The sequence below is a fragment of the Chanodichthys erythropterus genome, chromosome 23 (assembly GCF_024489055.1).
Source record: "Chanodichthys erythropterus isolate Z2021 chromosome 23, ASM2448905v1, whole genome shotgun sequence".
NCBI lineage: Eukaryota > Metazoa > Chordata > Actinopteri > Cypriniformes > Xenocyprididae > Chanodichthys > Chanodichthys erythropterus.
Window position 1 is genome coordinate 29,254,401 of NC_090243.1, and position 271,779 is coordinate 29,526,179.

The window sequence follows — 271,779 nt, forward strand, 5'->3', positions numbered from 1 at the left end:
AGCAGTGAATCTATTATTAAAGAGAAAATACAGAAACTTAAAGCACAAATCAATGTGTTTGATGGATCATTGGACTGAGATCTAAAATGTCACAGATCTCAAAACATGATCATAAAACATCTAAAGTAATGTGATGAACTGCAAGAATAAATCCAGCATGTTCTTCATTTCTCAGTTCTGAATGTGTTGAGATCGAGTCTGTTTAAAGTCAAGAGACTGAAATGTTGGATAACACTTTATAATAACTGCACGCTATGAAGCATAAGTTAAGCATTAGTAAATAGTTAATTCATCATTCATAAGCAGTTTATAAATACAGTTATGAAATTATTTAACTGAATATATATTTAATGTGTATTTGGACTGAAGTAAGTATCACTTGTAATTTATTGTTTAACTGAGTGTCTGTGAATCACACATAAAACTACTGGTTTTGGTTTTCTTGGTCAAACTATATTTTTACAGAAAATGAGCTGTTAATAAAATATATTCAATTTTCTCTCATTTGTGTGGATGTAGTGTGATGGTTTGTTTGAACTCCTTCTACAGACACGAAAAAAGGTGATCATTGAATTAAAAAGTTAAAAACTATTATATTATTAATAAATAATATGTTTACCAAGGACAAATATATATGTGATGATCAGAGAGATGATCTTACCCCAGTGTCTCCAGTTTACAGTGAGGATCCTCCAGTACAGCAGAGAGCAGATGAACTGAATCTCCTAGTTTATTCTCAGAAAGACTCAGTACTCTCAGGTGTGAGGGGTTTGATCTCAGAGCTGAAGCCAGAGCAGCACAACCTTCATCTGTGACTCCACAATCCCTCAACCTGTAGAGAACAATGACACACTCTTCACTCTCTCAGTTCAGATCAGTTTAGCAGTGAATCTATTATTAAAGAGAAAATACAGAAACTTAAAGCACAAATCAATGTGTTTGATGGATCATTGGACTGAGATCTAAAATGTCACAGATCTCAAAACATGATCATAAAACATCTAAAGTATTTTTTAGATCTGTACTAATACATTAAGTATGGAGAATTGTTTTTAAATTATTTAAAGGGACCCCAAAACACTTTTTTTTTAGATGTAAACAGATATGTATAGGCTGCACATCATTGAAAACACTAAAGGTACTCATTAATGTTATTCATAAGTGAAAAATAGTTATTTTTGCATTTTTCAGAGCGATTTCTGTCTTCCTGTTTGAAAAGCTGGAGCAACGTCACAAAATCTGATGTCATCGTGTACTTTCGAACATGCTGACGTAGATTCTCGACATATATATTCATGACATAAAGCTCATTCAATCCAATCACTGTACTGCAGTATGCATACGATTATAATTTAAGTATTATGCATGAGGAAGTATCACTTCTCTCGCCTCGGTCTGTTGTCATTCAGAGACATATCGTTGGTGTTCGTTTCCTCAGTGCCACAACACAACGTGTTTTCCTGCGACGCTACCAGAGCAGAGGTTTGTCTGCATGTGGATTGTTTTGCTGTAATCTACCAGCACAAATGGAAAATATGTTTGCGTGAGATCGTATTACAGCGGAGAATTCAAATGTCCCAAAAGTGCTGCTCATTCTCCTCTGACTGCTCTAGCTGTGTTCAAATACGCAAGCCGTGTGTATGTTTCCCTCAGCACAGCACGTGTGTTGTTTGTATTTTGCTCGCGATGCGGTCAGAACTGGAGTTTGAATACGAACACATGAAAAATACGATTGTTTTTATGATATACAGGTGGAGCGCGCATATGATCGGTTTCAGCGCGGAGCTCCGCGATGAGTTTAATAACACTAGCCACGTGGCGCATAGCTTATACAGAATTAAAATATAAACTGCTTAATCTGCCATTTTCAGTAAGATTTACTAAATATGTTGTGTTTGTGTGTTTAACTTTAATCATGTCCAACAGATATCTGTTTTAAAGCAGTAGGTATATAGTGCATTATTTTCAATGTGTTGAACAGGTGTAGTGAAAGTGATATGCGTGCAGTTTCTCTGGTTGCCATGACAACCTTACTACTGCTGCTGCTGCTGCTCTATGACCACGTACACACTAAGTTTCAGGAGTGACAACCGCATTTAAATGCAGGAGTGAATCCCCTAACTAACACAGTTGAGGGAGGCGTCGTGTTTGTTTATGCTTGTAGGTAGGGCTGTCGCGGTTAAGGAATTTCCCTTGCGGTATTTTTGAGCGGCTCAATAGCGCGATATGCGGTTTTACCGCCATCATATATATATATATAACTGACGGGCTGTCAGTCAGTGCAGTTACATTGTTGCACCACAAGGTGGCGGCAAGGGACTGTCTTTGAGTCTTTAAACTGTTCATTCAAATGCACGTTCAAAACCGCTGATTAATTTAAAGAGCGATGTAATGAAACAAGCTGTTGAAATCATTTTAACTTTGAGCGGCACTTTATAAGGCACAGCTGTAATGCGTCGATGCTAAGGTAGTTTCAATATCCTTGCAGACGACAAATACATCTCGGCCTGAAGGACAGATGCAGGTAATCGCACGCGCTCAGTCGATCTCTCTCACATTCACAGTCTGTTTAGGCTTGTTTAGTACAAATCTACGGAGCCTCTGAAAGTTACCATGGTACACATTATGCTACCATTATTAACTTATTTATTATTTAGTATACATGAAACGAGAAGGACATAACCTTTCAAAAAATAGAAAAAATGCAAATATCGCGGTTGCTGCGGTTTTTGCTGTCCTCTGCGGTTGGTTCATCAAAAGCGCGGTATTATGATGTTGCGGTTATCGCGACAGCCCTACTTGTAGGCCTATAGCCAGTTTCACACAGCGTGCAGCACTCATTCTGTGTTGCCATGGTCACTCATTATAAGCTTTTTGGGCTTATTGTTTAAATTTGTCTCATAAAGCAAACGGGTTTATGGAGTTATTAAAGTGAGCAGATATGAATCGCGATATTCAGCATAAAGCATTTGGATAGGCTTGTGCTTTCCCTGTGATTAGCCGTGCATACACGAGAGACACATGTTACACCGGTGCACGTAAACATCATTAACAACTTGTTCAGTTCGGTTCTGTACACACTGCATAGAATTTCTGTAAATGCGGTTGTCACTACCTGTATTTTACGGGACTTAATACGTTTGTAGAATGCGGTTGTCACTCCCGTATTTTACTGAACTATGTGTGTACAGAACGTGATTAAGCACTAAAAGCTGAACTGACAACTGAATTTAGCTGCAGTGTGTGCGTGGCCTGTAATCAGTAAAACCACTTGAATGGTACACAGAGTGTGAATTTGTTTACTATAGAAAAGCTAAAATGTATTTAGGCTTTATATAATCCAATCCTTTATAGGCTATATATAATCAATTCAGAATTTGAATGAAAGTCGACATATAACGGCAATTAATATGATTAAACTTTGGCTTGACTACGTTATCAAACAGCAAATAATGTGTTGCTAATGTTACACAAACCATGTTCCAGTTATTAATCTCAGAGTCAGACAGCTTTCTTCTAAAAAAACAGCATCCTTAGAAATAATGATAGGAATAGCCCTGCACATTGATGGGATTGGTTTCATATTTGATAGGAATTTGGGGAGATTTCAAAATATTCTATAATATTTCTGAGCGTTTACCCTTGTTATTGTTTTCTTGTGTATGACCCTGGATTGTTTATTCTGTTACGATGTCTCGCTGCCTGCCCATCTGACTCCTTGCCTGTTTATCTGGATACCGCTAGTTCTGTCTGCTGCCAGCCCCGACCCTGTGCCTGTCCCCTCGTTACGTTTCTGCCTAGTCTGTGATACTGTTGTTGCCGGTGATTTACCCTTGCCTGTTATACCACGTTTGTCTGCAATAAAGCTGCAAATGGATCCCATGGCTTCTGACCCTTTGTTACAGCAGTGTAGTCCAAAAATTCACATCAAAGGATCCAGGGTTCCTCAAATCAAGCTCTGAAGGGCTGCTGTCCTGCAGAGTTTAGCTCCAACTCTAATCAAAGACACCTGAACAAACTAATCTAGGTCTTCAGAGTTACAGGAAGGAGAATTTGATCAGGGTTCGAGCTAAACTCTACAGGGCAGCGACCCTTCAGTGCCAGATTTCAGAAACCCTGATTTAGTCTTACAGAAGACAATAACATGTCTGACTATGAGAGAGATGATCTTACCAGAGTTTCTCCAGTTTACAGTCAGGATCTTCCAGTACAACAGAGAGAAGCTTCACACCCGAATCTCGTAGTTTTTTCTCATTCATATTCAGTTGTTTCAGCTGTGAGGGGTTTGATGTCAGAACTGAAGTCAGAGCAGCACAATCTTTCTCTGTGACTCCACAATCACTCAGACTGTAGAGAGATGAAAATCATACTTGTAAAACACTGAAAACAAGCAATAGAAAATAGAGGAAAAAATAGACAATTTGTAGATGGAGTAAAGAAAACACTGCACTTGGTCACCAATAGATGGCAATGTCTCAAAATGACTCAGCAAGTCATTTGACGCAACTTCCAAGTCTGGAAGCAAGTCTGCTTCCAATGAGCATAAATATAAAAACTAACTTTAACATTAGTTTATGTAAGTTTATGTAATGATACCTTCCTTTTTGCTTTTCGTCAGCTCTTTTCAAAGTGACTTTATGCTAATTTATTGTGTTTTTGACCTAATTTACACAAAAACATGGTATGCTCTCATTGTGTCATGGCGACATCATGTGGTCAACATATGAACGTGACATGGAATGACTGCAACTGGGAAGTGGGACATTTAAATTGGGATATTCCCAGGTCCAATCTCATCTGGAATGCAGCATACGTCAAAATCCCTTTACAAAAAAAGATAAAACAATGATGTCAGATAATTTTGCAGTTGGAGGAGAAAATGAGATGGAGTTTTTCGGCCTACCGTGGTACTTCTGGCTACGTCATGCATGACCTTTCCAACATGATTACGTAAAGCGTGGCACATTGCAGAGCAGTGCAAGACGAGCATTTGTGGTTAAAAAGTAGGGATGCACAACACAGTGAGCCTAATGAATGTAGGACAGCTTCTTTATTATTACTCTAAGGAAAAAAATGACTAATTTTTATATGCTTGCAACAAACTTAAAGAACAATAATTTCACAGTGTCCAATAATCTTCAAAGGGCATAATTACCAATATATATAATTGTTGTTAAAAAAAAAGACATTTACAAACAAATTACAAACAATACAGCAAATAATATAGAGATACAAATTAAATAAACTTGTTTTTCAAATACAGTAGGTTTATTTACCATGTTTACATTTATTTAACATCTTTTGTTGTTTTATTAACATTAATGACAAATATTTAATTTTAAAGACCTAATCCATACTGGCACATATTACGGTGGCCCAGTAGTGCACAACACAACGAAATTAAAAAGGCAAACATAAGTTCACAACACAACGAAATCGAGCCACAACACAACGGAAGCCACAACACAGCGGAAATGCTCCTGACCACTAGGGGGCTCTCAGAGCTCGGTAAAGTTAAATGCTTTCATACTTAAAACTAATCATGGTATTGTTATCTTTTGCTGTGTTCCAATTCGCCTACTTCTACTACGCCCTAATAGTATGTACTCTTTCTGTGAACAAAAAGTACTTACTTTTGAGTGTGTAGCAAAAGAGTAGACAAGCTTTGGGACATACTATCACGCCATACAATCGCGTCTTTTCTCTCTGTCGCATCCTGTCACCGTAAACTGGCCTGTCAATCATCTCACATCCTCCACATTTCATTTAGCTAATTTCCTACCGTGTCGGAGAGAAATGCAGCACGTTGATCTGCAGTCGCGGGTCTTTCATGTGGAGAACTCTCCATGTAAAATGATACATTTAAAAGTTAAATGGCCAATCAGATCTTTATAAAAGTCCACATTTGTATTTGCAGATGAAAAATAACAGGGGTAACATTAAATATATATTTTCTATCAGATTAAACTGATTATTAGTCACTCAAATCTGTCAGCGTCGATCGCGTATATCCGCCATGTTTTGTAGTTTTTTAACACTTTTTACTCGAGTTTGTAGTTCTGAACTGAATCCTCGTCCAATGCGCAATGGGTTGTGGGCTATATTATCCTTTATAGTGTGCACGGATCCACACTTCGAAAATCTACCGGAAATAGTAGACCATCCGGGGACTTTTGGCATTCTCTTTTCAACATACTATGCTTTGGGACACACTTATTTTAATCTCACATACTATTTAGGATGGATAGTATGGACATTGGAACGCATGGTTTGTAAAAGCAGGGATGGACTGGGACCAAAAATCGGCCCTGGCATTTTGGCCCAGACCGGCCCACCACCACATAAGATCACAAATACCACCTGCCTTCCGCTTTATATTATATATATATAATTTCATGACTATACAATTATATATTACTAATTATATAATTCCTATATATATATATATATATATATATATATTTATTTTATTTATTTATTTTTAAGTTGCTTACAACCAAGTCACCAAAATACGATGAATATACACTGAGCATAACCCAACACACAACAGTAAATCTATTAGCCTTATTACAGTTTACTATTCTTATCACAATGTTAATTGTTGTTGGTGTGGGTGACATATCCACTTGGGTAAAGTTGGTTTTATATTCGCACATTCGGACTTCTGATAAATTCAGACTTTCCAATAAATGTGCAATAAATTAATGTTTGCGAATTTTAAGCAGCGACATGATATTGACAACCAACGATTGTCAACTTACATTTTTCACAGTCGATCAAAATAGGCAAGTATTGTTTTAATGGCATATTTATTTGTGAATGTCCACTGAATGTCCAATGTAGTGTGATTAGCAAGGCTATTGAATACGGATGTCCGAATGTGCGAATATAAAACTGACTTTACCCAAGTCTTATGCCCAACAAGCTATGGTAAACAAGCTAGGTAACATTATAATCGCTAAAACAGCGGACTCACGGGAAAAATCATCAGTTATCATCTTTTGTTGTTGTTGTTATGACTAATTACTCAGCACCGTCAGCATTAAAGAGAAAATAATCACTTCATCCGATGTTTTTGAATAAAATGGCCTTGACAGCTGACTTAAGCCGGGGACACACCTAACGATTGTAAGCCCGATTATGAATTTAATTTGATACTTACGACTGATCATGTCCAATCGGCCCGAGTCAGAGCCAGTTGCGTTCAGTCTGTGTTTACAGTTGGTGCTTAAAATCGTGCAGTGTGCTGTGTCTAAAGATTCTAGTCTTAGAATTTTAGAAACAAGTCATTGCCAGTCCTCCTCACAAAGATTCTTCTCAAATTTGATAATTCCCACTTCTGAAGTATGGGGGGGCAACAAATGATAAAGATAATACTTTTTGTTTTTTTTATCATGTTTTGTATATATATTATTTATCTGATACGGATACAAAATTAACAGTTGATACAATACAGAGAGAATATAAAGAGCCCTGCCCCTTTGATCGCAAAAGTGAAAGTGCCCTTTGAGGTCGCATTGTGGTAGTATAACGTTACTTCTGTGGTAATTTAATGGTATGTACAGTACCGTTTCAAGTCGAACAAGCTTCATTGAGGATCGCAGCTTATCGTTGCTTAACAACGGCCGACACCACCGGAGTGCAAGCCCTAAAAATAGATTTAACAAAGTTTACTCACCTCAAATTCTCTCTGTAGAGAACAAATTCATGTTGCCTCTCCAGCCAGGACCTCACACATATCCTGCGCGTTTTTCCACTTTTTTAGTTATTTTCCGCACAAATATAGCTGCAGATGAAGAGCGCCAGCTGTTTGTTTACATCCATTTTCAAGATCCAGCGCACAGTGTGTTGAAATCGGCTCCAGTCGAAGGAAACAATCAGTATGTGTGTTCAGTTCAGTCTTAGAATGTTTCAGCTAATCGTTAGGTGTGTCCCCGGCTTTACTGGAACTCATCTGTCTGTAGAACTGTTCTCTCCCGCCGGCGCCGCCGGACTTCGATAGAATCTAATCACAAGCGAGTGTGACGTGCGCGGTGGACCAAACCACTGTGAGGCAAGGGAGGGGTGACTCAAAATGTTTCTAAACTTAAAACGCCCGTTTGCATTGCTTTACTACTTAAATAATTATTTTAAGTTTATATAATTTATGCACAATACTTAGCGTGGTTATATAATTAATAACCAGTGGTCATTAATTATATTTTTTTTTGGGGGGGGGGGGGGGGCAGCACTCAGATACGGGGGGCCCTGTCCCCCCGCGATTTACGCCCCTGCTGCTACTGCCGAAAACATTTGTGTCTGTTCAAAGATATGATTGGGCCAGTCCAGTGTCAGTCAAGAAAACAATGGGCCGCTGAGCTACATGTTTCATGAACTGCGTCTGTCAGAAGGGAAAAAAACTAGCCTATGTGATATTTTTGGGCCAGCAGCCCCAGTGTCAATTGAAAAAGCATTGGGCCGCCAATCTAGGCCTACCACTTTCATGGGCCGAGAGAATTTTTTTTTTTTTTTTTTTTGCGGTCGGCGACCATCGGCTCCAAAATGCACGTCGGCCCACCGGGAAAGTGCCCGGTATGCCAAATGGCCAGTCCGCCCGTGTGTAAAAGTGTTGACTTTATAGAACAGTGGCAAGGGAAACTAACTTTACCGAGCTCTGAGAACCCCCTAGTGGTCGGGAGCATTTCCGTTGTGTTGTGGCTTCCTTGTGTTGTGAACTTATGTTTGCCATCAGATACAAAGCGATTTTCCAAACTTGTATCGGGAGCTCTATACGTAGTCATTTGATAGCCCTGCTTGTAAGAAGAAGAAAGAGAGCAGCTTGACAGTGTCAGTCATGTCTCCAAGACACAGCTTTTCTCCCGATGTCTCTATACGACCAGCAAACTTGTATTGTATAGCTCTGGAAATTCCAACACAGTAAATAGGCTAGCTGTTCATCCATTTTGCTTTCCGATTGTTTGGATGCCCCTTTGCTATTGGTTGCACGGGTAATCGTCACAAAGCGCAACTGCAAAAGTTTAACTATTTTAAACTTGAGAGGCCCCAAGATGGCGCTCTGATAAGACGTGCATTAGAGAGCTCCGCAAATTCAAACTAATATTTTAATTGTAGTGCAATAACAAAGACCATTCAGTTACATTTTGGTGCATATGTGATTGTAGTAACATTTGGAATAACTGAGAATGGGAAAATCTGAGAAGAGGAAAAACAAGAACGTGTATCAAGTTAAGGCTAACCCGACTAATAAAGCTACTTCAGTGACGCAACAAGGCCCGAACAAACTTTTGAGTGAAAATTTGCATGATTACCTCGAGTCAGAAATGGATTCTGCAGATATCATGCCTGCTGAGGTAATATTTCCTTCTCTTCCCCAAACTCCAAGCGAGTCTCCTTTAATTAAACAACGGAGGATGGAAAGCCTTGATACTGCCAGTATTCTCTCACAGTTCAAAGAACTCTCGCGTCTGATTAACTATCGATCTGATGCACTGGAAAGAATGGTGGGTGAGAATGCACGAGCGATCGCGAACATGAAAGAAACCATCACTGAAAACACCAAACAGATAACCGACGTGAAGACAGCTGTTGAGTTTGTGAGTGCCGAAGTTAATGATGTTAAAATTCAACTCGGCACAATGAAATCACAAGTGAAAAATGTTGAGACGAAATCGTCTGAGCAAGAAAAACGTCTCTCTCACCTCGAAGGATACACGCGTCGATGGAATCTGAGAGTTTACGGGATCCCCGAAAAGGAGAGGGAGGATGTTCGAGAGAGTGTCATCCAGGTATGCCAACAGCTTTTACCAGAAGCAAGGGATAAACTTCCATACATTGTTGACACTGTACATCGACTCGGTCGTAAACAGATGAGCAACGACAAACCTAGAGGGATCATCGTTCAGTTTACATCGCGTTTCTATCGTGACGCAATTTGGCGAGCAGCGAAGGACTCTCAGTTTCTCAGAAACAACAACTTAAAAATCTCAGAGGATCTGTCTCAGACGGATAGAGAAAACAGAAAGAAACTGTGGCCTCTCGTAGAACAAGCACGGCGAGATAACAAGCGGGCCTATTTTGTAGGAGGTGTAGGGCCTTTGTGAATGGCATGGAAATATTCCCACCAACTTGAATTCTCCTTTCTTCTCTTCGTTTACCTGCTCCACTCTAGAATAGAACTGCACACTTTTGTACTTAAGGAGTTTTGTATAAACAAACTCGTGTGCTTGTACGCTGAACAGCAATGCCTTTATTCTGTTAATCTACCCCTTTGGATTTCAACCCTGTTCTAATGGGTTTAGTTTAGAATTGGTTGAACAAAACGAGAAACTTTGGTGCGATTGCTGTTTAGCAATGTGTGGATTACCTGTTCTCCTATTATATTATGTTCTGGTGTTAATAATTTATGAATATTCATTTTATACTGCACTACATAATTACTTTGGTATCTTTTGTTATAGAATTTGCTGAGCTCCGTTATGCGCATACTTCCTAGTAGATAAGTGCGTTTTCTTGCTACGTTATTCGTATAATATTTCTTGAAGGTTTTATTTATTTCATTTTTCCTTTTTTTTTATGTCATGGTTCTGTCTATTATTTCTTTTAATGTTAGAGGGCTAAGAAACCTTACCAAACGCAAGGCTGTCTTTTTATACCTTAAACAGTTTAACTCTGACTTCTATTTTTTACAAGAATGTCATTCAGTCAAAGAAGATTTAAATTTTTGGAGATCACAATGGGGCATGGACCTGTGGATGTCCCATGGAACATCAAACTCAGCTGGGGTTTGCATCTTACGTCATCGCTTTAATGGGAAAATTATTTTTTCAGACTGTGATCCAAATGGACGATATGTTTGTCTTTTACTTGAAATTTCAGATACTACGTTTATTGTTACCAATCTCTACGGATTTAAATCAACAAAAGGAAAATGAAAATGTATTTTATCGAATGGAAGAACGTATGCTTTCACTGTTAAATAATTACCCCAACTGTTATTTGGTTTTCGGAGGCGATTTCAATGTGGTTATGGACAATAATATTGATAGATGGCCCCCCAGATCTAATACGCCTAACTCCAACTACTTAAAGATGTTCATGCAAAGATTTTCTCTGGCTGATAGCTGGAGAGAAACCCACCCATCTTTAAAAGTATTTACATGGAGTAATAACTCTCTCTCATGCCAATCTCGTATTGACCTATGGCTAACTTCAAAGGACCTGCATAATATTTCATCTGACATTATACCTTCGCCTTTATCTGATCATAAATGTATTACTATTCGAATCCCTCTTTCAAATAATATTAACTCATATAGATCTCCCTCTTATTGGAAGCTTAATAATTCAATCCTCTCTTATGATGAAGTAAAAAACTAAATTGATAATATCATTACTACCTTTTGGAATAAAGCAAAAGAAGAAAATAATTATTGCAGCAATTGGGAGCTAACCAAATATGAAGTCTGTAAGTTTTTTCGTAAATTCAGTGGTGACTTAGCTAAAAAGAGGAAATCCTATGAGAATGAAGTAATTTTTAAAATTGCCAATCTTTTAGCCAAAAATATAGAAGATATTACTGATTTGGAAAAAGCTGAACTTGCTGAACAGCAACAGCATTTAGATAAAATATATAAAGATGAAGGAGCCTACATACGGTCGCGCAGAAAATGGCTCGAGGAAGGTGAACAAAGCTCTGCGTATTTCTTTAGATTAGAAAGGGAAAATAAAATAATAATATAACAAAACTTATAATTGATGGAACAATAAGTGAAGATCAGAAAATGATTGGAAAATTTTGCGCTAAATTTTACAGTGAATTATATACATCCAAATTTTGCTACCAAGATGCCAATGATTTTTTTGAGTCTCTCCAGAACAGCAGTTGAATATGGTAGATAAAGCCTTTTGTGACAGCCCTATTACCTTGAAAGAAATTGTTGATGCAATTAGTATGTTAAAAAATGGAAAATCTCCGGGAAATGATGGACTCACCTCAGAGTTTTATAAATTGTTTAGCAAAAAAATAGCACATTTTTTTTATTAGAAGTTTTTAAAGAAAGTACAGAAAAAACATTTCTCCCCCCCACCTTATGTCAGGGAATAATTACCCTAATCCCAAAGCCAAACAAAGATCCCCTTCTCATAGACAATTGGCGTCCAATCTCCTTACTAAATAATGACTACAAAATAATAGCATTAGTTCTGGCTAAAAGACTAAAATGTGTGTTAAACTCAATTATTGATGAAACGCAGTCTGGATTTTTGCCTAACAGACATATTTCAAACAACATACGTTTAATATTAGATATGTTAGACTATTCACATTTACTTCAAAAAGAAAGTTTTATTTTATTTTTAGACTATTATAAAGCGTTTGATACGCTAGAACATGAATTTTTGTTTCAAGCACTGCATAGAATTGGCTTTGGGGACCCCTTTTGTAATATGATCAAAATGTTGTATGTGAACAGTAATAGTTCAATTAAATTAAGTAATTGTATCTCTCCCAGATTTTTCTTAAATCGAGGTGTTTGACAGGGATGTCCAGTCTCTCCCTATATTTTCCTGATTGCGACACAATTTCTAAGCTCATACATCAAAACAAGCCGTCTAAAAGGCATCAGTATTGGAAATACAGAGATAATTATTACTCAGTTAGCAGATGATACTGCTCTGTTCTTAGAAGACTCTCTCCAAATACCAACAGCCCTACATATTCTTCAGCGTTTCTCTAAAGCTTCAGGCTTACATCTTAATCTTAATAAATGTGAATTACTTCCAGTTAAAAATAGTATGGCTTCTTCAATTAATGGTATTGCAGTTAAAAAATGTGTTACATATTTGGGTATACAGATAACTAAAGATAACCTTAGATGCTCTGCAAATTTTAACCCTATTATTACAAAAACAAAAAAAAAAAGGTTCAATTGCTGGCTACAGAGAGACCTTTCTTTGAAAGGCAGAAGTTTGCTTGTTAAAGCAGAAGGTCTATCTCATCTCACTTATGCCGCTCAATCATTGTACATTAATAACCCCACATGTAAAGTAATCGATGGAATCTTATCTAAATTTTTATGGAAAAACAAGCCCTATTATTTACAAAAATCAGTCATATTAAATTCTCAGAATAAGGGTGGTTTAAACTTTCTTGACTTTAACTCCTTAAATAATACAATTAAAATAAATTGGCTTAATCGTTTCCTCAAAAATCCCACCTCCATTTGGAATATTTTTCCTCATTCTGTCTTCTCACAGCTTGGTGGTGCAAAATATGTCTTAATGTGTAATTATGATCCCCAAAAATTCCCTGTCAAGCTATCTAATTTTCACCAACAGGTTCTTCTGGCATGGACTCTTATTTACAAACATAATTTTTCTCCTCACAGGTGTTACATATGGAACAATAGGAATATTTTATTTAAGAATAAATCTTTGTTTTATAATCAGTGGGTCAGTAATGGAATATTTCATGTTGGTCAGCTCTTTAACAAGGATGGTCTACTTTTTAGATATACGGAATTTCTTTTACAATATAATATACCTGTAACTCCTAAAGAGTTTGCAACTGTTATGGATGCTATTCCATCTGGCTTATGCATGCTTTTCAAAAATTATACTGTATCTATAGAAACAATTCCCTTTCCTGAACCTGTTAACACACCTATTGGTGAAATATGTTTTACTGGAAAAAAAGGAAGAAATTATAAAATAAGAACTTTATTCCTTGAGAACATTGTCTCTGCCCCCCCTGCAGTCTCATATTGGAACAACCTTTTTGATAATTTAAATTGGAAAAATATATGGTCCATGCAACAAAGATTTTTCCTTACTAACAAAATAAAAGAAATAACTTTTAAATTGCTCCATAATATTTACCCTGTCAAACATTTTCTTAAGAAAAAATTTGGATCAGATTTTGACACTAAATGCTCCTTTTGTCAGAATAATACTGAAACACTTATTCATTTGTTTTGGTCATGTAACTATACTTTTCAACTTTGGAAAGATGTAAGTTATTTTATTTCAAGTACTATCTTACAGGGTTTTTCAATGAGTCCTAAATCTGTTATTTTTGGTTTCTTTACAGCAGATTCAAATGCCTGCTTTATAATTAGAATTTAGAATTTTTCTAGTATTCTTTCAAGAGATAAAACATTACTTACTCACAATTTCACTCTCACTTAACAAAAAAGCTCTTAAAACATGTACAGTTTGCACGGCCTACAAACTCTTTACTGTATTTAATGTATAATTTTTATTCATTTGTATGATGCCCTCATTTCTCAATTTTTTTTTCTTTTTTTTTTTTTTGTTATGGTCTTTTACAGCTTTGAATTATGGTATTGTTACTTTTATATGGTTATTTTTTGTATTATTATTATTATTATTTTGTTGTTGTTTCTTCTGTATTTTCTATTGGTATTATGTTTAATTGTTGTTGTTACATTTTGAGTTGTTTGTTCCATAGTGTAAACTAAGTGTTCAAATAAAGCATAAAAAAAAAAAAAACTATTTTAAACTTTGAACGCGGCGTGCGCGCAAGCTGCACTCCGCTGCGCGTGCGCTTTGGTCGACGCAGTCCTCGCGCAGCGCAAGCCATTGAAACAAATGGGTTTCAGAGCGCAGCGCATACCGCGTCCTGTGTGAAAGGGCCTATAACTGGGATCGCGCGCGCGCGAGAGCGCTTCTGGTCTGTTATTCAGCGCGATTCCGCCTTTGATTTTTGTTTTTACAGTGAAGTGATTGTTCTCACTTATACTTACTGAACTTTAATCACAGGCAGCAGCTTCTGAAGAACCTTCAGTTTTTCAGCTTTATTATTTTCTCCAAGAAATGTATTAATATCAAACTCATCCAGCTTCTTCTCTGATGTCAGCAACACAAAGACTACAGCTGACCACTGAGATGAAGAGAGTCTGGCTTCACTTATTGTTCCAGATTTCAGATACTGTTGTATTTCCTCCACTAGTGAATGATCACCCAGTTCATTCAGACAGTGGAACAGATTGATGGATTTCTCTGGAGAGTCAATGGTCCTGATCTTCTCCTTGATGTACTCAACTGTTTTCTCATTTCTGTCAGATCTGCTTCTTGTCTGTTCATTCAGTAGTCCCTGTAGGAGAATCTGATGAGAATCCACTGACAGACCCAGAAGGAACCGCAGGAAAAGGTCCAGATGTCCATTTTTACTCTGTAGAGCTTCATTCACAGCTCTCTGATGGAGCTCAGAAAATGAAACATATTTTGATGAATTGTATTGAAACCAGTCCTTAAATATAGACAACAAACCTGGTTTGGTGACTGGGTCAAACAGATTTCTGTTGTTGTTTGTGAAGCAGAGGTGCACATATAAAGCTGCTAGATGTTCCTGAACGCTCAGATGAACAAAGCAGAAGACTTTCCCCTGATACAAGCCTGACTCCTCTCTGAAGATCTGAGTGCACAATCCAGAGTACACTGATGCTTCTGACACATCAATGCCACACTCTCTCAGGTCTTTCTCAGAAGATCACATTGCCTTTCACAAGCTGCTGAAAAGCCACTTTCCCCAGTTTGAGAATCATGTCTTCATCTGTCAGGTTCTTCTTATAGTCCTTCTCATGTTTGATGTTGATCTGAAGGATCAGGAAGTGTGTGTACATTTGAGTGAGAGTCTTGGGAATCTCTCCACTCTCTGCTTCACTCAACATCTTCTCTAGAACAGTGGCTGAGATCCAGCAGAACACTGGGATGTGGCACATGATGTAGAGGCTCCTTGATAACTTCAGGTGTGCGATGATTTTATTGGCCAGACTATGATCACTGATTCTCTTCCTGAAGTATTCCTCCTTCTGTGGCTCATTGAAGCCTCGCACCTCTGTCACTCGATGGACACACTCAGATGGGATGAGTTCAGCTGCTGCTGGTCTGGAGGTGATCCAGATGAGAGCAGAGGGAAGCAGATTCCCTGCAATGAGGTTCATCAGCAGCACTTACATCACACAACCTCACATCGCTCTGAAAATCCAGAGACAGACGACACTCATCTAAACCATCAAAGATGAACAACACTTTATATTTGTCACTGGATATTTTCATTTCTTTTGTTTCATGGAAAAAGACATGAAGAAGATCTGAAAGACTGAGTGTTTTGTCCTTCAGATTGAGCTCTCTGAAAGGAAGTGGAAATATGAGCTGGACGTCCTGATTCACTTTCCCTTCAGCCCAGTCCAGGATGAACTTCTGCACAGAGACTGTTTTTCCAATGCCAGCGACTCCCTTTGTCAGCACAGTTCTGATGGGTTTGTCTTGTCCAGGTAAAGGTCTAAAGATGTCATTGCAATTGATCGGTGTGTCCTCTGTTGCTGCTCTCCTGGATTGTGTCTCAATCTGTCTCACCTCATGCTCATTACTGATCTCTCCACTGTCACCCTCTGTGATGTAGAGCTCTGTGTAGATCTCATTCAGGAGTGTTGGGTTTCCCTGCTTTGCTGTTCCCTCATAGAGATGCTCAAACTTCTTCATCAGATTTGATCTAAATGTGTTGAGGACTTCATGGCTGTAAAATTAAAATACCATGGTATTGTGAGTTAAATATAGAGATAGATATATAGAGTAAAATGTCTTATTTGTTCTGTATCATGACCAAGAATATATATTAAGGTTTCTGAAATGTGTATTATCTCAACAAAATAATCTCACAATTTACTTGACACATATACCTGCTTTCATTACAGTCCTGTAGTTGATTCATAGACGGGTCGTTCTTCTCACAGACGGGTTTTGTTACGGCTGATATTTGTGGCAGGATTGACCTTAAACATCATGAAGAGAATCAAGAATCAGACACTGATATTTGTAGATTTATTTATTTATTTATCTACATTACCTTAATATTTCTACAAACAGTTTTACAGAGTTAATAAGTAAATGCACTTATTATTAATCATCTGCACAAGGGCATAAAGGAGGATCTTCACCTGTTAACAAAACCTTGTGCCTATTCAGCATTATGTGAAGATGATACTGTCCTAGTGATTATCTGAGTAAAACAATATTTTCTACCAACAACAGGATTGATTTTAATTGTGTTACACTGATGTCATTTGTTTGTCCATTTTCTGAGTCATTTTGCCTCCTCAGTATCAGCACCTGCTGCTCATTACCTGGAATTCCACAATGTCCTGATACCCAACAAAAAGACTTAGGCACACTCATGTGTCTCTCTTGAATCAAGTGAAGACAACAATGTCTATGAATGTCATAAATACAAAATACAAAACACCATGATATTAAAATGTCAATCATGTCTTTTAGAAATGTTATACCTGAGATCAGTCTGTGTATCGTCATTCTTAAAATGTATTGGAATACCCATAGACCAGTCACTCCTCAAAGACACACAGCTGGGCTCTGGCTCTGATCTCTCCTGCTGAACTGTACTATAACAGAACAGATTCAATCATTTTCATGATCATCATTATAATGTAAGATCTTCAAAACGTTTTTAATGAAAGGCAAGAAATATGAAACAGACATCTCTTTTATTGTATAAAAGGTTATTGAATGTGTTTATTCAAAGTAGGCCTACCTGAATCCTGGAGAAAAATCTTCATCTCTGGATGTTTGTGTGTCATCCATAATGAAGCTGAACAGTCAAAACAGTCCACTGATTCTGGATGGAAATCATGAAAAGAAAAAAAGAAGAAGAAAAAAAGACAATTAAACATTGTTAAACATCTTTATTAATGATCCGACGACCGGATCGTGAGAGTTTGAGAAATATCTATATCTGAGACAGCTGTGATCTCTCAAATAGCCTAATGTTAGTCTTTTGAAAAATCATCACATAAACTACAAGAGCACGATACATAAAATAAACCTCGTTCATTTGCCTTAGCATTTAAAATGTCAACAAAGGGAGACGCGAATCACCTTCACCATCAAAATCTACACAGCCAGCCGATACACAAACTCCTCCGTCTCTTCATCACGATACACATACATTCCTGTCTAAGGTTTATAAAAGTTTCGATGAAAAATGTAATAGTATTTTAAATAGGAAGGAATCGACAGTCTGTTTAAAACGGCTTTGTTTCTTTTACTTTCAGTTTTATCTGTGATGACGCGAGAGCGGCAAACATTATTCATTATCTCTAAGTCTAAAACTATTGCCTGTCCATGTATTTGACAAGTCTATTATTTAATTGGTTAAAAAATGAATAAATGTAAATTATTATAAATAGGTAAATATGGTAATAAGATAAATAGTAAATATTAACAACAACAATTTAAACAAATTAATAGTAGCCTATATATATCGTTCCATGTTATTAATAATAATAATAATAGAAGCAATTATTATTATTATTATATTTTAATTAATGTAAACAGTTACATATAATTATAAAAGTGAATTAAATTGTTTTGCTTTGGGGTTGCTGAAGTTAAAAGTGTCCAGACGCCAGTGGGGTTTGGGGGCTTAAAACTTATTTGCATATTTACATCTTTTTAAAAAAAAAATCACATATCCATTAGGCTACATTCATTTCAATCTTCATTTCTGAATATTTTTAATGGTCACATGGTACCTGTTATTTTTTTACAGCGCAGGTTGAGGTGGGCCAATCACAGTCGTCTGTGATCATAGATGCTTATTTAATCATTACAGTGAGAAACTTCCGAGAGTTTCTATTTGTACGACAGCTTCTGAATCCACATAATTAATAGATTTAATCGGTTATAGCGCGCATACATTTCCAAAAAGATAAAAAGTCCCGAATATGGCATAAAGGAGCATTGGGGTTTTTGAGCCGATGAGCGCCCTCTGGTGGAATACAGGATTGTTTGTGTAACATGAAACGGTTCCGATGTATTTTTCTACTTCCGTGATGTAATAAAGTACAGGATACAAACAGTAAAAAATAATGTTTGTGAGCTTGATGTAATGACAAAACATGATTTCACATTATTTTTATTTTTCTCGGCCGTCGCCAGCGCTACATTTAGCGACGAACAAGAATTCTGTGAGAGTGAAAGTTGTAATGAAAGAGAGTTTGATAAGAGTCACTTTTATAGCAATGTAAAATACTGTGGAGAAATACCACTGACATTATCACATAAACTTATAGGTAAGATACAGATATGAGTGTCAATATGCTATTTTACACGTTGACTGTGATTTAATCTTGTTCTGTGTGTTTTACAGACGCTCTCCCTCTCGATGAGGCTGAAGGTAATTTCATTCGTGTTGTGAAGGGATGTGTGTTTTCAGAGTCTCAGCCCACCCCTCTGAAAGAGCCCCTGACACTGACTGCTGTGTCACAGGTGAAGAAACCATCCAGTCATCATCATTCACAGAAAACCTGCTTCACTGCAGTAAAACCTGGAGATATTGTTGCAGTAACTGTGTTTGTCATTTAACAATGCAATGGAGCAGGAGTAAAATCTCAGTCAAAAGTACAATGTAAATGTACTTTAAAGTGAAGCCTTTAGTTTTACTTAAATGTTTTAAGAAAAGTGTACTCTTTATGTATACTTAAGTGGCCTTTTATTTCATTAATATTATATTATAACATATTGTATCTACATGTACAGTTTTTTTTTAAAATAAACAATGTTTTCCATTTTTAACACTTCTTTTTCACAAGAGGGTATCAGATCACTTCAACAAAACAAAATTATGAAACACCTCAAATCAATTACTGCTATAGTGTACAAATTAATTTTAAAAAATTATTATTAAAATTGGACCAAACACTTACGTACTTAAAGAGAGACAATAGAAACACTTTATCACATGAATTTGTTATGAGTTAATTGATTAATTCAGTGTTGGTCCATTTTGTCAGTTTTACTTTTATTCATTTATTCATTCATTATGTTTTTAATCAGCTGTCAACTCATGGTGACTTGGACTCCTTCACAGCACAGTTTGAGAAAACTGCTTTAGAATAAAATGTTTTTAAGCTCGTGAGAAACAGGAATTCAGTGTAGTTTGTCCAAACATGTCATAGTATTTATCAGAGTACCATGGTACCACCATAGTACTTTTTTGTAAATGTTGTTTCTGCATATATTTAGGCTCTTTTTTGTGTATCTCAGGATGTGTTGAGGAATATTTTGGATCTGAATGAGTCTGTGGTTCAGAATGAAGAGTTTGTTGGTTGTGTCAGTGGTGGAAAACTGTTTCCTGGCTCTATTCCTCTAGCACACAGATACGGCGGTCATCAGGTAAAACTGACAGTCATTTCAAACCTGACAGCGATGGCATAAGACAACCAGAACAAACATTTCATCCATGTTTTATTATTATCATAGTTTGGTTATTGGGCCGGACAGCTGGGGGACGGAAGAGCACATTTGCTGGGTGAATACACAAACAGGTAAAATCATCCTGATCCATCAGAGTTCAACAGAATTCATCAGCTGTTACTGTCATGATATTTGACTTTTCTGTTGTAAATGTTGATCACTTTTCCCATAATGTTGTTTAAGATTAAAGAATGGAAAGTGTGATCTATACCTCTTGGTTTTTCAGCAAATAGACAAATGATGATCATTTTTAAACTATAAAATCTCACTTAATGTTTAAAGGGTTAGTTCACCCAAAAAAATATGTCATTACGTACTCACCCTCATGTTGTCCCAAACCCATACAACAGATTTAACAGATATTATACGACAGATATTTTTGATGAAATCTGAGGGTTTCTGAACCACACATGGGCAGCAATGTCATTGCATCTTTTGAGGTCCAGAAGGGTATTTAAGACATCGTTTAAATAGTCCATGTGACTACAGTGGTTAAATCTTAATGTTATGAAGTGATGAGAATACTTTTTGTGTGTAAAAACAAAATAGAAATAACGACTTTATTTAATAGTTTGAGCTGTTATCATACGCAATTGACTCAGTGAACGCAGTGCAGCGCTTCCGTGTTCGATGTCCGAATGTTCAAAATGTTCAAAATGTTAAATAAAGTCTTTTTTTTGTACGCACAAAAAGTATTGCTGTCTATGTGTGGTTCAGAAACCCTCGGATTTCATCAAAAATATCTTAATTTGTGTTCCGAAGATGAACAAAGGTCTTACAGGTTTGGAACGACATGAGGGTGAGAAATTAATCAGAAATTTCATTTTGGGTGAACTAACCCTTTAAACTTGCATCTGAACAGAAATGAAATGTGACAACCATCAGAATAGACAGTACAGTAGAGCAGTGTACAATTATACTCTTTTATACTCAAGTATACTTATAGTTTTCAAGTATATACTTACTTTTTTATCCAGAAAAGGTGAAAGATGGGAACTCCAGTTGAAAGGCTCAGGAAAGACACCATACTCGAGGTGAATATCAGTTCCTGCTGCTCAGTATTTTATATGATTTTTAAGTAATTCTGAGCAGTGTTGGGGGTAACGCATTACAAGTAACTTGAGTTACGTAATCAGATTACTTTTTCAAGTAACTAGTAAAGTAACGCATTACTTTTTCAATTTACAACAAAATATTTAAGTTACTTTTTCAAATAAGTAACGCAAGTTACTTTTTCAAATGTATTGACTGACAGCTCTCCTGTCCCCATGTTGAAAGAAATAAAGTGCAGAGGATGTTGTGTGCGCTGTGTGAACATGATGGTTGTTGTAGTTTTACACTAAATGTGAACATGCATTTACTTATCTCACTTGCACGAAAACATTCAGTATTCCTCAAAATGAATGAAAACAGTGAAATGCAATCTCAGAATTTTTGCAAATAATTATAATAATTAACTATATTAAATTACACAAATATACTTTATGTATTTAATCTCAATTATTAACCAATGTCTTTGCTGCTGATCTTCATTATACCTAATTCAACCATACTAATAAGCAAAAAATACTTTAGATTAGAAAGGTTTGTTTGAGCTGCGCCCTCTACTGTACAGGTGTAAATATGCTTTTCCAATAGCCTGAGGCTTATTCATTTCAGTTTTGGTGTGAAAGGGCCTTTTTGCCAAAAATAGAACTTTTTTGTTGTTATTAAAAACAAACAAGCCCAGCCCCAGTGAGAAAAAGTAACGCAAAAGTAATGTAACACATTACTTTTCATAAAAAGTAACGAAGTAACGCAATTAGTTACTTTTTTAGGGAGTAATGCAATATTGTAATGCATTACTTTTAAAAGTAACTTTCCCCAACACTGATTCTGAGATATATTTAGTTGTAAATTATCTTACGTTATGATTCATAGTATGTCAATGTCTTGTCCTTTGTAAGACGGATGTATTTTAACTTTTATGCTGTTTATTGTACATGATGTTTTGTGTGCAGGTCAGGTGATGGACGGGCTGTGATTCGCTCCTCTGTGAGGGAGTTCCTGTGCAGTGAAGCCATGCACTTTCTGGGACTTCCCACCAGCAGAGCCCTCAGGTGCATATATATGTGTGTATGTACTGTATAACATTTTGATGACTATATATTTAGACATAATGCAGATATGCTTTATTACTAAATGGTAATAGGAGAATGAATGGACATGCTCAAGAAGAGTAATATATGCATTTACAACATTCAAATGTTTATTTATTTATACTTTTTCCATTTTTTGCCTTCATTGTTTGTCAGTCTGGTTGTAAGTGAGGAACCTGTAAGGAGGGATCCGTTTTATAATGGCAATGTCATAAAAGAAAGAGGTAAAATATGATCAGAATTGGAAAAATAACGAAGTTCTTCATCTGTCTTCAGCTTTATCAATCATGTGATTGTTCTCTGTATCTGTCAGGAGCGGTTGTTCTGCGTCTGGCCAAGTCCTGGTTTCGCATCGGTTCACTGGAGATATTAACTCGAACCGGAGAGTTAGATGTCCTTCGGTAAATTAACTTTAACTCAGGAGGGGAATTGTTTTTTTTCCTCACTCTAATTTGCATTTTTAATTTTTATTTCCAGGACATTATTGGACTTTGTAATTAAAAAGCATTTTAAATCTATTGCAACAAATGACCCTGACAAGTATGTGGTGAGTATCTGCGTCTCTCTGGTGTTTAGTTGAAATACAAGGTTATTTTATATTGTCAGATCAGTCTCGCTGTATTTGAATGTGTTCATGTTGTGTGAAGGTGTTTTTCTCTAGAGTGGTGAATGAAACGGCACATTTAATCGCTCACTGGATGTCGGTTGGGTTTGCTCATGGTTAGTTCACTCTGTTTTACTAGTTTATTTATCACATAGATTATAATTATAAATTGAGTTTAATATGCAAACTGTTCAATCACATGATCTGCATCTTCACACAGGAGTCTGCAACACAGATAACTTCAGTCTGCTTTCTATCACTATTGATTATGGCCCATTTGGATTTATGGAATCATATGACCCAAGTAAGTTTCTTTCTGTAACCTAAACTGCGCATTTTCTCCATACGTCATAATATTAGCAATCATCTTTCTATAAGTTTATTTTTTAGGATAAGTTATATAAGTTAGGATTTTTCAGGATAAGTTATAATCATCTTCCTATAAGTTTATTTATTTATTTATTTTTTTCAGATTAACATATTAATATCATTACACACACACACACACACTATATTACACTAATATTGCAAAAGTGGAGGAAAATTATATGAATAGTAAGCTACTATAAATTATATATAATCTTATGGGTCGATGGTCATGATTAATTGCATAATTTTTTGAATGCGTTATTTGTTTTAATTTAGTTTATTATAATCTAATAAGTTAAAGTGAAACTGACAGCCATAATAATGTTATTATTAAAAAGGCTTTATTGCTTCAGCATTGTTTCCTCTCTATAGATTTTGTCCCAAACACGTCTGATGATGAGGGTCGGTACAGTATAGGAGCTCAAGCTAATGTCGGCCTGTTCAATCTACAGAAACTTCTAGAAGCTCTGAAACCACTACTGACCTCAGATCAGCTGTCCCAGTAAGAGAGAATTGTATTTTCTGTTGGTATTGGTCTGGAATAAAGCAGGTGATTCATGATGTTGTTTTATTCATTTCAGATCTCAGCAAATATTGAGAGAATATCCACAAATCTACCATCAAAGGTGAGCGTCATTAGACAGTGTAGAACACTGTATTCATCTCTGATTCACTTCTAAACTCATTTTAACATTTCTGTTATAGATTTCATGAGCTGTTCAAAGCAAAGTTGGGCTTTTTGGGAAATGAAGAAAAGGATTCATATGTGATTGCATTTCTTCTAAAGGTAAATATTAGCTGGATTGGTCTTTTCTTTCTTTTTCATTAATTAATATAATAAAAGTTTTATTAGCCATTCTCAGAAAATGGTGCCATTTGTGACAGAAAATGTATTTATATATATATATATATATATATATATATATATATATATATATATATATATATATATATATATATATATATATAATTTTTTTTTAATGAAAAAGTAAGGAATCAGTAAACTGTTAAAGAAAAGTTATTTTTTCATATATACTTTATATATAACAGCCAAACTGTCAAATAAAGTCATTAAGTTCAGTATCCTGTTATTTCAGTATTCGATCACACAAATGGCAGCATTTCCTGTGAATGACCCATATAATGTTTTATGACGTGTGATGTGTTGATTTGAGCTAATGGAGGACACTGGAGCAGACTTCACTATGACTTTCAGACAGCTGAGTGAAGTGACCCTGTCCCAGCTTCAGAAGGGATCCATTGCTCCGGTACATTTCCTCTCCATTCACACCCACAGCAGCTGCAATATCCATAATCATGATTTCAGTCCATTAACTGTGACTGTGTCTCTCTTGACAGTCAGTGTGGGCTCTTTCAGACCTCTCATCACATGAGTATTTCAGAGACTGGGTTCAGCTGTATGTACAGCGTCTGCTGAGGTAATGTTGCAGTAATGTCCACTCGCACACATTAGAGCTTTGAAACGAACATCACTTGATGGTTTAATCGTCTTCTACAGTGTAGAAAGTGACTCAGATGCAGCACGGCAGCACAGAATGCAAGGTATGTTTTGGTGTGTGCTATATGACGCAATGTTATATTTTGTTTTTATATATTGTTACAGTATGTCATGGTACACTACCAATGTAATGTTTGGGCTTGGTAAGATTTTGTAATGTTTTTGAAAGAAGTCTATGTTCGACTTAATTGAACAAAAATACATTAACAATTGTAATTTAGTGAAATATTATTACAATATAAAACAACTATATTCTATATTAATATATACATACGGTAGTGTATATTGTTTTACGATGTGTTATGTTGTATTTATAGTTATTTATGTTTGTTGAACTTGTTTTTATTGTTCAGGAATAAACCCACGGTACGTGTTGAGGAACTGGATGGCTGAATCTGCTATCAGAAAAGCAGAGAAAAATGACTTTTCAGAGGTATTACTACATGTGATGTCAAACTAAAATGTTAAAATATTTGCTATAATATATTACTTTAAAATAAAGACTTCATACATACAAACTAACATCTTCAGACAGACTATTAGGGCTTGTGTTTTTCTTAGGTGACAGTATTTATGATGTGTTTCTAGGTGGCGCTGTTGCAGAAGACTCTAATGGAGCCATTTATGAATCAGGATGAGGCTGAGAGAGCTGGATATGCCAGTAAACCTCCATCCTGGGCTCAGCAGCTGAGGGTCAGCTGTTCTTCCTAATCTACTCAGGGACGAATGGGAAATAAAATCACAAATTTCAGCATCATTTGAACCAAAAATATTGTTTATAACATTGTTAAAACATCTAAAGATCTGAACTTCCTAATGGCTGATCTGATTGGATGATAAGCCATGTTCGACATTATATATATATACACCCCTGTAGCCGCACAGTCTTCAGCTGTAACAAACTAACATGGATGTCTTTTGTCGTATTGCTGTTTTTGCATTTCTACAGAAAGAGCGAAAAACTTTGCATCATGCATCATCTGTTTATGCCTGCATCATACATCTCCTGTTTTCTGTAAAAAGGAGAACTCAACAATTAGGCATGCCGGAATCTGTTTAACAGTTAACTTTGAAAGACCTGATTTATTTTGACATTTCATTAGTAATGAAGATAAAGCACATTTGCAATACATACAGTATATAATCTGATTAGGTGCAACATATTTACATATTTAAGTTTGGTGGTGTAATGCAAGCATATTAACAACAGAATTAAAGATGTGTGTCCTAATGTCACGCCAAGAGCTGGTTTGGCGGTCAGTTCCTCAGTCCAACTGTCAATTAGCTCTTTCTGTCTTCAAGATCATTATTGACCACGCTTTTTCTGCATGGCTGTCATCAGTTCTGACATGAGGTCACCACCTGAGGGCGCTGTTAGTTGAGGTGTAGTTCTCTTTGGTGGAGGTGGAGCCACTTTTCTGACGTAGCCGGCGGATGGGTTGGCAGCCGGTGCAGGAGGTGGAGGCGGGGGTGGAGGTGGTGGCGGCGCTCCACCTGCAGATGCAAAGTTTTGGGGACCAGGAGGAGGTGGTGGAAAAGAGGTGATGGGGTCTGGAGGTGGTGGGGGGAGCATGTCTGCCCCGTAAGATCCAAAACTAGGTGGCGGTGGAGGAAGAAAGTCAGGGGGCAGCTCGGCATCTTCTGGAGGAGGTGGAGGAGGAGGCAGGTCATCCATGGGTGGAGGTGGGAAGGAGGATTGTGGGAATTTAGGTTGAGGAGGAAACTTGTTGACTTTGGTTGCACTGGCAGGAAGAGCAGGAGGAGCAGGGGGAGGAGGAGGCAACATGGGGTCAGGTGGTGGAGGAGGCAGGCTGTCCAATGAAGGTGGAGGTGGTGGAAAAGATGTTTGGTTGGCAGGACCCTTCAAAAACAAACCAAATTGGCATTCAGGTGTAATTCAAACAACTCTCAAAGGACCATCAACCTTTCACTCTTGTGAAAAAGCAGTATGCTTGATTGTACTAAATGTGCTCTTGAAGTAAACTTTAAATCTTTAAAGTATATTTTAAAAAATAATACTTGCAGATAATATAATATTAATTAAATTAAAGGCCACTTGCAGTAAGTGCACTTAAAAATACAAAATGAAATTTCTGTCATTAATTACTCACCCTCATGTTGCTCCAAACTTGCAAGACCTTCTTTCATCTTCGGAACACAAATTAAGATATTTTTGAAGAAATCCGAGAGGGTTTTTTTTTTTCTCCCATAGAAAGCAACGAAATTACCACATTCAAGGTCAGGAGAAATAGTAAAGACATTGTTAAAATATTCAATGTGACTACAGTTGTTCAACCTTAATGTTATAAAGCGACGAGAATACTTTTTGTGCACAAAAACAAAACAAAATTTCCTCTTCCCCGTCAGTCTCATATGCAGTTAGCGCAGTGAACGCAGTGCAGAGCTTTTCGTGTTTACGTTCATACACCAACTCAGGATTGGCCGACGCTGTCCACGTGAGCAGCACGACACATGCTGACGCAGGAGCCGGCCACGTAGAACTGACTTAAAACACAGAAGCTCTGCACTGCGTTCACTGCGGCAAATGCATATGACACAGGAAAAATTATTATTTTGTTTTGTTTTTGCGCACAAAAAGTACTCTTGTCGCTTCATAACATTACAGTTAAACCACTGTAGTCACGTTGACTATTTTAACTACTTCTTAACTACTTCTCTGGACCTTGAATGTGGTCATTTCGTTGCTTTCTATAAGAGATAAAAAAATTTTTTAAAGGATTTCATCAAAAATATCTTAATTTTTGTTCCAAAGATGGTTTTGCAGGTTTGGAATGACATGAAGGTGAGTACATTATGACAGAAATTTCATTTTTGGTTGAAATGACCCTTTTTTTCTTCATTACTAAGGAAACTGATAGATTAAGATGTACCATTGTGTCCTTTGTAGGCTGAGGAGCGTGTCCATTTGCAGCTTTGACTGAAAGATAAACAAAAATGTCATCAAAATCCTTTTACATGTTAATATATCAAGATGTATGATGCATTATATAATGATCTATTTAGTTCATTATCTCTACCTTTAGGTTGAGGGGAGGGTGTCGATGCGCTGGAGGAGGCCTGGATAGTGCGGTTAGCCCAGGTTGCAGAGCCTGAGGCTTTCCTCACAGCGGTCTTGTAGTTTTCATATAACTGCTTACCATACTATGAAAAAATCATGACAAAACAAGACCGTTGATAAGGTAGAATAGCTTAATGCTTTTGACAAAGTAGACAGCTCACAATAGGACTCAACTCAATAGAGCTACAATTTAAAGTGTACATCTTTGAATCGTAAATTACAATTTATAATGCTAATTTTTACTTCAAAAAGTTCATTTTGCTTCATTTTGTGTTTATCATACAATCATTTTCTACTTTATAAATGTTTTAGCAAAAAATGTATGGTGTGTGGCTTGGTTTCTGCTCACCTTTGCAATCCGTATCCCAGTCACCCACAGAGTCATGCTCAACTCATCATCACAGCACAGATACTTGATGTATTGTGATTCTTTCTGAATCTGAGGATGCTGAAAGCAGATCGCAAACCATATGAACATGACACAAACCTGATATATACATCTGAGAAGGCTGAGATCATTTATTTTGTCGTTCCCTGCAGATTTTTGGAACCAATTTTTTTAATCTAATGTGTTTATAAAGGGTTGATTAACAACTTAACAACAAATTAGTTCATGGTTTTCTAATATTAGTTTTTCTCCAAATAGACAGTTGATGTTGTTAACATTGATTTGCTTACAGATGTTGATGATTGAGCTGCAGTTGCACAGCAAAGCCAGTAGATGGCACACTATAATCACAATTTGATTGCCAATGCCCCTCTACTGCCACACTTTAGTATTAAATATTGCTAAAATGGACAAAAACAATGTTGTTCTTTATTATGTTGAATTATTGCATACATGCAAAGAGTGCATGTCCTTTTTCTGTTGGAGTCTAGTTTTCATTTTGCATCTACTACATTTATTGCATTTTATCATGTGTTTGCATTAATTACTTGACAAACACAAAAACAGCCCATCCTAACCTAAACAAGCTGAAACACCCTTACTGGTTTGATGATTTGTCACGTTTTTTAACAAGAGATCAGCACATCAGGTTTTGCTATTATCCTATAAGGTATATTTGTTGCCTATGTGTTGATATTGGTAAAATAGCTTTTTAGTCTTTAGCTAGTGATATTCTTTCCATGTCTCATTTTTAATTTGGTAGAACAATAACCCAGAGAGTGTAAACTGTTGAGGTATTCTGAATTGTGTGCAACGGTTTTAATTACAGGACGGCTCTGCCAACTGGATAGTCTGAACACAGAAATATCCAGAAAAAATGTTTTGACCTTTCACTACTTGTGGCAGGCTACTAAACCATAGTATCTTGTTCAAATTATAGACATAATATTCATTTGTAAAGGCGTGATAGCAGCATGTGAGCTAGTTTTAAATTGGTTGCATTTCTTGAGTGCATAAACATATACTCTATACAGGTGGCTGTGGGTGCCACAGGGCTTGCTCTCAGGCCCACTGTAGTTCTTCACACAAGATGTAGCAACTTCTTTACCAGATGTAGAAAGTTTAAACATCAGTTATTTTAGTAACACTTTTTCCTTGTTGCTGTGTAATGAAGTACTGAGTAATATTAAAACTACAGTCCATAAGCTTTGCGTCTTTGTCGCCATCTCTGTTTGAAATGTGCAATTGCAGTGAATTGCGTAATTATCTTATTTATGTGGGTTGTGCATCGGCACGGCTGCTCAGCATTGATGAATCTAATGTTTTGAGGTGTAGCTATGTGTGGGCTGTCAGTCAACGCATCAGTGTGGATCTTCACCGTACATCATAATTACAGATACTAAATCTTGTATGTCCAAAATAAGAGTTTCACTGGAAAATGTCATCTGAAGAAGTAAGTAACATGTCATCCACTTTTGATCTGACCAAAAAAAAAAAGTTTTACAATAAATCGCATAACCAATGGTGCAAATTATTATTGTTATACTTTGTTCTCGAATTGTTAATGTTAAAAACATCAACATTGCGTGACTATGTGTCTGCAGTGTGTATTAACGTTCTCCATAACTGTCTGGATTAAGTGTTACCTTATTACCCAATAAACCACTGAAATGTCTTACCTGTCCATCAGAAAAATAGCCATCTCTGCATCAGTTTGAAACCCTTTTAAATCACAGAGTTCACGCCACCTTTCAAAAAACCAACTTTTCGCATGGGCCTGATCGCTTTCCCTTTTTTACTGTAGGCTCTCCGCAGTCTGAAGTCTTTTACGTTTTTCCACAGTTTTCGATGATGATTGTCGTTTTGAACTGTCTGGATTACAAGCCACAATCTCAAGTTTAAATACATTCCAGGTGCTGTAAGAAGAAGCTACAAATGATCCACCACCTGCAGCATCCTCACATGCGATATAGCCTACTAGCCGGGACTCCTTCTTTCTGTTTACAGACGCGATGTAAAGACGCTAAGACAAACATCAGCAAACTTCTATTTCTCGCGGAAACCTACCAGTACCACTCGAATTAGAAAACATTATTACAAACTTATGTGAATCGGGCTAAGGTAAGGAGATAGATTTGAACACTGACTGGATATGTACTTGCTCAATAATTGATTTTGGATCATTTTAACCAAAAAAAAGTTACGGACTGCAGCTTTAATAAACATCAGGTCCTTACTACATGGTTACTATTAGGGTTTGGTTTATTGTTCGTTGCTTGTAGTTATGCTGTTATTACTACTGCAAGTAGATGTATCATGTAACAAGGACACTGTAAAATAAAGTTTACATGATATTTTATAAGATGCTGTTTTGTATAAATTATAAAATACTGTACTATTTCGTGAATTTTGCCCCTTGTTATCTAAGAAAGATTCACCTTCCGTGAATCTTCAAACCCCCATCCCTTATGTTTCATGTTCCCACAGCTAATGCTAGCTCTCATCCACGCACGCTAAACAGGAAAAGTTTTTCCTCAACCACTTCCTGTATTCTGGAAGTTCAATGCAACACATTGGCTTTTATCTTTGGGGGTAGTCATTTGGCTAATTATTATATATTAAAGCACCAGGCATACAAGAAGCACACACCTTGAAATAATTATTGTACAATTTGTGTTTAGCAGCCAAGGGTTTGGGATTACACCTACCAGCTTGAGTAGTGGTTTTTGAGTGGACACTTATGAAAGAGAAGTAAGCAGATTTATGGTGCGTAAATGTCAGATAGTGCCTGGAGTACCTAAAGATACCTTGTTATTATGGCAAATTACTTAAAAAGCTGAGGTCGCCCCTTAAAACTGGCCCGAGACTAGATTTACCATTTAGTCATTAAATAGGAATATCATTTGGGGATGTAGTTTTGAATCAGTGGAGCATTTTGAAGGGTTGCAGAAAGGTCATCTTCGAGGTTCTAACCCTGTCACACTATTGCACCACTCCAGGACGCTGAGGGGAAATAGATGCTATTTAAAGAGACGTAATTTACAGCTTCTGTTGCTTTGAGCCTCATGTCTTTTATGTCTGCTTTCATGTCCATGACTAGCCTACTGCTGATAGAGCAGCATTTTGTTACGGAAATGATGAGGATTCACTTTATGTCCCAAAGTTCAGAAGAACCATGAAAACCTCTGTTTGGGTTTTTAAAAATATCCAACATCAAAATTCAGCATATTTCATGGAAAGAGAAGTGTTAATATGTATTCTCATCATCACAATAGTTTTACGTACCAAAGTTGCTCTAAAATAGACACTGAAATAATAAATTAGATGGTATTTGGCTTGGAACACTTTTTTTGCTTCTTTTTACACAAAGTGTGTAATATTTCCCCCCCAAATTTTAATTAAATCAGTGTTGCAGAATGTGTTAAAGGAGAAAATTAGCTTAAAACCTAAAACTAGACTTGTGACTACAAAACCATCATAATGACCTCATGAAAAAGAAGTACACTTTAGCATAATTTTCAAAAAGGAGTTCTTATTACAGAAATATGTACTTTAAAATAATTGATGAGTGTAAAACTGAATGTAATATTCCAGACATTTAATTGCAATTCAATTAAATGTATTATGGTTAAAATTTATATTAAATGCAATTAGCTGACCTTTAGTGTTAATGTCAACTAAAATATATTTTAATTAATTTATTTATTTTGAATCTTGCATGTTTTATTTCCTGTATTAAATGTATCAGTAATTACACATTTGGAATGAAGTTGTAATTTAGTACATTTAAAATATTAACTTTAAATGTACTACAGAATAACCGGATAACACAACCATTAAAAATAAGTACTTTACATGTGCTTTAGTATGTTAGTCAACACATCAAAATAAGTGTACTTCTTTAAAGCATGACAATTGATTATTAAAATATGATCTTAAATGTCTTTATACTAAATATTTTAATTTTAAATTATTGCAAAGTGCACTTTTTTAAAAGTGAACTTAACACACTTAAAAGTACACTTAAATGGCCTTTTATTTAATTAATATTACATTACCTGCAAGTAGTTTTTTTTTTAAATATATGTTTAAGATTTAAAGTACACTACAAGTGCACGTTCAATAGAATTAAGTGCGCTTCATTTCAAGGGTGTGCTGTTTGTTTTATTTTATTCATCCTTGTCACACTGTAAGTTTCTGCTCCAAACTCTGTGTTGATGTTAAAGTGAGAGCGTTCACCATAACAGGACACTGTACCTTGAGAATGAAGCAGTGGTCTGTTGGAGCTTTGTATTTGTTCCTATATTCTTTGCAGTAGTAGACGTTCACATTGTCAAACTGCACCAAACACACAAGATCCCGTGATGCCTGATGGAGAGAGAATCCCATAATGCACTGAAATTTAGTTTCTTGACATTTTCACCAAGCCAGTTATTATTTAGGTTTAGTGATTAAGTGTTCATTTAAATAGCAACCTGATGTACAATAAGGGAGGATTTGTCTGAACTCAAAATACTCCGTATGTTTTACTGTCTGGGTTGCCTGATCTGACCTTTGTCTTGCCTTTGGGTGAGTAATACAATCCAGAGGCTCGCAGCAGGAAGTAGCGCTGTTTCCAGGATTTCTTGCCATCCTCCTTCAGATACAGAACGCCCTCAAGGTCAGGCACAATGACGGAGGCTCCACAAAAATTCTCCTGTACTCAGAAATACAGAACCAGACATAAAGACTTTCATCATTCACTTACACTTGTGTCATTCATGTCGACTCTCTGTTCACTGCACTGGAACGACATGAGGGTGAATAAATGACAATGACATTTTCATGTTTGGGTGAGACTTGTTTAGACCTGCATTTCTCGTTTAAATGGCTTCAATTATGACATTAAATCTGACTCCATTAAATACTTTTGATGAATGTCTACATCTGTAAATTGACATAAAATCTCTCAATTATGACAAAAGTTAAAGCCCAACGCACCTCCAGAAGTTGTTCTTTGTCTTTTTCTTTCATGTCCATTAGAGATTTCTTATCCTTTTTCCACATATAAAATATCTGTAAAACAAATAGACATAATTTTAATCAGCATTCAGCAAAATTTCAATAATTATTTTTAAGTAAACATTTTGGTCTACACTTAAGATGTCTTCTAGACTTCTACCATTACAGAAGTCTGTCAATGTGCTGAGTTTAGCTGTTTTTCTAATTTCTCTTCCATTTTTTTTTTTAAATTGAACTAGAAATAGGGAAGTCAGAGAACATTTTTTGCATGGGAAATATCACAGTTCTGTAGGCAGAGGAAACAATATACTGTAAGTGAAAGGCATTACTTTTAGCGCTTTTGTATTTTACTTTAATATTATCAGAAGCTGTAATTCAAAGTGAATTGGCAAGAAGCACAAATAGCTGTCCAAACACTTGCCTGAGGGTTTCTGAACACTTCATATTTGTCTTTTTTCTCCTGAAAAATCACTTTGTTTTCACTGTCCCTGGTCCATGTAGAAAGAGGATCCACTAGGTTCTCATGGTCCTCAAACCCCCGCTCTGTGGAAAGTTCAAACTCAATTCAAATGTCACTGTTTTTGTCCATACTGCATTCTCTTATTTTATAATGATAATCAATATTGTCCCTTTGAACTTATGCACAGCTTTTGTCAAGATTGATTTAACAGACAATGTTATCCAAAGCTACATGAATAAAGTCATACATTTGTGTGTTCTCAGGGAACTGAACCATGAACTTGGGTTTATCTTGCAGCTACAAGCACTGATGGAAAACAGTGTTTATTTCATTTAGTTGCACACACATGCATACATAGTTCAATCATAAAACTCTTCAGAGCAGCTGATTGGTTCTTCTAAGTGCAACACACCATGGGAAATTTTTTAGAGCCCCTCCTTCCCCAGCACCACCTGCCTAGATCTAGAGGGGGTTCTCCCTACTTTCTTTGCTGAAACTTGTATTCTATTCCCTGTATTTATGCATGTTTCAGCAGTAGCCTCCACTCATGCCAGCAGCAGCAGATCTAGTCCATAATACATTTCAATCTTATCAATAAAATGGTGTTTAAGTTTTGGGAGTTGTCATTATTGAAATACATACATACTGTACATAACTATATACATACTGTTTTAAATGTGCTTACTAATAATGTTTGACTTTAATTGCATACAAAAATAAGTAAATGAATAAATATATAATGTTTTTGAATAGTACTTGTTTTCATTTATAATGTACTTTGCATTGAAAAAAAGACATGGTGCACTAAAAATATGGACTGAAGCTGAAAGGTCCTCTGAAAGTATTAATTAAAAATACAGTAAAAATACAGTTTTTAATAGTAAAAGTAACTTCAGTACCAAATGGGAGGCCTTTAATATCTGAACTTCCCATTGCTAATCTGTATTCTAATAAGCATAAAAGTACACAACAAACACAAATATAGAATAGAACTTCCTCTGAAATTTCATCTGAACTTCCTTTTAAAGCTGTAAGGTAGATTGACAACTGGATTGAAGCTGAAAATATTAACAGAAATATAATAGCAAATAAAAAATATAAAAATGCAAACAAAAATAAATAAATGCAGTTTTTAAAAATAATTTTAAAAAACAACTTGATAAATGATTATCATAAACTTAATGAGCGAATGAAAGTTTTTACTCTGTGCAGCTCTCATTGCATTGATGCCAAACTAGACACTGTGTTCTTATCTGTACTGCTGTCTTTAACCTCTCCGGTTCTCAGTTAAAGACTGAATACACTGATTAAAAACTGGAATGAAGAGAGATTATGGGTCTGACGTTTACTGTGGTTATATACTGGCATTCACAGGCAATAAATGGAAGCCATTTTCCCTGAGCATATGTATGATTTCATGTGTCCTTCAACTTGATGAGAGCTCACTAATGGATGGGAGTAGATAGTGTGAAAATATGTTTGTGAACAGAAATAAACAACAAGACAGTATGTAAGTATCTGCCTTTGGATGTGTGAGACTTATGATTCATTAGCCACTATAGACAAATAACTAAGAATAGAAAAGCATGGTAAACCATAAAACCATTTGCAATATCATATTGCAATGTTTTATACAGCTAAAAATGACTGAAAGTGGATGACTGTCAGCAAAAGGTTGAATCAAAGATGGAAATTAAAGGCTGAATCTATTTGCATGTAGTTTTTTTAATCAAATCAAACTCTAAATTATACTTTTTCAGGATATCAGTGTTACCCCTCTACCCAGGTCCTACTCGCCCCGCTCGGGCCTCGAATTTGGGTCTCCGCCATGGAAGTCGGACAATCTAACAAGGAGGCTAAAGGCTACAACCTCTAGCATCAGTCCCTAGAGCATCTCTTGAGATCAGAGGAGTGAGGTTTACTTGCACAGCAACTACTATCTGGCCTCCGTTACATCAGGAAACAAAAAAGCAAAGAACAGAACAGCTACTTATAATAGATGAGATCTGACTAAGACTGAAACAAACACAGGGCTATAAATACACAGAGAAACACTAGGGACTAAACAAGATAATTAACTAGACACAGGTGAACACATGAGGACAAAACAAAAACCATGATAATTGAAGAACTGCTGAAGAGGGAACAGTGCAAATCAAACAAGATCATGAGTAGAACCAAACTTAAACCAAGAACAGATGAAACAATGACACCAGAAACCAGACATATCCCATTTACAAATAGCAGTGAGTGACCACCCCTTCATCTGTGTGTGTCAGAGCTGTTTAGATGTTCCTCATCAGTACTTTTTTCATGATCATAAGTCACTCACTGTAGGAAACATCATCATCATGCGAGGATGATGCTTCTCTAAAATGAACTTGGGTGTAACAAATTTCCAAAGACCTTTAACATAGCTAAACACTGACAGTGTTTCTGATTAAATGTTTCTGGTGAGTTTCCTCACACTCTTTTACCTACATAGGCAACTCACTTCAAAGGGGAGGCACACCGCCCTCAATATGATTATAAGATAAGTGGTCAGCTGATTTAAGTTTGTTCAGTTTCCAATTGTTAAGCTTTAATATTTGGTCCCTTATAAAAAAGAAGTGTGCTTAAATGTGCACTTGTAGTGTACGTCAAATCTTAAAAGTATACTAAAAAACTGTTCTTGCAAATAATATAATATTAATAAAACAAACAAGGTTGTCTATTGGATTGAAGTGAAAAATCGCACTGAAAGTGTGATGTGTATGCCAGAATCTAACTATGCTCACGTTGACTGAACTGTTTTGATAAATACTTTTCAATATAGCAAGGATTATAGGTATATTTGAAATCAAGATTTTTCTGTGATGAATAATGAATTTTGGGAGAATTTTTGACTTAGCTCATACACTAATAAGTAGTTAAATACTGTTGTAAAGCACACTGGAAATTAGTTGTAGAAGGTTGCAGACTTTGTTCTTACGATCCCATCCCTTGTAAAAAAGAGTACATACTGAATGCAATTCATATGTGTTTTGTGCCATTGCATGTTATTTACACTTAAATGAAAATGTAGTTTGTGTTATTTAATAATTAATAATTTAATAATTTAGTAATTTTAAATGTGTAATAATTTTCCATTGGCTAAACTTCAAAGCGTTAAGGACTTAAGTAAGTGCTAAAGACTAAAGTTTACTGTTGGATGTGGATGAAAATTAGCCTTTGGCTAAATCCGGTACAATGCATGAAATGGCAGCATTTATGTTAAAAATAAATGTAAATGTAAAAACATGATCCATTTTCAAATAAATAAATACAATTAAACTATTGACACTTGTGTGCCTTGTAATTAAATATATTTGTCAGTACTCATTTTGTAATGATGAAGTTGCAACTTTTAAAATATATTAATTTCAATGTAAAATCAAATAAGACACTAGTTACAATTATAATCAAGTGCTTTACATGTGCTTTAATGCGTGTTAGTCAACATAAAAATAAGTGTACTGATTTAAAGTATTACTAAATCAAAGATTATTGAAACATTATGTACTTTAAAATAAAACTTTTAATTTGACATTATTTCAAAGTGCACTTGTTAAGTGTGTTAAAAAAAAAACACAGTCTTGAAAGTGGGCTCTGTTTAAGTATACTGAAGTGGCCTTTTACTTAATTATTAGTAGTATATTATCTCCAAGTACACACTCTAAAAAATGCTGGGTTAAAAACAACCCAAGTTGGGTTGAAAATGGACAAACCCAGCGATTGGGTTGTTTTAACCTAGCGGTTGGGTTAAATGTTTGCCCAACCTGCTGGGTAGTTTTATTTAAACCAACTATTATTTAAAAATTGCTATATGGCTAGCTTAAAATGAACCCAAAAATAGTTACGAAATTAAAAACCAGATGCAATTAGAGACAACAATAATAGACAAAAGGTGAATGTTTATTAATAAGCTTTAATATTTTATGAATATAAATTTAATAGTTTAATAGTTTATTAATATACATTTATTAATAAGCAATTTAATAAATGTTTATTGTTTAATAATTATTCATTGAACATTAATAAATGTTCATTTCCAACATACTTTGGGTTAATTTTAATTAAGCAATACAGTAATTTTTAAACAATAGTTGAGTTAAATAAAACTACCCCAGCAGGTTGGGCAAACATTTAACCCTACCGCTGGGTTAAAACAACCCAATTGCTGGGTTTTTCCATTTTCAACCCAACTTGGGTTGTTTTTAACCCAGCATTTTTTAGAGTGCAGTTTTTCCAAAAAAAAAAAAAAAACCTTATGTGATTTGAAGTACACTATTCAATACAATTAATTTCTCTTCCTTTTCAAAATGGAAAAGAACAAGAGGAATAACAAGATCAATCCAGTCTGTTTAAGTCTATTCATCTAAAATTGGGCAGCCAGACAGCAAACGTAATGGCTGTAGATGAATCCTCAGAGCAGATGGAGAAAGAGAAATGGGGGATTCCGATCATAAGCACTGTATTTCCTCATGATAGGGAGGTTGAATGACAGTGTCTGGGGCAGTAAATTAAACCCACCTGTCGTTTGGTGCATGAGACTGAATGTGTATGGTGGTACGTCAGCCCTGTACTGTGAGCTCACTGGAGCCTGGCTGTCAGCACGCCAATAAAAACCCACTTCATCATCCTCGCAAAATCCAATACTATAAAGCTGATGACGACTGAATGGACATGTAAGTGCATATGTGTGTGTGTGTATGTGTGTGTACATGGATGATACTCACCAGTCTGTAAGTCAGGGTTTGTCTCACACACACACCAGTCTACATTGCAGTCACAGTGTGTCTTCTCAAATAAGTTGTCCATGACATCTCTGACCGTTTGTCTCTCATCCACCATCAGAGTCTTTGAGCTGCCATCTGTAATGACCACTTTCACGACCAGCTATCACAACAAATGATAAATAACAAGCTTAAAGTCAGCTAACAGGATAACCGCATGTTTGTTTTTTGGTGATTTTCATCTGCTTTTCATGGAATTATGGCATTATTCATTGACATCTTTGCATGCCCAAAAAGAAAAAACCCCAAAACAAACTGTGGTTTTGATGCTTTGTATGTTGGTCAGATAGTTTCATCCAGTTTAAGTGAGCAGTTCTTGTCCAGAATATTCTGCAAAGTGGACTAAAGTTGAACTTCTGGCTAAGCAAATTAGTTGAAGCCTGGTGGGAGCACTAGTACATGCTGGTGACAAGCCATTCTGGTCTTTTCAACAGGGTCTATGCACAGATGTTTGGAAAGCAGAGATATGAATGGTCTTATAGACAGATACACTCTAATAATGGAATGTGAACTGCAGAGGGACATCTTGTTTTGTACAGACCACATTGTTGCAATTATAGTTGCAACTTTAAATCTGTTGTTGTTGTAACAACTATTAAAACACATAGCTAAACCACTTTGAGCACCTTAAGTAACCAACTTCATCACTTAGGTGTGATCTCCACTTTCACAACATTAAGTCAGTGTGGGTCAGTGTAGACTTTTTAGACTGGTCATCCCTCCTGGAGTCTTACCGATGACACACTTGATTTTTTACACTATTGAGAAGAAAGCAATTGGCAGCTTAATGTAAAAAGTAAAGTACATCTAAGTGAAAACAATAATTGTGCAAATCTTGCTCCTTTATTGCTGAAAAAGCCATTTAGGATTCAGGAGATTCAGATGTTTCTCCTAAAATTCCTAATGAGACATAAAACTAGACACATATTTTGCAGTTGTTGACATATAGTATGATTATGGATCTATACATTTCTAACAACAATTTGGTAGAAGAGACCAGCTCATTTGAGTCAAGGTCGAGAGTAGGTTGAGTCTGAGAATGCCAGTCAACACCAAGGACTTAAGCCAATACTTACACTTAAAGGTGCCCTAGAACTTTTTTTACAAGATGTAATATAAGTCTAGGGTGTCCCCTGAATGTGTCTGTGAATTTTCAGCTCAAAATACCCCATAGATGTTTTTTAATTCATTTTTTTAACTGCCTATTTTGGGGAATCATTATAAATGAGCCGATTCAGGGCTACTGGCCCTTTAATTCTCGTGCTCCACGCCCACGGAGCTCGTGCTTGCCTTGAACAGTGCATAAACAGAGTTTACACAGCTAATATAACCCTCAAATGGATCTTTACAAAGTGTTCATCATGCATGCGGCGGATTATGTGAGTATTGTATATTGTTATATCGTTTACATTTGATTCTGAATGAGTTTGAGGCTGTGCTCTGTGGCTAACGGCTAATGCTACACTTCAAAGAATGAAGTTGTGTTTATGAATTATACAGTCTGCAAGTGTTTAACAATGAAAATAGTGACGGCTCTTGTCTCCGTGAATACAGTAAGAAACAATGGTAACTTTAACCACATTTAACAGTACATTAGCAACATGCTAACGAAACATTTAGAAAGACAATTCACACATATCACTAAAAATATCATGTTATCATGTCAGTTATTATTGCTCCATCTGCCATTTTTCGCTGTTGTTCTTGCTTGCTTACCTAGTTTGTTGATTCACCTGTGCAGATCCAGATGTTCTGCCCTTGTCTAATGCCTTTCATAATGTTGGGAACATGGGCTGGCATATGCAAATATTGGGGGCGTACACCCTGACGATTACGTAACAGTCGGTATTATGTTGAGATTCGCCTGTTCTTCGGAGGTCTTTTAAACAAATTAGATTTATACAAGAAGGAGGAAACAATGGAGTTTGAGACTCAGTGTATGTCAATTCCATGTACTGAACTCTTGTTATTTGACTATGCCAAGATAAATTCAATTTTTCATTCGAGGGCACCTTTAAGGAGGGTTGAAGAACAAGACCAGAAGAGGGTCAATTCCAAGTCAAGACAGAGATCAGAAGAGGGTTGAGTTTGAGTCAAAAAGCAAGACCAGAAGAGGGTCGAGTCCAAGTCAATACAGAGACCAAAAGATGGTCAAGTCTGAGTCAAAACAGAGACCTGAAGTTGGTCGAGTCTAAATCAAGACTGAAACCTGAAGATGGTCTAGTCCAAGTCAAGACCGAGATCTGAAGTGGGTCGAATCCGAGTCAAGACTTAAAACAGTGAGACGTGCTCTAGAGACATGTCTCTATTTATTCTTACTGAGGTCTAGGAGAAACAAATTAGATATTGAACAAATTTTATTTTTTTAAGGGATGTCCTATATAAGGCCTCTTTTGGCAAATGTCTGAGCATGCAGCAGATTGGCAGTATGTTTTAATGCCATGATCTCATTGAGGTGAAGTGACGTTGAAATGGCTATGCGCCCATGGAAAAACATGAGGTATAAAAAAAAATAAAAAATTTAAAAAAAAAAGATTGGGAATGTGTGTTTTAGTTTGGTTGGTAATCACAGGCAGAGAGTGAACCAACTCCAGGGTAAGCAGGGGCGGATCTAAAAAATGATTTGGACTGTGAGGGACTGTGAGGGGTGGCAACACCAAGGCAAATAAGCATTTCGTCATCTATACTTAATCTATACTGTATCATCTATACCTCATCTACTGTATGCCTTAATTAAAAACAAAATATAGCCACAAGGTGCAAGCAGTAAAATGACATAGGCAATCCATAAAAGTCCAACTTGAATATTCACTGAAAGATAGTGTTTGATGAAACAAGATATAGCAACACACAAGTGTCAAAAATGACAACTGACTTTCATAAGAAATATTTTAGTGTTAGATTAAACAAAAAGCAAAAAAAATACCCCTCTTAAATGTTCACTGTTGTAATGCATATGATCATAATTATTGTGGTCTAAGTGTGGAATTATATTCAACATTTAAATTTAGATGAAATGCATGTCATAGGATGTCATAAGTAAATTTTAAATGAATGTGAACTCATCATTTGCAGCTCAAAACCTTATCTTAAGGCTCATTTTTATCATTTATTTCTATAATATATGTAGCTTGCAGTTTAAGAGATTTTTTTTATTATTCATACCACAATAGCTAATAAGTGTCTACATAGAAATGTTATTATATGTATGATCTTGAAAAAGACAAGTTAAATGGTCTGTTCACTTTAAATGGGCAGCAATATATTTAATCATATCTGGCACAACATCATGTGTAGACACCCACCGGCAGAAACATAAATTGGTGCCTATGCGTCATTACTGTTTTAGAAATGAATCATTGTGGTGGATGTCCATTCACCCAGACCACTGCACAGAACTGAACAATCCCATGAAAAACACCTATATTTTTGCAGTTAAATAACTCACATTTTTGCTAAAGGGATTTAAAGGTCTTCAGCTGTTTTAGATTTGCCAAAGCAAGCATGAAATAATTTGAATAATATTCAAGTACATTCAAGATTAAAAAATCATTAAAACGACTTTGTCGCTCACCTTTTTCACTTTGGCTTCCTTTAGCTTCTCCAGTGCAAGCTTGATTTTATCTGCTTTGAGCTGTTCCTCTTGTTCTTCCTGGGGGGATACAAAATGATCATTACCTAACAGACATGACATAATATATATAATATCAGTGATTTTTGGAGTTCTGATCTTATTAAGGTTTCATGGAGTCAATGTGATGTCAAAAGGCTGTACATATGGGTAATGCAAGGCTTACTCTGATTATACAGATTAAAATGACAAAAGTAAGAGAGTATTGTGCATCTTAACTGAAATGGAACTTCATAAGTGACTGATTTGTAATGTCCCGCATGGGCAGCAGCTCTAAACAACATACAAATAGTTTGTTGACTCCAGTAAAGTTTGACTAACAATATAATTAATTAGCATAAATGCATACAATATTGGTAAAATAATCGATTGTAATAAGACTAAACTACACTATTACTTTTAAGTTTTTATTCAAATATATCTGCCCTACTGAAGTTAAATATAGTTTTTAAGATTTGAAGTACATTACAAGTGCACATTCAACACAATTAAGCACATTTCTTTTTTCCACATAGCCTGTATCTTACAGCATGGCATCCCTCCTGAATACATTTTTTAAAGTGAGCATGCCAGAAGGATGAACACAATACTAGCTATCTGAGAAAGCAATATAATTATTCTGCCCAACTTGTTAAACAGCCGGAAGTACTGTATGTCTGTAATGCTTTAAAGTGCTTGTTAGGTTGGCATCTCACTTAAGATTGTGAAACAGAGCTGATCTACATTAGAACGCCGTCTGGATATCTCCTGTTGTACATTCTGTCAAGCACTGGGCTAGACATAAAATAACATTCAGTGAATATCCAGCTGAGCTAACATTGCAATCATGAGGGTAATTACATTTTTTTTTACATGCAGAGTAGAAATGGATCATAGGGTTCATACTTCATAAAGTTAATGCAGTTTTACAGTGTTGGCTGCACTTAAATTCCATTATATTCCTTCACATCTGTTGTTTGGCCTGGTTTGTGTTAAAATAAGCCCTGCAACCTTCAACTAAGGATGTGTTAACCACATGAGGGCTGTGGGTGTGCGGACCATTCAGAATGATATTTACTTTTGATAGTTTAGTGGCGGGTGGTGGGGGTGGAGCTGAAATGGAGTTGGAGGAAGTTGCAGGTTTTGAGGTGTCAGTTGACGCTGGAAGGCCAAAGTTACTCTGAGGCTGTAAGGGTTTTGGAGCAATTGGAGCTGAATCCTTTGATGTATCTCTTTCTGTGGCAAACTTTTCCTCCGTGGCACTGATATCTGCCACCAGGTCAGCCATCAAGGCATCCAAGTCATTGTCTTCCAGATCATGCAGGGATGCTTTAGAGAAACAATGTAAAACAAAAAACACCACATTATTGACATCTTACGGGGCGGAACAAAAAATTACAGTCCAATCTCATGAGAAAATGTACAGTAATTACAAGGTGGCAATTTCATATGAATTTGTACAATGTGATTTGTACAAGAACATATGGTTTTTGGGAAAAAAAGTAAGCATGAAGGTCCACCCCTAAACAATCAGTGGGGATATAAGCAGATTGTGCAAAACATATAAATGAGGTTGTTCAAATTTATACGAATTAGCCACCAATTCAGCAAAATATAAAATTGTTATGAATTGCAATGAGATTGTGTTAGATACTGTGGCTACAAATTAAGAATTTGGTTCAGATGACTTTGAATTAAAATAAGGAAACTTATAAGTATACATTTGCCACAACTGAACTAAAATGAGGAAAGAACTTCATAAAACGTAACCACAAATTCACTTTGTGAAAAAGTTGTGGGAAAAAATTCTTATTTGGTAGCCAAGATATCTATTTTTTATTTATTTATTTATTTATTTATTTATTTATTTTTGATTATGTCATAACAACCAGAAATAAGGAAAGAAAAGAGTTCCTTCAAATACCTCAAGGCATCATATCAGTGGTGTAGAAACATGGAATTTTGAATGACAGAATCCTAAACTAGTACATCCAATCCCGCATTAATGCATCACAGTAACACTGTGAACTAACGCTCAAAATACTTAATTGGTTTGTGTAGGACAAACTTAAACTTAGAGTAGGGGGATAGAAAGTACGGTTTGTACAGTATAAAATGCATTGCGGCCTATGGAAACTCCCCACAATTCACAAAAACAAACATGTGTGTGTGTGCAAGGTTAATGGTGAGGGAGATTTAGTATTGATTAATAATTTGTTATGCTAATTTAGAAGATTTTGTATTAATGTGGGTTTTTAGAGAGTTAGCGTCAAGGTGAGCATGTGGCTTGGTTTATGAACAGGTATGTTTCATGTTGCTGTACTAATTCAGTAAGTGCTATACAATACTATTGTTAATATGTTAGCAAATTAGCATGTTGACATTTTCTTCATTAGTTTGTTATAGCTAGCAAAATATTTATGTTGAAATAACCTGATAATTTTAAAACTGCTGTAACTTTTTTTTGTGTGTTCAAAATTTACATAAATTATATAAAAGTTATATAATGAGAATGTACAACATGAATTACAACATGTTTATATTCGGACTATTTCAGACCGGACTGGTAGGACCTGCCACAGAGTATCACAGTAACTGCGTGACTCGCCATAGAAATACACGGAGAAAAGTAGCTCTGGCTACAATGTTCTTCCACAAGACACATGCATTTCTGTTTATTAACCTCTAGAGGGCCAAAAATCATGGACAGCAGCTTTAAGTTAAATGTATGAATTAGTGTACTCAACTATTTCAAGTTAAGAACAATAAGTTGAGTTCTTGAGTTCTGTTAACTTAAAATTGGGATCATAACTCAAATTTTTCAAAAATTATGTAACTGATTACCTCAATTTTTTGACTTATTCAGGTTTACAGTGAAGAAATGACATATTGACTTCCTAATTTAATAGACAACTGAATATATTCTGGTAGTATCACCCACTTTCGGTGCTGTCAATGAAAAATAAACCATGATATTTCTCTTTTAAAGCACATATTGTGGCAAACCTGTTACTTAAAATGTTTTGGGGGTAAATTTTAATGTTTTAATGTTTTAATGTTTTATGCCATGGCAAATACAATTGCATACCACATTACACTGAAAAAATTTTTTAATCTAATCTAAATTAACTAGATTTATTCAAGTCAAAAAATATTATTTAACATCACTGAACCTACCTATACATTAATGTGTACCAACACAATTATATGGGTTACATCAGGTAGAAATAGCTCTTTAAGTTAACAAAACAGTGTAATAGTTACAGTTAATCTTCTTGTGCTAAGAAGAATGTTCTATAAAGATTTATTGTTTTATTGTTTTTCCTATAATAGAGTTGACCTTTTGAGCTTGATGAGGCCCATGTATTAAGTGTGTTATTCAGGCTTTGATCGGAGACATAACATAGAGAAACATTGTCTACTTCAAACAGCTCCATCTGTGCATCTTTGGGCTGCCCTCAGACATACAGTAACTAAGCAATTTTATGGTTAATTAATCACTAATTTTCTCCAAAAAGAAACACACTTGGTGAATTGATCCTTTCAGGTGAAATAACTTGGTAAGAAAGCAGACACTGGTGAAAAATATTAGGTTGAAATATTGTTTACCATTAAAATCTGTAAAACCAACGGAAAAGTTCATTTGCTGAGGTTCAGGAATGGAGGAAGGTTTAGGCAAAGGCGCAGACTCTGCTTCTTCTCCCAAACTCTGTGAAAAAACAAATGAGGAACAAGCCAAATGATAGATATCAAATATGGAAGCTATTTTTAAAATAACAGAAATAACAGCAAAGGAACTATCATCTTATTAACATGCAGATGTGACATACATGAGTTGGACAATGAAACAGAAACACTGGCAATATAGTGTTGGAGGTTTCATGGCGGTTGGAGGTTTCACGCTTATACGCGGCCTGGTGGTCAGTCTTCACCGATTTTACATTCCATCAATAAGAGCAGAGTGTGAAGGTGAAGGTGAATTGGGGTTGGGGGGGATAGGCTTACATAAAATTCTTCTCGCAGTAAGACTTTGTAACCACAGGTAAAACCATACATGGCTACTCACTACTACTGTCAAATGATATTATATTCTGATATGTTATAGGCCTATAAAAATGCCTAAACACAGGTAAAATACACCTTCACAAAGACATGAATTATATATTCAACCTACCCACCTAATAAATATATTGCAATATAAATGGCTATAACATAGTTTTCAATATAAATATTCCAAATGTCCACAAACCATGGTAAATTACTACAGTTCACTCATGTTTGTAAGGGTGGTGATTTGGGGATTTAAAAGTCCTCTAACTTCAATCATGGCACAATGTTTCTCCTGTTTTCCTCATCAGTCTTGTTGGGAATGTTGAGGCCGTTTTATCCGATTTGAAACTAGTTTAATCATCGAGTGATTTGTAGTTTGTAACCGAGAGGTGTGTGTCGAATTGAAAAGCTTCTCACTAGATGTCGCAACGCAGTTGAATACTGGTGTCCGGGAACAAACGCAGCACCTTTAAGCTTTCATTCCGTTATCCACTGGGCCGTGCTGTGTAGTTCAAAGTAAACTAGTGAAACACATGAAAACAGTATTTGTTCTGTATCTGCTGTTGCTGACTGAGAAACAGCTTCAGATGATTCAGAGACAGAGCAGTCCAAACAAATCCAAATAGTTTCAGATCATTATGGGAGCGTGTTTGGCCTATTCACGTAAAAGAAAGTCGAAAGAAATATGGGACATGCATAATAACTGCAGAAATATTTGCATGGAATTGGAGGAGCGTGCATGATACGAACAGTGTGTATATAGCCGTACAGCTTCAGGTGCAACTGTGGCCATGTATCTAACCAAATTTGGCTGCACCACCAGGCAAAGAGGATGAGGGAGGTAGGGGTGCCCACGGGCCGGATGAAGGTGATTGGTGGGCCGGATTTGCCAGTTGACGCGGCCTATGGATGAAACATATCCAACAGGAGTAACTGTTGTTACAAATGGAAGCTGTCTGAATGGGATGTCCAGGTACTAAACCGGATTAAATCCAAAAAACATAAAACCACAGCAGCCTAACTCATTACAGAATTAAATGCACACCTCGACCCTCCTGTTTCCACTAAAACTGTTTGTCAGGAGCTCCACAGAGTAAATATTCATGGTTGGCTGCTATAGCCAAAACTTTGGTCACTCGTACCAATGCCAAATGTAGGTTTCTTTTTTGCGAACAGTTCAAATCTTGGGCTATAGGCAATGTGAAATGTATTGTTCTCTGATGAGTCCACCTTCATTGTCTTTCCCACATGGGAGTTATGGTGTGGCGAAGCCCCAAAGAGGTTTAATGCCTGGACTGTGGTGTGCCAAGAGTGAAGCACGGAGGTGGATCAGTGATGGATTGCAATCTTGGCATTCCCTACTGTTCTTGATGGGCGTGCCACTGCCAAGTACTACCGAACCATTCTGTAGGGCCATGTGCACCTAATGGTTCAAATATTGTACCCTGAAGGGGTGCTGTGTATCAGCATGATAATGCACCAAATACACACTGCAAGACTTGTGACAGAATGATATGATGAACATGAAAGTGAAGTTAGACATCTCCCATGGCCTGCACAGTCACCTAATCTATATATTTTTGAGCCACTTTGGGGTATTTTGGAGGACCAAGTCAGAAAACATTCTGTTCTGAAAGTGGAATGGCTCAAAATCGCTCTGGCCAATGTGAAGGACTTGTACCTGTCATTCCCAAGATGAATCGATGCTGTATTGGCCTCAAATGAAGTCCCTACACCAGGGCTGTCCAGTCCTGCTCCTGGAGAGCTATTGTCCTGCAGAGTTTAGCTCCAACACTAATTAAACACACCTGAACTAATCTAGCTAATCAAGGTCTTACTATAGGTTAGAAACTTCTAGGAAGGTGTGTTGAGGCAAGTTGGAGCTAAACTCTGCAGGACAGTGGCCCTGTAGGACCGAATTTGGACACCCCTGTCCTACACCATACTAATAACTTCTTATAGTCTAAAACCAGGTGTTTACGTTTCATTTGTCCAACCCCTGTATATGTCATTGTTATGTGTGCTTCCTGCTTTTATTCCATATTCTGTGTTCAAAATTCATCACATCTCATTACTGGAACTGAATAAAAATGACCATTGCCATTGTTTGAATGACAGATAACTGTTGTCTTCTGTTGAAGTGACCATAAACATAAAATGAGAATGTTATTATTTATGAAGAAATTTCCATTTTTTTTTTTTTTTTTTACTTTAAGAAACACATAAAGGCACACATGGCACTGATTAGGTTGTCTGTCTGGAAGATATGAGACGTTTCCACAGAAAACATACCTGCGTTAGGAGATCCATCTCCTGCAGCATGTCGCTGAACATGGCATCAATGTCTTCCATCTACAACAAGAACAGTTGTGCGATCAGAATTTAACATTTGACATTTAACAAATCGTACAATAGGATTGGGAATTTAACATTAATCAAATGTAAATACAAATCACTTTTCACAATTATTATTTATTACCATGTCCATATGTAATACTTTCTGGAATAATGAATTCTGTTTGGTGTCTCATGTGGAAGTCTTCATAGTTGAAGTAAACTTTTGAAGTGGTGAATGGAAAATACAACAAATATATATGCATAATTACAAGCAACTAACTCTAAACCCATAACCCCATATGTATATGCAGTTAATTAATATTACTTGGTAGTTAATTGTGTAATTACACTTTAATAACATTACCACAAAATGAAGTGTAAGAAAATATTTTGAATATAAAGACTACTAAACTGTATTTTTTCATCGTCATCCTTGGCAACATACTGGTACTACTTTCATGTCACTACATGCTCTCTCTCTTTTTATGTCAATAATCTTGTGACTCTAAATGCTACTACGAATATGATTTATGGAGGACCAAGAGTCTAAAGTGCATGATCATTGGACACTTTACTATCCCATGAGGGCACAGGAGAGGATTCATGAATGCCGGTGACAGTGACAACATGGCAGATGTAGTACGTCCGAATTTCATTCATACTACCCATATTCATGCTATACAGAATATACTTTTTTAACATTTGTGAAGTATGTTTTAAACCAAATGTAGTACCTACAGTACAGTGTGTGATTTCAGATGTAGCAAGCCACTGTTTGGATTTAAATAGGGAAATACATAAGAGTGTCATAAATAAATTTGATCATTATTGTAGTTATTATTATGTTTTGAGTTATATGTTTGGCAGCATTTGTTCTAAACCAAACTGATGGAGTGTGTAGCTTTTAATTTCTTAAACAACCATGTCAGAAGACACATCAAGGCCATATTCCAGGATGACAATGTCAAGATTCATTAGGCTCAAACTGTGAAAGAATGTTTGTGAGGGAGCATGAAGAATCATTTTCACACATGAATTGGCACCTCTGAGTCCAGACCTTAAATTCATTGAAAGTCTGTGGGATGTGCTGGAGGAGACTTTACAGAGTGCTTGATTCTTGCATTGTCAATACAAGATCTTGACCAAAAATTGATGCACCTCTTGATTTGAAATAAATGTGATTTCCATAAAGAGGTACATCAATTTTTGGTCCAGAATATGGCCATAAATCCTACATGGTTGTTTAAGAAATGAAAAGCTATCCGTCAATTAGGGTAAGAAGAACTGTTCCCAAACATATAACATGATAGGAACATAATAATCACTGCAATAATGATTCAATCATAGACTCTTAAGTATTTGCTTAAAACTTTTTTTATTTATTTGGAGTGTATTTAATTTTCATTCATTTACTATAGTAAAGGCTATCAAACACTGAGGTTGTGAAGTTCACAGCAATCCTTTTTGAAGGAGTTTATGGCCAGACCTTAAAAACTTTATATGAACACTCCAGACTTTTTTTATTGTAAACACACACACATTTTAGTATTTAAATTCATTTTTCATGTTAACATACTACTGAAGATCTACTAAGAAAATTTGTCCCAATAACAGATAACATTCTCAGAACTCCCCCAACATTCTGGAGGTTCTCTAAAAGTTATAAACAAACATTCTTCCTTAAAAGAACATTTGTTCAGAAGTTATCTGGTCGTTATTAATGTTCTCATTATCTTCTTTATACATCTATACATCGTTCATGGAACATTTTTTTTTCCCTGAAACGTTTTAGTTAGACGTTCATCAAACATTTTTAAATGTTACTACTTGTTTCAGGCCCGTTTACACTAGTGCGTTTTTGTTTTAAAACGCATACGTTTTGCTACAGTTATGCCTGTCGTTTACACTATGCTGGTGTTTTCGAACCTCAAAAACTGGGACTTTCGAAAACGCTGCAGGCCTTGTTTTAGTTTGGAAACGCCGGGGTTGCGTTTCAGTATAAACGGACCAAAGCGGAGACTTGAATACGATGGCATGGCTGCCCACATTCTGCGTATCCTTGATGACCATGAAAACAATAACAAGACTGAACTGCAATATTTGCTGGCTTTGCTGTCATTTTTAGCAGCCATTGTGCAGTTAAACTCAGCATTTATTTAATACTGCAGCTGCCCACATGCGCAAGAGGCAACTGACTACACTTGTACGTGCATGCCAAGAGTGCATGAATGGTCATGTGACATGCGTTTTTGACTGTGTAGTGTAGACAGAAATCGTTTCTGAAATACTCTGCCAGTGTAGACAAGGATCGTTTTCACTTTAAAACGCCATTTTAAAACTAAAAAAACACTAGTGTAAATGGGGCCTCAGAATGAGGACATTCAAAAGTACATTCACAATTAATAATCCCATAATATTTGCAAAACTGAATAATCCCTTAACATTCACATAATAACCAGAAAATAACGTTTTTAAAACATTTAAAAAACTGGATGTGTTGAATGCTCAGAGAACATTCAGAAATAGCTTAAAGGGAATGGCAGCAAAACTATCTTACAATATATATATATATATATATATATATATATATATATATATATATATATATATATATATATATATATATATATATTTTTTTTTTTTTTTTTTTTTTTTTTTTTTGGTCCCACTTTATATTAAGTGGCCTTAACTACTATGTACTTGCATCAAAAAAATAAGTACAATGTACTTATTGGGTTCATATTGAATTGCAAAACACTTTTGCTGCTATTGAGGTGGGTACGGGTAAGGTTAGGGAAAGCTCTGGTGGTATGGGTAGGTTTAAGGGTAGGGGGAAGATGTAAAGGATGGGCAACAGTGTAATTATAAATGTAATTGCAGAAATTAATTACAGATGTAATTACATGCAGGTGTTTTAAAATATAATTACAATGTAAAAACATGTATGTACACAATAAGTGCATTGTATCAAATGATTAATTTAAATGTAAGTACATAGTAGTTAAGGCCACTTAATATAAAGTGGGACCTTTTTTTTTTTGTTAGTTGGAGATGTTGTCATCTGGGTAATCTGGCCTTGAACTAGTTTTGTAACTACTGTGCAGAATTGGTCAACTTACTGGTAACAGCAGTGTACAAGTTTGTGATTGGTAATATAGAGCAGAGTACCTGTGCACATGTTAAAAAAAAAACATAACCCAAAGCTAAACATTGCACAATTTCCATCCAGAGGCTAGAGATAAAAGCATGGCTTGCATAACTCTTTTACACATTCATTCTTTGTCAAGACATGCAGAATCCTGCCCATGAATGCTTAGTTACAGCCTGAGTGTACAATATTACAGAAAGTATGACTTACATGCAAATAGATCATTTTCTGTCTCATTCTATTGTAATGTTGCTACAGTAACTGCATAAATCAGTTCTTGTTCTGCAATAAACGTTCCTTTTCTCACAGTTACTGTACATGAGCCAGTAGGATTAAAGAAAGATCTGTTAACTTTTCTGCTGATTATTGATGATGATAATGCATTTTATTTATAATGCACTTTTCTCATACCCAAAGTGCTTATTCCAGCTGCCTGCAGTTCAGCTAAAATAAGACAAACAGAATCCGGTACTCTTGGTCCAAAATACCCAACTCTGGCTTACTTCCTTCTTATTCTCACACATTCAGCAAATCGTTTGTCCAACAGCTTTGAATTAATGCACATGTTATCATTTTTAAACACAGACGTCTAGTACGGTCTGTATAGGACGGTTTGTGCTACAGAAATGAAAGATTCCTCAATTTATGTGATATGATGTATTTATAAGAAGCATACTTTTCTAAGTGAGATGTAAGTTTGTCTTCTGGTGGATAATAAAATGGACAAAATCCTATAGAATTACACTGAAAGAGGGATTGATGCCATATTAAAAGCAGAATATCATGCCAAACCCACTTAAAACACCTTACCAACAACTTAGCAACACCCTGGCGACCACGAGCACCATTCACATTTATTTCAGATAATGTAAAAGTCTAGTTATGTTAAGTCTTATTAACACCCTAGCAACCACTCTGAGTACCTTAGCAACCACATAGCAATATCCTAGTAACCACACAGAATACCCATAGGAAACAATTTGTTGGAGGGACTTAAAACTTTCAAACTTTTAAAACTGATTCAAACTTAAGGGGGGACACTACAGGCAAAGTTACAGTAAATATTTTTAAAGGCCGTTTTCTCAAAATGATTTTTTTGTCCTGCTCTGAGTCAGAAATCTCCACTTCAGCAGAACTTATATACACCAAACTTTACAGTTTTATTCCTACTATATTCTGAAGTTTTTTACAGAGGGATTTGTTGATATATAATTTGCCTGATTTTATACAACATTTTATTCCTAAAAAAATGATTAATAATAATTTTTTTTCTGACTGTTGTATTTTGTGTGATAAAAAGAAATATACAAAATTCACACTGTAAAACCCTTTGAATTTAATATGTACAAAAAAATTAAACGAGAATTTTGATCCTGACGTCATCCAATATTCCGATTTTTGTTCTAGAAATGTATGAGAATTATTGCATATTTAATTAGATAACGCCTCATTTGCATATTTAAACATAACATTTTAGAAAACTTGTATTACAAAAATTGTTTGCAATTTTAAATGTAATCAATCAGCTTGGGTAGTATGGTGATATCTATTAGTTTTTTTTTTTTTTTTTTGCCCTATTCACCTGGGGTGTCTCACCCAAAAATGAAAATTCAGTCATAATTTACTCACCCTCAAGTTGTTCCAAACCTGTATGAATTTCTCTGTTCTCCTGAACACAAAGGAAAATATTTGGAAGAATGTCAGTATCTCGCCCCCCATTCCTACTCCCATAGGAAAAATAAATACTATGATAGTCAATGGGGGATGAGATCTGCTTGGTTACAAACATTCTTCCAAATATCTTCCCTTGTGTACAGCAGAACAAAGAAATTCATAAAGGTTTGGAACTACTTGAGGGGGAGTAAATGATGACAGAATTTACAATTTTGGGTGAACTATCCCTTTAAAACTACATCAAATTTAAATAATTTAAACTTCAAGCTTTAAAAATGGATTCAAATTTAAAACCTTAAAACTTCAACATTTTTAAACACTCTCTTTCTAAACTATTTCACACTTCAAGCTTTTACAACTTCAAACTTTCAGGCTTTCTCAAGCCAACATCAAAGTTTGTTCACAAACTTCACTCATATAGTTTTAATTTTTCTTTTATTCAATCTAAGATTGATTTAATTCTGAAATAAAACATACTTTTTATTCAATATTAAAAATAAAAATATATACTATGAGTTTGCATTTGGATTTAAATGAACACAACAATTCAACACAAGTGAATATTCATTCAAAGACGAGCAGTGTTGCAATACTCCTCAAAAACAAGTAACTGATACTATGTCAAACCAAACTGGCAGAGTCTGTACCACCAGCACCTGTGAGTACAACAATGCTGCGTCTTCTTGTTTAAATGAAGCACTGCCGTGCAGCCAATCAGAGAGCTGTTTTTTGTGCTGCTCTATGGGGAAGTGGTTACAGCAACTTCCCCCTCACACGATGTTGAAAGCATCGAAGTTTCCAACAGGAAACAGATGACACTCACTATATCTTTGCAGCCATCACAGCATGGTGCTTCTCAAATGTCTATTGTTTCTTTTTTCCCCCCAAAAAAATACTACATGCATCAATATTAAAATATAAGCATATGTGTTTTGTTACATTTATGCTGCATAGATTTGATGTTTCAGTACAGGAAGAAATGAAAGAAAGCAAATGGCAAAAAGTAGTCACGTTGACACCTTGTGTCAGAGTAAATCTTTATTTAACTGACATGTTTGAGCTGATGATGTCAGGCATTCTATATGCGGCGCAATATCCTCCTCTTTTCTACTTCAAGGATGATTTTCTTTTGTTAAGTGTCATGGTAACTATAATATTCCATATCAAGGGCATCTCTGTAGGATTTCAGGTCTGGAAAAGAAATTAGCTCAGTGTTTCCATTTGTTTCACGAGTGCATGTGTTTTAAATTAAATATCGAGGAAGTTATTTAATCATACTGCAATCAAGCCAGTCTTACTTTGTAGGATAACTGTAGCATTCTGTCTTCTGAAACTGTCGAACGTATAAACATTCGTGACAAACTAAAATACACTTTAACAACACTTCTATTGAAACTTGTTGTCACAGGTGGTTATATGCAAGTAGCTCACAGAGATGAAGGAATAAGGAAACAGACTTTAATTCAATAACTTTCTGAAGAGGCAGGAAAAACTCAAAGAAACAGATAACACACCTCAACATCAACATAGAAAAAGTTAATTGATAGAACAGCAGGTGAATGGAATACATAATCAGACACACTGGGAAATTGGGTCAAATGACAGGGACAGGGAAAACAGAATCAAAGCAGAACATACATATTACACTTGTATGTCATGCATTTAAATATGTTTGTAATTGTATATTACATTTGTAATGATGAAGTTGCGATGATAAACTTAAATCATTAAAAATGTATGATTTCTAAAGTAAAACTTTCAATTTGATATTATTACAAAGTGCACCTTTAAAAGTCAATAAACAGTCATGAAAGTGTACTCTCTTTAAATACATTTGAGTGGCCTTTCATTTCATTAATATTATATTATCTGCAAGTACACATTCAATACAATTAAGTGCAATTATGTTTTCACAAGAGGTGGTTTCCTGGGTGTTAGGGTGTTTTGAGTCATTGCTACATGGTTGTTAGATGGTTGCATGAGTCCACTCCCATGTCTCTATAATATTCCGGTCTCTAAATATAATGTATGGGATTTTTTTTTAAATAGTATCAAGATAAATGGGAAATCCTGTTCACTTAGAAAAGTAATAGCACATCTTTCTTGTTGAGGTGTTATTCATATCTGTAACTTGAAAAGTGTGTGCTTTGGAGGTTGTTCAAATCCCCCTCAAAACTCTTATACAATAGCAATCACCCTTACGAAAATTAACCATGGTTTTACTACGAATAAAACCAAAAAAACATAGTTCTTATAGTTATTCCCTGGCAACCACAAAATAACTACAAACTTCCACTGTTGTGGTTATGGTAGTCACTACATCAAAAAAAAAAAAAAAATTTTTTTTTACTATGATAAAACTATTAATTTTCGTAAGGGCAAAAAAAGTTGGTTACTGTACAAACAGACTAAATATTTGCCATATATAGGACTTTTGACATTTAAATGTCACTTGTGAAGTTGTGAACAATCTTGTCAGCATTTACCACAGGACTGAATGCTATAGTTTTAACAATGTATTTTGCAGCATTCCATGATTCAATAAAAAGTAACTTAACAGTTCATTTCCACAGTTAGCCTAGCAGCTATATTGTTGTCACAGTAATGTTTTTTATATCACTGAGATGCTATCATTCTTTAATAGTTATTTTAGTCAGAGGAAAACAAGAACCAGATGGACTGTTGACTTTGGGTAACCTGATAGAAAAGCAGTCTACTTCATCAAACACTTGGGTACAGTGTTTTAGTTCAGCTGGTCTGTTGTATGATTCCTGTCACTGGTACACTTTAAACTGTGAGCTGTTGTACTTGAAACACTAAAACTCTTTATCATAAAAAAGTACAGCCTGAAACTTTTGCAAATGCAGGGATTCACTTTCAAGAAAAAATTGTCTGGATGACTTTCTGTAGATGAGATAGAACAGCCCAGAGACCAACTTACTTCAGTGATCTTTGTACAAATTACTGTTATTTGCTATAGTAGTTATAGTACTGCTATAGTACTGACAGCATGTGTTATTATAAATGATACAGACATACAGTAATTATTAACAAAAACACCGGACAACTGAGGACAAGAGTTAAAGCTAGGTCTAATCTTGATCCATTTGCATCCATTCTTCAAGTCAACAAGAAATGGCATTTCCAACTCACTTTACTTCCATACACGGACACATTTCCAAGTAAAACCGTGTATTCAATGAAAACATGTCTGCGAGACTTGATATTATCCATCAGGAATTGTTTGGATTCTGTAAATTGGATATTTAAGATGATTGTGGATGACTATTGGTTAACATTTTCCAAAAATGTTTGATTAAAGATTATGAAGGCAATGAAACTATAAAACTGGGAACATGAAAGTATGTAGAATCCATTTTGATTTTTTGATCTGTCAGCTTGTTGTTCACCTGGTAAAACTATTGGGCTCATGTTGTAGTCTTTTAGTAACTGATAATATCAGACTAGGAGTGTGGTGTTTTTTGTGCTGTACTAATGAGAGTGTAAATATACTATTATATCTGGCCAGTCACAACAATATAATGAATTGATTTGCTATTAATACATTTATCAGTCTGAAATATTCTCCACAATGCATTACACATCAGCCATGACAGAGGCTTCCCTAACTATATAGACAACAAATCAGTCAGAAGCAAATCTGCCCATGTCATCATTTCTGAACTCTAATCAATAATCAAATATACTGAATCACACCATCACTACTGACAAATACAGTTACAACATCCTGGTGTAGCATGTTAACTTCTTCTTCTCATAAAATTCAGTCAGCAAAGTCATTAGAATGACTACTTCATGAAAACATTATAACAGTTGAATTAGACAAGACACCAGAGACACCACACTATTCCCACAAAACCATCCTGTTACTTGATTATTGTCAAATGTAACAGGTAAATTTGAACAAAATCAAAAATACACTGAACCTAGTCGTAGTTGTCAACCACATTGTTTGTTTGAGGAAAAAAATAACTTACCTTGGTTTATATTTCAGCTTTTATAACAAGGTGGTTGGGTCATAAATAAGTTTACGGTAAAATGCCTCTCTCTTTCCTGTTTAACGGTGGACACCACCCAACCCACATGCAGCAGGCTGCTGAGCTGTAGCGCTTGTATGTTTGTCACTGACAGTTTACTTACTTCCTGCCTCACGCGGAAGTTCAGGTCTAAACCTGTCTTTGCATTCCATCTGACGCTGAAAACCAGCAAGTGCAAAGCTGAGATTGTGTACGAGACAGACAGGCCAACCAGTGCTAGTTTATCATTTCTCCTTAGATTACATATTGGTCAATGATTGATAAGCGTTTCTCTCTGTTAATGATTAATATGTAATTGTTATACATGTTTGTATAAGTGCCCATTACCTTCCATACAGTGTGTAATGTAGCTGTTTGTAAATGTAAAAGGTCTGCAAAGTTCACAATAAATGGAGTTATTGTCTTCCAAAAGAAAGAATCAATTGTGAACTTCTGAAATATTACTTACTGTACAAACCTACAAGACTTGTAACAATTTTGCATAATGCCCATCATTGGATGCCCATGAACAATATCTTCTTTGACCCTCCCTCAAACACTGCACTTGTAGCTGAGGCCTGGAAGAGTTTAGTTTGTGTTGTCGACAAGATGCTGTTTTCTGCAAAAACAAATCGGCTTTATATGCATTTCCAAAGGATGAGGACTCGGGCTTGAATGAATACGGTAAAACCAACACCATTGTTTCTACTGGGTGCTGAGGAAGATCTAAAAGAGTTAAAATTTTGATATAGCAATGTGCATTTTTCTTTTCTTTTTTCAACACGTGCTATAAGCGGTGCACTAGTCACCACAGACTGGGTCATCTGACCAATCAGAGCAGACTAGGCTCTCAGAAAGGAAGGGGTATAGAGCCATTTCAGACACTGTGAGAAAATATGCTACAATGTATATTATGAGAAAATTGCCTTGCGTGTAAACATATGGTAGGAGACCTGCAAATCAAAATTAGGATCCTTTAAAATAGTGTAATTGGGGCACTTTAATTAGATTTTAATAATAATGAATGTTCTTTTGAAAAAATAAAATAAAATGATGTTTTATGTTAGAGTACTCTGAAGCAGGTCATGTTGTGGGGGCTGACATCTTTGCGATCACGTGACTGGCTGAACATTACACATTTTATCTCTGTAAATCCTCTGTTTTTGGACACTTTTACTTGTGGAAAGAGTTAATCATGGGTGACAGTAAATAGCACATTTCTACAATGGCATCAGTATCTAAAAATGAATGCTTTAGTGTGATGCTGCATCATTGCTGCTAGGTTTCAGTGTAATTCCAAGATGACAGGCTAATCATTCATCACAACATAAGTTCATTAACTAAGATTTGCTCAATAACTAAAGGTGCGGTCATATTTGCTCATTTCAAAAGGAAGCCACAAGATCTGGAAATTCACGTAATGGTGAAAAAGTTCTCCATACAGATTTCGCTCATGTTCAAACTGTTCAAGCAGATTCGTGAAGGCTGATTGGTTTGTAAGTGGCTTTTGTGTAATTTGTACTCTATTTACTGTTATTGACAATAAACAATTGTCCTTTTTGGCCATTACATTTTATGACCGCACCTTTAGAGTTGCATTAGAGACTGGAATGTGTATCGGCATATATATTGGGCCAGACTTTAGCAACACATTCAGTATATTCATCATTCAGAAATTGAAATTATTTCTTGCAGTGTGGAGGACAAGGCATGTGATTGGACTTTAGTTTTGGTTTTCATTCCTTGCCCAAATCAAGAGGGAAATAACTTGGGATAAAACTAAGTAATGAAGAGTGAAGTTTGTTGACACATTTTCTTATTGAAGTTTTATATTAAAGCATGTTACTTTCATAAATATAATATATTAATAAGATCTTTTTGTTAACTTTTAGTAATGAACTAGCCTATACTCTTTCCTAAACTTTCCAAAAAAATTATGCCATAAATGAACCATTTTCAGTTCCCCAAAGTCCTTTCAGTAAACAGTTCTTCTGTTTCTTTCTTTTTTCTTAAGTGTGAGGAACATTTCAATAATCTAAAGAACCATATTCCACTATGAAGTACCTTCATTTTTATTAGAGTGTAGATGGGAATAACAGACCCAAAAGTCTGATTTTGACTTATTGGGGTCTGTACTAAAATTCCTTATTTTTCCCAGCTAAACTTGGAACAGTACAGGCTGTCCAATGTAATCATGTCCACACAGGGAATGGCTGATGATTATTTCTATCCATGTGGCTATGTAAACAAGCTCAGGTCCAGGTTATTGTGGTGAGTGGGGACTGAATGTAGATAGATGTTGCCAATTAAGATACTCTGAGATTTTCTTCCAAGGCAGTACAATTTGTCTTAGAAGGACACAGTTTTGTAAAGGCCATTCAAGATAATGACCTGTTTATTAATCTTATTTTCACATGTCTGTTACTAATTAGACACACTCATTTTGGCTAACAAACACAACTATCCAGACTTTACTCTTCCTAAAATAAGGAGGACGGAAATCTCACCATTTGCTACCAATTAACCGCTCTTATTAGGACTTTTTTATGTGGTCTTATTCTTCCTTTTCATTTTCTTTAGAAACCCCAACCAGCTCTTGTAAAAACAGACCACCCTCCATGACACGAGTCAACACTGTATGGAAAAAAAAAAAAAAAAAATGTACTGACAATACTGTATGTCCACAAAATGAACACAAATGTGTATCAAGGAAGTAAATAGGGTTCAACAGATTTTTTTTTTTTATGTTGACTTTAAAAGTGGACACTGTGTTGAATTTGGTGATTCAGTCCAATTCAACATGTGCTTTATTTATATCAAATTCTGTTAATTAGTTAAAGATGCTGAATCTGTCAGCTGTCGGAATTCTGTCAGTCCCTTAGGATAAACTGTTTAATATCAGTATGCTATTATGGATTGTGTGACTCCAATTACAAAGGCACATACATTCTCATCTAACTGATAATATCCCCTCTGTTACATTTATAAGCGGTGAATGAAAGCAGACCACTATAAACAGCTGGAGAGGTGGCCACATTTGGCATAAAGTGAAGGCTTAGCTCATAAAAGGGTCACGACCTGGTCTGACAATGAACAGACATACTTCAGCACTTTTCAAAGAAAGTACACTAGGTCTCAAGTGACTCCAAAAGCCCATATGGTGAGGTGTGAGGGGATATGCTCTTTAAAAACCATTAGGCCACAGTTAACTCATTATTCTGGTCTAATGTATGGGTCTGTGGACGAACACTGGCTGTTTGTATAGCAGCCGTTAGAATAGAATTTAACCTTCATTGTGGCTTAATTAAGGTGTCTTAGCAACTTAAACTTCACATTTCACATAAATCCTGATACTGTGTGCAAATGTGTCCAAGCATTCAAATAGCACCCCCTGCTGAAATCAGCTGAGATAAAATCATCAAAGGAATGGTGCTAAAATGGTTCAGAATATCAAAAAAGCTAACCGGGTATGTCTAAACATTCGAAAAATGGGTAAAATAATGATAATACACAATTCTGCCATGCATTTTCAGATATTGTCTTTTAAACAACCCTCTTAAAGTAAAAATGTGAAGATGATTTTACATTATTAACCTTGTGTGTTGATTAATTGCAAGCTGGTTATATAAAGCACAACATATAGCCAACAATAACTGAATTTGCTTAATTTGTTTTTAAATGTTTATTTTAATTAACCAACACCCTAGAAGATCCATGAAAAAGCCATGACCATGCAAATGAAAGCTCTTTAATTATCAGGCACCAAGAGCTCTAGATTCCTATCTCTCCTCTCCAAATGTGTGTCTAGCATGGCCAGCTGAACTCTAGCAAATAAACTTTGACCCTTTAAGACTTTTTCTTCTGCGTGACAGATTCTGAATGACACACAACAGCTGTTTAAACAATCAAAAGCCTGTCTATCTTTAAAATAACTGACATGGCCACAAACAAAGGTGACACTGGTCGTAACACAACTTTCCATTACTCATGAAGACGCCTCTATTAAAAACTTGCACTGCAGCCACTGAATTCCTGTCTGCATTCAAATCCCTATATCGGAGGATATATTTAGCATAAACATAGGAAGAGCTTGGCAAACCCTTGTGAAAAAGCAGTGTGCTTAATTAAATGTGCAGGTAATATAATATTAATGACATACTGTAAAAACAATTTAAGTGTACTTAGAGTACACTTTCAAAAAAGTGCACTTTGTAATAATACATACATGATCAATAGAAATATTTTAGTTTACCATACATGCTTTTTTAGTACAACTGAAGTAATTATGAAACTACATATAAAGATGTACTTAGTCTTAGGTGGGCCAAAAAGGACTCATAAGTTCAATTATTTGCATTTACTATAAATTTAAATTATTATGTAATTGTACATAACATGCAATTGAGTGTCCGAAAACATTGGTATTAACAAGTATTTCTTGAACTTATATTCTTTTCGTAATAAGGAACCTTTTTAAAAGTATGCTAAAGTGTACTTCTTTTTCACAATAGGAAAAAATACTAGACCTTTTTTGTTGTCTAGACTGTCTTTTTCAGTAATAGCTCCTAATTTGTAACCCAGTATTTTGGTGTTAAAAGTGTCAAGTCGAACATTGCTCAACATAGCACACTAAAAGAAAAAGGGAAATAACATCAAAGGAGGAAAAACAGATGAAAGACAGGGAGAGTGAGGGGTTAAACTCAGGCTGGGGAAACCTGATGCTAATTAAGTCTTTGGAATGCTTCACACAGGCTGCGTGCCGAAACCTAGCAAGCCGCCTAACTAGACAGCATTTTGTTTTGGCCATGATTTATGATTTGCAAATACATTTTTGGGACATTACTGGTGTGTGTAGCATTGGGCATTATATGGAGCATGTATAATTATTTTGGCCATCATGCATGCAGCAATTTTGGGCCTAATTGGCACCAAAAGCATATTTTGATGCACATGCATTTCTTTTAGGCATTATATGTGTGTGCAGGATTTTTCTAAACACTTCTGGAAGAGAATGACAGACTGTACTGTCTCAAAACTAAACTAAGCTTCCTACATAAACAGCATTTTTGGGTATCATACCATTCCGAAAAATGCAGCATAGGAAGATGATGTCCAAAACTGATGCTTACATTGCCCCAAAATTATGTAAATGCACATATGATGCTCAAAATGTTGCATGTGCGCATAGATGATCAAAACTGTTCTGCATCTGCCTGTGATTGCCAAAAATGCAGCATGTACACCAATGATACAGTGCTATATAAAATGTTGGTTCCTAGAAATGCTGCACACATCTACAGTATGATGTCCCCCAAAAAAATGTTGCCTAGATAGGGAGCCCACAAGGTTTTGAGACACAGTCTATGACATTCTCCTTCAGAAGTGTTTAGAAAGGCGCACACACACACTGCAGTGAAGTTGAGATGCTCACCTCCTGCTGTTATATTTTCACTGACATTCTAACAGAAGACAGCTGCAGGTAATATCATTTCACTGTTTAAAGAGTTTATCTGCAGATTTAAGCAAAACCAAAACATATTTATGTTTCAAAACAGGCTGGACTATATTGACAGACTTCTATTTCTGACTTCAGTCAGGTCTTTTATAGGCATTTTTCCCGAGTCATAATTCAATTTTCTTTTCTTTCTTTTCTTTTTTTATTTAGGTAGATAAATGATTTAACAATGTCATCATCCAAAAAGACGCTATTGCTTCTAGTTTATGTATTATGCACGTTCCGTTCTGCGCGCTCGGGGGACTCTGGAGACACCAGACCCTGCTCGGGATCACACTGTCCGGGAGGCAGATCGCCCAGACCACCGCGACAACACAATCCGACAACACAGAGCAGATCAATAAATCAACATCATGCTCCCTTCAGCTTTCCATCTGAACATTACGCACCGTTTCTGTCCCAGCGCGGGCGGTCTGGAGACCAGACAAGGGAAACCGTCCAGACGCGCGTCGCTGGAGTGTTTGATCCTGTGTGCGCAGATTGCGTTACGCCTCAAGGACCAGATCATGTTATCAACGACACGAGAGAATGTAAAGGAATTGAGTGCCGTCTGCCACTAAGGATACGACAAAAGCCCCGATCGAGACCCTGTGCTGGAGACGGGTGTGTGCCCGAGCCAAGCCAACCTCCCCTCATCCATGTGGCAGACAGAGCCGCTCAGTTTCTGGGGGAATTTCCGGACATTGGATATCCCGCATCCGAGGTCGGGGCTCCTCTGGGAGTTCAACTCACTTGTGACATCAAACCAGGTGATTTGAAACAGTGGTTCCAGCTGTTCTGCACTTGAATGGAAATAGCTTGTTTTTAAACCAGAGTAACACTTAATCAAATGGCGTAGGCTATTGTATTACTGTACTTTATTAAAAAAGGAAATCGAGCACAAATTATTTTGTTACTCATTCCATATATATAATACAAAACGTTCCGTGGTATTATATGCTTTGTTGAACATATACAGTAACATGGTAATACCATGGTCTTATTTGAAGTACCTTAAACTATGTAATAAGTCATTTGCATTACTTTTTCCACTAACAAAAAATTACCACTAGGTTTTTCGCAAATTATTAAAGCTGCAGTCCGTAACTTTTTTTTGGGTTAAAAATTATCCAAAATAAATATGAGCGAAGTATATATCCAGCCAGTGTTCAAAACTATCTGGTAGCACAATTTATTCTAATGCTTTTTTTCTCAGTTGGTCAGGAAAAAAGTGGCAGATTTGTTACTTGTTCAGATGACATTTTCTGATGAAAATTCTTATTTTGGTCATACTTCCAAGACATATAATCTGTGATTCTGAGGTACAGTATCCACACCGATGTGGTGACTGACAGCAAACACTGGATTCATCTGCGCTGAGGAGCCGTGCCAATGCACAACCCACATAAAGATGATAATTCCACAAATAACTGCAATTGCAGGTTTCAAACAGAGATGGCGACAAAGAGGCAAAACTTACAGACTGCAGCTTTAAATAAAATTAGACTTAAAAATATTCATTTTATAATTATATCACAATCTCACAAAACCTGTGAAGACACTAGGGGTTACCTTGCATTGAATTCCATATCATACCCTTTTTTCAGAATAATTATCTAGATGTAATAAAAACAATGTTGTCTGGTAGTCTAATCCAAACTGCACAGAGGAAATCTCTTTAATGCATGTGAAAGATGTTTGAGTACATTTACAGACATCACAAAGGAATTCTCTCTGTTGTCCTTGAACAATATAAGATGCATGCCGCGGGGTGGGGAGTGTACACAAACTATCAGGCTTCATAAAACTCATAGTTTATTGGATTTTAACATCAGTACTGGTATTTCCATACATCAATGAATTGGGCAATTTGACAGCTGGCCCGAGAACTATTATTGCACACATATATCTGCTTGACTACACAGAGGATTGTAGAGCTGAAGAACCGCTGGCAGTCAACTGTCACAAAATTGCAGAATACTTTGATCTATTTCCATATGACTGAAATAGTTCTAGCACAGAAGTTGAAAAAAAAAAGTAGCACTTGGTTTTTATATTATGCACAGAAATCGCTTTGACCTTCACATATCAAAAAGTTGTTAACTATTTATTAATTGCAGTACTTGTTTAGATAATAATTTTCTCAGTTTATATAATATGCATCACAACAAGAGCATGCTAATCTATAAGTCTTTACTCCCATATATATATATATATGTTGTAAACACAACATTCAAACTTGGCCCCTATTCTCGGAACACCGGCAGAAGCCACACCCTCTTCCTGATATGATATCAGACACACAGCCCAATCGACACAAAAGAATACCAGTGGGGAATATTTTGCAAATATTCTTTCAAATATTGGGTTGATTATGCATAAATAGCATTTTTTTGTGTAACATTTAAACTAATAGTTAGATTACTGGCTGTAAATTGAGTTTAGCCATCCTCAGTCTAGGTCGCTAATAAACAGTCATAAAAACGTAATTACAATGCCTAGTAATCTGTCGGGTTACAGATAGCAGTCAATAAGGTTATAGCAACATCAGCAAAGTGTTTTGTGTCGAGATGTTTTGCTTCCCGAGCTTCAGACACACACACACAATAAGTCCTTGCCTCACCCGCGCCGCATGTTGTTATTGGCTGGGGCTGTACACCCACTGGCCAAAGGTTGCAGCCCAGAAACATCCAAAGCAAAGGACTATTTTTGAGTCTATACTTTATTTATTTATGTATTAATTTTTTTAAATCCTGCCTGATGTACCTTTAAAGCTTATTATGCACTTCTTCAGTTATAGCCACTTAGTAATGTCTGTTTCGTTCTTTCACAAGGAGAGAATGAGGTCCCTGCCGAGGACGCACTTATCCTACACCTACAGCTGGCAAAGGGACAAGAGAAGCTGGTGGAGGCTTTGAGAGCTCAGCAAGTGGTGATCCGTGATCTGCAGCAGAGACTGGTTGAACAGCAGGGGGCCCTCCTCTCCCAGCAGCGCGAGATACTCAGCCAGCAGCGGCGCATGTTCGAGCAGATGGATGTGGTGAAGGCCCAGTACGGTCTGCTTTCTGAGACGGTCAAGCAAGTCTCTTTTCAAGGTCTGCAGGGAGAACTGCAAAGCCATTTTGAAAGCCACCTGGCTGATCTTCAGAACCAAGCACGTAGCCATCTGCAAAAGTCCTATGGTGTGCATAAGGTAGATATGGACACCAAAGTGATGAATGTAGTTGGGGATGCAGGGCACCCATTGTTGGGCTGTCAAATTGCTTGTGGACCTGAAGAATACTGTGACTTCCAAAAGGATCCACCGCAGTGTGAAAGGTGCACTATATGCCCCCCTGGATTCTTCCTGGTGTCACAGTGCTCGCCCACTGCTGATAGGATGTGCCAGGTGACACTGTGGCAGAAATTGCATTATGCATGCAATACATAAGATTTCAGTAAAGAGCAAGCAAAGGTGTATGTCTTAATCTTTAACATGTCTTTGAGTAACAACTATCTATCAACAGGACAGGGATGAATGCCTCGAATTACCAAGCTTGTGTGGGGAGCGAGTAAAATGTCTCAATACCCCAGGTAAGCAAAGTAAAAACATGATGCCACTCCAATGTCTGCATCGAGTGGTCTCTTGAGATTCATCAAGCTCTTTTTTTTTGTTGTTGTTCTGTTTATTAGGAGGGTTTCGTTGTCTCGGTGTCTCTGAGAGGGAGATTTCTGCAGGACTGTGTGGTCATGAGTACTTCTACAATCAGGAACTTCAGGAGTGCCAGGCTTGTTCAGACTGTGATGGTGAGCCTGTTGGCATTCCCTGCACTTCCACCAGTGATGCTGTTTGTGGAACTGTGTCTGAGAACATACTCTCACAGTCTTGGGCTGCTTCGATTGCCATACCACCAACAAAATCGAAGAGTACTTCTATCTATCCTGGGCTACAGCTTAATATTCGTGGCAAAGAAGAAAACAATCTGTTGATCAACCATGATGATTACCTCAATCTCCAACAACATGGACTGGTCTGGATAGACTACAACTTTGCACTAAAGCACAGCTGCAGGAACTTTCTCCAGTTGGGGATACGGATAAACGGCAGTGAAGAGGAGGGTCGAGACCTTAGCGGGGTTCGAATTGAGCAACCAGAGAGAAAGTTCTTTCAGGGTGTGACTGTTAGTGCAGCAGTTGAGGTGGAACCCAACCATACACTGACACTCGTGCTGAAAAGTCCCAACCAATACTGCAACCAGAGTAAAGATATTCAAGTCTATGAGCTTGGAGGGGCTTCATTTAGCTTGCTGTGGCTATCCCATGATACTGGTGCTGTGGCCATGACTGCTCAGATGTCAACAGCAGCCCACTACCAGAGTAACTATCGCCCAACCTTCCGTATAGCCACTGTCTCTGATCCCTACATAGTGGCACTGACCCATGACAGCCGAGGGGTGCGTTTCATGGAGAGTGGCGTGGTGAAGTTTGTGCTCCAGCAGGCTATCTATTCCATGGGTCATGCTTGTGTTCGAGAAGGGTTCTCACTGATTGCCTATGTCAACCGAAATGGCACTAACCAGGAGGTTCTACGCTCCTTTAAGTCTGGCGTTAACTACAGGGACACTTCCATCACTCTTTCTGGAGCCACATGGGTAGACAGAGAAGACTGGCTCAATTTTGAGATTGTTGCCCCATCTCAGTGCAATGTCCGCTACTTTGGCGATAGTTCTGGGATTAGTATGCTGAGCTTGATCTGGATCCCTACCACTGTCTCCTCTACATTCACAGCCACTGTCTTAAGAACAGGTCTACCCTCTGGGGCAGTACGAAATAAACCCCTGCTCTTCAGGCAGACGAGTCCGAATACAGACCAAATGCGCCTAGCTGGTTCAGGTGAAACACATGCCCAGAGGAACTTTGTGTTTTCTGAGGCTGGGATGGTCAGCATGGCCCTCAACCTAAAGCTGATCCACTCGTGCAGTGTGGTAAAACTGACCCTTTACCGCCAAGGTAAGGATGGAGGTCAGGCCACATCCTTGGCCCAGCAGGTGGGTGGACATATGCCTGAAGGTAGTGAGTGGGCCAGCGTGGGGCTGAGAACTTCATTCGAAGTGCAGAATGGTACTGCCATCTATGTTTCTTTGGATTGTGTTCGTGGACGGATTAACCAGATCACCCATGAGGGAGGCACCAACATCTCCATTCTTTGGTTGGCATCATGATCCCAAATATGCAGATCTATGGTTTTGTAATTAACTAAAAAAAACTTTCGAAAAATTGGTGCTTTCATAAGGTGCAGTCACACAACGTGGAAACAGTACAGGTTCATTTTTAATAGTGAAATGCACAGGTGCTTTTAATACTTCTCTGGTATTCAGATTCTATTTTTATTGGAATTATGTGAGAAGGAATGTATTGTAATATGAACACTTTTTTTTTTCTTGGCTGGAACAATGACCTTAAAAAGTACTTTTTAAGTGCTTTGGCTGGTTGAGCAATGACCAATTTTTCCCAAGGGAGTTGATGTTTTTCATATCTGTTTGATTTGGAATCAATTTAAATTTGTGCAAACAGTATTTACGTGTGCCTGTTAAAGAATGTGATTTTTTTAATGTGTTTTTGCGAGCTGATGTGGTGAATTTGCTGCACTTTATCATAATGAAGTGCACAATGTTGTACAGTGCACATCTTTTGTGTTCGTCTTTTTAAAACAATTGGGATTCAAATAATATAGCTTAATCTATATGAAAGATATCGATGCATTATTTACTTTTTTTTTAATATTTTATCATAGAAATCAAATAACAAAATCCGTATGCATCTTTCAGATCATGAATATTTATATTTAGTACTATGAATGATTACTGCTGATCGTTATGTCCTCTCATTGTAATTTATATGGAAAAATACAAAACAGACTCAAATTTGTCCTAAGTTACAGTGTAGTGTTATTAAATGTAAGTGGCATGTGTCTTCTATTACTCTAAATACTGTTGCCATATGTTGCCTTTGCATACCATGTTTAATTGCTTCTGTATGTGCTTAAACTACAGATCACAAAGAGTGAAGTGAACAAACATTTGGCAACATTAATGCCATGTCTGCTCATTTTGATGCAACGACTGGTAATTCATTTACTGGAGACATGATGTAGAGTGTAATCTTTTATAAAACAAAATTAAAGTCATAACTATTTTGCCAAAGAACAGAATATGCTTTTTATTGTTTTATGTAATAAAAAATAAAAATAAAAAAAGAAGCTTTTTGGTGACGCCTGGATTTAAAAAAAATAAAATACTACCTATGGACTGAAATCTGTTATATTCTTAAAAAAAAAAAAATGAAAGAAAAGAAACATTCTTAGAAAAATCTAGAACATGTTACATGTGGTTGTTATTGGTCTTGTACTAGTACACTGGTTGCTTTGTAAATGCAAATAAAATATATTTACCAGTTTTTGCTAACCATATGTTCAGGATCAAGGTGTCCACCCATAGTTGATCCCAGATGGGTACCAGACTACCTTCTAATGGGCAGAGCGTCAACTTAAAGAGGGCAGCAGTTTTGGTGAAACCTCAGATGGCAGTACTGAAACAATACTGAACTACTGAAGTGTGACAAAGAAAGAATTATGTCACTGGAGCAAATAGTGCCTAAGATATAGCCTATTTGCACTTCTTGCAAAAGATTAAAAGATTTTCAGAAACTTGATAATGAAAACAATTGAATGTCTGCCGAAACATGACTAATAGTGCTTAAATTAGCACAAAAACTGACTGTGAGAAACAATAAAATGGGAATGGAAAGCAGGTGTGTGAAGCGCTGAACCAGATGTTTCTGGTGTAGATCAAATGAGATGTTGCTGCACATAAGAAAATATCCATATAACACGCTATATTTGGGAAGAGAGACAGACATCAACTATACAGAGAGAGAAAGAGAGAGAAATGTATAGATAGTAAATATACAACTATTATAGTAATGTAAAGGCCCTATCTGACATCTGAAAGTTGCAGATGTTTGGAAAGAGGTTGTTTTGCTGGTTAATTTCCATATGTGGTCTTTTTGGTTTTTACACAGTGGAGGAAGTTTTTAGCTGTTTCACGCTATTTTTTATAGTATGTTTACAATTTTTCAGACCATCTTTTATGACCAATCATAAATATACTAATGCAAAAGAAATTCAGGAATTTATATCCCCATGTGAACCCTGAGAAAAAAAGAAAAAAAAAAGAAGATTAGGGGACTCATTTATAAAATGTTATGTAAAACCTTCCTACATTTGATGTGAGATCATTTATCAACTGTGCATACATGTGATTCAGATTCGAACATACACACAAAAATGATCTTGCATACACCTCTCTTCCAGATGTGAAACCTATTTCTGCATTATAGGCCATTTACATGATTATTTTGAGATGTCTTTGCCCATATACTCAACAATTCACATAAACCAGAACAAATGAAATCTTTAAGAAGATTTGCAAAGAAAACCATTTGCTTTTAACATGAAATACAGCTGTAGCAAAAACCCAAACACAAACACAACCTCAAAAACTAATACAGTTTGATTGGATGCACTCACAAAAAACCCTGCTCTGTCAATGATTAAGAAATTTTACATTCTGGTCAGAAATGTGTTTACTTTGAAAGTATTTCCAAAATCAAGTAATTAACTTAAAGGCAAATTATGTAAAATTGTTGCAGTAAAATATCCAAAAACTACTAACGTTAGGCCAGTGATATATATTTTGTTCAGTTAAATACTTACAATATCCCAAATATTTCCAACTATTTGTAAATCGTGAGAAAATTGCGATTTTAACCAAGGATCTGGGACATCGTCCAGGTGTCGCCTGTCAATGGCGTCATATCTGCGTTACCCTCGGTTTCCGGTTTTATTTTATAGAAACCATGGAAACAGCAGAGGAGCTTTAATGTTTTATGAGAAAAGGAAACATCTGTTTGGTTACATTTATAGACAGAAAACTAATTATTGTTATATAGCTCAACACTTCTTATTGTTTAAATCTAGTTTTCTTGATTTTCCGAGAGTAGGCTACCATGCTTTTACCTTGTCTCTGAGATAAACTATTTTGTCAAATGGCAATCATACAATACGTTTAAAATTAATTGCATGCCAGTTATCAGCCACCCAGCATTTATTAATGATATTCTAAAATCGATCTAGCAGTGTGCAACAAGTGATCACAGCCGCGGCCGAGCGAATGCACAGAGTAACATAACATCATTTTCAGCACAGTCAAGTGTATCTAATGTGATAAACAGAGCTGTGTTACCTCATACTCGTGACCTGAAGAAGCGGAAGCGGCGACTGCGGCATAATAATAAAGAGCTCCACTGTTCGCGAGGCCTCGTTCAGCTCCAACAGCACTCGTCCTGCTCTGCTTCATACTACAGTAATGTTGATAATCTCATTCATGAATAATTTCTGCGCAAGTCCCGTACCAATTCTTTTCCACTGACTGTGAGGTGAAGATCGCCTAATAATCCGCGTTCAATCTCGGCGTCATCAAGCTACACCTTTGTTTTGAATAGGCGACCTCTAGCGGCGAAAAAAAATACATTTCGTAGGTTTAAATTAATATTTGAGATTAAATTCACGTTGAAATGTCTGCTGAAATACACTTACATAATAGAAGTTTATAGCTTCTCCCAAAATAATGAATACGTTTGACAGAATTCGTGAAATTGACCCATTTAACCCATGCATAATATTGTTTAAAATGAAACAAAATGATTAATAAAACCAGTATGGCATTTGTTGGTTCACGTGTATTTCATTTTGGAACAAAAAGACACACAAACAAATTGAACGGTGCAATTTTATCAAGCAGATATAATTAGATGCATACCTTTAGCTGTTTGTAATGAACTCAAGTCACAAACAGTATACATGACCTTCTTTTTAGAAATATTATGTGATGATACTTGTTACTGATCTCTCTCACACACCTTCTTTTTATCCCCAATTTCATCCTCTCACGTGTTCTCTCCTCCATCTCATCTCTGTTTGCTCATTAGGCTGTTTACTGAGGCATGTTAATGAAGGCCAGCAGGTCACCACGCACAAACAGAGAGAAATTCACAGTCTGCAGCTCATCAAAGCCTTTTCAGTCTCACCAGCCACAAATACCTTCCTCCCACTCAGCAACATTTTCCAATGAACTCATAAAGATGAACTTACTGTGTTTTCTATAGAAAGCATATTAGATGTCTATGCGGAATTATAATCATTACCAAGATATAATGTGATGGCACCCATTTCACGCTGTCTGGATTTTTGTTAGAACACTGGCAAAAATTTGTCCAATTAATTAAATCTAGATTTAATAAGCGAGTTTGTTAAGATGCAACTTTTGTTTTGCCACTGGCCATGACTCCATATTTCTTAGCAAATTTTTAAGACAGTCACTATTACTCATACACAAGGTTAATGATTTCAACAAACCTCTTGGCTCTAACCCCAAGCACTAAAGCATTAGTTCACCCAGAAATTAAAAATCTGTCATAATTTACTCACCCTTATGTTGTTCCAAACCCTTTCATTCATCTTGGGAATACAAATGAAGATCTTTTTGATGAAATCTGAGAGATTTCTGTCCCTCCGTAGACAGCTACAACTAAGACTTTTGTGTCAAAAAGTTCATAAAGAGATTGTAAAAGTAATCTATATGAATTGAGTGACAGTCTAAATTTTCTGAGACATGATCACTTTATATGATTGAATTAAGCTCTCAGATTTCATCAAAAAGATCCTCATTTGTGTTACGAAGATGAACGAAGGTCTTACAGGTGTGGAACGACATGAGGGTGAGTAATTAATTACAGAAATCAAATAGCAACTAGCCAGATCGCCATAACAACTACCACTAAAAACAACCGTTAACAGCCATATTAACACCCTTATATCTTGGTGAATTTGCACCGACTGAAACAACTCACATTTTCTTCAGAAAGTGTAAAAACCTAGTTTGGAATACAAAACTATTCTGGTCACAGTTGCTGAATGACATTGATTGATGTGCTTTAGTTATAGCTGAGAATGAGCCAAGAATCTAAAACACCAAAATGGAGTGAAAAAAGGAATGTATTCGCATTGTTCCAAAACATGTCAGGAAGAATGCTCTTGTCCTGAAACAATAGGCAGCTCAGACTCTGACAGGACGCAAGATGTACTTGGTGTACTTTTAAAGAGCTGAGATCAAATCCATTCCCCTGTGAGTAGCGAGGTTAATTGCCTTCAGCAGCAGGAACTGAAAGATTAAGTGTGTGTAAACAGCTGTAAACAAATTACCTTCAATATACACTCACAAGCTGGCTACTCTGAGCACAGTATAAATTGTAGTGTTAGTATATAGCTTATGTCATTATAATCACCAAGCCTGCATTTATTTGATCAAAAATACAGTAAGAACAGCAATATTGTGAAATATTATTATAATATGAAACAACTATTTGAATATATTTCAAAATGTAATTTATTCCTACGATAGCAAAACTGAATTATAAAGCCGACATTAAATGGAAGTTGTGATAGTCTTTTCTTCCCTATTGTGACATGAAACGGCTTCTCGAACAAGAAAAAATAGTCCATCTGAAACTTATGATTGTTGCGGTATGCTATTGGTCGATCTCATGTGAGTGATAGGTTGTCCCGCCCTCAAGAATCATTTCTTATTATTATCAATGTTGAAAATAGTTGTGCTGCTTAATATTTTTCAGGATTCTTTGATAAATATAAATTTCAAAAGAACATTTTATTCGAAATAACATTATAAGTATCTTTACTGTCTTTTGATCAATTTAATGCATCCTTGATAAATAAAAGTATTACATTTATTTATAAATCAAACATTGAATGCTAGTGCGGTATGCTAATTTTTAAGTGAAAAAAATAATAATAATGTGAGTGGTTTTTGCTTGTGCAAATTTCACTTCCACAAAGCTTGTTGTGGATGGTTGCCAGGATGTTGTTATGCAGTTGCTGTGGTGTTGCTAGACATGTTCCTAAGTCAACATATTTTGTTGATCCTGGAGCAAAATTCCTGTCTGTAAATTTAGTTCTAACCCTATCCTTACCCCTAAACCTAACCATACCCATAACTTATCCCTAAAATAAAGAGAAATGATTGGTGAATAACAGTGATGTAAGAGCACCTTAAGCCTAAACTTGACATAAACTGTAAAGCTGTCCCTCAAATCTGATTGACTGTTTGGAATGTTGTTCCAGGAACAACAAAGATGTTGCTTTGACAGCCTTATTTACTTATATACTGCATACTATAGAAGCTTGTTTCTGCCACAGAATAAAAAAGTAAAAAAGGTATATAGGGATTTTACAATTCTTACTTTTTTCTCAGAATTGCGAGCTATATACAATTGCAAGAAATAAAGTCTGAATTGTGGTTATAAAGTCTGAACTGCAAGATACAAACTCACAATAGACCTTAATCTGTGTAGCGCCATATTTAAGTTTTGGAAATTCAGGAATGAAACTGAGGCTGTGATGAACAGAGTACAGTGCATTCAACTGATTGTATTGTTGTTTAACAACATACATTGTTCAGCTGATGAAAAAAACACTTTCATCAGACAAAAACTCCATGAAACAGTTGTGAGTTGTGACCTTTATATAGCACTCACCATTATAAAGGCTGCAAGTCTGTCCCTCACAGACTCGTTTTAGTCAGCGTTAAATTCAACATGAAAGTGAATGTGAAGGCCATACTTGGAATTTGTCCTCTGCATTTAACCCATTCAGTTCAGTGCACACACTAGGAGTATAATGAGTAGTGAATCAGAGCAGTGGGCATTTTTCATTGTGGTCATTTTGTAGTCATTTTTGCTGTGGCACCTGGGGAGCGATTGGGGGTTAGGTGCCTTCCTCAAGAGCACCTCAGTCGGGTTACCAGACTGACTCTCTAACCATTATGCCATGACTGCCCCCTAAAATGGTGTCTAACTTGACTAAAGTCTGTTGCGAGAAATAAAGTCAGAGTCGCGAGAAAAAAGTCAAAATTGCCTAACAATTCTGACATTTCTTCTCACAATTCTGGCTTTATTCCTTGCAATTCTGACTTTTTTTCTCACTGTTAGATATAAACTCACAATAGAGAGTTATAAAGTCTGAATTGTGAGATATAAACTTGCAATTGCAAGAAAAAAAGTCTGAATTTTGAGACTAAAAGAAGCAACTACTTTTTTTATCTTTTAATCCATAGTTTTAGTGTATCCTCTGAAATCTGACCTCTTGAACACACGGCCAGAGTTTCTGCATATCAGGAGATCCCTCAGGAAGTCCAGGGGTGATATCACATCAGATATACTGCTGTCATGCAGCGGGCTGAGGGCTGAATCTTTTCCTGTGAAGAACCTGCATGGCACATCTGGTTTGGATTAACTGCTCCAAAAAGCAATACAAGCAAAAAGCAACATATGACAGTACTGCCAAAAAACCTCCTGGAGCAGACTGCCTAGTGAATCGCGCTCACGATTGGCAATTAAGGGGCTGTTTACATGACACCGTTTTCAACTATTTAGCCGTTCATTTTCATGACAATGGCGTATGGTGGCCTGAAAATGCGAACCTTTGAAAATGATTTTCAAAATGCACTTTTTTGAAAAAGATAGCATTAGTGTTCTCTCCATGTAAACTACAGAAATGCGAATTGTGCGTTTACATGACAATCATGTACTAAAAACAGAATTTTTTTTAATTAGTTTTTTTTCGCGTACAAACAACGTCAAAATGATCCCTGTTCACTCGGATATACAAAAACGAACGCATTATTCTGCCAGGCCAGTAGTTGGCGATGTAACTTTGTAAAGAAACACTATGCGTCTATAGACTGAACACATGTGGATGCACTGTTTTCACAAATTTGTGTTTTTGTTGTGTACATGGGGGCGATAACGGTATAATTTCAAAAACTTGCATTTTCAAACCAGTTTTCAGGCCATCAAAACGCTGTTGTATCGAAAATCAACGGCCAAAACACATGAAAAGTCTTCCGTTTTTAGCTGAAAATGGTGTGGTGTAAATGGCCCCTAAAGAATTTGGATGTAGACTGGTGCTCTTTTTTATTTGTTAATGACATTAATTAGAGGATGCTGTTTTTTTTTTTTTTTTTCTCAAGAAATCTTTTCCATCTGCTTTTCTTGTTATAGGTTACATTATTCTGTGAATATGAAGAGATAGAGGCACCATTTGTGGTTCCTCAGATCATCACACTGGCAGTATTTCAAAAAGCAAGAACCCTAAAGATCAGAAGTCTAGGATCTTCAGGATTAATATGTATTAACTGAAACTGAAATGTACAGTATACAAACCTTCAGAACACAGGACATGCATTTAAACATTCTGCATACACCAGAGGCCATTACAAGCAGAAAGTAAACTGTTGATTTAAAGTCTTTTGGATTAAATCAAGATTCACAGCGTAAGTAAACGTGTGAGACTATAAAGCGAACACTTCAGCAGAAGACTCTATCTGTATGGTAATGGTTTCTGATCACATCACGCACATACTGTTGCTGATGCATTTTATCTGCAGTGACATGATAAGAAACAGGGCTAAACAGATAATAGCGGAACTGATGGTTTTCTATGTATAGCTGCCAGAGACAGATTGCATGACTATATAGGAAACAAATTTGCCTTGGTAGGCAACAACAAAGAAAGAAACAAAAAATTAGGAAAAACCAAAGAGGAAAACTGAGAACAATGGATGTCTTCTGAATGTAAACACTGTGACTGTTTGTCAAGAATAATTTGGAGCGAAAAAAGAACAAAGGGCAGCTTGGGAAATTAATTTCATGTATGCATAGAGAAGGAAAACAGGCTGAAATGTTCTGCTTTTTCATCACTGAAAAGTGACAACAGAGTGTTTTTTTTTTTTTTTTTTTTTTTGGTACTGACAACTGTGCAAATCCAGCTTAGATCTGTGAGCTGCCAAACCTCAGTAAGGCTGAGGATGTTGCTGCACATCTATTTGTATTGTGTCATGAGTGTCTGAGATGGTGGGTTTGGTACATTTGAGGCATTTGTAAATGACACGAGTGCTTATCTTCTTTCATAACATGTTTGCATACTGCTTATGATATGCTATAGGGCATTTGTTCAGTTTCACTTGAGTTATGAAACTCCTCGGAACTGATGGCTTAGCTCGGATCATACCAAACTGTGCAAATTATTATTACTGTTACACTTTATTCCCAAATTGTTAATGTTAACAACATCAGCATTGCGTGACTGTGCATTTAGTGTATATTAGCGTTACCTGTAGATTTCAATTTCTGTAGCCACTCTGCAGGCTTTTGCTTTTGACTATGAGTGATTCTCCAGTTGTCACTGCTGATTGTCATTTGGATCTTTCTGGATTACAATCCACCATCAAAAATGATAAGTTTAATTATTTTAGCTGCTGTGAGAAAAGGCAGCATCCTCACGTGATAAAACTGACTAGCCTGGACTGGACTCCTTACTTTCTGATTAAGGATGTGACGTAATGACGCATAGACACACTGCTGCATGCTCGAATTTCCCGTGGAAATCCACCATGCCGCTCTTATTATAAAACATTATTACAAGCTTGCCGTTGTGAATCGAGTTAAGATAATGAGATAGTTTTGAACACTGGCTGGTTATGTACTTGCTCAAAAATTGATTTTGGATCATTTTTAACCAAAAAAAGTTACGGACTGCAGCTTTAAGAGTAATCAAGATTATATTCCTTTTAATAAAGCAATTAATCTATACAATAATATTTATAATTTATAATAATATATAGGTGGCCACTTCTAATAGAATATGATGTTTAAAATGATACTAAGATTTTTGTTTTTCTATCTGTGGTTTAGTTTGAACTTCTGTAGAAGACAGTGAGACGTCATCTGTAATATTTCACTCTTGGGATATGAGACATTTTTTATATGCTATTTACAATAAGATAAAGAGCATATTGTACTGAAGTTCACAGTGCACTAGTAAGGTCACAGTGCCCTCTGTAGGCTGATATCAGTCAGTATTCAAGTCTCAAAGCAATTTATTATTCCTGTCACATCCTCTGGGGAGCCCTACTACATCACAACACATCTTACACACCCTGATGAAATGTGAAATTACATCCCCAATGACTCGAATAATCATGGCAATCTAGTTTTCTCTTCCAGTTTATTAATAATCTACCACTACAAGTCATTATCAGTCACATCAGAATTATGTAGAAGACAGACAGAAGACAGATTAGATGATAGATAGATAGATAGATAGATAGATAGATAGATAGATAGATAGATAGATAGATAGATAGATAGATAGATAGATAGATAGATAGATAGATAGATAGATAGATAGATAGATAGATAGATAGATAGATAGACAGACAAAGATGAAGATGACAGCACATTGAGCAGTGAAAATGCTACTATACCCCCTTCAATGGCACAAAAGTATGCGGAGGCATTTATGAAGTGCTGTTAATGCTGACAGTACTGAAGGTTAAGTACTTTGCTGTTTTGCAATATTGTAGAGATTCAGGTGCTGTGCGAGTGTTTCATGGTAATAAGAGGCCTGACTGTAGGCCCAGTAAAACAGCAGCTCTCCTTGTGCTGTGCAGTATTTAATGAAGAAGACCCTCTTCAGATGCCACTTCACTTTAAATGGCTTTATGTAACTTTTTGGGGTAAATTTAGCAGTCTGTTCACACTTGACAGTGCTTCATGACTTTTAGTTGGATCTCTGAAGTATACACAGAAAAACAATATATTTTAAATGTACTTCATCATTAAAAATGTGTAATACAAATACTTTTTTTTTAAATACATGACATACAAGTTTCAATAGGAATTACATGAAAATATTTTTGTAGTTTACTATAAATGCCTGTTGGTACATTCTGCAGTACACTTTAACCATATTTAAAAGACTTAAAGCTGCAAGCAGCACTGAAAGGGCTATCACACCCGGGGTCACCGCCATGTTTTTTAATGGATGGATGCATTTTCTGTCTTCAGAATTTGGCCTACCATTCACAACCATTATAATCCTTGGAGGACTAAGGATATTTTTAAATACATCTCGGATTGTGCTCATCTGAAAGAAGATAGTCATATACACCTAGGATGGCTTGAGGAATCACTATTAGGATCTAGCTATTCACCGCTAGCATGTGTAGCATGTTGGTAGTCCAGTTTGCTAGCATGAGTCAAAAGAGCCAACCACCATGTCTCTATGATGCTCTGATGCAGAGATATAGATCTTGCTAAACGGTTGCTAGGGTACTCTGTTTGGTTGCTAGGGAGTGGCTTGGCAGCTGCCAATGATGATACTCCAAAGGCTGCTTGACAATATAAACCAACCCCCATGTCTTTACGATGTTCTGATGCTGAGATATAGATCTTGCTAAACGGTTGCTAGGGTACTCTGTTTGGTTGCTAGGGCGTGGCTATGAAGTGTTTAAGGTGATTCGTGATTGGCCGTTCGCTGCCCCGAGTCAAATGAGCCCACCCTCATGTTTCTATGACACTCCTATCCAAAGATATTGAATAAATCATTTTTGGGTGAACTATTTCGCCAATCATTCTTACATATTCGGGTCTTTATCGACCCGGATCTATATCTTACACGGAAGGATCTCTATCTGTCGCGATAATATAAAAATCCTCAGATATTAGAGTAACAATTACAGAAGAATAAAATTAGGCATGTTTTGTTACCTTTTGGAGCTTGAAAGTGCTCAGTTTGAGGTGATGTTTTATGCCATCACCACTGTCCTCATCAGAGCTCATTTCCCAGTAAATTCAGCAAATATTGGGCTAGTTTTATGTTTGAGGTCATGAATATGAGACCATTTGCGATCTCAAACGTATTCTCAAAACTATATAATTTTCAACATCTTCAAAATCAATATTTCGATCGCTAACAGCTTCACCAGATCCATCCAGTGACAGTAACAGTCATATTTGATTGTGTTTAGTACTTGCTCTGCAGTAAATTGCTGAGCCATTTCATGTTTTGCTTATTATTTCGTTTTCTGTCTGAAAGAGTCGTCACTTCAACATTGTGTATCAGACATTGCCACCTTGTGGAATAAAGGTGAATTGTACTTTTCCATCATCTAAGATTAATTTATTGTTGTGAATAAAAAATATACGTACACTCATACACACATCGGGTCGTTTGCGACCCTATACAATTTTTACAAAAAATAAATACAAAAATAGGCATTCTTTTATAATTTTATGATTTTTTTCTTGTTATATTCTTTATAATGAATTGATTGAGGAATACCAAGAAGGTTGATGTCTAACTTTAAAAAATTAATGAAGAGGAAGGTAGTGAATGATGTCCTGGGTCACTAAAGACCCGAGGTATGCATTTAAGTGGGTCAAAAAGCACTCTAAAGTGCAGCTTATTGCATTTAATATAAATTTAAACTATAATGAATTTTCATTTAGTGTTGAAAGTGTCCAAAATATTGCCCACATAGCAAAAGAACTCCATGGCGGATCGGCCGCGGCTTCCGGAACGTATCCGCGAACGGACCCGGCATCCACTTGCTCGCAGTGACGGATCAGCAACGAAGGCGGATCGCGGACCCAACATGGTTCCGCGCTGCATCCGCTCCACATCCGCGCTTAAAACCTTACCTCCTCGGCGGGTCCGTTTGGGACAAATTGATACAACCGTTATCAACGATTGTTGACCCGACATGGGTCCGCTCAGGATCCGTTGATTGACAGTAGAATTTACGGCGCCGCCCGAAGGTGGACCTGATCCTCTGGACGGCGCCAAAACGAATGTGACAGTCACGCGGGTTTGGCGACTTGAATGCGGATCCGCCTAGGAGTCTCCTGCTGTGTGGGGGAGTGTGACGAGCAGGGCGGGCGAGAGCCGTGAGGGAACGAGTCTCTCACGGAGGAGCTCCGGAGGCATAAAAGGAGGAGCGACTACAATGAAAGACGAGAGAGGACCAGGCCTGGACTTTATTTTATGTTTTGTTATGTTTGTGTGGCCGGCAGACGTCCGCGAGGGTCTGCCGGCATTACTTTCGTTTTGTTTGTTTATTTTATATTAAAGTTTGGTTGAATGTTCGCCGGTTCCCGCCTCCTTCTTCCCATATCTACTAACCTCGTTACATTGGTGCCGAAACCCGGGAGGAAGGAGGGACATGCTGTCGGAGAGCCCTCGCTGCTGAAGGGGATCGCGGTGCTGCGGAGTTCGGGCAGCGCGGGAGTGAAGACCGCGAGAGCCTGTCCGAAGCGGTGGTACTGGAGCCTAGTGAAAGGTGGGATGGAGAGCTCGAGGCCGTGCCCCTGGGACGAGGTGGGGTGGCTGCCGTCCAAGAGGGAGCGGAGGAGTCGCCGCCGTTCGCCGTGGGCCGGAGCCTGCTGCCGTCCGCCATAAAGGGGAGGAGCAGGGAACGGGGGACTCGCTGCCGGCTGCCCTCAGTCGGAGGAGCCATCGCCGGCCGCCAGGAGGCGGTCGAGGATCGGGCCGTCCACCGAGCGTCCAGTGCCACCGCATGGCACCGCGAAGAAGAGCCTCTCGGCAGGCTGAGGACCAAGCGGCAGTGTGTCGGGGAACCGGACCAAGAATTTTTTTTTTCTTTTTCCTCTCTCCCCTCTCTCGTCCTGTCGCTCCCCTTGCTTCCGTCTCCTTTCTCTCGTCTCGTCTGTCCTTACCCCCAGGTGCTGCGGCCGCCGAGACAGGCCCCGGGGGGAGTAGAGCGCAGTCTCGGAGGTACCCCCCGGCCTGCGAGGGGCGTTGGGGGTATGTGACGAGCAGGGCGGGCGAGAGCCGTGAGGGAACGGCGCGAGGCCGGTGACGCGAGTGATAATGAGCGTCACCTGCGAGGCGTGCCGGCCTCGAGTCTCTCACGGAGGAGCTCCGGAGGCATAAAAGGAGGAGCGACTACAATGAAAGACGAGAGAGGACCAGGCCTGGACTTTATTTTATGTTTTGTTATGTTTGTGTGGCCGGCAGACGTCCGCGAGGGTCTGCCGGCATTACTTTCGTTTTGTTTGTTTATTTTATATTAAAGTTTGGTTGAATGTTCGCCGGTTCCCGCCTCCTTCTTCCCATATCTACTAACCTCGTTACAGTGAGTTTGCACTTAACTATACAGTATTATTATGTAATACTCTTTTTAAAAGTATGCTGTATTTCATTTTCACAAGGGTAGGTGTTTGCTATGTTATTGGTGTTTTGAATGGTTGCGAGAGCATTGTTTGATGCTTTTTCTAAGGTATTCTGGGAGGACGCTTAGTCAGAAGAGCACACTCTCTTTCAAATAGTTATGACTCAAGAGATGAGGTTTATTAAAAAATACAGAGACAGACTTGTTTGGCAGTAACATTTATTAGTGTTTCCCATGAAAGTAAAACACATTTCAAGAGGGTCTGTTATCTGCCTCTCTCTATATAATTTCAACACACTAGGTTTATATCTTCCATCTGAACATCAGTTCTTCAGATAATCACTTTTCTTTCAAGCAATGTTGGGTGAGAAAGGAAAAAATGAATTCACCCGGTCACATGGGTGACCCTGACAACACATGACTTCCTCATTCGACAAACTGATGGACATGTTGGGTAGCCGAGAAACAGTGGGAAAACACTGCTCTTAAAGGTCTGAGAGCTGCTACGGGGCAAAGCAAGAGAGAAAGACACACAGGAAGAAGAAGAAGAAGAGAGAGTGCGATAGAGAAACATTGAGACTTTGAATATGCTTATATAGAGGCATGCCAAGAAACTACACACACTAATATTAAAGCTGCGGAAAACAACCAAAGCGAAAGACAGAGAGAAAGATAAAGATACGGTTGCAAAAGCATACAACTTCTAGCCACATAGAACATGCTTGCTTAGCAGATAAATACGTTGGGTAATGCTAACACAGAGTGAGCAAGCTAGCGACAGTGTACTATATATATTTGAAGCTAAGCTATCCATATTGCCACTAAAACTAACACCAGGTTACACTATTTATATATATATTTGAATATCTGGGATTGTATTTCACAAGCTCGGAAGGCAAGGCGTTCATGCACGTGCAAAGAGAGCAGGTTTGTAGCAGCAGCAGCGGGGAAAGACGGTACGGTGGGCGTTCCAAGACTACCACGGTGAGGATGTCAATGCGTTTGTCATGATTACAAGAGCTTAAAATACACAAACTATGTGACACAGCTTGTCGATCCTGAAAAGGGACAGAAAGAACACTCATATCTCAAAAATTACGAACTTAGCATTCCTTCTGTGCTGAAAAAGCAACTTAAACTAGCCGGTTGTTAGCTGGTTGAAGTTGGACTTCCAGCCTGACCAGGCTGGGAGACCGTCTCAGACCACATTAGGCTTGGTTCAGTTTTGTTTTTCAGCAGGGTTGACTATAACGTCCTGTAAGGATACAGGTAGTAATGTAGCATTAGCAAATCTACAGAGGATTTCAACTATAAAGCAACTCTCATCCTGAACGGACATCCAAGCTGGGACACATTCAGACAATGCTCAGTTTCTTAAAACATCAAACTATGAACATCCATTGGACAGATCATCATACATATAAGCTAAAGTGCACAAGCTCCTCTTAAGGAGAACTAGACAATACTGGCAATTAATACTAAGGCAATACAGTTACAAACACACAAAAATACAAATCGGCACAGGATGTCAAGTTTATCACTTGGGCACAAATACAACCATCATTGGTTCAGAAATGGCTCTCATAACTACTCAAATGTGCTATAATAATCATTTCAAGTTAGTATGTTAAAATGCAGTGGCTTCAATTGGATTTGGAGCCAGTTCCTTCATACACATATCGTTGCAGTTACACAAGTCGTCATATTCAACACATCTGACACGCGCACACAACCATTTATGATTAAATATTTGTTGAATAGAGAAAATAATATTTTTTACCACACAAATAGACTCTGGCTTATATACAATACAGTAATGTATTCACATAGATATGTACTTTGTCAAGAACATCTTAAAAGTCTATTTACACTATCAAAGGGCAGTACCCTATTATGCTTGTGTTATTTTCTTTTTGGAGTTTATATATAATATTAAACTTAGCACTGTTAATACCCTGAAATATCTATAATTCTATATAAGAAAGCTAAATAAGTATATGAACAGGTTGGTAAATTAAGAAATCTATTGCTATTATGTATGTAGGAAAGCGTGTTACTACACGTTTAGACTAAATTCGTTTTGATTTTTTTAAATACAGTATATAATGTGCACGTGCTGTTGTTTCTTTTCAGGGGACATTGCTGATAGAATGAATTTTTTATTTTACTTGCTTAAAAGTGAACATCTATCTGGGCAGCACAGAGTTTCCAAGAATAACCGCCATTCAAATGCTGTTTTATTGCACTTTTCCAAGAATAAAGTTTCAGAATTTCCAACTAAAGGAATAAAGAATATTGTTAATTAATTGTACGTTTGAAGTGGAATTCTCATTTTCAAATTTGTTGTTTGGGGGTGTTCTGGGAGGATAAATTTTAATTTATTTTTGTTCTTTTTTATTATTACAATTTTAGTTTTGTCAACTTTTATAAGCATAGTAGCATATAAAGGACCTAAATTTTACATTTTAAAGTTAAATTTTTTTGTCAACTTGGACATGTTTATATAAAGTAACTGTTCACTATAGATAATGGCAGCCTCGTCGATATTGTTTTCCAGTGCAATCATTATATTTGTGCTTGTTTTTACACGTTAATTAGTGCCAAGTTCTGTCAACTATTAATGAACTTCATTGTCACACTCAATACTCAATTGCTCAAAACTCTTCTTATGGTTCTGAATCTTGACAAATCAGAAAAAACGTAAGTCACATATTGTCTGTGATTGCAAAAGCTTTAGGTACGATGAAATGGTTTACGATAAATATGTGTCTTTACTATTATAATACAGTCATATATAATATTAATGAAATCTGGCACTTTGAATAACTGGTCAAATAGAAACTTATGACCTGCACTTAATAGAAGCAAATAACTCTTCATATTCTCATTAAACACATGTAAACAAAGAAAGTCATGTCAAAGACACTAAGATAGACAGTAAAAGCAGACGGTAACACTTTTACAGGGCTTTGGACCACGAAGCCCACAACAACGCTACAATACTAAAGTCTAGATATTTTCATTTTGTCATTTTTTTAAATCATACTATCTTTATGTGACTTTGGAGAAGAGGAATCAAAGATTTACCGTTACATTCACAACAAAATTCGATCCATCCAGGGACACAATAACAGGTTTTGGTGTTGTAAGTTTTTAAAGATCATGTCCCAGTCGCTCAATCTCTTCAATGAGGAAGTCAATGTCTTCAAAGGTAGCAGCTGGGTTGGAGATGACCATACGGAAGAAGTTGACCTTGTCTCCTTGCGGCTGATAGCTCACCATGGTCGTTCCATACTCCATCATTCTGGCTTTGATTACAGGGGCAACCTGTGAGAGAACATTTTATTAGCTTTGGGAATGACGAAATGTTTTGTGCTTCATGTTTTTTACATTTTTTTAAACACACTTTGCCCTTGCAAAACTTGCTGGGTGTGGTAACGTAATCGATTACATTGATTACGCACTGTTTATGTTCATCGATAATCCCCTGTAATGTTTCACACAAAACAAAACTCTAGAGCAGATGCTAATGACTGGCAGCACCATTTAATACGAACCTGCACATTTTCAGGACTCACGTTTGCATTGAGTGACCGTATCAAAAATGCCGATGTTCATAACATCAGGAAGATGACAGCGTGTTATTAAATAAATGAGTCCAATCGAGTTCATCCATCAAATATTTTAAACAACCAGCAAGGACTTTAAATGCTTAGTAACTGAGTGCAGAGAGTATGTTAGAGCTACGTGCCTCATATCTCGTACCCACTGCAGCTCCGCTGGACCTGCGAATGAACGCAAATCATTTCTCAGTCTCTGTGAGTAAACTAAACCCATCATGATTATACAGTTCCCATTCAGTCATGTTGGAATTGCGTGACTCTCTTCTTTGTGAAGGTACAAGTTTCCTGTTACCCAGCCTGCCGCCACTTCTCATAGCAGAGCTGCAGGTCTGGTTAACACTTTGGGACACCTGACACTGCATTCATACGGGGCGTCAGCGTCAACGCTTGACGGAGGGCGTGTCTGAAGCTTGTGCTGACGCAACCGTTATAGTGATTACAGCCAATCACATTACTTTCCAGTGTTGCACAAATGCAGTTGGCTGCGACTGCTCTAGGGTATTTGCATAGGGCGATCTGATTGGATGACGCCTGCGTTGGCGCTTGAAAAGTTGAGAAATCTTCAACTTCTGCCGCTTGCAATGCGAGTGAAGCGACGCGACGGAACCCACAATTCAGTTCGGCAACGCATGACGTCACCCATTCAAAGTAAACGAGAAGCGTTAACGCCGGCGCCCCGTGTGAATGCAGCCTGAGGGTTACAGTGGGAGCTTGTCCCCACCGACCTCCCACTCCTCTAGCGTGCCATGTGCCGTCGAGCTGCAGAGTGATGCCGTGGGTCCCTCAAGTGGGGGACCCTGTGTGTCATTCAGCGCTCCGGATGAAGATCAGATGTCAGTCGCTGCATCAGAGAGTGGGCTATTGTCCTCTGGAAAGAGTGATGATGCTTGCCTGGGCCGGCGAAGACATCGGACTCAAGTAGAACCCTCCACCTTGTCCGGAGCTCTTCGGTTGATAATTGATTCCTGGGTGCAGAGCGCGGTTCACAGCCACATTCCACCCCAGTGCCTTTCTTCCCGGAAGTGAATGAGGAGGTTCAAAAGTCATCGTAGGCATCTTTTAATGCCCAAAGCCTCCTCCACTCTCATTACCGTCGATGGTGGGGCTGCCAAGGGTTAAATGGACATTACAGAGTTGGAGTGTGCAACTGCACACCCTCAAGGTGCTGTCACCTGGCGAAATTACTCCAGACTCCAGTCCAGGGCCTGTAAAATAACAGCAGCCCTGGCTAATAAGGCTTACAGTGTGCTGGGCCACCTCGGCTCTGCATGCCATGGCTATCCTGCAGGTCCATCAGGCAAAAGCTCTCATAGAGCTGCACAAGGGTAGTTCTGAGCCTGGGTTGATGCAGGAACTGCGCTCAATGACTGACCTCGCCCTCTGGGTAACAAAAGTCATGGAGCAGGCCCTTAGCCAGATGATGTCCAGCTTGGTGGTCCAGGAGCGCCATCTCTGGCTGAACCTGGCTGAGATGAAGTATGTTGAGCCCCCAGAAGGAAGGTGATGCACCCTGTCCAGGATGCAGCAAAACCCTTGAAGCGCCCATCTAAGCGGCCCTGAGACGGGCAACCCAGAGATGGAGGGAGCTGCTTTAAACCAAGAGGTGGTGATCGCACCATTCCTTCCCCCAGAAAAGGGCCAGGTGGAGAATCTTCTGTTTCAGTTTATTTCTGTTCTGTCGCTGGCCCCAGGACCAGTGTTACCCACTTTTTCAATAAGAGCAGTTTATTCAGTCTCTGAGCCATACCGGGCATGGTCTGGCAGTGAGCAACACCCCGCTTCTTTACTTTCAGCAGCCTGGGCTAATGGCAGGCTATTGTCCTCTGGAGAGGATGATGAAGCTGAACTTCCCTCCTCATGGGTGACTGCACATGCTGAATTGGATTTAGAGTTGACGGCCACTCTTGACTGGGCAGGCCTGGGCATAGGACTCGAGTGGAACCCTCCACCTTGTCCGGAGTGCTCGCGGTTGGATGACAAAGACGCCCTGTCCTGCATGAGGAGATTGCGGTACTGCGAAGAATAGAGCCTGTCCCTCTAGCCGAGATGAAGTCAGGGTTTCACAGCCCATACTTCATCGTACCCAAGAAAGGTGGGTGATTACAGCCAATCTTGGATCTGTGTTTTGAATCGGGCCCTACACAAGCTTCCATTCAAGATGCTTACGCAGAAAAGCATCCTCACATGTGGTCACCCCCAGGATTGGTTTGCAGCGATCAACCTGAATGATGCATATGTCTTGACACACACTGGTTCTTTGGTTTGCTTTTGAGGGTTGGGCATACCAGTACAAGGTCCTCCCCTTTGGACTGTCCCTGTCTTCCTGCATCTTTACCAAAGTCACGGAGGCTGCCCTTACCCCACTGAGGGCATTCACATCTTGATCTCGACTGCTTATTCAAGCTCACTCTTGAAATCTGTTATGCCAACACAGGGACCTGGTGCTCAGGCATCTCAGCCATCTGAGGCTTTGGATGAACTGGGAAAATAGAAAGCTCACCCCTATGCAGAGCATCTCTTTTCTAGGTATGGAGTTGGACCTGGTCAATATTATGACGCGTCTCACCAACGAGCATGCACAGTCAGTGCTGAACTGCCTGAATACGTTAGGGGGAAAACAGTGGTTCCACTGAAATAATTTCAGAGGCTCCGGGGGCATATGGCATGGACCGGACCTCGACTGCAGTGGCATACCAATTGCCTAGAGTTGCTGGCAGTGCTGATCACTCTACGCCAGTTTCAACTATTGTTTTAGGGCAAGCACATTTTGGTCTGCACGGACAACACTGCGATGGTTGCATACATCAACAACCAAGGCGGGGTACACTCACGTCACATCACAACTCACCTGCCCTCTCCTCCTCTGGAGTCAGCAGCAGCTCTGCACCGTTCACATTCTGGGCGAGCTCAACTGTGCAGCCAACACCATCTCATGACAGCTCATGTTCCTGGGAGAATGTAGACTCCACCCCCAGGTGGTTCAGCTGATCTAGAGTCTATTTGGGGATTCACAGGTAGACCTGTTTGCCTTCCAGAGGTCCTCCCATTGGCAGTTGTTCTATTCCCTGACCGAATTAACCCTCAGAAGCAAACAGCTGGCCCCAGAACCTACGCAAGTATGCGTTTTCGCTAGTCAGCCTGCTTGCACAGACAATGTGCAAGGTCAGGAAGAATGAGAAGCAGGTCTTGCTGGTCTCGGACCTGATGCTCTTCATGACAGCCCATCCCTGGCAGATACCCCTAAGGAAGGACCTGCTTTCTCAAGGATGGGGCACCATATGGCACCAGCATCCAGACCTCTGGAACCACCATGTGTGGTTTCTGGACAGGACGCAAAGGACTTAAGTGGCCTACCACTGGCGGTGGTAGACACTATCATTTAAGCTAGAGCCCCCTCTACTAGTTGCCCTTATGCTTTAAAGTAGAGCCTGTTCCCTGAGTGGTATTCTTCCCAGTGGGAAGACCCCTCTAAAGGGGTTGATGGAGAAAAAAAAATTATATGTAAATGCTTTTGTGTTCTCTCGCAAATGTTTTGCGTTCCCCCTAGTCCCTAGTAACTGTGTTTGCTCGCAAAACTTTTGAGTTCTTCGCAAGTGAACACACAAGGAATACAAAGGTTTTGTAAGTGAATGCAAAGTTTCTCAGGGGAAACACAACATTTTTGAAAGAGAAGGCAAAAACATTGACATATAATTTTTCCTGTCATCTCATATGTTTTTCCATTATCATTTCCCTTTAGGGGATCCATACCTTGATAGTACAAATCATAAGAAATTTATTTGCATGCTTTTTATATTTATTTGGATGTACATTTAATGATATAAGTTAAATCAATTAGAGAGTTGAAATAAAATAATTTTCCTGACAAAGCGGAGTCTCTACGTTAAACACTTCAAGCTAAATTCATTGCAGAATTGTAATATTTTTGACAAAACCCTGTCCAGAATTTTTGAGGTATTTTAATACAGTGCTTTCTTGTAAGCATACATCCTCATGTTGTAACTACACAATCTGTTCTTGGCTTAGCTTGAAGCAGAACTGAATTGATTAGAGCAGTAGTTTTGGACAGTATGTGGGACTATAATCTGAATAAAAGACACGCAGCCACTCATCACCACATAATTACAATCACTTCCCCTCAAATCTGTTGCAGGTTTCCAGCTATTAACAGCAGTGGCCTGTATCCAGCACCTACATAACCTTCCATCTCTATGAAACAAGCCTTGATATACTGGAACCTGTCCAGCTGTGTCTAAAAAACGAACAAAATACTGTTCCTGTGGGTACCAAAAGTCTCTAAAAACCAGTTTCTATTATTTGTAACACAAAAAGCATGAGCGTTCTAGTTTCAGGTAGATGAGGAGGGGTTTGTGGGTAGTGTTAGACAGAGACCCTCTTTGTATGAATAGCACGGGCGCCATCTGTTCGCCATAATTGCTGGTTAGAGATTTGCTGGCATGGAAGTGACTGAAGAGCAGCCAGCCAATGAAAGGACACCTGATGCGCAGCCCCTCCCCCTACAGTGACATCACTGCAGGGATGTAATTTTAGATATTTTTCTGGTTTGAAACATCTAGACATTACAAAAAGACATCACCTTACATCACCTGCACTTTTTAAAAGTGTACTTAAGTGTGTTAACAAACATAGTCATGAAAATGTACTCTTTAAATACACTAAAAGTGCACATTCAATCCAAATAAGCACACATCTTTTTCACAAGGGATGTTTCTCTGGCCAAAACAAAATAGAAAAATAGAAAAATCTCAAAAATAGAGAATCTCATATATTGTATAGGCTAACGGAGGATTGTTTGTTCTTTTGCTAAGATATAGCATGCAGTATTAACCTGATATCTCAATGTTAAATATGTTTTTGGGTTAATTAAATGACCTTGGGGTTTTTTAGAACCCCCAAACAGAGCCTTAAGGTTAATATTATTTTTTACTGCAATATATCATTGCTGCAAAAGCAATATGCATCATTTGAAATGTAAGAGTTCAGTTCACATCCGTTGATTGAATCGAGTTTTTCTCACCTTGTGCAGACGCTTCATTTTCTCCACTTTGTCCTCCAGGTAGCGCACACCCGGTGGAAGGTACCAGAAACACACATTGGTATGCTGAGGCTGCAAGGACACGAGACCACCAGATAGCATCAGCGTACGTTCACGCAACACACACACATACCTATCACTCAATTTAACGTACAACACACGCTTGCATAAATAGAGCACTCTGGGGAGTCCATTAAAGATCCGTGACGGAATATTTGATTAGGGGCCGTCTAGGGCCATAATGGGAATTTTTGTCGCTGTCAGTTTGGAAGCAGCCATGTAATCTATTCAATCAAAAGGCTTTGTGTTGAGCGCTTGAGCAGGTAGCTCATAGACAGACACTACAGTCCATTAGAGGCCCTCATCCCCATTGTGGGACTCCAGGGGCCATGCTGGAGAAGAATGCCTCCATGCACCAGTGAAAAGGACTCATTAGCCATTCAGATGGTGGGACACAAAGACAAAACACAGATCGAGTCATACCTCACAGTGCTAGAACCAAACAGAGCTTGCTAAACATCAGATCGAGAGCTGAAATGTTTTGTTAAATGTCATTCGATCATACTGCAACACCGCAACCTTCCTCGCCTTGCACTGCACTGACTTCAACAAGGGTGTGCTCACCGAGAAGCCTCCAGCCAAATCATTTTGTCACATTGGCACCAGGCACAATTTACATTTAAATGAGCCTCGAACGACTGCTCAGTCATTTCAAGGGTGAAACATTTCATGTTAGCTGAATTAGTGCACACAATCAGCTCTGCATTGGACAAAATTACTTGGAAATACAGGGCTTGCATTTAAATTTAGAGAGGATCGTTGTTTTTAAAAAAGGCATCAAGTGTGATTTAGAAATACTGTGTTTTGTATCTTTAGCAGATGTGCTATTTCCTGACAATTCAGGATGGTAACACGTTACAAATAAAGTTCTAGTTGTTAACATAGACTAACAATCATCAATTCTACAGCATTTATTAATCGCAATTAATGTTAATTTCAACATTTATTAATAAATTATTAATAAAAACAAAGTTGTATCTGTTAATATTATTTAAATGAACCTGAGCTGACAATAACTAACAATGAACAGTTGTATTTTTATTAACTATAGTTAACTAAGATTTAAAAAATACCATAACAAATGTATTTCTCATTGTTGATTAATGTTAGTTAATGCATTAACTAATTTTAACTAAAGCAACCTTATTGTAAAGTGTTACCAATTAAATGAAAGGAATTATCAACTGCATTAATTTGAATAAGTTGAATAAAAATTCTGAATACATTTAAACAATTAAATAAATTAATCACACTACACAGTTTAGATTCTTTAAAAAGCATAAATAATATTAAAGCAGCATCTATGAATTAATTAGCACATACACACATTACACAGACACTACCATTTAAAAAGTTGGGGTCAGTAATTTTTTTATTATAATTATTATTTATTTATTTATTTATTCATTTTTATTTTTATTTTTTAAAGAATTAATATTTGTTTTCAGCAAGGTCACATTGAATTGATCAAAAATGACTGTCAAGACATTTATATTGTTACACAATATTTCTATTTCAAATAACCACTTAAAGGGTTAGTTCACCCAAAAATTCTGTTATTAATTACTCACCCTCATGTCGTTCCACACCCGTAAGACCTTTGTTCATCTTCTGAACACAAATTTTTGATCAAATCCGATGCAGTGAGGCCTGCATTGCCAGCTAGATAATTAACACTTTCAATGCCCAGAAAGCTACTAAAGACATATTTAAAACAGTTCATGTGGTTCAATCTTAATGTTATGAAGCAACAAGAATACTTTTTGTGTGGCAAAAAAAAAAATAGCATCTTTATTCAACAATATCTAGTGATGGGTGATTTCAAAACACTGCTTCATGAAGCTTCGAAGCTTTACGAATCGTTTGTTTCGAATCAGTGGCTCGGAGCTTGTATCAAACTGCCAGAGTCACATGATTTCAGTAAACGAGGCTTCGTTATGCATAAGTGTTTTGAAATTTCAATGTTTCACCACTGGGGGGCGTGACTTTGGCAGTTTGATATATGGTCAGAGCCACTGATTCAAAACAAAAGATTTGTAAAGCTTCGAAGCTTCATGAAAGAAGTGTTTTGAAGTCACCGATCACTAGATATTGTTGAATAAAGTCACTATTTTGTGTTAATTGTCTTGCTGGCAATGCAGGCCTCACTGAGGCAATCGGATTTCATCAAAAATATCTTATGTTCCGAAGAAAAACAAAGATCTTACGGGTGTGGAACAACATGAGGGTGAGTATTTAATGACAGAATTTTTATTTTTGGATGAACAAACCCTTTAAATGAGGCACTGTTATATTCATAAAAGAATCATGAAAAAATATATACCATGGTTTCCACAAAAATATTAAGCAGCACAACTGTTTTCAACATTGATAATAATAAGAAATGTTTTCAAATCAGCATTTTAGAATGATTTCTGAAGGATAATGTGACACTGAAGTCTGGAGTAATGATGCTGAAAAATCTGCTTTAACATCAAAGGAATAAATACAATTTTAAAATATATTCAAATAGAAACAAACCCTCTTCTTAGCCCTAGAGTAAGTCCATGTGACAGGTGGGTTATATTGCATTGGATTATATCACAATAATGAAATGCCACCGTAAATGAATTCCAACTGTGGTGTGGTAGCCTCACTGTAAAAATAACAGAAAATGTCTTTTCATTATTGTGGCTTTATTGTGATATTATTATTATTATTAGCATTATTGTGTGTAATATGCTGGGGGCGTCAGTGCACAGACTATGTGTGGTCCATTAATATCCTATTCTGTTTGCTCAAACCAAACAACAGCAGAGAATTTCTGTCAGCAGAAATGGCCTGTTGTTTTTTAGTTTACAATTTTGCCTAATTCCTTTTTTGAGTAAGGTGATTTTCTCTTTGCTCTATTCTTGAATTCTACTGAATTATAATCATTGATGACAGGATGCAAGAGTAAGCCAAAAGAATTAAACACATCCAATAAGACTTACCTTTCCATCAAACACCATATCATATCCTTCCCTGTCCTTGATCTTGTTGTAGAGATATTCTGAAAGCTCCAGACATTTGTCAATCTGAGCCTCAAAACCAATAGTGCCCTTCAGAGAAGAAGAGAGAGGACAAACATTGTGACAACATAATACCTCACTATACAACCAATCAATTTGAATGACCTTGTAGCAAAACTACAGTCCCAAGTGTCTTTAGAGGTCCTTTAAGGCAGGGCAACTGTGATGCTGACTTGTCTTAGCGCCAACTTATTCTTGTCTTAAAATGTTAAATAGTTTAAAGTTAGGTTAACCTAAAGCCCGGGACACACCAAGCCGACATCAAAGAACTAGCAGTGATGAAAGCTGACTGTGTTGTCGCCTCTCGTTAGCTGCGTCTCGGCCAAAAAACTGCACTTGAACACACCAAAAGGACTAAAGGCGACTGTCAACTAGCATGTGAGTTCTGAGTTCTGCGCCTGTGTGTAAGTACATCGGTCTATTTTAGCAGGCATCAATAGTCTATTTTCATCATTCAAAAAGGGAAACCGAAACTAGGACCGTAAACAAAGCAGCTTTTGTTTACGATTTTAAATATCAATCACACTGATCAATTTCTTCATTCCAGTTGACTCATGTTTTCTAAAAAAAATTGTGCATTCAAATGCTCAGGTAAGATGACGTAAAATAATTACAGCCTTCTGTCTGCACCGCCTTGATTTCTTTGCTCGCTTTCATCATTTTCGCTTTTTAGCAAAGCTGAACAGCCAATCAGAGTTCTCTCTCTCACCGACGGCCCAAAGGTGATTAAACATTGCTGAATCGGCCCAAAACCCCCAAACAGAGTCTGACTAGAGCCAACGGTGTGGAACACACCAAAAAAATAAGCCGACCAATGCTCAAAAACAGCCCGACATTGCCCGATGTCTGACTGTCAGCTTGGTGTGTTCTGGCCTTAAGATTGTTGGATGGATGGATGGATGGATGGATGGATGGATGGATGGATGGATGGATGGATGGATGGATGGATGGATGGATGGATGGATGGATGGATGGATAGATAGATAGATAGATAGATAGATAGATAGATAGATAGATAGATAGATAGATAGATAGATAGATAGATAGATAGATAGATAGATAGATAGATAGATAGATAGATTTCATCAAAAATATCTTAATTTGTTTTCCAAAAATTAACGAAGGTCTTATGGGTGTGGAACGACATGAGGGTGAGTAAGTAATGAAAATTTCATTTTTGGGTTAATTAACTCTTTAAACATAAAGCTGTCAATACCTTAGCTCTCCACATTAGCCATAGTTTGAAGATGTCAACATGGCGGCCGCACTGCAGGGCCTTGTCCCCTGTATCGTAGGACAGATCATAGTGCTTGTCCTGCTGGAACAGATAACAGGCCTGCATCTGATTGCAGCTCTGCATCAGTCCCTGGATCAGATAACAAGAATAGGAAGGAAACAAATTACACAAAATAAAACAATTTTTTGTTTCAGTGACATTCATATGACTACTGTGCATGTTTGAATACTTTTTGGGGCCTCTGTAATAATATGTTAAGTTTGGGTTTTGATGGAGAAAGCAAAGAGTCTCACCTCCTCTCGAACCAGCAGAGCAGAGCACTGCAATGGCACAGCCATCATTTTATGAGGGTTCCAGGTCATAGAATTAGCCCTAAAATTGTATAAAAATAATTAAATAACCACATCATTGTGCATGAAATGAATAAATAGCTACATAATTTATTTTGATTCAGACAACATTTCTCCCTGAGGCACTGTGCTGTGCAGTGAAATGTCAAGTAAATAGAAAAATGATCAATTCCAATCATTTCATGGGGGAAACTTTTCAGACAGAAGTGGATTTCTCAATCGTATTTCAATCATGACAACTCTTGGAATTAAGCATTTATTGATGAGAATAAAATGTAAGGGTTGTCACGGCGGACTAGATATCTTATGCAGCTGCTGCTATTGACAAGTACGAAGACTTGATCTGTTAAACATGCTCAGACATAAAGATTTAAGAAACATGCAGCTGCAAAAGGTAAAGTAAGAGTAACCCCTCATAGCAAATCTAGACAGGTGGTGCTGGGGAGGAGGAGGGCTAAAATGAAGAATTCTCATAGCTTACACAGATTCTGTGCACCGTTCACACCAAGAACAATAACTATAAATTAGGGCTGGGATGATACAATAATTCTCGATCGATACAATGAATCTGGATCGATCCTGATATTTTCTCTCTCAAATCAATTCTGAGCTTAGGTTTAAAAGCAGATGGCGCTCTAGGCTAGTTTTTAACCACACACTCTCAAACGCTCATGAAGAAGACTGCTGGACAGCACTTGTGTGTTCGGCTGAGTCATGTAAGTGGTTAAATATACTTGTACCTCGCCTCTGAATGCTTTTATGATGCAAGATTTGTAATTCGCTTTAAACTTTTCAAACTTTATGAATGATTATTTTAGGTTTAAGTGGTGTGTTTCTAAAGCATGTATAGTAGTGCCATCTGCTGTTTAAAAACTAAGCTCAGAATTGGTTCTAGAGAGAATCGTGATACATCCGAAAATATCAAAATCGCTCCAGATTCTTTGTATTGCAAATCGAGAATCGATGTATTGTCCCAGCCCTACTATAAAAATAACAATAAAGTTATAGTTCTAAAAATCATTCTAAATATTAAAGAATAGCAAAGTTCACACCACGACTACAACGATAACGATATAGAGAAATTATATCGTTGGGATCACTTTCAGAATATTTATTTTTTTCCAGCTGTTGAATGATAAAACACTGTCGGCCAATCAGAATCCATTCTAATTTTAAGGCCTTGAGCATTTAAAACAGTAGACGACATTGCGGAGAAGTTAATCACAGAGGTCCAGAGAAAGCCACCACTGTTTGACAAGTCAAACCCCCTTTTCAAATATACTTTAAAGAAAATGTATATATGGAAAACAATCATACCATTGGAATAAATGGTGTGAAGTGTTAACGATGAGATCATTATGCCAGGCTAGCAAACAGTGTAACATAAAATTACATCAGGTATCCAGTGCTAGTTTCAGATAATATTGTCTTGCTTCCTTTGACGTTGTGGTGAAAAAGACTAGGGGTCCTATAATACACCCGGCGCAATGCGACGCAAGGCGCAAGTGTGTTTGCTAATTTGCGTCCGGCGCCGTTCGCGTTTTCCCGTTCAGCGCCACGTCCTTAAATTAGTAAATGCATTTGCGCCAGTTAGTGCGCCCATGGGCGTGCTGGTCTAAAAAAGAGGTGTGTTCAGGCGCATTGCTATTTTAAGGAGCTGAAAATAAACTGCGCCATAGACCAACTCAAACCTGGTCTAAAGTCTAAAGTCAATGTCAATTTTTTTGTTAGAGAACGTTGGTAGAAACTGCGCCTCTGGGCGCGTCCACAGTGCGCGTTGACTTTGCTTATTACACACAGGGATGCGCATCACACAAACATGCCAAATATTAAAAACAAAAGGATTACAGTGTAAAAGAATATTATTGTGTAGGCTACATAAATATTAAAATGTAATGATGAATAGTCATTACGTGTATTAGAATTAGGCTACCTATTTTCAATTCAGCCTATTACTACTTATGATGATGAACGAAATTGGCTAATTAATTGAACAGTCATGCCAATACACACACATATATATTAACTGACTCATCGCGCGGAGCTATTTGAAAACCTGCATTTGCAAGCCCGCTTTAACTTCGCGCACGAGCAGATCGGTTTCTTCGCTTGAAAAGTGTTCAGCTTTTCCGCCAGCAAATTGTGCCATGTAAATAGCAATCCGCCCATAGCGTAAGCGCATCTCGCTCTTAAAGGGAATGGGAGATGACACTCTGATTGAGTGCGCTTTACACTTTGCGTTTAGATCGTTAAAATAGGGCCCTAGATGTTGTTTTTAATCCACTATATTGACTTTGTCCTCTACATTTACTGTTAGATTTGATCGATTACACTAGCTATTCACTCAAAACATAGCATGCTAAGGACATCTGCTGGTTAAAAATGTGTAAATGCAAGAACAGCAAAAACATGTTGTACACACTTTTGAAACCGCAGCACGTGAGCTTAGAAAAACAGACCATTATTGTTTATTGGTGTGGACACATATATAGTTATCATTAAAGTTATCTTTATAGTTATCATTCTTGGTATGAATGGGCCTTAAGAAGTGCTACCAACAGGCCATGGCACCAGTGTTGAGATTTTCATTACTGAACTAGACATTTAGTCGATGAGAAATGCAGATTGTACTGACCTCTCGACTCCATTCAGCTTCCACCGGTGTTTCCGGGACATTAGCAAACTTCCGCCCCATGCTCCCTGTATGATCACAGAGGCAAAAGTCATTTTAAAGGCATTCTATTATGTGTTAATAGAAACATTTTTGTCTTTCTCATTAAAAAAAAAGGGGGAAGGAAGGTTTATTCTTGATATACTAATACAGATATGAGAGAGGCCGCTCACTGGACTAGGTCAAGCTCCACCCATTTTACTTAATTGGCTCTGCAATGAGCACCACTTGAGATATGACCGAAAGCATGATACTTTTATTATATTTCTAAAGGCAGATATTATATTTCTTTTTTCATTAATATATTCAGATACATCATATTTACAGCCCATTTGAGACCACAGAGGACTGGGATATTGGTCTCATCTGTACTACATGACTAGCTGCTGCCTTTAGGTTGATGAATGAGGCTGACTACATCCAAACGCATTGCACGAGTTTGAGCTCCGGCATGCCTCCCCAATATGTCTGTGTTGTTGTGGAAATGCCAGAGGGTACAGCATCACAGGAAAAAAATGAGTAAGATTGAGGAATAAGGTATCGCATTAATCTTATCAGCCCCGTGAGAATGAATACACACATGTACACACTCACACAGACTGATTGAAGGTAATTTCTCTAATAGGAAACATTTAGTTGAAGCTACTCCTCTAAAGGAGGTCATTTATTACATGCCTGTTAAATTCACTCTGTGCCAAATTTCAAACACAGCTGGTTCAACAGTAACAAATCATTAGATTTTTACATTTTCCGTAAAAGAAGAAAAAAAAAGTGTCACAAGCAAAAAACTTCTGGGTGGCACTTGGTGTTCGGGTGGTTTTTAGAGCATTGGGGGTCGCTAGAGTGTTCTTATTGGTTATTAGAGAATTGCCCTGCAGTTGCTAAAGTGTTCTCAGTGGTTCGTAGGTGGTTGATAGGGCATTGCAAGGCATTTGCTAAGGAGTTCTAGTACATTGCTATGCAGGTGCTAGGGTGCAGTTGTTCTAAGTGGGCACTAGATGTTATGAGTGGGTTTTAGCTTGTTTTTATGCAATTTCAAGGATGTTTTTAGTGGTAGGTAGGTGGTTGCTAATGTATTCTGACTGGTTGCTAAGTCATCACTTTGTGGTTGCTAGGCTGTTGTATTTAGATTCACATGTTTTATTGTCCACTAGGTGAAAATCAGAAGTTTGATTGCTTAAAAAAGTAACAGCACACATTTTCTCAGCAGTATAGGATATGTCATACACAGAAGTTTAATTAATTATGGTTAGGGCTTTGTTCAAATCCCTGACTTTACATATAAGCAATATATACACTACTGTGAAAAAGTCTTAGACATTCGTAAAGCCTAAGCTTTACGAATCTTTCGTTTCGAATCAGTGGTTCAGGGCGCATATCAAACTGCCAAAGTCACGTGAACTATTGAAATTGCAAAACACTTATGATGTAACAAAGCCTTGTTTACTGAAATCATGTGACTTTGGAGCTCCGAACCACTGATTCGAAAGCATTGTTTTGAAATCAGCCATTACTAGATATTGACGAAAAGTCGTTATTTAGTTTTTTTGGAGCACAAAAAGCATTCTTGTCGCTTTATAATATTAAGGTTGAACCACTGTAGTCACTGTAGAACTGTTTTGTTTTTAGTAAAGTTTTGGACTTCTGAAAGTGTTAATTAGCTTGCTGTCAATAGAGGACTCACTGAACCATCGGATTTAATCAAAAATATCTTAATTTGTGTTCTGCAAATAAACGAAGGTCTTACGGGTGTGGAACGATGTGAAGGTGAGTAATTAATGACTGAATTTTCATTTTTGGGTGAACTAACCCTTTAATTGTAATAATCCAGTGAGATTTTTGAATACAAAAGGAGTCTGACAACAGCCGGTGCTCCATACGGAGATCTGATCTCACCTTTCAAAAATACTATCATAAATAGATTTTATTTATCAGTTAACTTCTATTAACTAAATCAAATCAATATTTGGTGTGACCACCCTTTGTGTTTTAAATAGCTTTTGTCCAGGTACACTTTCTTCAAGCATTTTGGAGTTCTTCTGGATTTAGTTTGTCTCAGTTTCATCTGTTTCTTCATGTAATCACATGATGGTGAGATCAGTTCTCCGTATGGAGCACCAGCTGTTGTCAGACTCCTTTTGTTTTCAAAAATCTCACTGGATCATTAAAATTAATGGCAAAATGAATGTTCAGAAATGTGAACTGATATTTCCTACTGACACACTACAGCAAAAGATATAAATAACTGGCTTAAAACCTTTTTTCAGGGGTGAAAATACTGAGACATTTGCACAGTACTGTATTTATAGAGCCATTCAGCACTCAATAGCCCTATGTTACAGGCAGTAATGCAGAACAATCGATAAAGTCCTCAGTTCTGCATCCAGAGAATTATACTTTGGCTGTGCCAACACTGAAATCACTCTTGGATCACCGTCCACTGAGGTGAAACGTTCAGGAAGTTCATGTAAGTTCAGGGAAGCAGATCTACTCACATCCACATGCATCCAGATATCATGCTTCTTACAGATGTCCGATATAGCGATCAAAGGATCAAAGGCACCATAAACCGTAGTGCCGGCTGTGGCGCTGACAAAGAACGGCACGTATCCCTGTGAGAAAGAAATCAGCGGGTTATTCGAGGGCCCATTTTGCCACAGAACCAGACAGATTATTCAAACAGACCCAGGAGAGACACATGAGACGGTCATGGAGATACGGTCATTGAAATTACCTTCTGCTTGGCTTCAATGATCCTCCTCTCAAGGTCAGAAGGAATCATCTTACCCCTGGCAGAAATGAGAGCAGTAAAGCTGAAGTCATATGGTTTAGTGTTTATAACGTTAAGAAGTACATTTCTCAGTCGTGAAATAATGCGTCAATGGTGACAATCCAGACTAACCTTTCATCGACTTTAATACAGATGACACTTTCTGTACCGATTCCAAGTGCGGCTGCTCCTTTCTTAATTGAAAAATGGCTCTGAAAGGTATAATGATAGAATAATAATACAAACTGCTCTCAGAATATAGTGTCGTCATATGCTGGAATTAATAATAATAAATCTGTTACAGGCATATATTAAAATGTTGTGCAATTAAATAATTGTTATTTTCGGAAATATATTTCACAAAGTTGACATGAGATGAATGCTGTCTTCAAAGAATAAAATATATTATTTTTTCTTGGCTGGGCACCAAATAAAACACATTTTGTCTCTAATCATACAATTTAATTTTTTAGCTCTATGAAAAAAAAAAAAAAAAACACCAAATGCAAGATAAAACCACTTTACTTATATATATATACTTTGTGTATATATATATATATATATATATATATATATATATATATATATATAAATTATTTTTGTCCTACACTCTTAAAAATAAAGGTTCTTTGTTGACATATATGGTTCCATGCATATCCATGAAACCTTTCTATTCCACAAATGGGAACAGAAATACAGTTTAGTGCATAGCCTAATTTATGTTTATATGTATGTATTACATGTAAAATATATGTATTACACAAATGACCGGTCATATAATAATGGTCATGAAACGTCACATTAAAATAAAAAAGGTTAATATTTTGACACCGATTACTGAGTCGTGCTGTTTAGGAGAAATATCTTCACTAGAGGTTGTTGTTAATTATTACATTTAAAAAATGAATAAATAACAGGAGGATAGGTAAAAAGAGATAAATAAAAGGACATACATGTTCAGATGTGAAGGCCACCAGTCTAGGTACGGATGACATTCCTTTCTCCTTCACCTCAGGGAACATTTTATAGCGAGCCAGTAGCATGGCATACATGTTGGAAATGGCGCCACCTAGAGAACAATAAGGCAATCCTTCCATTCCATCACTCAGGTAAAGCTTTACTGAAGTCCTGAATGTCATAAACTGTGGTCTAATTCTCCAGATCACATCCCAGTTGTGATTTGCTTATCAGTACCTAAAATCTGATTCACTCAGAAGGGTTTTTTTTTTTTTTTTTTTGCAAAATGGGACATAGAACAGCAGTGCAGAAATTACAAAAAAATCAATCAGTTTCACCTCTAATCATTTTTTTTTTCTTTCTTAATTGATATGGTTGAAGTCACACATTCATCGCTATCGTTATCTCAAATAACTGAGATTCTTCTTTTCAAGATCCTCATAGAGTAATGCAGTCATCCTGCCCTAACAACTTTCAGCCAATTCATGTGCTTGCGCTCATGTCGTAACAGAAGCACACTGTGCAGAATTCGGCAGGTCACGCAGATTGACAGCTGCTTACCCGGGGAGAATATTCCATCACCGCGGCCATCCTGCCAGCCAATGATCTCCCTCATCTTCTTCAGCGTGACGTACTCCAACAACACGAAGACTGGAGCCACCTCATAGGTGAACCTGTTTGCACAGAGATCACATGACTCAGTTACACAAGCCAGAAAAAAATGTCACGACAAGCAAACATCACGACAACCTGTTTCGCAACTGACGTTTTGCAACAGTGCAGGTTTTACAGCAGCATGTTGTTGCCAGCCTAAAACAATGGTGGACATATAATTCTAACGAGACATGAAATTTTACAGTATTTTGATTTTTAAAATAGATTCTTTTAAATAATACATTTGATTTCTGATATAACCAATTAAACAAACTGAAAAAGCTGTTTTCCCCCACAAACACTGTTATTACATTGTTGTTACACCGTTATTACATTGTTATTACACTGTTAAATTAAAACTTTGATTCCCAACAACAACAAAAAAATTATTAGCCTGAATCTAATTTGAATTTCCATCTCATTTTCTCTCTGTGAATGAATCTAAGCACAAGATGAGGAAGGGGAGGTTATATTTTCTTGTCTGAATTAATTAGTGCCTTTCATTTTATTCCTTTCAATTGATATCTATTAGGTTAAGCAAAGACCAGGTCAGAATAATGTTTTTGAAGACAGAGAAAACGGAAATGATCTCAACCTGCTTTGTATTTTAATGGAAGGAGACACACACTCACATATTGGTGTTGGCAGTGGACGTTAGCCAATCCGCAGCCAAGCCAACCACGTCTAACCCAGTGGAGAGCTGATTGAAATACCTGGGGTGTGCTGAAGATAGAGGGAAAATACAAAAACAATGAATTTAACGTGTAAAGATATTTATGCCCCACTAATCGTCCACTATTAATAGTCACTTGCGGCTTGATGTAAAAGCTCAAATGAATTTCAGACCGGCGCAGACAGCAGAAATCAATCTTTCTGATTATTCATATTCCCAAAGCGAAAATCACTTTTCAAAACAATGGCTCTTATTTAAAATGCCACCAGAGAAAATAAAATCGTCCCTAGACGCATTCATTTAATACCACGTCATGTCCTGATCTGATTCGATTCGCCTTCAGGCAAAAATTGATGCGGTCTAAAAAAAAAATCAGTTTTACAAGCGAAGCAAACAATAGCAGAATTTATGTAATGCAAGATGATATAAGGAACATAAAAATAATAATATAAATTTTAGTATGAACCCTTGTATATATTGTTTACAACTTAAAACACTTACCAGTTTTGATGGCGTATTTTAGCGTAGCGCGACAGCTGATCAGAATATCATCTAAAGTCTCGGGTTCGTCCGAAAGCTCCCAATTATTCCTTTGGAGCAATTCATTTGGATAGTGAAAATCAATCACTTTCGTTGATCTGTCAAAAGATTCCACTATATAAGCCAGCAATATATCAACAACCTCCTGCAGAAAATTCATAGTCTTCGCGTCCCCGTCCAATGCAGGTAAAAGATCTGTAACAAAATATAGAATATGACTGCATTAAAATAACAGATGATGGAGTTTAGTGCAAACAATAAGAGTGAGATAGCTTCATTTAACCTTGAATAAAAAAGAAAGGACAACATCTCCATTCATTGATACCTCTTTTATCCAATCATTTACACTACAATGCACAGGCAGGATTTTATTTTATTTTATTGTTCCTTTTTCTCCTTCTTTTTTCTTTTTTTTATAATTGTTTTTATTCACAATTATGACATTTTCACAAAAAAAAAATGTTTTGGAAAAGAAATTTCAAAATAAGTAAATAAATAAATAACTACGAGCAAAATCAAGAAAAAGAACAAAAAATACTCACAAAAAGCGAGTTTTAACGAAAAACGCCGCTTGGATGAAGCACAAACAAAACAACTGACACCATTTAGAAATCGAATAAAACCACGTAATATAACCAGTATAACCACGTAGCATATCTAGGCAATTTGTCCTTTTTTCAGGTTGATCTGTGCTCAGGATAGTGATGTGATATGAGGTGATTTACCTGTTGAATAGAGATCAGAGAAACATGCGGTGGCTTTGGAGCAGTTACAGGGTTTATTACAGCCGCAGCTCTCGGCTGAAGGCTCATCTTCAGCTTTAACCGGGGCTTGAGCTGCTTTCTCAGCCTCCCCGACATTTAACAGAGCTACAGAAGAAATTATTACTCTATTAACTGAACAAAAAAACAACATCTCAAATTGTAGGAAAGGGTTACTTTTTAAACTGCACCTAATTCGTGTAGGAGTTTTCAGAGTCTAGACTCTAAAAACGAAAATGTGCTTTTTAAAAATGTTTTTAAACAGTTTAACCATATATAAAATGCCGTTTTCTGCATTCGGATCTTGTTCTAATCTGGCGCTGATCTAATCATAGCCATATTATATTTTAGGAATATAGGTGAGGCACAAATAAAGATCTTAAATATAGACTTGATGTTAAAAATAAACGTACCACATAATTTGGAGCCGATGCCTCCGCTGAATTTCTGGGCCGCCGCCTGACACCATGCTCTGGCTGAAACGATCAAGCGCGTGTGATTTTAACAGCATATCCGTCATAAAACTTCCATTAAGAACATCAATAATCCCTGGCAAGGAATTAGTCTTAAAATACCGAAATAAATTCGGTTGTTTATCATACGACACACATTTCGAGGTTTAAATTAACCTTGAGCATTCAAGACACAATAAATGTCGCATTTCTTTGTCTCATAGCCACTAATATATAAACACAATTTCAGGTTTCCTTTTGACGCCATGCCACTTACGAGTGTTCGGGCTTTGACTGCCGTTTCCAGCCGCGTTTTCAGCACCTAAAAACCAAAACCCGTGTGATGCCATAGCGAATAGAGCGGATCAGAGCAGCGACAGAGAGACGCGAGCAGCGGCCATCCAGACGCGCGTCACGGGGGAACGAGAGCTGTCCGCAGCCGTGGTGCTGAATCCTGCCCAATGCGCCGAAAATCCAGCTGCGTGCGCGATGTATTCACAATCACACCTGTCCAAACGCTTCGAATCAAGTGCCTTAATTTCTAAGGTGCTCATAAAAAGATGTTCAAACCTCTCTGATGGAGAACAGCCGAGACAAAGTGTCTTTATTCAATTGGTGCGCCGTGCGCAATGATTTGGAGCAGCCGGAGACCGTCACTGAACTCATGGAGAAACACTGGCACTGATGGAGACACAGGCATCCACTGGCTCTCATTCTCTTTCACATATAGCTCAGCTGCAAATGCAAGTTGAGGATTCACAGTACATTTCTAAAAAGCAATCCGTTGCGCGGAATGCAAACTTGCAACTTTTGCGGTAATAAAAGCTTCTTGTGGCGTAAAAATAATCCGCCTCACGTCACCGGAGAAATTCCGACGCGATTCGGCTCATGACGAACTATTTTGCGTCGTTAATCGTGACCACACAAACTAGTTTATGCGCCTCCTGGCGCACCACCCGCATCTGTGCTTTTTTTTTTTTTTTTTAGATTCTCTAATTGCTTTACTCTAGCAGTGAACAGACTTCATCAGAAGCAGGAGGAGCAGCCGGGCTGTTTCATGGACCATGACATTCAGATCTGTGGTCCATATCCCTGCCCCCATCATCAAACCATTTCGTATTAATGTGAAAATTGGAGACCCAGTTTCAAACATGATTGGGATAACCTAGAATTAATCAAAACATTACAATGAATTTATTTATTCTCAGTGCCAGTGTGTGTTTGCGGTGATCGTGCGCCATGGCACACATGCTATTTATTTCTGCATGTGTAGAATAAAACGAAACCCTATATAATGTAGAAATAAAGTGAAATAAAAATATGCAGAAAATAACAGCTTAAGCTGGTTATGGTTGGTGTGTCGACCTTGTTTAATCGAGAAAAATACATAGAAAAGCATGTCAAGAGAGTTACATCGTGGAAATGTTTTGTTCAATGTCATTACATGAATATACTAAAATGAGCATCACACTTAAAAAAAAAAAAAAAAAAAAAAAGGATCAATTATTAAATATAACTGGAATTCATTATGTATTTATTTCTGTAACCTGCTTTCCACTGTAATTGTTACATGAATTCCAGAACCCTTTAATACAAATATTCATTTATTAAATATTTCATATGAACTAAGATTAGGCTAAGTGACAATGACACGTGCTGTAGATGGGAAGGGCATAAGAAAATGAAACTGGTTCAATAATTACATTTCTCTGTAGCTTTTAACATCAACCATTATGTACACTATTGTATGAATTTTATCATTTAATTTGACTAATTACAGAATTAAATAATACGAAAATCATATTTACAAATAAGTGACATTTCAAGAATACAAATATATTCGTATGTATGCATTATATGAACAAGATACAAGTGCATACTGTATGTGCATCTGGGAAATTATAAATATAATCCATATTTTTATGTCCTTTTAATATTTATGCAGAAATGATGCAACAAGTCTGATTCACCAAATCAACGCATCCAGGATCCATTAGAGACATTCATTCAAATATAACCCCTAATTAGTGGAAATATATAGGTCAATTTATGAATGTCTTTGAAGACAAATTTTTATTCACAAAGAGACTTATACAGAATCGATCAACATAGAAAACATCAACTGCTAAACCTGAGTTAAAAATCAAGCAAGTGCAGCACAAATGTCTGGTTACAATGTCAGCTCTTTGGCTCCATCCATGAAAACATCATTTCTATTCATTAAATCTCTGATTAGCTAGATATTTTTACATTCTGTACAGCAAAAAACAATAATTGGACACTATTTAAACTAAACCCATATTGCAGTATTTATTATAAATGATTTATTTGTGCACATCATTTATCTTTTTGAAAATAAGTTTTTTTTTTTGTTAAAAAAATTAATGTGCCCTCATAATCTTTAATTAAATAACATCTCTTCTCTTCTCTGATGACGTTTACTGGCGTGAGGGTGGGGCAACATGTCACTCACATGAGATCCACCAATAGCAAATCCCAACCATCCAATCAATTCCCAATAGACAAAATGAAGTCCAGCCCTACATTTGTTTCTAGTTTGAGAAGCCGTTTCACCTGGATATACATCACAATAGAGAAGAAAAGACTATCACAACTTCTGGTTCTTTGGGAAGCCAACCCAAAACGGTAACGGTCATCCAAAGTTTTTTTCTTCCCCTCCAGTGAGCTGTTAGCCACCACAATTGGATCAGTCAGATTTGTGAACAATTGATTCAAGACTGACTCAAAGGAATGATTCTTTGATGAATTAAACATCACTTTGTGGCTTATTGAAGATTTGAAAGCTTAATTTCTTGATTTTTGTAATCGTGTGGAAAAGAGCAGAAGGTACATTATTCAAAATATCTCTTTTTGTGTTCCATGCAAGAAAACCACATGGGTTCGTAATGACACGATGATGAGTACACTCTAAAAACTCCTGGGTTATTTCTTTAACCCATTTTCTGGGTTATTTGTGTTGGGTTAAAATTATGGGTTATTTTTTCAGAGAGTAACCATTTTCTGGGTTATAGGGCTAATATTTTGACCCAATTCCTGGGTTGTTTAGGTTTCTGGGTTATTTTTCAAAGAGTAACCCATGTTCTGGGTTAACGCCCCTTCCCCCCGCCCTCGCTGTTGTTCTGGAATTTTCTCACAACAGTCGTTTGAAACAACCGTCACTTGAACTTGAACGCACTCGATCCGTTTTGGCCTGGGCTTCTTCGGTGCAACTTCATCGCGTGTTCAAGGTAAGCAAGTATTTTCAGTGTCAATGTAACGTAAACTTTTCTGTGTCCATGTCCCCGTTGCTAGTTTAGCACCATCTGTTGAAAAAATGACCATGGCTTACCGTGGTAATTCTGTGGTTAGCACGTAGCCGCCCACGGATATCGCGACAACATCTAACTAGTTTAAAGTCCGTGTAAAGTCAAAATAAATATGTGTTTTGAGTTTGTCAGACTAAATAAGAAAGTGTTATTAACCACCCAGCCAAATTTGAATGATTAAAAATAACGATAAGTTCATGAAATTAGGTGTCAAAATGGTTGTGCTTTTTACACATCGAGAAACGTATGATCTATTTAATGTGTTTAGAAGAAAATGACTGAATTCACTTTACACGGTCTTTAAATTCTATTTTTCATAAACTGTGCTGTACTTATCTCATTGTTATAATACTGGTAATAATAATGATAAGCACAGTGCAGCTAGTGGCGACTTCATGCCGCGTTAAGGGGTCGAACACCGGACGAGAAGCGCCGCGCTGCGCCGCGTCTAGGACAACTCAAGGTATCGCGTACTTTCTCAGTTTATGGCCAGCAATATTGTTATGTTTTAGGACATTATGAAATTAAGATAATGTCAGTAGTATGTTATGATTGTACTGTATAATTAAATACAACCGTTGCTGAGTCTGCAGTCTGAACACTTTACCTCAGAGCGTCCGTTAACTGAATGAATTGAGAATATCACCTGAAAATCCAATAACATCAGCAATTTTCATTCAAGCAGCTGATTTCTGTAAATTAATGTAAAACTAAATTTATATTGCAGCACATGGTGAAGTCAGTATATACATTAACGACGATTTGAGACAAATAAGTGTAAATTTAATATAAATCGATGTACATGGCGCTCTGTGGCGCTGCAGGATTTTGAACAAGGTCCCGAACCGTTGCTGGGCGCCGCGGACAGACGCCGAATGGCGCCGCCGGTGTGTGTACACTCATAGAGAATAATGTGTTTGAATTTTAAATACGCTTCTCTTCCGGTGTGCGACCCCCTTTAGCCGCGGCTAGAGCGACGAGGCTACACAATAGTTATGTTAACCAGCTGCGCTGTGCTTATCATATTATACAGTGCCCTACTGTCTTAAGTAGTGAGAGTTAAAGAAGCGTTTCAAGTCTTCAAATTGTTGCTAACCTCTATTGCTATGTTTTCTTCAGGTCATTATAAATGGACAGCTTTGTCGCTGATAAGCTAACTGAGTGGCGGATGTCTGGGCTGATAGAGAATTTTAGAGGTGAGCGTTTTACTCTTTTAAGGGATAATTCACCCAAAAATGAAAATATGATGTTTATCTGCTTACCCCCAGGGCATCCAAGATGTAGGTGACTTTGTTTCTTCAGTCGAACACAAATGATGATTTTCAACTCCAACCGTTGCAGTCTGTCAGTCTTATAATGCGAGTGAATGGTAACACAATTTATAAGAGTCAAAAAATATGCTTAGACAAATTCAAACTGAACTCCTGCGGCGCGTGACGACACATTGATGTCCTAAGACAAGAAACGATCGGTTTGTGTGAGAAACCTAAGCGAATGCTGAACGCAGTTGGACATAGTGGTGTTTTAGAGGTAAAAAATTATATAAATACTGTTCGGTTTCTCGCACAAACCGATCGTTTCGTGTCATAGGACATCAATGTGCCTCACAAGCCGCAGGGTTTAATTTGGATTTGTCTAAGCATATTTTTTGACTCTTATAAATTGTGTTACCATTCATTCGCATTATAAGACTGACAGACTGCAACGGTTGGAGTTAAAAATCATCATTTGTGTTCTACTGAAGAAACAAAGTCACCTACATCTTGGATGCCCTGGGGTAAGCAGATAAACATCAAATTTTCATTTTTGGGTGAACTATCCCTTTAACTGCCCTCATATCATCTCTCTATACCTAAATATTTTTCTTGAATATGGCTTAAATGTGTCAGTGTAAGATTTTGTGACAGTCACAACTTCTTTGACAGTGGGGAATGCATCTCTATAATAACCCTTATAGTTAAAAGATACTTGTGCCTTGTCTTTAAGCTGTTATGCATAATAATGGGCCAGATATTCACCTTTGCATTAATGTCATTATTACACTTGTTAATGAAAGAAAAGATGGACAGTATAGACTGTCATTCACACAAAATGGGTAATGCTGCAAAAGAACCACATTAGTTAACTAGCAAATTGGGCCACGTTTTTTTTTTTTTTTTTAAACAAAACAAAAAAAAACCAACAGCATTCCCTTAAGAGTGATTATTTATTAGCTTGATAATCAAAGAGTGTCTGGTGAGTGGTTCACAATTGTCTCGACTTATTAACAATACTCATGTTGTCTTGTTTTCTGTCTTTCAGGTGAAGACATAGATGAGGAGGCATTTCTTCTCTTAGATGAGGACACTATCAAAAATCTTGTCCCTCAAGTTCAATCCAGTTATTGAATGTTGTCAAATGTTTGAGAGAAAATGAGTTGTTTATTTTTCTATTTTTTCTAATGTCTAATGTTATTACAGTGTGACCTAAGATAAATAGGTCCAAGTGTGTAGAGTTTAATTTAATTTAATGCAATAAAAATGTAAAAGTGCTTGAAGTGTGTAAGTTTCTGAAGTTTTATTTTCTGAAATAAGGCATACTGGCATAGTAACCCAAGTTAGGTTATTTTTGACCTTTGACCTTTGGTTAAAAAGGGACCTACTAATTTCTGGGATATTTCAACCCAGATATTGGGGTTGTTCTTTTGACCCAAAAGTTGGGTTATATTAACTACAATTTTGGGTTATTTTAACCCAAAATTTGGGTCAGGTATTTAACCCAGAAGTTGGGTCAAAAAGAATAACCCATTTTTCTGGGTTGAAATAACCCAGAAATTAGTTGGTCCCTTTTTAACCCAGGATTTGGGTCAAAAATAACCCATTATGGGTTATTTTTGACCCAGGAGTTTTTAGTGTGTAAATGATGCCAGAATGTTCATTTTTAGGTGAGCTCTTCCTTTAAGGACAAACAGCATTTTTTTGCTGACCACATCAGTCACTCACAGTATTTACAGTAGTCCTGTTGTTGAGGGTTATGGCTGTGTTAGAAGTCTTCGTCTCTGGGAGGTCTTCCTCAGTATCTTTCTGTAGTCATAGGGGTTGTCCTCACTTTGACTCTCCGTAGAGGGCATTTTAGAGAACGAGTGCCTGTGGACAGAGAGGGGCAGATAAAGCATGACTTCACACAGAAATAAAGATGCAAGTGAGAAAGTGAAAGAAAGCGGGGATATCTGCATCTTCTGCTCGAACACATTTATCATGTCTACCGCTCAGTGTATTGCAGTGTGAGGTCAACGTCTTGAGGAGGGCATTTGTTAAACAGACAGAATGATGCAGATGTTTTTTCACCTCTTCTCCTTTGGATCGTTAGGGATATCAGATTTAGGGCTCTCAGACAGTGGTGTCTCAGAAGAGCGTCTTCTTTCAGTGGAAGCTCTCTGTTTGCTGGACCGCCGTCTGTCACTGGGCAGGCTTGTGGATTTACTGCTGGACAAACCCTGGTAGTACTGGTCATCGTTGTCCAGCTTTTTGGGGCTGGTGGGTGCAGAGAAAATAGATGAATTTATACCTATACAGTCTCAAAAATAAAGGTTCTTTATTGGCATTGATGGATCGGTGAAGAAACTTTAACACCTATGGAATCTTTGAAATAAACAAAAGCTTCTTTATATTGGAAAAGGGTTCTTTAGATTATTAAAATGTTCTTTAAATGGTTCTTTTAAGAACTGTTGACTGAAGTTCTTTGGGCAATCAAAAATGGTTCATCTATGGCATCGCTGCAAAAATCCCCCTTTGGAACCTTTATTTTTAAGATGAGTCTTTCACATAGAGTTTTAAAGGATAGTTCAGCAATAAAATTAAATTCTGTCACTATTTATTCATACTGTAAGTCATTGATTTGTTTCTTTGAAAGGCATGGAATAGTAATGTGTCATATAGGCTATTTTTAAGGTGTCTCCATCTACTTTTTTGAGTTTGAGTGAATCATAGCAAAACTATTCCTGTTTACAATGCTGTATTTGTAATTCTTTGTTTTAGAAAACCCTGCTTGCCTTTAGCCAAAGTTTATTGTTCCCGATCATAAATAACATCTATTTTGTCATAGCAGGCTGCTATTAATGGGCGGCCATTATGCTATATTGAGTGCATTTCATGGCTGTTCTGCAATATGTAAGTGATGGCCTTCAGGACAGGCTCTGATTCATGGCTCCTTAGCAGACACAAATGTGAATGTTCTTTCAGTAGACTTTACCCATTGTCGCAGGGCTTATGTAATGAAAACAGCGATCTATGAAGCCAATGAAGCCAAAAGCCTACGGCCTGCCAGCTAGACCGCTGACGCAATTACATCAGTCAGCACTGGCCTTCTGATGCACGTCCTGTCTGTCTCTCTCCATTTGTATTATATCAAACAAACAACTAAATATATAAATTAAAGTTTCCTGTTTGTCATGTGCTTCCCTAGTCTTGTGTCATGTTCTCTTTGGTTTGTTGTGGTCATGTGTCTTGTTCTCTGATTGGTTCATTGTCTTGATTGTGCACAGGTGTCCCTTGTCTGCTCATTAGTCTTGTGTATTTATAGCCCTCTTTTTTCATGGCTCCTTTGTCTAGCTTTGTTTGTGTAACCCAGTGTGGTGAGTTTGTTCATGTCATGATTATATGTTGTCAAGTCATGTTTAGCTCTGCAAGGTCTTTTGTTTATTTTGTGTTTGGTTTATGGATTATTCACATATCTTGTTTAACAAAACTGCACTTGGGTTCACAATGCAACTTGCCTCAGTGGACTATTTATTACAGAAATCTAGATCCGTATCAAGGAACCCAGCATTTGTCTCCTGTGCCTTCGTCAAGGGAATCTAGCCATTGAGGATTATGTTGAGGAGTTTCTTGAATTTTCTCACCTTGTGGATTTTAATGACATGGCACTAAAGGACATTTTAGGATGGGGCTAAATGAACCGGTTCAGTCTCAATTGCCAGAGACAAAAATGATTTTTATCCAGGCCCAATTCATTGACTATGCTCTGTTAATGGGTGGCTGCCGAGCCAGAGTTTTCCACCAACATAGCCGCCGAGCCAGAAGTTGCGTCCCAAATGACGCACTATACACTATGCACTTATACACTATGTACTTGTGCACTATGTACTCATCCATGTAGTGCATGAATTGTATAAGGTTATTTTGTCATTTAACAACGGAGTCCGATCCTCCCTTCCCCTCCACTACGTAATTAAAGCTGCGACAGTTGAGTGCATGAAGTGTCCAACATACCACACTTCGTTTTTTCCATTAATTTAGTGCATCATACGGGTATTTAAAGTGCACTTTTTTTCAGTGTGAACCCACTACACACACTATTTATACTTAAAAACGTCATAGAATAGTGCATAAGTACGCAAATTAGGACACACCTAGAGTCTTCTGCCAAGATGGCCGCTGAGCCCAAGTCTTCGGCCAATATGGCCTCTGAACCAGAGTCTTCAGCCAAAATGCCAGAGCCTCTCCACATCATGGCCACCCCACCAGTCTCTCTTCATGTCACGGCCACCATGCCTGAGTCTCCAGACAACATGGCCGTTTTGGTTCATGTCTTTCATTTTGAAGTTTCGTCATAGTCATGTTTCCTGTTTGTCATGTGCTTCCTTTGTCTTGTCATGTTTTCTTTGGTTTGTTGTGGTTATGTGTCTTGTTCTCTGATTGGTTCATTGTCTTGATTATTAGTCTTGTTTATTTATAGCCCTCTTGTTTCATTATACTTGCATATTTTTATTACCAAAAAAATAAAAAATAAATTATATATATATATATATATATAAATATATATATAAATATATATATAAATATATATATATAAATATATATATAAATATATATATAAATATATATATAAATATATATATATAACAATATATATATAAAAAAATCTAAATATAAATATATATATATAAATATATATATAAATATATATATATATATATATATATAATATAATAATATAATCATATTTAAAAGTATTAATTATATATTAATACTTTTAAATATGATACTTAAAATAATAAAGTATTTAAGCATTTTTTCATTGTGGTAATATTTGTTTTTGTCTTTATGCTGAATGCAAGTTTTACAAAAATTCATGAAAGCATCTGTGTAAGGAGAATTTGTCTGAGAAACATTACAAATGCCAAAAAAGTATTAATATATGAAATATATATCAATATAAAAATAGATCATATATTTTATTGTCATAAAGAGGGTCTTTAAGAAAATAATAACAATAATTGAATACTATATGATACTTAAAATAGAGAATTTTTTTTAGTGCTTGTTCTGAATTAAAAAAAATAATTTAATATTTGTTGGATATTTTTTTCGTTGTTTTATGTTTTTCTGTGTTTATGCTGAATTTATTATTTTATTTAAATAATGACTGCATTTGTGTAAGGAGAATTTATTTGGAAAACATGAAATTGCTGTAATGTCAAAATGCCAAAAATCACAATGGTCATAATAAAATATGCTTAATTAAACCGAGTGTTCTGCTACATCTGTCTGCTGTGTCTCTGTAGTTCTGCACATTTGTACTGCAGAACTCCCTTAATACCTGCATGTCCTCAGCATGCCCCCCCCCCCCCCCCACTGCCAATCCCTTCCTCTATTTCTCTCTGACACAACATGTGTCAATTATCAGACAGAGCCAGAGATTTGTCCGTTCTACTGACCTTCTCACTCTTCAAGTGAAGTCAAATGCGCAAACCATTTTACCTGCTCGTGTGAAACAGGATATTCAATGAGAAAAATATACAAGACCAGGAATATTATGAAAGTTGATTTCATGAATACTGGAATAAAGTATGTCAGTTGGTGTATGCTGCTGCTCAAATTGACTTAATTCATTTGCAAAAATGACTCGTCCTTGATGTTGTGCATCTCTATGAGTTCTGTTATAAAGCGTCCAACACCCTGTCTGTCTGTCAGAGCTGTTCGTCACTCGACTGGCCTGTGAAATCTCCTGTCAGCGGCGCTCATGGAGGTCCAGATACATGTTCACACACACAATATTTCACACATACTGTGACACTGCGGATGTGTCACGCTGGCATCACTCCTGACAGGAAAACACTACAGGAATGAGCCATAATGTGCCAGCTATTAGCGCAATTTGATCAATCTGAACATTGTCTATAATTCAGATTTTATACCAAATACTTTACCTATATTCTTTACCTGCATTACTGTATGTCTGGTGTGGGAACAAATATCATTGCATTAATTATTAGTCAGACAGACTAGATGGTTATACTAATTATTTTTTAAGATCAATTAAGATATGAACCTATTAAAAAGTGGCCTGGAGACAACACTGGCATTTTTATTAACAAAATTATTCAATTTGATTTTAGGTGAACTGATATAATTCATGTGTGTTGGGATTTAGTGTTTTCTTATGCATTGCTTTGCTTTTATGGCTAGGTTTGGAACAATAGTATACTATAGTAATACCCTTCTGAAGTATTTCTGAGTGCCAGTATGCAAAATTTCTTACCCATGATGACCTACAACATTTCTAATTTGTGCACTGCACAGAATACTTTATTCCACAATGCACTGTGTTTGATTTGATTTTGACCATTTTTTTTTTTACATCTCTATCTTGCCTCTAAATCAGTTGAACATTATTGGATTTAACAAAATAAAAATGCAAAATGACCACATTTACACTACTGTTCAGAAGTTTGGGGTCAGTACTAAAAAAAATAAAATAAAAAAAAAAATAAAAACTTTTGTTCGGCATTTTATATTTAAAAAAAATATATATCATTTTCTATTCATCAAAGAATCCTGAAAAATATATTGGTTTCCACAAGCAGCACAACATTGATAAAAATTAGATATGTTTCCTGAGCAGCAAATCAGTATATTAGAATGATTTCTGAAAAATCATGTGACTGAAGTGTTATGATGCTGAAAATTCAGCTTTGCCATAACAGGAATACATTTCATTTTAAAATATATTAAAATAGAATACAGTTCCTTTAAATTGTAATTAATATTTCTGTTTTTACTATATTTTTGATCAAATAAATGCAGTCTTGGTGAGCAAAAGTTCTTTCAAAAATATTAAGAAGTCTTTCTGACACGAAACTTGAATAGTAGAGTATTTCTGAGACAATAAATTGCCTCCACTTTCTGATGTAAATATTTAATGCGAGGTCATGTGACAACAATGTACCGTATTGTTTCACTGCACGCAGTTTCATATGCTATTAAAATAATGCAGTATACAGTGTATCATGTGCAGTATGCTGTACACTAGTATTCCATTCCAAACATAGCTTTTTTTCTCTTTGTCTGCAAAGCAGCAGTATCTAGGCAGATTCTAGTTTAGTCTAACACTTCTTCTAATTGATTTACCTTTGTTTTCTCGGCCTCCTTTTATCGTCCTGGACAGACCTCTGGAAAAGATCCAGCATGAGAAAGATCATTTAAGCAGAAGCCCAGATAATTCTCAGATAAAGTGAGTGTCATTGTGTGATGCTGACTCACATGAATGAGTGTGTAGTATGTGGAGTCCTCTGGCGTGTTCAGGGTCTTTGGTTGTTGTGTGCGGCGAGGCGTTCGTGACTGCTTTGTGTCGGCTGTTGGTTCAAAACACCATCAGAAAAATAAAAGGTGAAAATAGAACAGGAAAACCAAATTAACATTTAAAAAGAGTCTAGTTATATTTGACCTTGAAGCCTTTTGAACCTTTGCTATATATTTTATTATGGTCCCCTGTGTGCACGTTGAACAAATAGAATACAACAAATAATTCCCTGGAGGGAGCCCCATTGCTACAAACTGAAGAATAGGATCAGCACTCAACATCCAGCTGACCTTTGACCCCTTTGTTCTTATCGAACAAACCACGCGGCACGGTTTAACCCTTGGTTTTCGCTATTTGTAATTATTCACTAACAATCAATCAGAAATGCCCTACCAGTCACAATGTGCTACAGACTGACACAGACACAGAAGCTCTGTTCCAAACCCTAGTGAGTAGTCTTCCTGTATACTGCCTACATAGACAGCTACCTTCTAAGGCAGCATCTTAAATGAAATTAAACCTCATGGGTGACTGATTTGAAACACTCAAAATAGGCTATTAAATTCTTAATTGATTGCAATAGAGTTTGATATTAGCATGTTGCTAAGCTAACAGTGCAATACTGTAATGAGCAAAAATAGTAAATCTTTCATGAGAATGACTATTAGACTATTTGTATTAATTTTATTACTGGAGGAAATACAACATTATTTAATATTAGTTCATTTTTTAACATTATCTAAATTTGACTAACAATGAGCAATGTATTTTACAGCATTTATTAATCATTGGTAATGTTAGTAAATAAAAATGTTCTTGTTCATGTTAGTTCACAGTGCATTAACTAATTATAACAGATACAACTTTTAATCTTAAATATATATTAGCAAATGTTGATTACTATGATCAGCTATGATTAACTCTTTCCCTTACAGCATTTAAAAAAAAAGAAAAAAAAGAAAGTTGCGAAATGAAACGATCAGTTTGTGTGAGAAACCGAACAGTATTTATATCATTTTTTACCTCTAATACACCACTATGTCCAACTGCTTTCAGCACTTGCTTAGTGAGGTCTGATCGTGCTTTGACAACAGAAGTGATGTCTCGCGCGTATACTTCAATAAGTGCTAGACATCACTTCCGCTGTTAAAAAAAAAGCTAGGAAAAATGCATTTTTGTCAAAGACTTTGTCCAGATTGACAATTTTATTCAATAACGTTGGGCAGTTTTGATTTATATGCTGTTTAATATTTATGATTGTGATATTTTACATATGCATCTGCTTAGATATGCTATTGCATGTTTCTGCTTCTTCTTCGCCTGTGTTTTGATCAGGAGATTCAGTGCTCTTTCAGAAGATGCATAATAGCACCCCCTACCATATAACAGTGAAAACACGGAAAGCCGGAAATTTCCATCAATGGCATGGAGCGAGTTAATAAATGCTGTAGAAGTAATGTTCATTGTTAGTTCATAACTAATGTATATGTTAACAATATGTTAACAATGTAAAATACACACTATATTGCCAAAAGTTTTGGGACACCTGCCTTTATGTGCACATGAACTTTAATGACATCCCATTCTTAATCCGTAGGGTTTAATATGGAGTTGGCTCACCCTTTGCAGCTATAACAGCCTCAACTCTTCTGGGAAGGCTTTCCACAAGGTTTAGGAATGTGTTTAAGGGAATATTTGTCCATTCTTCTAGAAGCGCATTTGTGAGGTCAGGCAGTGATGTAAGCGAGAAGACCTTGCTTGGAGTCTCCGCTTTAATTCATCCCAAAGGTGTTCTATGGGGTTGAGGTCAGGACTCTGTACAGGCCAGTCAAGTTCCTCCACACCAAACTCACTCATCCATGTCTTTATGGACCTTGCTTTGTTCACTGGTGCACAGTCATGTTGGAACAGGAAGGGGCCATCCCCAAACTGTTCCCACAAAGTTGGGAGCATGAAATTGTCCAAAATGTCTTGGTATGCTGAAGCATTAAGAGTTCCTTTCACTGGAACTAAGGGGCCAAGCCCAACCCCTGAAAAACAACCCCACACCATAATCCCCCCTCCACCAAACTTTACACTTGGTACAATGCAGTCAGGCAAGTACCATTCTCCTGGCAACCGCCAAACCGAGACTCATCCATCGGATTGCCAGACAGAGAAGCGTGATTCGTCACTCCAGAGAACTCGTCTCCACTGCTCTAGAGTCCAGTAGCGACGTGCTTTACACCGCTGCATCCGACGCTTTGCACTGCGCTTGGTGATGTAAGGCTTGGATGCAGCTGCTCGGCCATGGAAACCCATTCCATGAAGCTCTCTACGCACTGTTCTTGAGCTAATCTGAAGGCCAAATGAAGTTTGGAGGTCTGTAGCCATTGACTCTACAGAAAGTTAGTGACTTATGCGCACTGTGCTCCTCAGCATGCGTTGACCCCACTCTGAGATTTTACGTGGCCTACCACTTCGTGGCTGAGTTGCTGTTGATCCCAATTGCTTCCACTTTGTTATGATACCACTAACAGTTGACTGTGGAATATTTAGTAGTGAGTAAATTTCATGAATGGACTTACTGCACAGGTGACAAACTATCACGGTAATTCACTGAGCTCCTGAGAGCGACCCATTCTCAAATGTACAAATGTTTGTAGAAGCAATCTGCATGCCTGGGTGCTTGATTTTATACCTGTGGCCATGGAACTGATTGGAACACCTGAATTCAATGATTTGGAGGGGTATCCCAATACTTTTGGCAATATAGTGTATGTTAACAATGTAAAATGTTACCATAATTTCTGTCATTTCTGATGAATTTTGAATTATTTTTTACCTTGTGCTGTTGCAAAACATTCAGCGTTTGCCTTCTTCATGAAGGATACATGCAATTTTCACCAAAATGTAAAGAATAATTTTGAATAATTCATGCTTACTGTTTTGAAACAGCCTTCATGAAGAGAGCACACTTATGATGCCTAAAAATGCTGTCTTATGTAGGTTTTGAAATGGAGCTATAGAGTGTTACATACTGGAATGCCTTTGATAGAGAATACTTGCTTATATAATGCGATTTTTCTTAAAGATAAAGAACAAAAGATACAAAAATGACCTTTGATGTATTTGAATATCTGCTAACTCAAGCACTGTTTATCATGTAGAAAAGTCAGGTATAAAAGAAAATTAATCAATGTCCACCAGGACCAGTGGGAACAGGCTGGAGAGTTTGTCATATTTATTGAATGTGTCTCTTGAAAGGTCATCAGCATTTCTTGATTGCTCAGAGGTATAAAGCCAATTTGCAGCTCTTATATTAATGCTTGCTGTAATTGCTGGGGCAATGCGATTAGCATTTAAAGACCTTTCATGTACATGGAAATGTGACTGACATTCAAAGGGCACTTCTATGTGGAAACAATAATAATTCCACAATAATAATTGTTTCCACATAGAAAGATTATGGTTATGATTATTTAATATGACTGTGGAGCTTACAGATACATCTTACAATACAATAAATCATTAATAAACATGACAGATGACCATAGTGTTTACAAAGCAAATTAAATCTCCTTAGCAAGATTTTTGGAGAAGTTCAGCTTTCACAGAAATTGAGACTATGTGACAGAAGAAAACAGATCAGGAGGCCACAACTGTCATAAACAAACCATAATCACTGCTGACAGAATAATCTGGATTCATTTAAACTCAAAGTGCATATCAGGAATAATAGAATGTGCAAGAATTATCCTTCCAAAAGCAATCAGATATATCGCAACAAAAATCAAATGAAGAGTAAATCTGTGCAGGCAGGGAACTTTTCTGATGACACATCTTGTTGAGCCCAATTTGCCTGTTGTGGCACTAGACATCCAATTTTTGATATGATCAGACAGTCACCGTTAGAGGAAACTTCACATACTGATAAAATCGATATCAAGCAAGTATAATTAAGGTAGAGCTTTCTTACAGCTATTTTAATCTGCATCATAAGCAGGTTTGGATAGTGCATTAGTTATATTTTTCCACCTTTGAAAAAACTTGTTTTCTGTGTAAATAAACAAAGCAGCCCTTCTGAAAAAGAAGTACACTAACATAGTTTTAAACAGAGTACTTGTTACGGAAATAAAACTTTAGTTTGGGGACCAATTTCTTACTATTAACTGCTTATTAGCTTGTATATTACTACGGAATTGGCAGTTTATTAGTACTTATAAACGACATATTAATGTATTTTATACATCCCTTTATCCTAACCCAATACCTAAACTTAACCAGTACAACAACTATCTTACTAACTACTAATAATCAGTAAATTAGCAGTGTATTGAAGCAAAAGTTGTAGTTAATAGTGAATATGTGTTCCCCAAACTAAAGTGTGACCTAAAAGATTATACTTAAGTGTGGACTTAAAGTAATGTTTTAGGACACTTAATTGCATGTTAATTGAAAACACTTTTCAGATTAAATTTATATGAAATACAGATAGCTGTACATATATATATATATATATATATATATATATATATTTTTTTTTTTTTTTTAATTAAATAGGGCTTAAGTACATCTTTATATGTAATTTCATAGTTACTATTCTTGTCTTTGAAATATGGTTAAAGTGCCAAATGTACTGACAAGCATTTATTATAAACTAAAATATACTTTAATATAATTTTTATTGAAATTTGTATGTTATGTATTTAAATATAATTGTAATTACACATTTATAATGGAGTTGCAAAATACTTTATATTAACTTTAAATGTGCTTTAGTACCTTAGTCAACACATCAAAATTAGTGTAATTTTTTAAAGCATGGCAAATGATTATTAAAACTTATACTACGGGCTTATACTGCTACTTATACTGCTACTGATTGCGAGATTTTGAATGGTTGACCAATGTTCTATTATGCACAATTAAATTAGTTCCAGGCAGGTCTTACCTTTCCATATTACTTCGCTTCTTATTGTGACCACATTACTGTTAAGGATGCTGGTGTAGAGAGACGAGGCAGATACGGATTTCCACAATAGTAAGAGACTTTAATTAACACAGGGCAGGAACACCAAACATACATTAAACACAACAGAGAACGGACAAGGAGTGCAGGGAGTGAGTGCATTATAAAGGGAGTGCAGATGATAGAGTCCAGGTGCAGGTGATCTGTGATGATGAGGAGCTGACGAGGGAAGTGAGTGCAGGTGATGAAACAGGAGGATACTGGGAAATGGAGTACAGGGGAACAAGGGATCTGTAACAGTACTCCCCCCTCCCGGTAGGCGCGACCTCGCGCCGTAGATGGAGACACCGGGAGGGGGGGCGGGCGCCCTGGAGACCTCATGCAGGTGCAGGGAGAGGAGCGGACAGGAACGGAGGTCTCCAGGGCGGATCCATGAACCATGGCGGGTCTGGAGCCGTGGGCAGCCATGGCGGGTCTGGAGCCGTGGGCAGCCATGGCGGGTCAGGTGCAGCGGGCTGCCATGGCGGGTCTGGTGCAGCGGGCTGCCATGGAGGGTCAGGTGCAGCGGGCTGCCATGGAGGGTCAGGTGCAGCGGGCTGCCATGGAGGGTCAGGTGCAGCGGGCTGCCATGGAGGGTCAGGTGCAGCGGGCTGCCATGGAGGGTCAGGTGCAGCGGGCTGCCATGGAGGGTCAGGTGCAGCGGGCTGCCATGGCGGGTCAGGTGCAGCGGGCTGCCATGGCGGGTCTGGTGCAGCGGGCTGCCATGGAGGGTCAGGTGCAGCGGGCTGCCATGGAGGGTCAGGTGCAGCGGGCTGCCATGGAGGGTCAGGTGCAGCGGGCTGCCATGGAGGGTCAGGTGCAGCGGGCTGCCATGGAGGGTCAGGTGCAGCGGGCTGCCATGGAGGGTCAGGTGCAGCGGGCTGCCATGGAGGGTCAGGTGCCCTGGTGGGCTCTGGCGCTTCAGAACCCCCGCCCAGGAGTTCCCCACCCACAGGTACCGGAACGGGTACTAGGCCCCCCCCCAAAAAATACATGGGGAATTTAAGGAAAGTTTTTAAAAGTCTGAGGAAGGGCATGGCGGCTGAGGCTGAAGCGGCTGGGGCTGAAGCGGCTGGGGCTGAAGCGGCTGGGGCTGAAGCGGCTGAGGCTGAAGCGGCTGGGGCTGAAGCGGCTGGGGCTGAAGTGGCTGGCTCGGCGGCGGCGGCTGGAGCGGCGGGCTCGTAGGCGGCGGCTGGAGCGGAGGGCCCGTAGGCGGCGGAGACTGGAGAACTTGGCTCGGCGGAGACTGGAGAACTATGCTCGGCGGCGGAGACTGGAGAACTTTGCTCGGCGGCGGAGACTGGAGAACTTTGCTCGGCGGCGGAGACTGGAGAACTTTGCTCGGCGGCGGAGACTGGAGAACTTTGCTCGGCGGCGGAGACTGGAGAACTTTGCTCGGCGGCGGAGACTGGAGAACTTTGCTCGGCGGCGGAGACTGGAGAACTTTGCTCGGCGGCGGAGACTGGAGAACTTTGCTCGGCGGCGGAGACTGGAGAACTTTGCTCGGCGGCGGAGACTGGAGAACTTTGCTCGGCGGCGGAGACTGGAGAACTTTGCTCGGCGGCGGAGACTGGAGAACTTTGCTCGGCGGCGGAGACTGGAGAACTTTGCTCGGCGGCGGAGACTGGAGAACTTTGCTCGGCGGCGGAGACTGGAGAACTTTGCTCGGCGGCGGAGACTGGAGAACTTTGCTCGGCGGCGGAGACTGGAGAACTTTGCTCGGCGGCGGAGACTGGAGAACTTTGCTCGGCGGCGGAGACTGGAGAACTTTGCTCGGCGGCGGAGACTGGAGAACTTTGCTCGGCGGCGGAGACTGGAGAGCTTTGCTCGGCGGCGGAGACTGGAGAGCTTTGCTCGGCGGCGGAGGCTGGAGCGGCAGGCTCGGCGGCGGCGGCTGGAGCGGCAGGCTCGGCGGCGGCGGCGGCTGGAGCGGCAGGCTCGGCGGCGGCGGCTGGAGCTGAGGGCTCGGCGGCGGCGGCTGGAGCTGAGGGCTCGGCGGCGGCGGCTGGAGCTGAGGGCTCGTAGGCGGCGGCTGGAGCTGAGGGCTCGTAGGCGGCGGCTGGAGCTGAGGGCTCGTTAAAAAAGTCAATAAGCCAGTCCAGATCTGGCGGCTCGCACAGGGTTGGAGCGGGCTCTGGAGATACAGGAGCGGGCTCTGGAGATACAGGAGCGGGCTCTGGAGATACAGGAGCGGGCTCTGGAGATACAGGAGCGGGCTCTGGAGATACAGGAGCGGGCTCTGGAGATACAGGAGCGGGCTGTTTCCTCCTCCTCTGCTTTCGGGACCCAGTTGAGGAGTGTGGGTTCCGTGTGGGACAGGAAGGACGTTCACTGGAGGGGTAAGCGGAGGAATACGGAGACTGACTAACTGGCCCGGCTGACCGTGTTTCTGGACGGACTGAAGACCAACACTCATCCACATAGAATTGGGAATTATTCAAAAACAAAATAAAATTGATAGTTTCGCTTAAGGAGAGACGATAATCAGGTTCATGGAAACGGAGAGTGTTGTCATCCAGACCGTCCAAAAACAGGGCGATTAAATTAGCTTCGGACCAGTCAGACAGATAAGCCAGCTCAACGAACTCCTCCACATACCTCTCCAGTGAACGACCAACCTGAAGAAGCCCGATGAGGCGATCGCCGGCTGACAGATGAGAGAGAGGCGTAGGAGGAGCAGGAGCCAGGGAGCCGGTGGAAGTCTCCATTATTCTGTGGAAATCCAGCATAATGGTCCGTTCTTCTGTTAAGGATGCTGGTGTAGAGAGACGAGGCAGATACGGATTTCCACAATAGTAAGAGACTTTAATTAACACAGGGCAGGAACACCAAACATACATTAAACACAACAGAGAACGGACAAGGAGTGCAGGGAGTGAGTGCATTATAAAGGGAGTGCAGATGATAGAGTCCAGGTGCAGGTGATCTGTGATGATGAGGAGCTGACGAGGGAAGTGAGTGCAGGTGATGAAACAGGAGGATACTGGGAAATGGAGTACAGGGGAACAAGGGATCTGTAACAATTACTACCTTGAGGGAGCATTATTTTTCTATAATTTAACAGCCCATTGTCAATTTTTCCTTACATAATCATTTAAATGTACTCACAAGTAATTTCATTTGGCATTATTACAATGTACTGTAAAGGAGTATTTAAAGGGATAGTTCACCCAAAAATTTAAATAATGTTATCATATACTCACCCTCTTGTCGTTCCATTCTTCTGTAGAACACATAATAAGTTATTTTAAAGGTGCCCAAGAACGTTCTTTCACAAAATGTAATATAAGTCTAAGGTGTCTCCTGAATGTGTCTGTGAAGTTTCAGCTCAAAATACCCCATAGATTTTTTTTAAATTAATTTTTTTTTAACTGCCTATTTTGGGGCACCATTAACAATGCACTGATTTACACTCGGCGCCGCCCCTTTAAGACGCGAGCTTCCTGCCACACGAGCTCTCGACTATATTACAGCGCATTTACAAAGTTCACACAGCTAATATAACCCTCAAATGGATCTTTACAAGATGTTCGTCATGCATGCTGCATGCATGCTTCGAATTATGTGAGTAAAGTATTTATTTGGATGTTAAAAGTTTTATTCTGAGTCTGTCAGAATAAAAGATTTGAGGCTGTCCTCCATGGCTAACGGCTATTGCTAAACTGCTGGAGAGATTTATAAAGAATGAAGTTGTGTTTATGCATTATACAGACTCCAAGTGTTTAAAAATGAAAATAGCGACGGCTCTTGTCTCCGTGAATACAGTAAGAAACGATGGTAACTTTAACATCATTTAACAGTACATTAGCAACATGCTAACGAAACTTTTAGAAAGACAATTTACAAATATCAGCAAAAATATCATGATATCATGGATTATGTCAGTTATTATTGCTCCATCTGCCATTTTTCGCTGTTGTACTTGCTTACCTAGTCTGATGATTCAGCTGTGTGCAGCTCCAGACGTTAACTGGCTGCCCTTGTCTAATGCCTTTTTATAATGTTGGGAACATCGTGGGCTGGCATTATGCAAATATTGGGGCGTACACCCCGACTGTTACGTAAAAGTCAGTGTTATGTTGAGATTCGCCTGTTCTTCGGAGGTCGTTTAAACAAATGAGATTTATATAAGAAGGAGGAAACAATGGAGTTTGAGACTCACTGTATGTCTTTTCCATGTACTCAACTCTTGTTATTCAACTATGCCAAGATAAATTCAATTTTTGAATCTAGGGCACCTTTAAAGTATTTTGGTAACGGGACATCTGATGGCACCCACTGACTTCCTTAGTATTTTTTTACTACTATGGAAGTCAATGGGTGCCATCAGCTGTCTGCACAGAAAAATCCCCAGAGTTAAATCAACTCTGCTCGGAGTACATATGGTCCCTCTCTAAATAGTGTTAAAGTAACACTGCAGCAGAGTTAAAGTTAATGAGATAATTAAGCAATTAATAAGGCTGTGACTGAAGTCAGTTGTAGTTCTTGTGTTTCTCTTTTCTTCAGTGATTCTGCTTGTTAACAGCAGGTGTTCATCACTAATGCACAACCATTATTTAATTAATTGCTTAATTATCTTAATTATCTTGTTAACTCCGCTTTAGTGTTATTTTAACACTATTTAGAGAGGGACCATATGTACTCTGAGCAGAGCTGATTTAACTCTGGAGATTTTGCTGTGCTTACCAACATTCTTTAAAATATCTTCTTTTTCTTACAGGTTTGGAACAACTTGGGGTTAAGTAATGACAACATTTTAATTTTTGGGTGAACTATCCCTTTAAGTGGTTTAACAAACATAGTCATATAAGTGTACTCACTTAAAGTACACCTAAATGGCCTTTTATTTCATTAATATTAAATTTAAAGTACACAACAAGGGCACATTCAATACAATTAAGTACACTTCTTTTTCACAAGGATGGGGAAAAGTTGTATAATTTTATTGCCTAAATGTTTCATTAGCCCCTTTCACACATACATATTTCCGGCTGAATTACCTGTAAATTATCGTTAAGAGATCATGTGTGAACAAGACCTTTTTAAAAATACCAGTAAATCAGTTCTGGCAATTTCCCTTTATGAGAAGCTGTAACACTACCAATAAATTATCAGTATGATGCAATGTGTAAACAAAGAACAGGATAACCGGTATGAGCACATACAAGGTCAGAACGCACTAATGTAAGAAGTCTGCTTTGGGCCAAACATAAAGCTCTGCCTGAGCCGTATACGGTAAGTTCTGCTGCCTTTAATTGTTTTTCTATGTAAACGCACTAAACGGATATCTGACTCTTGTACCACGACCCTGCCTTCTTTTCCAATCATCAGTGTTGCGGCTCTGCTTTTATTGAGTAGCCAACTTATAATGCAGTACTATAGTAACTATTATGCATCTCTCAAAATAGCAAATCCGCATTCTGTGTGATCATCCCCTTGTGTCTGTCACTCAGAAGTAAAAAACAAAACACTGTTGTCAAATTAGACAGATAGTAAAACCAAAGTGCATCTCATCCAGGTGGATGAAGAAAGCGACTCAGCATCAAACATCACAGAGTTCACCGTATTTTGATACTGATGTGTGAATGGTATCTTTTTGGTAAAAAGATGGACGGCACGTTTGTGTGGTAATTTTACGGTAATTTACTGCAATTACTGTGTGAAGGGGCTATTGTTTGATGATGCAGTAGTGAAGTGCACTGCAAATGTCAGGAAGTTTAGAAGACCCAAACAAGACAGTTTCCTGCTTAATTATCATGAGCCGGAATATGAACAAATCACATTGTTTTTTACACTTTTTGCTTCCAAACTTTGGTGAACCAACCAGTTTGGGGGAGGGGGTCAGGGAAAGAACAGATAAAAGTAATGAGACTTGTTTACCTGGTGGCTGATAGCAGCCCATATAGCCATTCATGGGTTGTCCTTTCACAAACATCCCATTTTTGCTGGGGTCGAGCTGATGGGCAAGGATGATTTCATTTAACTTCTTCTGCAGGGAAAGGTAATCTTCAGAAGCCTTGGAAACCTGAGCAAGTTATAAAGAAAAATAAATTTTGTGTAAAAGATAATTTGTGAAGAATATATATGTCTTAAATCAAGTCTCATATTTAAATAAATATATAATCAACACCTCTCTGAAGAGCGACTCCACTTCCTCGTCCTGTTTTTGTGATGTAGCTTTCAGGTTCTTTCTGTCTTTGTAACCTCTAAAATTGCTCTGGATTTTAATGGCTGCCTGCTCCTCATCGTATTGGCCTTCCTCAGCCGGTGTGTCTTCCTCTTCCTCTACCTCCTTCCGTTCCAGCTGAACATCTGTGATGTCCAGAACTTCCTCATTCTCCTGCTCCTCCACCTCTTGGGACATTTCTTGCTCTCTTCCTGTGGCTCCTTCTCTGTCAGCTCTCAATCTCTTTCTCTCCTTGTGACCTCTGAAATTGCTTTGTAAAACAGTTGCGGCATGTTCTTCATCTGCCCCTGATGGACTAGAATCCAGGTCTTGGTCTTGCTCAAGTTCTAATGGAGGAGGTGGAAAGTCCTCAATAACAATGTCTGGTTCAGAAGCATCTGAATTAGCCAGATCATCTTTAGCCTTTTTCCTTGGGATTTTGCCTTCATCCTGTAGTCTTTTACGCTCTTTGTGGCCACGGAAGTTGCTCTGAAGGACCACAGCAGCTTTGGCCTCTTCATCTTCTCCTGAGGGTTCAGCTGGAGCCTCATCTTCTTGTTCCATTTCCTCTGTGAATTCCATCAGTTCTTCTGGAGGTGGTGGATCTGGAATAGGGAGCTCCTCCTCAACTGAAGGTCTCTGTGTGTCCTTCTTCCCTCTAACCGGTATCTTACCCTCCTCCTGGAGTCTTTTACGCTCTTTATGACCTCTGAAGTTGCTCTGTAGAACAGTGGCTGCCTTGGCTTCCTGTTCAGGGTCCTCATCTCCTCCACCTGCAGCCTCTTCTTCAGTCTCCTTTTCTTCCTCTATATTCTCATGCCCTTCCTCTTGTATAGAATCCAAATCTTCTTCAGAAGTAAGTTTTTCAGGGCTGGATGAGGAAATGGCCAGCTCATCCCCGGTCAAGGTCTTATTCCGTTCCCGACGCTCCTTGTATTTCTTCCTTTCTCTGTAACCTCTGTAGTTGCTCTGGAGGACCACAGCAGCCTTTTCATCAGCATCATCCATTTCACCTCCTTCCTGTGGTGGCTCCTCTGAAACTGGACCATCTGCTTCTGATTGGACCTCTGCCCCTTCCTCTGTTTTCTCAGTCTTTTCCTTTTGCATGGCTTCTCTGTGTAAAACAAATCAGTTTATATCACCACAGCATTGTCAAATTCTTGATTCTATGTGTATCTGACTCTGACTGGTCGATTGCAGCATTAAGGGAATAATTCACCCAAAAACTGAAAAATATCCCATTATATACCTAATTATATCCCATTATTTACACCTAGGATGGCTTGGGGAGACTACATTATAGGATAACTTTCATTTTTGGGTGAACAATTCTATTAAGTGTCTAAGATTTTAATATATCCATTCATACATCTTCAAAAAAATGGTTGCCAGAAGTAGGGTTGTGGGGATGCTGGAGCCTATCCCAGCATCTTGGCCCATAGGCCAGTCTACTATACATTCACAAATACACCTATGGACAATTTAGAGTCTCAAATTCACCTATCCCACATAACTTTATATTGTGTGGAAAACCAGAGCACCCAGAGGAAACCCACGACAACACGGGAGAACAAAAAGAAAAGCCTTCTGACTCAGCCTGGACTCAAATTGGCAATGTTAAAGAATTAGTTCACTTAAGAATTAAAATTTCCTGATAATTTACTCACCCCTATGTCATCCAAGATGTCTTTCTTTCTTCAGCTTAAAAAAAAAATGAAGGTTTTTGAGGAAAACATTCCAGGATTTTTTTCCATATAGTGTCATTCACTGGGGTACAATGGGTTGAAGGTCCAAATTACAGTTTCAATGTAGCTTCAAAGGGCTCTACACGATCCCAGCCAAGGAATAAGGGTATTGTCTAACGAAATGATCGGTCATTTTCTAAAAAAAAAAAAAAGTATATACTTTTTAACCACAAATGCTAGTCTTGCACTGCTCTGCGATGCGCCACACATTACGTAATCATGTTGGAAAGGTCATGCGTGACAAAGGTGGAAGTACTGCGGTAGGGCTAAAAACTCCATCTCATTTTCTCCTCCAACTTCAAAATCATCTGACATAGTCAAATGACCTTTGCAAAAAAAAGGTAAAACAACTTAGTCTTTGCGCATTCGCTTTTTGTAGACACTGGATTGGTACTTTTGCCTATCATGTGTGACTTTTCAAACGTGATTACATAAAAGGGTGGTGCATCACAGAACAGTGCAAGATGTGCATTTGGTTAAAAAATATATAATTTATTTATTTTTTTTTAGAAAATGGCCGATCGTTTTGCTAGACAAGACCCTTAAGGTGATGATACACGGGGCAACTTTTTGAGCAATGTTGCCGTCAATGGGCAACCTGATGAGACACAGGGCAACAAATTAGGGCAACAGACAGTTGGCAGCAACTAATCAGAGAGGAGCAAATCTATTGCCAACTCAATAAATACTTTATTATAAACACTTGTTAGGCACTTTATTTCAACTTTTTCAAATATTTTCTTCATTTTTATTAAAAATAAATGCCTTTCCGATCTGATTTGTGACAGGAAAAGGGAGAAGAGCAGGTTCGGCAAAATGCGGATTTGAACCTGCGTCGATCGCATCAAAAGCTATTCAAATGTCAAACGCCTTACAGCCTACGCTACTACAGACATTGAAAAATCCCGTCTTTTTAGTATTTAACTGAAATCATTCAATAGCTTTATTACAGCATACACACATTACTTGTTGGTATTTTAAGCAATATATGAGGTAAATTCCCTGTTTTGGGTTGACGCATGACAACTTACTAGCGTAAAAAGATAAAAAAAAAAAAAAAACTGCCGCTGAGAGGCCGCCATCTTGTTTGAATTGTTTCTGAAATCTCAGAACCAGTCACGTGATCGGCTGCTAACATTCTGATTGGAGGATCTCAAAAAATTGCCCACAACCGATCTAACGTATCCAGATATAAATTTGTTGCTCATTCTCAACGGGAAAGTTCCCAAGTAACGTTGCTCGGCAACATTGCTCAAAAAGTTGCCCTGTGTATCATCACCTTTATTCTTCGGCTGAGATCGTGTAGAGCCCTTTGAAGCTGCACTGAAACTGCAATTTGGACCTTCAACCCATTGAACCCCAGTGAAGTCCACTATATGGAGAAAAAGCCTGGAATGTTTTCCTCAAAAACCTTAATTCTTTTCTACTGAAGAAGGAAAGATATAAACATCTTGGATGACATGGGGGGTGAGTAAATTATCAGGAAATTTTAATTGTGAAGTGAACTAATACCGGTGTTACTTCATGCCTTTTCATACCAACACAAGTTGGAATAGCTACTGTAATCAACACTATCTTGTGAATGTAGTAAAAATGGCCTTGCAGGACAGTATTCATTTTACGGTCACCATACATTATACCTTTTGTTAGATAGTTAGAGATTCTGGAGTTCCCAGTTAAATCAAGAAAATGAAGACAAAGCTTGGAAAAAGGAGTAATAAAAAGAGCAGTAAGGAGCAAGAATAAGAGCAGTTAGAAAAAGAGCTTGATTAGAGAGAATTAAAAATGACATTTGATGAACCTTTGACTGAATATTATAGATTTTGTTTGTCAGCAGATTCTTTAAGCAAATCTACAATCAGATGGAATAAGAATGGGTCTTACTTTTTCCTCTTAAAGCTCTTCCGCTCTTTGTGTCCCCTGTAATGGGCCTGGATCTTTGCAGCAGCTTTGTTCTTCTCATCTACTAACTCATTGTATGTCTGCCTTGCCAGATATCCTCTGCACACTGCATGAAGATAGTGTGATTTAGTGATTGTGTATGACTTCTAAACCCATTTAAAACAGTGTCTTCAATACTTTTAATGATTTGCTTGTCTTACAAGCTTGAAATTGGGTTAAAGCAACTTCAGACTTTGCTTTGCTTTTGTCATCAGCCACTCGTTTCCGAACTTTGTGTCCTCGGTATGCTAGAAGAAAGAAGATTTTAGAGCTGGTCCAACAGAGTATTGGACTTTTTGCATCAGGTCAACAACATGAGCTCACCTGATTGTAACACCACGGCACTTTGTTCTCTCTTTTCCAGCATCAAACGATATCGTCTGAATGCCATCCACCCCCGTACATATGCCTGGACTAGAACAATCCGGTCCGTGGTCTGCCTCACCATCAGATTCAGCTGCTCCGCATGATAGTACTTAAGAAAGACCTGGACACATAAACATTATACTTATGAGCTTTCTTGAACATCAACTGCAGTAGTTATTAATGCTTTTCTTTAACAAACCTTTGTTTTGCCCAGAACCCAGTTCTCTAGTTTGGCCTTCTCCAAAATAATCGCACATGTCTCTGGATTCATTGCTGGCTCTTCATTGGCTCTAAATGCTAATATAGAGTACCTGAAAAATCCCAATGGTTATTAAAATACTGAACATAACAACTGAGAAATTCTACATTCAGGAGGCAATCCCTTTTTTCGCCGGGAATGTGCTAATGCCAGTATTGGAACTGGTGGTCCACTATATGCATTTCCACAGACGAAAAGGTGCAGCTCCTTGTCTTTGAAACTTATTTGTCATATATTTTATCAACCATTGGCTGCTGCATCAAAGCCAGATTGTGATGGCATAATGGATTCTGAATTCAAATAGATCATGGTGGGCTATAATGGGTTTCATAATTGGTTTTGTGCAATGAAAAAGTTCCATGGATGTTCAGGTTCTTCATGGAACCATCAATGCCAAAAAAGAGCCTTTATTTATAAGAATGTAGTCATATAACATCATTGTTCAGTTCTCAAGTCAGTGGAAACACAGCCTGGTTATCAAGTCCCTTGGCAGGGTATTGACTCCAGCGCCAACACAGACACCATTTAGGTGGAAAAGGGGTTTATGCAAAATTGATATTGTTGGATCATCTGTCTGACCTCTCAATGAAGTTGTTGAAGAGAATGCGGTGAGAGTAACCCTGTCTGCGGATCTTGGCCGTCTCTAGGATTCCAGTGTAGCGCAGTTGGATCAGAACCTTCTCCCTGTCGAACTTGTGGGCTTGACGATCATTATTGGGTTTTATGCAACGCACAAAATGAGGTTGGCCTGCCACCATCTTTGATAACAGGTCCATTAGAGAATACTGCAAAGTACAGTGAAAAAAAGCAAGATTGTGAACAAGAGTGTGACCATTTTATTGGTTCTCATCATTATAGTCTTCAAAAGTCTTACTCTGAAGTAAGAGGCTACAGTTTGAGTCTTCATGTTGGTGGTCTCTCTGGGGTGATGTGTGCTGTCCCCTGTGCTCTCCGCCTGTACAGACACAAAATATTCAGCATATTGATCATGAAAATCTACAGATAATGGGTCTTTTTGTAAACATAAAGGGGGTCTTTTTATAAACATAAATCTGTTTATAATAAATTATTGCGTGTTGCTTCTTGGAGAAAAGTTATTCAACAAATCACCATGTGTACAGTGTCAACGGGCAAGGCAAGCATTGTTTTGTCATGGGTGGGAGTTAATTTCCGAGAAGAAGACTGAAAAAGAAATGCATAAAGATTGTGATGAGACAGTCTGATTTGAATCCAGGAAAGTATATCAAATTATTTTTTAAAAATAGTAAATAAAATAATAATATACATGAAATTAACTACATGAATCATTTGCAAAGCAATCTAGCAAGCATTAATTTAGGGGGAACTTATGCCAATCATCAGAAAGACCAAATTTCTTCTCTAAAACCGCCATGAATTTTTCACCATGGTGTTTTCGATATTGAACACAAAGCAGAATCACACACTGACACAGGTGCTTTTATTTTATGTGGGCTAAAATGGATGAAATCTTTCATGTGAAATTTTCTAAAGACAGCGTGCTTAAATATGCAAATGAATGGTAATGTATGCAGGTCTTCATCAAAGACATCATTTCAATATGTTTAAAACCCTCACTCATTTCAGAGTATAACCTGAATGAGAGCTCTAAGTAGCTCAAATGTTCTCTTAATAATTCTCTTAGGAATAATGACCTTAATGCTAAAAAATACAATTTGGAACACAAGTAGATGTTTTTTAAAAAACACACAACTGCACAGAAAAAATTCACAATTCTCCTTATTCCACAGGGACACTCAATTCTAATGCGAATTATATGAACTAATCAAGCTGCAAATGAGTCAATCTACAAATGCATTAGCTATTAGACAGCTGGTAGGGTAATGTGACATGAGAAGATACTCTTTCATTCTCACAGACATGTCATTTTCAAGAAATGGTGTCTCAACTAAATTTTACTTGTTCAATGTTCGATTCTCATAAAATAAGTCTACTAACTGTAAAAAAACTTTGCTCTCAGATTTAATCAAAAATAACTTAATTTGTGTTCTGAAGATGAACGAAGGTCTTATAGGTGTGGAACGACATGAGGGTAAGTAATTTAAGTACCCCTATTATGGATTTTTGAAAATTACCTTTCATGGAGTGTGTAACATAGCTTTAAGTGAATGAAAACATCCTGCGAAGTTTTAAATCTGAAAGTGCACCATATATAAAGTTATTGTCTCTCAAAAGTAATTAGGCTATTCTGCACAATGAGAAAAGCTATCTCGATTAGCATTGCATTATAAATATAATCTACTATTATGAATACCTGACATGGCATGAAGAACACAGATCAACCACATATCGTCACAATCGTGTATTTATTACTTTCAAAAGTGACGTTCTGTATGTTTATATAAATGATTATAGCGATGTCTGGTAGCCTCTGTTAGTTCTGTGTATGTCACATGACTGCCTCTTGTTCATGCTGTATTATTTGTGGACTAAAGGTGCACAGAGCGCCCTCCGGCTTCGGGTATGTGTTGGACACACAATAGTCAGTGTATACAGCGCTCATATGATGAAAACAGCGCGTTTTGGGTACAAATTGAATAAATATGAATCCTCTGTATAGAAAATTGACATAAACGTATGACAGTGCATCAATATTTCTCCAAATGTGCATGCTTTTAAGCTAAAAGCCCCGAGGGATGTTATTTTGTAGAGTTTTTTCATGATGATCAGAGTTTTTTTCTCAATGGCTGAAGCTGACGCTCATATTTCAATGAAAAGGTAACGACTCCGTTTCTCATATTCATAACTCCCGACGCATATTAACAAATAACGGTCACTATACGATGTTGAGAGTAAAATAAAGATTAAAAATTGAAGCTTGAGTCTTAGATCTTTTTAATGATGTATAGTTTGTCAAGGTAATTACATCAAATCTAACAGTAACTTTGAGCTAATTTAAACAAAGAAGCTTCGGTGCGTCGGCGTGACAGTGCTGGTTAACAGGTTAAAAGAGTCGTTTGTAAAACTTATCCTAAGCTGCTTCATTGTGACGTCAAAATGAAACATTATCATTTTGCCCACCCACTTATTTGCACGTGCAGACACCAGGGAAAACCTGAAGCCGCTGTTTCCGTGAAGAATTCGTCAGTGGTTCATCAGTGGATATCTTTACATCTATACCACAACAATATAGCCCAAACCTTGTGTTGTGTTCCCGTCACTTTACTGACGACTGCTTCTTCAACCTAAATGCGTTCAATGAGGGATTTGCAAGCCAGTTGTTAATGAAGGATGGGTCAGTACCCAGTTTATTTGGACCAGCTTCTTCCTCCTCTGAATTATGCTTCGCGCAGCTTGTAGGTCTCCGGCTACCCAGCTAACAGCAATATGTGTTTGTTCGCAATTGTCTAGAAATGTGTCACATGTTTGTCGTTGTCATTACTTGGAGTTATGATAAAGAATAGAGCAATACGTTGGTGTACAACTGTAGTGCTTTATCAATATGTTTCTGTGTTGGTCTAACGCATAGGGGAGAGCGGGGCACAACCTAATGCTTTTTGACTTTCTCAGTTTGTGTAAATCTACTTAGGGTTCAGAGAATTTATTTTGTTCCACATTAATTTCATACGTGTCTGGAACAAATATGTGGCTTTGTTTCATTAAAGGTGCCCTAGAATTAAATATTGAATTTACCTCGGCATAGTTGAATAACAAGAGTTCAGTACATGGAAAAGACATACATTGAGTTTCAAATTCCATTGTTTCCTCCTTCTTATATAAATCTCATTTGTTTAAAAGACCTCCGAAGAACAGGCGAATCTCAACATAACACTGACTGTTACGTAACAGTCGGGGTGTACGCCCCCAATATTTGCATATGCCAGCCCATGTTCAAGCCATTAGACAAAGCAAGTGTGAGCACCAGGGGCAAGGGAGCACGAGAATTAAAGGGGCCGCAACCTATATATCGGTGCATAGTTAATGATGCCCCAGTTAGGCAGTTAAAAAATGAATAAAAAAAAAATCTATGGGGTATTTTGAGCTGAAACTTCACAGACACATTCAGGGGACAGCTTAGACTTATAGTTCATCTTGTAAAAAGAAGTTTTAGGGCACCTTTAATACAGCGTATACTTTTTTGTTTATTTACCCCAAAAGAAGGGAAGTGAAATTGACAACATACCCCATAGGTGGGGCACATTGTAACATGTGATGGGGCATGTTATAACATGACCATACGACAACTAAAAATGTTATCTGATTTAATTAAAAAAATATACATGACAAACTTAAATATTTTGTCAATAAAAGATAAATAAAAATTTTTTTTTTCATATAAAATAACTGCATTTTTTTTAGAAATTCAAATTTAAATAATTTTGTGGTTTGACAGTGAACACGAGATAAATAGACGAGCCAGTATTATTTCTTGAAATAATATTTTCTGGATGTTCAGGTTCTTCCTCTCACTTTTTATTCATATTTTTTCTATGGTTTCTCAAAAGAAATTCATTAAAGTTAATTATGCCAGTTGTATTGTAACTGTATAGAAAAGCATAGTTCTAGTAGCGGGGCACATTAAAATGCAGTTTTACAACAAACCCGATCTGTGAAACTGGAATTTAGTGTTAGTGAAGCATTAAAGAACTATCTAAACTGCTAAATACCAGATTGGAGTTTAAAATAATATCAGATTTGTCTCATTTTAAATAAACACAAATGATATAGATAAAAAATTTGCTTAAGTAAGAAATTTACTTTTGCTATTGTTAAATAAATGTTCAGTGATATCTTACTAAGATTTATGAATTTTGGCACAATTTTTTTCTCTATATATTGTCAAGATGGCAACTAGTATATATGTTAAGTTTCTTCATGCTAGCGCTAGTGGAAGTATTTAAACCATGTGTGTTACAACAAACCCTGCATTAGTTTGTGCCCCGCACTCCCCTAATCCATGACTGTTTGTGTGTTTACCACCGAGCTGTGGGCTAGCTTCACTAACATAAACGCGAAACAACTTTCTTTATTTTTTTAGTCTTCATTTTTAGAACAGAGCGGAGCACCATCATTATTATAATACAATGTAAGTGATGCAAGCACTGTATACTGTAATCTGTGTTAACCAACAGAAGTCACCTGACTAATCACCGCAGATTAGCGTCACACAAACGTGAGGTTTGGAAAAATTAATTGTTGAGCGAATCGTTTGGATTCATTGAGCAAATAAAGTAAAAATAAATGCATATTGTAAGATAATGAAAGTGCTTTTTGACCTTGCATGCTTTTAAATCTGTTGTTGGGGACTTCCCAAAAAAAAATAGGAACCTTTCAAATGCCATAATTGGGACACTTTAAAGGCAGAATTTTCATTTTTGGGTGAACTAACCTTTTAATATTTATTGCATTATTTTAGTGTTGTGTGTACGGAAGAGGATTAGGGCCAAGCAATAATAAAAAAATAAAACCATCTCGAGATTAAAGTTGTTAAATTACGAGAACAAATTTGTTAAATTACGAATTTGTTTTCATAATTTAACATCTTTTTTCTAGTAATTTAATGAGTTTATTCTCATAATTTAATGACTTTATTCTCAACATTTTATCTCGACTTTTTTCTCAAAAATTTAATGTCATTTTTCTCATAATTTAACAACTTTTTTTCGTAATTTAATGAGTTTATTCTCAACATTTTATCTTGACTTTTTTCTCGAAATTTAACAACTTTTTTCTCGTAATTTAATGAGTTTATTCTCAACATTTTATTTAGACTTTTTTCTCGAAATTTAACAACTTTAATCTCGAGATGGTTTTATTTGTTTATTATTGCTTGGCCCTAATCCTCTTCCGTATGTGTGTTACCCTGATGGTGTTTATTCTTTGTGTGTATGACCCTTTGCACTTTCTATATATGAGTATTGGCTATGTTTTATCGACAGACCACTTACAGTGAACTTGATTATTGTGTTTTGTTTTATTTTACCACCTGTATTATTGGTTTCAGTTCATTTTAAGGTTGAATGATTCCTGGTACTTTGGGCATGAATTCTTTTTTCTTAAAAGTTCAGAACTATTTCAAATTAAACAACAAAAAACACCATTTCCTGAGAAAGACCCACATGTACACAAACAGAACACCAAAAACAGAGAGCACAGTGTCGGCTGGCAAGAGGCACATTTCCTTTAAGAGCACTTCTCTACTGTACAGCACAAATACTACAGGATCATTACCTCACTGAATGACACAGAACTGAACAACATAAGACCCTCCAACTTTAGATAGAAGACATTATAGAAAGGAGGAGTGGGAATTTCATTGATGGAAAAGTAAAAGAGATGGAGAGACAAAATAGAGTGGGAAAGAAAATGAGTAAAGTGAAAGCACTGGAGCTCCTATCAAATAAAACAGCACAACCTTGATCATATTACATATGAACATTCAAATTTACATATCAATAGCTATTCAGGTTTTTAGCAAGTTATTGTTGCTCGTATCACTTCCATGAAATTTGCTAATCAAAAAAAAATCATTTACATATGGAAGTCTTAAAGGCACAGCGGCAATAAGAGAACAGAGCAGAAAAGAGGACAAAACAAGGTACCTTGGCAAAGTTAATGGTGCGCTGTGAATGTTGCGTGCCCATACGAGCAGAGCCCATAGCCTTGCCTTTAGTGTGAGCCAGGTTACCTGCACAAAGAGAAAGGTCAGGGCAAATAATACCACACACATTAGTAATCTGCTTTTGATACTTTATTAGATAAGTCACATGTTGTTCAAAGATAATCTACCATTTATTTCACGGTTAACCATTTCAAGGGCACTGAGATGTATGGTCTTCAGAGGTCAGTGCTGTGACAGATAAATAAGCTTCACAATGGTCAAGTAGCTAACAAAAGTCTAGGTTTAAAATCCCAGCAGACTTCCTGGAAACAATCCCCAGTGAATCTCATCGGATGTAATCGACTGTGTCAGTCAGACGACCTCCATTCATCACATTAGATCACATGGGAGTGAGCACATTTTCTTTTCTAGGGAGAGTGCTACATACATTCGTTCAGACCAATAGATCAACATCCCTGTTTAATGTTTCAGACAGGATGGTGTTTGTGCTGACATTTCCAGTAGGTGTGATTGTGATGTGACCTATAATGCAGTGTAATCTAATAGAATGTGACTATACTGACCATTGGGCTGCTCGTGCAAGCTATGCTAAATCAGGCTAGTATTGCTTTCTCTAGTGGATCATGCTAAGGGAGCACCAGTTAGAAGAATATTTTGGTTTAAATACAATTTAAGGGCGTGGTTTCACAGAAAGGCTTAGATTAAGACAGGAGGAGGCCTTAGTTAAATTAGGACATTTAAGTAGCTTTTATAAACGTACTTGGTGTGCATCTTGAGACAAAACAATGGCACTGACATAGGCTGAAGATATGTCAGTGCAAGTAGCTTTTAGTTATGACAGTTCAAACATACATTTTAATATGGAACTAGGCTTTAAAGGGTTAGTTCACCCAAAAATGAAAATTATGTCGTTAATTACTCACCCTCATTTCTTTCTACACTTGCAAGACTTTGGTTCATCTTCGGAACACAAATTAAGGTATTTTTGATTAAATCCGATGGCTCAGTGAGGCCTCCATTGACAGCAAAATAATCAACACTTCCAGTGCCTAGGAAGCTACTAAAGACGTATTTAAAACAGTAGTCTTCAGAGGTGGAAGTAACTAATTACAACTACTCACGTTACTGTAATTAAGTAGGTTTTTTTTGGGTTTTTGTACTTTTTTGATCTGTAATTTTACTTGTACTTAAGTACAAATTAAGCTTAGTAATCTACTTTGCTACTTGTAAAATCACATTCTGTTACTGAGTACGCCAACAATTTGAATTAATATTGAAACCTTTGACCAGCATATCAGTAGCCAATAAAGTTATCCAATCGTAATAAATCGACCAATGAAAACCCAGATATTTAACCAGCGGCACGTTCTCATCTCTCATCTCACCGACAGCGAGTCTGACACACACCCGCCTCCTCCTGTTGTCACTCATTTCAGTTACAGTGCAGGATTGCAGGTATTGCGCATAATTTTAATCATACAGGTTTGTCGAGAGCGCATTATTGTAACGCGACAGCACATTCATGTAATGGCAGAAAACGACGGGAGCTCTCAAATATACAAGCAAACTGCCTCTCCTCTCATGAGTGTGCACTCTGTGTAGTGTTCAATCGTGAATCGCGCCGGGCTCTGAAATTAAACGTTGTCAAACGTTATCAAACAATCAGAATAGACTACCATGCCTGGCCGATGAAAATGCTACAGGAAATCTTATTGGCTATAAGTGAAATGCACCAGAAAGTCTCAACAAACAAAGGTGGATCTTTAATTTGTTTATAATGTATGTTTAAGAATGGGGAATTTGTATGATTTTTACTACATACAGACATTACAGGTCAAACCATTCTGATGTTCTTTTTATCTAAATATAAAACATATTATATGGCTCTTAAAGGGTTAGTTCAACCAAAAAAATGAAATTTCTGTCATTAATTACTCATCCTCATGTTGTTCCAAACCCGTAAGTCCTTCGTTCATCTTCAGAACACAATTGAAGATATTTTTGATGAAATCCTAAAGCTAATTATTAAATAATTTCCTCTCTCTGTGTCACTCTCTGACAGTGTTCATGTGAGCACCACATCATGTGATGTCGACACAGAATCCGGCCAATAATGAGCCAACTGTGTTTACTGCGTCAACAGTGTCAGAAACTGACATGGAAGAGAGAAATTGTTGAATAAAGTGTTTTTTTTTTTTTTTTTATTTTGTGCACAAAAAGTATTCTGGTTGCTTCATAACATTAGGGTTGAACCACTGTTGTCACATGACTGTTTTAACTATGTCATAAAAAGTGGTAATAATGTTGAAGTCTATGGAGGGTCAGAAAACACTCAGATTTCATTAAAAAGATCTGAATTTGTGTTCTGAAGATGAACGAAGGTCTTGAGAGTTTGAAACAACATGAGAGTGAGTAAATTTTTTTGGGTGAAACTAACCCTTTAAGATACAGGGCATATACAAATTCAGTGTTGTTATATTTCATATACCCCAACTGAATTGAGGTAATTCTTATTTTATTACTGACTGTTTACTTATCTTTTTTTGTAAATTCAATTTAGTTTGAAATCAAGCCTTCTTGTACTGCATGTGAGCTATTGCAACAAAGTTATCCTATTGTAAAGACACAAATACACAGAGTGAGCAAATATTTAAGTGAGATTATTGTAATGGTAATTGATCAATGTTATTGGCATTTAAAATGATGAATATTGATCATTTGTGTTGTATTGAAGTTAGAAATTCCAGTATTGTGACCACTAATTCAAGTGCTCTGTTGAAAGTAGCTATTTTCTGCTGATTGATTGAATATTGTTTGACAATTCATTAAATATCACCGGCTAAAAAATAACTAGTAATTTTAGTACTTTGAGTAGTTTTTGAGAAGAGTAATTTGTACTTTTACTCAAGTACTTTTTTGACACCAGTACTCTTACTTTTAATTGAGTATTATTTCAGCAATGTAACAGTCCTTGTTCTTGAGTACAAATTTTCAGTACTCTTTCCACCACTGGTAGTCTTTAGTCTTTAGTAGCTTTCTAGGCATTAAAAGTGTTAATTATCTTGCTGTCATTACAGGCCTCACTGAGCCATCAGATTTAATGAAAAATATCTTAATTTGTGTTCTGAAGATGAACGAAAGTCTTACAGGTGTGGAATGACGTGAGTAATTAATGACAGAATTTTCACTTTTGGGTGAACTATCACTTTAAAGCCTTGTTCGTGAAACTGGGCAAAGATAACAGAATCTGTGTCATGTTGTCACTGGTCCATCAGTCTAAAGGACAAGTGTCAAATTTATCATCAAAATTGGAGTCTAATGAAATTAATTCATAAAACGAACAATTTAATTAATATTTTAAAATGTAAAGAAATAAAAATTGACAATTGCTAGAAGAAATTATAAACTGTATATTATTGGTTGTATATAATGTTCTTTAAAATAATAATACACAATAATAATACACATTAAATTAACATGAAATTAATATTAATTTAATTTTTTAATATAATATAATTACTACTACTACTACTACCTTTGAAAAGTAAATTTTACAATAAATATTAGTAACATATATTTCTGTTTCAGTGATTAAAGTTAACGTTTTATTTTGGTGGGTTGTAGTGAAGAGTTTCAGTATGTATTTGCCAATAGCTTTTCTCAAATGAAATGGTGAAATATTTGTGAAGTGATTCTCAGAGCAGCTCTGAAGATGAAGTTCATGTAGTGTGTCTCATATATTGAGACAGCAGATGCCAAAAAAACACCATAATATTTGCACACGCTTGAGTATATGTAGCAGACAAAAACTCATTCACACAGAGATATGTAGAACATGAGAGCTACATATAAAAAATTACTTTAAAAGTTTATGATTGTTATTTTCAATTTAGTTTTCTGAGAAATATCTACCTGTATATAAATGTATTGTCCAACCCTAATCTAGGATTTCACATGATTAGGGCCTCAGTTTATTTTGCCAATGAAGAGTATTCACACTGCAGGACTCAAAAGTAATGGAAACTGGTGGATGTACTCAAAGCAACAAAATGTCCCCATCGGCTTTGTTCTTTGGCAGCACAATGGAAAAACGAGTCCTTGAACGAGGCAATTACACAATGATAGCACTGACTGACACATTATTAGAGGTCACTGTTTAGAAAATCTATCTCACACAGACAGAGCGAATTAAACATACACATATGCAAACACCTAAAGCTTGCATGTCTGGATGAATGTGTGTGTATTTGTGGGATCCCTATCAACATGAAAGTGAATAATAAATGTATACAAAAGGACAGAAACTGAAGCATCTAAACAGCAGATGAACCAAAGGCTTTAAATGTTTCTACAGAGTAAAAAGTCAAAGCAAACCTGTTTTAGTGAGTGGGTGAGTAACCAGTTTACGGATCAGTTCATTTTCTGATGACCTCAGCAGAAGAACAATATCAGCAGGCAGAGCATCTCTGTTCTTAGCCAGGAAGCCGCTGGCATTATAGATCACCTAATCACATGAGAAACAAGATGTGTTTACATCCACAGGCTATTATCTTGACAGATGAACGTGGCTTAAAGAGATGAAAATTTAAATTTTGTCATCATTCACGCATATACATATATTTTATATATTTATATTTTAAGAAATATTTTAGTGTTTTTTATCCATACAATGGAGGTCAAAGGCACAAACTGTTTTTCTACCAACAGAAGAAAGAAAGCCATACAGTCGTGGAATGGCGAAATGATAATAGAATTTTTATTTTTGGGTCAACTTTCCCTTTAATTCTACTTCATATCTCTGTTTCTATAGTAGTGTACATCTAAAAAAAAAAAAAAAAAGCTTAAAAATAAATATTGATCAAATATAAAACATTTCTACCTTGCCTGCATAGTGATGGATTCCAAAGCCCAGATCAACTCTCTTTGGTCTCCAGAAGTTTTTCGATTTTAAGTTGTCCTCAAATTTCTCTGATTAAACACAAGACGTGTTCATTACAATTAATTAATTCACTCATTCATCCATTAATTTGTTCATTAGCTCAATAATTTATTCATTCATTTAACTGTTCATTGATCCACTCATTTAAGTCAGTTCATTCATTCATCTCGCTTACTCATTCATACATTTTCTCGTTCACTGACCCGAATCAAACTCTCATTCATTACTTCATTCATCCACTCATGATATCATGAATACATTCATCCATCTGTTTTATTCAGTATAAATGAATAAAGCTAGGTCATAGAAAACCATCTAGCCGTCTAGTCTTGGCATGTTGAATTATTGATCTGTCACTCAAAGACTCCATTGAGAGTCCTCAAGAGAACTTAGCATGCCAGTAAATGTTTGATGACAGCCTCTCCCTTGTTCTTGTGGTTCTGACCAATATGTCTGAGAATGTGTGTTTTTGTGTGTGTGACAGAGAGAGAGAGAGAGAGAGAGAGAAAGAGAGAGTGAGCAAGAGTGTAAGTGGCCCTGGTCATAAGCCACCAGGTTTACACAAATAAAGCTATAAGCTATGATGTTTTAGGGAGGGGAACTTGCCGACGAGGGTCTGGTCAGTTGCCTGAGGAAAGCGACTCTCCTCGTCCAGTAACGATAACATGCCCATGGGCTTCTGAAGGAACAGGTCCAGCAGCGGTCGGTTGTCTTCATATTCGATCACTCGAGCATCCACATCTTCATTCAGATACTCATCCTGCAGAGAAACCACTTATTTGATGAACTTTTTGAGGTTACTGGAAGCAAATCTCTGAACCATCTGCACAGTTTTGTTTGTGACACTTAGAAGAGATGCTAGATGCTGTTCTGTTGAGCTTTCTCGACGGACGGACGGACGGACGGACGGACGGACGGACGGACGGACGGACGGACGGACGGACGGACAGACAGACAGACAGACAGACAGACAGACAGACAGACAGACAGACAGACAGACAGACAGACAGACAGACAGACAGACAGACAGACAGACAGACAGACAGATAGATATAGAATTTATAGAACTCGATTGCATGCTGTTAACTGAGTGCACAGCTGTACACACACCCAAATCGCGCACACAGAGAGAGGTGCATTTCAGCGTGCGAACACGAATTGATTCCTCTTGTTTCGTTGCGCTTGAATGGATACATACACAAAATTATGTTAAAATACCCGTCTCCCCAAGTATTCTCATAAATACTGTCAGTTAAGTCTTAAGTGAATGTAAACAGTTAAGAAAGAAATTGGATGTGTATCATTATATTGGATCTATAGGTCTTAAAATGATGGTAGCCTATAAATACCTGCTGCTGTCTGTTATTAAAGGGTTAGTTCACCCAAAAATAAAAATTCTGTCATTTATTACTCACCCTCATGTCGTTCCACAACCGTAAGACCTACGTTAATCTTTGGAACACAAATTAAGATATTTTAGTTTAAATCCGATGGCTCCGTGAGGCCTCCATAGGGAGCAATGACACTTCCTCTCTCAAGATCCATAAAGGTACTAAAAACATATTTAAATCGGTTCATGTGAGTACAGTGGTTCAATATTAACATTATAAAGCGACAAGAATATTATTATAAAAAACAAAATAACGACTTATTTAGTGATGGCCGATTTCAAAACACTGCTTCAGGAAGCATCAGAGCGTTATGAATCAGTGTATCGAATCTGCTGTTCGGAGCGCCAAAGTCACGTGACATCAGCCGTTGGCAGTTTGACACGCGATATGAATCATGATTCGATACACTGATTCATTTGTGCTCCGAATCTTCCTGAAGGAGTGTTTTAAAATTGGCCATCACTAAATAAGTCGTTATTTTGTTTTTTATAATAATATTCTCGTCGCTTTATAATATTAATATTGAGCCACTGTACTCACATGAACCAATTTAAATATGTTTTTAGTACCTTTATGGATCTTGAGAGAGGAAATGTCATTGCTCCCTATGAAGGCCTCACGGAGCCAACTATCCCTTTAACTAACTACTTTAATGTTAATAAAAACATTAACCCTTTAATGTTAATCAAACAACAAAACACATCTTTAACAAAGATGAATCTATATTTAATTTATAAAGTGAACACTATAGTCTTATTGTACATTTAATGATTACATTTCTGTACCTGAGTACTACTATTAGACCTTACTTTGTCATGTTTAGAGTTTGTTTTTGTTGTTTTCATGCTTTTCCCCCGTCTTCAGTTTCATCATCAGTTTTCTAGTTGATCAGTTTTCATTGTTTCAGTTCTCCTTGTGTGCCTGCCTGTTTTGTATCCTTAGTAACTGATTAATTAGTTACAACTTTATATGTAATTTTGTTATATAGTTTTTATCTATGCTTGTAATTTGTGTATTTGTTCATATTTTATCGCTGACTGTTCTGCTATTAATTATTAAAAGCTAGATTTCATCTTCGGAACACAGTTTAAGATATTTTAGATTTAGTCTGAGAGCTTTCTGTTCCTCCATTGAAAGTGTATGTACGGTATACTGTCCATGTCCAGAAAGGTAATAAACACATCATCAAAGTAGTCCATGTGACATCAGTGGGTTAGTTAGAATTTGTTGAAGCATCGAAAATACATTTTGGTCCAAAAATAACAATAACTACGACTTTATTCAGCATAAATAAAGTCCGCCCCCTTCTGCTCCGGACAGTGACGCTGCTGACGTGTTATCTCGAGCTTTGTTTACAGTCTGAGGGAGACACACGCTGTATTCAAGCTATTCTACATTGTTTGTATTTTGGTATTGCTATATTTTTTAAAATGGTGCGTCTGGTAAAAGTGTGCATGTCGCGGATGTCCTAATCGCGTCACTGTCCGGAGCAGAAGGGGGCGGTAATGCACCAATAAGCTGGATGCCAACCGCCGTAAAACAGGAAAGAAAAAGAAGAAGCAGTGTCACTGTGAAGTGAACGCGGATATACAACAGACCCGGAAGAGAAGAAAATGCTGAATAAAGTCGTAGTTTTTGTTTTTTTTTTTGGACCAAAATGTATTTTCGATTCTTCAAAAAATTACTAACCCACTGATGTCACATGGACTACTTTGATGATGTTTTTATTACCTTTCTGGACATGGACAATATACCGTACATACATTTTCAATGGAGGGACAGAAAGCTCTCGGACTAAAACTAAAATATCTTAAACTGTGTTCTGAAGATGAACGGAGGTCTTACGGGGAGGAACGACATGAGGGTGAGTCATTAATGACATAATTTTCATTTTTGGGTGAACTAACCCTTTAAGTAATAAATTAAAAGTTAGTTACATCCCCCCACCATTTTTAAATTTTTTTTTGCTGATCTGAAAAATTATCCGATCCGTGACTCAAAAACCATAATGCTGCGTTCACACCGGACGCGTCTGGAGCGTCTGAGGCATCTGATTTACATGTGAAGTCAATGTAAACGCGGCCGTTGACGCGCGAATGGCGCGGCGCGAATTGAGCGTTCACGCGGCTGATGCGCGAATTGAGCGTCTGACGCCCAAACGCCCGAGTTGAAAAATCTGAACTTTGGTGTAAATTTGCGCCGCGTTAAAGGGATAGTTCACCCAAAAATGAAAATTTGATGTTTATCTGCTTACCCCCAGGGCATCCAAGATGTAGGTGACTTTGTTTCTTCAGTAGAACATAAATGATGATTTTTATTTCCAACCGTTGATGTCTGTCAGTCGTATAATGCGAGTCAATGGTCACACAGTTTACAAGAGTCAATAAACATGCACAGACGAATCCAAATTAAACCTTGCAGCTCGTGACGGCACATTGATGTCCTAGGACACGAAACGATCGGTTTGTGCTATAAACCGAACAGTATTTATATAATTTTTTACCTCTAAAACACCACTATGTCCAACTGCGTTCAGCAATCGCTTGGTGATGTCTGATCGTGCTCTGAGAATGGCAGTGATGTCTCGTGCTTATACTTCAATGAGTGCTAGACATCACTGTCGTTGTCAGAGCGCGATCAGACATCACCAATCAGGTGGTCTTTTCCTGTATAAGTGAGCAGTTCTTGGCCAGAATACGCTGAAAGTGGACAAGACCTCATGCTGATAGTCAAAATTCTGGTCTTGCAAGACTAATTTTACATGAAATGTTAGAAGAAAACTCTTTATTATCAGAAAATGCATTTATATATTGAAATGCCTTGTTTGATTACACTATGTCTCTGAATGTGATGTTTTCTGTGACCTTTACACTCGATGCTGTTGTTTTGCACCTGAATTTCTCCTTGGGGAAAGTATGTCTGTTCATCTATCCACAAATATTTGTAAGCTCCCAACAACACTGCTGAACTGTGCTGGCTAATGCCTTGAGCTCCATAACCTTCTAAATCTGAGCAACATGTTATGTCAAGCAATTCCTGCCACTACATGATGACTTCCTGTGAGCAAAACACTCAACCCAAAGAGCAAATGACTTGGCTGTCTTGTCTCAGAACTGCCATGTTGATAAATAACAATACACACACGGACCAAAATTATTCACTGGCGAAACGCATCAACACACATACAGAAGCTTGTCCAAGAAATCTAATCTCTGGTGTGGATTAGAGCTTTTAGCCGTGGGTAAAGTCATCCAGTGAACAGGGAACAACCTCATTTTTTGGGACAGTAAGACTGCTGCAGACATACAAGCCTCAGGGATTCAAAAACAACAGCGATTCAAAGCTACACGGGCACACAAAAATAACAGAAAACACACTCTATGGTGTTTACTTGAGGCTACATACTCCTGAGTGCTCAGAGTAAAAATATAAATACGGAGAACACACATCAACAAATAGGTTATGAATAGATTATACAGGTGATTCTCACATTTCACTCAAAAATTAATGAAAAAAAAAAAAAACATATTTTAAGCATATATTTAGACCATTTTAATTTGCATTTTGATATTATTTTTATTATTCTAATGACAATTAAGCACTCTTTCCCCAAATTCTCATTGTAATCAAAATATCATTCTCATATATTATTATTTGGGGTTGGAAAAGGGCTGGATCTATTTGCAAACAGCATCTTTTTTTTTTAACCACAATAGTAATGATGATATCTGACAACTAAAGAGACAAACACAGGGCTGTAAATACACTAATCAAGGAAACGAGACACAGCTGCAGGGAATGAGTCAAACAATAATTCACCTTAGTAACACAAGCTAACCTATAGAAAACAGAATGGGAAAACAGTGCAAAAACCAAATTCAAAGTCAAACTTAAATCACCTGTAATATAAGATTGCTGTGCTGCTTTTAATTTAAGCTGATTAAAATGATTAATTGGTTTGAGTAGGACAAACTTAAGTTAAACAAATTAGTTCAGTCAAATGAACTTTTATGAGTTTTTAGCACTCTTTTTCTTTCAAGTTCACAGAACTGAAATATTTCAAGTGATCTTAACTGTTTCATTGTTATTTCTTTTAATTTAGACAAACTTTAGAGCTTTACTGAAACTTGGCTGGGATTTCTGTTTCCCAGCATGCTTTGCCCATGGCACTCAAAAGGGAGAGTAAATGCTAAAATTACGTGTTATATAATGTTCCCTTTCGTGGGAACTATCGACGCTGCGTGACAACGCATTGGGAACCTTCTGCGTGATGTCGTCACTGAAGCACTCATGTATCTAACCAATCGCGTAGCGAGACGTCAGAGACGGGTGACGTCACGGACCAGGAAACTATAAAGCACACCTGGATGCAGAGCACGGTAGCTTCTGTGTCTTCAGTAAGCACTCTATGTTATCGTGTGTCTTATTTGGTGTTGTTTGTCTTATTTCATATAAACAAGTCACGATATCTTTGTCTGAGGACAAGAGTATCTCACACCAATCCATATATATATATATATATATATATATATATATATATATATATATATATATATATATAAAAAGACACGTATTATGGCGAGAAACAGCAGTTGAATGGGAGTTGAGTAAGCCTGGGCAGCTCTCGAGGGAGCCGTCTGTGTGCACTATAAAAAAAAAAAAAAAGAAACTCGCTCTCAGAATACTGTGTTCCAGTGTTCCCCGCGGATCGCGGAAAAGAAGCCATTCGTGGGGTTCACAAATGGATCTGACAGAGGGGTTAGAGATGGGCGTTGCCCTTTCTCTGCCCTTACCTGCCAGGTTCAGTGCCGTCTCCCAGGTGGAAGCACGCTCTGCGGTTTCTTCCCCGGGTTGAGGCACCGGTATTTCACATGCCAGCTCTGAGGAGGTGGATATTGTGATATCGATCTGAGGACTCGCCACCTCACACACATCGTGTTAGGGAGTGGAGCATGCACGTCAGTTCAAAAACAAAGCAGCTGACGGTTCATTCATAAAAATGTCCCGGAGTGTAAAAGAAATGAACTAGCGGGAGTTTTTATCTCCACTCCTGTTGGCTTTATTCTCGAGGGAATAAAAGTCTAACACGAGGCTTAGATCTCGCGTTTGCCGAGGCAGCGCGTGGATTAAGCCTGCAATAAGGAATATATAGCTCGAATCTCGCGTTTGCCGAGGCAGCGCGTAGATTAAGTGTGCAACAAAAAATATACGGCTCGCTCGGATCTTGCGTTTGCCAAGGCTGCGCATAGATTGCGTGCACGTAGTATATGTTGTATATAATGTTTATACATAATATATATATCTGGAGGGAACTGAGCAGACGGGAGTTTCCCTTTCTCTCTTTCCCTATAATACCTTGCAAACTATTACGAGCTATAATTCTCTTTGTATTCTAATATATTCAGCCTGTCATTTTTGACTGTTTTGGGCTGCATTTAATTTAAGGATTAAATGAAATATTGAATACATTAAATTCTGAGGAATTTAAAGGAAAAAAAGGGTGTCACCACCCTTGCTCCCCCGCAGAAAGCTTGGGGACCGGGACAGGTGACACAGCTGAAGTCCTTGTGAAGTAGGACAGATCTGCGGACTGTTATTACCACCAAGAAGGCTTCAAAGAGGTCCTGACATCTGTGGGCCAGGATCCATGAGGGCAGCCCCCTCCGGAGGGGGTCCTGTGTTAGAATATCTGACACCCGTCCCCCTTTGGCGCCCTCAGGGGGCCGTTATGCTAACCCTGCCACCCAGTGTGCGTCAGGGCACAACGGTCTCCACCGACTCTCCGAGGAGAGCCGGTTATGACTTGATTCGTCTGTTTTCTGCTGGTGCGCCGCTCCAGAACGTTGAATCGAGTGCTCAAAAACACCAGAGGTCAGTCTCGAGAGACTGGTTCCCTTAGTAGATTTTATGGTAGAATGGAAACTTCTACCGAATATATCAAAATGGATGCTGCTCATCAGAGGGTTACAGGGTCTCGCCCGCCCAGATTCAATGGGGTCTTTCCCATAGTGGTGACCCCCAAGCAGTCTCTGGTTATGGAACAAGAGGTTATGACACTCTTGCGAAATGGAGCTATAGAAAGGGTTCCTCCTCCCAGCAAGCTGTCAGGCTTCTACAGCCGCTACTTCATTGCTCCAAAGAAGGATGTGTCCTATCATAGATTTACATGTGTTAAATCACTCAATACGAAAGCTCAAATTCAAGATGCTTACACTTAAACAGATTATCCCACAGATCAGGTCCAAGGACTGGTTTGTGGCAATAGACCTGAGAGAGGCATACTTTCAGGTGTCCATCCATCCTTCCCATAGGAAGTTCCTCAGGTTTGCTTTCGGGGGCAAAGCTTACCAATACAGGGTTCTTCCTTTCGGCCTGTTATTATCACCCCGCACATTCACGAAGTGCGTGGATGCAGTGCTGGCTCCACTGAGACTCCAGGGCATCCGCGTACTGAATTACATAGAAAGTGATTCTAGCTCAATCAGAGCAACTAGCAGTTCAGCATCGAGATGCTGCTCTGTACCACATGAAAAGGCTCGGGCTGAGGCTCAATGCCAAAAAAAAAAAAAAAAAGTGTGCTAGTTCCGGCTCAGACTACCACTTATCTAGGTGTAGTTTGGGACTCCACCATGATGCAGGCACATTTGTTTCCTGCTCGTGTGAGTTCCATTTTCGCAGCCGTGAAAGGGGTGAAGTTAGGCCAGTCACTCACTGTAAAACAGTTCCAGAAACTGTTGGGTCTTATGGCAGCTGCGTCCAACGTCATACCTTTTTGGCCTTCTGCACATATGACTCTTACAGTGGTGACTCAGGACCAGGGGATTTCCTCCGAGGGGAAATCCTTTTCGCATGATCAAAAGTCGCGCGGCAATGCCTTCGTGCTCTGGCCATGTGGAAAGATCCCTGGTTCCTGTCCCAGGTACCCGTGCTGGGGATTTCTGGTCGTCATGTAATGCTTACGACAGATGCCTCCCTCACGGGCTGGGGGGCGATCATGAGTGGTCGCTCAGCTCAGGGTCTATGGGAGGTCCTGGAAGGTGTCAGACAAGTTCTTGACACATAAAACTATCTTTCTCCTGGCCGTCTCTTCTTTGAAGAGAATTGGTGATTTACAAGCGCTGTCAGCAGTTTGCACCTGGTATGGTGAAAGCCTTTCTGCATACCAGGCCGGCATATAAATCGGTTGGAGATGATGGTGGTGTTTCTAGCATTAAAACACTTTCTCCCAGACCAGAGAGGCCATCACGTGTTGGTCCGCACGGACAACACGGCAGTGGTCTTATATATAAACCATCAGGGGGGTCTGCGGTCTTGCCAACTTTACTACTTGGCCCGTCGGATCCTCCGATGGTCCCTAGGGAAGCTGCTCTCTCTGAAGCCAGCTTTCATCCTGGGGTATAAAGGGAGCAGACGCCCTGTCGAGGCAGGGGCCGAGGCCCGGGGAGCGGAGACTCCACCCAGAAGTGGTGGATCTCCTATGGAAAAATTTCGGTCGAGCGGAAGTCGACCTATTTGCTTTGGGAGAGTCAACCCAGTGACCACTCTGGTACTCCCGAACACATCCAGCACCTCTGGGTCTGGATACCATGGTACAGACGTGGCCGAAGCTACGTCTGTATGCATTTCCCCCGATCACCTTGCTCCCGGGAGTTCTGGAGAAAGTACACCGGGAAGGGGTCAGCCTAATACTGGTAGCCCCCTTCTGGCCAACCAGAATATGGTTCTCGGACCTAGTGTCCTTACTAGACGGCTCCCCAATGGAGCTTTCCCTTAGACAGGACCTCCTGTCGCAAGCGGGCGGCTCGATAATACATCCCCGCCCAGAACTGTGGAAGCTATGGGCCTAGCCTCTGAGGGGGCTATGTGGAAAAAGCCTTGATTCCTGTCCCAGGGACCCATGCTGCCGCCACGAGGAAGTTGCATGCCTACAAATGGAATTTGTTTTCTACCTGGTGTAGAAACAATAATACGGACCCTGTCCTTTCTTCTATTAGCTGTGTGCTAAAATTCCTCCAGGAAAAATTCTCGGAGGGCCTATCTCACTCAACCTTGAAGGTTTACATTGCAGCAATTTCAGCATAACATGCTCCTCTTGAGGGGAATATCTCGGTAGGTCGAGACCCCCTCGTCACATGCTTCCTCCGTGGCACATTGAGGTTGAGGCCTCCAGTGCGCACAAGGGTTCCGGCCTGGGACTTGGCCGTGGTCTTACAGGGGTTAGCTGAGGCTCCCTTTGAACCACTAGAGGAGGTTCCTGAGAGGTTCCTCACTCTTAAAACGATTCTTTTTTTTGGCTATCACTTCTCTGAAGCGGATAGGAGACTTACAAGCACTTTCTGTTGCTCCTTCTTTTCTTGAATTTGCTCCGGGAATGGTGAAAGCATTCCCGTATCCTAGACCGGGTTATGTCCCAAAGGTCCCTACCAATGTCCCAGGCCCCATTGTGCTTCAGGCCTTCTATCCTCCTCCATTTGAATCTGCGGATCAGGAAAAATTTAATCTGCTGTGCCCAGTAAGGGCTTTGGATGCTTATGTCCACAGAGCTGCCCTGTGGCGTAAGTCAGATCAATTGTTTGTCTGTTATTGGTCCCCTAAAAAAAGCGGCCCAGCATCGAAGCAGAGAATGAGCAAGTGGGTGGTCGAGGCCATCTCACTTGCCTATGAAGCGGCCGGACAGCCTTCTCCTTTGAATGTTCGCGCCCATTCAACTAGGGGTATGGCGGCATCAAAAGCTTTGATGTCAGGAGTTTCCATGGGTGATATATGTGATGCAGCTGGATGGTCATACCAGCACACATTTATTAAGTATTATAACTTTGATATCGGCTCCACCCTAGGGTCCTCCGGGTTGTCAAGATAACTTTGACAAGTGTTTGAGCTACGGCTCAGTTGGGATTGCGTTCCCAATGCGTTGTCACGCAGCGTCGATAGTTCCCACGAAAGGGAACGTCTCGGGTTACAGATGTAACCCTGGTTCCCTGAGTAGGGAACGAGACGCTGCGTCTCTTGGCGTACCCCTGCACACTTGTGAGTGCTTGCTTCAGACTTATCCAGAAGCTACCGTGCTCTGCATCCAGGTGTGCTTTATAGTTTCCTGGTCCGTGACGTCACCCGTCTCTGACGTCTCGCTACGCGATTGGTTAGATACATGAGTGCTTCAGTGACGACATCACGCAGAAGGTTCCCAATGCGTTGTCACGCAGCGTCTCGTTCCCTACTCAGGGAACCAGGGTTACATCTGTAACCCGAGACGTTTTTGTGCAAGATTAATGTTAAAGGATTAGTCCACTTTTAAATAAACTTTTCCTGATAATTTACGCACCCCCATGTCATCCAAGATGTTCATGTCTTTCTTTCTTTAGTCGAAAAGAAATTAAAGTTTTTGATGAAAACATTCCAGGATTATTCTCCTTATAGTAGACTTCAATGGGCACCAAACAGTTGAAGGTCAAAATTAGTTTCACTGCAGCTTCAAATTGTTCTACACGATCCCAGATGAGAAATAAATGTCTTATCTATTGAAACCATCGCTCATTTTCTGAAAAAAATTTAAAATTATATAAGTTTTAGCCATAAATGCTCATCTTGAACTAGCTCTTTTCTTCTTCTCTTCTATTAGAATTCTGGCAGTGTAGACGCTGCTAAGCGTATTACTGCCCTCCACAGGTCAAAGTTTGAACTAATTGTTATATACTATTGAACTAGCATAATTTGAAGCTGCAGTGAAACTAATTTTGACCTTCAACTGTTTGGTGCCCATTGAAGTCTACTATAAGGAGAATAATCCTGGAATGTTTTCATCAAAAACTTTAATTTCTTTTCGACTAAAGAAATAAAGACATGGACATCTTGGATGACATGGGGGTGCGTAAATTATCAGGAAAAGTTTATTTAAAAGTGGACTAATCCTTTAAGTGGGAGATTTAGTAGTGATTAATGTTTTGTTATGCTAAATTAGAAGAGTTTCTGTTAATGTGGGTTTTTGGAGAATTACCATCATGGTATCAAGTGGTGCATGCAGCTTGGTTTAAGAGCAGGTACATAAAATGCTTTATATTGTTGTACTCATTCAGCAAGTGTTATACCATGCTATTGTTAACATGTTAGCAAATTAGCAAGTTAGCATTTTCTGAATTAGCTTGTTATAGCTAGCTAATTTTACACAAAAAAAAATGTTTACATTGGGGTTACATGATAAATTTATGTTAAATGTATGAGCGTACTCAAACATTTCAAGTTAAGAACAATTACAATCAGGGCTTGACATTAACACCCGCCAACCCGCCAAATGCGGGTAGATTTCAGCTGTGGCGGGTAAGACAGCCACTCCCACTAGCCACTTTGGCGGGTTGAATATAATTTCAGCCTACAGGCAAATGAAAAATAGCCAAGATCGTCGTATCACAAAATTACAATTCAGTCAAAATTTTTTATCGATTAACTTGCGGTTAGTGAAGACGGGATAGGCGGAATCGCGCTGAATGACATAACAGAAGCGCTCGCGTGCGCGCTGTCTCTGTCGCGCGCGATCAGTTCTCCTTGCACCTGAATACACGCACACACAGATGTCAAAATGCATCGTGTGGAGTATCTCGCGTGAATACAGTCGGCTATGGCTTATGGCTAAGTGGGTAAAAACTGGATGTGTGTCAGTATATGACATCCATGCATTCAGCAGCCCCCAAATAAATACCTGTCTGTCATTAATGTTAATCAAACATCAAAAAATGTTAAATAAATGTATACATGTATGCTAAATAAACATATGTATCTGAAAAAAAATATATATATATTTTTTAAATTACTATTTGTAATTTGCTTCTTTGTTCTTTTTAGATAGACTAACAAAAATAACTATATACCTGATGTATAGTCTTGATTTGGATGGTCAATCTGCATTTGTAAGTTTGAAAGGGTTTTAAATCTTGTAAATCAAGTAAAATGACTCAAAATCAAATAATTTAAGCATACCAGTCAACTTTAATCATATAAAATGTAATTTCCCAACAGCAAAATTGTGGCCAGTGAAAATGCTGAGTGGCTAGTAACTTTGGAAAACCACTAGCCACATTGGCGAGTGAGCAAAAAAGTTAATGTCAAGCCCTGATTACAATGCATGAGTAGTAAAAAAAAAAAAAGTAAAAAAAAAAAAAAAAAAATCAGTTCTGCTTACTTAAACTTTGAATTTCCTAACTTAATAAATTTGAGGCAACTGATTGTCTCAAATCTTTTGAGTTTTGCCAACTTATTCGGCAAGGTGTAATTTAAGTTTTCACCATGTACATTAAAGATTATCTAAAAATGATCTAAAAGTACATTTTCCCCCAAATTCTCATTAGTATAATATAAAATAAACATTCCCATTTTTTAAATGTTTGTTATTTAAAAGTATTTATATTTTTGTAGTGGTATGTTTTACAGCGTTTTAATTAATACTTGTTTAAATTAAAAAAAATAATAATTATATTATAGTACATATAGTACTGTATTACAGTAATAAGAATCCATGAGAATCTATAAGAATCATCACTGATAAAAAAAAAATAATTACAAATAATAATAATCCATTCAAAAGTAAAAAAGGAAATAACTGTATATTTTTGTAGTGGAATGTTTTATTCTGATTTTTAAGAATAAAAATATTATAGTATGTTTTTACAGTATATGACCTAGCCATTTCTAATGTTTTTGTGAGATTTACCCATATAAATATGTGAATTTCACACTCACACATTTACGTAAAGCAGCATTTGCTGTCCGCTTATAGAAACACCAGCAAAGTCAGCGGCTCCTGACGTAAACCTTGTTTCAGATGATTTATGAAGGCACTAATGTGGGTTAGTCTCAAACGTTTAGAGGCACCAAATCACTTTCCCCCCAAGGCTACAGTCAGTATAGTCAGTCTGGGGAATTGCCACGCTTGTCTGCGTAAAAAGAAAACTGAATATTCTGCTCCCCTTCCCTCCCCCTCTCACAGCACTGTGAAACGATAAATGATGAGGTGTTATCACCATTTAGATGGAAATAAGGTTATGCTGAGGAAGAGAAATAAAAATGTTCCCAAAAGGCATAAAAGCTCACAAACTATTCAGGATTGGATGAGATGACTTTATCAGAGTCAGGATGTACCTGCTCCCAGGCGAAGATGTGCTGGTTAAAGTAGAACTGGATCTGCTCATTGGCGATGTTGATGCAGAGCTGCTCAAAAGAGTTCCTCTTAAAGTTTTCAAAGCCGAAGATGTCCAGGATGCCGATGTTCAGACCCTTGTCTTCCTCTCTGGAGAGAAATACAAGGATAGAATTAGGACTTTTTATATGGAATTTTGAAAATGCTAATATTAAACAGCTGTCATTATTTCTTTTCAGCATTCAAATAGCATCTAACAACTATTTACACTTACTGCAAAGCAAATACTGCTATTTTCACAGAGTAAATAGCATCTATTGTTATTTACACTTCAGTCTCGGCCAATTCTTTCTAGTATTTGGTCAATTAGGAGACTTTTTATATGGAAGCTTGTTTCTGCCACAGAATAATAATAAAAAGATAATTGCGCAATTTTTCTCAAAATTGAGTGATATTAAGCCACAACTGCAAGATATAAAGTCAGAATTATGAGTTATAAAGTCAGAATTGTGAATTATATAGTCAGAATTGCAGGATATAAACTCACAACTCTGACTTTATAACACAGAATTAATTATATATAATGCAATTCTGACTTTATAACTCACTATTGTGAGTTTATATCATGCAATTCTGAGAAAAAAGTCAGCATTGTGAGAAAAAGTCTCAATGACCTTTTTTATTTTTATTCAGTGGGAGAAGCAAGCTTTCATAGTTGTATCTATCCTGGTCTTGAATGATCAATTTGATGCAAATGTTCATATTGAGATTTTAGATTTTTGATTGCAAAAATTGAAATATTGGCAAATCCAAGCACAGTTTAGGCACACTCTCTTTCTCTCACCCTGACTGGTTCTCCGGTTTCAGGAGAGAGTTGATACGGTTGACGATCCAGCTGAACAGGCGTCCATAGAGGGCTTTGCCCATGGCGTCCCGCACCTCAGTGGCCTTCTCCACTGTGTTTGACCTGACGATGGTTTCGCCCCGTGTGACCACACAGTGAGAGGTCAGGGCTTCTTGTAGCTCATCCGCACGGATACACAGCAGTGAAGCAGCTGCACATACAAACATAACAATGTGCTTAAATTTAGGAGTACAAAAAGTAAGTACTGATTATAAAGTTCATACTTTCAGTGCATGTGACAAGCCAGTACACCAGTTTTGGGACATGCTACGCATCTCATGAAATTGCAGCAAAACTGTATCCCACAAACCAGAGTTATTATATAGTAAAAAAAAAAAAAATGTCGTTACTTGAAAGACAAAAAAAAAAAAAATAATAACAAAATGACAAAAACACACAAGAAATGTTAAAATGAAAACAGAAATAAAAATAAAAACTAATTCAAAATATTAATAAAAACTATAATAGTGTCTCAGAAAACTCATTTCTTTTACATTCTGTTAGCTTTAGCATTTAGCCAAATTCATTACCATAAAACTAATTCGAAAAGCCCTTTGCTAGGCTAATACTGTATAATTTATATACTATTGTAATTTATTAATATTTTGAATTAACTTTTATTTTTATATTTTCAGATTTAATTTTAGTTTAATTAATTTTAGTACTTCAAAATCAACTTACTTATTTCAGTTAGTTGCCAAGTTTAGGTTTTTCATCTAATAGCATATATTTTATTTTAAGTTTTATTTCAGATTACCAAAAAACATTTTTAATAGTTTTAGTTTTATCACTCGATTTGGGACACATTAATCAAGGTTGGCGAACGTCGGTCCTGGAGAGCCTCAGGACCTCAGTTTTTGCTTCAACCCTAATCAAACACACCTGAACAAGCTAATAAAGGTCTGAAAGAGAGAGAAAGCGTAACGGCTAACTTAATCTCAGCCTATGACTTCAGTCGCAACATTCCCTAGTCTGCCTTCTCTTAAAAAATACATTTTATCAAGCTAGAATCTACATATAGTTCCCAACAAAAGTACTGTTTAGTGTAAAATATGTTGATGATTAGCAAACAGACTGTCCATTAATTAAATGATTAGCTATTTCCCCACAAAAGCTGTTTAATCAGCATAGTGAAGCCTCTCATCCATTGACTTCCATTCAAAAAACGGCCCCTGGTCTCCTTCCCTGCATACCGCCGGGGCAGGGCGTTAGCATTAGCTGTTATGCTTTTTTGGCTAAACCTTGCAGGCTTGCCTTCCAGTGGCTTTGCTAGGAAGCTACAGGCAGGTGAGTTTTTATCAGGGTTGGAGCTGAACTGTGCCTTGGCTCTCCTGAACCGGAGTTAACCACTCTTGCACTAATCCTACACAGATATTCTATATAGCAGTGTTTATCAACTGGTGGGGAGACCGTTTTGAGTGGGTCGCAGAGTGTGCAGTCAAAGAAACAACAACAAATTTAATTCTATGATTTCTGATGTGAGACTTTTATTTTGAAAGACGTGCATGAAAGGCTAATTTTACACTGATGCCACAGGTTGTTTTTTTGCATGCAGGTATGAGCAGTTTCCAGACTTTAGGGTATTTTACCATCCTAACTGTTGTTTCTATAACCCCAAAATGCCAATTTATTTTCACTTTGTGATATTTTGTATATTTTTAAATGACTGTGGTGGCTCATACCAATTTACTAACTTTATTGTACTAACAAAAACTAGTTTGGGACTGCTATTTAATAGCCATATTTTGTACTGTTTATTCTTCAGTATTAGTTGTATTCTTACAATTTATATGTATGTTAAGTAACGTAGGAAGGTACTTGTGTGTGTGTCAACCGTTTTTGTGTAATAAATGTGGTTGGTTTTTAAAAAGCAAATGTATTATAATTTTTAAAGGCTAATGATACACATATACACACACCCCTTTTTTTTTTATTCTTTTAGCAATTATTTCAAATTCCTAATAAAATTGGGTCACGGATTAATGATCATGGGAAAATGTGGGTCCCATGGCCAAACCAGTTGAGAACCACTGCTATATAGTATAAATGGTGACTATAGTATAAAAGTGTGACTGGAGCCACATCCCAATTTACATACTTGTAATAATCATTAATTGTGCACTTCACTAGTTATGGTATACTTTTAGGTTCAAATATTTAAAACTGCTGTCTCATACCTCACACAATTTTGTTTTTCCTGCAACAGAAATGGAGAATAATCACAAACCCCTTCCCAATTGTAGCACAAGGGGTTGTGGGTGAAATTATTTAGACACTTTAGGAAATCAACCCAGTATAATTTGAGATGCACTAACCCTGCAATAGCATACTATATACAACCCATGATGACTTAAACAAACAAAATTATGAACTAGTCAAATGTGGTTTGCTGGTTTAAGTTGAATAAACTGGTCTGGATAAGTTGGTGAAAAGTGCCCTTAAACCTTCTAAAACTATTAAGTCAGTTAAGAGCAATAAACCACCTTAGGCTTGTTTTGTTTTTGTTTTTTGGTTTTTTTTTAGGAGGGATGCAAATAGGGATTTACCCAGTATTTTTGTGGCTCTTCAGAATTACATAAACACACAACACCCATGAACGATTATATAACTGTGCTCAGGCTCAGATCAAGAGGTTGCGTTGTACAGAGTGAAAGGTCAGCCTTGAAAAACTGGAATGTGTGTTAATTCTTACCACTCTCTAGCACTGCCATGTTGGAAATGTTGCTTTTGTCCGTCTGATGTTCAGAAGCCACTGATGTGAACTCGACATCACCTGCATTTAGGATCCCAGCTAAGATACTGTACACGCTTCCAAGCTCCTGATGAAATTATGACATACAAATGCACCGCCGTTGGTCATTTTAATGAATAAATTAAATGTATTAATTTAAAAGTACCACAGAAGAGACATCAAGCATAAATAACATGGTTTATTACAGAACATCACAACTAATAACATCTGCATGTAAGCATTCCGACCCATAGGAATGAATATGCTGCAAATTTCTGCAAATGTAGCATAGCAGATAATATAAAGTGGCACATTGCCATGTCTGTCTATTCAATTATGTGGATTCCCTTAAGAATACTGTGTTCAGTAATGTCACAGCAGTCAAAGTCATGTCAGTCAAATGCCTGTGATTACTTCTATCTCCCTCGAGAAATGGAAACTTAAACTGACATTACAGAGATAGAATAAGCTTCCTATAGAAAACATTCACATTTCATAACTCAGATGTTGGACTGGTTATGAAATGTGCCATTAAAGAGCCATTAACCAACAAACATTGTGAAAGATAACTTTTAAAAAAACTGGAGAAGATATTGTTGAATAAAGTAGTTATTTTTGTTTTGTTTTTGCGCACAAAAAGTATTCTTGTCATTTCATAAAATTAAAGGTGCCCTAGAACCAGTTTTTACAAGATGTGATATAAGTCTAAGGTGTCCACTGAATGTGTCTGAAGTTTCAGCTCAAAATACCCCATAGATTTTTTTAATTATTTTTTTTAACTGCCTATTTTGGGGCATCATTAACTATGCACCAATTCAGGCTGCGGCCCCTTTAAATCGCGCGCTCCCCGCCCCCGAGCTCTCGACTATAATACAGTGAATTTACAAAGTTCATGAAGCTAATATAACCCTCAAATGGATCTTTACAAGATGTTCGTTATGCATACTGCATGCATGCGTCGGATCATGTGAGTATAGTATTTATTTGGATGTTTACATTTAAAGCTAATATTACACACTGTTGGAGAGATTTATAAAGAATGAAGTTGTGTTTATGAATTATACAGACTGCAAGTGTTTAAAAATGAAAATAGCAACGGCTCTCGTCTCCGTGAATACAGTGAGAAACGATGGTAACTTTAACCACATTTAACAGTACATTAGCAACATGCTAACGAAACATTTATAAAGACAATTTACAAATATCACTAAAAATATCATATCATGGATCATGTCAGTTATTATTGCTCCATCTGCCATTTTTCGCTATTGTTCTTGCTTGCTTACCTAGTCTGATGATTCAGCTGTGCACAGATCCAGACGTTAATACTGCCTGCCCTTGTGTAATGCCTTGAACATGGGCTGGCATATGCAAATATTGGGGTCATACATATTAATGATCCTGACTGTTACGTAACAGTTGATTATATTGCTGTCTATAGTCATATAAATTTTTTATTTCATAAAAAATATCTTAATTTGTGTTCCGAAGATGAACGAAGGTGTGGAACAACATGAGGGTGAGTAATTAATGACAGAATTTTTGTTTTGTGGTGAACTAACCTTTTAAGTTTATTCTAATATATACAAATATATATGATACATCTGAGGATGTATGGTAGTGGATAGTTACTGATGAGCTTTTGCAGTGAATTCTGTTTTCATAGTAACAGCAACTTCTCTGATTGGTTGATCTCTCTGCAAGATTATGGACTTTGTAGTTCTTCATAAGAATTCAGCTGCTTACATAATTTCTTCTTTGTAGCTTCTAAAATATACTTTCGCTTAACAATCTCATGTGGTTACATTTCTGTATAAAGAAAATTAATTGGGTTTTTACTTCCATAACCCAGCTGTTGCACTCTGTTGTGATAGTTTCATGATCTTGGGATATCTTATTTCACTGATAAGCCTGGATGTGGCCTTCCAGACAAAATGGGCCCTGGCAATGTATTCCAGCATGCATCATTGATTCGCCTGATGCTAATTGTGGAGACTGATGGCATTAGAGCACTGGGTCACAACTTCTACATAACCCTCCACATAGGCCATCATCAGTGTTCAGAGCACTGGGCCTGAATGGACAGACAGGCTGTTCTCACGGTCCCTGCACATCAGCGTTCCTCCTACCTATTACCCTTCATTACTTAGTAATGTACTAAATTATGTACCTTATGTAGTTAATGTACCTTCTCCAAAAGAAGCAACATTTGCAATTTAGTTCAACAACAGTCAGTGCTGTCGCCTCCAATTTAAGAATTCTAATGTTCTAAATGACACATGGTATTGAAATGGCGACTCTATTTGGAAGACAGTACAAAAATAAAGGTTCTTTGCAGCAAAGAACACTTATTAAAAATGTCACTACTAGTATTCTTGAACCCTTATTTTTTATATCGTAAGCACTTCATGTGATAGGTTTGTGTACCTCTAGGGTGAAGCCAATGACTTTGAAGCACTGCTCCACAGTCTCAAACTGCTCCTTGTAGAAGGCATTGCCCACAATGTCAGGCACTAATTTAACATTCTCATTGTGGAGATACCTGGAATTGAGAAAAACAAAGAGTACAAAATAGAAAAGAGGATGTCAAAGGAGGATAGAGATAAAAACAGCAGGCTGTTATCAGGTGTTCAAGAACTTACTTTGGAGTTTTGCTGTCTGACAGCTTGTAGTGGCCAAGTTTCTTCCTCTCTGCCAGACCGGCATAGATATAGTAGAAGATGTGAAAGTTACGCTCCCCTCTAATAAAAACAATGCTTGGTTATAGAATGGATTTTAGCATCTCAGCAATTGACTAAAATTACTGGCGGTAAACGATGTCAAGTAAACAGAGGAAACTAAATACTTTTCTTTAAATATATATATACAAATATTGTAGTCTTGACTGCATTCATCAAGCTCAACCATCCACCATTCCAACATGTTACCAAAATTATTGTAAGAAAAAAAAAAAAGCGCATTCTCCCGAAGCACAAAAAATGTGATCAAAAAGTCATTTTGATCAATCCTTATCATGATATTTAATTTGGTATGCATGCTGAATTTGGCTTCAGCTTCATGGTCAAGGCCATATGCAATGAGTGGACTCTTACACAGCCTGGTGTACGACCCGAGACTTCTCCAGGAGGTATTCTGAGATCTGAGCTCCCACCACTGTACCTCCACAAGTGAACTTCATCTCCAGATACTTCCCAAAGCGACTGGAGTTATCATTGATCACAGTGCAGGCATTTCCAAAGGCCTCCACCAGACCATTGACCAGCAAAATCTTCTCCTGGAGGGTCCGATTGTTGGCCTGAAGAAAAACAAAAATACAAAAAGAGCTGGTCAGATATACATTATTGTGAAATAAAAGTGATCAGGACAAAACACACACTTATTACATGGCTACTTCCCAGTAAATAGGCATAAAATTGACTTGAGTTGAAAGTATTGTATTTACTGAGAAGAAAAAAAGGATGAAGTGACATGAGAGAAATTGTATGACTCTCCAAACCTTTCCAAGGACGGTCAGCTGTTGGACTAACAGGTGGGCACTCTCTGTTTTCCCTGCACCGCTCTCTCCGCTGATAACAATGCACTGAACACAGAGACGAACACAGTTCAGACCATGACTGATACACTCCAGCAGCTCATAGAGGAACATACTCTACCTGATCAGCATTATAGGACACCATGGATTGATATGCGATGTCTGCGACTGCATATATATGAGGAGGGTTGGACGTTCTTTTGGCTCCAATGTAACTCTTGGAATGCTGTCAGAGAAACAAGGTATTCAGCAACTGTGCTTGACTCATTTGATGGTTAGACTCACATTTCCTGAAACAAAAATCAGAGTGGTGCCTTCCCATATAAAACACACAATCTCCACTATGCTAAAGTTTTTAGGGCATTGCTACGTATGCTGTGTTCTGAGTAGTTGTCAGCATGTTTTAATGGGGTTGCTAGGGTGGTCTGAGTGGTTTTTGGCACTTTGCTAAGCAGTTGCTAAGGTATTTTAACAATGTTCTATGTGGTTGCTAGGGAATTCCAGAAGCCCAAATAGCAATCCTAAATGGCTGCTTTGATGTTCAAAGTGTTTTTAGCATATTGCTATTGCTAAGCTGTTATGAATGCTTGCTTGGGCATTGCTATGCAGTAGCTTTGGGTGTTCAAGGGGGTTGTCAGGGCATTGCTATACGGCTGCTAATGGTGTTCTGAGTGGTTGTTGTCAGTATGTTGGATAAGCTTGCTAGATTAAAGGATTAGTTCACTTCAGAATTAAAATTCCCTGATAGTTTACTCACCCCCATGTCATCCAAGATGTTTATGACTTCCTTTCTTCAGTCAAAAAGAACCTAAGGTTTTTGAGGAACACATTACAGGATTTTTCTCCATATAGTGGAATTCACCAGGGTACAGTGGGTTGAAGGTCCAAACTGCAGTTTCAGTGCAGCCTCAAATGGCTCTACACGATCCCAGCCGAGGAATAACGGGCTTGTCTAGTGAAATGATTGGTCATTTTTTTTTTTTTAAATAAAAATGTATATACTTTTTAACCACAAAAAGTGAAAGCGAAAATACAAAAGCGAACATACAAAGACTAAGTCAAACGCCCTTTACAGAAAAAGGTAAAACAACAGTCTAAAAAATGCTGGGTTAAAAACAACTTAAGTTAGGTTGAAAATAGACAAACCCAGCGAATGGGTTGTTTTAGCCCAGTGGTTGGGTTAAATGTTTGCGACATGGACACGTGCTGGACAGTTTTATTTAACTCAACTATTGTTTAAAAATTACTATATGGCTGGCTTTAAAAGAACACACAATAGGTTTCAAATTAAAAATCAGACACATAGAGGCAACAATAATAATAATCAAAAGGTGAACATTTATTAATAAGCAATTTAATAAATGTTTATTCATTCATTAAACTTCACAAATGTTCATTTATTAAACATACTAATAAATGTTAATTTACAACATACTTTGGGTTCCTTTTAATCAAGCAATACAGTCATTTTTAAATAATAGTTGAGTTAAATAAATCTACCCAGCAGGTTGGGTAAACATTTAACCGAACCACTGGGTCAAAACAACCCATTCACTGAATTTGTCCATTTTCAACCCAACTTGGGTTGTTTTTAACCCAGCATTTTTTTTTTTAGAGTGAACGATTTTGAAGTTGGAGGAGAAAATGAATTGTAGTTTTTCGCCCTGCCGCAGTACATCCACCTACATCACGCATGATCTTTTCAACGTGATTACGTAATGCGTGGCACATCGCAGAACAGTGCAAGATGAGCACTGTGGTTAAAATGTATATAATTGTAATGACAATTGCTTAGTTAGACAGGACACTTATTCCTCGGCTGGGATCGTGTAGAGCCTTTTAAAGCTGCATTGAAACTACATTTTTGACCTTCAACCCATTGTACCCCTGGTGAATTCAACTATATGGAGAAAAATCCTGCAATGTTTTTCTCAAAAACCATTATTTCTTTTCAACTGAAGAAAGAAAAACAAACATCCTGGATGACATGGGGCTGAGTAAATTACCAGGAACTAATGTGAACTAATCCTTTAATGCAAGTTAACTGTAAGGTTAAAATTATTATTGTTTAAATTAGGGCTGCCAAAATAACATGTTAATTTCGATTAATTAATCTGAAAAAAAATAACGCAGATTAATACATTCCGTATTGACCTTTGAACCTGGAGCGACGAGACGAGAATGCGCTGGCGCTACCTGGATCATTGACTGGAACATTTAGGCTACTTATAAAAAACGGCCTGATGGAAGTGTTAAAGTCATCTGCAGCAAGGAATTTGCATATCACCGGAGTTCGTCCACTCTAAAGTAGGCTACCACATCAATGTAAAGCATCCAGGAGTTAACGTTATTCCGGAGGTACGACCTGGCTAGCATGTCGTTGAAGTAGATATTTCATGCTTTCTATAGAAATATTTCTCATGTCTCTGAGGCAAGCAGCCTATACGCTGAGTTTCGGTTCATTCGTGTAAGACGCGTTCCAGTTCATGGGCCAGTGATCGCGCCCGCACCTCCATGTCATGATTATATTTTCTGCTATATTTGCTTCCTTTTTATTACATCCAGGTAATTGGTTGATGAAACATTGATTGAAATGAAGTTACAATTTTTACAAAATGAAATTCACTTTAAAGAAAGGCTTTCTACCAAACAAAACTTCATGAAGTGGTCAAAATCATGTCCGACCCACTCCATGTCTCCCAATATATTCACTTTTCATAATCAAATAGATGAATTTAAAACATAACATAGGACTATTTAAACATAAATATGAAACTATGTTTTCTTTAATGGCTAACACATAGCCTATAGTACAGTACAGAGAAATTTCACGTGTGAATTACCAATTCAAATGTGAACAAAAATAAAAGCAATTAAATGTGTTATTATAATTAAAAGATGAAAATTAAAATGACGGGTAATAATGGATTATGACGGATTTTTTTACAAACCTGTCCGTCAAAATGTCGGACAAAGTTAAAGTCTAATGCAACCTCTGGTGTTACAGCACACATCATCAAATCTTCTTCCTGAAGCACTTATGAATTTATTTCCTTAGCATATTAGGTCAGATTACAGATTTTTATGGGCATTATTTGAACAGTGAAAATAATAATAAGAGTTTTTGAACTTTAAATGTCACTAATGCTGATTATTCATTGATTCATTTAAATTGAAATATGTAATACGTTCACAGCAAAAATTATGTATGCGATTAATTTAGATTAATTAATCACAGAGTATGTAATTAATTAGATTACAATTTTTAATCGATTGACAGCCCTAGTTTAAATCAAAAAGTTTAAAATAAACTTTTAAGATTTGAAGTACGCTACGAATGCACATTCAATACAAATAAGCACAAGAGTTTCCCAGCATACTTAAATAATTTTCTCACTCTCAAGTTGCCCCAAACCTATATGATTCTTTTTCTTCTGCTGAACACAAGAGAAGGTATTTTGAAGAGTGTTGGTAATAAAACAGTTGATTGGCCCCACTCACTTCCACAGTATTTTTTTCCCCATAATGGAAGTGAGTGGGACCCATGAATTGTTTGCTTACCATTATTCTTCAAAATATCTTATTTTGTATTCAGCAGAAGAAAGAAACTCATACAGGTTTGGAACAACTTGAGGGCGAGTAAATGATGACAGAATTTTCATTTTTAGATCAACTATCCCTTTAAGTGGGTCAAAAAGCACTGCAAAGTTCAGCTAATTGCATTAAAAAAAACTATAATACATTTTCATTTAATTGCAATAAACATGTAATTAGCTAAATTGCCTGAAAACATTTAATTCAGTTCGCACTTTATACTTTTAAAGTATATTTCCGTAGTAAGTACTCTCTTTAAAGGTATGCTAAAGTGTACTTTTTTTTCACAAGGGAATCTAGAGAGAGGAGAGCATGTGAATGAATGAAAAAGGGAAATATATACTCTCTTTCTGCAGAAGGTACAATGACACAAAACACACTGACAGGTGAGACAGAAAGTGAATGAGAGATTTGGTAGCAAATGGAATGTAGCCGACTATGAAATGTTGAAATATTATACACGCACCTCAGGCGTGTATAGCTCCGTTTTCTGGAATGGATTGACCGCTATAAGAATGTCTCCAACATAGGTGTAGACGTGCTCCTTTGCGTAACGTCTCTGTAGATGTTCGGTGATTGTGTTCTAACAGAGAAACAATTACACATCACAGATGGCCATCCCATCAAACCACTGCACACCACTGCACAACAAAATAACCACCAATACTGCACAGGAGTCTGCATTTTCATGCATGACCGAACCTAGACACAGTAAGATGATACTGCATTCAAAGCTCTTTACATTGTGATTACTGCACTCTATGTACATTTTGTTGCGGCCAATATGACCATTCAAGACAGTTACACACATCACAGGTCTCCATCTGGTGATATCACTCCAAGGACACAGGCATAATTCAAGAGCTTCCTGTCAGAACTGCTACCATAATGGATGAGAAAATATATCTAGTGTCAATGAGACCCCCTCTGAACTGATAGATCACCTTAAATGTGTTTCAATACAAACTCTGTTATTGTTCACTAATCTGTCTATTTATTTACTTGACAGTTAAATATAAGACTGCTAGGATGAGCTATGGTCACTTGACAGTCTCTCTGAAAAATGCTCCAGGAAAACGTAAGAAAAATTCCAGCTGAAATAAATGGGCTGTCTGACAGCAGGATGGAAAATTTCCTGTCTTTCCTTAGTCTATGTATTGATGATCAAAACTGTGTGTATGTGTGTGTGCCGTGGCCTTTCTCTTGTGGGGTCCGTATATATTCTTACTTCATCTAGAACCTCTAGGGTTGCCAGATCATCCACGTCGTCACACGTTTGACTTTGAGACTTCATATGGCTGCCTTTTTTGGTGTGGATACGCTCATGCCTGCAACAAATGATTATAGTCTTTGCAAAAACAACCATGAAAGTTAAAATCACATAAATTACTCACACAAATTACCTTGTTGGAATTATTGATAAAGGCATTAAAGATAATGATGAAATAAAAATCAATAGTTGCATAAGAATTGCTTTTTACCCAAGTCATTTGAAGAGCACTATAACTGATTTCAATCTTTATTTCAAGGTTATTCTACTCTATAGCTTTGTTTCAAAAGCTACACAACATAAATATTAAAATGGAAGACAAAAAAAAAAAAAAATTGTCAAATATGCTACATTTAAATTTAATCGAGAACAACTGAAGCTATAACCAACAATAGGGTAACAATATGTAAGTCCTGTGACTTTTTATACTTTTTACTTTTTATAAATAAATAAAAAATAATTAGACATACAGAATATAATAGTAAGTGTTATTATTAATGGGTCAAGTGTTTATGGAAAAAGATGCGTCTTTAGCCGTTTTGCAGTCTTGAAAATGGCTAAAGGCTCAGCAGCTATGCTAACAAAGAAATGCTGACCATGCTTTTTTTTTTAATACTAAATAGTAGCCTATTATTAAAATATCTCTAATCTAGTTTTACCAATAAATAATATAGCTAGTTTACCCAAAATTTCTGTCTTTTTGCAGCCCTTTCACATCAAACACAAATGTTAGCTTAGCAACATGCTAATGGCAAGCCCTCACATACTTCTTTTGAGTAACAAATGCTGTCTAAGAAGGTAGCATCCTATGTAGACAAAGTTCATGTTTGTAATGTAGTTGAATTAAATGCTAGGTAAAGTATCTAGTGTAGGCAGACCCATAACGTTGACCCAGACCATTTTTTTACACATTCAACTTTTGTGAAAACACAAGAACACAACATTGGGTACACAATGAACACTTCTGGGAAAGTCACAAGGGGAGTTGCCACAACACATGGCCAGAGACAGAAAGCTGCTACTGCTACATCCACAGGAAGTAGGGTTGTTCTAGCCCATGTGACAGTCAATATCTCATACCTGGAATCACTGTCTCTCCTTTCTGTATTTCCAAGATGGCTTAAATGATAAAAATAAAATTCATATCTTAGAGGCATAGCAGGGGATGTGATGGGGGTCTCGGCCCCTCTAACCGGTCCAGCCACAATGGTTAGTTCTGCAGTCATCAGAGATCCCATATTTGTATGTACATATTTATGTAAGCCTTAAAATAAAAGCAAATGATGGCCCTGTTTACACCTGGTATAAAGATGCGATTTGGTTACACAAGTAGAAGAGGGAAACATGTACCCACTTACACCTGGTGTTTTAATCTGTCTCTTTTGTCCACTTTTAACCACTTCTGTGCTGATTTCTTTGAGAGGAGGGTCTGTGGGCGGGTAAATGTATGCCCTTTTTCAGATCTTTCATTCTAATGGACGAAATAAGCTCAAGCTTATTTACAAAGGAATGCGCTCAGAGCAATATTCATTTCTGCTCTGATAGCCGCAAGTCCAAGGCAAACGATGTGAGTGCATGTTAGAAATCAGGAATGGTGAGAGAACATTGTGCTGAGTACATTTTTCGCTTCCCATAATGTTTACGCATGAAGTCAGAGAGTGAAGAGCAGGCAGTCTTTTGCGGATGTTCGAACACGTTCGACTACGTGAGCGTTGACAAGAAAGTAACCCGGTCAAACACGTTTTTGACTACCTCTAGAAGTGTTCAAAAGTGGACAAACTCAAAACATTTTAGACCCTGTATTCAGCATCGTCCACTTGTGAGCTGATCAACCAAAATGAATCTTAATACCAGGTGTAAACAGGGCCTATAAGTCTGAAGTCCTCTTCCTGACTAAGGGTTGGCCTTTGGCCAAATGCAGTGGCTATAGCGCCCAGACCTTATGTCATCAGGCAAAGGTCTGGATATGCAAGACTACTCACAGAAAGCACTAGAGCTGATATTTATGTCTTTCTACCTTGTTTTCTCAATAACGCCAATTTGCTGGTTGAGGTCGATTAGTTCCATCAGCTGCTTCTGCAGCGTCCTCTCTCGGCCCACAATCTGTTTGATGAAGACATGCTGAAGAAGGTCAAGCACATTGGGCCTCAGCTCAAAATCCTTTATCAGACACCTGAAGGGGACACAATTGAAAAATGGGGGAAAAAATTTGCTGATGTCCCAAGATGTCACATAAAATGGCAACTGATAAAGACCATATTCATGAAAAACACAAACAAGCTAAAGGTCGTTGAGATTAACTCAGTTACAAACAATGTTCTGGGAAAACAGCAGGAGGTTAATTGGAGTATGACGAGGCATTATGAGAAGCTCTTTATGAGAGTAATTAACCTACAAAATCAGTATAGAAAAGAAAAACTAACACAACTTTAACAACCATCAAACTTTATATCTAAGTACATCACTGGCAAATAAAAAATACACTTAATCTGTGTTACTCACTTGCATATAAAATCGTTAAAATCGTTTGACCAGATCTCTGGTTGATGTAGGGTGGGTGGAGGATTTCTGTTCAGAGAAAAACAGATAAATAGGCAAAGATAAGTGTGAGATCAGAAATGAGGAGACAACTGCTCACAGCAAATTGATCCCATTAATTTAAAAGGGAAAAAACATTCCTCACTTGATAAGATTATTAGATTACTGCTTAAAATTGCCTGCTGTTTAAATGAATCATTTCAATGTTCCTTATAAGTAAAGACGATATAATGTATACACAATAAAAAAAATGTCTATATACCAAAATTCATACCTGCATATAAAATAAGAGAGACCGCTGCAAATTGTCACTTAAGTCACTAACTAGAAGGCTTTAAGTTTAAAGGTTCAATTAATAATAAACAGGGACGTACAAAATAATATTATACTACAAGGCTGTTGAATGCTTGATTCTGATTGGTTGGTGATCATTCTAAGGTATGGAGTAGAGTGCAACACTCGGGTTCCGGAAATGACAAATCCATAGGGAAATTTATTTTGAATGATAACTTATGAACCTTTAAAGACAAACCTACAGTACTGTGAGCTATGAGGTTGTTGCTTCTGCTGAAGCCTTCAGCCTGCATTATTTCAGCCTGTTTTTAAGATAATTGTGTTTAACAGTGAAATTCCTGATGAAAAACAACATTACCTATGATGCTGTACAAAAAATAACACCAATTGAAAAAGTTGAAAAAAGCAACACATGCCAAAATAGCTCTTTAGCTCCGCCCGTTCATGCCATGTTGTAATTACCATAATTACGAGATTTCAACTTGTAAAAGCGTTCACTTCCTCGTAGAGCTCGTAATTACAGCTTGTGAAATGGGAAATTTCCTAGATCTCCTACTTGTACCACGTGACCACTGCAAATTCATTTAGGCGTTGATAGTAGTGTTTCCATAGAAATGCATAATTCTGAAGACATGATTGGCTCCAAATGGAATGTCATGTGTTCATCAAATTGATTCCGATTCTTATCGATTTCTAGTTTTGATTCCAATAAGGTAAACAAACAAACAAAAAAACTTAAGTATCATTCTTTTTGCAGAACATTTCTTTGCAGCTAAATACCATGAACAAAAATCAACAGGCTAAAGAACACTTTCACAAAAATTTTAACAAAAATACCACAGCAAAAACAACTAGTCTAATATAAATTTCAAGCATTATTAAAACAAGTAAACACTCAGTAATTAAATAAGAACATATAAATTAGCAATAGGACAAATAAATACAACTGAACAAAGATGCGATTGAAATAAACAGTTTTTTTTTAAGATTTTCAGGTATTCAGGTAAATAAACTGTAATCAAATGTAAAATAACATTGCACTTTATAAATAAAATATACATTAGATATATAGTTACAAAAGTTATTCAGTCAAGATCAGCCAGTGAATTTTCTCCTTGTTTTTTGTTGTTTTGATTAACGTTAATTACACATACAGCAGCAGGATTATTGGGCTGCTATCACTTTAAGAACGAACGCACGGATCCAATATACTGTTACACATGTGTTTTCTTTCGCAAATGTTTACGTTTATTTGAGACATAACCGACTGGGAAGATGCAAAAGAATACTCGATTCAGTATTTGAGCACTATATGAGAAGCGGCTTTTCTTTGAGTCTTCTTGTGCTTGAATGGTTTAACACTCTCGGGTCGGCGGTCACGCCTAACCAGTGTGAAAGAGACTCAAAATACTCTGTCAATGTTGCACATACAATTAAGAGTTATACACCATTTTAATCTGTGGAATATCTTCTTTTATTTGTGTACACTCAGAGTAACAACAAAATGTTGTGCTTTTTGGAAAATAAAGAAAACTAACATGATGCGTGATCTCTCGTCTCCCTCTGAACGAAGTCCAATCTGATAGTTCTCAGAAAATGAACTGTAACTTATGAATACTAATGACAAAAAAAATTAGACTTATGTCTAAAAAAACATTGAAATGTCAGGGTTTAAATCATGTAAGTCAAATCAAAAACAAATATTCTGTGTTTATGTAATCTGTATGAAAAGAGAGCCATGTCAGAAGTCCGTGATTCAGCTCATTATCCGCTAATGCGGCCATGCCCACGGAGTCAGCGCTATTCAGACGCAAATTCAGAGTCAATACATGCATACATCGTCTCAATCGTGTATTTATTGTCTTGAAAAGTGTTTTGGATAGCCATAGTTAGCAATCTCTGGCCTCTGTTAGTTCAGTTATTTCCTGGATTGCCTATTCTTCTTTAGTGCACAGGCATTTGTGGACTAAAGGTGTACAGAGCGCCCTCCAGCTGCAAGTATGAATTGTAAACACAGTATCCAGCACTCATAGTAATGACAATAAATCCTGAATAAATATTACTCTTCTGTATAGAAAATTGACAAACATATGAGAATCCATCAATATTTCTCCAAATGTGCATGCTTTTAAGCTAAAAGCCTATATGAAATGCCATAGAGGTAACATAATTGTTCAGACACTTTGCATCACAGAAATACATTATATTTTAAAGAATATAATAGAATACCATTATTTTAAATTGTAATAATATTTCACAGTATTGCTGTTTTCTCTGTATGTTTGATTTACATTATGATGAGATTTGAGACATGATCAACAGAGGGTTTTTTCACAGCCTACCTGACTGAAAGACCTCATTATTTATGCAGCTCATTAGAGCTCTTTATGGAATTCTTTTGTCTTCTCAGGTGAGAATCATCCATTATTCATGATTATTCACGCCTCCACGCATACTGTGTTTCTTGACCAAAGATGTTTTAGAAAATTTAAATCTCTCTATTGTTTTATATGAACAAGCAGGCAGCATAATTTTTTACCTCATTTTGAAGCAAAAATTCTAGTCTACAACCACAAATACCCAGAAGTCTTGTGGACAAAGATTTAATATATATTTTTTGGCCTTATTTCAGTGACTTAAGTTTTTTGTTTTTTCAATAACTATGCATAAACGTTATTCCTTCAAAAACACAAACATGTACATACATGTTCCTCACATATTATTGTAGCCTATTTTGTGCTGAATACAGTGTAATGACACTTTTTCCATTAATATGTTTATGAACAACTGAAAAAAGCACAAATGTCAGGGCATGTCAAAACTTCTCCAAGGCCCCAAAAATCCTCAGACCCCTGAGGGTTAAAATCACATTAAAATGCACACAAAGAAATCAATAAGAGGAATAAAAATAGTCAGGCATCCGATTCCTGACTATTCCAGAATTTGAATCAATTTTTGATTTCCAACCCTATTTATAAATATATAAACATCATTTGTAAATGAGTAGTTTTATATTTCTCCATCGTTTTTAATTCAGTTATCCTGTTCGCCGTGCTTTATGACATTGAAGTTCTTTCCCTCATTAAAGCAATTAAAGGGACAGTTCACCCAAAAATGAAAATTCTGTCATTATTTACTCACCCTCAAGTTGTTCAAAACCTGTATAAATGTCTTTGTTCTGCTGAACACAAAGGAAGATATTTGGAAAAATTGTTGTAACCAAGCAGATCTCGCCCCCCCATTGAATACCATAGTATTTATTTTCCTACTATAATAGTCAATGGGGGGCGAGATCTGCTTTATTACAGACATTCTTCCAAATATCTTATTTTGTGTTCAGCAGAACAAAGAAAATTTTGGGTGAACTATCCCTTTAAGTACAAAGTCTTCTACCTTTGTATTTTTGTTTTATTTTCAAATACGTTTTTAGCTTCAAATCAAAGTTTTCAGTGTTGTGATTCACCTCATAGCTGGTTGGCTTGCAAGCATATAATTATAACAAACAATGGGATAAAAATGACAAATTATTTCCGTGTTTTCCCCACAAAATTACCTTCTATTATCTATGAAAGCCTGCTCTCTTTCTCTCACTCTCTCTGTACGCACAGTATGGACACACTAGTGCACACGGAAACAAATGCCCACAGAAACTTATTGTCAGTGCTGCCTCACAACTTTATCAGTAAAATAGGTTCACAACTGAAAAGCTATGACATTTCTCAGTAGAGAGTTAGGAACGTCACTGTTCTTGAAGCAGTTAAACTAACAGTTGCTGCAGAACACATGCTTTATATCTCTCTCTCTCTCTCTCTCTCTCTCTCTCTCTCTCTCTCTCTTTAATAATAAAAAATTAGTCCAACACACTAGAGCATTTTAAGGACAAAATATCTGACAAATGTCTTGAAATGAAACATTTGAAAAAGTCTTGAGGTGTGGTAACCCTAGTATAAGTGCCCATATTAAATGAATAAATAAGTCCCCATAAATAAACAAACATGTTTATTTATCATGTTGTAATAAATTTTGTTTGTATGTTTTGATTTTATCTAATAATTACACATTATGTTATGTTGTTTTTGTGCCGTTTTGCTGTTTTATTTAGCTGAAAAGCCACCATAACCCATATTTAAATTGAGATATGTTGTGAAAGATGGTCTATTTATTACTTTAGATACTTACATCATCTTTGAAAAGAGTTACAGGCTGAGGTTGCACAAGTGAAATGGCATTTTCAGTAAATTTGTGCTCTTGTGAAAAGCTTTGTCCATGAATGCTGGCAGAAAGCTTTTCCCTGCACATGTAAATAAGTAAGCAGATAGACACTTAACGGTGTCAGGGAGGACCTGACAAGCGTTCCCTGCTGTGGAACAATAGAGCTAATTAGCCATCATTTGCTGTCCTGGTGAAGGGGGCTATTAACAGAGGGAGAGCAGGGTTGAGGAGGTGTACTCCAGTCCAACGGCTACCGCGTCAGGAGCGCACTCTGTGCCTCTGACAGCGATTAATTACCCTAATGGGGGGGCATACATCTCTGCTTATCACACGCTGCACCCCACACAAACAGCGGGTGTCAATGGAAACGGCTGGAGAAACGCTTGGACTGTTAAAATGCATCCTTATCGGAAACACAGCAGCATAAAACAAAAAGATAACAGATGAAAACAACATGGCATTTGCAATTTTAAGCACAATGTTAAGAGCACAGCATTCAAAAGACAACAGCAATGACGTAGGCTGGGATGTGGTTTTTTTTTTTTTTTGGTTACTCATGTTACCAATAAAAGCACCAAATAATAATAATAAATTTAATATTTTAAAATGATGGGGTCGGTAAGATGTAATGGTTATGAAAGAAAATACAATTGAAAAAAAAAAAAAAAACTGTTTTCTATTTTAAAATGTGTTCAATTTAATTTGTTCCTGTGATGGCAAAGCCATTTAATGTTTTTATATGTTAAAATGCTTAATAATAATTTATTAGAGATCCTCAGTTAAAATATTTTTGTTCTGTTTTCACCTGTTCACATATCAGTGACGTACTCAGATTGTGCATCATTGGATGTTTATTTCTGGTTCATTTTGGCTTTTATGCTCCTGCACTCTAAAAAATCTTGGGTTATTTTTTCTACCCAAGCCTTGGGTCGAGCCTTTTGGGTAGTTTTTGTTTTACCCAGATCCTGGGTCAGACGTAACAACCCAGGGGTTGAGTTATTTATCACAGGCTTTTTGCTACCTTTTCAGGAGAGAGCAGTGCAGCTCCATCCAATTGGTGCATATCTTCGGTAAAATACAGGTTTGTGTACCTTTTATTTTATCTAAAAAATTGTTATTATATATATATATATATATATATATATATATATATATATATATATATATATATATATATATATATATATATATATATATATATATAATTTAATTTTATGCAAAGCAGCACACAGGGGCGTGATGTGAGTCTTTTATGATTTTATTCAAAAAGATTCAGAGCATTTTTCGGCTACAAGTGAAATGCAGGGTGGCGATCTGAAGTTCCAGCGAGATCCAGCGGCGTTACGGTGGAAATGACAACAGAGACTGGTTGATTACACTTGAATTACTTCTAAATGTTTAATTTTTACTTTTAATATCTGTTAAATGAGCTTAAATGTAGGCAATTCATATTAAAATTATAAAATATGCTATACTATAAAATATAATAAAGGAATTATCATGCAAACCAGTGGTTGTGTGGAGTATTTAAAAAAAGTTTAGAGGATTTAAGTTAATCCATAAACATTAATTCATGTATGAAGTAAAAGAAAAGAATAAGCTAGTAAAAATAGTGAAAATGAATCAACCCAATTAACCCAACGTGTTCTGTCCTATATTTACCCAGCCCTAGGGTTGAAAACAACCCAAATTTGGTTGTTTGTAACCCAGTGTTTTTTAGAATGTGTCCACTGGCTAAATGTATGTATTCCTGTCCATGGTTTGCTTTGTTGGTGGTGGGGGGCTGAACACAGACATGGCTCGAGGCTTAGTCTGGTCTAATCTGGGTCACACAAACGTAACACTTAACATGCCATCAGCATGTGCCACTGGCCTAGTGCCGTTCAATGGGCATGTACCAGCTCTCAAACCCTGCAGTGCCACCACCATCATACCAGATCTCCTCTAATTCAACCCAAGACAAAATCATTCAACAAGTTAAAATCTGACTAATGCAAACCTAAAACATGACAGTTCTGCAATAAAATGGGGATGTAAAAAAGACACATATAGTGATCTAGATCAATTTTGGATTTAGTAACCAAAAGACCCAATTCCTCATGTCGTTCCAAACCCGTAAGACATCTTTCATCTTTGGAACACAAATTAAGCTATTTTAATGAAATCTGAGAGCTTTCTGTCCCTCAGCTGACAGCTACGCTAATACCACTTTGATGCTTCAAAAAGTTAATAAAGAAGTCACAAAACTAATCCATATGAAGTAAGTGGTTTAGACCAATTTGTTTGAAGACACATGATCACTTTATATGATGAACAAATTTAATTTAGGCTTTTACTCACATATAAACATTGATCAGCGAACATAAACAGAAGCTCAACTGAACCTGCTTCGCTTGTGAGAACAAACATCTTCCAGAAGCTCAAACGTGCTGCATAACACATGAGAACGAACATCATTGGTTCTCGCAGAAGCTCAAATGTAGTGCATAACACGAGAATGAACCACATTGGTGCTCACACGTCAAGCAAACATGCTTGAGCTTCCGTTTACCATAACTGATGTGTGATTTGAGGAATGTTTATATGTGAATAAAAGGCTAAATTCAATATGTTCATCATATAAAGCAATCAAGTCTCTTTAGAGTATTTGGACTAAACTGCTCAGTTCACATGGATTAGTTTTATGATCTCTTTATGAACTTTTCAAAGCATCAAAGTGCCAGTTGCATAGACTGTCAATGGAGGGACAGAAATCTCTCAGATTTCTTCAAAAATATCTCAATTTGTCTTCCGAAGATGAACAAAGGTCTTACGGATTTGGAACGACATGAGGGTGAGTAAATGATGCCAGAATTTTCATTTTTGGGTGAACTAACCCTTTAATATAGTTTTATATACACACACACACACACACACACACACACACACACACACACACACACACACACACACATGTTTGTTTTTGTGAATTGTGGGGACTTTCCATAGACTTCAATGCATTTTACACTGAACAAACTGTACATTCTATCCCCCTACCCTGCCCCTACCCCTAAACCTAACCCTCACAGGAAACTGTGCAAACTTTTACTTTTTCACAAAAACTCATTCTATATGATTTATAAACCCATTTACATTGTGGGGACCGCTGGCTGGTCCCCACGATGTAGGTGAACTCAGGTTTATATTACATCATGGGGACATTTGGTCCCCACAATGTAATATAAACAAAAGCACACACACACACACACACACACACACACACACACACACACACACACACACACACACACACACACACACACACACACACACACACACACACACACACATATATATTATATATATATATTATATATATATATATATATATATATATATATATATATATATATATATATATATATATATATATATATATATATATATATATATATATATATACACTAAAATAAACAAATAAATTTTTTTGGAATATGTAATTGTAACCTGTAATAATAAAAAATATATTATTATTCAGCAAGGGTGCATTAAAATGATCAAATATATACAGCAAAAAAATGTTTATATTGTATTTAAAAAATTCTATTTAAAATAAATGCTATTCTTTTGAACACTGCATTCATCAAAGAATCCTGACAAAAACACAACTGTTTCAAACATTGATAATAATAAGAAATGTTTCTTCAGCAGCAAATCAACATTTATGATTTCTAAATGATCATGTGACACTGAAGACTGGAGTAATGAAAAATTCAGCTTTGACATTAACATTAACATAATAAATATTATGTTTTTGTGTAATATGATTTCACAACAACAGTTTTTACTGTATTTCTGATCAAATAAAAAAAGCAAAAAAGAAGAGATTCCTTTCAAAAATATTTTGAACAGAAGTGTATATCCAAATATAAATATTCATTTCAAAATAAATCTTGAGTGAAATATTTTGAGAACATACAAATTTGAGATTATAATGGATGCGTTCCAGTTTTGTCACATTGCATTGCTCGTTCTCAGTCTGAATGGGTGGGGGTGTAAGGTTTGCTTTTTTCATATAAGAAGGAAAGACCCAACAAAGACAGCCTGCAGTGTGTACATGTGCAGTCAAAAACATTACCACACCGCTCTGTGATTATCCCCATCACCCCCACCACTGCTCTGACAGCACAGCGCTCAATGGATGGATGCTGTGTGTGTGTGCGTGTGTGATTTATGAGGAGACAAATTTGTATAATTACATGGGTACTACACTGGTATTACGACGTAAACATGAAATATGAGGACATTTCATGAGTCCTCATATTTAAAATACAGCTTTAAAAACATACTAAACAATGTTTTATTAAAAATGTAAAAATGCAGAATGTTTTCTGTGATGGGTAGGTTTAGGAGTAGGGGTAGTGTAAGGTGATAGAATGTACAGTTTATACAGTATAAAAACCATTACACCTATGGAATGTCCTCACTTTGATAGCAAAACAAACTTGTGTGTGTGTGTGTGTGTGTGTGTGTGTGTGTGTGTGTGTGTGTGTGTGTGTGTGTGTGTGTGTGTGTGTGTTAGAACACAAAAGTGCTGCACCATCAAGATGACACTAGTGATAACAGTTCTGAGCCAGAGAACAGTAAACAATCAGATTTCACCTTCAGACAATTGGACGCACGATGGAGAGAAAAATTGCTTGGTCTCTTTCTTGCATCCACAAAGATACATGTATTTCAAGAATCTGAGGTACATTAAAGCTGCTCTAACCTCAAAAAAGAATGAACATGTACTGGTTTCCGACAGCTCCAAGGCCCAAATATACAGCAGTGTCATCCATCTCTATGCTAAAATAACACTGGCACAAATGTGACCCCGTGCACTGTTTTGTATCCAAATATCAAAAAGTGTCATAAATGTACAAAAATGAGGGCGTCACCTTGGAATTTTGAAGAGAGCTCTCATTGGATGAAGTTCAGCGAGGGGCGGGTCTCCATCACCCAGCTCTATGGCCGTGATACCCAGAGACCAAACGTCACAGCGCTCGTCATACGTGGAGTCGAGCTGCTGCTCACACGCAATGACCTGGTCAAATATACAAACACATTCATTACTAAACTGCAAATATTTATAACGGACACTGACTGCTGACCACAGTAACCAGAGCACATTAATAAATGCTAACAAAATGGTGAAGTGCATATTTTTTCGTCATTTGTATATTAAAACGTCACTAGCGAGCCCAGAAATTACACAGTTCCGCTTTAACAATGTAAATGCTTATACGTACTTTATGTATTATAGTATTGGAATGTACAGTATTTAATTTATTCATATTTAAAAAAACAGAAATCGAAAAATATGTCAACAAAAGCTAGTTTGCATGTGTGGTGTTGGATAAAATTCAGAATTCAAGAATGGGATCCCACTTTCAATTCATCAGTTTTTTTGAAATGCAATTAGAATGACAAAAATAAGTTTTATTATTATTAAACTCAAAGACATTCTGGGACTAAACTGGCGCTTAAACTAAACTGGAGATGATAGACATAAAATGAATAAAGCAAAGTAAAAGAATGTTTTTTTCTGCATAAAATGACATTTGATGAAAAATTTATTTTAAGGTTAATACTACTAGTTACTATAGTGTTAAGGTTAGGATCAAGGTTTGGTTTAGAGGTAGTTTTATGTAATTATGCACAATTTATAGTCATTACAATAACTATATGTAACATGCATAACTAGGACTCTGTGAAATAAAGCGTTACCAAAATGGCTTATGTATCCATTAAGAGCATTAAGTTTACATCTCTTTATTGATCTATAATATTGCACAGTACACCAGAGAAAACAGAAAACCTGAGAATGGAATACAGGTGGTCTTACCTCAGAATTAGAAACAAAAATAATAGTGTGTTCAGAATTTAATCCATGTGATTAGTCCAGAGATGAACCCAGAATGTTCCCTGCAGATGTTTAGGAATCTAAAAGTGCACTAATGATAAATCTCTGTTTGTGTTTTGATTGTATTGACACCTAGGACAAATTGAGGCATGTAAGCCTCTACCCTCGAGTCATATGGAAATTTTGGCTTCAACACTCTAAACAACTTCAGAGCTGTAGTCCTTATTCCCTGTCTCATATGGAAATCTTATGGAAAAACTAAGCCAACAAAAACATTTGCAGTCCACAAAGTCACCCCCATGCTTTGCAAATGACTTGCCAATGTGTCTTACCTCAGGGGCCATCCAGAAGGGTGTTCCAACCGAAGTGTTCCTCCTTAGCCGGGTGTTTGTAAGCTGGGCAGATACTCCTGATGAGAGGAAGAAACACAAAAACAAAGTTTTATTTAAAACAAATTTTATGGATGACTGCTGGTTAAGGAAATCTTTGAAGTGTCTGCAAGTACCTATTATTGGACATAATGAACTGGCTTTTAGCCAAGTGGCAATGGAAACACAATTTGAATAGAGATCAAACAAGGTCACAAACAAAAACAAAAAATGTGTTGTCTTGGTTTGTGTTGATCATAGTAACCCAACACTAATCCTCAAGCCTCCAGACTCAAACAAAAGTCGTTATTTCACTGTAAGAGCAGCATGGACATTATGCTATAAGTTATATTTCCGAAAGACATAACAGAGAGTAAACCCTTCTGAAAAATCCAGCATTGCTGGTCACCAGCATAAGGTATGTTTTGCATGCTGGGATCAGCATGAAATCAACTGCAAATAAAATCACCACTCACCAGAGGATGATTAAACAACTCCAAAAACAGCATTACCATATTCACTTATTACAAACCAGTTTGGCTTTATTTCTTTCATATGATACATGGATAAAGGTTTTTGCCATTATGGTGATTAGTGTTCAGTTTAGTTGGGCATTTGATCATTGACTTTGGTTGAATTAATTCTCTTTCAGCAATTGTTAAAAGTGTTGCTATCACCATTTTCAACAATATATCATTCTCCTGACTACACTGGCTTACCTTTTACTATGGATACTTTTTGTAATCAGTAGCTGACAGTTGGATTTTGACATTATGTGACTTCCCAAATATGTATGAAAGTCTTTAAAAACATCAATTTTCAGTTTTGAACTTTCATTATCAAGTTGTTATTAACTGTCCCATTGAAAGAGCTCTTCTCATCTTCTCTTTTTTGTCTCACAAACTGCTTGTGATTATTCTTTTATTGGGCATTTTTCTTAGTTTTCATATCTCTAAAAGTTTTGTTATGCAATGTACACAAGCTCTTTTTAACTGATTTGTGTATGAATCTTTTAAAACAGGAAACTATTGCTTTGATGCTTTAAAATGTTTTACCAGTTCACCAGAAACATTGATTAATAATGTAATCATAACTAAAACAATTATAATTTTCAATTTACTTTCAGCAGAGTGAGCAAAATAAATTAGTTATAATCATCATTCAATAAATCATATGTTTTAACCTTATATTATTTTTCCTTTAAATCATGAATATGTTACATATAGAAATATGCAAGCAAAAATCAATGATTGTCCCCAAAGCACCGTTTGCATTCAGACAGCTGGCCTACTCATACTCAACCCTTCAAGACCATGGTGGTGAACCTGCTTCACCAGCTTCATTTTGCTTGAGAACAGCATGAATATACTGGTCCACCATCTAGATCAGCACTATACCAACATAAACCAGCCTGGACCAGCATGGAATCCAGCAGGGAAGGAAGACATAATTTACGTTTTCCTAGAACCTAAATAGAGTGGTGCAGGGATGACTTAAAAACCTGCAAGACTAATTCTCCACTGGCTCCCTCAAGATTTTCCTATGGGGTTTTATAATAGAGTTTTTCAATTTATGAGTAAAATAATGTCTGTGGTAAAAAACTTGACAATACTTGAACATTTTGCTCTACAACGTAAATTACACCCGAAAATAATTTTGCAGCAGTTATTTTCAATTTTAAAAAGCATATGTTTCTAATAAGTAACTGGTAACACTTTACTATAAGGTTCATTAGTTAAACATTGGTTAATGTATTAACTAACATAAACTAACCATGAGCTATACATTTGTTACTGTATTTACTGATCTTTGTTAATGTTAGTTAATGAAATTACAGTTCATTGTTAATGTTAGTTCACAGAGCATGAACTAATGTTAACAAGATTTTAATAATGTATTAGTAAATGTTGAAATTAACATCAACAAAGATATAATAAATGCTGTGTAAGTGCAGGTCATTATTAGTTCATGTTAAATAATGTAGTTAACTAATGAACCTTATTGTAAAGTGTTACCAAGTAACTAGATAAGGACGTTTGGAGTGTGAGTGTGCTATTTGCATTTTGAATTGTAATTAGTGTTTTCTATTTGCTTCTATGTAAGTAAATATAGTCAGCAACAGCTAAATGGCTAAAGTATAGCCTAAAACGAACCTAATCTAATGTAATGTTCTGAGCACAAACTTCAGTACATTTTCCCTGGGAATCAACCAATATTTTAATAATTGGATTTCTGCTGTGAAGAACCATGAACAGAACCACATTCAGTTATAATCTGTTAATAACAAAGAATCTGAAATGTCTAGATTAGACCAGATTAAACATTTTGTGCTGCTAAAATTAACTATGTACACATGAATCGTTTAGAATCTATTTTTAAAGGAATCTTTCTTCTATTTCTGATCAGATTATAGCTTTTGAATCACCAGAATTAAGTAAACAGCCCATTCTTGGCGGTATCAAAAAGGATTCGTTGCATTCATAAGACTCACAAATACATTAAATCCCCACTACACCAGAAACAAATAAAAAAACATGGCTTCACATATGCTGTGGGCTGTAAATGGACAGCAGAGAATAGATGTACTGAAGAACAACAGACAAAAACACACACACCCCACTAAACAGTCTCCTGCGGCTGTTCCCTTTCTGCTACATTAGATCTGCACGGGGCCCCGGGGCCGGTCTTAATAATCATCAGAGATAACACTGCCAATTAGAATATTCATGACAAAGCCACCAAAGCGCCCTCCTCCATCCATCCCCCTCCCCGTCCTCTCGCTCTTTTTGTCTAATAATGCAGCTTCTTTCGTTCAGATGAGTCAGTGTGTGGGCTTTATCTGCTCAGCATAGCGTGAGCCCCTTCACAGGGATAACGCATTAGCGCTGCGTGACTCTGAGCGTGCTCTGAGACGTGGGCATTTGGAACCCCTGCATACAGCCACAGTCCGACAGCCACCCACTCGCCGTGGCTCCATTTCTGACAGTGGGAGACAGATATCGCCCCCAGCACATCTCTGGCCAAGCACTCAACAAATGCATGAACAAATGATTTTACAATAGGTTTGGCATGAAGCATATGGGGTAAGGGGAGTTACTAAAGGCAGAACCTGATTTTGCTGAGTTCAGCATGTTCCTGGGTCAACATTTTTGTTGATCCTGGAACAACATTCAAATCAACCTCAAATCAGATTTGAGGGTGAAGTTTACAGATTATGTCAGGTTTAGGCTTAAAATCATGAATTGGTTCTTCTACATCAGTGTTATTCATCTATCATTTCCCTCTGATTTTTGGGATAACTTATGGGTAGGGTTAGGTTTAGGGGTAGGAATAGGGTTAAGACTAAATTTTCAGATTGGAATGTTGTTCCAGGATCAACAAAATATGTTGACCCAGGAACACATCTAACTCAGCAAAATCAGGATGTGCTTTACTAAAGATACACATTGAAAAAATAGCACTGCAAAGGAGTGGACAGGGTTATTTTTGCGGCTGAACTTGTTGCATATGCATTTGTAGGAGTTTCCCTTTCAGATGCAAAAATGATGGGAGTGTATTTAAATGAATTATGCAAGATGATTTAATAAGGTTTGCGCTAGTCAATTTAATGGTATTTGTGCCATTATTTACTGCCCAAAAAAGAATGTCTTAAACTAGAGACTAATTTGCTCTGCTCTTGGTAGATTGTATTAGTCATTATTGAACTGATCTGGCTGCATCTGTGTTCTTTAAAAGGTTAGTTTACCAAAAAAATGAAATTTCTGTCATTAATTACTCACCCTTGTGTCGTTACAAACCCATAAGAACTATGTTCATCTTCGGAAAACACAACTCAAGATATTTTTGGTGGAATCCGAAGTTTTTTTTTATCCCCTGTAGAAAGCAATATTCATTACCACATTCAAGGTCCAGAGAAGTAGTAAAGACATCATTAAAATAGTCAATGTGACTACAGTGGTTCAACTTTAATGTTATGAAGCGACGAGATGAGATTTATGTTCCAAAGATGAACGGAGGTCTTATGGGTTTGGAACGACATAGGTGTGAGTAATTAATGACCATTGCCAGTAAATCACCCTCAGAACTTCCCACTCCCATCGGCGCTGGATTGCGGTCTCACGCTAATTTGCCTTGTTTAGTAAATCTGACCCCATATATTGATTCTGTAAATATTAACTCACATTTTAACAAGGTTAAACAGATTATAGTCTATTATAACATGGATAGTTGCGATCCTGAATACTGATTGGCCAATATTGGGTTCCGAGTTCAAACAAGTGAGTTGAGCGCAAATGTTGAAAAAAAAAGGTGTATGATTTTTTAAAAATCATTTTCACTCAGAAATTGCTAGTAAATTTCACAAATAATTACAAAGAAACGGCAAGTGACATACTGAATTAATAAATTTTGCAGAAAAATACAAAGACTGAAATTTTCTTCTTAAACAAACTCCATTAATCTTGTGCACCACCTAGCTAGTCTGTTATAGATTTTACTGTGAAGAATTCATTCATGCATGTTTATTTTTCTGTTAAATGTTCTGACCTCGTAATGTTTAATCACAATGAACATAACTCGATCTTCCAGTGAAAACTAATTCCCTCTGTTAATACTCAACTTTTTCAATTATTTAGTCTACTTAAATGTAGGGTAGGCAATTTCAGAAAGGCTAGCAATAACAAGCTAGCTTTGACTACATAAGATCCCACCCTCCCTTTAGAGTGCTATCCAAAGCTACCCCTACTCCAAAACACATGAATGCACACAGCCAGAGCAGAGTCTGCTCAGTGTCATGACGCCGTTAAATTACCTCATATCTCGAAGCACATTACATTATAATAATAATAATAAATGCATACAATTTAGAGATCTCTGACTTGTACCACCTGTCTGCTGCAGATTCATTTCACAGTTGATAGTGTTGCCATAGAAAGGCATAATTCTGAGTATGCAAGTAAAACATCCAAGTAAAACATCACGGGTTGCCATCTCTTAATCACAGTTATTATGACATGGCGTGAAAGCAGCATAAGCTCTTTGTTTTGGTTTTGGAGGAACAGTGAAAGGTGTCTTCTGTTTGTCTGCGGCTCTCTGTGACTGTCTATCTACAACTCTGAATAGCCTCATGTAACGGGCTAATGATGTGTAATGTCTGTGCAAACAGAAATACAGGGCTCGTTCACACAAAAAATGTGTTCTGTGTAAACAGCCCCTATTGCATTTAGACCAAACATTTTTTTACATATTTAGACCACTTCTATTTTGATTGCTATCATGTTGTGAAGAAAGTTGCAACCAGTATAACAAAAAGTGTTTTAAACACTGCCTTAAACCAAGCCAGTTCTTACAATCAACAGCAAGCTCACATTCAGATGCACACCCTAATTTTTGTTTTTCTTTTTCAATAATTTGTATCACCTGGATGTTATTATGTGGAAGAAAAAAATGTGTTGCTACTTTCGTTTCTTTGTGATTTTAATAATTTTTTATCCCTCCTTTTCTGTAAAAAACAAACAAATAAGCAAAAAAACCTCAAATCTGGCTTACAGTGAGGCTCTTTCAATGTAAGTGAATGGGTACAATCTGTAAATGTTAAAACACTTACTGTTTCAATAGTATAGCCAGAAGAAACAAAACAATAGTGATTTTAGTGTGAAAAAAACAATCGCTTATTAATATTTTCTGTGTAATGTTACATATTACAAAAGAATGTGCTGTATTGTGTATACAGTCATAGTTGAAGTGGTTTGCACTGCATGTCGAGGCTATGTTTAACTGAAACTATATGACTTTTTTGCAACTGACTTTTTCACACATTGATAACATACGTACGTTTTTATGGTGCCAATATTTTTAGTACAAGAGAAAGACATTTTAAATGTTTATTTTGTCAACCTTTAAAAAGTACACTAACCTATATATGGCCTCAACCAAAAGCTAGAAAGTAAGCTTTTTCATGAGGCCTTTAAAGATTTAAAGACCTTTCAAAAACATCTCTTTGTGTCACGCACTAATGCCACATTACCATTTTGCATTATGTGGTTGCATTAACACTAATCAGCCACTCTGCATGCACTGCTTATGTAAATGTGCCATGTTAAATTATGAAACATGAAGCATTTACATAAATGTTTTTACATATACATTTGAAAACCATATATTTTGAAAGAAATAGCTTAAAGAGGATGTTTATGAGAATGTTTAGTCTATGCTGAAACTGTGAAGAATTTTTATACACAAAACTAGATACACAGAAATACATAGAAAAATAATATTTAAAAGTCAGTGTCAAATTAATTTCAATTTTGAGGCAAACATAAAATAAATAAATGACTCAGAATTAATGACCTTTAAGTGTGGAAAAAAACTCCATATGATCATGGCCGGACAGATGGAAGGACAGACAGACCGATAGATACCAATTCCCATACTATCAGTCCCATTTGAAATTAGAATTAGTGTTTCTCAAATCAGATGCTGAAATGAGTATCTCAAAAGCACCCGGATAGTTTAGATTTTTGGTGGAAATTTGAAGTGCAGATCCAGGCACACTCAGCTAACCCCATTAATGGATAATAATGCCCACAACCCATTGTATGTTGGAAGAGAATTCAATTAGGACCACTAACACACATAAAAAAGGGTTAAGAAATTACATCTCCGCATAAAAGACCCACCGATGGCAGATCAATACATTTCTCTCCAATCGGGGATTAAATGAAATTAAATGTGGAGGATGTTAACTAAGATAATCGTCAAGGTAGTTTAAATGGTGACAGGATGCATGTAAATTAGAAACAAAGTAATCTGTTAAAGATGCAATTATGAAGTATATAGCAAAAAGCAAAAAGTCCCAAGGCTTGCCTATATTCTTCTGCGACACACTCAGTAAGTATGTACCTTTTCTTTACAAAAACAGTTCATACTTTTAGGCTGTAGTATAAGTAGGTCAATTTTGACGCAGCAACTGGCTATATGCTGATGGATTTCTATTGGTCAAATTTCTGTGATGTCACTGAGGAGTTCAGTCTCTGTCCTTGACAAACTGTGACAGAAAGCTCATCCTGCTGACAGCAACTTTACTACAGCAGTTTTGAGTGCTTGCATGACTCATCACTCTATCACGCTCTCGTTTTTCCGTCTTTATGTCTCCAGAACACTCACTACACCTCTCCTCTCTCTTTCTATAAACCCATCCCCCAACACCTCCCTAAAAAAAGAGAAGGGTGTCCCGTTATCTCCCACATCCCTTGGATGCATTCGACTAATTATGGGCTTTATGTGCCTCTGCTCTGGGACTGATACTCGTTGGAGGGGGGCTTTGGGAGGGGTTGGGGGGCACTATCTCCTCTCAGGGGCTAAATGCGGCCCAGAGAATAACATAAGAAGAGATTACATTTAAAGTGGATTTTAGGCTGGAAATTAATAGTGAAGGGGGTGAAGGGAACGTGTGGAGCATAGCAAACATTAGTCAGTGCAACATCACAAAAGCCTACGATTGGCTGTTTATTCCCAGAAAAAGCATTTACTGGTTTTCTAAAGGTTTATAAGCTCTTGTGTATGGCTGTTCAGGCAGAGGCTCTTAAAAATGCTTCACTTACAGCCTCAATGATAAGGCCACACGTTTCCCCAAAGTAATGAAAAGAGGCATTCGGGAATTGTCTGTTTCACTATTGTATTTCTGCTTGGGATTCAAGAGCTGGTTTTATTTGGAACTAGTTTCATTTTTGAGAAAATCCAGAACAATCAATTGATTTTTATGTATTTTAAGCACCCTCAAACGAAAGCAAAATAACCCTCAATTGGAGAATGTCCTCCAAATAAAAACACCTCAACCTCAACCACCTTATTACGACCTATATTTATGTTTTAAGAAAGACTCATTTGGTAAAGAAAAGCAAGAAGCAAAATCATTAGTAACTGAAAGCAGACAATATCCTCTTTCCCAATGACATGACAACAGTCAGGGGCTTTAATGCAAGTGTTTTAGACATCCATCATCAGCGTACATGTAAATGCACTGCTTTTGATGAGAAGAAATAAGTGCTATTCAATTAGCATTGAACCACTCACATGTAATGGCTTTGACCCGAGTATAAAACATGGATGATCAAGCTATCGGTCTCTCACTTCCACACAAACACACACTCAATCATTCAGGCTTTCTCTTTCACAGCCAGCAGTCACTTCTCAATAAAAGAACAACTTCCTCACCAAAGTCAACCAGCTTGATTCCTCCTTCTGTGGTGAGCAGGATGTTGTTGCCCTTGACGTCTCGATGGATGGTCTTATTGATGTGTAAATGCTGGAGACCCTTCAGAGACACAAGCACATGTTACAGAGCCAAGCAGTGAAATGACTCACAGAAAAGGTGCATTTAAAAAAAAAATACAGAGGAATCAGGTTGGTTTTTCAGTTTTACCATGAGAGCTTCATGCAGGATAAAGGCTATGATGGGTTCCTCCATGCGGTCTCCTCTTTTCAGCATACCTTTAGCCAGATCTGTGACAGACCCTCCGTTACACAGCTGCAAAGAAATACTCTATTTAATTAAAAGAACACATTTTTATGCAAACATATACAGAGAAACCTGTTAAACATTGCAATATAGCCTGTTTCTTGTAAGCAAACAAACGCTTAATTCAGATTGGATGAGCCATATTATACAGAGTAACACTTAGTATATACAGGTATACCATATATTTGTATGGTAATACAACCTGTTTCAGAAAGCAAGTAAATAAATAAATCTTAAAAAGGTTAAAAACTTTCTAAAGAACACTTGCTTTTAAAAGGCCTCACATCACTTAAACAAATCAAACATTAGATATAAAAATTAATCCATTTCTGATTCTTCATGATTCGACACTAAAATACTGCTTATTCTTTCTTTTCATCAAGCAGATCAGTAGATCAAATGATAGGTTACTCATGCTGAAATTAACAGTAGGAAATAAAATAAGGTTGTAATAATGTTCAAAGAGGTCTTAAATAGTCCAGGGAAGCATGTTTAAAATGCCCGATTTCTATTGCTTTACAAAGTCTATTACATGATTTTTGTAGCAACAACACCCAGTAAAACTAACTAAGGGTTGATGCTGTGGTAATAATCAATGCTAGATGTTTGCCTTCAGTCAGAGGACATGGAGGTGAAAATTGTTCTTTTTTCCCAAGCAAGCTCTCTTGAAATTACATAAAATTGTCTAGCATGTTGCCAAGGCAACAACAATACCCGCTTATTTAGAGCCATTTAAATCGACCAAAGGCAAACACGGCTGTCTTGGACCGCTGCTATTGTAATGGGACAAAATGTTTGTTTGAATGCTCTGGCAGACTCTTAGACCCAAAGTCTATTCTCTTCTATTTTGATGAAAGAAATAAAAATACAGAGGCAGTGATGTACAACTTGTATATCAAGAAAAAACATGTCTAACCATTAAAGAAAAACAGCAAATTGGCCCTAACATTACTAATGCAACCAATTACAAATCCTTTGAAAACAATCTGCTTGATCCTGCCTTTCAGCAGAACACTGAACACTTCAAAGGGAACATCAATGACTCACATCACTTTATGTCCCGAGAGGGCATTTAAATTTTCAAATACATTTACTGCTATTTCCAAGATGCCTCCCAAGGAGTTCAGATGAGAGGGTGGACGGACTTGATTTCCCTGTTTGCATAAAGATGTTTATGCATAAAGCTCAAACATCTGCAGAACCGACAATTATGTAAAGCCAAATTGTGTAATTTCTGTGCCACTAGTGGCACCAAACAGAACTACAAAAATAACTGCATTTTGAAAATTTTCCTGAAAGTAAGTTGTTGGCTTGCCGCTGCTGGTGTTTTGAGTGGCTTTACACATTCCTATATGGATATAGGTCATTAGGTACTGACTCAAGTAAAAAGAGCGAAATCTCCATGATTTTACTGTCTGCCAGGAGAAAGCTGCATTCCATCCAATTTTTGTAATTAACACTCCAATGAGTTGGGAAATTTGAGTTATCATTCATGTATGTAGTACAAACCTGCAGGGACTTACTTGCCAAAATGTAATAGTTGGTGCCATTCACACAAAATGCATTTCAATGCATTTTGAATTTCATGTGAAATGAAAAGAGCAAGGTCTAGATACACGTTTAAAATAACATCAACAACAACAAAACATTTAACTTGAGCTCCATGTTTTAGAACGCTGTGTATTGCACAAGATGATGTAAAAGACAAGATGTGAGTGCAACGGTCAAATGGGCAAACTCTGTCCTGGAGGGCCACTGTCCTGCAGAGTTTCGCTCTAAACCTATGCAGTACAACAGGAAATGGCAACAAATCCCCAATGCTTGGTATATTCATTTATTTTGAACAGACAGTAGTGCAAATTACAGTTTGTTCCACCTAGTGGCATTTAGTCACCCCTGAAGTAGTTGGTATAGTGCAGCCTCCTTTAGTATATTAAGCACTAAGCACGAAACAAAATGCACTCTTGCATAAAAGTATTTCTTGTGTTACAAAAGTATGAAATAGAATAATGAAAAATAAAACTTGTGCAGAGATTAGTTTTTACACTCCTTTAGTGTTTTTCTGCTTACCTCCACTGATTGGCACATCTGGATGATGTCGTCTGATATGTGTTGGCATGCTGGTCATATTTCCACTCACATACCGTACAGGTCAATCATGTACATGTCATTTATATGTCCCACCCATTTGTAGGACATGCATATTTAATCAATGGACTGTAGTAGTGAGACTTCCAGGACATAAATCGGCATTTTGTGTCATTATAACAGCGGAAACAGCTTAAAATACTCCATTGTCCATACTCCAGTTTCAAATGATGTATAACATAATTCGAGTGTAAAGGGTCTACTTTTATTTGTGTATACTCACAATAAATACAAAACATTTTGCTTTTGTAAAATAAAGAAAACAATCACGCTGCTGCTTTCTGCCATCCCAGTTTCCTTTCCGTGAAATTAAAAGTCAAATTAAGAAGTTTATCAACTCCATATACGAGGATCTGGTCGACATAATGACCTGCGCCTCGGCCAATTTAAAATTAGACTGGTCAGTGGAGCGCCATGCCTGTACGTCTTCCTTCAGACAAATTAAGCTAATGACGTTATCTCTAGGCGCACTTATATTCTCTGCCAGCATGTCTGTGACATCACCTGTGGTAGCCAATCAAAACTGGTGTGCAACAGATACTGTCTCACGAGAAGTGTTCCCATAGCGTCAAATCCTTGATGCAGAGTCTCGTTCCCCTTCTCAGGGAACCATGCTTACAGCCATAACCTGAGACAATTGTAAAAATGGCAAGTTTATAATTGTTTTTATACAACAGTTCAATAAACAAATATAATAATGTTACTTACATTTTAGACACATTATTGACAGCTAAGTTATCTGTCAATAATAATCAGTTCTGCATGTCCATGCAACTCACAATAGTGGAGTATCAGCAAAGAATAAATCAGTTTTTTTGAACAAATTGGCTGAGTGATTCAATGACTCATTCAATAAGACATTTGTTGCCACCTACTGGCATAATGCTAATCGTTATGATGAAACCTCAAGAAAGAGTCACTGGAAACCAGCACTACTAAATGCAACTACTGACAATGCAGTGATCAGCTTGAGGACATTGTGAAATCTGTATGGAGATACCACCCTCAAGTTAAATTCCTGATTGCATGGATTCCTATTGAAATTACTTGCTTTCATGCTTGTGAAAATTAGCAGAAAAACAGTAAATGTTACCTTAATAAACCTTAATACCTTAATGCACCTTAATAAACTCTTTTACCCTCTACGATAAATTTAAGAACACTACTAAACTCTGTTTCCTGTCTTTTTTTCTTTCATAACCGCTCTTAAAAAGGGCAGCCCAGCATTCAGTTTAACTTGTTCTGGACGTCCAAGCTTGATAAGTAGTGGGCTGAAAGGGGCATTTGTCATTGGTTTGAGCATTAAAGGTGAAATGTGGACACTTGAATAACAAGGTATGTTAGCGGATGTGAAGTGGAAAATTCCCACAGCTTCAGGGCCCATTTTTATTTTTCATTATTACTGTACCACAGGGGACTATGGCATTGTAGCACACCTTCATGTTTCACTACCATTTATCAAAGTTAATTGAGCTAACTGCAGGAAGCGGCCCATTTCATTTATAGCTACAGTAAACGCTTCAGTGTCAAGCACAGCTGGCAAACGTGCTTCATTTGAGTTTCTGATACATTGACTGAAGGTAATTGGTAGTCAGATTGTTCAATACATGGAACCCTTAAAGGATCTTTAAAGTCAATGTGGAATGAAAATTGACATTTACTTAAATTTGAATACACACTCCTAGTCTTATTTCTGCTATTCTGACCAGAAAATAAATCCCAATGTATTACACACAAATCAATAATTCACAATATTCATAACTGCAGAAGAAACAGCACTGAAATCCCAGACATAAATCAACCAAAGTTCTTCTGAATCTCAATTCCTACTGTTAAACTTGTACAGTAATTCTGTCAGAGTGCCATGAAGACTAAAGAGCAAAGCTGACCTCATTGCGTCACAGCCACATCAGCCCAAGATCATCTGCCATCATTAAATTTCACTCTGACACAGAAAGACAGAGAGTGAGACATTTATCTGACAAAGAGCAACTTGAATGTTTTACTAAACACTTCCTTCAAGTACTGAAACATTAACGTCCAGGTTTCAGGTTTAGGTTCAGGCTTATTCTGTAAAGACTGGAGCTGTTGAGCTCCAAAACATGACCAAAAAAGCTTTCTTAAAGGTTCAGAATTTTGGATGTCTCCAGCAATAGACTTACATGCATCAAAGGTCAAAAACACTTTAATTTTCTCATAATATACATAGCGCACCACATAATTTCTCATAGAGTCTGAAAACGGCTCTCTAAATCCCCCCTTTCCGCAAGCTTACTCTGCTATGATTGGTCAGACGACCCAGTCTGTTGTGACTGGTCTACAGCTTACAGTGCGTGTCGGAAAAGTAACGGCCATTTCCATATCAGAATTTCAGCTCCAGAGGCTTTCTCAGTGCTTGTATACAGTTTTTATTGTTGTTGTATCAATTCCAGCACGAGTCCTCATTCTTTGGAAATGCATGAAAAGCGGATTTGCAACACTCCAAACTGCTTTGTAACAGATCAGGGTGTTTTCTCTGTTAATTGTAATTCTCTTTCTAATCTCTAGGTGTCAGACTCCTCAGGTAAAGAGAGTAGGACCCCTAATGATTAGGAAGAGAATTACAAGTAACAAAGAAAACAGCCTGGGGTGCGTTTCCCAAAGCGAACTATGGTCGCAAGTTCCGTCGTTACCAATAGAGTTCAATGGGACTTACGACCATGGTTCACCAACGATGCTTTCAGGAAACTCACCCCAGATCTGTTACAGCGTTACATTGTTACCTAGGTATGTGATAGAAAGTGCGACTGGATGTGCTGTTTCAGTTCACAATCGATTCTTTCTTTTAGTAGACAATAACATTATTTGTCGTACACTTTGATCTTTAAAATTTTGCAGACCTTTTACATTCACAAACAGCTGTATTACACTCTACATTAAAGTTAATATTCGAAAAAGCATATAGAGGAACTTTAAAGGGTTAGTTCACCAAAAAATTTAAATTCTGTCATTCATTACTCACCCTCATGTCGTACTTTCGTACATTCGTACCTTCGTTCATCTTCGGAACACAAATTAAGATATTTTTAATAAAATCCGATGGCTCAGTGAGGCCTGCATTGACAGCAAGAGAATTAATTCTTAAAAAAGTTCATGTGACTACAGTGGTTCAACCTTAATGTTATGAAGCGACGAGAATACTTATTGTGCGCCAAAAAAAACAAACATAATAACGACTTTATTCAACAATATCTAGTGATGGGTGATTTCAAAACACTGCTTCATGAAGCTTTGAAGCTTTATGAATCGTTTGTTTCAAATCAGTGGTTCGGAGCGCGTATCAAACTGCCAAAGTCACATGATTTCAGTAAACAAGGCTTCATTACGTCATAAGTGTTTCGGAATTTTAATGGTTCACCACTGGGGGGCGTGACTTTGGCATTTTGATACACGCTCTGAACCACTGATTCAAAACAAAAGATTTGTAAAGCTTCAAAGCTTCATGAATCACTGTTATGAAATCGCCCATCACTAGATATTGTTGAATAAAGTCATTATTTATTTATTTTTTTTTTTTGGTGCACAAAATGTTTTCTTGTCACTTCATAACATTAAGGTTGAACCACTGTAGTCACATGAACTGTTTTAAATATGTCTTTAGTAGCTTTCTGGGCACTGAAAGTGTTAATTGTCTTGCTGGCAATGCAGGCCTCACTGAGCCATTGGATTTTATCAAAAATATCTTAATTTGTGTTCCGAAGGTCTTATGGGTGTGGAACGACACGAGGGTGAGTAATAAATGACAGAATTTTCATTTTTGTGTGAACTAACCTTTTAAAATATTATTGTGTTTTTGTGAAGAATCATCTGAATGGTGTACACTAATAGGAGATGAAGACTTTATTCATAATAGATTTCAATAAAAATTGTTTTAGTCATGTATATTTTTCACCATCTTTAAATCACAAGTCTGGACATGTTTCACTAAACATCAGAAAGAATCCTCACTGATTGCCGCATCCGTAGATATGCTAGTAGCGTAGTGTTGTTTGCTGATGCAAATAGTGAAATAATTATTGTGCTTTACCTGTTATCAGTATCAAACTGAAGAAGCAGAAAAGACCCACAAAGACAAAAAAAAAATGAGACTGTAGATTGGTAAGGCATAAACAAGGTGGAAAGATTGTAGTAGGTAGGTAGGGTAGGAAATTAATTATTGTGTATACAGATATCTAAAACTCACTATTGTAATTTACATAAAACTAATACATAGTCATCCCTGACCACATTGATAAATGGGAGTGATGCTTCTTACTTCTTTGTTTCTTTGATTTTACAACAACAAAAAAGTTATATTTTTGGCATTTTTTGGCCTTTCACATCAAAAGTGAAATAAATAAACCATGGGCTGATGGAAATGCAAATTCATGCCTGTATAGCAGCGCAAACAAACAAGCCTTTCAGCTGTGCTACAGAACGTAGGAGATGAAGTAAATGCATGCTCACATTTAGTCAAGAACTAGTCTTAGAGTAACCATCATGTTTACACAGCACACACAACACCTCTGCACTTAATCCCAATTTCTCTCAATATGGGGACAGGAGCGCTGTCAGTCAATAAATGGGAAAACAAAGTAACTTGTGTTACATATTTGAAAAAGTAACTCAGATATTTTGTTGTAAATTTAAAAGTAATGCGTTACTTTATTAGTTACTTGAAAAAAGTAATCTGATTATGTAACTTTATTAAAAGTAACTGTTACTTTTAATGCGTTACCAACAACATTGGCCATATGATAGTTTCATATGATGCATATGCTTCAATTTTGGTCCATTCTATGCATAAAAATATGGCTTCAGAAGACTAGTGCCCGGTTGCATAAAGCACCTTAAGTTTTCCCTTAAGTATGATACTTAAGGTGTGATTTCCACTTAACTAAGGGAATGACTTTAGGGTGTTGCACATAATCCCTTAAACTATTCTCTTAGGTAAGGGAACCATTAAGTGTTTCACGACAGCAACCCAGGTTTTGCCGTTATAAAATTCTACTGTTGCCATGGACACGTTATTTGTTAATACAGATCGCGACACGTTTTCACAGAAAACAACATAAGATGGATAAGGAAAACAAAAAAAAAAAAACAAATATGGAAAAGAGAAAGTCAAATTGATAGCTTACTCAAAATGGCCATTCATTGAAAGACATCCATATGAATAAGGCTGTTTCGGAAGCTCGAAAGTGTGCGCAAGCACAAGAATCAATGAGGTTTGTTTTTGCGCCTGATGTGCACACGTTTGCACTTCTGTTGACCATATGTGCTACATATGTAATTGTAGCACATATATCAATGTTTATGTGAATAAATGCCTAAATTACAATTTGTTTATCATATAAAGCGGTCAATCGTGTTTCGTTAGAAGACTTGGACTGAACCAAGTTACACTCCGTGTAACACTTAAAGGATTAGTTCTCTTTCAAATAAAATGTTCCTGATAATTTACTCACCCCCATGTGAGAACTGGCATTGCGTTCGTTCCGTAGGTAGAATAGGGAAGGCGTAGGACATACAGCGTAAGCTTTTTGAAGAATACCAAAGTGCGGTTTTGGCAGAAGCATGTGTAAGGCGAACATTTGTTTATATAAAGCATATACATTTACATTTTTTTTTTTTTCCGAAAATGACAGATCGTTTCGCTAGATAAGACCCTTATTCCTCGTCTGGTATCGTTTAAAGCCCTTTGAAGCTGCATTGAAACTATAATTTGACCTTCAACCATTTGGAGTCCACTGAAGTCCACTATAAGGAGAATAATCCTGGAATGTTTTCATCAAAAACCTTAATTTCTTTTCGACTGAGGAAAGAAAGACATGAACATCTTGGATGACATGGGGGTGAGTAAATTATCAGGATTTTTTTTTTTAAAGTGAACTAATCCTTTAAGGTAAAGTTTTTCAAACCTTATGTTATACTTAGGGAAATAACAGTTAAGTGGCTTTATGCAACGCTTATCGTTTTTTAAGGGATTACTTAAGTGAAAAATATACACTTAAGGAAAATTCTTAGGGTTCACGTTTCACCTTAAGTAATACTTAACGGTTATTTTCTGCAACACCCTTAAGTTTAAGGGAAATATAAGGGCGAACCTAAGGGAAAATTACACTTAAGGTACTTTATGCAACTGGGCCTAAGAATTTAGCACATGAGTTTTATGGAATGTATCACTTTCATTGTATGTTAAAGAGGAGCATGAACACTCTGCTAAACATCACATTTTGCGCTCCACAGAAGAAAGTCATAAGGGTTTAGAATGACATGACAAAATCATCAGTCAATCATCATTTTTTAAATTTCTTGCTCATATTATTTTATTTTTAGACCATATCACTCTGGATTACCTCAGGCTGTGGAAGACATGCTATTAATATCATCAACTGATGAATCATCAACATAATTCCTTACATACGGATGAAAAGACTCAAGACTAATTCTGCCATCCTTCCTCAACTCCCACTGCCAGCATGGCTAATGCCTTTCAAAGTCTTAACATAGGCTTTAAAAAAACCAAGCTAAACCTTTGATTCATGGATATCCACTGCTAAGTTCTCATGACAGTTTACTAGTTACTTTCTATTAACATACCTGGATCTTCTGACCTTAAATATTTGATTTTGGAACTGCATTTTTTTGTTAAGTGCAGCAGACGATCAAATCAGAGGCTTTCTTTGAGCTAGTGTGTGTGGCCCTCAGCTTTCAAGAAAAAAACACCTCTTTTGTCTGGGCGACCTTATCATTTACACTCAAATAATGAGCAAGGTGTCCGTTTTCTCTCAACGTTTAATGAAAAAGCCCTGACAAACAATGCCATTTTAAACCTCATTGTGAATTAATGATGGGCACAAGCTAGTCACATCAGACATGGTACGAAAAGGGCTTTGTTTCAAAGGGTGCGCCAAAGAACCAGCCATTCAATACAAGAAACAAGGCCAAAAACCACAGCCACCACTTTGACTATATTAAGGGGAATGAGTGAAATTAAACAGCATTGCGCCATTTGATCTGTTGTTTTAAGCACAGTGTCTTAAGTTGAATATAATTACATATATAATGACATTGGCAATTCCAGTCTGAAACAATGTGTTGACAACTTGAAAGAAATCTTCAAATTTATGTTAAGTATTTTATTAAAACACTGGAGGTAAGCCATATCTAGAGACCACAATATTATAGACACAGCATTTCAACAGGGTAAATATACTCAGAACATTGCATAACAACACCCTGGCAACAACCCACAACACCTTAGCATTGTGTCAGAGAGTAAAGAATGTATAAATGTGAGTTTGTCTGGATAATGAGACATAGTAATAGATATGTGCTGTCCATCACTGAGCTGGATTTAAAGTTCCTGTGAAATTACCATTTCATAAATAAACCCTCATAAAAGTGGGTTGCTTTCACTGAAAATTACAGAAAGGGCAAACACACATATGAACAATTCACCTTATATCCAAATTAAACCCACATACAAACAATCTTTACTCTCTGACACAATGCTAAGGTGTTGTGGGTCATTGCCAGGGTGTTGTTATGCAATGTTCTGATTATTTTTACCCTGTTGAAATACTGTGTCTACGATATTCTGGTTTCTAGATATCGTTCTAGAGTCTTCAGTGTCACATGATCCTTCAGAAATCATTCTAATATGCTGATTTGATGCTCAGGAAACATTTTTTATCATTATCAATGTTGAAAATTGTTGAAATACTGCCAATGATCAGGGCCGATTATATCCTGTCAATCAAAAGACGTGTTCAGACTGCAACTCATACATACTGCTGTGCGTGAAGAAAATCACTCTTTTTTAATGCATTAACAGTTTAAAAATAGTGACGTTAATGCAGGATCTCTTTGACCCTATAATAAATCACCTGTAGTTCAAGCCAGGGTTGCCAGGTCTGTGTTTTTTTCCTACATCAAATATTCAAACTTTGTGCTTTGTTAGTTCTGATAATAATAAAAGTTTCAGTTTTCAAATTCTGTCCATTTTATCATGAAATTCAATCAATAAATGGTGTTTTGGCGCTCTTAAACGTGACATGTCAGATTGTAATAATATGCCTCAGTTCAGGCGTCAGCTCGGAGCGCGAGTCTTTTCTTCCTCTTCAATACAAGTTATATCTCGAAAAACATGCACGAACATCAAAGGTATGTTGAAAGATACAGTAGAGCTTACCGGAATGTATCATGTCTCATATAATCACTTTACTTGTGTTTCAAAGACGTCAATAAAACAGCTTGTGAAAAATATGTCACATCATGTCACATTTACCTCAGGAATGTTTTCCAATGTTCACAGTCCCTTAGCTATTTATACTATACTATATAAATACTAGAGAGGAGCTTATTTACTGTTAATTATAGGTTTGGGTAAATTTGCCATGAAGACAACAAGCCGGTATCAGCAGAGAAATTTAATATCTCTACGGATTAGGCTTTGTAGGCATTTAAGGCTATGCACTATGATTTATATGGTTGATTAATAATTGTGCGATTAGTCGACTGATCACTTAAAATGAACGACTACTAGTCGACCAGAAAGATCTTTAGTTGAGGGCAGCCCTATATTTTTGTAATAATGAAAATGTCTTTACTGTCACTTTTGATCAATTCAATGTGTTCCTGCTGAATAAAAGTATTAATTAAAAATAAAACGTTACTGATAACTTTTTACAATAAGCTTAGCATTGGTTAACAAGTATTATGAACAAAGAACATTGTTTCTCTGCGTAAATAAACTATTGTTCATTGATAATGTTTAATGTTTACATAATACATTAATGTTAATTTATGCAAATTAAGATACTAAAATATGTAATATGTATATGCTAAAAATAGTTATTAATTAATGAATCTTATAAATGTTGCTGACTGCTATGCCATACTGCATAATGTAAACCTATAGAATCATATTGCAGGTGTTTGCAGATAACTTTTTTAAGCAATTATGCAAGGAGCATTTTATATTGATTGTCTCCAGTTTCTAAGAATCCAGTCAATAAATTCATTTCATCAAGAAAGCTTTTACAAACTGCATATCCACAAAAAAGCTGTGCATTATAAAAGAAATAAATGAAATTCTTCATTAACAATGGAACAGAGACATACTGTTTCATGTGAAACTACAACAATGAACCGCTGTCATCAGTCCTGTCCAAGCCATTAACCACCAACTGGAGCCTACAAGCCAACTTGAACAAAACTGAATCGAGATCATTTCTGATATCTTTGAAGTTTTAATATGACTGAGCGGAGTCAGCCACTTATACGATGAGGAACTGGCGAGTAGATGAAAGCAGTTCCCTTCATATCCATAATTAGAACCCACAACACAAAAGAAAGGCAGAACAAGCACCAGGCCTGATGAGCAGGCAGCAAAGTGGAGGACGCAATTTGCGCGAGTCCTCTCTGTAATCAGGGGTCACTCAGTGTGGAGGAGCCTTCTTCCCAGATCCTACTGAAATACAGAAAATTACAGTTCAGAGGGGACAACTGTAACCATGGCAATTTAACCCCCCTGCGCTCCCCCATCTCTTTGACTGCCGCTGACAGCTTAAATGCTCTACTATGATTCCAGCCAAAGGATTAACTTCCACATTTGGATTGCTGACTGTGGATTTTGCATGCAGGAGTTTGCATACAGAAATGCAAAGCTCTTTAGGGAAACACGAACAAGAAAAAAGACCATACCCTCCATTAGAGATGGTGGAACTTGCTTAAAGCTTTGCAAAAAAAGAAAATTGCTTTTGTAATTTGTGGCAACTGTGTTTTAGAAAAACAGAATGTGGTTTCTTCAGGGAGAGAGAGAAATGTGCAAATTCAGCTACAATATGCAGAAATATCTAAACGCTTTATAAACATGATATTATTATTTTTTTGTACAGTGGCCCCAAACAGTAGGACACATTTAAGAATTTCTAAATACCATAACTTTATATAATAAAAAATATCAAACTAAGTAATACCAGAGCTTTTCTCTGTGCTTTCTGGGCCTTTTTATTATTTTAAACACTATATTTATTGTTGACTGTGTGATGCTTGACAACTTTATACTACGTATAGGCATATCCACAATTTATTTATTCATTTATTTATTATACAAAAACTGTCTCAGAAGGTTACATAACTATGTGGGACATGTTAACTAACTCTCATCATACCCACACTGAGACTGAGGTAAAATCTGACACCAAATAAACATGAGTTAATCTCTCCAAGCAGGCTTAATATATTGAACATGAGCCAAGATTGAATTCAGCTGTGCAAAAGCAGAAAAAAGACTGCTTATGATCTGTTTCCCCAAGGTAACAGTATTGATACTGTGCTTAAAAAAAGATAATATACAAAACTAACTAACATTTGACCATGTGATTTCCAAAGGTCTTTATAGTCAACAAAATGTCTCAGAAAGGTCTATTTGCATTGCGATCATCAAAAAACAAATATAAGTGGAGAAGATGTTCAGGGGCACACAGTGTTGAAAAATGATCTGAATCACAAATTTGAAGAAAACTGTAAATGAATCGCCCCTTACAAAAAAATGAGTCGTTGCTGTGTTTGGTAGTCTTGAACTGATATCTAGAGAGCAGAGTGGCAGATATAATGCTGGTTATGATAGCAAATAAGATAATAATTGCTCAAAATTCACTAAAAAGTGTTTGAAAAAAAAAAAGTATTCTTTGAAAAGTTGGAATATTTTGGAATGACTTCACTTAATCGTTTTTGTCTAATGCTGAAATTTCAAAATGATCAAATATCGGGCATATACTGTATTTGTCGATAAGTATCAAAAAAGATGTTATGAAATGACCGGGTTTAGTGGACATGATATCATGGTAATAAGTGTGTGAATTATAGAGATACTTTAAGGAGGATCAAGTTATAAAGATAATTTACAAAGATATTTCAATAACATTATGTAAGTTAGTTAAGCCTATACTGTAAAAAAATGATTTTCTTTTAAGGTTATTATTCATTAGAAAAGGTGGTACTCAACCTATTCAAATGCTGCAAAACACATGCGTACAGTTGTAGCTGATATTCACTGATCAGGCATTACATTATGACCATCTTCATAATATTGGTCTCCCTTTTGCTGCTAAAACAGCCCTGACCCGTCGAGGCATGGACTCCACTAGACCCCTGAAGGTGTGCTGTGGTATCTGGCATCAAGATGTTAGCAGCAGATCCTTAAGTCCTGTAAGTTGCAACGTGGGGCCTCTGTGGATAGGACTTGTTTGTTCAGCACATCCCACAGATGCTCAATTGGATTGAGATCTGGGGGATTTGGAGGCCAAGTCAACACCTCAGACTCGTTGTTGTACTCCTCAAACCATTCCTGAACCATTTTCCTGCTGAAAGAGGCCACAGCCACCAGGGAATACCGTTTCCATGAAAGGGTGTACATGGTCTGCAACAATGCTTAGGTAATTGGTACATGTCAAAGTAACATCCACATGGATGGCAGGACCTAAGGTTTCCCAGCAGCCTTTCGGCGGTGGACAGGGGTCGGCATGGACACCCTGACTGGTCTGCAGCTATGCAGCCCATACGCAACAAACTGCAATGCACTGTGTATTCTGACACCTTTCTATCAGAACCAGCATTAACTTCATGAGCAATTTGAGCTACAGTAGCTCGTCTGTTGGATCAGACCACACGAGCCAGCCTTCGCTCCCCACGTGCATCAATGAGCCTTGGCCGTCCATCACCGGTTCACCACTGTTCCTTCCTTGAACCACTTTTGATAGGTACTGACCACTGCAGACCAGGAACACCCCACAAGAGCTGCAGTTTTGGAGAAGCTCTAACCCAGTCATCTAGCCATCACAATTAAGTTCTTGTCAAACTCGCTCAAATCTTTACGCTTGCCCATTTTTCCTGCTTCTAACGCCAACTTTGAGGACAAAATGTTCACTTGCTGCCAAATATATCCCACCCAAACAGGTGCCATGATGAAGAAATAATCAGTGTTATTCACTTCACCTGTCAGTGCTCATAATGTTGTGCCTGATGGTTGTATGTTTTTGAGCCCAAACTATTTCTTCCGACTTCCTTTAAGCCTTAATATAAGGGGGTCAGACCCACCTGTCACAGTTAAGCTGCAGCAATCCAAGAGAGCATGCAGAAGGATGATTAAACTGACTAAAAACAGACGGAAACTAAGCACTACTCGCTATAACATAACATTAACACAAGACAAGGAAAACCAAGGGCTTACATACACAAGGAAAGCTAATTAACAAAACAGGGAACAGGTGTGACCTAATTAAAAACCATGAAAACTAACTAGTGGCAGGAAAATGAGAACAAAGGAAACAGGAAATAGAACTAAACCAAACCAAACCACAATGAAACCAAAATACATGTGACACCACCAAACCCAAACAAATATACCCCAAGCACTACCTATGTTTGGATATGTAACATGATAATATCATGGAATTCTATTTGAAGTACCTTGGAGTCCCATGTAAATACCATGATACTCTATATGGGGTTATAAGCAGCAGAGACTGCCCTCCAAAAAAAAAACAACAAAAAAAAGACCCTATAGGTCGTTTTTCAAGCACTTATTACGACCTATATTTACGTTTTGAAGTCCTGCGCCCTCTAGCGGGCTTAAAAATAATGACAGTGTCGTGTTACGTCTGTTGTCTGTTGAAATGACATTTGACTGTCATTACCAATCAAAATGCGTGTTCATTTAAATGCAATATGTGGACTTTTTACACCATTTCTCCTATTTCCATTTAGCAAAACTCATTTTTTATTAACAACTACACCCATCCCTAAACCTAACCTTAGTGATTTATAGTGCATACACACTTTATGAGCACGTGTTCCCTGAGATCAAACCCACGATCGCATGATCACATGACTGCATATTGTTATTGCAATGCTCTACCAAATGAGCTACGCGAAACCCGAAACATGACGCAGATAAAAGGGAACAATGCATTAAAATGAAAGTGTTCGCAATTGTAGCGAACACTCCTATGGGTCATATTTCATAATTTAAAATGAAAGTGTCCTGTTGTCGATAGGGGTGCCACTTTAGTAAACGCTCCTATGGGTCGTATTTCAGGGAAGTGACAAACGACCTATATGGTCGTATTTGTTGGAGAACATGTTGAAGCAGCATGGTATTACCATCCAATACCATAACTGTTCCATGGTACTTTTGTGAAAATCCAACAATAGGCTTCAATTTTTAAAACACGTTATGAGAATATTTGAAAAATAAAGCAGTTCACAATTTAAGCATATTGATATGTTGTATTATGTTGTAATAAGCATTATGGCACTTCATACTGTACATAATATTCTGTTTCTGTACTGACACTTTCCAATTACTATATAATTCAACTGTAATAACACAGCTACACTGGTAAATTCAATACAATGTAAATAGGCTGTCTGAACACATATTTTTCTGAATAATTACTGCTGAAATGCATAAATAATGAGCAGTATTCATCAATATTTAGTTACAGTACAGTGCAATATAAAGTGACCTCACTGTCAGTACACTGGAATCCATGACCATCTATGTCCTGCTAAAGCCTGTGTGCTTGAATGCAGAATTGGTATCTGAACCTGCTCATCTCAGCAGGACACAGCCGGTCAACATTAGTAGTCATGTCTACCCTCCCATACCTGTCCTGCCACAAAAACTCTGTCCAGACCTACTGCTAAGACTAAAGTCTCTTATGTAACACTTATCCCATTTCCTTCAAACTGCTCTCAAGCAGTCAAACACATAAGGTCACGCAGGCCTAATGTGATTTTAAAAATGACATTATATATATAGATTCACCCTCCAAAAACGTCCATTTCACAACTTTGAGAAATGTTGTGTATGTTGTATTTTAAATGTGTTCCTATATATACAGCGGTGTTGATACAAATAATAAACTTATTAGCAGCATATTTTGCTAATCCTCTATAAACAGATTTTCACTGTTTTCATACGTATCCCATAAGCCCACACTGCAATGGCAGCAATAAATCCATAATGTGATAATGATATAGCATGCAGTACACAACTTTGCTATGATTTACAAAAACATTAGCATATGCATGTTTTCCTACTGCAAATATAATAAGCATGATTGATTAGGGCATTTAAACATGTTTTTGCAGATAATTTCACAAGCCCAATTTAACATGCGTGTGATATACAACAAGCTTAAAGGATTAGTTCACCCAAAAATGAAATTTCTGTCATTAATTACTCACCCTCATGTCGTTCCACACCCGTAAGTCCTTCGTTAATCTTCAGAACACAAATTAAGATATTTTTGATGAAATCCAAGGGTATGTCATCCAAACATAGGCCGCAACGTCATTGCACCTTTTGATGTCCAGAAAGGTAGGTAACAAGGAAGCCTGCACCGAGTTCACTACATATGACAACGGTTCAAACTGTTGAATAAAGTCATTATATTTGTTTTGTTTTTGCACACAAAAAGTATTCTCGTCACTTCATAACATTAAGGTTGAATCACTGTAGTCTCGTTGACTATTTTAACCATGTTTTCAACTACCTTTCTGAATGTCAAAAAGTGCAATGATGTTGCTGACTATGTGTGGATCAGATACCCTCGGATTTCATCAAAAATATTTTAATTTGTGTTCCGAAGATGAACGAAGGTCTTACGGGTGTGGAACGACATGAGGGTGAGTACTTAATGACAGAAATGTAATTTTTGGGTAAACTAACCCTTTAAATAAATTAGATGCTAATGCATGACATAGAAATGAACTTCACCTCTAGCACTAGCCATAGCTGGTCCCCGTTCTTGACATCCTTCTTGTAGAACATTCCAAAGAACTTGACGACATTGGGGTGGTCTGAAAGAGCTTTCAGGATGTTATACTCAGCTTCAATTTCCTCATCAATATCCTGAAATAAACAGATGAATTTAATTGATTGACACTCTTTGCTGTTTTAAATGTAAAATTCTAATTTATTGTAAGGAAAACAGGAATACTCTAAGTAAATAATGACATAATTACATTGACAAAATAACAAAATTTCATTTTTGGTTTAACTTTTGGACGTTTGGGTCAAAACATCCATTTTCATTTTTAAGTGAACAAAGACATTTCTTAAAGGGGACATCGGATGCAAAATTCACTTTTGCATGGTGTTTGGAAATAAATGTGTGTTGGCAATGTGTCTACACAACCACCCTATAATCATAAAAATCCACCCAGTGCTTTTTTTTTTAATCCCCACAAATCATAAGTACTTTGTCAGATCAAGCCGTTCACAGATTCTTGGCAAAGTGACGTAAATTTGCACAGGCCCCTCCCATGACTGTTGACGGACACAGCCGTTTTAGTATAGACCCGCCCTGAGTGATCTGTAAACAGTCCACCATTGTTTCAACGCCGCACAGGTGTAGACAAGAATGTCTCCAAAGCAACTAAGGCGTTTTGTTATTGGATATAAGAATGAACATAGCAGTCGTCCTTTACTCTCGACAGGTAAAGGGAATCTTGAAGGGAATGCGCCCCCGGATCTACCTATATGTGTTTATGTCTGCGCTAAAAAGTTTGTTTTGCTAAAAAGTTCCTGAAGGATGGATCAGTACCTCCAGAAGATGTGAGTAACGTTATAGGTTTTTTTAAGAATCTTTGCAAATCGCCTTTCCTAATAATGTGCTAGTTTGCAAGTTCCACGAAAAGTGTGGCTAAAGTTAATGGCCAGTTCACATTGCGCAGATAAACGGCAACAAACACGTCTGTTGGAGTTTGTTGGATTAGGATGCAGCCTCCAAAATGAGACACAACTAGTGTGATACCCATTGACGTCTGTTGCCGTTGGTCGGAGTTTGTTTTCACCCAAATGAAAATGTTAAATCGGTGTTTGTTGGGTCGAGGAATGTCTGAGCAATGTGGTATGATTTTCCAGCAAACAACAACAAACTCTGACGTAATCTGACGGGGCCATGAACCGTTGCCATGACAATGAGGAAATTCCTTGCAAAGACTGCCGTTTGATCGCGCCGGCGCCTCTCGCACACACCAAAGTGCTGCATACGTGACTTGTTCATTATCAAAATAATACAGTCGAACAAACATATATGTCGTCATTTCTCCTTCATTTCTACCTTCTCACTGTAGTTCATAACTGCACGTTTATAATGAACAATGCATTAAGGTGATTGTCTTATTACAAACTGTGTACATTTTATATAAAGATAACATGGTAACACTACAATAAGGTTTATAAAGGTGTTAGTTAATGACTAACAAGTAATTTTCAAATGTATTTTAATCGTTTTTGAGCATTTATAACTGCATAAATAAGAATGGTGAGTTCAATGCAATACTTGTTTACAGCCTGCTCATGGAAGATAGGGGTGGGGTGAACAGTAGCTCATTATCATTTAAAGGGACATGCACCGAAATGGCTCGCTTTGAGCAGAGCTGTTTTTGACAATTTAAAAATTTTTAACCATTCAGAAATTTTAATCAAAGTATGTTATAAACTTTTCATGAAGACCCTAAAGAATAATACTAACTTGTGGAAAATTGGCATCCGATGTCCCCTTTAAACTATTCAGTGTTTATTGAAACACAAATGGAGGCACTGATGCAAAATAAAAATATTTTTGCTAGTCATTTTATCTATTGAATTTAACAAAGCCAGAAAGGTCATAAAATGTCAGCATTAATAAAAGCCCCACAGCAGTGAACTACACACAAGGCATAGACTGAAATAATATTTGTTGGCTTCCACGTCCTCCAAGGTTTTTTGACCAACATCAGAAAATTACTGTTTACTGATTGAACCTGGAGGAAAAACAACCTCTGAGTGAGGAATTTAAATGGACATGGTACACAGGTCTTTCTGTGATGCCTTTTGGCTTCAAAAGTGCTTCATATATCTGTTACTACACATGATTTCTGCATTTCCTGCTGTCTATGGCAGCTGCAGTCTATTAAATTAAGCCAAGATTTATTTGATCTGGATTAGTAATTTTAAATATACTGGCAACCAAAGGCCATTGAAATACTTCCAAGCCTTCTTTCAGGACTTTGAAAGGGTGAATTGGAGAAAAGCAAATGAACACAAATTGCACATTTTCTGAAAAGCCATCTCATCATGATTAGTCTGGGTATGTGCTGTTAGAGGCCCTTTTATTTGCCCAATCACTAAAAAGAAAGAGTGTGTGGATGGAGAAGTAACGAGCAGGACAGAGACACAGAGAGCCTTTTGGCGTTATCTGCAGGATATAGATGTTCTGGTCTTAATATGACAGTGGTGAGTGGATGTTCTCAGTGCTCAGTAATTGCCTGCAGGCTTCTCTTAAGGCATAAACACTCTCACAGGTACACACAAATGCGCAAATGCATGCATACAAACAAATGTGAACTGATTGAACCCGAAGGGCCTAAAAATGACCCTGCCCTTAATGAACCTGCCCTTCTGTGCAATCTGATCTTGAGTTTGCTCTGTGTTTAAAAATGTTGACTTAATGATATGACTCCATCTCTCTTTATGACCTAAAAACACACACCACATACAGGTTTGATCTAGTAAGTATTTACTCACATGGATTGGATCCAGTATTTTGACGGCGGCTTTGCTGCCATTGACCTTGTTAAGCACTTTATAAACTTTCCCATATGTCCCTTTACCAATAGTCTCAATGATCTCCCATGTGTCTGATGGATCTGGAAAGCTGTCAAAGACGATGGATTTCCCTGAGCGAGGAAACATCTTCCCGAACGATCTCCTGTGGAGAAAGAGCACATATTGAGTCTTGAGCCGAATGTTTTTTGCAGTTAGAAACGGCCTGCTCACTGTGTTCCCCATTTGACTTATAGTGGCTAACACAGAAGTTGTTTTATCACTTGTGACACCTGTACAAACAAGATAACACTTTTAACAACCATGTGATGAGTAAAAGAACTTCTGCATGATAAATACATACTTATATGTATGTATGAGCTTAGTTAGTCTTAGCACAGCTAGGACTATTTCTGTTTAACAGTAATGTTACTCCAGGATTAACAAAATCCATATATAGAGTAGTAACATGTCCTTCTTAACAAAATCACCCTTTATCATGTCTGACTTAACGTATCCTTTAGACTTTTGCAAAACTGTTGGCTTTTGCCTGTTGTTGAGGATTGAAAACTTGTTTTGGACTAAAAAGTCCTGGTTCAATTTATGTCTCAAGGGTTTTGATATCAGAATTTGTGAATTCCTCTTCAAAAAACAATGTCTGAGAGAAGCAGGAAGATTTGATCAAAGGTTGAAAGATCTGAGGGTGCAGTGAGCCAATTTTTCCGAAGGGCCAGACGTTATGTTCCTTCAAATACATCATTATGTTGCAGCAACTCAATAAAACCTGTCTGTCCTCCACAGAAACTATGACTTAGTAAAAGAAAATCATTACATTTCATTTGGCACAATGCAAAAACTTTGACAGAAACCCAGCAGCAGAGTTATGCATGTTCTGAAGAAAACATGAGTATTCTGGGTAGTTGCCAGGGCGTTGCTATGCAGTGGCTGAGTTGTGTTCTGGGTGTTTGCTAAGTGGTTGATCACTGGCCTAAATCAAAAGAGCTCACCTCCATTTTGGTCTCTAGATATGACTTGGAGGTCCTTAATTATAGGGGTGTGCAATTTCACAATTTTAGATCGTGAACGATTAAAATGTCTCCATTTTATCCTCCTCCAACAAATGGAGGTCCAATACTGCTCCTGGAGGGCCACCTTCCAGCAAAGTTTAGTTCTATCCCAAATAAAACACACATAAAACAGCTAATCAAGATCTTCAGGTTAACTAAAAACTTCCAGGCAGGTGTGCTAAACTCTGCAGGAAAGTGGCCCTGAAGGAGCAGGATTGGACACACCATACCAAGAGCAAATCTTATGTCTGATCACAAATAATATCATATCTAAATTTATACAAACTAGTCTACTGAGTTACCTTGAAATGGAGGAGCTGTTTGTATTATTACAGAGATCTTCACCCCTGCTTATGGGGACCCACTCTTCTGCAAGGTTTCCTTACAACCTGCTTCAGCACACCTGTCTGTGTGATCCTGACGTGCTTGATTAGAGTTGGAGCTAAACTCTGCAAGATAGTGGGTCACCAGGGGCAGGGTTGAAGACCTCTGTGTTATAAAATGCATTATTAAAACTAAAGGAGATAAGAGGATTGTTGTCAAAGCTGCATTATTTCCTTTCATTTAAATAGCCCACACAAAGCTCTCGCTCCCTGTAATTTAAGCACTTCATAAGAGTCATACATTGTTGTGATGGAGAATGTGGGCATGCTTCTTTAATGTGAGTGAATAATGAAGACCCCGATTCAAGCTGATTTTTTGGGAATAATGTCGCAATTGGCTTCTGGAGCAAGAGATGCTTTAAAGTTTGTATGAATTTGCCTTACAAGCATCTAAAAATTTGCCTATTGCCTTCCATGGATCCAAATTTCAAAATCAGGTTCACTCACCTCAAGTTTTATACCTCAAGTTTTCTTTTTCTTTTTTGAATTTTTGTTGCAAAGGATTGTAGAGTATCTGAATATTTTTAAGGATAGTTTAAATACTTTTATAGATAATTAATATACTATTATAGATACTAAATTTGAATTGGATGAGCATTAAAATGGCTGTAAAAATGAGCATGCACATTAAATATTACAACCTACAGTTAAACTAATAGAAAATATTATTTAGCAAGATTGTGTGGAAAAGAACTGTGTAAAAATTCTTTAAATGTTCTCCTATCGTGTGCCACAGGAGAAAAAAAACAGTATATGGATTTGAAATAACATGAATATGAGTAAAAAATGACAGATTTTCATTTTTGGCAGAACTATCCCTGCAGTGCAAAGGGATAGTTCATATTTCATCTACTGTTTGTAAGAAGTATCTGAAATAAGGCATTTATTTTTTTATTTTTTACAAATTCCATTTACAGAGAAACCCAACTCCCAGCCAAACCCATGACAGTAATATCAGTCATAAATACTTAAGTTAAAACTTACTTAACTAATACTTACTTTAAGCTAAAAACATAGCTTAAAAGAAGTAAGAACAACACATTATTTCCAATAGTTAAGCAAACTTGCCATTCTGTAAGTACTGTAAGTAATCACTGATCTTATTATACTGTATGTCTAACAGACTCACCATTTATAACCCTACCGGGTGAAAGTTCAACCAGCTCTTTCTCTTCTCTAACTGCAATAAAACCTACTTTCAAGATGTAAACGGCATAGGTCAGCATGTCACTTACATTCTTTTCTTAAATGGTCGATGAACATTTTGTTGAATAAGTCCATATTGACTCTGTTGAGGCAGTCGTGCCGTGTGAACACTTGTGGAGGAGTTAACCACAGCTAAAGCTAATCTCAGCAAGCCATGCCTGGCACCAGAAACAATGCTAAGCAGCAGAAGATATGTTGGGATTAAGAGGAATTAGTTGACTACGCCATGAGCCTTTCCTCTTTTAGATGCTCATTGATAAAGGTGCCAAAGCTAGTTAGAACAACTAAGAATATAACGCCAGGGGGACTACCTCTTTAACCCAAAGAAAGTAACTAGACAGAGTAGCTTTTATACCAAAGAAAGCTTTTCATGCAGTGTTTAGCATTTACATAACCCAGCACTTTTGCCATTTTTTTTCTAGAGTACAAATTAGTTTTTTAAGCAAAAAAAGGCACATATTCCATTTTCTTTAGAATTAATGATTATGTATGTTGGAAGATTACTTACATTTTTAACATCATTTGGACAATTTCTTTTCTAGGACAAATAATGGGATCAAGTTCCATTTTCTCAATTTTACACAAATGGTAGTGCTTGCATTTTTCTATAATTCACTCAATCATTCAACCCAGTCAATCATTACCAGAGTTTATGTGCTGAGAAAATGATCAAACAAATATATAAGTTCATCAACCACTACAAACCAACACTTGGTCCCAAAATAATTAGCCCCCTAATGAGGGACACTTTAATCTAGGCTAAATCTACAATCCTATTACCTACTCCTGCAACATTTGTCTGTTGGCAGTGGTTCTTTTGCTCAAGTTCAATTCATATTTTGTACCCATTTGTAGCAGCAATTAAGTTACACTGTTTCAGGATATACTATGCAGTCAAAGGGAGCATGTTGGCCTGCCTCCTTTCAGCAAAAAAACAGCATACATTAGACCGACAAGTTAAAAAAATCTGTTATAAAACGTAATTTGAGCATGATAGGACATTATCGGTCATTACTTATGCCAAGTGATTAGCCTTCTAAACAGCAAGGCCACGTAGCATGTAACTGAGCACATGTAGAGCCTAATGTAAAGTGCACAGGAACTTCTAGACATGTTCAATAATGAAGTGAGCTTCTATATGTTACAAAACTCCATGACACAGAGACACAGGAGAAACCAAAAGATAAGACTAGCCCACCTCAGCACTCACAAATTACAAGACATTGGGTGCGAGTATGTAAAATGACCTCCGCTACCTGAGGTACTTAGAGGTTATGAGATGCATTAGCATATGCATTATTAAATGACCTTGCTAAGGGAAGCATCACTATTACTGCTTATACTTAGGGTTTGAGGCATTAATGATAATGGACTCTTTTCATTTGGGCCACTAAGCCACACTCTGGCAACCTCCCAGAACACCTTAACTCTGGTTCTCAACTCTGGCCCTCGAGGTACACTTTCTTGCAGAGTTTAGGTCCAACATTGATTAAACTCACCTAGCTGTAACTTTAGGTGGGTACATGCTATGTTGTAATTTCCACAATTGACCCTTCGCTGGGAGTTTGATTGACAAGTGATCTAACCAATCATAACGCCAAATCAGCTATTTTTCAGTCAGGAGTTAGAAGATTAACCTCAGTGGACTTGAACTTGAAAAATGGTGTGTACTGACATCTCGTAAGTAACAGCTTCCTTTAACAGCCCCTACTTGTACCATGTGACTGCTGTACCAGCTGACCACTGCAGATTCATTTAGGCGTTGACAGTGGTGCCATAGGAATACATATGTCCCAGTCCGAGGATGTGAACAGCTCCGAATATAACATCATATGTTGTCATCTCGAGACTGCGGTAATTATGACATGGCATGAGCAGCATTTTAAGTAATCCTGAAGACCTTGATGAGCATGTTAAGTTGTGTTTTAGTTGGAGCTAAACTTTGCAGGAAAGTGGACCTCAATGGCCAGAGTTGAAAACCCCTGCCTTAAACCTTTGGCAGCAACACTCACCTTTAAAGAGTTAGTTCACCCAAAAATTTTGTCATTTATTACTCACCCTCATGCTGTTCCACACCCGTAAGACCTTCGTCAATCTTTGGAACACAAATTAAGATATTTTAGTTTAAATCTGATGGCTCCATGAGGCCTCCATAGCAGTGTTAATTTCGTTGACGAATAATTTTCGTCAACAACATTTTTTCACGGACGAAAACGAGACGATGACTAAATAAAAATGTGTTTTGAATGACTAAAACTATGACTAAAATCTACTCTAATATTCGCCAACGTATAAAAACAAGACGAAAATGAAAGAGAGGGACTATTTGGGAAGATATCCAGTCAGGAACGCTGTCCTGTGTGGAAGATGCGCACATTTGAAGTGTAACGCGCTGATCTAACCGCGGGAAACGCGGCGCTGTTGCGCGCTCTACAGGATCGCGCATCAGCATTTCAGACTGCTTAGTAATTAATGAATAGCGCACATTTATGCCAAGAGATTGCTTATAAACTAATATTGATGGAGTACGACAATGTTTACTACACTATGTTTATATGGTAATGTGTTGTAGGTTGTAAGAATGCATATTGATCTCCCTCATTAGTAGCCTGCTACTACAATAGGCTACAACGCAGGCTGCAGACATTTCAGAATAAGAGTCACGGTGTATTTCGGGATGGTTTATAATTATATATTTTTTCCTGGTCATTATTGTTATTTTTTTTTACACAATAAACTGTATTTAATTTAATTTCTATTTAATTCATAGTAAACTACTGTATCTTCTGTCACAGGAAGGAAAGATTAAGAACATTATTTGACATATTATTCAATATATTTTACAAGTATAAGGGTTATTATAGTTAACTAAACCTAAAACCAAAGAAATCTTCATTATTTGAAATAAACTAACTGAAATAAAAAATAAATATATATATAAAAATGTAAACTTATTTTATTTAATCTAGATTCTAAGCTTTACCTTAACCTGAGGTATTAAAATAACAGAAATAAAAACTTAGACATTTAAAAGTGACTAAAAACTAAAAGACAAACACAAAAAAATTAAAAATCTAAAACTAAAAATCAAATCTAATAAAATACTAAAAAAACGATAGTACCTCAATGATAAGTGTGTCAATCCCTGAAATATGCTTAATTTTGCTCTTTCGTGTCTTTTTGCACTTGAACGGTCAAAAACCGTCTGCTTTGGCGAGCAAAGTACAGTTGGGTGAACATAAACAGTTTGGGGAATATCAGATGTACCTATATCAGTGTATAGGATCTGTGTATTGTTAGAGAAATGCTTTATGCATTACAATTTAACTAAATTAGATTTTAGTCGACTAAATCTACTGTAGACTAAAACTAGACTAAAACTAAAACAATTTCCGATGACTAAAATATGACTAAAACTAAATGGCATTTTAGTCAAAAGACTATGACTAAAACTAAATCAAAATTTGCTGTCAAAATTAACACTGCTCCATAGGGAGCAATGACACTTCCTCTCTCAAGATCCATAAAGGTACTAAAAACATATTTAAATCGGTTCATGTGAGTACAGTGGTTCAATATTAATATTATAAAGCGACAAGAATATTTTTGGAGCACCAAAAAAAACCTAAATAATATCGAATCTGCTGTTTGGAGCGCCAAAGTCATGTGATTTCAGCCGTTGGCAGTTTGACACGCGATCTGAATCTTGATTCGATACACTTATTCATAACACTCCGAATCTTCCTGAAGCAGTGTTTTGAAATTGGCCATCACTAAATAAGTCGTTATTTTGTTTTTTTGGCACACTAAAAATATTCTTGTCGCTTTATAATATTAATATTGAACCACTGAACTCACATGAACTGATTTAAATATGTTTTTAGTACCTTTATGAATGAACCTATGAATTTTCTGAGGAAGTGTCATTGCTCCCTATGGAGGCCACACTGAGCCATCGGATTACTAAAATACAACTAAAATATCTTAATTTGTGTTCCGAAGATTAATGAAGGTTTTACGGGTGTGGAACGGCATGAGGGTGAGTAATTGATGACAGAATTAACCCTTTAAGCAATCAAAAGTGAAGAAGGCTATGTATGTTTGCATTCATTTTGTAGGTTTCACTTTATTTTGATAGAACCTTTAACACATCCTGTTGACTATAGGTAACGTTGCACCTACATGTCAACTAACTCTCACTAGAGTATTAGTGGAGTATTAGTAGACTGGTAGGGTTAGATTAAATTGACATGTACTTATAGTCAGTAGAATGTCTCTTGGGTGACCATCACAATAAAGCATTAGTAGATATTAAGCAGACAGTCTACTGATACTCTAATGAGATTTAGAAGACATGTGGTTGCAAAGTTATAGTCAACAGAATATTCAAAAGGGACCATCAAAATTAAGTGTTACCATTTTGTACCTTATTAACTGGTATGGATATATTACTAACTCAAAGCAAAATTTAGCTAGACACACAAGGGAGAATTTACTAAGAACAAGAGCTGGTTCCATTTTATTTGCACATGCTGCAAATGCACTGGTTTAACATTTGATTAACTAAAGACTTTATGCAAATCAGGTAAAGTAAAATTGCTAAAATTGTTTGCTACAACACATCTGGATTTGTCTGGTTAAAATGATCATATACATAATTAGCTGAATTATTTCAACCATCACAATAGAATGTATTCCCTTATAAATAAAATTGTGTTTACCACAGCAAATAGCAATGATCTTTGTGAATAGGTTACAATCCATAATGAGGCTAATTTCCATAGAAAGGAAGTGGTTTTCCATCAGAAGAATGATAATGACTTAATTTTAATATGGCACAACGCTCTTTTAAAGCATTTAGCACCTAGCTAAACCACATTGCGGGTGCAGTGTTTTGCCCTGAAATACTGTGCACAAAAGTGGCGCAATTGTAAATGTAGTGCAATATAGTCAATTCAGCCTACATTTGCATACCTGTTTTGGCCAGATGTCATCTCTGCCTGCTTTGCATCCAGAGAGCAACTTCATGAAAGTGCTCAGCACTCTGAAACATTTCAAGATAATACATTTTGCACTATGGTAAGGCTTGTCTCCTTATTTCACCTTTTTGAAGAACAAAAGTCGAAGCAACTTGAGGAGAGTAAGGAAACAAGAGCCAGGACCGCCAGGGAAAGAAAGACAAGAGACCTGAGCTAATTTACAAGGCTGTGAGCGGGTTGAGGTTTCAGTTTAACCTTTGCAGGGCAAAATATACAGAGGAAAAGAAAATCCAAGCATTGTTTTATGAATACACATTATAAATATGCACATTAAGAAGTCAACAATAGCACTCCACACATAACTTTTTTATCCAACATGTGCTGTTACTCCAAACATGTTACATTATAAATACATGTACTTCAAAAAATACTTATTACTGTCATTAAATCAAAAACATGTAACTGATCTTTACCTGACACTTTAGATGCAAATCAGAACCACATCCCTAAACATTCTTGTTGTGGCTTAAGACATATATTACACACATTCACATATACACATACACATTCAAAGCACCAAATTGCAGCCAAACCCACAAGTGAAAGTAAGCAAATCACACGAATTTGTATATCTAGCCCTGCCCTTACTAAGTTAATCTAAGGCATTGAAAAAATTTCTTTCAGCATACACCTCAGATGCAATACAACCAGTTTCACAGATACCTCTAATGCTTGTCTTTTATAAAAAGCAAAGCAAGTTTTTCTATATTTACCAAGAAATACAGTTTATTTACTAATACTGCAGTTTCTGCAATTCTACAATAACCCATGAACACCTGCTTTAGGATCCAACTTTCAAAACAAAAGGTAAAAGCCCACACCATGCAAGTAAACTAACTTCAACTTACAGTTTGCCGCTGTCTCTACATGCTCATGTATCAATCAGTCATACCTTTCCGTCACAGAGGAAGAAGACTGTGCTAGTTACTGCCTACAGTTAGGTTATCTCTCTGTTTTATGTATTATTCATCAACAAAAAGTAACACAATATTGTACAATATCCCACATGCTTGGCTTCTGACTGTTGCTTTAATGTCACCTCGATGTTGCTACTTGGCTGAGGTGACCTATGGATGAAGGCAAGCAATATCATTTGCAGATAACAGAATGAAACAGGCAACTGTTTGGACACCCGTACTGTAAAAGGTGCAACAGGGCATGACACCAGACTTCAGGCTATAAAATAGAGTGATAGAGTTTCTACCTACAATGCAGGCACTAGGTAAAAGGAGGGTTACAGACAGCTTGATTTCTTTGAGTTTTATTGCCAGAATTCTGTGTTTTGACTTAGCCGATAATGACTCTAACAGAAGGTAAAGTGTGCACTGTTGCAAAGATTTAATGTTACTTATCTATCTTAGAGAGACATCTAGTGTCTTTACCTCTGACAATGACAACACTATGACCTAGCAGACAGGATTATTACAGTATCAGTATGGTGAGTATAGATAATTGTATTTTTTTATTAAATATTGCTGCATTTGTATGTTCATAGTCAAGCTCAAAGACCTTTATTGGCAAAAACAAAGTCTGCAGGGAATTTATTGTCTCAAATTCACCTGTCCTGCATGCCATTAGAAAGCCCCCCTGACTCAGGTGGGACTCAAACTGGCAACCTTCTTGCTGTGACAGGCAACAGTGGTACAAACTGAGCCACCATCTTGCCTCTGAAAAGTTCTTTTTAAAGTTCTAAAGTTGTAAAGTTTTAAAGTTCTTTTCTCAAAAAACATCTTTAGCTTCTTATAATTTAATTGCAGAAAAAAAGGCTTTAGCTTAAGATATTGCCACCTAGACAAACTTACAAACTAAACAGACAGACTTCTTACATTTTTAATAAGAAAATATGAGTGGTTCTTGTCCATGTAAATGCTAAGGTATTGTGGGTGGTTGACAGGGCATTGCTATGTGGTTACTATAGGTGTTTACTTATTGGCAGAAGTTACAAAATGCCACTCTATGTATAACTCTCTATGGCTAACTTCGAACTGTCAGTATTTGAGATTGAAAAAGCAGCTTATAATAGCGGTGACCAGTGTTAGGAGTAACATATTACAAGTAACGTCTCGGTTACGTATGTAACCCTCGTTCCCTGAAGGAGGGAACGGAGACGTACGTCAGTAGTGACCGACGAATTGGGATATCGCTTAGAGAGCCCTATCAGCTTCGTGTAAACTAAAACAAGCCAATGGAATTGGCGTGCGATGTTTGCATAATGCGCACCGCCTCCGACAGGTGTATATAAATAGGAAGCAGATGCAATCGCACTCTGTTTTTCGCTGAGGAGACAACTGGTGTCCGTGCTACAGCGAGGGTACAGAAACTGTGGCGACGGGACGTACGTCTCCGTTCCCTCCTTCAGGGAACGAGGGTTACATACGTAACCGAGACGTTCCCTTTCAGTCGGTCACGTTCGACGTACGTCAGTAGTGACCGACGAATTGGGATCCCAACTAAAGCGCCACAGTTACGAAACCCCTTCCAGTGCCCAGCGCAAGCTCAGCCGCCCATAGCACCGGCTGGCGGTGAAGGGGGCGAGCTTACACCGAGAGAGTCTACTGCTGTCTAACCACTACCCACTAAGTAAACTAGACTACACTGGGGAAGCGAATCCGTAAGGGACGCTGCGGAGACCACTACCTACCCAATGGGGGAGGAGTTTACGTGGAACTACACATATGGACTGGCCCGGGGGGCAGTACGCATATGGAGTCCCTGGGATGGCTCCACCTGGTAGGGGGAGACTCATCTGACAGGTGACAGCAGAGCTGGCTCTGCTAAGGGAAAGACACGGACTCAGCCCGTAGGGAGTTTTAAACCGTGGATAATTACACATATGGGACCGCTCACGTAGAGGGGTCACGACATATGGGCCCCAGCCAACAGACAGCGTCAGCGACGGATGTAGGCCTGGCATCAGACACTCCGCAATGTCCGAGCCGAAGGGGGAGGCGGAGGAACTCGACAGGGTTCGCCAAGCAGGGAACACGACTGGAGTGAAAGTATGCACGTATCCGGCCGGTGGCGGGAATGGCATTGCAAGCCGACACTTAGAGCGGGTACAACACGTCTACCGACTAGTGGATGCGAGTACACGCGAGGATACCGGCTCTACACGTAGGCTATAAAACCTAGCGAACGTGTTTGGTGTCGCCCAGCCCGCAGCTCTACAGATATCTGTCAGCGAGGCGCCATGAGCCAGCGCCCAGGAAGAGGCCACCCCTCTGGTGGAGTGGGCTCTCAACCCGAGCGGGCAAGGCACGCCCTGGGATTCGTACGCCAAGGCGATGGCATTCACTATCCAGTGGGCCATCCTCTGCTTGGAGACAGCCTTTCCCTTCTGCTGGCCTCCGTAACAGACGAAGAGCTGATCTGAGGTCCTGAAGCTTCGCGTTCTGTCCACGTAAACGCGCAGAGTGCGGACGGGACAGAGCAAAGCTAGGGCTGGGTCTGCCTCCTCCGAGGGCAGCGCTTGCAGGTTCACTACCTGATCTCTGAAGGGAGTGGTAGGAACCTTGGGCACATATCCAAGCCGGGGTCTCAGGATGACGTGAGAATCACCGGGCCCGAATTCTAGGCACGCTTCGTCGACCGAAAATGCATGCAGATCCCCTACCCTCTTCAGGGAAGCCAATGCAACCAGAAGAACATGTGCCACAGGGTGCCCCGTCTCTGAGTCAGGAGGTCCTTCCTCAGAGGAATCGGCCAGGGAGGGGCTGTCGCGAGGAGGATGAGGTCTGAGAACCAGGTCCGAGTGGGCCAGTACGGAGCCACTAACAGAACCTGCTCCCCGTCCTCCCTGACCTTGCACAGGAGTTGTGCGAGAAGGCTCACTGGGGGAAACGCATATTTGCGCAGACCCGGGGGCCAGCTGTGTGCCAGGGCATCCGTGCCGAGCGTGCCGCCGGTCAGGGAATAAAACCACTGGCAGTGGGCAGTTTCTGGGGAGGCAAACAGGTCTACCTGGGCCTCGCCGAAATGCTGCCAAATCAGCTGGACCGCCTGGGGGTGGAGCCGCCACTCGCCCGCAAGTGGAGGCTGCCGTGACAGCTCGTCGGCTGCACGGTTGAGCACACCTGGGACATGAGTGGCCCGAAGGGACCTCAGATACTTCTGACTCCACAACAAGAGATGGCGGGCAAGTTGCGACATGCGACGGGAGCGTAGACCACCTTGACGGTTGATGTACGCAACGGCCGCAGTGCTGTCTGAGCGGACTAGAACGTGCTTGCCTGACAACAGCTTCTTGAAGTGGGCCAGCGCAAGACGAACCACTAGCAACTCGAGGCAATTGATATGCCAATGCAGCTGAGGCCCCGTCCAAAGACCTGCCACTGCATGCACGTTGTACGTGGCCCCCCATCCCGTGGCAGAGGCATCTGTGGAGACCACAGCATGCCTGGACACTTGTTCGAGGGGTACTCCGGCCCGCAGGAACGAAGGATCCGACCACGGGACAAGGGTGCGACGGCAGCTCGGTGTCACGGGGACACGGAGCGTGCCGCACTGCCACGCCATTCTCGGGACCCGACCGCGGAGCCAGTGTTGAAGCGGTCTCATATGAAGCAATCCGAGCGGCGTGACCACGGCTGCAGATGCCATATGCCCCAGGAGCCTCTGAAAATCTTTCAGTGGAGCCGCTGTCCTGCGCTTGAGCGAGCTCAGGCAGTTCAACACCGACTGGACGCGCGCCTCGGTGAGACGCGCAGTCCGTGCGACCGAGTCTAGCTCGAGACCGAGATAAGAGATCCTATGCCTGGGGGCGAGTTTGCTTTTGTCCCAGTTGACCCGAAGACCCAACCGGCTGAGGTGAGCTAAAACCATGTCCCTGTGTTCACACAACTGCTCCCGCGAACTGGCCAGGATCAACCAGTCGTCGAGATAGTTGAGAATACGAACGCCCTGTTCCTTGAGGGGAACAATGGCCGCCTCCGCAACCTTCGTAAAGACGCGGGGTGACAGGGCCAGCCCGAAGGGTAGGACTTTGTACTGATATGCCTGACCCTCGAACGCAAACCGGAGGAAGGGTCTGTGTCGAGGCAGAATCAAGACATGAAAGTACGCGTCCTTCAGGTCTATTGCTGCAAACCAATCCTGGGGACGGACGCATTCGAAAATGCGCTTCTGCGTGAGCATCTTGAACGGCATCCTGTGAAGATACCGGTTCAAGACGCGCAGATCCAGGATTGGCCGTAGCCCACCGCCCTTTTTCGGTACAATGAAGTAGGGGCTGTAGAACCCCGACTTCATATCGGCTGGAGGGACCGGCTCGATTGCATCCTTCGCCAGGAGGACAGCAATCTCCGCCCGGAGAACAGGTGCACTGTCCAACGACACCTGAGTGAAGTGGACACCCCTGAAAACCGGGGGACGCCAGGCGAACTGAATCGCATAGCCGAGTCTGATAGTGCGAATGAGCCAACGGGACGGGCTGGGAAGCGTGATCCACGCCTCCAGACTCCGAGCCAGCGGGACCAAAGGCACCACAGACGCACGGGGGGTGGGGCAGCAAGGCAGAGAGGGACCCGACTCGGACGGCATGGGAGCGGTCCGTAGTGAGGTCGGACTCTGCGAGGCAGCAGTGTGCATGGGAGACGGCGCACGGGACGCGGTCTGCGCCATCACACTGCCGCCTGCTGGCGTGGGAGGGGCTGCCAGCGGCGAGGCGGGGCCTGGCACACTGGCAGACACACCCTGTTGTGACCTGGAGTTATATTACAAGTAACGTCTCGGTTACGTATGTAACCCTCGTTCCCTGAAGGAGGGAACGGAGACGTACGTCAGTAGTGACCGACGAATTGGGATATCGCTTAGAGAGCCCTATCAGCTTCGTGTAAACTAAAACAAGCCAATGGAATTGGCGTGCGATGTTTGCATAATGCGCACCGCCTCCGACAGGTGTATATAAATAGGAAGCAGATGCAATCGCACTCTGTTTTTCGCTGAGGAGACAACTGGTGTCCGTGCTACAGCGAGGGTACAGAAACTGTGGCGACGGGACGTACGTCTCCGTTCCCTCCTTCAGGGAACGAGGGTTACATACGTAACCGAGACGTTCCCTTTCAGTCGGTCACGTTCGACGTACGTCAGTAGTGACCGACGAATTGGGATCCCAACTAAAGCGCCACAGTTACGAAACCCCTTCCAGTGCCCAGCGCAAGCTCGGCCGCCCATAGCACCGGCTGGCGGTGAAGGGGGCGAGCTTACACCGAGAGAGTCTACTGCTGTCTAACCACTACCCACTAAGTAAACTAGACTACACTGGGAAGCGAATCCGTAAGGGACGCTGCGGAGACCACTACCTACCCAATGGGGGAGGAGTTTACGTGGAACTACACATATGGACTGGCCCGGGGGGCAGTACGCATATGGAGTCCCTGGGATGGCTCCACCTGGTAGGGGGAGACTCATCTGACAGGTGACAGCAGAGCTGGCTCTGCTAAGGGAAAGACACGGACTCAGCCCGTAGGGAGTTTTAAACCGTGGATAATTACACATATGGGACCGCTCACGTAGAGGGGTCACGACATATGGGCCCCAGCCAACAGACAGCGTCAGCGACGGATGTAGGCCTGGCATCAGACACTCCGCAATGTCCGAGCCGAAGGGGGAGGCGGAGGAACTCGACAGGGTTCGCCAAGCAGGGAACACGACTGGAGTGAAAGTATGCACGTATCCGGCCGGTGGCGGGAATGGCATTGCAAGCCGACACTTAGAGCGGGTACAACACGTCTACCGACTAGTGGATGCGAGTACACGCGAGGATACCGGCTCTACACGTAGGCTATAAAACCTAGCGAACGTGTTTGGTGTCGCCCAGCCCGCAGCTCTACAGATATCTGTCAGCGAGGCGCCATGAGCCAGCGCCCAGGAAGAGGCCACCCCTCTGGTGGAGTGGGCTCTCAACCCGAGCGGGCAAGGCACGCCCTGGGATTCGTACGCCAAGGCGATGGCATTCACTATCCAGTGGGCCATCCTCTGCTTGGAGACAGCCTTTCCCTTCTGCTGGCCTCCGTAACAGACGAAGAGCTGATCTGAGGTCCTGAAGCTTCGCGTTCTGTCCACGTAAACGCGCAGAGTGCGGACGGGACAGAGCAAAGCTAGGGCTGGGTCTGCCTCCTCCGAGGGCAGCGCTTGCAGGTTCACTACCTGATCTCTGAAGGGAGTGGTAGGAACCTTGGGCACATATCCAAGCCGGGGTCTCAGGATGACGTGAGAATCACCGGGCCCGAATTCTAGGCACGCTTCGTCGACCGAAAATGCATGCAGATCCCCTACCCTCTTCAGGGAAGCCAATGCAACCAGAAGAACATGTGCCACAGGGTGCCCCCGTCTCTGAGTCAGGAGGTCCTTCCTCAGAGGAATCGGCCAGGGAGGGGCTGTCGCGAGGAGGATGAGGTCTGAGAACCAGGTCCGAGTGGGCCAGTACGGAGCCACTAACAGAACCTGCTCCCCGTCCTCCCTGACCTTGCACAGGAGTTGTGCGAGAAGGCTCACTGGGGGAAACGCATATTTGCGCAGACCCGGGGGCCAGCTGTGTGCCAGGGCATCCGTGCCGAGCGTGCCGCCGGTCAGGGAATAAAACCACTGGCAGTGGGCAGTTTCTGGGGAGGCAAACAGGTCTACCTGGGCCTCGCCGAAATGCTGCCAAATCAGCTGGACCGCCTGGGGGTGGAGCCGCCACTCGCCCGCAAGTGGAGGCTGCCGTGACACAGCTCGTCGGCTGCACGGTTGAGCACACCTGGGACATGAGTGGCCCGAAGGGACCTCAGATACTTCTGACTCCACAACAAGAGATGGCGGGCAAGTTGCGACATGCGACGGGAGCGTAGACCACCTTGACGGTTGATGTACGCAACGGCCGCAGTGCTGTCTGAGCGGACTAGAACGTGCTTGCCTGACAACAGCTTCTTGAAGTGGGCCAGCGCAAGACGAACCACTAGCAACTCGAGGCAATTGATATGCCAATGCAGCTGAGGCCCCGTCCAAAGACCTGCCACTGCATGCACGTTGTACGTGGCCCCCCATCCCGTGGCAGAGGCATCTGTGGAGACCACAGCATGCCTGGACACTTGTTCGAGGGGTACTCCGGCCCGCAGGAACGAAGGATCCGACCACGGGACAAGGGTGCGACGGCAGCTCGGTGTCACGGGGACACGGAGCGTGCCGCACTGCCACGCCATTCTCGGGACCCGACCGCGGAGCCAGTGTTGAAGCGGTCTCATATGAAGCAATCCGAGCGGCGTGACCACGGCTGCAGATGCCATATGCCCCAGGAGCCTCTGAAAATCTTTCAGTGGAGCCGCTGTCCTGCGCTTGAGCGAGCTCAGGCAGTTCAACACCGACTGGACGCGCGCCTCGGTGAGACGCGCAGTCCGTGCGACCGAGTCTAGCTCGAGACCGAGATAAGAGATCCTATGCCTGGGGGCGAGTTTGCTTTTGTCCCAGTTGACCCGAAGACCCAACCGGCTGAGGTGAGCTAAAACCATGTCCCTGTGTTCACACAACTGCTCCCGCGAACTGGCCAGGATCAACCAGTCGTCGAGATAGTTGAGAATACGAACGCCCTGTTCCTTGAGGGGAACAATGGCCGCCTCCGCAACCTTCGTAAAGACGCGGGGTGACAGGGCCAGCCCGAAGGGTAGGACTTTGTACTGATATGCCTGACCCTCGAACGCAAACCGGAGGAAGGGTCTGTGTCGAGGCAGAATCAAGACATGAAAGTACGCGTCCTTCAGGTCTATTGCTGCAAACCAATCCTGGGGACGGACGCATTCGAAAATGCGCTTCTGCGTGAGCATCTTGAACGGCATCCTGTGAAGATACCGGTTCAAGACGCGCAGATCCAGGATTGGCCGTAGCCCACCGCCCTTTTTCGGTACAATGAAGTAGGGGCTGTAGAACCCCGACTTCATATCGGCTGGAGGGACCGGCTCGATTGCATCCTTCGCCAGGAGGACAGCAATCTCCGCCCGGAGAACAGGTGCACTGTCCAACGACACCTGAGTGAAGTGGACACCCCTGAAAACCGGGGGACGCCAGGCGAACTGAATCGCATAGCCGAGTCTGATAGTGCGAATGAGCCAACGGGACGGGCTGGGAAGCGTGATCCACGCCTCCAGACTCCGAGCCAGCGGGACCAAAGGCACCACAGACGCACGGGGGGTGGGGCAGCAAGGCAGAGAGGGACCCGACTCGGACGGCATGGGAGCGGTCCGTAGTGAGGTCGGACTCTGCGAGGCAGCAGTGTGCATGGGAGACGGCGCACGGGACGCGGTCTGCGCCATCACACTGCCGCCTGCTGGCGAATTGGGAGGGGGCTGCCAGCGGCGAGGCGGGGCCTGGCACACTGGCAGACACACCCTGTTGTGACCTGGAGTTATATTACAAGTAACGTCTCGGTTACGTATGTAACCCTCGTTCCCTGAAGGAGGGAACGGAGACGTACGTCAGTAGTGACCGACGAATTGGGATATCGCTTAGAGAGCCCTATCAGCTTCGTGTAAACTAAAACAAGCCAATGGAATTGGCGTGCGATGTTTGCATAATGCGCACCGCCTCCGACAGGTGTATATAAATAGGAAGCAGATGCAATCGCACTCTGTTTTTCGCTGAGGAGACAACTGGTGTCCGTGCTACAGCGAGGGTACAGAAACTGTGGCGACGGGACGTACGTCTCCGTTCCCTCCTTCAGGGAACGAGGGTTACATACGTAACCGAGACGGTTCCCTTTCAGTGGGTCACGTTAGACGTACGTCAGTAGTGACCGACGAATTGGGATCCCAACTAAAGCGCCACAGTTACGAAACCCCTTCCAGTGCCCAGCGCAAGCTCAGCCGCCCCATAGCACCGGCTGGCGGTGAAGGGAGCGAGCTTACACCGAGAGAGTCTACTGCTGTCTAACCACTACCCACTAAGTAAACTAGACTACACTGGGGAAGCGAATCCGTAAGGGACGCTGCGGAGACCACTACCTACCCAATGGGGGAGGAGTTTACGTGGAACTACACATATGGACTGGCCCGGGGGGCAGTACGCATATGGAGTCCCTGGGATGGCTCCACCTGGTAGGGGGAGACTCATCTGACAGGTGACAGCAGAGCTGGCTCTGCTAAGGGAAAGACACGGACTCAGCCCGTAGGGAGTTTTAAACCGTGGATAATTACACATATGGGACCGCTCACGTAGAGGGGTCACGACATATGGGCCCCAGCCAACAGACAGCGTCAGCGACGGATGTAGGCCTGGCATCAGACACTCCGCAATGTCCGAGCCGAAGGGGGAGGCGGAGGAACTCGACAGGGTTCGCCAAGCAGGGAACACGACTGGAGTGAAAGTATGCACGTATCCGGCCGGTGGCGGGAATGGCATTGCAAGCCGACACTTAGAGCGGGTACAACACGTCTACCGACTAGTGGATGCGAGTACACGCGAGGATACCGGCTCTACACGTAGGCTATAAAACCTAGCGAACGTGTTTGGTGTCGCCCAGCCCGCAGCTCTACAGATATCTGTCAGCGAGGCGCCATGAGCCAGCGCCCAGGAAGAGGCCACCCCTCTGGTGGAGTGGGCTCTCAACCCGAGCGGGCAAGGCACGCCCTGGGATTCGTACGCCAAGGCGATGGCATTCACTATCCAGTGGGCCATCCTCTGCTTGGAGACAGCCTTTCCCTTCTGCTGGCCTCCGTAACAGACGAAGAGCTGATCTGAGGTCCTGAAGCTTCGCGTTCTGTCCACGTAAACGCGCAGAGTGCGGACGGGACAGAGCAAAGCTAGGGCTGGGTCTGCCTCCTCCGAGGGCAGCGCTTGCAGGTTCACTACCTGATCTCTGAAGGGAGTGGTAGGAACCTTGGGCACATATCCAAGCCGGGGTCTCAGGATGACGTGAGAATCACCGGGCCCGAATTCTAGGCACGCTTCGTCGACCGAAAATGCATGCAGATCCCCTACCCTCTTCAGGGAAGCCAATGCAACCAGAAGAACATGTGCCACAGGGTGCCCCGTCTCTGAGTCAGGAGGTCCTTCCTCAGAGGAATCGGCCAGGGAGGGGCTGTCGCGAGGAGGATGAGGTCTGAGAACCAGGTCCGAGTGGGCCAGTACGGAGCCACTAACAGAACCTGCTCCCCGTCCTCCCTGACCTTGCACAGGAGTTGTGCGAGAAGGCTCACTGGGGGAAACGCATATTTGCGCAGACCCGGGGGCCAGCTGTGTGCCAGGGCATCCGTGCCGAGCGTGCCGCCGGTCAGGGAATAAAACCACTGGCAGTGGGCAGTTTCTGGGGAGGCAAACAGGTCTACCTGGGCCTCGCCGAAATGCTGCCAAATCAGCTGGACCGCCTGGGGGTGGAGCCGCCACTCGCCCGCAAGTGGAGGCTGCCGTGACAGCTCGTCGGCTGCACGGTTGAGCACACCTGGGACATGAGTGGCCCGAAGGGACCTCAGATACTTCTGACTCCACAACAAGAGATGGCGGGCAAGTTGCGACATGCGACGGGAGCGTAGACCACCTTGACGGTTGATGTACGCAACGGCCGCAGTGCTGTCTGAGCGGACTAGAACGTGCTTGCCTGACAACAGCTTCTTGAAGTGGGCCAGCGCAAGACGAACCACTAGCAACTCGAGGCAATTGATATGCCAATGCAGCTGAGGCCCCGTCCAAAGACCTGCCACTGCATGCACGTTGTACGTGGCCCCCATCCCGTGGCAGAGGCATCTGTGGAGACCACAGCATGCCTGGACACTTGTTCGAGGGGTACTCCGGCCCGCAGGAACGAAGGATCCGACCACGGGACAAGGGTGCGACGGCAGCTCGGTGTCACGGGGACACGGAGCGTGCCGCACTGCCACGCCATTCTCGGGACCCGACCGCGGAGCCAGTGTTGAAGCGGTCTCATATGAAGCAATCCGAGCGGCGTGACCACGGCTGCAGATGCCATATGCCCCAGGAGCCTCTGAAAATCTTTCAGTGGAGCCGCTGTCCTGCGCTTGAGCGAGCTCAGGCAGTTCAACACCGACTGGACGCGCGCCTCGGTGAGACGCGCAGTCCGTGCGACCGAGTCTAGCTCGAGACCGAGATAAGAGATCCTATGCCTGGGGGCGAGTTTGCTTTTGTCCCAGTTGACCCGAAGACCCAACCGGCTGAGGTGAGCTAAAACCATGTCCCTGTGTTCACACAACTGCTCCCGCGAACTGGCCAGGATCAACCAGTCGTCGAGATAGTTGAGAATACGAACGCCCTGTTCCTTGAGGGGAACAATGGCCGCCTCCGCAACCTTCGTAAAGACGCGGGGTGACAGGGCCAGCCTGAAGGGTAGGACTTTGTACTGATATGCCTGACCCTCGAACGCAAACCGGAGGAAGGGTCTGTGTCGAGGCAGAATCAAGACATGAAAGTACGCGTCCTTCAGGTCTATTGCTGCAAACCAATCCTGGGGACGGACGCATTCGAAAATGCGCTTCTGCGTGAGCATCTTGAACGGCATCCTGTGAAGATACCGGTTCAAGACGCGCAGATCCAGGATTGGCCGTAGCCCACCGCCCTTTTTCGGTACAATGAAGTAGGGGCTGTAGAACCCCGACTTCATATCGGCTGGAGGGACCGGCTCGATTGCATCCTTCGCCAGGAGGACAGCAATCTCCGCCCGGAGAACAGGTGCACTGTCCAACGACACCTGAGTGAAGTGGACACCCCTGAAAACCGGGGGACGCCAGGCGAACTGAATCGCATAGCCGAGTCTGATAGTGCGAATGAGCCAACGGGACGGGCTGGGAAGCGTGATCCACGCCTCCAGACTCCGAGCCAGCGGGACCAAAGGCACCACAGACGCACGGGGGGTGGGGCAGCAAGGCAGAGAGGGACCCGACTCGGACGGCATGGGAGCGGTCCGTAGTGAGGTCGGACTCTGCGAGGCAGCAGTGTGCATGGGAGACGGCGCACGGGACGCGGTCTGCGCCATCACACTGCCGCCTGCTGGCGAATTGGGAGGGGGCTGCCAGCGGCGAGGCGGGGCCTGGCACACTGGCAGACACACCCTGTTGTGACCTGGAGTTTGAGGAAACTGCTCTTTTTGTGAAAAGGTGGGTACCGCTGGACTCCGGGGAGCCAGCGGCGGTTGATAGACAGGCGGTTGATAGACCCCCGGCCCTCCTCCGGGGGTGGGAGAGACGATGGTATTCTCTCCCGAAGAGCGAGAACCTTCCCCTCCAAGTTGCCCGTCTCAGGGCCGTGTTTTCCTTTTCCGTTTGCCACCTGGCTTAGCTGAGACGGGCTGGGCACCGCGCCCGCGACCGGCACCCTGCTGCCTGGCTGGTGTAGGCTGCTGCTTTGCCGGCTTAGCAGGGGTGGAGGACGACGCAGGCGGGCGCCCTTGGCGACGAGCGGGCTGAGGCTGAGCCACGGGCGGCTGGGTGGAGGCAGCAGCGGACCGCCGTGGCATGACGTGACTGATAGCCTTAGCCTGCTTCTGTGCAGCGGAGAACTGTTGGGCGAAGCTCTCCACTGCGTCGCCGAATAGGCCGACCGGGGACACGGGGGAATTTAGGAACCGCTGCTTGTCGGTATCCCGCATGTCCGCCAGGGTCAGCCAGAGGTGGCGTTGCTGGACTACCAAGGTAGACATCGCATGACCAACAGCGCGTGCTGTCACCTTCGTTGCCCAGAGGGCAAGGTCGGTGGCAGCGCGCAGCTCCCCCAGCAGCTGTTGGTCAGGACCTTCCTGGGGCATCTCCGACAGCGCTTTTGCCTGATAGACCTGCAAAAGGGCCATCGTGTGCAGGGCAGAGGCAGCCTGCCCACAGGCACTGTAAGCTTTCTCAGTCAGACCGGCTGAGAATTTACAGGCCCGGGACGGGAGACGCGGTTCACCACGCCAGCCAGTGGCCGTTGGATACAGCTGCATCGCAACAGACCGCTCGACTGGCGGGATCCTCGCGTACCCCCTGGCTGCCCCGCCGTCCAGGGAGCTGAAGGCGGATGCGGGACCAGGCCTCGCACGAACACTATACGGTGTTTGCCAAGACCTGGTCACCTCGTCGTGCACTTCCGGGAAGAAAGGCATTGGCGCACCAAAGGTAACGGCTGGACAGTCCGAAGAGGGCCCAGCGGAAACCAACGGCGGCAGGATGGGTTGCGGTGCTGATGAGGCGGCAGGGACCCGAGGAGCGTTGCCGTCATTCCGGCCCGGGCCGGAAAAAACAGTCGAACGGGGCATAGGAGAGGGGACCCCCGCTTCCTGAGACTTCAGGAAGGAGAGTCTAGACCTCAGCACCGCGATAGTCATATTCCCGCAATGGGAACATGAACTATCCACAAAAGCAGCTTCAGCGTGCTGAATGCCCAAACACGAGATGCAGCGATTGTACCCATCAGCAGGGACCAGGGAACGACCGCATACAGTAACGCACAGACGAAATGACATACTGTCAGGATTCGTCTGTAAGCTCTTTTAGAAGGGGAAACAGTCAACTCGCTCGTGCCGAAGCACACAGGGAGTGACGCGATGTGCCAGGTACACCACTCCCTGGACACACCGAGGAACCGGCCCAAATCGCAACACACACTTCACTCTTAGGCGTGTGCTGTGAAAACAGCAGTTGAGAGCTATAGCTCGGATCCTCGGGAGCTCGCGACCTCGCTGTAGCACCGTCACACCGGCACACACGGCTTGCTGTGAATCCTCTTCGAGGCAGTTTAGTTCACAAACAGTCTTCTTGAACAGGACACCACTGAATGGCTCCGAAGCGAAAGACAGAGTGCGATTGCATCTGCTTCCTATTTATATACACCTGTCGGAGGCGGTGCGCATTATGCAAATATCGCACGCCAATTCCATTGGCTTGTTTTAGTTTACACGAAGCTGATAGGGCTCTCTAAGCGATATCCCAATTCGTCGGTCACTACTGACGTACGTCGAACGTGACCGACTGAAAGGGAACGAGAGTTATGTAATCAGATTACTTTTTTCCCAACTAGTAAAGCATTACTTTTAAATTTACAACAAAATTCCTGAGTAACAAAAATAAGTAATGCAAATTACTTTGTTTTCCCATTTATATACTGTATAAACTGAAATAATAGATTATTTGATATGCAGTGTTGCAATGTGAAAATATTTCTCAAGTGATAAAATGCAGTGTGGGTCTCAGTTTTCAGTGATATAGGAACATAGTGACTGGTCTGTGACTTTCTGAATTTATATGTGCAGCAGGTTTATAAGGAAAATTTAAAAGATAAAAAAATACGGAGAATCAATTAATTTTGTATAATTTACTGCCATTGTGAGAATAACATGTAATTATTTAATCAATAAAAAAGTAACTGAAGTATGATTATGAGTATTCTAATACATAATATTTTCTAATTACAAGTACACAATTTTTGGAATCTGATTATGTAATCCAGATTACATGTAATCAGTTACTACTGAGTAACACTGCTTGTTACCATGGAAGGAATATTGACTAAAGTAATATTAAAGATGGCAACATCCATAAGACTGGAAAGTCTTATAACAAATGACACAACAAGATTTCAATATTGGTTTAGTAACTAACAGATGTGTTGATATGATGAAATGTCATGTGAAGGTGTCTTCCACTGGAGCTGCGGTCAGTTTTGTGGTCTGCACGCAACTTGTGCTCCCCTCTCTACTCAGGTATAAAAGCTGCTGTTAATTAAAAACTGAATGATGAACTTGCATGTCATTAGGACTCTTGTTGTTTCAAATGTGAGAAGACTTTAGCCCTGAGGGTACTTTCTAAGCTCTTTGCACAGTTTCTTGTCTATGTAGGCCTCCATCTTCGCTGTAGCTTGCATGCGTTCCGCTCTGTTCTGTTTATGCAGTTTTTCTTTTGACTACCTTGTGAATCGACGCCCCCCCAGGGCATGGTTGCCACCTTGTAGATTAACTAATAACCTGCGTGTACATATTCTGATGCCGAAATTCGCACCACGTGCATTGTACCCTGACCCTTGCGTACGTGTAAAAAGTGAACTATACTTTGGGCTTTAGCAGTTTTATGGAAGACATCATCTTTGATATTCCTTGTCTTTAACTTTCATCTTTAATATTTCGCTGTCACTGTTGTTACAGATAAACCAGTGAACAGGACATTTTGATACTCACACCTCTAAGTAAATGCATTTGCCAAGCCAAAACACAATCAGTGTGAATGTAGTGTGATTTTTTCAAACATTTTATAATTTATTCATTTTAGGGTTTTACAGCCTGATGTCATTTGAGAATATGTTTAAGTTCCACAAATAACTTTTTATCTTCTAGTGCTTTAGAAAACCCAGTGTTTCCCATACATTGACTAGACTGTGGCGGCCCGCCACATTCTAATTTGTCCCGCCACAGTCTCAAAATGAAACGGAAATTAGGCTTGTTGCGATATTTAAATAACCGTCTGATTATTGCGCTCTTTCATAGCAAAAGTTGGAGTCATAGAGCAAAATAAGTACACGCACCAAAACTAGCACCAATTAAGTTTTCGTGCACTATATTCAAAATTATCTGAAGCCATTCCATAGCTTCATGTGAGGGAGTATGCATCGTTAAGTTCATGGTCAGAAACTCATCTTCCCTCAGCTACGGCTGTCAATCAGCACCCAAAGAGCGCGTCGTCAGCACGGTAAAACTCTCCAATATGATGTTATTCCCATTATAATACTTGCTATGTAGGTAAAGGGCTGTGGATTTGCATAAAATGATCTTGCAGGAGTTTATTACCGTTTATGAACAATGTTATTATACTGGCTACAGGATGTCTTTTAGATCGCACAACACAAGGACTATGAATTGGCGTCACACGCACAATAACTGGAATTTAAAAGTGAGAAGAAACAAATGATTAATAAACTGTTAGATGCAAATATACACAGGAATTCTCTTTGTGCCGTGAACTTTTCAATGCGCAGCACAACTGCGAGTTGTAACTTCATATTGCTTCAAGCACATCATTCTGCACCCGGAATGCGCATTAGCGGTTTTTTTGCTGCTGTTTTGAAGCGTTTCATATCATGGTTTTGCACACTGAAAGATTATTAATAACCTATTTTGTTCTCTCGTATCTATCATATCTTGTTGCCCAATTAAAAAGCTGCACAATACATTTAAAATATCGTCTTTTAATCTTACATTAATATAAATACATATAATTCTTTACATATAAATCTAATATAAATCGGGGTTTTTTTCATTTCATAATACAAATAGTAATTTTTAAATTTTTATTAACATTTGGATTTATAAAATTACTGAGCAAAGTTTTTTTTTTTTTTTAAATAATTAGGCTAGCAAACTTTTTGCTGCTGAATTATATAGGCTACTCACCTAGTTTACTATTTATTTATTGGTCAGCTTATGATTATATATTTCTATTGTTATTTTTTCTCTATAATGAAGTGGTGTTTAGTGCATTCTGGATTGTTTAACAAATCAAAGAGTGACCATTAGTTCCACAAATACAGATGTATAGATACAGACTCCCACTAATAACTTAATTCAACAAAAGTAACCTCTTTTGCTACATATTTTTAATGGTTTAAATGTATAATCTACATGTTCGACCACTTATGAACAATCATTTAGCCTACTGTATGTTGTGTACATGACTAATGTGCCCTACCATCACCAATAAATAAATTACTTTTAGAGCACAAAATTGTTTACAACAGAACACATTTTTTCATTGATCTAGTCACTTAATTTTGCTCTCAGAATGCACCAAATTTATCCATTTAAATTTAAAATGTACAAGTCTCACACCACAGTCTCACAAAATCCTGTGGGAAACACTGAAACCCTTTACATTCTTGTGCATGTATATGCTTTAAAAAACGTAGAAACCAAAACGCCGATGTAACATCTCCAAAGAGCCACCTCAAGAACTCTATACTGCTAAAACTAGTTGTTGATATGAAGATAGTGCTTTGCTGAAGCTAAGGTGCTGCTAAGACCCAATTATGCCTAACGGTTCATAGATTTGTTGCTTGCCACATACAAATACAAGCCATCAATCTACCCTTCTCTGCATCAATCAACACTGACTTAAAGTCTTTCCTGAGCTTCCATCCTCTCTTTGCTTGACTGGATGTCTGGTAAGTTACAGCATTCAACTCCCATCATAACATCCAATTATTGGCAAGCATTGACAAGCATCTTCTTCTTTGTCAATCAATTTCAGCAGCCTTTCACACTTCACTGGGGACAACACTCACCAACAGGGGTTGAAGCCCAACCTCTATATGTGTTTGTGTTTATCTGTGTGGCCTGCAGAGATAGAGCGTTATACCTGAAGAGCTGCAGAAAGCTGAAATATTCATGGCAGCTTCTGTTTCTCTGGTTTGTTATGAAGCTCCCGTGGTGTTCATTAGGTCCCTCCCTTCCCCGTGGTTCAGTTTTCACACCAGAGGAGACTCTAGATGCCACGCTGTTCACTTGCCATGTGCAACCCAAAAAGGCTCTGTTAGAAGATGCAGCTACCTCTTCCTGTGGACCTTGATCATCTCGTTTGACCCTGCTTGCCTCTTTCTTTCCTTCACACTCTCTCTCACTAGCACTTTCTATCATATGACTAGCCCAGGCAAACATCATAATTCGAAGCAGTAAGGCAAAGCCAGCACTGATATTTCAACCTCTAGAAAGAGGACCATCAATCACAGGCTGATAGGAGGACCAAAGGCAATCAATAACTCTGTATGAAGTCGTCCACATCCCGACCCACAAGGAGGCCCCTCATCATGCATCACGGTGACACCTCCCCGCCCCCCTTTTAGGTCTCCCTGGCCTCTGACGGCCTTCATTTCCAAAGGGGCCCAACTTGATCAGCCTCTTTAAGTGGTGCTCCCTCAACTGGATCTCTCAGGCTTGAGTTACCACAGCTAAAGTGCCAAATTTCCTGCTCTGTTGGGTTACAAATGGTGCAGTCCAACCCACAGGCGGAGACACAGCAGTGGCCATAATGACCCCATAATTAGTGTGGGCAACAGGCCCACAACCTACTTGGACTGAACCTCTGTACCAAGACCAGCCCCCCAATTCTGACAATGAGCCTGACAGACACATTACCTGCTCTGGGCTTCTATTCAAAGCAGAGAAGTACAGTCTCTATGATTAACCAGTGTCTTTTTATGGTGGTTATGATTTAACCAGCAAAAAATATATGAAGAAATATATGAGACTGTGCTAGCCAGTACAAAAATGTTAAAGGATTAGTTCACTTTAAAATGAAAATTACCCCATATCTAGCTTCTGCCAGACTGTTCAATAGAAAGAAGAAAGTCATATACACCTAGGATGGCTTGAGGGTGGGTAATTTTCATTTTAAAGTGAATTAATCCTTTAAAGTGTTCTAAACGGTTTCCAGGGTTTTCTTAATGTTTGCTAAGGGTTCTGAATGTTTTTAGTCTATAGCTATGCTATTGCAGGCATTGCTGGAGTACGGCAAGTTGTTGCTAGGTTAAAAAAATATAAAAAAATAAAAAAAGCCTAATTCTAAGTCTCTATCCCTGTGTCCGATTATGCTTTCTAGTATGTGAAAAACTGAAGTGCGCATCCGACGGACACTTTACTATTTTCCAGTGAGGCCAAAGAAGGGTAGTCGTCAATCGCAGGGAACCATATGCAATGCAGCTAACGTTATATGTCATGATGGCATGGCAGATCTAGTATGTCCAGAATGCATTCCTACTTCGCAACGCGACAAATTCTCAACAGTAAACTGATGTCCTGTTCAATTTCTGATGTGCTCCAAGCGCAACTGTTGCTTTGTAGCGTCCAGTGTGAACAGCTTCTAGCTGTTGCGATGCAGCACGATGGTTGCATTCATAGACACGTATTGCACAGAGAGTGATTAAGCGATGCAAATGTATGATGCGATGACACTCTTGAATCGAAATAAAAGATCCCCATGGAGATATTCACACAGAGTGCGATCTATCGGGACGAGACAAAGCGAGATTTTCTTTCCAATCAGTGTGTCAATTTTTTCCTCATCACCCCACGATGAAATGGCCCATCCAATTAAATTTAAGCTTTAAATCTCGTGCCTGGAGCCATTGCTTTTGGAAAAAAGGGCTTTTGGAAAATTATGTGATCTGAAGAGCTTGGAAATCTCAGAAATTGTTGTGTTTGATACTAATTGTAACTCTAATGCAGCTGTTTCCCAGCTGTGATATATAGTTTGTGTTTCTAGTGTAGTACCAAACTTTATTTTAATTTACTGTTGTAAGTTGTGCAGCGGAAAAGGTTAAAGCTACACACATGAGGAAAAATGCATTCTCGGTCAGCGCCACCTATCATGCAGGTGTGAATTAGCCAAAGGCGATCAATTGTTTCACGTTTGGTGTGAAAGCACAGACCGTTGGCGATTCGCTATGCTTTATCGTGTCATGCTCAGTGTGAAAGGGCCTTTAGTCTTAGAGCTGCCCCATTAATAAGCTACTTAATGAGATGATTGGCTGTAACCAGATGTTAGTGAGACAATAAAGTCAAAGCTACTGACTGGATTCCAAACATCAACATCAGCCCATGCAGTGTTTAACTATTCTGCAATGTATCAATGATATAAAGTTGCCTTCTGTAATTAAAAGGATTTCAAAGGTTGCATCGTCAAATTTGTGAAATTATCAGCAAGACCCTTTCAACGCAGGTTATGATGAATTAACCCTTGTGCATGCAAAAAAAAAGTTACACATAGCTGCAAAATGGACAAAAATGTCCATGCCAAAAAACTGTCATAGAAATATGATTTATTAATATTTTTTTTCTACTTTCACTGATGTCAATTTTTTAACCAGCATCTGTTCTTTCCATAGATACCAAACATTCATTATGTTTTTTATGAAAAAATTAAAAAATAGTAGTTTATTTTCATAAACTAAATGCTGAGCAGAATTTTTTTCTTTGCTTATTAGATTCTTGGGTGGGTCAGTGAAGAACAACAACATTAATTTTGAGGCATTTATATTTTTTATGTAGTGTCAGATTTTTTAAAAAAAATCCATAATGGACAAAAAATGTCCATGCCAAAAAACTATCATAGAAATATGATTTATTCATATTTTTTTCCACTTTCACTGATGTCAATTTTTTAACCAGCATCTGTTCTTTCCATAGATACCAAACATTCATTCATTTTCAGAATTTTAACCCTTTAAATGCTGGTTTGTTTACATAATGCCATACGTGTTTTTTATGAAAAAAAAAATAAAATAAAAATAGTAGTTTATTTTCATAAACTAAATGCTAAGCAGAATTTTTTTTCTTTGCTTATTAGATTCTTGGGTGGGTCAATGAAGAACATCAACATTAATTTTGAGGCATTTATATTTTTTATGTAGTGTCAGATTTTTAAAAAAAAATCCATAATGGACAAAAAATGTCCATGCCAAAAAACTATCATAGAAATATGATTTATTCATATTTTTTTTCCACTTTCACTGATGTCAATTTTTTAACCAGCATCTGTTCTTTCCATAGATACCAAACATTCATTCATTTTCAGAATTTTAACCCTTTAAATGCTGGTTTGTTTACATAATGCCATACGTGTTTTTTATGAAAAAAAAATTAAATAAAAATAGTAGTTTATTTTCATAAACTAAATGCTAAGCAGAATTTTTTTTTCTTTGCTTATTAGATTCTTGGGTGGGTCAATGAAGAACATCAACATTAATTTTGAGGCATTTATATTTTTTATGTAGTGTCAGATTTAAAAAAAAACTAACACTTAGGTCCATAATGGACAAAAATGTCCATGCCAAAAAACTGTCATAGAAATATGATTTATTCATATTTTTTTCCAATTTCACTGATGTCAATTTTTTAACCAGCATCTGTTCTTTCCATAGATACCAAACATTCATTCATTTTCAGAATTTTAACACTTTACAAATCAGTTTCTTTACATCCTCGGCTTCTAATGCACCTGTGTGCTCACTGTCAGTGGGCAGCACTAGTTTCAGAGCTTCCTCTGCTGAGTAACGTCTCTTCAAACAATGAAATGATCGACCCCTCAAGCACCACATATTTATAGGTTTGGCTGTGAGGACACCTGTGTGAACTCAAACTTTGTATAAAATCTACCAGACTAAAAAAATCAGAAAACTAAAACAATGTGTTTAGAGGCTTCTGAACTTCTACTTCAAATTCAAGCATACCTTTTATCTCCGTACAAAAACAATAACAAGTGAAAAAGTGCAATCAAGGGTTAAGATGCATGTTTGGGTGAAAAAGAAAAACCTCAAAGCTCATTAACCTTCTTTGACTTTTTTCACATGGCCCTACACATGACCCTATGACCCTGCCATGGGTGTGACTCATACATGGAGTAGGATTTTTGATTGCCAGTACGATATAATTTCTTTCAAACTAATTACATACATAACATTTTCAGTAAACACATGCAAACTACACTCTGACATCCTTACCAACAGACCCACACAATTATAGCTGCATTATTTTTCCAATTGACTCTATAATATGCATAAGTAGAAAACACAAATAAAGTGAGTTTTTCTTTTATATGCCAAATTTGAAAATATGGCACAATCTAGTAAAAATGTCAAATTTGAAGCCTTGCCAATAGAATGAATGCCTATTTGCAAATATTGTATCATTTTATAGTCAAATGGCCCTGGGTTAAAAAATTGCAGTTTTGATGGGTTTCAATGTGGACATTTTTGTCCAAATGCTGCTGAGTATTTTTTGTATGGAGGGTAAAATTGATTTTTTTGAAGGAAATTAGGGTAAAATATTAAAATTCCAATAAAAATAAACACCTGAGCCAAAATCCATGTAGTTGGCATTAACAAAGGCACACTTATAACAAAAAACAAAAAACAAAAATGTCCATAAGGTTTCACAAGGGTTAAAGTCTGTGATTAAACAATACTGCGGAACATAAGTTTTACACTCTCCATTGGACTGTGGGCTGATGCTTTAGGCATATGTCCTACTTAGATTTGTGTTTCAGCATCCCACTCAGAAGAACATTATTGACTCTGTGTTTGACATTTTATGCTTGCCATTTCCTTACAATGACAATGAAGATCATAATGAGAAAAATGCCATGCTGACAGATGCCTAATGCAAAATGCTCATGGTTATTAAGATACAATATAGGGCTCATTCCTGTTGTGCAGGACATTTTTATGTCCCCATCATGTATGTCATATATGTATTAGATAAAATATTAAATTATTAATATAAATACAATTTGTTTTAACCCATTTTGTTGGGGTTTGGGGTGTTAGAGTGCTGAAATTGTACTTCCTTTAAAGAAGAAAGAAATCAACCTAAGGAAACTGTTACGGTTGCCGGTGTAAAGAGGAGGCAGATCACGGATTTCCACAAACATACACTACTTTAATGTAAACGAAGGCAGAGAACACCATACAAACTCTAACATAAACAGAGAACGGACAAGGAGTGAAGGGAGTGAGTGCAATATATAGGAGTGCTAACAATAGAGTCCAGGTGCAGGTGATCCGTGATGATGAGGAACTGACGAGGGAAGTGTGTGCAGGTGAGGAGAACAGGAGGATTCTGGGAAATGGAGTCCAGGGAAACAAGGGATCTGTAACAGTACCTCCCCCTCCCGGTAGGCGCGTCCTCGCGCCGTAGATGTAACAACCGGGAGGGGGGCGGGCGCCCTGGAGACCTCAAACCGGAGCAGGGGGAGGAGTAGACTGGAGTGGAGGTCTCCAGGGCAGGTCCTAAACCCATGGTGGGTCAGGAGCCGTGGGCAGCCATGGCGGGTCAGGAGCCGTGGGCGGCCATGGCGGGTCAGGGGCTGAAGGCAGCCATGGCGGGTCAGGTGCAGCGGGCAGACATGCAGCGGGCAGACATGGCGGGTCAGGTGCAGCGGGCAGACATGGCGGGTCAGGTGCAGCGGGCCGCCATGGCGGGTCAGGGACCGAAGGCTTCATGCCGTAGTGCCCAGGCGGCGCTGAAGGACCGGCGGGAGATGGCGGAACCAGCGGCTCCGCCGACCGAAGCGCAGCCGGTGCTCCAGAAGGCCGCAGTAGAAGCAGTAGGACAGCCAACAAAAAGAACACCGGGGGGAGTGAGGAAGCCAACTGAAACTGAGGGACGGAGTGACGGAGCGGAGACGGAGGAGTGTAGTCCAGAGGGAAGGGCAGGCTGACGAGTGCACAAGGTGTGAGTGGAGGCAGGATGGATACTGGTGACGCTGGTGGACTGATGGGTAACGGTGGAGCAGAGGGAGGTTGGAGCCGGGGTGTAGGTAATCGCCCAGAGGTCCGAGGTGGAGATCTGGGCGAGGGGGCTTGAGGTGAAGGTTCCATGTAAACATAACTGGATGGAGGTGGGAGAGGGAGGCAGGGAGGGAAAACAGTCTTTGGGCTGGAGGGTTCAAAAACACAGTTCATAGGAGCAGTAGGTTCGGCGGCGGCGGCTGGAGCGGCTGGCTCGGCGGCGGCGGCTGGAGCGGCTGGCTCGGCGGCGGCGGCTGGAGCGGCTGGCTCGGCGGCGGCGGCTGGAGCGGCTGGCTCGGCGGCGGCGGCTGGAGCGGCTGGAGCGGCTGGCCTCGGCGGCGGCGGCTGGAGCGGCTGGCTCGGCGGCGGCGGCTGGAGCGGCTGGCTCGGCGGCGGCGGCTGGAGCGGCTGGCCCGGCGGCGGCGGCTGGAGCGGCTGGCTCGGCGGCGGCGGCTGGAGCGGCTGGCCCGGCGGCGGCGGCTGGAGCGGCTGGCTCGGCGGCGGCGGCTGGAGCGGCTGGAGCGGCTGGCTCGGCGGCGGCGGCTGGAGCGGCTGGCTCGGCGGCGGCGGCTGGAGCGGCTGGCTCGGCGGCGGCGGCTGGAGCGGCTGGCTCGGCGGGCGGCGGTTGGAGCGGGTTGGCTCGGGCGGGGCGGCGGCTGGAGCGGCTGGCTCGGCGGCGGCGGCTGGAGCGGCTGGCTCGGCGGCGGCGGCTGGAGCTGAGGGCTCGGCGGCGGCGGCTGGAGCTGAGGGCTCGGCGGCGGCGGCTGGAGCTGAGGGCTCGTAGGCGGCGGCTGGAGCTGAGGGCTCGTAGGCGGCGGCTGGAGCTGAGGGCTCGTAGGCGGCGGCTGGAGCTGAGGGCTCGTAGGCGTCGGAGACTGGAGAACTTTGCTCGGCGGCGGAGACTGGAGAACTTTGCTCGGGCGGCGGAGACTGGAGAACTTTGCTCGGCGGCGGAGACTGGAGAACTTTGCTCGGCGGCGGAGACTGGAGAACTTTGCTCGGCGGCGGAGACTGGAGAACTTTGCTCGGCGGCGGAGACTGGAGAACTTTGCTCGGCGGCGGAGACTGGAGAACTTTGCTCGGCGGCGGAGACTGGAGAACTTTGCTCGGCGGCGGAGACTGGAGAACTTTGCTCGGCGGCGGAGACTGGAGAACTTGGCTCGGAGGAGACTGGGGTTGAGGGCCATTTCATCCCCTCAAATACAATTAAAATCCCCACAGGCACTGGAGCTGGCTCTGTGGGGACTGGAGCTGGCTCTGGAGATACTGGAGCGGGCTCTGGAGATACTGGAGCGGGCTCTGGAGACGGCGGCTGGAGCGGCTGGCTCGGCGGCGGCGGCTGGAGCGGCTGGCTCGGCGGCGGCGGCTGGAGCGGCTGGCTCGGCGGCGGCGGCTGGAGCGGCTGGCTCGGCGGGGCGGCGGGGCTGGAGCGGCTGGCTCGGCGGCGGCGGCTGGAGCGGCTGGCTCGGCGGCGGCGGCTGGAGCGGCTGGCTCGGCGGCGGCGGCTGGAGCGGCTGGCTCGGCGGCGGCGGCTGGAGCGGCTGGCTCGGCGGCGGCGGCTGGAGCGGCTGGCTCGGCGGCGGCGGCTGGAGCTGAGGGCTCGGCGGCGGCGGCTGGAGCTGAGGGCTCGGCGGCGGCGGCTGGAGCTGAGGGCTCGTAGGCGGCGGCTGGAGCTGAGGGCTCGTAGGCGGCGGCTGGAGCTGAGGGCTCGTAGGCGTCGGAGACTGGAGAACTTTGCTCGGCGGCGGAGACTGGAGAACTTTGCTCGGCGGCGGAGACTGGAGAACTTTGCTCGGCGGCGGAGACTGGAGAACTTTGCTCGGCGGCGGAGACTGGAGAACTTTGCTCGGCGGCGGAGACTGGAGAACTTTGCTCGGCGGCGGAGACTGGAGAACTTTGCTCGGCGGCGGAGACTGGAGAACTTTGCTCGGCGGCGGAGACTGGAGAACTTTGCTCGGCGGCGGAGACTGGAGAACTTTGCTCGGCGGCGGAGACTGGAGAACTTGGCTCGGAGGAGACTGGGGTTGAGGGCCATTTCATCCCCTCAAATACAATTAAAATCCCCACAGGCACTGGAGCTGGCTCTGTGGGGACTGGAGCTGGCTCTGGAGATACTGGAGCGGGCTCTGGAGATACTGGAGCGGGCTCTGGAGACACTGGAGCGGGCTCTGGAGACACTGGAGCGGGCTCTGGAGACACTGGAGCGGGCTCTGGAGACACTGGAGCGGGCTCTGGAGACACTGGAGCCCATCCCCTCATATTCAATTAATTGCCCCACTGGTACTGGCGCAGGATCGGTGAAGACTGGAGCGGACTCTGGGGATGGCCAGGAACGGACAGAACCGTTGAAGCGGTATGTGCAGGGTTCTGGGGTGAGGTGAGCTGGCGAGACCCGATGAGCTGCTGATGGGGCTGGACAAGGAAAATGCTGGTTCTTTTTAATTTCATCTACCTCGAAATTAGAACCATTTAAAAAGAGAATCAGATTTACAGAATTGACTAGGGAGAAATTACAGGCAGGTTCGCTATAGCGAATAATGTCCTTGTCCAGTCCCATCAGAAAAACAGCATTGATGCAGGCATCAGGCCAGCCCACTAGATAAGAAACCTCCAGAAACTCCTCCACATACCTCTCCAACGGCCTGCCGCTCTGCCGCAGACGGCATAGCCGGTCCTCCGCCTGGAGAGTCTTCGGGGGCTCAGGAAGCAGGTTAGCACCCATAGCTAGGTTGTGGATCTCCGGCGGTATCGGTCCGTTCTTCTGTTACGGTTGCCGGTGTAAAGAGGAGGCAGATCACGGATTTCCACAAACATACACTACTTTAATGTAAACGAAGGCAGAGAACACCATACAAACTCTAACATAAACAGAGAACGGACAAGGAGTGAAGGGAGTGAGTGCAATATATAGGAGTGCTAACAATAGAGTCCAGGTGCAGGTGATCCGTGATGATGAGGAACTGACGAGGGAAGTGTGTGCAGGTGAGGAGAACAGGAGGATTCTGGGAAATGGAGTCCAGGGAAACAAGGGATCTGTAACAGAAACAATTTAAAAGTAGCCCCAACTTGTCAACACTGTCACTTAGGATGTCTCACTTTTAACCATTCCATCCTGGATCAAATAAATCTTACTTTACCTCTTAATTTCCATCCTATTCTTTTGAAACCCTGTTCATTTTCTTACTACTGTGTTAATAATAAAAATGTGGAAATAATCAAGTCAAGTTCACCCTTTTATAGAAATATTTCTCTAAATTACAATACAAGCATAAAGCTACAGACCAGGGATGACCAATATACAAAAATTCATTTTCAATAAACAATTCATGGACTGCCATTTTGATTGCAAATTTTGCTATTTATGCAAAAGGGAAAAAATCTGACCTTTGTCTCATCATGCATCATTTGTGTACACTATTAGCTTCAACAACAGAAGACACACAGCTGTCTCTTCATATTCGTCTCATCAGTTTTTTTTTTCTTTGCTTCTTTCCACAATCAGTGCATCACAGCTGGAGATCCAGTGTATTTACACAGGCGTCGTGATTGTTTCCATACACACTTGAGTCTGAGCTGTTGTGAGGCAGGTGTCGATTCAAATGGCTTTGCCTCAGGGTGACAAGCATGTCAAATTCATCAAGTCCCCCACCACTGATGGGCCACCCAAGGTTAATCTACTCATCAAAGTACAGATTTGACTTTTTGTGATTTTCCAATATCTTAAGTTAAATGCTCTTTTTGTCCTACACTAAAAAATGCTGGGTTTTTTCAACCCATGGTTGTGTCAAATATGAACAAACCCAACCACTGGGTTTAGGAATTTATGGATGGGTTTGTCCATGTTTGCCCAAATATAGGCTGAAACAACCAAGAGTGTAGGAAATTTAAGAATTCCAAATAAAATTCCAAATTTAAATAAATAAATAAAAACAAATGTGAAAACATAACTAAAACATCTGAAAACAATTGTGGCACTTGCCTCAAAGTCAGTAGCTGGCAAGACATTGCTAAGGCGTTCTGAAGAGGTTTTAGCATGCTACTATGTGGTTGCATTTTTTTTATTTTTTTTATTTTTTTATCTTACAAAATTTCTTACACACCTCTCATCAGTATGCCAAATGATTTGAGATATCATTTATGTGTGTATCACAAAAGTTTAATAGTTAGGCATACATGTTTGTTTATATCACTAACTCTAAGTATGAGCAATAGACTTTAATTACTTATTTCTGTGAGCACAACTGTATCAGAAGGTGGCCTCATGTCTTTCACCATGAAAAAAATACTACAATTACCATTTAATTCCTTCTAACCATTTCAATCATTTTCAAATACAACTTCTCGATGTTGTGAAATCCCACAAAAACATCTGTCAATCAATCAATCAATCAATCATGATCTGGATTTATGTGGTTGGAAGACAATAAATATTCAGTGAAAGACTGAGAAAAGGCTAACAGTGAAAGATCAATGTAAACCCATAGTAAAGAAAACAAAATCATAAATGAGATCTTTAACATCTCATTTGTTTCTTCAAGATAACTTTTTGATAGAATAGAAAGCAGTTTGAGACTTTTGCTTAAGTTTCCTGCTTGTCAGATATTGAGGAAAAAGACCAGTAATCTCTCTAATCTCCTCTAGATTCAGAAGAAATCTCAACAATATCTCAAAATGTATTGAGGTGCCAAGATGCCAAAGTCAGCAATCTCAATATGCCCTCAAACATTTCTCAAGAAATTTCTTCAAGACCAATTCTGTGCTGTGTTAATTATTATATCTCTAAACTATTTGTATTTCTCCAAAGAAATATTAGGAGAAACATCTGAGACAAAGTTAAATTAATTAAAGTTTTTATTCTATTATCCAGATATGCAAGAGCAACATCTGAATAATAATAATAATCTTCTGGGAAACCTGCAAACAATTCAAAAAGACACTTCCCTGATCAGACAAATCAATTATTCTAGTATCTAGAGTACACTAGCAAAATACTGTTCTGACCGACATTAATACAAGTTTAGTGCAAACAGTGGTGGTGAAGATGATCAATGTTTTGCCAGATATATGAAGACTGAATGAACAATGTTTAATGATGGATTCCTGGAAAGACATCAAATCTAGTGTATCTATGGTGGAAATAGATTATAGCGCTTACCAGAGGTGAATGCAGCTGTCTCCAGACATGGTTGGACAGTTCTGCACTGAGCGATTTGGATATGTGTGGCTGCTTTTAACACAATTATCTCATCCAAAGTGAAGTGGCTTCAGTGGGTGAAATCATCTTAGCCCACACACTGGACTCAAGACCAGATAATCATTATAATAACCGTCATTCAGAACAGCTCCATCATAAAATGTCAGATCAGTGGGAATGTATAAGAAGTTTACCCATTGGGAAAAAAGAACAACACATCTGAAATTAAAAACATGCATTATGACACATTGCTCAGGCATTCTTGAATAGCACGAGAGACTTCACTTGCAAGCTTTACGTTTACTGATGTTTATCCAAAAAATACTCAACAAAAATAAATAAAAAAGGACAAAAATGAAACAATTCTTGACATGCAATAAGAGTCTAGAGGTATAAAATAAATTTGGATAGCATATAGCTCAGATATTAGATCATGGAAGATTTGATGAGAAATGATTGCGATCTCTGGCAACTGATTGCAGACTTATCTTCACAAATCCAAAAAAACTTTGAGACATTAATGGAATCTCTTCTGAAACTTAATACTAGAGGAGACACATGATGAATGGTACAAAAAGTACAATTATTAAAAAATAAGTGAGCATGAATGTCCACCTCTAAACATATCCATCCCTGGGGTGTAAGCAGATCGTACAAATTCATACGGATTAGCCACCAATTTTCCAAAATGTGAAATAGTTAGTAATTGCCATGAGATTCTGTTGAAAGATGTTTTCCCGTGAGATCAGGTTGGATGTTTTGGCAGGAGAAACCCCAGTCTCTAGCATTAGTTACTAGTGTGCCTCTTGAGGCCAGGGGACTGAGGTTTACTTGCACAGCTTTTTACTAGCTGACCTCCATTTTACACACCCCCCTAAACCTCACTCCCATCTGGGTCACGGTACCAATGTTACTGGTCCTACCAGCACCGTTCTGAGCGGGATTCATACCAACCTCAACAGCATGGGAGACGGGCACACTAACAAGTACGCTAAAGACCATAGCCTCTAGCATTAGTTACTAGTGTGCCTCTTGAGGCCAGGGGACTGAGGTTTACTTGCACAGCTTTTTACTAGCTGACCTCCATTACACTCATCTCCCCTAAACCTCACTCCCAACTGGATCACGGCACCAATGTAACTGGTCTTACTAACACCGCTCCAAGTGGGATTCAAACCAATGTCACCGGCATGGGAGGCAGGCGGGCGCGCTAACAAGGACGCTAAAGACCGAAACCTCTAGCCTCAGTCGCTAGCGTGCCTCTTGAAGCCAGCACAGTTAGGTTTACTTGCACAGCTCTTTACTAGCTGGCCTCTGTTACACTCGCCCCCCTAAACCTCACTCCCATCTGGGTCATGGTACAAGTGTAACTAGTCCTACTAGCACAGCTCTGAGCAGGATTCAAACCAACCTTTACTAGATGGCCTCCATTACACTTGCTAATCATCTGATCAGCCTTCATTAAAATGCTGTTAATAAAGAAAGACGTTAATAAAGAAAGACCTGAAGATTGATTTGTAAATTCTGAAATTCTAAAATAATCCAGAGGATATTTTTACTACTTCTGCTATGATAGAGAGAGAGAGACAGTGTGTTCGAAAAAGATTTGTGAAAAGCCATAGATTCTCTTAGCAGGTTTGATGGGCACTGAAGGTTGCAGGCACACGTCAATAGACTGATGTGGCCAATGATGAGGCCATTGTCGTGTGGGGGGATGTGAGATGAATGTGTTCCTGCTGGAGCGCCGCTAAATCTGCTCACCATTGTGAGGGGCTACTGGAGCATGACTCCCCCCAGCTGCTGCTGGAGATAGCAGATGTACTGCTTTATAAGATCCCTATTCACACAAGCAGATCAATTTGACCACTAATATTATATCATATTACTTTCAGATATCTGACGTTAGAATTCTGTCTCTTTACTTTCTCTCAAATGTTAGTGTTTTCTTGCTAATAAAATATCATTGTGTAAATGTTTGATAATTAAAAACAGGTGCTAACTGCATCTCACTAAAGTACTGGTAAGAATTAGTAAAGTGATGTCACCTCATTGTCTAATCTATGTAATGTAATGCTGAAAATGGTCTTGAGAATCTTTTGCTGATATGCACATAGGGAAATCTTCAATTTACAGACTCTAGTTCCTCACAAAACTATTAGAGCTGCACAATTAATCAAATTTCTAATCGCGATTACGATTACGGATGCCATGATTTCGTAATCGTAAAAAAGGCACGATTACAAGGAAAAATATCCACTTACATTATGCTGCGTGTTTAAAGGGTTAGTTCACCCAAAAATGAAAATTATGTCATTAATGACTCACCCTCATGTTGTTCCAAACTCGTAAGACCTCCGTTCATCTTCGGAACACAGTTTAAGATATTTTAGATTTAGTCCGAGAGCTTTCTGTCCCTCCATTGAAAATGTATGTACGGTATACTGTCCATGTCCAGAAATGTAAAAAACATCATCAAAGTAGTCCATGTGATATCAGTGGGTTAGTTAGAATTTGTTGAAGCATCGAAAATACATTTTGGTCCAAATATAACAAAAACTACGACTTTATTCAGCATTGTATTCTCTTCCGGGTCTGTTGTCAATTCGCGTTCACGACTCTGCTTCTTCTTCTTTCCATTACCGCCCCCTTCTGCTCCGGAGTGTGGTTCACGACTCCGCAGTGACGCTGCTGATGTAAGACGCTGCTGACGTGTTATCCACAGCGCCCGAGCTTCGTTTACAGTCTGAGGGAGATGCACGCTGTATTGAAGCTATTCTACATTTGTTTGTATTTTGGTATTGCTATATTTTTTAAAATGATGCGTAAGTGTGCATGTCGCGGATGTCCTAATCGCCAAAAACAACCACAGCAATGTAAAAGTGCATTACCAACGCGGACAGATGAAAGGAATCAATTCAATGGAATCAATTCAATGGAATCAATTCAATGGAAAGGATTCCAGAAGAGAATACAATGTTGAATAAAGTCGTAGTTTTTGTTATTTTTGGACCAAAATGTATTTTCAATGCTTCAAAAAATTCTAACAAACCCACTGATGTCACATGGACTACTTTGATGATGTTTTTATTACCTTTCTGGACATGGACAGTATACCGTACATACATTTTCAATGGAGGGACAGAAAGCTCTCGGACTAAATCTAAAATATCTTAAACTGTGTTCCGAAGACGAACAGAGGACTTACGGGTTTGGAACGACATGAGGGTGAGTCATTAATGACATAATTTTCATTTTTGGGTGAACTAACCCTTCAAGAGGTGTGTTAAGAGCATGTTACATCATGAAAGGCGAATAACGACTACTTCAGAATGTAAAAGGTCTAACCTAGCACAAAAGGAGGTACCAGTGACGTAGGTGTACGTTGATATGTTGAACGTACGTGAAACACCAGCACCCACCATTTTTAAAAAGCTGTGTACACAGCCTATGTATTTACTCCACAAACTAACTCTACAATCATGAAAAACAGTGATAGGACCTCTCAACCTCATGCTAAGGAGAAAATCCAGCGCGACTTTGAGCAGACCAAGCAAAACATGATTAAGCATTTCTGCTAAGCTAGCAACATTGGGCACCAACCACACGGCAAAAGCTAATACATTTTCATACTGTCTACCTTCTTTGTATAACAGTTCTATCTAATATATATTAGACAGGACTGTTAAACAGATCGTAAACTAATCAAGATAGAGAATGCGAGCACTGTGTGCGCAGGATCTGTCCGAACTGTTTGTGATAACAGTTGTGATAATTGTAATTAATAACTGCAATTACAATTTCAAGAAAATAAACAACAATTATGATTTTTGTCATAATCGTGCAGCCTCTATAGTCTGGTTCACCTGACAGTTTTGGAAAGTTAAAGCTGACATGAAATGGTAATTCACCTGATCTATTTTCTAAACATATGGAATGATCTTATTGTGAACAATTCATCCATGCATTTAGGACAAAAAAATGTAGAATTGAAATTTGGCCATGCAATTTTCAACCAAAATATAACTACTTCAGTTACATCACTACTTTAAGGTTAGTTAGAGATACAACCACTTTTTTGTTTTCATTACAAGTGATATTAGCTTCAATCATAATCCCAGTACAAAACCCAGCATACTACTGCAAATTAGATTAATATAAATAAAACAAACATTAACCCTACAAAATTCAGACACATCACACTGTGAAACACATATCCACATTTAGTCTGTGCTTCATTTGTGAGGCTGGTTAAAATGAGCTGTTGAATTTTACTGCATTTGATCTAGTTTGAAGTCATTATGCAGTGCCTTGATTGAATCTATATTTATAGACATCTTTGATGTACAAATTGAATTCTACATTTCATCTACATATTAAGTGAACTTGCAGTTTCCACAGGAAATTGTTCATCATTTCTTTAATGATTTGATCAAGCCTTTAATATCCCCGAATAAATCCCCAGCTTATGGGAGAAAACTGTGAATTAACAAGGTTAGACATGCCTTACTTTTATAATTGCCATCAAAATTCCCAGTCTGTAACTCAGTTGTGTGTAGTCGGCTTCTGAAAGATCACTTTCCTGCAGTTTAGCTCCAGCACACCTCAGGTTTTATTAGCAAGTTTTATTAGCATGGTTCAAATGTGTTTAATATAAGCTAGAGCTAATTCTGCTGAAAGGTGGCCCTTCCCTGCTATAACTAAACCTACGTCATTGCGAATTTGGACAAGAGCTCTCAACATGGACTTTTAAATATTAATTACAACAACAAAAAACGTCATAAACCATGTCCAAGTACAGTTATGCCATTTCAAAACCTCTGGTTTTGCATTTCTACTGAGTTGACAACTAAGTAGATAGCTGGAGATGAAGTTATTTGTCAGTGAGACTCCCTTGACAGAGAGTGTAAACGGCTCATCAAGCCTTCAGAGTTGTATAACACTTTATCCACAATAATCCACCAGAAGGATGAGTCTTACTCCAGCATTATGAATTCTGCAATATGACTAACACCAGTGTTGTTAAAAAATTGTCGTTGTTGCTCATGAAAAAGTCGTGAACGTGATGCTACTGTGTAGGCGGTTGCCAGGGCATTGCGGTTGCTAAGTTGTTCTGACTATTTTAGCGCATTTTGCGTGGTTGCTATGCCATTCTGAGTGGTTGCTAGGGTGTTGCTAAGGTCATTTTGGTGGTTGTTTACCGGTAAAAGTTCTCAATACCAACCCAATCTTGCTCCTAATTAATCACACTTGAACCAGTGAATCAGGATTACTAGCTCTGCATCTGAATACTTCTCTACTGTATAGTAGATGAAAAACAGTATGCGAAAATAGTAGCGTGTTGGAATTCACAGTACTAATAAAACAATATACAAAAATGACCTACTACTTCCACCGAGATTCTGACGTGTACATCCACTGGAAACTATCCCATGAGACTACTGGAGTGAATGGCAGTGAAGTGACACAACTGACGAAGCAAGTCACATGACAATGACAACATGGCAGATGTAGTACATCTGGATTTTATACTACACACATTAACACTATATAGTCGCAAAGTCCAGTCCTCATCAAATATACATTACATTATATTTACATGTATTCATTTAGCAGACACTTGTATTCAAAGCGACTTACAAATGAGGAATACAACAAACAATTCATCTAAAAGGGTTAGTTCACCCAAAAATGAAAATTCTGTCATTTATTACTCACCCTCGTGTTGTTCCACATCCGTAAGACCTTCGTTCATCTTCGGAACAAAAATTAAGATCTTTTTGATGAAGTCTGAGAGGTTTCTCTCTCTCCATAGAGATCCAACGCAACTACCACACCAAGGTACTCCATGTGACTCCAGTGGCTTAAACTCAATTTTATGAAGCGACACTGTGAGTAATAAATGACATAATTTTCATTTTGGGGTGAACTGACACTTTAAAGAGGCAATTAACACAAGAACTACTAACTGTAATGGAGTACAAGCTAGAACAGGGAGGGATTAAGGACTAGTGAAAGTATAGACAAATGAATAGGAGTAGTACCTACTCAGACAATATGTGGAAAGTGGCCCTACGGGAGCAGGATTGGACCCCCATGATCTATGATATTCTGGTCTGTAGATGTGGCTATGGGTCTATGGGATTTCTTTTCACCTGTTTTACTGCCCACTAGGATCTCTGATAACTCAGAACCACTCCTCAATAAGCCCCACAATTTGACATATCATTCATGTCTGTAGCACAAACGCTGCAGGACGAGTTACACATCAAATTTCAGTACTCCAGGTTAGTGATTTGAACAAACATCTTACCCTAAGAATGAGCTAAAGGAAAATTATGCTTATCTTATTGCAAACCATTAATTAGGAATAATCAAAATCAAATCCTATCAAAACATGTTTTTGCGTGTCATCTTTTGCTGGACCTCTAGAACTGCTGCCTAAATCATAAGAAATGACGTTATGAATGTGTGGGTTGGCTGGTTCACGCTTCTCCTAGGCCTGAGGGAGGATTTTCCAGCCGTCTCATCTAACTCTTTCCCCGGTTTGATTAGTCTCTCAGCTGTCTGAGTCACCTCGCCTGAGCACGACCAACAGCCAGCCAGATTCACGTTTGTATTTCACTACACCCTCACGCCACTGTGAGGTAATCGCATTTGACACAATCAATGGAAAACACCACAAAAACGGACAGAAATAGCATCCATGCTAGAAACTCATTTATGGGTATAGCTACAGAAATATTCTAGTCATGCAGTCTGTGATCGATGGATCATTAACAGCTGGACATCCAAATGCTCGCCTATCATTAATAGACCTCAAATATGGCTTATCATCTGAAACATGTAAGTAGTGGAAACTTTACATGGCCTTTCGCTTTAACGTTAACCTAGAAAAATGTGGGCTATTCAAGTGATTTTTGTGTAGTGAGAAAGCTGAATAGTAGCGTGCTTACTGCATAACAGCTAACATGGAGGCGCCGGTGCGATCACTTGCACTGAAAATACTCTGTCATTTTTGACATACAGATAAGAGTAATACAGCTTTTGAATCTGTAAAGAGTCTACTTCATTTGCGTGCACTTACAATAACAACAAAACGTTGTGCTTTTGTAAAATAATGAAAGCAAACAGGGTGCGCTTTCTGCCTCTCTCTGTAAACTTGAACGCGCCAAAAAAACAAAAAAACAACCGAAACTCCATGTAAACTTACCTCACAGACATGTAAAATATATCTATAGAAAGCAAAATGTCTACTTTTAAATGAACCAATTCAAATGGAAAACAAATATTCTCAGGGTATGTAATCTGTATGCATATATAGTCGCGTGCACTACTGCGGAGTTGAGGATTCAGCATCGTCAACCTCATCATTGCAGCCCAAAAACACAGAAAACACTAGTTTATCAATAATTATTAAAATGTTAAAACAATCTCCTTGCTTTTTTTCCCCAACGCATTCATAATCATTACTTCTGCCGGTGTGATGTGGCAAGCTTTATGTGTGCGCTTTAGCGCTGATTAGGCTATGTAGGCATTAAAGGCTCATTATTATGATTTATATGGTTTATTAATAAACATGCGATTAGTCGACTAATCGCTTAAAGGTGCCATCGAAGTCTAAGGTGTCCCCTGAATGTGTCTGTGAAGTTGCAGCTCAAAATACCCATAGATTTTTGTTAACACGTTTTTTTTAACTGCTTATTTTGAGGCATAATAAGAAATGCGCCGATTCAGGCTGCTGCCCCTTTAATTGCTCGCGCTCTCTGCCCCCTCCCAAGCTCTCGACTCTATCACTGCATAAACAAAGTTCACACAGCTAATATAACCCTCAAAATGGATCTTTACAAAGTGTTCGTCATGCAGCATGTCTAATCGCGTAAGTATAGTATTTATTCGGATATTTACTTTTGATTCTGAATGAGTTTGATAGCGCACCGTGGCTAACAGCTAATGCTACACTGTTGGAGAGATTTATAAATAATTAAGTTGTGTTTATGAATTATAGACTGCAAGTGTTTAAAAATGAAAATAGCGAGGGCTGTTGTCTCCGTGAATACAGTAAGAAACGATGGTAACTTTAACCACATTTAACAGTACATTATCAACATGCTAACGAAACATTTAGAAAGACAATTCACAAATAAAATAAACTAAAAATATCATGTTATCATGGATCATGTCAGTTATTATCGCTCCATCTGCCATTTTTCGCTATTGTTCTTGCTTGCTTACCTAGTCTGATGATTCTGCTGTACACATCCAGACGTCCTGTCCTTGTCTAATGCCTTGAACATGAGCTGGCATATGCAAATATTGGGGGTGTACATATTAATGACCCCGAGATGTTGAGATTTGCCTGTTCTTCAGAGGCCTTTTAAACAAATGAGATTTATATAAGAAGGAGGAAACAATGGTGTTTGAGACTCACTGTATGTCATTTCCATGTACTGAACTCTTGTTATTCTACTATACCGAGGTAAATTCAATTTTCAATTCGATGGCACCTTGAAAATGACCGACTTCTAGTCGAACAGAAAAAATCTTTAGTCGAGGGCAGCCCTATGACATGACATTCTAGAAATACGCTGCTCAAGTTATTTATTGTTGCCTTCATGTGCTATTGGAATTATCTATCGTAAATAAGAGTTTTCTAGTTAAAAATTGGACATGAACAACCTCTCAAGTCATATTTACCAATGGGAAGCTGTGGGATAATTTTAAGACCCAAGTTCCTGAGTTAGGCTGGCCATAAACTTTAAACATGGTGGAGGAGAGAACGATTGCTGCGGTGACTGGTATTCTTTTATTAGTTTTTTCCACAACAGCTACATCGCCTCATCTTGTCGTTAAAGTAGTACATATTTACATATAGGCCTATTAATAATCATTTGAAGCATATTGTATGTTTTATACACAGTGGAAATAGCCTGTATTTGACCGAAATTCCAGAATTGTCAGCAAGCTGACTATCTAGAATGTTTATATGGTTAGCAATGAATGGGATGCTAAATATTTTGGCTTTAATAAGATTTTCCCAATAAATAGGCAAAATTAAACCTGGTGTCCTCCATTATTCCTGTTCTTTCAGACAACAAAGCTCATAATCACGACATCAGAAGTGGGAAGTAGGACAGCCTCAAGACCTTGCAGTGTTTTTTAATTATTATTATTATTATTATTATTAATAATATTATTATTATTCTACAGCTCACATCTCACATTGTTCGATGCAAAAATATGTTCTGTATGAATGGCTCTTATGATTTTCTTCTGGTGGAAAATATGACAAAAAAAAAAAAATCTATAAACCTACACTGAAGGAGGGACCTGAACCACATAGGAAATAAAATACCATAAAGACTTGAAAATGGGCTCTTTTCTCACCTAGAAACCACATAGCAACACCCTCTCATATTAGCGAGATTTGCACCACTCATATTTTCTCCTGGAAAATGTTTTTTTCAGTATCCCAATTGGTTCACAGAGCACATGCTGTTACAGCGCTCACACATGCTCTTAAAACCTTTGTGGCTGAACAGGTGAGCCCATCGTCATGTCATTAACCAGGCTTATCGTAAGGGTCAAACAGAGAGAAAGTAAAGAATATGGCATCTGCTTATCCCTTTTCCTCTTCCTTCCGAAGACCATTAACAGGATCATGTAGCGCTTAAAAAGCAAATCATTGCCCCTTACCCGCTGAAATCCCATCACTCCTCACTGCAAGGCACTGTGTTTTAAGGTACCACCATGTACACTAGCACAAACCAACATGTTTCCATTGGTTACCACTCTGCACCCCATCTATCTGTATTGGCTGATATGACAGGCTGTGATTGGCTGATAATGACCGGCAGTTGACATAATTTCAGTCCTCTAATTTTCCCTGTCATTAACTCCTCAGAAAGGACACCACATTTTTCAGAGCACAATGTCACACGTATACTAAAAAAGGGATGGGTTGTAAAAATAAAAGAAAGAAACGAAACCTCCATATGTGTCTGACTAAAAAAAGAAGTGAAATCTCTCTACGTACTTGTTCTTTGCTGACGTCTGTTCTGTCTTTCGTCATAGTGCTTGGAGCCAACTGGGTCGAGGAGGTGGAAAGGGGCGTTTTGCTGCTTTTTTGCATAATATGTCATCAGCCTTCTTTGTCTTGCTGATTATAAGCATTGCTTTCCACACACACACACACACACACACACATAAAACGAAATTAATTAATCACACACACAATTTTTCTGTAATTATTTGCAATTAATCAAACCTAACATTAAAGATTTTTATATATTTTTCTATTGTAATACATTCACATGGAATCTGCAAAATAATGTAGAAACAACATAAAGAGAGTATATTTTAATTATTTTTTAATAGCATATTTTTATTAAGCACTATAAATGAAGACCAGTATCACTGATACCAGTACTGATACTTTTAAATGGATTTTTTCTTCTCAATTTTAACCCTTAATTATAGCCATTCTACGTTACAGTATAATTGAAAGTTGTTATATAACTGAAAAAATATAACACATTTTAATTTAAGGAAACAAATTTCACATAAATCCACTGTTAAAATAAATGCCACATTTACCTGTGCCTAAGGTTTTTATTTCTACTGGCCCAGTCGGGCCGGTTCAGATTTTTAGCTGCCCTGCTAAAATGCACAAAAAAGTTATTGTTTTTGACCGATGTAACCTTGCAAACAGTGCTTTAAGATGTTCAGGTAGGTCTTGCAGGTAGGCCTAAACATAGGCTACAGAAACTGAATAATCAAACACTGTACAAAAACTTGACTGCATACATTATAAATTGAACATAGATTAATACTTTTTAAAGCTACAAAAGTTATTCAGTCAAGAGCAGTGAGTGATTTTTTTTTTCTTTCTTTGATTAACAATGACTCAGACAGCAGCAGGTTTATAGGCTGTTGTCACTTTAAGACCTGAAGTATACATGACACGGATCTGACAGAAATCCTACTATCTCACAACTTTTTACATTCATTTAACACTTTTTAACTGATTTAAGACTGAGCTTACAAGGATACTTGAATAAACTAGAACTTTGACATAATTTTGTGTTTTTGTCTGTTCTTTAAGCGCAAAGGATAACTCATTGAGGTACTGGAGCGCTGTCTGAAACGGCATTCTTTTGCATCTTGTCATGCTTGAATGGTTTAATAGCATTTGAATGAATGTTAGCGTGATCATATACTGTAGCGCAGCCACATGATGACAGAAATGGATGTGTTAATTGCATTAAATATTAATACATGTTAAACTGAAAAAGAAATTAAATAAATAAATAAAATAACTGCAAAATTAACTTGTTCATTTTGACAGCCCTAACACACACACACACACACACACACACACACATATATATATATATATATATATATATACACACACACACACACACATATATAAAATGGGAACTAATTTGCAACAAATTAGCATTAACAAATTTGTTTTTTGTGTATAACCAAAATGTGATACAAACTCCAATCAATTTAAATCTATAGGATGCTAATGAAGAAGAGTCAATGACTTTTACAGTGTTACGCGCATACAACTATATAAAGCCTGGGAAGTTATTGAGACTTTCTGGAAAATTCCAGATATACACCCCCTCCTGCCTCACTGCATGTAATATCTATACAATCTGGCATCCCATCATGCACCTTGCGAAGTTGACACCTGGGGCATAAACCATAGCTCATGACCCAGAAAATAGAGGTTGTGTCCTTTTTATATCCCACAAGCGTCTGAGCATGAGGGGAAGTCTGCAAACATGGTTACAGACCACACCCACCGAATACACTAGCAGTTAGTATAACATTCCATGAAACATGACATGAAAAAACAAAAAAACAAAACAAACATCAAAACTGCCTCCACATATTCTCATTACCGTTTTTGATAGGTTTATAAAGATTCACCCATATTTCTGTACTGATATCAACATCTCATCATATATGCAAATATTTGACAATAAAACAGTTCCAACAGAAACCGACATGATATCTAAATTGAAGTGGTATAATCCGGAGGCGTGAAACAGTATTTTTCCATTCAATCTCTGCCGCAATTTTCAGTTTGCTATGACGATTTTTGGCTCCCCCTCTGGCTCTGAGAGGAGCCATTTTGTTTCTCTCTCTGAAATGGGGGTGCAGCATGAATCATGAGTCTCAGAGAGACGCTCGCCTCTAACAACCGCACACTTCACAGCTGATTGTGCAGAGCAGGAGACGCAGGCTGCCGGCAGGGCCATCTCAGCCTGAATACATTACGTCCCAGCTTTTTAAGTCAGTGAAGACTATTACCCAGAAGCCCTTTGGAAGTTCTTATCAGTGCCAACCAGATGGAGAACATGTGAGCGATGTCAGTACCTGCAGACTTGTTGATAAAACAACACAGCCAGAAATCTGAAATTGAAAAGAGATTGTGAGGTTTACTAGCTTGATTTGGTTAGTAATGAAATCTTATTAATATTTAATGTTTAATATGTATAAGGAATTGAATTCTCTGGTACATATTTAGCTCCATTAGTGGTTTTAGGCTAGAGACAACGAGTTAATGTACTTGATGTGCTTTTGTTTTCCTAGGCGTGCATATGCGTCGTTTATGTTCAAAGAACATGTCAACACTTAATTTTGTGGATGCGAGTTACATGATTACAGGACATGACAAAGCCACAGTTTGACTTCAGTCCAAGCCCATCATGCATCCAATCAACTCATATCCTACAAATATATTCCCCAAACCCACAATAATCATGTATGCCTGCATATGCCATAAAGACATGTAACAATTCAGTTTTTACAACAGAATGCATGTCTGCCCCCTTGTGTCTGAAAATAATTGAGGAATGTCCAGGGCATATTTCACCCCAAAATTCACAGAAAGAAACAAGAATGATTTTAGGATCTTATTGATATTTCAGTTTTAAAATATGTTTATGATTAATAAGCACATTTAAATCATACAGTTAATGTGAAAAAATCTTATATTTTTAAAAAAAAATAGTATTAAAACATCCCCTTTGAACAAATACAAAAGATGTATTTTCTTTATGATCACTAATACAATTCATAAAAACATGTCAAAACTAAAATGTATTAAACATATATATAATAAAAAGTGAGAAATATATGTCATTAATAGCCATAAAATAAGTAAATTAGCCAATTTTGTTTAAATTAAGGACTGCAGAAATGAGTACACCCTAGATTTAATTCAACAAATGCATAATATTCTAGTACTTAGTATGCCCTCCATAATTTTGAATATACTGCTCTGACCCTTCTTGGCACGGAGTATACAAGTTCATGACAAATTGTGACATCTGTCCTGTTTAACTCCTTGATGATGAGCTCCTTAAAGGTGATAAAGAGGATCTTTTCGTCGACTGAGAAACCAAAGACTGTTACTGAGTTTTTTAAATGAGCGCATGCGCAAGAACAACCCCCCTTCTTCACAGCTCACTTAGAGGGAACGCCTCCCTAAACTCGTGCACGAGTATTGGAACACAAGTGTTTACCTCCGGCATTCACTGTGTCGTGTTAGTGGATTCATTATGTCGGACTCAACGCAGGTAACTCATAATCTGCACTTGTTACTCCTGTCTCCTGACAAAAACATTGCATGTGGTGCCTGTGGCGTGTGGAAAGTTACTGGAGCGCGCAGCCACGCGTCTCTCACAAGGAACGTCGTGGCAGTGATTGACAAGTCAGAGGGCCAGTCGCGTAAACGATTGGCTAATGTTTTTAAGGCCCTACCTCATGCACAGATGATGTATATTAATATTATTCCTTTCAGTGCACCTAATAAATAGTCTTTTATCGGTTAGTAAAGACAGTTTCAAGTAATATTGCAAAAATGTATAAAACAAAACATCCTCTTTAGCACCTTTAAGTGCCTTGGTCTTTAATGGGGAGTGTTGCTCAACTCGTCTCTACAGAATCCCCCACAAGCGCTCAAGAGAGTAAAGAATGAGTGCAATACATGTCCACAGAAAGTTTTTTCACCATGGGAGAATGCATATCCTCATTGCCATGTTGAAAAAATGCCCAACAATACAGGAAATGAAGAAAGGGTAGCATCTTCTGTTTTAAATTTGTGTATTAAATTACACAGTGGTGTGGAAATTCATGACAGCATTGATAAAGCACATCTCCCTCACACCTTCAGCACTCATACATCCCTATATAAGAGCTTTACTACCACTAACCTTTACTGTGGGAACCAGGCATTTCTCACTGTACTCCTCCTCTAGAAACACCATAACATTTTGGATGCTATTAGATCCAAATAGATTGATTTGGTCTCATGAGACCAGAGTATTGATTCCCAGAATCTATATTTTGTAAATATGGGCTTTGGAAATGTTCACCTCTCTGAACAAATATAATTTATTGTACATACAATACATACAATGTAATAGATTATTTATGTTGTCTTTAAATTACATACTGTGTATGTGTGTGTATATATATATATATATATATACATACATATATGTAGGTTTTAAAATGTTGTTGGATATTGTATGTTTTTGGATTGTTTTTCCAGGATAAACAAAAGATGTTCATCCAGGAACATGTCTTACTTGGCAAAATCACGGCGACCGTACCTATAAATACTTCCTTGCAATTAAATTCAAGCAGAGCGCTAAAACAACCTTAATGAATTAACCCTTCACAACAGATCCTTTACAATTAACTCTGTTAGAAAGCTACACGTGGCAATTTATCTGTTCAATAAAATACCTTACTCACCTGTTGAGCAATAAAAACGTCATATCCGCATCGCTTTTACAAGTATGCTCTCCAAACGCTCTGGCGGTACTTTGATGTCATACACCGATCGGTCTGCACAGCACCAATGCATTTCGAACAAGCCTAACATTTCAAATCCATCAGTTCTTGCCAGGCCAATGTTGATTCTCGTTTTATTACAAGCTCTGTCGCATTTTCTTTTTTGCAAGCAGACTCTTCTCTGTTCTTTTTTTTTATTTTTTATAAAATTTGAAAAATAGGTTATTCCTCATAGGTACGAGCTTCTGCTCCATGTCAACATTTCTCATTCTTTGTGACAAATAACCTACACTCCCACACCATACACGTGTCAAAGTATTTTGTAACATAATAAAAGATTCAATGTTAAACATAAGCTTTGTTTTGCTTTTGTGATGTTTCCACATTATACTCATCTTGTAAGGTCGCTGTCTGTTTCAGACTGGATGTGAGAGCTAAAGTAACTAGTAGCTCTGGCAGTGTGTGATCTTGACATACATGGAGGCTCTTCTCATTGAGTGCCAAGGCCCTGTTTTAATAATTATCTCAGAAACTTAATTTTGCATTCTTTCATTCCACATATTGTTTTGAATATTTCATCGTCTTTCTCATTTCGTTTCTTTCTCATTGTTGCTTATCACTGAAACTTTTATTACCTTTTCGAAATAATCCATTAAAGGATTACTTCACTTTCATCCTAGGTGTATATGACTTTCTTCTTTCTGATGAACATAATCAGAGAAATATTAATAAATATCCTGACGCATCAGAGCTTTATAATGTCAGTGAACGTGACCAATGAGTATGAGCTGAAGAAAGTGCTTCCATCCACATCCATCCATCATAAACATGTGCTCCGGGGCATTAATAAAGGCCTTCTGAAGCAAAGCAATGCGTTCGTGTAAAAAAAAAAAAAATATTTATACAAGTTATGAAGTAAAAGATCTAGCTTCCACCAGACCGCCTTCCATATTCAGCATACAAAGAAAGTGTAAAACTCTTGCAGTTCACAAAGCTTACGCTACATCCTACGCCTTCCCTATTCAACTTACGGAAAAAGTGTAACTGATGTGACGCCAGTTTACACTTTCTTCGTAACTTGTTAAATATGGATTTTTTTTTAGGCCTTTATTATGGATGGATGACGTGGATGGAGCCACTTTCTTCAGCTCATACTGGTCCTGTTCACTGCCATTATAAAGCTTGGATGCATCATGATATTTATTAATATATCTCCAATTGTGTTTGTCAGAAAAAGAAAGTCATATACTGTACACCTAGGATGGCTTGAGGGTGAGTAAAGCTTGGGCTAATTTTCATTTGAAAGTGAACTAATCCTTTAAACAGTTGCGATTTGAGGAGCATGCACTAATATATTCAGTTTCATTTGGAAGTGGTGGAACTATGACACATTTTTGTAGGTGAAAAACCCAGAAGCATTTTAGCACTTTCATTTCCATCGTTAAAGGTCAAAAGGTCAGTAGCTGAAATAAGGTCTGTGGTTAACACATTTTATTCTATGACATAAAATACATCAGTATTAACCTACCTATGATTTTTTTTCTGTTATAGGTTTTAGTTGTAGTTCCACCACTCTATTATGAACATTCATAAAAGTGCAACCAAGCGGAACCAAATATTTCGGGAACTGAATATATTATAACACAGAAGAAACTTTTCTCTGTTTACGAATATGTCGAGACATGCACGGGCAATTGACGCATATCTGCAATTTCCCACAAAGCAGACCTGCAAACTCCTCAGAGTAAAAAAGGTGACAGTGTCGCGGGGGGTGGGGGGTGCGATTCACATAAATGACCCAAATGACCAAGAAAAAGGTGATTGTCACCTAAAAGTGACAAGTTTGCAGGTCTGGGTCTCAAGTATAAACACGTATAACAGGCTTAATGTATTCAGACATGATAAGACAAAAAAGAAGAAGGATTGATGATGTATTGACTCGTTATTTAAATTTTGTTCATTTTGAACAAAAAAGTTACATAGTGTACCTTTAAAATGGCTACAATGGCTGTCCACTGTTTATTTCTAATAATGTGTGATTAGTGTCAGTGATATGATGACGTGCATTAACCAGACACAGGATCATTCTTCACAACTGCTTGCAGGGAAAACAACCAGGATGTAGCACAGTATACCCATTGGTGCATGTGTAGGCCTTTGGCATTCACTTCCTGCTCTGACCCACTTAGAATCGTGTGCTGGTTATTTTAGGACACCAGTCGCACACCCTGCAGCACAAACACACAGCACGAACAATGTTTTAGAGGATGGTGTGGTAGTCCAGAGCCAAACTGGCATGTGATATCCAATACAATGGCTGCAAATGAGATCTTTTCTGCTGGACAAAAACAGCAAAACAAGCTGATGAGTGCAAGGACCATGCAAATACAACATGATGCCACTGCGATTCCATTCTGCGGGGGTGATAAAATATATATAATTTTTTTGCTTCATCGGAACGAGATGACACTTGGTGACTTTTGTCGCATTAACTATGTGAACATACAAAAAAAAAAATAGTGACACATGGCTCTTTTGCGGTCAAAAATGATGACATAGGAAATGAATGGGAAATACAAGAAAAATCTTTTGGTGTTACAAACTACAAATCAGCCACTGTGCAGAAAAAAGTGCACAGCAATGAAGTGGTGACACTCATAAATGCCAAGAGTGCAAAAAAAAACATCTAAACCTTGAAAACAACTAGTCTTTGAGAATGCTTAAGTATAAATCTAAATCCAAAACTTAATAAAAATAAGTATTTGTGTCTAAAAACAACTAGACAATTTATAATCCACTGTATATAGAACTATATAGTAATCTAGTGGTTACATACGTTTATTTTTACTCCCACCAGATGTCTCTAATCTACCTTCAAAAAAATTTGATTATAAATGTCTCTATTTTAACATGTAATACTGCTTTAATTGAAAAATAATTTTAAAATATATTAGAAAGAAAAGTATGTATTATTTTCAATGGGGAAAATAGCTAATAAAAAATGTATATATATTGCATAGTATCATAAAATCCCCTCAAAATTTCAAATAATAATCAAAAAATATTATTGAATAAAAATATATCACATTGGTTTTCCTGAAAAACAAAAAAGTTACATTTCAAGGCTTTGGTCACTTTTTACCATGATAGAGCCAAGTGTGACCCCCTAAACGAAGAGGACGAATAAACATTAATTTTTTATCACGATTAATCACACACTTATAGTGAAATTAAGTATACACTATTTATCTTAACACGTCCATTTTGCCATCATTGCCAATATCCAGCCAATTAAACTATCAGATTGAAGTGTGATTCTCACAAAACTGTATTTTTCAGCTTTTTTCAAGGTAAATTTAGATGTCTTTCCAAAAAAGGACACTACATTTTTTTCATATAATTCATACATTTATGTACACCAAAGCACCCATAAATCACAGCAAAAAAAACGTTTCAGAATTCACAGTGTATAGTATGTGTAACAGCAAAGAGCAAGTCAAGTTGCGATACTGAACAGGACCACATGGAGAACCAACCGCCTTGACCTGCATATATACTAAAGTACACAGCAACATACACAGTGCGTCGGCAGCGCTCATTCAGACAAATTTTTTTTTTTTTTTTAATACCATTTTAAAATATTTAGTAGTAGTTAAAAAGCCAGACCATTTCATATTATTTAATACAATTTTATGTTGTAGAATAATGCCTTTTCGTGTATTGTTACACTGAAGGAAACTAACATTGAAGGAGCAGCACCATCAGAGCAGTGGATTTCCAGTTCAACTACTACGATTTAAAGTTAGTAGATGGGGTTTCTGTCATATTTTATATATTATTGTTATGACTTTAGAAAATGAAAACTGGGGTCTGAAAGGCAGTTTTGCCCCTGGCTGAAAACATGTTCTTATATCAATCTGGCAGATTACCATTACCTACGTAGGGAATATAGCGGTCATGACATGGTCATCTGGTCAAATAAGCCTGCAGGTGTGCTCTATTCATCAAGTGTTTGGGATCTTACATATGTGCAGTTTCAGGAGGAAGGATGGTGAACTCTGGCTCAAAATCATGCCACTGCACCTGCCACACATTCAGCTCATATGAAACTGCCCTGTGAAATCGTCACTTACAGGACCTCACTGCCGCAGCTGCTGCGGTCGGTCCTCATTCCAGTCACGTCCGTTGTGATGCTTCAGGCTCCATTAGGCTCAAAGCATGGCGCCCCCTTCAGCAAGACCCTCCGGTTCCCTCATCCATCTGAACGAGGACCACAGCTGTCTGCCCTGAAAAGACAGCAGGTGGACACACTCTCACACACTCAGCCTGTTTATTTATCGGAAGTCATCCCATCAAAAATGACTGCAATGGAAATCAGCAGTCCCTGCTTTGTTGTAAGCAGAGAGAGAGAGAGACAAACTGGAAAGAGAGATAGACAGGAAGCCGCGAGAAAAAGTGTGTGAATGACAAAGATAGAGTCCCACAGAAAGATAAACAGTCACAGAGGAGCCCTATAATGGCTTTGCACTGCTAATTTGTCACTCCACTTGAACGGCAAACAGCAGGAAAACAGTGACAACATGCCACACTGTCACTTCCTGCTGCCCAAGAACCTTCATCTGGGGCTCATTCTACTGGTGAAGACATCAGCTAAATATAGACCTCTAGAGAAGAAACATCCACCAGAGGAATGATGTCTTTATATAGAATAAAAATATATAAAATGGATAGCTGCGTGCAGCCTTGGATACTGATTGGTCGATACAGCATTTCAGCTACAAAGACAGTTAAGTTTTCTCTACAAGAATATAAAAACAACTGTGATATTTACTGTGGATTTCTCTTCACACATGTCTCATATTTCATCTCATGTTCTTCACTGACACTAATGGTAAATAAGTAACTTTTGATTCAGCATTATAGGGGCAAACTGGTTCATTGTGATGGAAATGATGTCAGAGCCTAATTAAAGGACGGCCATTATAGTGGAAAAAATGGTTTATTTTCACAATAAATAGCTGAATGGATTATCATTATTTCAACCTTGTTTGGCTGATTTAAAGGCAGAGTTAAGAAGTATTTATAATTATGCTTATGGTGGATTTTTATGGTTTAAGATTCAAAGTCTGGGTCAAAGGTAAACCATAAAGTGTTGAACACATGAAAGGCACTTAAAATGTAGCACAAATAAATGAAGACATGGTAAAAGATTTCCTACAAATTATTAACATGATTAAACAAGCATACTAGCATGAGTTACATCAACTATGAAAAGGGAACTACAGAAGGGGTTTCCAAAAGGGTGGATTCACGGTGATGCCATAGAACATCCATTTTTGGTACCCCAAAGAACCTTTTAAGGGTTAGTTCACCCAAAAATGAAAATTCTGTCTTTAATTACTCACCTTCATGTCTTTCCAAACCCGTAAGACCTTCGTTCATCTTCAGAACACAAATTAAGATTTTTTTGATGAAATCTGAGAGGTAAAAGCAACGAAATTACCAAATTCAAGGTCCTGTGAAGTAGTAAAGATGGCATTAAAATATTCCACATGACTACAGTGGTTCAACCTTAATGTTATGAAGCGACAAGAGTACATTTTGTGTGCAAAAACAAAACATAAATACATTTATTTAACAATTTTTCCTCTTCCCTGTCAGCCTGCTATGCATTTGACGTTGTGAAACAGTTCAGCGCTTCCGTTTACGTCAGAATGTCGACTCATTTTGACAGCATCCTGTGTCAGCATCACACGCATGTGTCGTACTGCTCACGTGATCAGCGTCGGCCAATACTGAGCTGCCATTCTGATGTAGAACGCGGAAGCTCTGCACTGTATTCACTGCGTAGGAGACTGAAATAAAAGGGAAGAAATTGTTGAAGAAAGTCGTTATTTTTTTTGTTTTTGCGCACAAAAAGTATTCTCGTCACTTCATAACATTAAGGTCTTGCAGTCAAAAAGAACTAGTCAACTACACGTTGACTATTTTAACAACGTCATTACTACTTCTCTGGACATTGAATATGTTAATTTCTTTGCTTTCTATGGGAGATTAAAAAAAAACTCACAGCAAACTTATATAAAAATTTATTTTTTTCCCACTATAAAGAACCTAAATTGTTCTTCAATGAACCATAGATGACAATATTGAACCTTTAAAGGAACACTCCACTTTTTTTGAAAATAGGCTCATTTTCCAACTCCCCTAGAGTTAAACAGTTGAGTTTTACCGTTTTCGAATCCATTCAGCCGATCTCCGGTTCTGGCGGTACCACTTTTAGCATAGCTTAGCATAGTTCATTGAATCTGATTAGACCGTTAGCATCGCGCTTAAAAATGACCAAAGAGTTTTGATATTTTTCCTATTTAAAACGTGACTCTTCTGTAGTTAAATCGTGTACTAAGACCGACAGAAAATGAAAAGTTGTGATTTTCTAGGCTGATATGGCTAGGAACTATACTCTCATTCAGGCGTAATAATCAAGGAACTTTGCTGCCGTATCATGGCTGCAGCAGTGCAATGATATTACGCAGCGTCTCTCACATACGTCTCCATGGTTGCAAGGCACGTTCCCTGTGCAAGCAGGGGCTCACAGGCGCTGCGTAATATCATTGCACTGCTGCAGCCATGGAACGGCAGCAAAGTTCGTTTAACTGAAGGGGAGTTGGAAAATGAGCCTATTTTCAAAAAAAGTGGAGTGTTCCTTTAATTTTAAGAGTGTATTGCCAATAGGTTGATCAAATAAAACCAGTGAACATGAGTAACGGAACACATCTTTAACCCCCGGTTTCACAGACAAACTTATGCCTAGTCCAAGACTAAGATGCATGTTTGAGTTGCTTTATTTGAAAGCAACTTGCACTTATAATATCCTAAGAGCCATTGTTTTGTCTCAAGATGCACACCAGTCGTTTTTTTTTTTTTTTTTTGGTAATACTTTACAATAATGTTCATTAGTTAACATGAACTAATAATGAACTGCACTTAGCATTTATTAATCTTTGTTGATGTTAATTTCAACATTTACTAAAACATTATTAAAATCTTGTTAACATTAGTTAATACACTATGATCTAAAATGAACAAACAATGAACAACTGTATCATTAACTAACGTTAACGAAGATACAGTAACAAATGTATTGCTGGTTAGTTCATGTTAGTTAAAGGGTTAGTTCACCCAAAAAATGAAAATTCTGTCATTTATTACTCACCCTCATGCCGCTCCACACCCGTAAGACCTTCATTAATCTTCGGAACACAAATTAAGATATTTTAGTTGAAATCTGATGGCTCAGTGAGGCCTGCATAGGGAGAAATTACACTTCCTCTCTCAAGATCCATTAATGTACTAAAAACATATATAAATCGGTTCATGTGAGTTCAGTGGTTCAATATTAATATTATAAAGCGAGAATATTTTTGGTGCACCAAAAAAACAACTTATAACGACTTATTTAGTGATGGCCGATTTCAAAAAACTGCTTCAAGAAGCATCGGAGTGTTATGAATCAGTGTATCGAATCATGATTCAGATCGCGTCAAACTGCCAACGGCTGAAATCACGTGAATTTGGCGCTCCGAACAGCAGATTCGATACACTGATTCATTTGTGCTCCGAAGCTTCATGAAGCAGTGTTTTGAAATCGGCCATCACTTTATAAGTCGTTATTTAGTTTTTTGGCGTTCCAAAAATATTCTTGTCTCTTTATAACATTAATATTGAACCACTGTACTCACATGAACTGATTTAAATATGTTTTTAGTACATTAATGGATCTTGAGAGAGGAAATGTCATTGCTCCCTATGCAGGCCTCACTGAGCCATCGGATTTCTAGCCTGACGTGGTCATACTCAATTCTAGTTCGAATATGAGTCTGATACTGCTCCATTGGGCTTTGATTATGGGGGCGTATTTCAACCGATCCAGGAAAGACCTCAACTGGATAGACCTACAACCAATCAGAGCTACAGAGTAAGTGATGTATGTTGAGTGACGCATAGTTGTCAACAGAACTCAACTGCACACATGCTGGAACAAGTAGAAGATGAGCGTAAACAATCTTTGCCGGTGTTGTAAAAAGAATAAGTATACACGAGTACTTGCCAATTAATGCGCTGTCGATATCTTCTATAACGGACGCGATGGCGGAATCTACACATCTCAGTTCTTCAACGACAGCCATCATTGTTGTAACCTAAGCGCTCTTTGATGACGTGGCTGATTACATTTCTGGTGATAATCTGTCAATCATCGCCCTGACAAATGTGATTGGTCCGAACAGTTTCTGTTCAGGCATAATTACTCCTCTACGGATCGAGCTCAGACCGAACTCCCCGACCTCAAAATGTTGTGGGCGGGGCTAAGTTCGGCTGGCATCCAGGCTATCGGATTTCAACTAAAATATCTTAATTTATGTTCCGAAGATTAATGAAGGTCTTACGGGTGTGGAACGGCATGAGGGTGAGTAATAAATGACAGAATTTTAATTTTCAGGTGAACTAGCCCTTTAATATATTAACTAAAGAACCGTATTGTAAAGTGTTACCTTTTTTTTTCAAAGGCATAAAAAGATACTTAATTGTCCAAATTGAACTAAGGCCTAATCCTGGCTAGATGTAAGCCCCGTCTCTAAAACCAGGCCTAAATGAACTTAAAAAGCACAATTCTTCATTTTAGGGAGAGTTCACCCAAAAATGAAAATTCTATCATTATATATGTCTAATTTTCACACAGCTGTATGACTTTCTTTCTTCTATAGAATTTAAAATAAGATATTTTGAGAAATGTCTTTTGTTCGTTATA

At 38.6% G+C, this 271,779-nt stretch overlaps 4 protein-coding genes, 1 long non-coding RNA gene and 1 pseudogene across 7 annotated transcripts; 2 read left to right on the forward strand and 4 right to left on the reverse strand.

Moving 5' to 3' along the window:
* Positions 1-657: 657 nt before the first annotated feature.
* Positions 658-18,073, reverse strand: LOC137013770 (NLR family CARD domain-containing protein 3-like; annotated as a pseudogene).
* An 806-nt stretch (positions 18,074-18,879) lies between these two features.
* LOC137014370 (protein adenylyltransferase SelO-like) lies at positions 18,880-25,647 on the forward strand. Of its 2 annotated transcripts, none has more exons than XM_067378653.1 (19): positions 18,880-19,109; positions 19,187-19,305; positions 20,083-20,211; positions 20,299-20,363; positions 21,270-21,326; positions 22,293-22,403; positions 22,587-22,654; positions 22,744-22,831; positions 22,908-22,977; positions 23,078-23,150; positions 23,255-23,338; positions 23,776-23,905; positions 23,985-24,029; positions 24,109-24,190; positions 24,579-24,671; positions 24,763-24,842; positions 24,923-24,966; positions 25,276-25,355; positions 25,511-25,647. In XM_067378653.1, exons 1-19 carry the CDS (start codon positions 18,926-18,928, stop codon positions 25,631-25,633), a joined length of 1,725 nt encoding a protein of 574 aa, XP_067234754.1. In that variant the 5' UTR covers positions 18,880-18,925; the 3' UTR covers positions 25,634-25,647. The 2 variants fall into 2 exon arrangements, with proteins under 2 accessions (XP_067234754.1, XP_067234755.1); XM_067378654.1 differs by having other exon boundaries at positions 22,293-22,391.
* A 76-nt stretch (positions 25,648-25,723) lies between these two features.
* apbb1ip (amyloid beta (A4) precursor protein-binding, family B, member 1 interacting protein) lies at positions 25,724-57,641 on the reverse strand. The gene is made up of 14 exons (XM_067378652.1): positions 57,482-57,641; positions 48,617-48,676; positions 45,884-45,983; positions 43,353-43,603; positions 42,239-42,316; positions 38,608-38,767; positions 33,812-33,933; positions 33,370-33,444; positions 32,942-33,085; positions 32,647-32,757; positions 28,351-28,449; positions 27,961-28,084; positions 27,814-27,860; positions 25,724-26,783 (listed from the first exon to the last, which is right to left on the reverse strand). Exons 2-14 carry the CDS (start codon positions 48,674-48,676, stop codon positions 26,229-26,231), a joined length of 1,926 nt encoding a protein of 641 aa, XP_067234753.1. The 5' UTR covers positions 57,482-57,641; the 3' UTR covers positions 25,724-26,228.
* Positions 57,642-85,312: 27,671 nt separating this feature from the next.
* On the reverse strand, positions 85,313-105,363 carry gad2 (glutamate decarboxylase 2). Its single transcript, XM_067377403.1, has 16 exons — positions 105,291-105,363; positions 104,975-105,037; positions 104,526-104,669; positions 103,762-103,995; positions 103,220-103,310; positions 102,495-102,607; positions 101,930-102,045; positions 101,109-101,188; positions 100,941-100,995; positions 100,702-100,818; positions 98,171-98,235; positions 95,479-95,557; positions 95,165-95,314; positions 93,871-93,978; positions 90,821-90,910; positions 85,313-85,486 (listed from the first exon to the last, which is right to left on the reverse strand). The coding sequence occupies exons 1-16, from the start codon at positions 105,361-105,363 to the stop codon at positions 85,313-85,315; spliced, it is 1,752 nt and encodes a 583-aa protein (XP_067233504.1).
* A 2,590-nt stretch (positions 105,364-107,953) lies between these two features.
* LOC137014244 (uncharacterized) lies at positions 107,954-110,974 on the forward strand. Its single transcript, XR_010893818.1, has 3 exons — positions 107,954-108,261; positions 109,459-109,535; positions 110,641-110,974. It is a non-coding gene; the product is annotated as an uncharacterized lncRNA (long non-coding RNA).
* A 361-nt stretch (positions 110,975-111,335) lies between these two features.
* On the reverse strand, positions 111,336-211,195 carry myo3a (myosin IIIA). 2 transcript variants are annotated; one of them, XM_067377900.1, is made up of 37 exons: positions 211,028-211,195; positions 208,232-208,366; positions 191,176-191,280; positions 190,968-191,067; positions 182,718-182,794; positions 181,421-181,566; positions 171,960-172,025; positions 171,475-171,630; positions 170,538-170,576; positions 169,416-169,515; positions 168,654-168,770; positions 164,715-164,819; positions 164,558-164,641; positions 164,154-164,356; positions 163,704-163,802; positions 163,489-163,603; positions 161,023-161,149; positions 158,271-158,481; positions 157,429-157,576; positions 144,515-144,668; positions 143,849-143,937; positions 143,344-143,473; positions 138,950-139,035; positions 138,579-138,620; positions 133,479-133,550; positions 133,243-133,323; positions 132,948-133,153; positions 132,309-132,420; positions 132,068-132,230; positions 131,905-131,991; positions 131,687-131,810; positions 128,022-129,171; positions 127,772-127,916; positions 116,862-116,953; positions 116,730-116,770; positions 111,666-111,851; positions 111,336-111,464 (listed from the first exon to the last, which is right to left on the reverse strand). In XM_067377900.1, the coding sequence occupies exons 1-37, from the start codon at positions 211,193-211,195 to the stop codon at positions 111,350-111,352; spliced, it is 5,376 nt and encodes a 1,791-aa protein (XP_067234001.1). In that variant the 3' UTR covers positions 111,336-111,349. The 2 variants fall into 2 exon arrangements, with proteins under 2 accessions (XP_067234001.1, XP_067234002.1); XM_067377901.1 differs by lacking the exon at positions 170,538-170,576.
* Positions 211,196-271,779: the final 60,584 nt, after the last annotated feature.

Coding starts and splice junctions, on each gene's coding strand:
- LOC137014370 (XM_067378653.1), top strand. CDS start 18,926: ATGACAAAACATGATTTCACATTATTTTTATTTTTCTCGGCCGTCGCC. Junction 19,306..20,082: donor CACTGACTGCTGTGTCACAG/GTGAAGAAACCA, acceptor TGTGTATCTCAG/GATGTGTTGAGGAATATTTT. Junction 23,339..23,775: donor TATGGAATCATATGACCCAA/GTAAGTTTCTTT, acceptor TCCTCTCTATAG/ATTTTGTCCCAAACACGTCT.
- apbb1ip (XM_067378652.1), bottom strand. CDS start 48,676: ATGGAAGACATTGATGCCATGTTCAGCGACATGCTGCAGGAGATGGAT. Junction 45,984..48,616: donor AGATGGATCTCCTAACGCAG/GTATGTTTTCTG, acceptor GTTTTTTCACAG/AGTTTGGGAGAAGAAGCAGA. Junction 43,604..45,883: donor TGGTTTTACAGATTTTAATG/GTAAACAATATT, acceptor GTTTCTCTAAAG/CATCCCTGCATGATCTGGAA.
- gad2 (XM_067377403.1), bottom strand. CDS start 105,363: ATGGCATCACACGGGTTTTGGTTTTTAGGTGCTGAAAACGCGGCTGGA. Junction 103,996..104,525: donor CTCTGATCTCTATTCAACAG/GTAAATCACCTC, acceptor ATTTTGTTACAG/ATCTTTTACCTGCATTGGAC. Junction 95,315..95,478: donor CTCTGCTGGTTCGAGAGGAG/GTGAGACTCTTT, acceptor TATCTGATCCAG/GGACTGATGCAGAGCTGCAA.
- myo3a (XM_067377900.1), bottom strand. CDS start 211,195: ATGTTTCCTCGCTCAGGGAAATCCATCGTCTTTGACAGCTTTCCAGAT. Junction 138,621..138,949: donor GCACCATTAACTTTGCCAAG/GTACCTTGTTTT, acceptor TTCTATCTAAAG/TTGGAGGGTCTTATGTTGTT. Junction 111,852..116,729: donor AGGAGGCCGAGAAAACAAAG/GTAAATCAATTA, acceptor TGCACCCACCAG/CCCCAAAAAGCTGGACAACG.